This window comes from Suncus etruscus, chromosome 5, assembly GCF_024139225.1.
Source record: "Suncus etruscus isolate mSunEtr1 chromosome 5, mSunEtr1.pri.cur, whole genome shotgun sequence".
NCBI classification, from domain to species: Eukaryota; Metazoa; Chordata; class Mammalia; order Eulipotyphla; family Soricidae; genus Suncus; species Suncus etruscus.
The window spans coordinates 46,450,467-46,738,824 of NC_064852.1; the positions used below are offsets into that span (position 1 = coordinate 46,450,467).

Consider the following 288,358-nt stretch of genomic DNA (forward strand, 5'->3'; position numbering starts at 1 on the left):
GAAGCACTGCCAAGAGGGATCCCTGATCTTGGAATCAGGATTAAGCCTTGAGTACCTCCTAAATATATATTACCTCTTTTATTATCCTATTTTGGTATGAATTTACTTCTAAAACGATTGGGCCTTGGTAAATGCAAGGATGACTTTTCAGGGACAATATGGATTGGGAAAGAAAAAGAAAAAGAAAAAGAAAAACAAAGATCTTTATGAAAATCTCCAAAAAAACCAAACCCATCCAAGGTTCATTTATTATTATTATTATTATTATTATTATTATTATTATTATTATTATTATTATTATTATTTTGACTCTCTGTCCATACTCAGTGGTGCTCAGGGACCACTTCTAGTGTGTTCAGGGCACCAAATGTAGCTTGGCCACAGTGTAAGACAAATGCCATCACCACTATACTTTCTTTCCAGCCCCAACCAAGGCTCATTTCTGAGGAAGTGTGCACGGAGAAATTTCACCTATATAATCTCCACCAGCTCCTTGGGGACCAGGTACAGGTGTGTAATACCCCTCTACTTCCTGTCAGGTTAGTGTTGTCGAGTTGAGTCCCTGTACCAGGACATCACCAGCATCAGGGGCTGGCAGCCAGAGGGGAGGGGAGCAGGACACTGCATAAAGCTGGATCATAAAGCTGCTTCCATTAGGGTTAGCTGGGCACCTGCTGGCTCCTGACTTTATTAGATATTTTGCTGGCCAAACCTTTTTTATGTGAAATTCCTTCCTGGCCAAGGCTCACTGGCTGGGCCTAGGCTAAACTATCACTCTCAATAGAGGCCAAACCTCTATTTTAGTTCCTATATTAAATAGATGGAGACACATTTGAAGGTTGTCCAGGTCTGGAAGAAGTAAGTGAGTGGAATCAGAAAGAACTTTTATGCTTCCAATTCTGCAGGAGTTCCCCTGATGGCCTGGGCGGGCGCGGGGTCACCATCTAGAGTCGGAGACCCTCCATAAAGAAAGTCCTTTAAAAAGGAAGCTCCAAGTCCCCCCCCAAAGAAAGCTTGATCCTCTCCCCAAGAGCTTGACGGGGTGCGGCTCACAGACCCCATTTCCTGGTCTCCCCTAGAACACCAGCCGTCTCTGCTCGCAGGCGGGGCTCACCTGTCCCGTCCCGTTCCCCTCCCGGGCGCCCCAGGTGGCTCCGGGCAGGGGAGGAGCAGCGCCCCGCTCCGCCCCCGCGGCCTCCAGCCAAAGCCGGCCCCTGGCGGGTGAGATCCGAGCGGGGCCGGGAGCCGGAGCCGAGCCGAGCCGAGCCGGAGCCGCGAGAGGCCGGCCAGGCGCGGGCACGGGCGACCCAGGTGAGCCGGACCGGCGCTGCGGGCGCTTGCAGAAGGCTGCTGGGGAGCGCGGGTCCTCCCGGGGGTGCAGAAGGCACGCGCGACTGCCTCGGGAGATTGCAGGGCTGCAGTTCCATAGCGGGCAGTGGGGTCCCAGCCTGGCAGCGACAGCAGCGCACCTCTGGACAGAGTGGACGGGCTGGGGGGCGACTCTGGGCTCCTAAGTGATCGGGCTCAGCGGAGGCAGTTGGGGAGGTGCAGGAGGGATGAGGGGAGAGGCCGGGGCCCCCCCAAGAGAGAGCGGGGATCTAGAGGGAGACCCTGGCGCTGGGAGGAGCCGGAGCAGGCTCCCGCCCCGCTCTCTGCGGCGTCCTGGTGGCCGCGCCCTCCCCGCATGGTGCTGGACTTTTTGGGGATGTGGGTATTGAATAACTGGCGCACCCCCTGGGTGAGTTCTCTCGGGGTATTCGCAAAAGCTGAGTGTGGGGAGTTGTGCTTGCCCTCCTGGGGCCTTGGTTTGTTTAGGGGGATGTTTGGTGGCAGTGGAGCGGGACTGTTGCTTTTATTTTTTCTTTTTTGTTCCGGGGCCTGGCAATCCGTGTATTAAAGTAGAAAAGTGATCAAGTGGTATTTAAATTCTGCTAACTGTGTGACCTTGAGCAAGTTACCTCACTTTGCTGCTCGTCGTGTGATTCAAAGGTAAATGGGTAATGTAAGCATTACAGCAGCTTTAAGTTATGTGGTGATGCTTCAGCACAAGCAGAGTCTTGGAGGAAACATCTCTCTGGGCCACCCACCCTTACTGCATTAATGTAAAACCTGATGAAGACTGGAGGTCTCCACTCATAGCAGAAGGGAAATTGAAGAGTCTCCCATCAGCCAATTTGTGGAAGGAGCCGGCATGGTGGAGAATGGATTGGGGTGGGGGGTCTTCTGACTTGTTCTTCCTTCAGGCAGCCCTTTATTCTCATCCCATGCCAGACCCCATGATTGTGAGATGCCAGGAGGGGCTTTTTTCAGCCTGCACCTATCATTACTGGGTTGTCTTCCGCAGTGCTCTTTGAGCTTTGGCCCCATGAAAATTGCCTTGGGCAAGACACACATGGATTGTATCACATAAATGAAAAGGCTGAGAGGGTTTAGTTCCCGGTATAGCTAGATCTAGGGGCTCATTTAAGGTTGCAGGGCTTGTTCTTATATATATATATATATATATATATATATATATATATATATGCATATATAAATATATATGTATATATGTATGTATATATAAATATATATGTATATATGTATGTCTCATATATATAGATCTTACTATAGAACCGTAAATAACTTGGAACCTCAAGGTTTACTGCTCTTTTAGAGCAACATTAATTAACTAGGGCCAAGGGTGCTACAGGTGAAAATTATGTATATTGGGGGTGGGGGGCATGGCATGAAACTCAGGGGCTAACAAGGAGGGACCATGGTGCAGGAGGAGGCACGGGAAGGAAACAATGTTGTATGTGGTTCATGGGTGGCAAAAGGTTGAGAAACTGCTTTAGAGGGAAGAATTCCTCTTGTCTTTTACACCCTTAGAACAAATCTCATGATACTAGTGGAACTAAGTCATATTAGTGCATAGAAATGGGTTCTACCCATAGGAGTACATAGTTTATCTGAGTGTTGTTTGAGCTTTGGTAGAGTAGTTAGCTACTTTGATAGTCGCAATCCAGTTACATGGGCTAGGAAGGGTGAGTTCCTACTGAGAGGTCTGCCTTCTGGACAACTCCAAATAGCATGTGACCACGGCAGTCTCAGCTTTTGCTTAGCACCACCGACAGGAAGTCAATAGTAAAGTGTAGAGATAATCTGGGTACTGTCTTCTGTCAGTCAGTCATCGAGTCTTTATTCAAGGCATAGGAAGCATCCTGTGTGTTCATCCTTTCATTCACTGTTTAATTGTTCATTTATCCATTCAACATTCAACAAATGCCCAACATATGCCAGCTCTGTTGCCAAGTATGAAAATGACTGCTTTTGAACAGCTCACAGTCTAGTTGAAAGGCAGATGTGCAGATAACGATGGCTGCTGGTACTGTAGATGAAGAGGTTGAAAAGGCATCTGAGAAAACTGTAGTTGAGATGTATGCATAGGAAGATGAGTAGAGCTGTTCTAGAAGTCTGGAGTTGCAGGGGCTTCCTGCATGTTGTTGTGTCAGGGCATCCATTTACTTTCTCTTGTAAGTAACCCTATGGATCTCCCTTAATATATGTGGAAGGGGATGATGGTTCAGAGCAGTTCCAGCTTTTGGAAGATGCTCTTATTTTTCTCTCCTCTGATGAGGTTGACTAGAATCCATCAAATTTTCACATGATACTAGTCAAAGAAAAAAGGGGAGTTTGCATCTTATTGATCCTCGAAGTTGCCCAATTCTCTGTGCTGTTATTGGTCTGATGCCTTCACCAGAATGATCATCCCTAAACACTGTTGCTGGCAAAGGCAAGGAGGAGTGCCTGATTATTCTTACTAAGCTGTCTCTAGGAGCCAGTGGTGTGGAGCTCCCTTCATTAGGTACCCTGATGCCCCATATCTGAATAAATTCAGAGTTCTGCAGCAAGGAAGAAAACCACACTGCCTGATGGATGGGCTGTTAGAGATGCAGCCAGCCGTGTCTCACATTGGTGGTGACAGATGTAGAAAAGGCATGACCTGTCAGGGCAATTGGGAACCATTCAGACAATACAAATATAGGGTGTAGCTTATGGGAGGAAAGGAACCAAGACTAAAGATTAGAGGTGGGAGTGCCTGTGTCAGATACTGTTCTGAGTACCAGGAAAAGAGTATAATCTTAGCCCCCTCCCCCAAAGAATTAACATTCAAACTTGCATTCTCAGTAATAGACACAGCAGCTCACTGTGCAATCAATCCCCAAAGGGTGAATCAGGGTAAATGCACTTAGGGAGGGGCCCTGTGTACAGATGGTCCCTGATTTCAATGATTTGATGGATGACATTGTTTTTCTTTTTGGTGGTCCCAAAGTGAATCACATTTAGTGGAAACTCAGCTTTGATCTCTTTTTGAGATTGAGCAAGATACTCTCTTGTCATACTGGTTAGCTCTTTAGTCTGGAGTAGGTGGAGTTGCCAGCATTTTTGAAAAACACTTAATATTACCAGTTTACACAGATTGATCAGGACATAACCCCGAAGAAGTCTCACAGATAAATCTAGAGTGCTTCCCTCCACCCACACTGCACCAGGCGTCTCCTTTCTTTTTAGCCTTATAACCCCCCTTGACAATACTTGTTTGTGCTATGTACTAGCTTCTTGAACTGTGGTCATGACCCCACCTTGGGGTTGCCTAACTAAAGTGGGGTTAATTAAAAATAGATTTATAGGGGCCAGAGTGATAGTATAGTGGATAATGCTCTTGCCATGTATGCAGCCAACATGGGTTTAGTTTCTCAGAACCCAAGGTCCTTTCAACCTACCAGGAGTATCCTGAGAGCAAAGCCAGGACTAAGCCTTAAACACTGCCATGTGTGGCCCCAAACAAAACAGAAACAAAAAAAATAAGAATAGATTTATGATTTATTATCAATGAATGTTTTCTTTGTATATATTTTATACATACCTGGGATAACAACAATTTTTTTTCTTGACTTTTGGAATGTTATTCTAGTCTAGCCACAGTTTCTTGAGTTGAAATAAGAATTGGGAGTGGAAGCAGTTTTATGAGCTCTGCTTTACATTATGTCTTTGTTTCAGTCTGGTTAGTTCTCTCCAAACTCATAGACTGGCCTGGGTGAAGATGCCAAGTGGTAGTATGTAGTAGATTAGCAGAGTTCTTCTTAGAGGAGATCCAGTGGGTGAATCTACTATAGCAGTAGCTGTGTTTAGTAGGAAAGTGGCCTCTACTTTCTACTGCTTCCAAATCATTTAGCTTTTTAGCCCTGTTATCCATTTTTCTTTTTCTTGGGCCACAGTTGGTGATACTCAGTACTTATTCCAGGCTCTGCACTCAAGAATCACTCCTAGTGGTGCTAAGGCAAAAGCACTACCCTTTATAGTATAAAGTATATAGTTTATACTAATCTCACCAGCCCCCTAGCCTGATTTTTCTTTTATCAAAAAACAATAAGGAATTGTTTATGTTTTGGTGCCAAAGCTGGCTGTGATTGGAACTTACTTTTGACTCTGTACCCTGGGATTACCTCTGGTCATACTCAGGAGACCGCATGAATGGCAGGTCAGTTGCATGTAAAGCAAATGGCCTACCTACCTACTATTGCTCCAAACCCTCCTCAACCTGTTATTTTATTTGTTTGTTTGCTTTTATCTGAAGTATGAGGACAGTGTGGCTCTTGGTTTCCATTTAAAGTGGTGAATTGTGGTGGGTGTTTGTGAGATTGAAGAACCAGGGCTGCCCCTTTTTAAAGGTCTTCCACCCTCAATAACTTGCTAAGCACAGAACTTGGTGAGAGAGTGAGCTGAAGAGAGGAGCCTAAATCAAATTATTCCTCAGGTCTTTGTTGTTCACCACTGGGTGCTAGACATTATTCCTGTGTTGAAGATAAGAGTACATAAAGAAGATAAATGTTTTGATTTTCATGAAGCTTAGAATATACTTGCAAGGAGACATTTATTTATGTTTGTCTAACATATCAGGTGGTAAAAGTATTTTAATGAAAAGTAAATGGCTTAAGGCCACAGCATTAAATTTTTTTTAAAATTTATTCTCTCTCAGATTTTTGGCAGGGAAATAAATGGCCTGAACAGCCATGATACTGGTCAAAAAATAAAACAAAACAGAAAAACCCACCAACACAGACATTTTCATGGAAAAAGAGTGTTAAATAGTGAATAACTTGTTTTTAAGACTTTCTTTCATGCAGATTTCTTGTTATACCTCATATTGTTCCCAAATATGATTTATAATGACATACTAAACATGGTACTAGGTGATGAGAAATAAATGAAGAAACACAAGCAAAGGGATTGTAAGGGCCATTACTTTCATAATTGTATTTCCGAATTGTTTAGTTTGGGTAGCAGGGGAAGGAGGAAGTATGGTGATTAAAAATGTAGTGATTTATGCCCAGGGTTCATTTCTTAAAAGGTGAGGAAATAAATTTTTATGCTTTAGAAAGTCATAACTGTTTGTGGGTAGTGGTAAAAAATGTCTATTTTGACAGGAGAGATAGTCTCTTTACTATGGATTTATTTACCTCCTGAGTTCAAAGAAAGCTGCATTTTACTCTAAAAAAATTTAAGGCACCATCAACTACAAAATTATTCATAGGCATACAATATTTTAGGTTTTAGGTATATGTTATTCTAGCACCAATCTTACCACCAGTATCAACTTTCCTCTACCAGTGTCCTCAGGTTATCTCCCAAACCCAGTCTGCCTCCTTGACAGGCACATTTTTTTAAATTTTTAATAATTTTTTTATTTAGGCACTGTAGTTACAGAAATATTTATAGTTTGGTTTCAGCCATTGAATATACACCATCCTTCACCAGTGCAACTTTCCCACCACCAATGTTCCCCATTTCTCTTCTACTCCATGCCTTGCCTGTCTCTGGGACAGGCATTCTACTTCTCTCTCTCTCTCTCTCTCTCTCTCTCTCTCTCTCTCTCTCTCTCTCTCTCTCTCTCTCTCTCTCTCTCTCTCTCTCTCTCTCTCTCTCTCTCTCTCTCTCTCTCTCTTTCTCTCTCTCTCTCTCTCTCTCTCACATAATCATTGTCATGGCAATTGTTAGTGCAGTTAATACTCTAACTGAGCTCACCACTATTTGTGGTAAGCTTCATATCATGGGCTGGTTTTTCTGGCTCTCATCTCTATAGTGTCTAGATATTATTACCATATTGTCTTTTATTTTTCTCATATCCTACAGACAAGTGAGACTATTCTATGTTTAGCCCTCTCCCTCTGACTCATTTCACTCAGCATAATAGTCTTCATGTTTATCCATGTATATGAAAATTTTATGACTTCATTTTTCCTAACAATTTCATAGTATTCCATTGGTACATATACCACCATTTCTTTAGCCACACATCTGTTCTCAGGTTATTTCCAGATTATGACTATAGTGAATAGTGCTGCAATAAGAATGCAGAGGGTTTTTAGCATTGTGTTTTTGGGCTTGTAGGATATATTCCTAAAAATGGTATTGCTGGATCACATAGCTCAATTTCTAGTTTTTTTGAGGAATACCCATATTGTCTTCCAAAAAGGCTGGACCAGTAGTTATTCCCACAATTGAGTGTTCCTTTCTCCCCACAGCCATGCAAGCACTGTTTTTGTTTTTATTTTTTTGTGTGTGTGATGTGTGCCAGTCTCTGTGGTTTGATATGTCTCATTGTTGTTTTGATTTGCAGCTCCCTGATGATTAATGATGTAGAACATTTTTTCATGTGCCTTTTGGCCATTTGTATTTTTTCTTTAAGGAGGTGTCTATTCATTTCTTCCTTCCATTTTTGGATAGTTAGATGTTTCTTTCTTACTCTACCAGTGCATTATATTAGATATTAACCCTTTTTAGATGGATATTTGGTGAATAATTTCTTTCACTTTTTGGGAAGATTTTGTATTCCAGTTACCATTTCCTTTGAGGTGCAGAAACTTCTTATTTTGACATATTCCCACTTGTTTATCTTTGTTTCCACTTGCTTGGCCAGTGGTGTTTCATCTTTTTTTTTTTAATCCCCCTGATGTTTCATCCTTATAGATGCCTTTAGCTTCAGTGTCATGGAGTGCTCTGCCTCTATTTTTCTCTAATTACTTTATGATTTCAAATCTAACATTAAGGTCTTTAATCATTTTGATTTGACTTCTATGCATGGCATTAATGAGATGTCTGAGTTCACTATTTTGCATGCAGTTGACCATTTTTACCAACACCATGTGTTGAAGAGGTTATCTGTGCTCCACTTCGAATTTATTGCCTCTTTATCAATCATTAATAATTATATGCCTGAGAGTCAGTCTCTGAATATTCAAGTCTATTCCATTGATCTGAGGGTTTGTCATTATTCCAATACCATGCTGTTTTAATTACTATTGCTTTATAGTACAGTTTAAAGTTGTTGAAAGTGATGCCTCCTGTCTTGTTTTTCCAAGCACTGTTTTAGTTATTCATGAGGGTTTATTGTTCCATATGAATTTCAAGAGTTTTTATCTATTTGTTTGAAAAGTATCATGGGTATACTTATAGAGATTCCATTAAATCTGTACAATGCTATGGGAAGCTTTACCATTTTAATGATGTTAATCTTCCTGATCCATGAAGAGGGGGTATGTTTCCATTTCCTTGTGTCCCCTTTTATTTCTTGAAGCAGTGTTTTTTTAGTTTCCTTGTATAGATATTTCACCTTTTTAGTTAAGTTGATTCTAAGGTACTTGATTTTCAGGGGCACAATTGTGAATGTGATTTTTAAAAAAAAATATTCTTTCTTCTATTTTATTATTTGTATATATAAATGCTATGGAGTTTTACATATAAGTTTTGCAGCATGCCATTTTCCTATACAAATATATTATTTCAGAAGCTTTTTTTTGTAGTCTTTAAGATTTTCTAAATATGTCATATGTCCACAGTAAAAGTTTGACTTCTTCCTTTCCTATTTGGATGCCCTTGATATCTTTTTTTTTCTTGCCAAATGCTATGGCAAGTACTTCCAATACTTTATTGAACAGAAGTGGTAAGAGTGGGCAACCTAACCTTGTGCTTCATGGGTAGGGACAACCTGTTTTTAAAACAAAAGTTTTTTCTTTCTATTTTTCCAACTTCTGCTGCACCTATACAAAATGTTACCAATTCCTTTATCTTTTAGTTAAAGGCATCCACACTTTTCTTAGGATGCAAATTACTTTGTTTTGCCTCATATTTCTGCATTTTTCTTTTTCTTTTTCTTTTTTTGGAGGGGGGAACCACACTCGGTGACACTTAGGGGTTACTCCTGGCTATGCACTCAGAAATTGCTCTTGGCTTGGGAGACCATACGGGATGCCTGAGGGATTGAACTGCAGTTTGTCCTAGGCTAGTGCAGGCAAGGCAGACACCTTACCCCTTGTACCACCACTCTGGCCCCATATTTCTGCATTTTTCTTTTTTTTTTAATATTATTTATTTAAACATCTTGGTTACAGACATGATTGTGGTTGGGTTTCAGTCATATCAGATGGCACCCCCCCCCCATCACCAGTGCAACACTACCATCACCAATGACCTAAATATCCCTGCTCCCCTCCCTGTCCCTATCTGTACTCTAGGCAGGCTTTTCCACTTCCCTCATATATTCTCAATTGTTAGGATAGTTCGCAATGTGGTTATTTCTCTAACTAAACTCATCACTCTTTGTGGTGATATTCATGAGGTTGGCTGTAATGTCCAGCCCTCCTCTTTTGTCTCTGAAGTTATTGCAAGAATGTCTTTCATTTTTCTTAAAACCCATAGATGAGTGAGACCATTCTCTATCTTTCTTTCTCTCTGACTTATTTCACTCAGCATAATAGATTCCATGTACATCCATGTACAGGAAAATTTCATGACTTCATCTCTCCTGACGACTGCATAATATTCCATTGTGTATATGTACCACAGTTTCTTTAGCCATTCATCTGTTGAAGGGCATCTTGTTTGTTTCCAGAGTCTTGCTATGGTAAATAGTGCTACAATAAATATAGGTGTAAGGAAGGGGTTTTTGTATTGTATTTTTGTGTTCCTAGGGTATATTCCTAGGAGTGGTATAGCTGGATCAAATGGGAGCTCAATTTCCAATTTTTGGAGGAAGCTCCATATCACTTTCCATAAAGGTTGAAAGACGGCATTCCCACCAGCAGTGGATAAGAGTTCCTGTCTCACCGCATTCCCGCCAACACTGCTTGTTCTCATTCTTTGTGATGTGTGCTAGTCCCTGTGGTGTGAGGTGGTACCTCATAGTTGTTTTGATTTGCATCTCCCTGATGGTTAGTGATGTGGAGCAATTTTCATGTGCCTTTTGGCCATTTGTATTTCTTCTTTATCAAAGTGTCTGTCCATTTCTTCTCCCCATTTTTTGATGGGATTAGATGTTTTTTTCTTGTAGAGTTCTGTCAGTGCATTTTTCTTTTCTTTTTTTTTTTTTTTGGAGGGGGGTTTGGCCACACCCGGAGGTGCTCAGGCTGTCTGCTCAGAAATAGCTCCTGGCAGGCACGGGGGACCATATGGGACACCGGGATTCGAACCAACCACCTTTGGTCCTGGATTGGCTGCTTGCAAGGCAAATGCTGCTGTGCTATCTCTCCGGGCCGTCAGTGCATTTTTCTATAAAGTCAATTAGGGAGAGATGTTGGAATAATGAGGTCCCTCCCTATTCTCCACTCCAGGGTGTGGTATGGTGTTTACTGAGAAAGACCCAGGCCTATCCCTGTTATCCACCCCAGGGTGTGGTCTGGTTCTTCCTAATAAAATCCCGGGTCTCAGGAAAAATGCTCACTTTTATTTCTGGCTTTCCTCCACTGAGCTATTCTGAGAATAGAAGCTGAAGGCTTGCTTATTGGAGTTTCCTGAACCTGTTTTACCTCCTTAACTATGTGTGGATTATTTCATGTGTCAACATTTGCTTTCAGACCGGTACCTCTCCAGTGTTCTGGTCTTGGAGCATGCGGCTTCTATCACGACAGTCTTCCTAGCTCTCATTTCTATTGTCTTAGGTTATTCTTTTGATACTATTTTTTATATCCTTCATTTGAGGGCAATAATTACTTGTCTGTCCTTCCTTTGACTCATATCACTCAGCATAATACTCTCCATGTCTATCTATGTGTACATTTTATGACTTCATTTTTCCTATTGACTGCATAGTATTTCATTATGTATATGTACCATAGTTTTTTCATTCACTCATCTGTTTTGAGGCATTTGGGTTTTTTTTGATTCTAGTTATTTTGAATAGTGCTTCAATGAACATAGGAGTGCAGATACCTTTTATGCACTGAGTATTTTTATTTTGCAACACTTGGCTGGGCCCAGTACTTACTCCTGATTCCGTGCTCAGGGGTCACTCCTGGCTGTTCCGGGGACCATATGTATGGGTATTGAAACTATAATGACTATGTACAAGGCAAATGACTTACCCACGGCAGTAGCTCTCTGGCCCTTTCTTCAGTGTTTTTTATCATTTTTTTTTCTTCCATGAAAGTGTCATTTCAGTTTAAGTGATCCAGTGGGAATGATATTCAGGCAAGTATAATTTACCAGTCTGGTGACTCTGGGGAATTATTTCCCTTAGAATTGGGCCTTCAGTGGAAGTTAGAAGCCTCTAAATTACAATCATTTATTAAATGGAAAGGAGACTTAGCATTTTATTCTGAACTCTTGGGACAATAGGAGCATTGCATTTTTTTTTGTACATAGTAATCAGCTCAACATTGGCTTATATCTTAGAAAATGATATTCTACCAAGCTACCAAGGAAACTAGATTTTAGAATCATTTGCTTTGCTAGCAACCACATGATCAATCTTATCTATCTATCTATCTATCTATCTATCTATCTATCTATCTATCTATCTATCTATCTATCTATCTATCTATCTATCTGTTATCAACACAGGGCTTGATAAACACTTTATTCACTTTGAGGCATAAATAATCTAGACTATAGAGATAACTTGTCATCTTGGTATAAATGTATGACACATTGTGTCTGGTGCTGGCTGAGATGCACATTGTTTTCCAGGCCTTTTTTAAGGTGATGGTCAAAGGAGTCTTAGTCTTAGGGTGAGTAAGTATTCTTCAGGGGCCATAGATGTGCCCATGAGTGTGGACAAGAATGACAGGGAATCATCAGACCTAGGAAGTGAATGGTGTTTTGGGTGGGGTGGTTTGGAAGAAGAATCTTTTCTATGGTTGTTGTTTTGTGGTCACACTGAGGCAGTGCTCAGGGTATACTCTTGGTAATGCTTAGGGGACCAAAGAGATTGTGAGGCCTTAGGTGTTTGAACCCAGGTCAGCCAATGCAAGGCAAAAAACCCTACCCACTCTACTATTGTTCTGGCTCCAGAAGAGTAATTTTGATAGTTTTTCCAACTTCTAGTTAACCCTGTTTTTCTCAAAAAGTAAGATTTCATAGACTATGAGAGTAAATACAGCTAAGATAGAGAAGGAAATTTATCTTAAATTGGGCTATCTATTAAGAACTGACATTGACTAAACTCAACTTTTGTTTTCCTTTGCTCTTAGTTATTAACACAGGGCTTGATAATCACTTTATTCATTTATTTATCATTTATTATTATTTTATTTATTAATTTATTTATCCTTTGTAACTGCACTTTCAGAAGTGGACATTCCAAGATATATAATGTATATGCTGTTGTGGAAACTACTTCTTGTCATAGTGAGCTTTAGCTTGCTGGTGCCATTTTAGGACTGGTGATCTTAATTCAGCCTCTTTCTTGGTTCTACCACATCGTATAGCTAGCTACTTCCACTTCATAGCCCTGGCCTAATTTTTGCTCCCTTCTTTTCTCAGAAGGCGCTTAGTTACTTGTATTGTATATGTGTGTGTGTGTGTGTGTGTGTGTTCTCTCAGCAATTTTCAAAGGTTACTCCTGGTTCTACCCAGGATAGCTAGCTACTTCATAGCCCTGGCCTAATTTTTGCTCCCTTCTTTTCTCAGAAGGCGCTTAGTTACTTGTATTGTGTGTGTGTGTGTGTGTGTGTGTGTTCTCTCAGCAATTTTCAAAGGTTACTCCTGGTTCTACCCAGGAATTATTCCTGGCAATACTCAGGAACATATGGATGCCGGGATTGACATGTATTGTCTATTTGCAAGGCAAACACCTTCCTGCTGTACTGTCACCATCTGACAATACCCCATGGTAGATGCACTAAGAAAGGTACATTCATGGGGCCAGAGAGATAGTACAGAGTGTAGGGCATTTGTCTTGTATTCTGCTGATTTGGATTTGATCCTTAACACCCCTACACCCTGAGTAATTCTGGGCATAATCCTTGAGCACTGCCAAGTGGAGCCTAAAAAGCCAAACACAAAGTCTGATACTTTTACTATTCTTCATGATATGCTTTAGCCCTGAGTCAGCTTCTGATTTTTCTCTTTCATATCAAAACTATGGCATTCTCAAATAAAAGTCAGATAATATATACTTAATTGTCTTACCGAAAAGAGATCAATACCATCTTATTCATTTGGGGTCAATTTTTCTTTGATAGAATTACGGTGGAAATATATCAGGAGAAAATAGGGTCTGTGGTTTTTTGGTCCCTTAGCAAAGTGTGGGAAATACAGTTGTTAAACAGCTATTAGAAGGTTTAGAACAAAGACAAAAAGGGCCAGAGAGACGATGCAGGAGATGAGGCGCTTGCCTTGCACACTGCTGCTTCCAGTTGACTCTGGCACTTCATAAAGTCTTCCAAACACTGCCTGGACTGTCTAGAATCTAGCTGGAAATAACTATGAAGCCAGCTCCTGAGCCCCCTTCCTAAGAGCCTCAAAGTGTGGTCTGCAGGGAAGGAAATGGTGCTCCATTTCTTGGGACCAGTTGGAACTCGAGACCACTGGGTACCAGTGCCAGCTAGTTCTTTATTTTCTGGAAAAACTGATTAGTTAATATTAGAGACCAACATCACTCTTTATATTTTATATATTCTTATTTTTCCTTTTGCTTTGGCAGTAAGAAAACCTAGAACTAAACAAAAGTGCTCAACTATAGTATTAATCTTATTTTAAGTTCTAAGGAAAATATTTTTCCCTTTTAAATTATAGGTCTTCGGGCTGGGCGGTGGCGCTAGAGGTAAGGTGCCTGCCTTGCCTGTGCTAGCCTTGGATGGACCAAGGTTCGATCCCCCGGCGTCCCATATGGTCCCCCAAGCCAGGAGCAACTTCTGAGCGCATAGCCAGGAGTAACCCCTGAGCGTCACCGGGTGTGGCCCAAAAACCAAAAAAAAAAAAAAACAAAAAAAACAAATTATAGGTCTTCATTGTTATAAATTCAGTACCTTATTTCTTTCTTATTACTGTGATGTTATGTTCATGATAGGAAATGAGCATATTAGTTATGGATACCACCAACCAGACATGTGTCCACTACATAGCAGATGACACTATTAACATTATCATCATGATTATTTCTTCTGAGCATATATATATATATATATATATTTATTATATACATGCTTGGTTTTACAAAAAAGAAATGACTTTTTATAACATTCCTAAAACCTTTTAAAATTTAAACTTTATACATGTTTTCCATGGGATTAAATATTTCCATAACACATTTTTAATGGCTGGTACAATATTTGATTATGAGAATGTATCTTAGACTTCCAGCTTGGAATTCAGCTCTGCTATTATAAGCAATTCATCCTACATATTCTTGTTGCTAGCTTTCTGAAGACACCCACGATTATTTCCCAAGATCATTTCTAGAAATGATATACTTTTTAAAGCTTTGATGTTACCCTCCAGAAACTGAAAACTGATTAATTTTATCATTGAAAGATTGGCAAGGCTCTAAGTGCAAGCATCTGTAACACCAGGATGATTATTTTAAACAACTGTTTTAGCAGGCAGGTCACTGCCTTCTCTGGTCATAGCCAGAAAGCACCCCTAGCCTGGCAGTGGAAATAGAAATAACCCTTTGGTTGCTCATCTAGCAGTCCATAAAATAAAATGGAATATTTTATTTTATTTTTTATGAGGCTTCGAATGGGGTACTTATAAGTTCCAGAGTACCTCTCCCCTTATTTCTGGTTGGTTCAGTGTTTTGCAAGCTGCACTGAGTTTACTGCACAGTAGATATCTGGTGCCCTGATGGGGGCTGCATGCTTCTTAGTATCCCAGCAGAGTGGGTGCAGAACTCAGTCTTTACAGAGATCAGGAGCCCCTGTGCTTTTGAGATCAAAAGGATTCAGTAGGATAGCAGTGGTGAAGCTTGTGTTTTCCCAGATACCTTCTCTTTTGTCAGTTTACCTTGAATCTTTCAAAACAGTGGTAATTTGTGTTAATTCTCATTTAAACTTAAATGCCCACACATGGCTAACAGCTATAATACTGGTTGCCTATTTCTCTAATATGGAGGCATGAATGTATACATATATGGTTGATGAGTTTAGTTTATAAACTAAAGGGGGTGGGCTGAAAAGACTGTACTATCTTGCTTGTAAACTTGATAGTATCTAGCTTGCTAATCTGTCTTCTGAGTGCAGAGTCAGGAGAAAATCCCAAGCACAGCCATGTGTGGCACCACAAATCCCCCAAAAGGTGTCTGTGTGGGGAGGGGAGTAGAGCATTCAACTCAGTGTTAGGGTTTTAAATGGATGAAGCCCGAGTTTCACCCCTGGTAAATCAAAAAGTCATAGTGCACATTGTATTTTATAGCCTCCTTTTTCTGAATATATGACAAATAACAATATGTCACAAACAAAATTTTAATAGCTGATTTATTTAATTACAAAATACAACTTGATGAGCTTCAGGCTATACCTGTCAGTATTCGGGGCTTCTCCTGAACTGCTGTATTCAGGGGCACTCCTGGCAGTGCATGGGGGGCAGAACTAACTGTATGTGGTGCTGAGACTGAAGTGCAGTCAGCCTTATGCAAGACAAGCACCTTCATTCCTGACATGTAATCAGAATTTGACAACAAGACATTTGTTTTGCCTTCAAGATAGTGCCATTAATTTTGATACTAGGAACATCATTGTGGATAAAGTTCATAGCTAAATTTGTGACATTTTAAATTATGGGTGAAAAATTATTAGAATTTGGTTTTGGTTTTGGTTTTGGTCCATACTTGGCTGTGCTCAGTGATTACTCTTTTTTTTTTTTTTTTTTTGGTATTTGGTTCACACCCGGCAGCTCTCAGGGGTTACTCCTGGCTCCATGCTCAGAAATCGCTCCTGGCAGGCTCGGGGGATTATATGGGATGCCAGGATTTGTACCACCATCCTTCTGCATGCAAGGCAAATGCCTTTACTCCATGCTATCTCTCCGGACTCAGTGATTACTCTTGATGGTAGTTGGGACTCTATGTGGGAGTATATTGGGATGGAATTAGGGTTGGCATAGTGAAAGACAAGTTTCTTAACTCCTGTACTATCTCTTTGACTTATAGTTCTCAGAATTTGAATCTGAGTTTGATGTCTGTTTGAAAACTCTCTTCACCAAAGGATGTCAAGGCAAAGCTTAGTGGAGAAGTGAGAAACATTTGCTTTACAAGGGAGAATAGGTGAGCTTGATCTCTAGAATCTCCCCACATACCAAGTGTTATTGCAGAGGCACTGCTCTTTAGGATCCGTGAAACCTTATCTAAGTGTGAGATCTGTGGTACATCTCTACCAATTGTATGCAAACACCTTAGCTAAAGTGTTGTCTCCGCATGGCCAATTATTCAATACAATATCATTCAATCACACTGGTTCTAAACAGATGAGTTATCATTTTAGGTAACAGAGATACTAAGAACACTTAGTAAGCACAGGAAAATTATGGGATTTTAAGAGCAGAGACTAGGATATTTCACATAGCCAATCAGCAGGAACTTTTAAATAAAGCCATGATTTTTTCCTATTCTATTTTTTACCAAAGTTGCCCCTACACCTAGGGGATTAGGTTCAATTTTTATTTGTACTCTAACCTAAACTGTTCTTTCTTAGTACAATTTTACTTGCCTGATTATATTCTAAAAGGCCTAAATGGTTTTGTCCAGGGGACTATCCAAACCTTGTGTTATTGTTAGGGGAAAATTTCCTATAGATACAGGCACATACTACAAAATTCACTCTTATAGAGTACATGTGTTAGTGGTTTGTGCATAATCTCTACTTTATGGACATGATCACTCCTCTGTAAACAATTGCACTCATTGGTAGTCATTTTGTATTCTCTCAGTCCATCAGACCCCAGAAGTTGTCAATCTATTTTCAATTTCTATAGATATGACTGTTCTGGAAAGTTCCCATTTAGGGATATTTTCAGTGTATAGTCTTCTGAGTTCAGTTTTAGTTCCTTAGCATATTTTTAAAAGTTCTGCTTCAGTATAATTTCTAGGTTATAGTATCAACTAGTATATCATTTCTTTTCATGATTGAAATGGATTCTGTTGTATAGAGGGATACCACATTCTATTTGACCTTTTCATTTTTGTGGGGACTTAAATCATTTATTGCTTTTGACTTTTAAGGATCATGCTTCTGTGGATATCCATGTGCATTTTTCTTACTAATTAATGATATTGAGCATCTTTCATGTGGTTGTTGTCAATCTTTGTATCATCTTTGCAGAAATGTTTAAACCCTTTGATATTTTGGAAGAGATTTTAATGTAGTATAGGTAGCATGGTTTTAATAATGTTAATGTTTTGCACATAGCTTTGATATATAAATCAGTGTACCTTCATCACTACCTACTATCCTTTTGATCTATGTGTTTATCTTTATGCCAATGTCACAGTCTTAATTATGTCAAGTAGTTGTGAAATTAGGAAGTGTGAAACTTTCAGTCTTGTTCTTTCTTAAGATGAGTTTCTACTCTCCTAAGTTTCTTATATTTTCATGTGAATTTTAAAATTTCCGCAAAAAATCGAAGTTGGATTTTGGTATGGATTACACTGAATTTGAGAATGATTGCTATTTCAGAACCATCTTTCAGGTAAAATAGTACTTTGTTTTCCCAGTTAAAGTTTTCCTTAATTTCTATGGATATTTGAAAAGATTGTGTTTATTCCTTTTTATTAAATTGAGCATTTAAACACTTGTTTGCTTATTTTTAATTTTTGGGCCACACCTACTGGTATTCAGGGCTTAATCCTGACTCTGAACTCTGGTATCATTCCTAGCGGGCTCAGAGGATCCTGGGGATCAAACCTGGGTTGGCTATGATGTGCAAGGCAAGTACTCTACTTGCTATACTGTCACTCTGGTCTATCAACATTTTATTGATCTATTTATTTACCTATTACATTTATATTTTTGATTTGGGGCTACACCTTTCTGTGCTTAAGGCTAATTTCTAGTTTTGCACGTAGGAATCACTTTTGGTGGTGCTTGGAGGAGCATAAGGGGTGTCTGTAATTGAATGTGGACCAGATGCATGCAAGGCCAATTGTATTATTACTTCACCTCAGATTTTATTCTTGATAAAATAGAATTATTTTCATTTTTGTTCTCTATTGCTAGTGCAGAGAAGTACAATTAACTGTTATGTTTTGATATTGGATCTTAAAGCCTTGCTGAATTCACTTATTAGTTCTCATAGATTATTGCTAAATGTATTGAGATTTTATATAAAGTGAAATGGAAATCATTCATTTTCTTTCTAATATGGATATCTTTTCTTTTTATTTCCTGTCAAATTACCTTGGGTAGAGGTAACAGTGCAGAATTGAATAGAATTGGTAGGGACAGACATCTGGTATGTTGATTTTTAATCTGATGTTCCGAATTTAAGAGATTGCCAATATTATTTACAGCAATTATTTTAATGACTGGTTTTATATGTTAAGTATATCAGTGATGGAGTAATAGATTCTGGCTGGATTCTCCAGGGAAGAAACAATAAGATAATAAAAATTGTTTTTATATATATATATAAATGCACAATGGAATATTACTCAGCTATAAGAAAAGACAAAATCATGCAGTTTGCTGCTAGGTGGATACAACTAAGAATAATCTCTCTTAAATGTGGGATATAAAGAAACAAAATAGGAGAATATCACATGGTGAAAGACAATATAACTCAAGAAATGATCTACAGAATTGAGCTTTCCTGGAAGGGGGATTGTGAAGAAGGGATAGATGAGGATACTGAAGCAGTGGTGGGGTGTAGTAGACATTGGTGGAAGGTGTGGTTTTAGAACATTGTATGCAAAAGCCCTTATGAGCAGTATTGAAAATAATGGTGCTTCAGATAAAAATAATATTTAGAAAAAGAAAAAAGTTCTATGTTCTGTGAATTGGGAGGCAATCATATGGTTACAAGAAAGGAAGTATTTTTTTTGGTGGTTTTTGGGACACATCTGGTGATGCTCAGGGGTTACTCCTGGCTATGCACTCAAAAATCACTCTTGGCTAGAGGGACCATATGGGACGCTGGGGATTGAATCAGGTCCATCTTGGATCTGCTGCATGCAAGGCAAATGCCCTACTGCTGAGCTATTGCTCTGGCCCCAAGAAAGGAAGTATTTTAATTGAAGAAAGAAATGGTCTGTAGGAGCCTGAAAGTTAAATTTCTCATTAAATATAATCATGTATTATTTTTTTCTATTAGTGTTTTTATCCTGCTGTTTCATGTTTTGGATTGCCTGTCAAAAGCTTCAGGTACCATATTGGGATCACAAAGTTGAGTTGACACACAGGCCAGATCCTCAAACTGCTTCTGGAAAAGTGTTTGGGGAAAGACAAAGGAAACTGAAGTTTAATGTGTGGACAGTGGTTCCTAGCAAGGGGGAGCAGTCAGAAAGAGATCAGCGAATGATATGGGTTTCACCTTTGCTGCTTTTTGTGCTCTTCATTTGCTAATGGAGCCCTGGTGGAATAAAACATTTCCTATAATTTAAGAAATCTGGCTCACTGCCAGTAGTGCTCAGAACCCATACCACATAGTAATGCTCTGGGGGACAGTGGGGTTTTCTGTGGCTCTAATACAGAAATGGCATATAAAAGCAGTCTTTATTACTTGAGACATCCTCAATCCTAGAATAACAATTTTTAAATTGTTATTTAATCTAGAACTAGAGACAGTTTTTTAGCTCAAGAGAAAAATCTTTTAACCCAACCCCACAGTTTTTGATAGAAGAAACCTTGTTCAACAGTTCCAGTATTTCATTAACATCTATTCTTTCTCCAAAATGTTTTATCTTTACACACACACACACACACACACACACACACACACACACACACACACACACACACACACACACACAACACAACACAACACAACACAACACACACAACACACACACACACCCATTTTGCATAGGGAAACTGTCTATGGGCAGTTTTCTTTCTGGCTCCATTTGTTGTGTCTGGCGAGGGTAATATAACACCAACCTCCATGTACATCTTCAGAGTGCCTGTGTAAGATTTTTTTTGCTTCACCTGGTCTGTGAAGACTACTCAGCATTGTCCTTCCAATAGGTGCTTATGATGTGGAATTGACAAGAATGCTGATGTTATCCAACTTCATAACAAGTTATCCAAAAGGCTTGTGGAGAGCTTTCTGTTGGATTGTACTGTCCTCTTTCTTTCTAAAGGGAATTTGCTATTGGCTGGTATTTATGGGATCCACCAGGATGCATTTTATATATGTCATTTCTGTCTTTTCATTATAAAGTTATTTTTCTAGAAATAAATGAAAAAAGTTTAAGAAAAGCCATTCAGTATATACACACCTTTAAAAAGTGTAGAGGCTTGTTTTTCAGTAAGTCAGTTTATAATTGTATGGTAAGTGTGTTTCCATTTTTAGTTTGCTATTTAAAAAGAAATCCTTTATTCTAACCTTATTACACAGCATGTGTTATTACGATGAAAATAATAGCAGGTTTCTCTTTATTGTTCCACTGGTAAGATGGAATGCAAACCTTGTGATCTTCGGCTACAAAAAGAAATGAATTGTCCCCACAAACCTTTACAGTTTAATTAACTTTTAGACATGAAATTCTTGTTTCCTTTTTTAATTTATAATGCTTTTTTCCCCCTCTTGACTATGTAAGGGGATGAGATAAGGAAGCAGAACAGCTTTCTGGTTCACACTATTTACTGTGTATGATCCTATGATCCGGCAGCCAATTCAATCAAAAAAGAAATCTGAAGATAACTACTCTGCTTATGCCTTGTAAGCAGTTTGTAAAGTCTTCTCTAGTCCCAATGATTCAGTGTTGTCTACTTTCCTTGCAGGCTTCTAAAATGAAATTTAGAAGTGGCACAAACAGCATTTTAAAACCAAATACAAATACTGTGTATGGATGAGCTCAGCAAATAAAGGATCATGGCTTTGCCAACAGTTCTTTAATTAGGTGTTGTAAGATGCAACAGAGAAGGAAAGGCCTGGTGTGGGGAATCCTGAGAAGATCAAGTCATTGAAAGTCACTGATGATTTCACTGTTTTGGGGTTAAGTTGGGATGCAGAGAAAAGGGAATAGATTTGTGATTATAGCTGTACTTTTTCTTTCTTTTCTTTTCTTTCTTTTTCTTTTTTGGTCACACTCGGCAGCACTCAGGGGTTACTCCTGGCTCTATGCTCAGAAATAGCTCCTGGCAGGCTCATGGGACCATATAGGATGCCAGGATTCAAACCACTGACCTTCTGTATGCAAGGCAAACACCTTGCCTCCATGCTATCTTTCCAGCTCTACATGTGCTTTTTCAATTAAAAAACAGCCACTATTTTTTGGACTTGGGTCTTATCTGGCAGTGCTGGGGATTTCTATTCCTGGCTCATTTGTGGGGCTCACTCTCGGTGGTTCTTGGGAGACTCAAACTTGGCTTTATGTATGCAAAATATGTCTTCAGCCCATCTTTCTAGCCTCATTGAGTTACTTTAATTGGAGGGAAGGGTGATTGTCACACCTAGTGGTAACAGGATTCCTGTGGTAGCTGCATGTAAGACAATTGCCTTACATGCTGTACTATCTCTCTGGCCCCTGTCAGCCTCATTTGTGAGATTTTTCTAATTAGAATGGAAGGAGAGAAAAGGGTGTGGAATACAGTTTCTAGAAAATGGGGTAATATTGTGTGGAGGAAGGTCTATCTGAACTTGTTCTTTGTTTTTTGTTTTTTTTTTTTGCCTTTCTCCCATAACCTTGGATGAGTCACCTATGCTTTTTGTACTGATGAATACAAAACTGGACTGAATCTGTGATTTCTAAACCTTACTCCAACCCCCTAAACTCCAGGTAGTTCAGAGGTTGACAATACACTAGCATTTGCAGTTCCTGGTTTTGGCCTCCTAAGAAAGCAACCTTAGTTTACCCTCCTGTGTTGATGCTTCTGCTAACTATTGCTGTTACAAAGGCAGCCCCTGGAAAGGGATTAAAAGCACTTTACGTGGTTTGGTTTTAAAAATCTTCTTGTTCTCACTTTTCAGCTTCCTCTAGCCTTGACAGCTAGTCCAAGTGGATTTGATTAAGCTGAGAGAGTTTCAGGAGCACCCACTCTTCTTGCCATCCTGTCTTCTCAGGTGAACCCTGAACTTGCATCTTCAGCATTAAAAGCACTGTGAGTGGCTATGAAACAGTAGAGGGAAAGAGTGTCTGTGGATAGGATTTCTGCTTCAAATCCTCCATAACAAGCATTTCACTGTTTTTATAGAGTTTCCTCCTCCTCTGAAGACTGGAGCCCAATAGTAGAAAGTGGCTGGGAACCTATGGGGCTACTTTTTTCTGAGTGCTGGGTATTGAACTCATACATGTGAAACATGTGTTCTATCTTGAGCTCTATCCTTGGCCCTGGAAGCCTGGCAATTTCCTGGACATTGTAGCATCCATCTCATGGTCCTCAGATCTGCATGGTATTGTTAAATCTCTGAGCCCAGTTTGCCATCCTGTCTTCTCAGGTGAACCCTGAACTTGCATCTTCAGCATTAAAAGCACTGTGAGTGGCTATGAAACAGTAGAGGGAAAGAGTGTCTGTGGATAGGATTTCTGCTTCAAATCCTCCATAACAAGCATTTCACTGTTTTTATAGAGTTCCCTCCTCCTCTGAAGACTGGAGCCCAATAGTAGAAAGTGGCTGGGAACCTATGGGGCTACTTTTTTCTGAGTGCTGGGTATTGAACTCATACATGTGAAACATGTGTTCTATCTTGAGCTCTATCCTTGGCCCTGGAAGCCTGGCAATTTCCTGGACATTGTAGCATCCATCTCATGGTCCTCAGATCTGCATGGTATTGTTAAATCTCTGAGCCCAGTGGTATTTTGAGATTTGGAAAACCAGGTTTCTCTCTTGCTAGTTTGTGTTAGATAAGCACTTTTTCCTCCCAGGTCAAGCCGTCTCAACTTGTTTTCTGACGTGGAGATAGTTTTCTTCACTCCTGAGAGCCTGTTCTCCTCTGCTGCAGATGTCCTTCCATCTGTCTTGGCCTCTGAGGGCAAGGGAATTTATCGAAAGCAAGCATCACAGAGGTGGCCACAGTGTCCCTGACTTGTTATTTGTTTCAAAATGCTCTCTCAGGTGAATATGGAAGCCAGCAAGTAAAGGTCTGACAGAGGCAACTGACGTGAAAGAGTAGTTTTATTGAAAAAAATATATAGTGTGAGACCTAGGCATTTTGAACAGTTTGATTAATCAAATGAAAATCAAATGAAAATTGCAATTTAAAACTGAAAACATAGGAACTAAAGAGTACAGAAAGTAGGGCACTTGCCTTGCATGTGGCTCTAGTTCAATCCTTGATATGGTCCCCTAAGCACTGTCAGGAGTGATCCCTGTTTACCAATGGGTGTGACTCAACAACTCCACTTTCCCTCCTAAAACAGGGATTAAAAAACTCTGAGAAAATTCTGTTTTCTACCGTTCTTATGTGAAGAAAATAAAGTCCCGTATGATGCTTACTAAAAACTAGGCCCATATGGGACTGAAACTATAATTCAGCAGGTAGGGTCCTTACCTTGCCAGCAGTTGGCCCAGGTTTGATCTCCAGCATACCATATTGTCCCCTAGACCCCCAGATACAGAGCCAGGAGTAACCCTTAGCATCACCAGGTGTGGCCGCTAAGGTGTTTTCTCACAGTGCACTTTTTTTTTTCTGGACTCCCTGTTATTCTAATCTCTGGCAGTGTCCTGTGAGGCTTGCTAGACTCTAGGGCATTCCACTTGGCATGGGGTAAGATGAGGGAGAACCTTCCCTAGTGAATACTGATCTCTTTCTCTTGGCTTTCCCAGATTCCTTGGGGCTGGGGTGTAGGCTAGAGGCAAGAATGGGAGGAGCTGAATACTTTGCTGTGCCAGCATGTAAAATAATCTCTTTCCTTTTCTTGCCTGCTGCTGCAGGGTAGGACAAACAGCCATTCTTCAACAGGGAAAGTAGGGACAGAAAAGATGTCGTATAGATTAGATATCTATTTTATGAAATGTCTGTTCTAAAATGATGACATTTTCTAATTTGTTAGTAATTTATTAGATTTAAAAATAAAAACCATAAAATTATACTTAATAACTAAGTATTGAGGCTGGAAAGAAAAATGCCATCATATGGTCCTTTGAACAATGCTCCTGGGTGCAATCTTGGAGGCCCCAAGCACCACTGTGACGGCTTGGGCACCCCTCAGCACTGCAAGGCCTGAGCAGCACTGTAGCATTGAACTATTGTACCATTACTTAAGAATCTGTAGCATAGGCCTTTAGTGCTCCTGAAGCCCTACTATGAGAAAAAATAAAATATTGAATAATGAAACATTTATTTTTGGTAATAGAAACAGCTGTGAATATAACTATTAGCATTTTGTAAAACATCTGGAAGTGTAGTTAGTATGTGTAAGATGCTCACTGTATGGCAGCCCAGCTCTTCCTGTACCTCTAGTCCACATTATTGCTGGAGGGAGTGACAATGGACCATGAGACGGACAATTCTATCAGCTTGCTCTAGGGGAATCTCCACCCTCCCCCATCTCCATGGAAAAGCAATAGGAAAAGAGAATCCAGAAAAGCTCAGATTCTCAAATCCAGCCAAGTATATATCTTAAAAGTTAACTTTTTTCCCCCTGAAAGTGGTTACTGCTATAAGGCGCAATTCAAAATAGTCACTGCAAGAATAGACATGCTGAAATCCTAATGGTGCAATTCTATTTTGAGTCAAAAATAGGATTGGATAATGACGATTCATAGCTATGCAAATGAAAAGAAAGATCGTCATGTCTATGCTTCAGGGTGTGAATTGATGGCAAAATCCTGTCCACATCACACAGTAGAGAAGATGAGCATTCAAATGAAGACTTTCTGCGATATATGTTCTATTTCTCTCCCATTAAACATCACTTTGCTGAAATACTAAAACACCTCGTCCCTGGGCAGCCTTTTTTGTGTCCAGTATAAGTTGGTGAAGCTCAGCAAAAGTGACTACAAGGAATGAGAACAAGTAGGCCTTTCCCTTTCCAATAGACACAATGAACAGTCTTGGCTTTCCAGAATCTTCTATCTTTTTTTTTTTGTTTGTTTGTTTTTGTTTTGGGGCTATACCTGGTGATGCTCAGGGATTACTCCTGGCTATGCACTAAGAAGTCACTCGAGGCTTGGGGTACCATATGGGATGCTGGGGGATCGAATCAAAGTCCGTCCTAGGTTAGCGCGTGCAAGGCAAATGCCCTACCGCTTGCACCACCGCTTCGGCCCATCCAGGAGCTTATATCTTATAAAATATTTAAGCACCATGATTACAAGCAGGAGCTTATATCTTAATGAGAACAGCAAAGTCAGACTTTAGAAACAAAGAACAACAAGTACAAATTTATATAGTTCATAATTGCATAGTAGGTTTCTAATATAGTTGGAAGAAAAAAAACCAGTGGAATGAAAGAGAGAGTTCGAAATTTTGACCAAATTAAACAATGAATTCTTAAATTCCCTATTTTAAGGCCAAGGATATTATTTCCAGGTGTGTCAAAGTTAGAATAACATTGCCACCCAAGAAGTAGCCCCTTCCCATATAATAAACAGAATTCAAACAGTGGTTGGTGACTCAGCTACCATATACTTATACACCCTGCAATTACATTCTCAAAGCCTTCCACTAAATAGGAAGAATTGATTTAAAACAGGAATCATTGCCTAGCTAACTGATGTTCCACTAAATAGGAAATGAATTGATGATTTGATATAGTCATTATTCCATAAAGTTTTGTCCCGAACTTATATATATATATATATATATATATATATATATATATATATATGCCTACTTGGACTTCAACTTTGAGGGTTGGTATTTTGTAACAAAGAAAAGTGAACTGGAATAACTTTCTAAAGACATACTACTATTCAAATGTGCTAAAGTTCTAAACATCAGGAAAAATTACTTAATAGACTATTTAATAAATGGATTGGACATAGTAACATCAATTTGGGTCTTACGAACATGCCTTACTCCATTGAACATTGAAAATTAAATTATAGGAAAATTAGCAGAAAATGTGTTTATTAGGCCTATAGGAATAATGATTTTAATGGCTTTCAAGCTAGAGAAGCAACCAGTGAAGTGAATATATTTGGAAAGTGAATATATATGGAAGTATTAAAATGAAAACTTTCATACAATTGAGGAGACGACAGGAAAATTTGCATTATGTTTCTGACACATAAATGACTAGTGTGGTATAACATATATTTCAAATGTAGAAGAAAATGGTTGGGATGCTAATTAATATAAATAGAATAGCTACTGTTATTGAACATTTTTCTATATTCACATTTACTTAAAAAACCACATAAAATACTGATTGTCTTGTACAGACTGAGAATGTTTTGAAACAAGCCTTCTCACATGTCCAGACTGTTACTAATGAATCTTCTGAAACCTGTTTTTCAGTGATTGCAAAGTATTTCACTGGTAAAGTAATAGAGCCCAAAACTGAGTTTCCAGGCTAAATGTTAGGGTTATGGAAATCCAATTTAAGATGATTTTCCCATTAGAATCTCTCTTACCTCTAAAAATGGTCTTTTATTAGGAACCATGGTTATAGGAAAGTATATGTTATTGACTGAACCAGTGATTTATAAAGAAACACATTTAATACTGTTTCCTTCAAAAAAAATTTTTTTTTATTGAGACCAATGTGAATTACAAGTCTTTCACAGTTGTCTTTAAGGTACACAGTGACAGTGAATTAGGGCCATTCTCACCACCAGTGTTGATCTTCCTTCCTCATAGTTCCCAGCATGCATCCCGTACCTTCACCCTTAGCCCCCCTGGACTGCTAATGTAACAGGTCCCTTTTGTGTATAGTATAGTTTGAGTCTCTTGATTCTATTGTTGTTGACTTTGATTTGGGTATTTAGGTTTGATCACTTTTTATTTCCACTCAATGCTTCTTAGACTGCTTTGCTCCTGGGTCCCATCCACTTTTTTGATACTGGGTTTTTAATAACAATTTTGTAGGTAGCTTTGTCACTGAAACCTGTTTTAGCAAAAGAGGAAATATCACTTAAGATCCTTTGCTTTTCACAACATGTCATCAGTTATCTTTAAAGGCATAGTAAAAAAAGACATGCTAATTACTATTCCTGGGAGCTTCTTATGACTCTAGTATTATATTAGGGCACTATGTCAAGCATGTCATTCCCTTATCTTGTTTTTATAGTAGAGGAAATAAAGGCACTAGAGAAATGTCTTTGAGGTCACACCACAAGTTAACAGCAGGTAAACATTAGAACCAGCAGTTCCAGAATTCCCACTGTGTGTAATTAGTTAACTGCAGGCAGGAAATGACAGCAGTGGGGATAAATGGCAAATACAGCATTTGGGGACCCGGACAGTTGGGGTACAATTTCTGTGCTCTTCTCAACAATTTATTGTTTTCCCTTCCTAGTTCTCACTGACTAGAACTTGATACTTTTTTCCCCTATTGTGAATTGAAACAGTAGTCATCTTCTGCTTTGAAGGGCTGCTGAGGTAGATGGAGATAATTGGTGATGGTGTGAGTCTTTCTCAGGCACAACAGTCTAACTAACAGTTTATGGGGATTCTGAGTGTGGCTTTGGTTATTAGCTCCAGGGTGACCCTAAGTTGGTTGGAATGTGTGAGGTTGTGAATGAATGGGTTGTAAGACCTCTATTTCAAAGTTTGCTCTTCTTTGCACCTCATATTCTCAAGTACTGGTCAGCTCTCAAGTACTGGTCAGCTCATGGACTATTGTCTGCTTTCATATTTGCTTTTTGAGGGTTTCTTTATGTGTGATAAATCTAGAATTTGTGGACTATATCCTATATTTACATATCTGAAAACATCATTAGTAAGATGAAAAAAAAAACAGTTCTTTTATCTTTTTATTTATTTTTTTTGGCTACACCCGGTGAACCTCAGGGGTTACTCCTGACTATGCTCTCAGAAATCGCTCCTGGCTTGGGAGACCATATGGGACGCCAGGGGATTGAACCACAGTCCGTCTTAGGTCAGTTGCGTGCAAGGCAAACCGCTCTACCGGCCATCGCTCTGGCCCCAATTCCTTTATCTTTTAAAAAAAATTTTTAATAGTTTTTATTGAGGCCAGTGTGAATTCAGTCTTTCACAGTTATGTTTAAGGGACATAGTGCCAGTGAATTGGGAGCAATTCCCGCCACCAGTGTTGACTACCCTCACCCCCTTTTCCTAGCATGCATCCCATATCTCCACCCTTACCTCCTAGATGGCTGGTGTAACAGGTCTCTTTTGTGTATAGTTTGTTGTGGTTTGGGTCTCTTGATTCCATTGTTGTTGATTTTGAGTTGGGTATTTAAGTTTGATCATTTTTTATTTCTAATTTTTAAATTTTTTATTTGGTTTTTAGTACTTGAGAATTTCAGGAGTATAGTTTAATGTTTTTACTTATTGATTGATTGATTTTTGAGTCACATCCGGCAGCACTCAGGAGTTACTCCTCGCGCCTCTCAGGCTTGGGGGACCATATGGGATGCTGGAAATCAAACTGAGGTCCCTCTGGGGTTGGTCACGTGCAAGGCAAATGCCCTACTACTGTGTAATTGCTCCAGCCCCTAGTTTAATGTTTTTATATGTCAATAGGTCACATCTTGTCTACTATCAAAGTTCTAATGTCCCCCCAGTACTAAAAAGGCGTATGGCTCATTTCTCTCCTGCACCCCTCTCTGGTTTTTCATAGCTTTCCCCAAGTCTAGTAAAATTAGTTTTTATCTTTGCATGCTCATTTGCTTTATTTATATTTTCCCACCTGAGAAATTATCCAATTCTTAGTTAACTAAGCATTATGAATCGGTCACTTCAAACTCTATACATCTCATCTCCAAAGACATCATTTCATCTTTTTCAATGACAGAGTAGTATTGTATGGAAAGCTCACTGGAGAAAATTTAGGTGATAAGGGCTTTTCATTGGTTTAAGTCTGCATTTGGCTCATTGCTCAGCAAGAAGGAACCTCTTCGAATTTGGAAAGATAATACATCAGGTAGAGTGCCCAGCCTGGGTTCAACCCGGTAAAATCCCGAGGCATAATTCCTGAATGCAGAACCAGGAGTTACCCCTGACAGTGCTGAGTGTGTCCTCCATACAACAACAACAACAACAACAACAACAACAACAACAACAGCAAAAAATAGGAATTTGAACTCAAATCCCTGCTTAGAAAAAGAAACATTTTCTTCCTCCTGCTGTTGCTACGAGGTTGCATTTTCTGTTTGAAGATGCAAAAAATAGCCCCTTCCAGTATAGGTCTGTAACTGACTGTCCTTTCTCTATATGGTAATTGATGAGAAGTGGTAAAGCTCTTCTATTATAGAGCAGTCTTGAAAAACCAGGACATTAAAATAACAGTTTACCCTCAATTATGGTTATTAAAATTGTTTTTTTAAATAATTTACTTATTTTAGGTTACACTAGGCTTTATATCTTGCTTAGTTCTGAGGGACCTAGAGGTGTCAGGAATCAAACTTGGGTCTCCTATATGCAAAGTATATGCTTCAATACATTGAGCTACTTTCTAAAATAGAAAACAGTATAATACAGGACATGTAAATTCTATCTAGTAAGTGTAAAGCTTTTTGATATTTACATAATATTACAGAGTGGTATTTTATTTTGTTTTCCCCCACTTTGATTTTAGAAACTGTGTTTTCAAATCTCTGAAAAATGATTGTCTAAAAAATCATTAGTTTATATGCTACGTATAGTTTCTGATTCTTTATCTGTACAACTTGAAAAATTTTGCTTGTTTTTTGGGCTACATTCAGTAATGCTCAGTGCTTATTTCTGGCTCTGTGCTCAGGGTTAACTTCAGGTGGGGCCCAGGAGACCATATAGCATGCCAGGGACTGAACCCAGCATGTACAAAGTAAGTGCCCTTTCCTCTGTACTATCTACTATCCCTCACCCCCAGTTTTTAAGTTCTCATTAATACCTCATATAGTGACTTACAATGCCTACATGCTCAAAATGAAAGATTTTTTTTGGTGGGGGGTACATTTAGCTATACTCAGTGATTACCGCTGACTTTACATTCAAAAATCACTCCTGGCAGGCTTGGGATTCAAATGGGAGAGAGGGAATCAAACTCAGGTTAGCCACATGTAAGGCAAGTGCCCTGCCTACTCTACTATCTCTGTGGCCCTTGAAGAATTTATTATCTTTGTGAAACTGAAAAATTTATTTGACTGCTTACCCATGGAGCATATTCTCTATTAGAGTCCTCTTCAATAATAATAATAAATATCTTCCTGGATGGTAGAAAGTCTTTGCTTTTCAAGGACTTATGGCCTCCATTCTCTAAAAATGCCTGATGCATTCTTATAGGAGAACTGGACAAAGAGTTAAATTGCTCATTCTGGAGTGTTCTTTTTGCCTTACCTAAACTGCTAAGAAACATGTGGACTATTGAGGAATAGCATAGTATAGAAACCCATTTTTGTTATGTAAGTTCTGTGCTGATTTTTTTTTTTTTGAGTAAGCTGTGCTCAAAGCTTATTTCAGGATCACTCATGGCAGACTCATGGGACTGTATAAGGTGCCAAAGATTGAACGAAGGCTACCTGTATGAAGCTAAGTACCTGCTGGCTGTGGTGTCACTCTGGCCCAGGTTTTGTGTTGAGCTGAGAAAAATCCATGTTATAAAGAAGCTTTTCTCTGTTTGTGAGTGGGGTGGGGGTATACTCATAGGTGTTTTGTGGCTACTGATGGCAGTGTCCAACCACATAGTACTAGGGCTTGTTCGATTTGCTTTTTAAACATAGTTTTTAAGGAAATTGGCTTGTGATTTTAAATATCTATAGAATGACTTTGAGATTGAGTTAAGGCATGGCTACTGGTTGTGATCATATCTGGTTGTGATTGTTTGGTGCTATTTTTATGTTTATGGACTAGACTTTTTCCTAAGCATAGTCATTCCATTAGTAATGTTATAAACTATTCAGGGGAACACAGTTCAGAAACTGATGAGAAACTAAAGACTATATTCAGAATTTCAAACCTCACCTCTTAGAGGGAACATCAGTGAAAACTCCGTATTTTTAAAGAATTCAATAATTGTTTATAGAAATCCTCCTTTTCCTTAATATGCTATTCTATGTTGTCTGTCATTCAAAACTCAGTTTTAATTCTCCTAACTATAGCTCTCTGCAGTTTCAATTTCTTCGCTCAGTTCTTTATTGGATAGATCACTTTGCCCCACTGACACACTGACAGCTTCTAGTTATCTTTCAACTGATTTCAAATCAAGGAAAGCTATCTAGAAATGACTCAGAAATAGAAATTTGACCTTTCTGGGGATGGGGCAGATGGTTCTGTTCCTCAGCAGAACTTGAAGGAGGAAGGATTGTAACTCTATAGTCATTGTACTATTTATGTTTTATTACATAGACTTTCTGATAAATGTGAGTCCATGCTTTTTGTCTTAGTTTCACCTTACTCTTAAATAATAGTAATTTACACATAATAGTAGTCACTGTGAGATACTTGGGGTTTTTTTGAGCATGAATCTTGGAAAATTGTTTATGTAATGCATGAAACTTGGTCGATTAGGATTGAAATGAAGATAGAACACCTTTAGGAACCACCCCAAACACTGTTCTGTCATAGATCTTGGCGATAATATTTTTCATGTTGCAAAGCTGGTTAGGCAGGAAGGGTGTGTGGTCTGGATATTGCATTAGCCAGCTTGATATTTAAATTTGCCAAAGATTTTGTGGTAGTACATTATTTAGAAGTGGATATAGAGGTAGATGTCGTATTTTAGTTTCCTGTTATTCTGCATGGGACTCTTGAGCTCTCTTCTCCTTTGTAATGGCTAAATTTGTCCTATCGAAATTTGCATTCAAAAATCTACATTTTTCTTTTTTATTGGTAGAAGCTTTGATATTTTTCCCCATGCAAAAATTCTGACTTGCTACATAATTAGTTTTTTTTCTTCTTGTAGTGGAAAGATCTTCTTGATCTTGAAATATGAAGTATATTGAGAGAGAGAGAGAGAGAGAAAGAGAGAGAGAGAAAGAAAAAGAGAGAGAGAAAGAGAGAACTCAAAGGGCTGAACACATGCTTTGTATACAGGAGTTCTGGGCTCAATCTGAGGGTCTCATCATTTTCAAGCACTGCCAGGAGCAACCTCTGAGCACTGCTGGGTGTGTTACCCCTACAAAAGAAAAAGTGTGGGAAAACACAAATATTTGGAAAAATAACTATTAGAGAGTTCTGAATAAATAGAAAATTGATAAGTAGGTTGGTAAAAGGCATATAATATTTTTTTGTAATCAAAGTTCTCTATGAATTTCTTCCTCTTTTGCTCAGCTCTTATTTATTTTTTCTCTGGTAAACATTGAGTTCCATTCACATTGATCTTGATGTTTTTCAATATGCAGTGAACATCTCATGCAGAAACTTGGGATTTATTCCTCTGCATAGAGTGTTGTTTTTCACCACCACTCAGTCTCAAATGTGAACTGTTCACAAAAGCTCTTTTTTCATGCTCATCTGTAATTTCATTCCTTTTTTTGACCCTGTGATGTTCCAAATTCTGCTTTCTAAATGTCACTCTTTCCTTAGACTATATTAATATTTCTACAATATATATTCATTCTTTCTTTTTTCTCTATTTCTCTCTTAATATATATTTGTTACTAGGGCTTATTGTCTCTGTTATTCCAGTGCCTAGATTAGTTCTTGGACCACCACATAAATATGCCATCTGATAAAGTGCTTGATAATTAATGGTTGGATAGAAGGAATGAAAAAAGTAAGGGAGAAAAAATGAGAACTAAACTATACTAACTGACCTTTTCCACATTTGGTCAGCCCAGTGTGGGCTCATGATCTTGGCACAGATCTTGCCAAACTCATGCCTTGGCATAGAACCAAGTGATTCTGATTGAATTTTGAGTTCCTGTTTCTGGTTTTACATTCAATAATGAGAAGAAATAAGCTCTCATTAGTATCTGGTGTAGAAAGGAATGTGCTGTGGAATCAGCAAACACCGTTCTCTCTACACAGTGCTACTATTTCAGACATTTCCAAGAAGTCAACAGGGAGTAACAAATGCAACTCAATTGATTTCTGGGAGGATAAAGACAGAGTAAATTTACTGTGGGATAGGTAAGCGAAATCTTTGGCACTGAGATTCCATTATCTTTTGTCCACGGATAAAAGGTGTATGGCTTATTTAAGATTTAATCCCACACATGGCATTACATGAACCCATAGGTGAGAAGGTGAGAGGGAAGGGATGAGTACATAGTGATAAGATGGTGGGAACGTAAGACTTAGCTTGGCAGGGTCTGCCAGGGATTTTGCTGAGTCCATAGTGGTACTTAATTAACTGTGTAAACATTCTATTCAAGATAAGACTATAACAGTTGCCTCAGAGAAAATTCTTTGAATCAATATTTGTTCGATCTTTTATATAGTATTTGGGCTTTGCTATTCATGAGATGGCAAGGTTCCTCTGATAAATGCCATTTTCAGAGATTTGCTATATTTGCACAGCAGGTCAGTCCTGGAAGCGATAAAGATTTGAAATCATTGTTTAAACAGAGGTTCTAGGGTTTCAAATGAATCTTTAAAATTATAACTCTTTTCTTTTAATGACTTGATAAATATATATAATAAATCTGTGCTTAGGACTCTGGAGATTCCTCATACAAAGGATAAAATCTTTATCCTCAGTTTGTTCATGATCTAGTTATAGAAATAAGACTTTAAATTAGTATGTTAATACTAGATGCACACATATAGTATATGTACACAACATACATATATTAAAACTTGGTGCCTTTGAGTTATTGGATATTTAAAAGTACCTTGCTGTTTCAAGTTGAACCAACTTGTCTAATTTTTCCAGAAACGCAGTTCAATGTGAAGTAGACAGTGCTGTTGGGGGTCTGCAGAAAGAGGATGTCAGGAAGCAGAGAGGTAGATATGAAGGAAAACTTCTAAGAAATGTCTCTCATTGTAGATGTGAAAAACTGGGAAGCAAATAGCAGTGTACCAAGATTAAAAAGAAACTTCTAGTGGGCACTTATTTTGCTTGTAACCTTTCTTTTTTCTCTGTGGAAAGTTATTTTACCCTTTCTGGACACCGAACGCTTGTACTTCTGGTGAGGGGAGCAATACATATGTCAACAAAATATCTAGCTATGGGGGTTATTACAATAATAGCATAGTGGCTAGGGCTTTGCACGTGGCCAACCTGGATTTGCTTCCTTCGTATTCCATATAACACTCCAACCCTGCCAGGAGTGATCTCTGAGTGCAGAGCCAAGAGTAACACTGCCTGGGTTCCTGCCACCCTCTTCACCAGCATTGCTGGAATGTCTGTGTGTAAAACCAAATAGATAGACACTTCTAGCTTCTTCTGGGGTCAGTCACAGAGAATGAGACAAACACAAACAGAAGAGGATTATCCATGTGTTAGGACCTCATGGGCAGTCATCAGTGAACTGTCTGGTTATTTATGCAATACTATATAACCCCTTCTCCCCCACTTTGAGCTATTGTTAAAGTTGAAAGTAGGCACATCAACACTGATGGTTACATTAAGAGCAGAAACTGAGATATTTCACATTAGCCAATCAGCAAGTACCCTTAAAGTTTAAGAGTAAGGTCATGATAGTTTTCTAGTCTATGTTTGCCTATGTTGCTCTCTACATCTAAAGACTCCAAACTCTTTTATTCTATTCTTTATGGGTACATGTTTGTTTCCCTTTTATATTCTAAGACTGCTACTTTTTTTCCCCCAGGGAACTATACCAATCTTGGGGTTTGGTTTTGGTTAGCAAATTATCTCCCACAGTCAGTAGTGGTTCTGGATTGTAGAGGTAGACGTTTAGGTTTCTAAACGTTTAGGGTTCTAAGGGGAGAGTTCTGAAGGCCTCCTTTGTGCAGAGTCTGATGATTTTGGCTATCTCTGCAGTGTCAACTTAAAGGAAAGGGACTGTAATCAGGCACAGTGGACTGTGCTTTAGACACACATGCTGGACCATTTCAAGCATTCCTCAGGACAGGGCTCTGACATGTGGGTTTCTTCTCTCCAGCATGGACTCTCATTCCTTACCTGTTGCCAGGACAGAGGCTACTCTCTGTTAGAAGCACCAAAGTGAGGGTGGCAGAGAGGATTAATGAGTGAGCATGAATGAATGAATGAGAATGAGATCTGTTTGGAGAATGAATACCCAGACCTGGGCCATGTGGACAGAGAAAGGAGTAGAGAAATCAGGAAGCTGGGCAAGGAAGAACACAGCATGGTTTAGTCTGCCTCATTGTGATTAATTCAGAGTATTCAAATAAATATTGAAGGGCTCATGGGCTCAGGGGCTGCAAATGCACTTAACATGCAGCCTAGTCAGCACCTGGTTCTGTATGGAAGAATGTGTGTGTGATGGAGGCCTCTTTGAGGGAGCAGGTGAACTGGATCAATACAAAATCAGATGGGATGACTAAGCTAATGTTTACACTAAACTCAGCCAGGGGGTCAAATCTTTGAATATTAACCATCCTCACTCATCCTTTAGCTCCTTTGGTTTCTATTTTCATTGCAGCTACTTGTCTACAGATTGAAAACATTAATTAGAATACTGGTGTTGTTACTACACCCAGTGGGGCACAGGGGCTGCTCCTAGCATATTGCCTTGGGAGTAGCCCCTGGCTATGCTTAGGAGACCTAGAGATGTTGGGGAATCTACCCAAATCTGCTTTTGAGCTCTCTCCTCTTTTAGAAAATGGTTAGTAGGAAGAATTATTGTGCAGTAGACTTAATTATCAAACATATGTCAAAGAGAGAGATGATATAATATTTTCTGTAATTTTTATCCTATTCCCTGGAGCAGGAACCAGTGTTTGAGTTGCATATAGTACCTGTGTTTGTGGTGCACAGAGAAACATATTTTTGAACCTACTAAAAACTATGATATGCTATTGAGCCCTTCCAATGCTAGAGAGAAATTGCTAGGTTGAAACATGTTATAATAAAAAGGTACAATGGAGTTGCTTCCAGGAAGTGTTAAAATAAGGATTCTGCCTTCTGCAGAATGATGTTTGTTTGTTTTTTTACTTATTTTGGTTTTCAAGCCACACTCACACTGCTTAGGGCTGACTCTTGGTTTTATCCTTAGGAAATATTTTTGGCAGGCTTGGGGGACCATAAAGGATGCCAGGAACTGAATCAGGGCCAGCACATGCAAAGGAAGCACCCCATCTTCTTTACTATTGCTCAGGATCCAGATGCTAATTTAAATTTAGTAATGTCCCTGACCTCTAACTAGCTTTCCTGAGAAACAGAATCATTTACATTAATGTTTATTGAGCTTTCAGAATATCCTGTGAAATGTGTTAAGATTTAAAAAATGCGGGACCGGAGAGATAGCATGGAGGTAAGGTGTTTGCCTTTCATGCAGGAGGTCATTGATTTGAATCCCGGTGTCCCATATGGTCCCCCGTGCTTGCCAGGAGCAATTTCTGAGCCTAGAGCCAGGAAAAACCCCTGAGCATTGCCGGGTGTGACCCAAAAACCACACACACACACACACACACACACACACACACACACACACACACACACACACACACACACAAAGATTTAAAAAATGCATTTGAACCGGAGAGATAGCATGGAGGTTAAGTATTTGCCTTGCATGCAGAAGGTCGGTGGTTCAAATCCCGGCATCCCATATGGTCTCTTGAGCCTGCCAGGAGCAATTTCTGAGAATAGAGCCAGGAGTAACCCCTGAGCACTGCTGGGTGTGACCCAAAAACCAAAAATAAATAAATAAATGAATAAATAAATAAATAAAATAAATGCATTTGATTGGAGGGCCAGAGTACAGTTGGTAAGGCATTTGCCTTGCATGTGACTAGCCTAGTTTCAATCTTTGGCATTCCATATGGTTACCTGAGCCATTCAAGTGAGATTTCTGAGCAGTTCTGGGTATTACTGCAAAAAAAAAAAAACCAAAAAAAAAAAAAAAAAAAGAAAAAACAAAAACGTGCACTTGGTTTTCTTTTCTTTTTTCCTTTTTCTTTTTCTTTCTTTCTTTTTGCTTTTTGTGACACTTTTTGTGACACTCAGAGGTTATTTTTGGTTATGTGCTCAGAAATTGCTCCTGGCTCAGGAGACCAACTGGAATGCTGGGATCAAACCAAGGTCTGTCCTGGATTGGCCCCTGTGCAAGGCAAATGCCCTACCGCTGTGCTATTGCTCCAGCCCTGTTATTGATTTTCCAATAGGTAATTTCCTCACATGTTTTCAAAGGTGACAAATAATATTCAGCAGAACAGTTCCTTCCTATTCCTCTTCCAGTTGTTCTGTTCCTTCCTGGAGGAATCTTTATTTCTAGGTCTTAGCCATTTTGTAAAGTTACAGTGAGCTGAGTATTCAATGTTAATAACATTAAAGAACATGAAAGCATCTTTTTCTTTTTCAGGGCATGTATTTAATAAAACAAAGTGATGTAGCTAGATATTTGTAGCTGTACTTTAGAGAGGTTTTCATTTCTGCTTTTGAACCACACCAGATAGTGTTTAGGAGTCACTTCCCAAAAATGCTTGGGGCACCAAGGGATTACGTCACATGGGATTAGGTCACAGGATGGAACTCAGGGTTTCAGCCAGTGAAGTACTGCAGCCCTTTGAGCTATCTCCTAGGCCCAAAATTTTATTTTAAACCCAGTGATACAAAACTCCTAGAAACCAAAGTAGAAACAACCTACTGGGAGTTTGGTCCTGTAGCCTCAGGAGGCTTATTAGAGAGACTATAGAGTTCAGGTCCTATCCCACATGTTCTGAATCTCAATTAGGAATTCATATAAGTTATATATAATCAACAGATGATTCAGAGGCTCTGGAGAGTATGTAAAACCATGTGGAGTGTGTGTAAATGTGTGCAGGAGCATTATGTACATGGCATTGGCCTCTGGTTGCAGAATAGCTGTGAAGGCCTGTGGGAGGAAGGGAGAGAGGCTCTCACACACAGAACTTTGCTTCTCACCTTGTTCCCAGGGCTCTGTTGCAGTTACTACTAAATGATCTTCATTTTGCAACCATGTGTAAAGTGCTGTGTAAACTTTTTTGTGATTTAGAGTTTTCAGTTCAGCAGTCTTCCTCCAACTCCCATTCCTTTCCTCCCTTGAGTTGTTCTTAGATCTCTGTTGCTGTTGTTGCTTCCTTCTGAGATTCTGCAGGCTCTAAATGAACAAATAGTAAACTTGTATAAATAGAGATATCTAAATTAGAAATAGTCATAATAATATTCTAGAAACACACACATCTACCCCAATATTTGAATTTATGAAAGTTCTCAAATTTTTGATAGAGGAACAAATTTATTTTGTGTAAGTAGAAGAATGTAGAAATTATTGAAAGCTATATGAGGATTGAATCTGTAAACTTGTGTAAATAATTTGACCATGAATTAGGAGACTTGTGGTTAAGAGCAGCATTGCCTGCCAGTGCCATGTTCAGGTTAATTGCAGCCACAAGGGATTAAACTCATGGCCTCAAACTTGCAAGGAAGTGCTTAGAGCTTGAGCCATCTCTCAGGCCCCAAGAACTGTGTCTGAATATTGCAAAGTCAAATGTGAGAAGTTTGCACTGAAATCAATGAGAACTGTGGCAATACATAACTGAACATTTAAAAATAATTTATTCACTTGGTTAATTAGTTTCACCTGGAATAAATCTAACTTCAAAAATTCTTTGCTAGGGGATGTTAAGGGAAACTATGTCTTTTGCACAAAGGTATTTTTATCATGTAATATATAACGAAAAAAAATTAGAAGTAATTGTCTAATAAAAAGAAAATGGATAAGTACATTGTTTGTATCCACTGGGTTTGCTGTTAGCATTTATGATATCGTTTAAATTAGATATAAAAAGACCCAAAGACAGGTCGGAGAGATAGCATAGAGGTAAGGCATTTGCCTTGCATGCAGAAGGATAGTGGTAGAATCCCAGCATCCCATATGGTCCCTCGAGCCTGCCAGGAGTGATTTCTGAGTGTAGAGCCAGAAGTAGCCCCTGAGTGCTGCCGGGTGTGCCCCCCCCCAAAAGGAAAAGACCCAAAGACATAGTATAAGGTTTAAGGCACTTACCTTGCATGTAGCTCACCCTGGTTTGAATCTATGATGTTACCTATGGTTCCTTGAGCACTGCTAGGGGTCACTCATGAATATAGAGAAAGAAATAGTTGCTGAGCACTGGAACAACTGAGTGTGGCCCCAAATCCCCCTGCCTCCCTTATTAAATTTGATAAAGATGTTAAATATTTTGGAAAAAATAGCTAAAGGAATGTTGAAGGTACTTGTGCATATGTGATGAGATTTAAAAATAATCTCTCACAGTCCTTCCTTCTTCCCATTATTACTTCTGTGATGGTGACAGATGCTCAAACACATACTGTGGATATGCACATTACTTTTGCTGGGCTATATGTCAGGGATTGTGGTGTTCACATATGTGGCTGTGATACTCAATGACAGCACAGTTCCCAGCTCAGACACCAGAGCATGCTCTGCTCCTCAGGGACACCAGGGATTTGACCTCATGCCTAAATGCTCTGAGATACTGTGGTATTTCTCCAACTCCCAACATTAGAGTCTTTTTTTTTTTTTTTTTTTGGTATTTGGGCCACACCTGTTGATGTTCAGGGGTTACTCCTGGCTATTCGCTCAGAAATTGCTCTTGGCTAAAGAGACCATTTAGGACTCCAGGGAATCGAACCACAGTCTGTCCTAGGTAGCCTGTGCAAGGAAAACACCCTTCCACGCTGCCAAGGCTCGGCCCCTAGCATTAGATTAGATTTTGTTGTTGTTGTTGTTGTTTTTGGGCTACACCTGGTGATGCTCAGGGATTACTTCTGGCTATATGCTCACATATGGCTTGGGGGCCATATGGGAAACTGGAGGATAGAACCTCGGTCCATCCTAAGGTAGAAGATGCCTTATGCCCTGTGCCACTGCTCTAGCCCCAACATTAGATTTTTTAAAAAATAATTATTTTATTATTTATTTTATCGAAACCATTATGATTTACAATGTCCTTCATAGTTGGGTTTCAGATGTACAATGAATCAGGGCAATCTCACCACCAATGTCTATTCCTTCCAGCATTTTTCCAGAGTGTATCCCAACCACTCACCCTTTCCCCCTTTCCCTCACAGCTTACCAGTATAACAGGCCCATTTAAGTTTAGATTGTTTGGGTCTCTTGATTCCATTGTTGTTGACTTTGGCTTGGATATTTGGTTATGTCCTCTTTTTTTTCTCCACCAGCGCACCAGCGACTACTTAGCTTCTCGTCCCCATCCTTTTGTATTTGTTTTTCTCCTGCTCCACTCAGTTTCTTTTCTTGCTATACTCTGGGGCCAAGGGTATTGGAGACAACTCCCATTTGGACCATTGCATTTCTTCATGCACATATAAGTGATATAATTTTATATCTTTCTTCTTTTGGCTTCCTTTATTTAGCATAATATCGTCCAGTTCCATCCATGATGCTGCAAATTGCGTATTTGTATCATTCCTTACAGCTATATAGTATTCCGTTATATATACCAGTATGTACTACATCTTCATGATCCACTCTTCTATTGTTGAACATTTAGGTTGATTCCAAATCTTAGCTGTTTTACTGAGTGCTGCAATGAATAGTGGTGTTGCATACATCATTTTGGATTTTTAAAAAAGTCATTTTACCAGAGCTGTAGTATATAGTAAATAGATAACTTGCCTTGTACTCAGTTGGTCCTGGTTCAGTCTATAGGTCCTGAAAGCTCACCAGAAGAGATACCTAAGTGCAGAGCCAGTAATAAGCCCTAATCACCCCAAGCTGTGTTTCCAAAACAAAAAAATTAAATAAACAAGAGAAATAAAAATCATCCTGGATGCAGTTTATGGTCTAGAGTGAAGATATTTCCCCTTCAAAAAAATGGAGAAAAATACCTCCACTTTTAAAGATGGACTGGGGATTTAAATTGGACTGAAGACTATTCAATAAAGCCTATTATTATGAACTCTTTAAATCAAGCTCTTTTTTTAAAATAAACATTGGGTGGTTTGGGAGCCAGAGCAATAGTACTTTTCTTACCCATGGCTAAACAAGGTTCATTCCCTAGCTTCTCATATGGTCTCCTGAAAACTCTAGGAGAGACCCTTTAGTACAGAGACAGAAAAAGCCCTGAGCATTGCTGGATGTGTCAAACACTCACTCCCAACCTGGAAAAAAGCCACCCATCCAAATCTGTAGTTTATTATCAAGATTAATAAGTGCTGTTGTTGGGTGGGTGGGAAAAAAACCCCCCAAAAGTGCTAGTATTATTTGGCTATATAGGAAAGAAAAGCAAATAATATCTTACTAGGTAGAGTGAAAAAATTCTTAAACTAGAAGGTGCATAGTTTGTTAGTTCTCCCCACTCTGGCCATGGCTAAACTGTATAATTATATATATATATATATATATATGATATATACTATATTCTACTGCTGCCACTGGGACTGAAGGCTTGCTTGTGATGAATTTGCTGTAAATCTTAAGAATGCTCCTTTGTATATATTTTTCATTTTTGATCTTTCTGCTTTCCATATCTAGCTGTGGTTTTCATCTTTGTGACTAGGATGTACCTTGAAATGCTTTTATTTGGATTCCTTCAGCTGATACTCTTCAGATGGCCAGAATGTGGGTGCATCAGTCTTCAGTTCTGGAACCTCTCAGCAATGATGTCTTTGACTGTTGCTTCTTCATAGGCCTTTTCTATCCTAGTTCTGAGGGACCCAAACATGCTGTCTTTGTTGAATTTATCTCAAAGCTCTATAGTCATCTGCTCATTTAGTTTGAGGATTTTTCCCATCTTCTGTTCGTTTAAGACTCTTTTCCAACTTCTGTCATTGTCTGGAGGTGTATTGTAGCTCATCTTTGAGATCACTGATTCTGTTTTCAGAAACTGTTAACACTGCTGGAGAGGACTTCCAGTGAGGTTTTTACTTCATCTACCAAATTTTTGTTATTTTGTTTGATGTTTTCTCATTTCTACTCTCATATCCTTTTGAGTCTTATTGACTGTTTGTTACATGGTTTCTTTGAATTTTTTGAACATCCTCAACATTTTCTCTCTAAAGTCCTTGGGGCCAGAGTGACTATATAGCGGGTAGGGCATTTGTTTGCCTTGCATGCAGCTGACTTGCTTTGTGCACGGTTCCCCTCTTCACCTCCTTGGGTTTGCTGAAGAAGACATTGCCTTTCTGGAAAGCAGTGATTTGAAATTTGAAGTTGTCAACCAGGATAATAAATTTTCTCTCTTTACCTGGTCCTTTGGGAGTTCAGCCAGTGACCTTAGCAATCCTGGATGGCACAGCATACCTCCTACAAGCCCCACTTATGGGACTGATCTCAGTTACAGTCATGGAGCTCTGGCTAAGTTCTACTTGGAGGGAAAAAAAGCACATTTTCTGAAATTGTCACTAACTTTGTTGTTGGCAGACCAGCAAAGACGACTACTTTTGAAGTCTGTGAAAACCATCTGAGGATTTATTTTATTCATCACCAGATCCTCCTTCCCAGCAAAGATTGGGATCCTGTGTGGTCCAAAGTGTCAGTGACTATTTCTTCATAAGGAGATTTCCTTTTCATAGGATCAAATTGTAGCCATGCTCTTCCAGATAGTAGTAAATTTCAGCCAGGTAAAACTTATGTTTGCCATAATTCTAGTCGTCATATATCCGATTGTTTTATAAAACTCATTGTAACACTGATTGCTTTTAGAGGTTCATTTTACTTTTCTGTGACTATATTTCAGATGAATGCCATAGTACAAGGTTTTCACTGGACTGACATTTTTGAAAGACTTTGCAGATTAATTCAGTATTAAAGTTCAGCAGTGATTCTTGAGCCACTAGCCTCTCTTGAAGTCTTATTGCTTATTAAAATGCCATTTCTATTCATATTCTCTTTCTTTCTTGTCTCATTTTTAGTAACTATATTCTTGCAAGCAGATCAGGCCTTTTGCAGAGTAATTCATCTTTTCCAGTGGAAATTCTAAACTTTGCAGGAGGGTGTGCTGGATTTGGTTTAAATTTGTAGGTAGTCAGCTACCTTTAAGGAACCTTCTTTAGCCCCATATCTTCAGTCAGAACAATCTTAATATCTTCCAGAGGAATTAGCAGCCTGCCCTCCCTCTCTCCTTCCCTCTCCATTTTCCCTCCTTCCCTCCCTCCTTCATTCCCTCCTTCCTTCTCTTCCCTCCCACCTCCGGCCCTCCCTCCCTCCATTCCTTCCTCCCTCCATTCCTTCCTTCCTTCCTTCCTTCCTTCCTTCCTTCCTTCCTTCCTTCCTTCCTTCCTTCCTTCCTTCCTTCCTTCCTTCCTTCCTTCCTTCCTTCCTTCTTCCCTTCCCTCTCTCCCTTTCCTCCCTCCCTCCCTCTTTTCCTTCCTTCCTTTCTCTCTCTCCCTTCCTTCCTTCCTTCCTTCCTTCCTTCCTTCCTTCCTTTCTTCCTTCTTCCCTCCTTCCCTCCTTTCCTCCCTCCCTCCCTTCCTTCCTTCCTCCCTTCCTTCCTTCCTCCCTTCCTTCCTTCCTCCCTCCTTCCTCCCTTCCTTCCTTCCTTCCTTCCTTCCTTCCTTCCTTCCTTCCTTCCTTCCTTCCTTCCTTCCTCCTTTTTTCCTTCCTTCCTCCATCTTTGCCTTCCTTCCTTCCTTCCTCCCTTCCTTCCATCCTTCCTTCCTCCCTCTTTGCCTGCCTTCCTTCCTCCCTTTCTTCCTTCCTTCCTTCCTTCCTTCCTTCCTTCCTTCCTTCCTTCCTTCCTTCCTTCCTTCCTTCCTTCCTTCCTTCCTTCCTTCCTTCCTTCCTTCCTCCCTCCCTTCCTCCCTTCCTCCCTTCCTCCCTTCCTCCCTTCCTTCCTTCCTCCCTTCCTTCCATCCTTCCTTCCTCCCTCCCTTCCTTCCTCCCTTCCTTCCATCCTTCCTTCCTCCCTTCCTTCTTTTCTTTCTCATGTGGCTACTCTCAGGGTTACTTCTGGTTCTGCACTCAAAAATTACTTCTGTCATACTCAGGGGACCCAATGGGATGCTGGGATCAAACTTGGATTGGCCACATGCAAGGCAAATGCCCTACCTGCTATGTTATCTCTCTGGTTCTTTGCCATTTCTTTTATGCTCTACTTCTCCAAATGTTTTGCAAGAGAATTCCTTCCTTCCTTCCTTCCTTCCTTCCTTCCTTCCTTCCTTCCTTCCTTCCTTCCTTCCTTCCTTCCTTCCTTCCTTCCTTCCTTCCTTCCTTCCTTCCTTCCTTCCTTCCTTCCTTCCTTCCTTCCTTCCTTCCTTCCTTCCTTCCTTCCTTCCTTTCTTTCTTTCTTTCTTTCTTTCTTTCGTCTTAAATTTTAGTCTCCACCAGTCATATGCCTTGTGACATAAAGCAGCCTGCTTCATTTCCTTGTAATTGTGTCTGAATCTCTAGGAAAGTCACCTTATTAGGCAGTGCATTCAGATCTGGGCTATGTAGATGCATGACTTTGCTAGTTATAAACACACAAGCAATTCCTACAACACAGAGGCAGGTTCTCATGGTCTCTCTAGAGACCAAAAATGGAATGCTGAGCTGACCCAGGTAACCTTTGAACATGTCAAGGCTTTGCTTCTGATTATTTCCTTGACTAAGTAGCAATGTCACTCCTGCTTCACATGGTACTATATAAACATGCACCCCAGTTTTTCCTTTGTCTAAGGATAACCAAAATGCTGTCTCCCCCACTACACCGTGGCCTCATTTTAACTTAGCTTACTTCATTGTAACTTAGTTGTAGGCAGTAAGCATTTCAATGTAGTGAATTTCAGAAGACACAGTTCAGTTCTTGGCAGTAAGCAGATCTTGGAAATCTCAAGTAGTAGGCTGTTGCTCCTGTTCTCCTGTTCTTTGTTCTTTGCTTATCAAGAATCTAGTATATTAGGGAGAATGCCAACATCAGGTATATAGATTTTCTATCTGACCATTTGGGATCCAGTTTCCAAATTGTAGATAGACGCTAACTGACACAGAGTCCTGATTTAATCATGATGTTTCCCTTTAGACTTTGGGCCTATTTCTGTCCTTGCTTATATCCAGGGGCTACTATGCAAAGGCTGGGCCTGGTGCTGGAAACAGATGTAGACACAGTGCCTCTGTCAGAGCACTGCAGGGCTTCATTTGTTTGCTGGTTTCTTTGAGATCCCAGATAGACAATATAACAGGAGATCAAAGGCCTTTGTAATTACTTCCCCCCAGCAATTCTCGCAAATGCCAGTAGAGTTATTTGTAAAGCTATTGCAGGGACTGTGTCTAATTTTACTTTACATATAGACTTAGATGTTGGCTCCTGATTGCCTTGAGCTTTCTGTTTAAGTGGATAATTTTATATAATACCTTCATTTGTGAGATTGTTTTAAAAGCAAAGGACAGACATCTCTTGGTGTACAAGTATTTTTTGTTTTCTTATTTTGGGGGAAGGAAATGTGTGTGTGGGGGGATTGTGCCATATCTGGTGGTGCTAGACCTTGTGATGATTAGGAATTTACCTAAGTTTGATGCTCAGGAGATCATACAGTGTTGATATTAAATGGGACTTCCTGTTTGCAAAGCATGTACTCTATCTAATTTGCTGAACCATAGCTCTGGCCCTATCTTTCAATTTTTAATATTTTTTAGTTGAAGCACAGCTTACATATGAAATAGTCAGGGGAAATTGCATAGTGCACTGCCACACACTGATAGTACCTGTGTATCCAGCAACTCTATCAGGAACTGGCAGTTGGTTAGTATTCTGTGATAGTTTTCCATGGTGTTGCTCGTGCCTGTTCATTCTGCAGGGAATCATTTCCTACCACTCTTCTAAGTACTTGGCTGAAACCTCCATAATAAACAACAGATTAACAAGATCAGAAGTTTGAGAACATGAACACCTCTTGCGCAAATGGGAGATCAAAACAAGCATAAGTTTGAGATCATGGATATCTTACACAAATGGGAGAGTCCCCGGGAAAATTGAGTAACTCCCTGAGGTGTCTTTGACTTTGGGATTAAATATAATTTTTCACTGGGTAGGGGAGGAGGCATATGGATGTCTCCAGGAAGATTAGGAAGGCATTTTAGGAAGAATGGGATCTTAGAAGATCAGTTTGGTGATTTGATAGTTTGTGACAAAGTTTGAGCGAGGTGCTGAATTTGGAGGGTTTTCTCCTTGACAAAAGTCAATCTGGTTGGTGAGTCTCTGGGAAGGGCTGTGTCTTCCTTGGGAGAACCAGGGGAAATCTGTTTTTTGGCAGCAAGATTGATTCAGAGAAAACCTTACCCTGTATTTGCAGGTTTTTAAAGGCTTGAAGCTCAAGTTAATAGATTGAAGTACAATTTTGGGGGTAGTATAGCCTGAACGCCCACAATTGTATTTGGGAATCACTTATTCTCTTGCCTTTCCATTTCAGTTGTCTGTGGTAGTCCAGTGTAGCCTGAATGATTCTCTTTTTATAGTGGATGTTATACCCCAAACTCAAGGGTGCTGAATGGCTACAGCCCTTGGAGATGTGAAGGCCAGCGTAACCTCCATAATGTTTGAGGCTCATTCCCCCCCCCTCTCCAAATGATATTAGACACTTAATCTTCCTTCTTTTTTAACTGTCAGCAGTGACTCTAAAAGAGGGGAACATCTGTTCAAGTCTTTTGAGTTTTCTGGCATAAATGTACGGAAAGAGCTGTGAGTGATGGTTAGTGGTCTTTTAGTGATGGCCCAGGTGGGAGGAATGATGGGAGCAGGTGATCTATCTTTGCTCCTCTTGCTTTGATCCTGAGTCAGGAGGCAAGCTGTGATTTTTACATGTGGTACATTCTTTCTCCTGATAAATGGTTCTGGATGCCTAGACATGCAAGAATTTAAGGGGCCATTTACAATAATGGTCTTTAGGAGAGAAATAGGGACCCTCCTCCTGTTTCATAGTTTCCCCTTTTCCAGTATAGGTGACTTAATCAGCTCTACTTTGCTTTCTGGTTGGGGACCCATACTCAGTAGTATTGAGATTACTCCTGACTCTGTGTGTGGGTATTTCTTACAGCAGTGCTCTGGGGACAGTATGAAGGCTGAACCATGGTCAACTGTACTGTCTTTAACCACTTTACTCAGCTTTCTGAATAATATTTGTTAATATTATCAATTAATTATTTTTTGCCTGTAGCGAATATTTTCATCAGTACCAAGTGTAATACCCAGTGATCATAAAAGGGAGATGAACTGCATTTGGAAACCTTGTCAAACATTCAGCAGACATAGGAGTAGCTGTGTCTGCAAACTCTATCTCATAGACACATATGACAGAGTAAATACCCAAGGACTAGGGTTGCTGATGCTATTACTTAGAGTCACATGGACAGCTCTACATGTATGGGTAATAATTACCAGGTAGTCAGGTAGCCAAAAAGGCTTGTCCGCTTATACTGGCTGGGTCCAGCCATAATTCATGGCCTCCCTTTCAACCTCATTGCTTAGAGGAAATAAGGAATTCAGGGAGTGGAACACATTTGTCACTGCCTCCCTGGGTCCACCTGAGTGTGCCTGCAGAAAGGAAACCCACCTGAAGCTGACTTTGCTGCTCTCAGCTAGAAGTCAGCTCCCAAACCTGTGCTCCAGGCTGGAGGCTAGATCCTCTGGACGAAGTAGCTGTGAACAAGACTAGCAGAGCATGTGCATGAAGCAGAGTTGACAAAGAAAAAGCTGGTGCCAATCAACTCAGAACAAGGGCCTGGCATACAATATATTTCTGATTGCATATTAGCCCTTGTATCTCCCATTTCAGGAAAGGGAGCGTTTTACTCTTCAGTAGTTCAGAATACAACTACTAGGAACAAGAGCATTCCTCTACATTGTCACAATACAATATTATGCCTATAGAAATGAATGTTTCTGTTCTGCTTGTCTAATGGTCAGGATTTTCTAACTCTGCTAATTCTAAAAAATGATTAGAGCTTTTTCTTTACAATATTAGCATCAAATCCTGATCAAGTTCCTACATTTGGTTGTTCTGTCACTTTTGTTTCTTTTAACTTATAACAACTGGCATATGTTGCAGCCAGTTGTTCCGGTGAATGTGTCGTATTATAGGTGCTTTGATGTTACTTCATTTTCTCTCTTCTGTACTCTAAGAAAATTGGAAGTGAGATTTATTTAGAGGTAGTAGCAGGTTCAAAGAAACCATTATTGCATTCGGACTTCTAACACAAAGATACCATGGAAGCTTATGAACAATGGAAATTCTTCAGTCTGGAAACTGGAAGCCTAAGGTAGCTGAGTGGGGGACTTCCCTGGTTCTTAGGTTTTTCCTTATATCAGGTTGTAGAGAGGTTGATGGATTTTTCTGGGATCTCTGTATAGGCATTAATTATAACAATAGGGTTCTATCCTTTGGACCTAATCTCTCTCTCTCTCTCTCTCTCTCTCTCTCTCTCTCTCTCTCTCTCTCTCTCTCTCTCTCTCTCTCTCACACACACACACACACACACACACACACACGCACAGTGAAATTTCCAAATTTCAGCACTGTGGAACTTCAGAATTCCACAGATGGATTTGGGGTTAGGGGGGACAGTCACTTAGATAGCCAAAGTTCTTGCTCTATGGTGATATTGTTACTTTCCTATCACAGTTTACTGCTGTTTCAGTATGGCAGCCCCAGAGTCATTGACTGTATAGTGTTGCACTGTCTCAATACATTTTTTCCTGGCAATGAATGAAAATTGAGGAGGTGGTTAGAAAATGAACATATTTTGTTTCCTCAAATTCTCGTTATGTTTCTAGCTCTTATTGATTCCTGTTTGAATCAGCCATTATATTGAATTTGCAAAGTGGAAAATTTCGTATTTGTTTATTTCCTCAATAGGTCTGGTCTCCTGTAGAAATGCTTCTCACACTTTTTTCTAAATATCATTGACTTACTGATTTTTATTTATTGAATACATTATAAGCAACCACCACATTGTTATTTTGATACTCTGACTATTCTTCAATGTGGGCTCTTAGCTATATCTTAAATTTTTATGATTTTCTTCTTTTCTGGCACCACAGGAAGTCCTGGCCTCATCCTGTAATTCTCCAACACAGACATAGAATAACTCATTCTTATTTATTTATTTTTTTGGGTCACACCAGGTGGTGCTCAGGGTTTACTTCTGGCTCTTCACTCAGAAATTGCTCCTGGCTGGCTTGGGGGAACTCCTCTTCCCTTGGCTTTCTTTCAATTATTTGTTGTGGAAATTTCAAAAATAGTTGTGAGAGGTTTGGTTCTCAGAGTCATCCATACTATGAATTAGTGTTGGTCACTGTAAAAGAGGTAGCTATCTGCTGAAGGATAAAAGAAACAGGGTTTCTGGGTACTGGCATAGAAGATGTAATGTAATACTGGCACAAAATAAACTCACATTTGGTATAGATTGGACAAATGGCTCAGGTACTGACTGTATAACTGATCACTCATTTGATCTTCACAATAACCCTTTAAGTGTGGTGTCTCTATTGCGCCTATGCCAGTGAGTAATCTGAGTCACTCTGAGATTGTCATTCACCCTATTATAGAATCTAAATTCACCCGAGCTGAGTCAGCAGTCTGGCTCTGCACCCCACAGGCCACCCTGTTGGTGCCTCTTGTATTGTAGAAGAATATGCCTCAGTAAGACCTATTATTGATCTCCTATGTGCTAGGTCCATTCTGTGACAACTTCTTTTTCTTTCTTATTTTTTTTCTTTCCTTTGTGGTGGCCTTGATATAAATTATTTAATCTTAGCCTAGAGGGATCCCACCTCCAAGGTTAGAACAAGCCATACACTTTGATTCCCTACTAAAATTAGGATGGGGGAAGGTAGTTAAATAAAATTCTTTTTTTCCCCCCTTTTCCCCTTTTCCTTTCTTTTTTTCTTCCTTTGTCTTTGGTAAAATGATTTTGTTCATTGAGAAGCATGCTCTTATATGGCTTGTATAAGAGAAGAGCTATTTAATTTCTAAAGTATGGGTAATTGGCTTAAAAACTGGTTATGCTTTAGAATACTGAGAATGCACCAGTAATGTGCATATATGTATGAGAGAGGAGAGAGAGAGAGAGAGAGAGAGAGAGAGAGAGAACGAGAGAGAGCGAGAGCGCGAGAGAGAGTGAGAGAGAGAGAAAGAGAGAGAGAGAGAGAGAGAGAGAGAGAGAGAGAGAGAGAGAGAGAGAGAGAGAGAGAGAGAGAGAGAGAGAATGCATGACATAGAGAAAGCAGGGAGTGAGTTCTCTTTAAGAATCACCTTTCCCGGCTACAGAGATAGTAAGGTGTTCACCTCAAATGTGACTGACCTAAGTTTAACACCGTCACCCTCACCCTGCATCCCTTAATGGTCCCTGGAACACAACCAAGAGTTCTTTTTTGTTTTTTGTTTTTTTGTTATTTGTTTTTTTGGCCACACTTGGCAGCCCTCAGGGGTTTCTTCTGGCTCTGTGCTCATAAATCACTCCTGGCAGGCACAGGGGACCATATGGGATACTGGGAATCCAACCAGTGTCTGTCTTGTGTTGGTCGTGTGCAAGACAAATGCCCTACCACTGTGCTATCGCTCTGGCCAACAACCAGTTCTGAGTGTGGAGCTAGGAGTAATCTCCGAACATTGCTGGGTATGGCCCCAAAACAAAAACAAAGAATCAAAAAAAAAAAAAGAAGCAGCTTTCCTTCAAGCAGATACAACATTTTTCTCTAAGAAACAATTCTTTAAAAGAGAAGGGATTTAATAAAAAAAAAAAAGGAGAAGGGATTTAATATTTAATGTTCAGTATTTCTATAACAAAGAAGATAGTGAGGTATTCTCATAACTAGCTGTAGTCTCAAGTTTATTTCTTACTGGAAGCATATTTTTAAAAACATTTTAATTGAAATCTTGGGATTTACAGTACTGTTAATCATACTTTTTATGAAAACATCATTCCTACACTACACCAGAGTATCGCTTCCCTCCACCAGCATCCCAAGGTTAATCCCCCTTGATCTCCCCATGAAAGTTCAAGTCTATAGACAAAATCTTTAATTCTGATGACTGACCATTTGTTATTCCTTACTATGTTTCTTTTCTATCTTATATTTAGATATCTCTCTCTCCCCCCCCTCTCTCTCCTCTCTCTCTCTTCTCCCTCTGTCTTTCTTTCTCTTTAATAATGGAGAGAGTGACACCTAACATATAAGTGACTGGAGCTAATTTCTTGAAGTTCCATAAAATTGTAAATCAATGATAAACTGTAAAGTAAAATTTATTTTTTCAAAATCTATATTTTTACAGGTCTGTACATTAAAGTTTAATATGGATAATTCTGTTTTAGTACATTTTAAGATTTATACAAAATAGACAAATCCTACAAATGTAAAAAGGTAGTAAACAGGAGAATCTATTTTAAAGCATTATCCTTTTCCGACATTTTCTCATTAATTTGGAAGAATGATCAAAGGTAAGGGAAAGAGGGCCAGAAGGTGGCCTTGTTCCGGGGGTTAATCTGTTAGGACTGGATTGCCCGATAAAGGAGGAAGTTAGGCTATGAATGTTGGTTAAAACAAGCAGCAGCTGTGAAAAAGCTCATTAAAAATAAGCCCATCAGAATCCAGAACCTGCCAGGAGTTTATGCTCAGGGGAAGGATTGGTCCTTTATATGCTTGGGTGCACAGCCACGGTGAAGCACTGCCCATTTTACTCTTCCAAAAGAAAATGTTTCCAGAATGCACTCTCCATCTCATACACATGAATAGTTCTTCAGTGTAACCAGCTTAGCTGTTCTCACAGCCCAAAGGAGGCTACTTCTTGAGAATTGAAAAGGAATCATCTCTTCTCCCCGATGAGAAAGGCAAGGAGAAAGTGAACTAATTTTGGATTTGTGAATATTGATGTGCTTTCTTTGCAGGCCTTCCCTGTCCATCTGCTCCTGCACAAACAGGAGCTTCCAGAGATGTTGGAGGGGGATACTTAATGCTGAATTTCAGGCTTCCCCCGACTCTCTTCCCATTCTATCTTACTCCAGACTCTGTTTTGAACAAGGGTAGCCTTCATTGTTGTAAACCTTCATTGCTGTAAAGTCCTACTACAAGCAGCATAAACAATAGAAATTAATTTTCTTATAACCCTGGAGACCAAAATTCTAGGCTCAAGGAGGAGTGTGTTTCTTCTGAGGTTTTGCTCGTTGGCTTACATTGGTTTACACCTTCTCCCTGTTTCTACTTCATCTTTCCTTTGTTTACTATGTCCCAATAATTTCGTCTTCCAAGCATACCAGCCATACTGGACTCAGACCTACCCTAATGACCTCCTTTTAACTTAATTACTGCTTTGAAGTTCTATTCTTCAAATGCAGTCACATTCTGGATATGGGAATTCAAACTTCATCATATGACTATGTACACATATTTTCTTTCTTTTTGCTCTACATAGAACTTATTTATGAATACTAATCTTAAATTTGCTGAAGTCCCATATCCTATCAGACACACAAAACTAATTCTGCCTAAAAGTAAGATTACTATTTATTCTTTCCATGTGACATATAAGTTCAGGATACTTATCCTCCAAATTTATGTTTGTGAGTGTTCTTTGAAGTTTAGGGATGCATTTGTCTAATTCCATAAAGCAAATCAGCAGTATTCACCTTTTGAGAAGGAAAGTGCTACTCTTTTCCAACAAGTTGTCTCCTAAAGTTGTCTCATCTCAAAAACATGTGACCCAATTATAGAACTTTGGTGTTTATTCATTTTTGTTTGTTTGTTTTTGGGTCACACCCAGCGGCACTCAGGGTTACTTTTGCCTTTGAGCCCAGAAACTGCTCCTGGCAGGTTCAGGGGACCGTATGGGATGCCGGGAATTGTACCAGGGTCCATTCTGAGTTGGCCACCTGCAAAGAAAATGCCCTGCCACTATGCTATAGCTCTGGCCCCTCAATTGTAGAGCTTTGTATTGGGGATAGTATTGATGTTTTAGACTTTTTTTTATTTTAGGAGAGTTTTAATATTTAAAAATAAAATTTAAATCCAGGAATTATTTTAGGTATATTAAATATTATCTATTACCATTGTTATTTCTTTCTAAGTTATTTTTCATTTTCATTAATAATTAAATAATTAAATTATTAATTAATAATTTAATAAAATATATTTTTGACAGGATGTCAAGAGATGCTTAGGTAGTGGCCAGAGCAATAGTATAGCAGGTAGTATGCTTGCTACATTGCACACTTGGCCAACCTTGATCCTATGCACTGAATATGGTCCCTTCAGCTCATATCCAGGAGTAAGCCCTAAACACTGGTGGATGTGCACCCTACCCTAAAAAAAGGAAAAAAAAAAGATGCTTGGGCAAGTGGGATAGAGAAACTTTATGCTACTGGCAGGACTTGCAATTCTGAACTACAATGAGATGGGAACAATCATTTCACTTTCAATAAGTCAGTGTTTATAGATAAAAAAATATTACTGAAGTAATACTAGTTTATAGCACTATATAAACATGTGTACAGTCTTATTAAATTCCAATAATTTTATATTATAGTATGTTCATCACCTAAAGTTAAGCTTTTATCCTTTACCATATATATTATCTTCCCACCTCATACATGACAAATGAACAGATGCAGTAGGAAAGAAAAGCATCATTTCTACCTCTTTCTCTTTTTCTCCCTGGGAACCACTATTTTGTCCTTTGAGTCAAAAAGTGTATTTTGTTTATTTGTTTTTTATCTTCCATAATAAATGCACTCAGATGTTATTTACCTGACTTATTTCAACTAGCATAATATCCTCTAGATCTGTTTTGGCAGAATTTAATCTTTGTAGCAGAGTAGCATTTCATGATGTTCATATACCACATTTTTTTATAGTTTGCTTGTATTTTTGGCTACATCTATCAGTGCTCAGGCCTTGCTCCTGACTCTGTGTTTGGGGATCACTCCCGATAGTGTTTTGGAAACCATATATGGTGTGCCAGGGATTGAATCTGGGACTGGTATATAAAAATCGAATACCTTAACATCTATACTATCTTCTAGCTCAATCATGTATTCAGTCTTTAATTGATGAACAATTACATAGTTTTCCATTTCTTATATTTGTTTTTGAGCCACACCTGACAATGGTCTGGGGTTACTTTTGACTCTGCAGTCAGGAATTACACCTATCAGGGTTTAGGGGACTAAATGAGTATGAATATGCATATATTCATTATATGTATGATAATATGTATGATGGTATTAATAGAAAATGCTTTTAACTTTAGATGTTCAGTGCAATTGATTAAAGTGTTGTATAGTGATTTTTATATTAGATGTTTCATATTAGATGTTAGCTTTATGAAAACCGAGAAGTAAGCCAAAAATTAATAATTTATTAATTATTTATTCCTACTTTTTCTGAAAAATCTGCATATTACTTCCCATATAGATTGAACCAAATAATATTTTATTAATAATGAATGAGGTTCTCACTACAATGCTGCCAACACTGGCAGTTCCTGACATTTTGATATGTGCTATTAACATTTGTATGAGATGATATCTATTGTTTGATTTGCATTTCTCTAATGTAAATATTCATGCAGTTTTTTATATTCTTGTTGGTCATTTATATGTCTTCTTTGGGGAAGTGTCTATTAATATCTATTCTCCACTTTTGCAGTGAATGGGTTTGTTGGATTTGTTTTTGTTGATGTTGAGCTTTGTAAGTGCTGTATAGATTTTAGGTATTAGCTCTTTATTTGATGCATTGTGTGCAGACATTTTCTTTCATTTAGTTGGGTGTCTTTCCAATCTGAGTTTCTTTTGCTGTGTAGAAGCTTTTTAGTTTGTATAGTTCCATTTATAGTTCCATCTTTGTCTTTGTGATCATCTCATTGAAACCCTCTAAGATCCATTTCCTATAGGTTCTGCTGTAGGAAGTATATTATATAGTATATATAGTTATATAGTATACTATATCTATAAGTGTATCATAGTAGCTAATGAATTTTAATTTAATCTGAGTCCATAAATTCACTTTGGATTTACTTTTGTGTATAATGTGAGGTGCAGTTTCGGTTACATTTGCTTATATATAACTATCCAGTTTTCCCAACACCATTTGTAGAAAAGATTTTCTTTGTTCCACTTTATGTACTTAGCTCCTTTGTCATTGATTAAATGCCCCCAAATCTGAGAGTTTAACTAAGGACTCTCAGTTCTGTTCCTTTGGTCTGAAGGTCTATCTTTATCCCAGTACTCTACAGTTTTGATTATTACAGCTTGCTAGTACAATTCAAAGTAAGGAAATGCAATGCTACTCATATTTCTTTCTTCTTAGTATTGCTTTGGGTATGTGGAGTCTGTAGTTTCATATAATATTATTAGCATTTGTTCCAAGTCTTTGAAGAATATCCTTAAAATTTTAGTGAGTATTGCATTAAACCTATATAATACTTTGGGTATAATTTTATTTTGATGATGTTGATTCTTATAATCCATAAACTGGTGATTTAAATCTATTTTCTAGTTTCCTCTTTTATATTTTTGGTAGCGATATAATGTTTTTATTCTTTAAGTTCTCTAGCTCCTTTGTTAGGTTGATTCTTAGGTATTTAATGTTTTGGACACATTTTAAAATAAATTATCTTTTTATTTCTTTTTAGTTTATTGCTTATATACAGAAATGTCTTCCATATTTCTTTGGAGAAACTATTTAACCTCTGAAGAGTTAAGTTCATCTCCACTTAAAATAGTAACAGTACTGGCTGGCTCTTTAGCATAGTGGTAAACCTCTTGTTTTATGTGTATGCTCTTTGATTAAATTCTTGACCTTGCAAATAAACAAGCAAATGATAATAGCATTTAATTTAAGAATAAATATATATGATATATTTAAATCATGTTATTCAAAAATTCTATGATTAAAATTCTATGATCATTGCTTTATTTTTTAATAATGAGATAGGTATTGGCATGGAGTAAAGCAAACTAGGATAGAAAATACTATTATGAGTTTAATTTAAAGATCATTATTATATCTTGATTCAGATTGGAGGGTTAATTGTTGTGTCAGGTTGTGGATAGTAATGCTTGTGTCTAGTTGCATTGAGAAGTGCTGGCATATATTGTATCTGTATAAGTTCCAGCAGGAAGACTGATGGCATGCATGCCAGGTGTTTACAGTACTCTACACTGACTCAGCTCAACTCTTGGAATAATTCTTTCTTCTATTTTCTTTTGGACTTGCAATGAACAAATGATTCTATAAGATAATTGAAACACTCCATTTGATGCTAATTATCTTTCTGGATGATTGCCCACACTATATGCATTTGTGTTTTGGACATAGTAAGCTTCAATGACTATGGTAGAAAATTTAAGGGCATTTTAAAGAAAGGGATAAATAAATGACTGACTCCACTTATCTCCTAGCTCCTATATTTTGTTTGTTGTTTGCTTTTAATTGTTACTGTGAAGTCTAGCTCATCCTTAGCTTATAATTATTTTAAAAATGTATTTCAAAATACAAGTGGTTCAATAAGAATGAAATTAAAAAGTGAATTTAGTTCAGAAGTTAGAATAAACTAATTGTGCAGAAGCTGAAAGAGTGAATGTTTAGAATCGAGTTGCTTCAGCTAGTTGAATTTATTTTTCAGAGTTGCAGTGAGAATCTTGACTCTTTGTCCTCCAATTTTTATTTTCTACCTTTGAAAGTTCACCTAAGAGCAAGGATGAAGGCAGCATATTCTTAGACCCTTAAATTGTTTCTCTTCCCATTGTTTCACTGTTTTGAAGATTTGTGCCATCATAAAATATTAAATTAATGACAATAGGTAATATCCTAAAAACAGTTTTATATTTTAGAGATGATGTTACTCTGAAGGATCTCAGCCATTAGCATAACATAAATTCAATGCAGTTATGTTGATTTTTTTTTGGAGAATATTTCAGATATAATTTCCAAGGGTTAATGGTTCACATGTAATAAGAAAAAATCATGTGCATTTAAAATATATGATTAATGCATTCTTTCTGGGTTGGTTTATTTTATTTTAGACTTTATTTACAATTGGCTAAACCAGAAATTTGGGATATTCATGAATTGTGAGTGAAAATGATCTTTATTAATATCATTAGATATTTAATTTCTTCAGGCAGGGGTATTATTTAAACAAAATCAAAATTCATAAAAGAGTTATATAAATGGAGATGCTGTGGACATAATTTTTGTTACTTGGTTTGATTTAAGTTTTGTTTTGGGACCATACCAGACTAGGCTCAGGGAACATATTGAATGCTGAGAATCAAACCCAGATAGATCACATGAAAGACAAGTATCCTAGATGTTGGACTACCACACTATTCGTTATTTTGAAAAAGGCATCTCAGACTATTTTTGAAAAAAGGACCTCAGACTATCAGGAGGACCCATAGATACTATATATACAATAAAAGTGTCTTTAAAACTTGGCAAACCTAATGGGACCTCACACCCTGAACATTGATATAATGACCTGGCACAGGCCTCAGAAGAATGGGCATCCTCCATTCACCCCTGAACCAGGGAAGCTATCTACAAAACATCCAAGGTTTTTTATAACAACACCTGGAAGCAATCCTCTATCAGGGAAGATCCTACCACTGCTCTGACATCGACCTGCTCAAAAGAGACTTTTCTTAACACTAAGAAGACTTGACAACAACAATGACCTGCTTACAGGACAGGGTTCTCTGCATTGCCCTTTAATTGTGAGGTGAAACGAGAGGATGCTCTGCACCATGCTGACTGCAATGTAGGATCTGCAGATTTCAGGATCTTTAATACAGAAACATGATACCAACAACAGAGACTGTGTGAAAAATAAAAGTGTATTGGCACTACAGACAATGACCTGGATTGGACACACTAGTTTGCCTGGAGCCTAGAGTTAGTCTTATGCCAGGAAACTTCAGGGGTAGGGTCTCCTTGTATTCAGGCCAAGGCTTTTCCTTTCCATGTCCCTCATATTTTGGTGGGCCTATGCAAACAATAATTGTCACTCTAACATCGTTTCTACTGTGCTCCTTTGACTCTAATCCTTAAGAAAAACAACCCACTTAAACTTTTGAGGTTAAGGGGCCGGGCGGTGGCGCTCGAGGTAAGGTGCCTGCCTTACCTGCGCTAGCCTAGGAGACGGACCGCGGTTCGATCCCCCGGCGTCCCATATGGTCCCCCAAGCCAGGAGCGACTTCTTTTTTTTTTTTTTTTTTTTTTTTTTTTTTCTGTTTTAGTGGGTTTTTATTTTTTATTTTTTATCTTTATTTAAACACCGTGATTACAAACATGATTATAGTTGTATGATTACAGTCATGTAAAGAGCACCCCCCCTTCACCGGTGTAACATTCCCACCACCAATTTCCCAGATCTCCCTCCTCCCCACCCCCCTACACCTGTACTCGAGACAGGCTTTCTACTTCCCTCATTCATTCACATTTTATGATAGTTTTCAGTGTAGTCATCTCTGCAACTGCACTCATCACTCTATGTGATGAGCTGCATGTCCTGAGCTGCACCTACCAGCCCTCATCTCTCTTGTCTCTGAGATATTGTTAAAAATGTCCTTCATTTTTCTTAAAGCCCATAGATGAGTGAAACCATTCTGCGTCTTTCTCTCTCCCTCTGACTTACTTCACTCAGCATAATAGATTCCATGTACATCCATGTATTGGAAAATTTCATGACTTCATCTCTCCTGATGGCTGCATAGTATTCCATTGTGTATATGTACCACAGTTTCTTCAGCCACTCATCTGTTGAAGGGCATCTTGGTTGTTTCCAGAGTCTGGCTATTGTAAATAGCGCTGCAATGAATATAGGAGTAAGGAAGGGTTTTTTGTATTGTATTTTTGTGTTTCTTGGGTATATTCCTAGGAGTGGTATAGCTGGATCGTATGGAAGCTCAATTTCCAGTTTGTGAAGGAATCTCCATATCGCTTTCCATAAAGGTTGTACTAGACGGCATTCCCACCAGCAGTGAAAAAGAGTTCCTTTCTCTCCACATCCCCGCCAGCACTGCTTGTTTTCCTTTCTTGTGATGTGTGCCAATCTCAGTGGCGTGAGGTGGTACCTCATAGTAGTTTTGATTTGCATCTCCCTGACGATTAGTGATGTTGAACATCTTTTCATGTGCCTTTTGGCCATTTGCCTTTCTTCTTTTTCAAAGTGTCTGTTCATTTCTTCTCCCCATTTTTTGATGGGGTTAGTTGTTTTTTTCTTGTATAGTTCTGTCAGTACCTTGTAAATTTTGGATATTAGCCCTTTATCTGATGTGTATTGGGTGAATAATTTCTCCCACTCAGTGGGTGGCCTTTGTATTCTGGGCGCTATTTCCTTTGAGATGCAGAAGCTTTTCAGCTTAATATAGTCCCATCTGTTTATCTCTGCTTCCACTTGCTTGGAAAGTGCTGTCTCCTCCTTAAAGATGCCTTTAGTCTCAATGTCCTGGAGTGTTTCACCTACATGTTGTTCTATATACCTTATAGTTTCAGTTCTGATATCAAGGTCTTTAATCCATTTGGATTTTACCTTTGTATATGGTGTTAGCTGGGGGTCTGAGTTCGCTTTTTTGCAAGTGGTTAACCAGTTGTGCCAACACCACTTGTTGAATAGGCTTTCCCTGCTCCATTTAGGATTTTTTGCTCCTTTATCAAAAACAAGGTGGTTATATGTCTGAGGAACCTTCTCTGAGTACTCAAGCCTATTCCACTGATCTGAGGGTCTGTTTTTATTCCAATACCATGCTGTTTTTATAACTGTTGCTTTGTAATACAACTTAAAATTGGGGAAAGTAATGCCTCCCATATTCCTTTTCCCAAGGAGTGCTTTAGCTATTCGAGGTTGTTTGTTGTTCCAGATGAATTTCAGAAGTATTTGATCCACTTCTTTGAAAAATGTCATGGGTATCTTTAGAGGAATCGCGTTAAATCTGTACAATGCTTTTGGAAGTATTGCCATTTTAATGATGTTGATCCTGCCAATCCATGAGCATGGTATGTGTTTCCATTTCCGCGTGTCCTCTCTTATTTCTTGGAGCAGTGTTTTGTAGTTTTCTTTGTATAGATCCTTCACATCTTTAGTCAGGTTGACTCCAAGATATTTGAGTTTGTGTGGAACTAATGTGAATGGGATTGTTCTCTTAATGTCCATTTCTTCCCTATCATTATTCGTGTATAAAAAGGCCATTGATTTTTGTGTGTTAATTTTGTATCCTGCCACTTTGCTATACAAATCTATTATTTCTAGAAGCTTTTTGGTAGAGTCTTTAGGGTTTTCTAAGTAGAGTATCATGTCATCTGCAAACAGTGAGAGCTTGACTTCTTCCTTTCCTATCTGAATTCCCTTGATATCTTTTTCTTGCCTAATCGCTATAGCAAGTACTTCCAGTGCTATGTTGAATAGGAGTGGTGAGAGAGGACAGCCTTGTCTTGTACCAGAATTTAGAGGAAAGGATTTTAGTTTTTCTCCATTGAGGATAATATTTGCCACTGGCTTCTGGTAGATGGCTTTGACTATATTGAGAAAGGTTCCTTTTATTCCTATCTTGCTGAGAGTTTTAATCAAGAATGGGTGTTGAACCTTATCAAATGCTTTTTCTGCATCTATTGATATGACCATGTGATTTTTATTTTTGTTGTTGTTTATGTTGTGTATTATATTAATAGATTTACGGATGTTAAACCATCCTTGCATTCCTGGGATGAAACCTACTTGATCAAAGTGAATGATCTTCTTGATGAGGCACTGGATCCTGTTCGCCAGGATTTTGTTGAGGATCTTTGCATCTGTGTTCATCAGGGATATTGGTCTGTAATTTTCTTTTTTGGCAGCATCTCTATCAGGTTTTGGTATTAAGGTGATGTTGGCTTCATAAAAGCTATTTGGAAGTATTCCTGTTTTTTCGATTTCATAAAAGAGCCTGGCCAGAATTGGTAGTAGTTCCTCTTGAAAGGTTTGAAAGAATTCATTCGTGAATCCATCAGGGCCTGGGCTTTTGTTTTTGGGTAAATTTTTGATTACAGTTTTAATTTCCTCAATAGTGATGGGGGTGTTTAGATATGCTACCTCTTCTTTATTCAACCGTGGAAGGTTATATGAGTTCAGAAATTTATCCATTTCTTCCAGGTTCTCATATTTAGTGGCATAGAGTTTCTCAAAGTATTCTCTGAATACCCTTTGAATCTCTGCAGTATCTGTAGTGATCTCCCCCTTCTCATTTCTAATACGCGTTATCAAGTTTCTCTCTTTCTTTTGCTTTGTGAGTTTTGCCAATGGTCTATCAATCTTGTTTATTTTTTCAAAGAACCAACTTCTGCTTTCGTTGATCTTTCGGATTGTTTTTTGGGTTTCCACTTCGTTGATTTCTGCTCTCAGCTTTGTTATTTCCTTCTGTCTCCCTATTTTTGGGTCCTTTTGTTGAGCACTTTCTAGTTCTATTAGCTGTGTCATTAAGCTACTCAGGTAAGCTCCTTCTTCCTTCCTGATGTGTGCTTGCAAAGCTATAAATTTTCCTCTCAGTACTGCTTTTGCTGTGTCCCATAAGTTCTGATAGTTTGTGTCTTTATTGTCATTTGTTTCCAGGAACCTTTTGATTTCCTCCTTGATTTCATCTCGGACCCACTGGTTATTGAGTATGAGGCTGTTTAACTTCCAGGTGTTAAATTTTTTCTTCTGTGTCCCTTTGCAGTTCACATCTAACTTCAGAGCCTTGTGGTCAGCAAAGGCAGCCTGCAAAATGTCTATCTTTTTTATTTTATGGAGGTATGTTTTATGTGCCAGCACATGATCTATCCTGGAGAATGATCCATGTACATTGGAAAAGAATGTGTATCCAGGTTTCTGAGGATAGAGTGCCCTATATATATCTACTAGGCCTCTTTCATCCATTTCTTTTTGCAGGTCTAGTATATTTTTGTTGGGTTTCCATTTGGTTGACCTATCAAGTGTTGACAAGCCTGTGTTGAGGTCTCCCACAATTATTGTGTTATTATTGATATCCTTCTTCAGATTTGTCAACAATTGTATTAAATACTTTGCTGGACCCTCATTCGGTGCGTATATGTTTAGGAGAGTGATTTCTTCTTGCTGTACAAATCCCTTGATTAGTACATAATATCCATCTTTGTCCCTTACAATTTTTCTGAGTATAAAGTTTGTGTCATCTGATATTAGTATGGCCACCCCCGCTTTTTTAAGGGTGTTGTTTGCTTGAATGATTTTCCTCCAGCCTTTGATTTTGAGTCTATGTTTATTCTGACTATTCAGGTGTGTTTCTTGTAGACAGCAGAAGGTTGGCTTCAGTTTTTTGATCCATTTCGCCACTCTGTGCCTCTTAACTGGTGCATTTAGTCCATTGACATTGAGAGAAATAATTGTCATGGGATTTATTGCCATCTTTGTGTAGAAGTTTGGTGTGTTTTTTGTTCTGTCTTGTTTTTAGAGTAGATCTTTCAGTTTTTCTTTTAAGGCTGGTTTTGAGTCTGCAAAGATTTTGAGCTGTTGTTTATCTGTGAAGCCGTGTATACATCCGTCAAACCTGAAACTTAGTTTTGCTGGGTGCAATATTCTTGGCGAAGCATTTATTTCATTGAGTTTTGCCACTACGTCCCACCACTGCCTTCTGGCCTTGAGTGTTTCTGGTGACAGGTCTGCTGTAAATTTCAAGGATGCTCCGTGGAATGTAATTTCCCTTTTCGATCTTGCTGCTTGCAGTATTCTATCTCTATCGGTGGGTTTCATCATGGTGACTAGGATGTGTCTTGGGGTGTTTCTACTGGGGTCTTTTTTAGCTGGTACTCTTCGGGCATGCAGGATTTGGTCACATGTTTTCTTTAGCTCTGGTAGTTTCTCTGTGATGATGTTCTTAACCATTGATTCTTCCTGAAGATTTTCTTCTTGGGTCTCTGGAACTCCAATGATTCTGAAGTTGTTTCTGTTGAGCTTATCAAAGACTTCTATTTTCATCTTCTCATATTCTTTGAGTAAATTTTCCATTGTCTGATCATTTGATTTGAGGTTTTTTTCTAATCTCTTCTGCTGTGTAAAGTTGTTATGCATCTCATCTTCTAAAGCACTAATTCTATCCTCAGCTGCTGTTAACCTGTTGGAAAACTCATCCATTATGTTCTTCAATTCGTCTATTGAGTTTTTCAGACCTGTTATCTGATCTGATATTTCAGTTTGGAGTTTTCTGATTTCTGTCTTCATATTCTCTTGATTTTTATTAGTGCTCTGATTTATACTTTCTTTGATATCTGATAGCAACCTCCATATTTCGTCTCTAAACTCCATTTCTGAAAGACTGCTTAGGTAGTTGGTCGTTGTTGGGTCATCAGAGTTTCCATCTTCATTCTCTATGGTTGAAGTTGGTCTGCGTAGTCTCCCCATTGTCTCGCTTACGCTGTGGGTTTTTCTACGTGTTGTGGTGGTACTCATTGGCGAGGTGGAGTGCGCGGCCGCGAAGCGCAGCGGAGCGGCCGCGCTCCGGCCCCCAAACACTCACCTCAGCCGAGGCAAGCCGTCAGGGGATGCCTGGGGAGGCCCCCAAGTGTCTGCCAAGCAAAGAAACCAGCACAATCCACAACTCCAACAGAAAACTCACAGCCCCAGCGAGACACGCCTTGAAGAGATTAATGCTGAATCAGGTCAAAGTTCCCAGGTTGATGCAGGCTGGGGGAGGTCCCAAAATGTCTGCCGGGCCTAGGGGTCCAGCAGTCATCCTGATCTGCAACTCCGGCCCCCAAACACTCACCTCAGCCGAGGCAAGCCGTCAGGGGATGCCTGGGGAGGCCCCCAAGTGTCTGCCAAGCAAAGAAACCAGCACAATCCACAACTCCAACAGAAAACTCACAGCCCCAGCGAGACACGCCTTGAAGAGATTAATGCTGAATCAGGTCAAAGTTCCCAGGTTGATGCAGGCTGGGGGAGGTCCCAAAATGTCTGCCGGGCCTAGGGGTCCAGCAGTCATCCTGATCTGCAACTCCGGCCCCCAAACACTCACCTCAGCCGAGGCAAGCCGTCAGGGGATGCCTGGGGAGGCCCCCAAGTGTCTGCCAAGCAAAGAAACCAGCACAATCCACAACTCCAACAGAAAACTCACAGCCCCAGCGAGACACGCCTTGAAGAGATTAATGCTGAATCAGGTCAAAGTTCCCAGGTTGATGCAGGCTGGGGGAGGTCCCAAAATGTCTGCCGGGCCTAGGGGTCCAGCAGTCATCCTGATCTGCAACTCCGGCCCCCAAACACTCACCTCAGCCGAGGCAAGCCGTCAGGGGATGCCTGGGGAGGCCCCCAAGTGTCTGCCAAGCAAAGAAACCAGCACAATCCACAACTCCAACAGAAAACTCACAGCCCCAGCGAGACACGCCTCAGCCGAGGCAAGCCGTCAGGGGATGCCTGGGGAGGCCCCCAAGTGTCTGCCAAGCAAAGAAACCAGCACAATCCACAACTCCAACAGAAAACTCACAGCCCCAGCGAGACACGCCTCAGCCGAGGCAAGCCGTCAGGGGATGCCTGGGGAGGCCCCCAAGTGTCTGCCAAGCAAAGAAACCAGCACAATCCACAACTCCAACAGAAAACTCACAGCCCCAGCGAGACACGCCTTGAAGAGATTAATGCTGAATCAGGTCAAAGTTCCCAGGTTGATGCAGGCTGGGGGAGGTCCCAAAATGTCTGCCGGGCCTAGGGGTCCAGCAGTCATCCTGATCTGCAACTCCGGCCCCCAAACACTCACCTCAGCCGAGGCAAGCCGTCAGGGGATGCCTGGGGAGGCCCCCAAGTGTCTGCCAAGCAAAGAAACCAGCACAATCCACAACTCCAACAGAAAACTCACAGCCCCAGCGAGACACGCCTTGAAGAGATTAATGCTGAATCAGGTCAAAGTTCCCAGGTTGATGCAGGCTGGGGGAGGTCCCAAAATGTCTGCCGGGCCTAGGGGTCCAGCAGTCATCCTGATCTGCAACTCCGGCCCCCAAACACTCACCTCAGCCGAGGCAAGCCGTCAGGGGATGCCTGGGGAGGCCCCCAAGTGTCTGCCAAGCAAAGAAACCAGCACAATCCACAACTCCAACAGAAAACTCACAGCCCCAGCGAGACACGCCTCAGCCGAGGCAAGCCGTCAGGGGATGCCTGGGGAGGCCCCCAAGTGTCTGCCAAGCAAAGAAACCAGCACAATCCACAACTCCAACAGAAAACTCACAGCCCCAGCGAGACACGCCTCAGCCGAGGCAAGCCGTCAGGGGATGCCTGGGGAGGCCCCCAAGTGTCTGCCAAGCAAAGAAACCAGCACAATCCACAACTCCAACAGAAAACTCACAGCCCCAGCGAGACACGCCTCAGCCGAGGCAAGCCGTCAGGGGATGCCTGGGGAGGCCCCCAAGTGTCTGCCAAGCAAAGAAACCAGCACAATCCACAACTCCAACAGAAAACTCACAGCCCCAGCGAGACACGCCTCAGCCGAGGCAAGCCGTCAGGGGATGCCTGGGGAGGCCCCCAAGTGTCTGCCAAGCAAAGAAACCAGCACAATCCACAACTCCAACAGAAAACTCACAGCCCCAGCGAGACACGCCTCAGCCGAGGCAAGCCGTCAGGGGATGCCTGGGGAGGCCCCCAAGTGTCTGCCAAGCAAAGAAACCAGCACAATCCACAACTCCAACAGAAAACTCACAGCCCCAGCGAGACACGCCTCAGCCGAGGCAAGCCGTCAGGGGATGCCTGGGGAGGCCCCCAAGTGTCTGCCAAGCAAAGAAACCAGCACAATCCACAACTCCAACAGAAAACTCACAGCCCCAGCGAGACACGCCTTGAAGAGATTAATGCTGAATCAGGTCAAAGTTCCCAGGTTGATGCAGGCTGGGGGAGGTCCCAAAATGTCTGCCGGGCCTAGGGGTCCAGCAGTCAGCCTGATCTGCAACTCCGGCCCCCAAACACTCACCTCAGCCGAGGCAAGCCGTCAGGGGATGCCTGGGGAGGCCCCCAAGTGTCTGCCAAGCAAAGAAACCAGCACAATCCACCGGAGCGACTTCTGAGCGCATAGCCAGGAGTAACCCCTGAGCGTCACCGGGTGTGGCCCAAAAAGAAAAAAAAAAAAAAAAAACAACTTTTGAGGTTAACTTAAACTAATATGCATGTGCATGGAAATATAAAAATGTACTTTGCCTTCAATGTTTAAGGAGTTACATAAGTTTTATGGCTTTAGATTGCTTTGTGTGCTGCTAAGAAATATTATGTATTACAATCTGGGGACTTGAGGGACAAAGTAATTGTACATGGGTTCTGTTTTATTTTTCTTAATGTTCTTTGGCTGAAAGTTCAAAGTTAAGATATCAGCAATGGGACTACAGAGAATTGTTTATGGGTGATTGTCCTTCCACTCTAACTTTACCTTGTCCTTTTCTTTGCATCTTTGTTCTCATAATTAAAAATAAAAAATTAAAAAACCACTTGGCAAACCAGCTGGATTACCTCCAGAACTGACCTCCACCATCTCAGCAGACCCACCTTTTTTTCTCTGCACCAACAATTCTACTAATCACAATTTCATAGCTCACACTTATGCATTCTGTCATTGGGTAAAGATAGGAAGGAAAGGGCTGGAGAGATAACACGGAGGTAGGGCGTTTGCCTTGCATGCAGAAGGAAAGTGATTCAAATCCCGGCATCCCATATGGTCCCCCAAGCCTGCCAGGAGCTATTTCTGAGCATAGAGCCAGGAGTAACCCATGAGTGCTGCTGGGAGTGACCCAAAAACCAAAACCAAAACAAACAAACAAAAAAAGATAGGAAGGAAAGAAAAAAGGTCAACTTCTAGCCTAATCTTTCAGAGATTTACAGGGAGCTAACTATAAAGATTCACTCTCAACATAGTAGGAACACAACATTACAATTGAGGAGATGCTCAAAAGCCCATCATGCTCAGTGAGCAAAAATAATAACACAGAAGTCTCTACCAACCAGTTCTTTAAACTCTCAGAGAATGACTTTATAGGCATCATGTTCAGAATATTTAAGGAACTCAAGGAAACAATGACAGAGATAGCAAAGCACAAGAAAGTAAGAGACTAGATAGGAAACTACAATTAAAAATAAAAGAAATAAAGAGTAGGGTAGGTGTGTGAAAAATGCAATAGAAGGTCTGAGCAACAGAATAAGAGTAGCAAAGGAAAGAGGTGAGGAGCTTCAAGTTGGGATGCAGGAAACCTCTAGAAGACAACAGAACATGGCAAAACTTTGAAAGGAAATGAACAGCACATCATAGAACTATGGGATGAGGTCAAGAGAAACAATATAAGAATTACAGTTGTTCCCAAAGAACAGAAAGGGAAATTCCATAAAGAATGACTGGTTAAAAAAAATCATAGGTGGGCCCGGAGAGATAGCACAGCGGCGTTTGTCTTGCAAGCAGCTGATTCAGGACCAAAGGTGGTTGGTTCGAATCCTGGTGTCCCATATGGTCTCCAGTGCCTGGCAGGAGCTATTTCTGAGCAGACAGCCAGGAGTAACCCTGAGCACCTCCGGGTGTGGCCCAAAAAAAAACAAAAAACAAAAAAAAAAATCATAGGTAAGAATTTTCTAAAGTTGAGGAATGCAGGCACTAAAATTTAAGAGGATCAAAGAGTTCTTGTGAAAATTGACCTAAATAGAAAAATTCCAAGATACATCATAATCAGAATGACAAGAGCCAGAGACAAATAGAATAATAAGAACATCGAAATTACAAAAGAAATTAAATACAAAGAAGATTCCATAATCTTCATAGCAGATCTGTCAAATGATATTCTATGAGCCAGAAATGAATGTAGAGATATAGTACAGAAATTTAGTGAAATGAACCCTTCACCAATAGTAATCTATCCAGTGAGATTACCACTCAGATTTGAGGAAACGATACAGAGCTTCATTGACAGGCAAAAGCCTAAGGAAATCATAGCCTTAAACCAGTTTTGCAAGAAGTATTGAACCAGCCTCTTAAAAGACAAGACAAATTTCTTTATACTTCTGACTGTAGATGACATTCACTCGTGGCTGTCCTCTGCTCAATTAAGAAAAGTCTGTTTGTTCCTACCTTACTAGGGGATTTTTTTTTATTCTTTAAATAATGAATTAATGTTTAATTTATATTGGATGTTCTGTGTATATTCTGCTGATTTCATTAAATCTAGTTTTTAAATTAGTCTTTTACTTATTAAGCATTGTCTTTAATATAATGTTTTTCTAACATAAAGTCAATATTCACTTTCTTAGATAAAACATATCTCTATTGGGTAGAGGGAGGACAACACTGGTAGTGGGAATGACCCTAATTCTTCTTTATATATATTATTTATATTAATATAAATATTTATATTTATGAATATATTTATAAATATAAATATATAATATAAATATTAATATATAAAATATATTATTTATTGTGTTTGGGTTTCAGTCATGTAAAGAACACCACCCATCAACAATGCAACATTCCCATCACCAATATCCCAAATCTCCCTCCTCCCTACCCAACCCCCACCTGTACTCTAGACAGGCTTTCTATTTCCCTCTTACATTCTCATTGTTAGGATAGTTCACAATGTAGTTATTTCTCTAACTAAACTCATCCCTGTTTGTGGTGAGCTTCATGAGGTGAGCTGTAACTTCCAACCCTCCTCTCTTTTGTGTCTGAAAATTATTATTGAAAGAATGTCTTTCATTTTTCTTAAAACTGAATGGCCCTAATTCACTGTCACTATATACCTTAAATATAACTGTGAAATATTTGCAATTCACATGGGTCACAATAAAACTATTTACAAAAAAAAAACCTCTGTATTTTATAGCCTATTCATATTTTCCTTTAAATTTTTCTTAATTCTCTTCTCACTAAATTGTATATTTGTATGATTTATTATATAGTGTTGGGGATGGAGAGATAGCATGGAGGTAGGGTGTTTGCTTTGCATGCCGAAGGACAGTGGTTCGAATCCCAGCATCCCATATGGTCCCTCGAGTCTGCCAAGAGTGATTTCTGAGTGTAGACCCAAGAGTAACCCCTGTAACTCCCCAAAATTAAAATACATTAGCGTAACACTTCACACATACAATATACATATATATATATACATATGTATATACACACTTTGGTTTTTGGGTCACAACTAGCAGTGCTCAGGGGTTACTCCTGGCTCTGTGCTCAGAAATCACTCCTGGCAGGCTTGGGGACCATATGGGATGCTGGATTCGAACTATCGTCCTTCTGCATGCAAGGCAAATGCCTTACCTCCATGCTATCTCTCCGGCCCCCACTTCACACTATATTACAAAATTTTATATACCTATAAAAATAGAAAAGAGTTTTCCAACTGATTTTGTGGAATTTCAAGTGTTTAGCTTTATTCATCTATATGTGTGTAGGGTTTACCACCTCTACAATAAAATATTTTTTTCAAAAAGATCTTTCTTATGTGATGTATAAAGAACACAGATAGTAAGGGAACAAAAAGAATCCTCAAATCCATTCGAACTGAAGATTTTGTCCATATAACTGAACTTAGATAGTAAGGGGAACATCTATTCAAGATGCGTGGGACACAAGAAAGTGAGTACTCTAATGACGCCTACATATTAGAATTGTGTATGTATGGAAAGTATGACAATATTGTAAATCCTGGTACCTCAATAAAAATAGTAAAATAAAAGTAAGAGTTTGCCTTTATTCTTAATAAGGACCTCCACCAATAACACAGAGCCAGGGGTAATCTTAAAACACCACAGGATATGGCTTCAAAACCTATATAAATAAACAATAAATAAATGAAAGCTAAACAAATGGAATTATACCAAACTAAAAAAATGTAGTACTAAGAAGCCAACATTGGAATAGACATTCACTGAGTGGGAGAAAATATTCACACATCATACATTTCAAACTATTTTATTTTTAAGAATTACTTTATTTAAACACCATGGTTTACAAGGTTGTTCATAATACAGTTTTTTTTTTCAGTTACAAAGTTGTTCATTATTGAGTTTTAGTCATATAGTGTAAAACACCCTTCACCAGTGTGCATTTCCTGCCACCAGTGCTCCCATTTTTTTCTTTCACCCTCCCTTCTAACCTCTTTCTTCTTCTCTTGCTTCTATGGCAGACATTTTTCTTCTCTCTTCCTTTCTTTTCGTTTTTTTTTTCCTTTTAGTTTCTGTGTATCACAAATTTTTACACAGGACTAATAGCCAGGATATTTGAACTCTTGCAACTCAACAACATACAAATAACCCTATCAAAAATGATTAGAGCTGAATAGATATATCCAAAAGAGACATAAAGATGGTCAACAGACACAAAATATACTAATCACAATAGTGGATTATCACTTCACACAAGTAGGAGTAGTTTAAAATATATAAATATAAAATATAAAAATATTCAAAACAAGTTTTGGCAGGGATATGGGAAAAAAAGAATCCAGTTCACTATTGGTGGAAATATAAATGGGGCTTAGTCTCTATGAACAGCTGTTCAGATATTTAAAAAACAAATTAAAAATAGCACTACCATATGATCAGCAAATAATACAAAAACTTTATTAGAAAAGACATGTGTTATACCTCTTATAAGAGATGAAATTTGAAAGCAACCCAAGTGTCCAATGTAAGATAAATAGGCAAAGAAAATGTGATGCATATAATCAATGAAATACTACTGAGTTATAAAAGGTGAAATCTTGCCTTTTGCAATCATGTGGCTGGATCTGGAGAGGATTATATTAAGAGAAATAAATCAAAAGGAGAACATTGCAGGATATCTCAATCATATGTAGTATATGTGATATATAAAGAAAAAGGTTCATGCTTTTATTTATTTATTTATTTATTTATTTATTTATTTATTTATTTATTTGGTTTTTGGGTCACACCCGACAGTGCTCGGGGGTTACTCCTGGCTCTACGCTCAGAAATTGCTCCTGGAAGGCTTGGGGGACCATATGGGATGCCAGGATTTGAACCCCGTCCTTCTGCATGCAGACAAGCATCCTATCTCCATGCTATTTCTCCGGCCCCCAGATTCATGCTTTTTGTACATTGTACATTTGTACACTGGACAAAGTACATTTGCACTTTGTGTATAGCCCTAGCAGATCTTAAGTACTGCTAGGGTGGCTATGGTGGGCTAAGGGCTGGGCAGCACTGTATCCTTGGGTTCTTGCATTAATTGTTAGTCCTGGTTGGTCAAGTAACTTCGTAAATAGTCCCTGGCCCTCCTTCTACAAAAGAAACAAAGCAAGGAAGAAATAGACAATGTTTGGTGAAAACAGTTGAAACATACTGTAAAATTTAGGTTACTGAGAGGGGTATTTTCCAGTAGACAATGATAAAAGAACTTTGTCACTTTGCTGGGAAGTGTGGTGTATTAATATTGTACCCCTAAATATATTTTAAACATTTAACATTTATAAATCAATGTTAGCTCAGTAAAAAATTAATTAAAAATACAAGTAATAGTAGACATTAGAAGATAAGATAGTCTGTTTCATGGATTACAAGAACTAATATTATTAAAATGACCAATATTAACCAAAGCATTACATAATTTTAATGCAAATCCTGTCAAAATCCCATTGATATTCCATTACTGATATTTCATTACTTTGTAAAATGTCCTAAGTTGCACAAGCAATTCTGAGACAAATAATTCTGAGCAATAATAGAGATATCATACTACCATACTGCAAACTATATTATAAAAATCTATCTATTTAAGTTGGTATTATGTAGAACCTAATCAAAACAGTGTTACAGAAGTCGGACTATCTCCTGAGCACAGTCTGGTTGCCCCCAATAACACCAATTTTTTTCCCCAAACAAAAGGCTAAGAACAAATGTTGGGGATGAGGAAAAAAAGAACCCTTACACACTGTTGGTTGGAATATAAATTGGTTCAGCCTCTATGATAAAAAGCTTGGTAAACTCTCAAAATATTAAAGGAGCTGCTGTATGACACAATAATTTCTTTCACTCCAGAGTATCTATCTAAAGAAAATCCAAGGAACTTAATTAAAATAATTACATATACACCTATGTTTATTGATGCACTATGTACATAAACAAGTATCTGGAAACAACCTAAGTGTCCAATGACAGGTGAATAGACGAAGAAAATATAAGCAATGAAATGTTATTCAGCAACTAGGAAAATGAAAATGTTCATTTCAAGATAACATGGATATAATTGGAGGGGGCATTTTCAACATGTCCCACACAAGTATCAGGTAGTCAGCAGGGTGAGAAGCAAGGTCTCACTCAGAGATTCAGATTTCAATGGAAGTCAGAAAGTTAAACCTGTATTCTAAGAAGAGCTTATAGGTTTCAAAGCCCTGATTTATCTGGAAATAAGATTCTTAGGAAGTAGAGTGGAACCACTGAGGATTAGGGAACAGAGAAAGAAGGCTGCCAAGGGGAATAAAGGTGGTAAGAAAGATTCGGAATGCAGAGATGGGAATTTTACTTTTTTTTTTAGGGGGTCAGGGAACAAAGCAGTAAAAAAAGTGTGAGACATGATCATAGAAGCTGACTTCAAAGATGCTAACTGATGTTTGATATAGTTTGTGTTGGTTCAGATACAACAAATTCTTATTACAGAAGTAAGGCCTGGTGGTAGTAAGGCAAGAATGGGCCTGGTTTCAGGATGGCCTCTCAGCATTTCCAAATTATGACTCAGACTAATATTCAAAAATAAATGAGAGCAGGCTGTCTATTATTATAACTATAACTGGTGGTTCTTGATGATTTCCCGCTTTGTGTTCCCACATCATTTTTATAAAGATCTAGAATAGTGTTTTCTTTTGGATTTGACATTTTGAGTTGCACTGGCTCTCAACTCATTCTCTAGGAAAAAGATCTCTGTTCTATCTGAATGCTCTAAAAACACATTTTCTTCACTACCCACAACTTGTTAAATTTGTGATTATTCTCTTTCAAGAATTTTCTTTTTGTTTCTGGTGCATATTGCAAATTTTCTTTTGGTTTTACTACTTCTGCTCTGTACCTGATCACTTTGGTTTCCCCCAACTGATAATGATTGATTTAACTAATTTTCTTACACTTACTCCATTGATTTGGTGATGCACTTGTTGATGCATTATATGTAATTTTTATCAATCAGTTTGAGATTCCTTTATATCAACATTGGCATTCTAATTATAATGGAACAAGAGTTTTTTTTTATTTTTCTCTGTGTATATGATATATTCTAATGGAATATTATTTTGGAATTGTACAGTTGGTATTAAAATGGTAGAATAATAAAGGGTTAACATTAACATATAATGAATGAGAAGATATTCTCTAGCAACTAAGAAAATAATTATCTACTTAATTTTTGGTGCTGATTTAATTATTTTGGTCTCTGTGACTGAATAATACGGAGAATAAAACGCCTTTGTCTTTTGAAATGTTCAAGCAAGGATTTGAAAAGCAGCATGTAATTTTACTAAATAAATGTGAATGAAGTGTTGACATAGGAATAATTGAACTCTAGCTCCTATAAGAGAAAATTAAATAAAGCCTTATAACTTCACCCCTGGAATACAAGAAACAGGATATAATTTTAAGGACATACTTTACATGTAAAGGTCATAATTAGATTCGCTGAACCAAAAATCCAAAGGATTGTCCTGAACCTCAGGAAGGTGGAAATAAGTAGTTAGACAACTACTACCCTGGAGTTAACCACTGGGGATTATTTTGGATATGGTAGTTCTTCGAACAGGAGAGCAATTATCTATTTCCTGTAAACTGAAATTTTTGAGTGTTTTCTTTAACTCTCAGGTGTATTCTTCTTTGTAATAAAGAGTGAATAAAATTAGATTTTACATCCAACTTAAATTATTTAAGATAAAACCAGACTTATAGACCAAAGAAAATAAGCATCAATTGCATTCCCATTCTTTATGTCTGATCCTTGCTAATAGATAACTTTTGTAATGAGAGGCTTCAAACCACTATTGTGGTTTGAATATTGTGGTTGCCTTGTTCCCTTGATATTGCTTCGCTCCATGTCAAAGGGCTTTTGAGGAGGCTGGGATGCATCAAGTAGTCACCCCAGAACAGGGCCAGAGAAATAGTAAAGCATTTCCCTATCTAGTCCTAATTTGATCCCCAGCACCATATATGGTCCCCTGAGCAATACTTAAAGTCACTCCATAAAACAGAGCTAGGAATAGCTACTCAACACCCCTGGGTGTGTGCAAACTCACACCCCCTATACTTTCCAAATAGCTACTGCTTTCTTTAATATTATTAGTAGCTCAAGGCAACTATTCTGACTTCTTATGTGACTTTGAAGGTTCAAGAATTGTGCACTATTATGGCATAGACACTATCTATAGATGAGAAAAAGACATAGACAAAGACAAAAATTGTCAATAACAGGGCACTTTTTTGTTAAAGGATGGTAACTAGTTCTATACTTTCAGACAAATACAGCTAAAAACATTTCATTCTTGAAGTAACAGTAAGTGTTCACTGGGCATTCTTTCCCTCTCTCCCCTACTCCCAAGTGTACATTTGGTTAAGAAGAGGAGGGTTAAGCCTCAATGATTTGTATACATTTGAGTTGAGCAATAAGAATTATTTATTCTGAAATAATTTGATTAATTACTATTCTTCTTAATGTTGAAACCATTGGATTCTGTGAAGTTGGAAAGAATGGCTAGCACTATGCAGGACACGTCCAGACAGAGCAAGAAACTGCAAGGGAAGGAAAGAGCGGGCCAGGGTGCCCATGGAAGTAAGAAAGTGATTAATAAGTAGAGGAAGGTGGAGAGACAGACACATGCAGTCATGTATGCATATGCACATAGACACACAACACCATACAAAATCTGCAAAAAACAAGCACAAGCAGGTGAGAGACACAAAACTATGAAAGATAGGAGTTACAAGGCTGAGGTGTTGTGCTTTTCTCCCCTTTTTACTGCCTGGATTCCTTTGGTGAATTATCTTGGAGCAAATGAAAGCTTATTGTGTGCCAGTTAATGAATGAAAACTCATTTGAGAGACAAATAGCAACTTTGCTCCTAGTTTTAAATATCCTGAGTTATTTTCAGGTTCTGCTTTCAGAACCTGAACTTCGGTCCTGAGCTGCATTAATCACTATTTAATATTTATATGGAAATGAGTTTACACAGTTGCAAGTCCTAATTTCAATCAGTAAGTAATTATGAAAATTAGCTTAAAAGAAGCTGTTAAAAGGTGCTGCTTTTTAGGCAATAATTAAACCTCTAAGCCATTCCCCTGGGTTGTTTTTTTTTTTTTTTTCCTTAGATTTTATTTTTTCTAAACTTACTTGCTACAGATGGGAAAAAATAGCAAGTTGCTGCTGATAGAGGGATTTCTAAGTTAAGGCAGATAAAGGTTTCAGCAAGAGAAAGGAATGGGTAGGAATATTTTAGAACTGAAGATAAAGGGAAAAGAAAGATCAGCTATTTTCTTTTAGCCCAAAGAAATGAATTTATTTATTTATTTTTCTTTTTTGGAAAGGAAAGGGCTTTTTGCCACATCCAGTGATGCTCAGGTGTTACTCCTGGCTATGCCAGGAATTAGTCCTGGTAGTGCTCAGGGGACCAGGCATCGAATACTGGTTCATGCTATCTTTCCATGTGTAAGGCAAATGCTCTCCTTTCTGTATAATAGCTCCTCTGTGCCCCTCTGTGTTAGTTTGTCTTTAGTGTGACCATACCCTTTAAAATTCTTACTGTTTTTCATAAGAAGAGTTTTGAACCAGAGTACAAAATATGGAAGTAAATCTCCATTCTCAGTGGGAGCCAACTAAAACATGCTTGCCAAGCTTAGTTTTTGGCAATGAGTAAAACAGGTGCCCTGAAATAGCAACACATAATTATTTTCATTGTCATCACCCATAAAGGGGCATGGGAGTTGTGCATTATTACAGAAGTTGAGCCGGAAAACGTGGAGGCACACCATTGATGTTATTCGTTCTCTTGCTCCACATCTGCCACTACAAAAGACATTTCTCTTTTTAGAAGAGCCAAGAAAACCACTTTGAAAGGCCTTAATAAATGAAGACTTTAAGGACATGGCATAGATCAACATTTATCAACTGGGGCCAAATGAGCCCTAATGGGTCCCCAGGATATTTCAAGGGGCCACAGATAAAAATTGCATAGTTGAGGAACCATAGTATGAGACTAGGAGACCAACTGGTAGGATAGCATGGAAAGGAGACACAGGAAATGTCACAAGGGGCCATGGCTGGAAAAAGGTTGATATATAGGTTCTTCAATTTCATGAATATCTGTTATATACATATACACAAAAGCACCATATATTAGGAGTCAACACCAGTGGTGCTTGTGAGGGGCAGGGGTCACTTACCGCAATACTTATTTGGCATAACAATTTAATGCTCAAGGGCTACTAGGCCCACAGCCAGTGGTGCTGAGAGGCGGTTGGGTGATAATGAGGTACAGGAGATCAAACCCAAGACTTTACATATACTAGTCATGTGTTCTATCACTTGAGCTTTCTCCCTGGTGCCTACTCGTCAGTTTTATATATGCAAATGTTATTTTCAAGATAACTTGTTAGAAAGGCATTGTGGAAAAAAAATTCCAGAGAAAATAAAGGATAATCAGTTACAGTTGGACTTTAGAGAAACATGAAATAAAGCATTATGTATGCTTTGTATGAAATTAAAATGTAGTTGAACTTCCTGTGTATAGTTGCCTGACCTTCATTGGAGAATGTTTTACATCACTGATCTCCACCGAGAACTCATTCCTGGGTGCAAATATCATTTGTTCATGATTCCTGAAAATTCTTCCAGTATTAGTGCTGAGAAACTGGGAATTATTTTAGAAGGAAGAAGACAGAACATTGGGCCAGACAATAACATGATTGAAATAGGTAATAAAACAAGCCTAAATAGATTGATCTGTTGAGTACAAAAAAAGTCAATGACTGTTGGTCTTTCCTGGAGAAATCCAAGTGTAGATTTGAACTGAAGCATCATGGTTTTTCTTGGCCTATTATTTGGTTATTTAATCAGATTTCCTTCATGATTTGTAAAGTATGATTATATAGTTACCAGATTTATTTAGTAAGAAAGTAGAAGATATATATATATATATCTTATATAAAAATATAGTCACTGTATCAAATATTGCATTTTTCATATTATAAATAACAATTGTGAATAATTGCTTATTGTAACTTAGCCTTTTGTTCACTTTTTGAGGGACTTAGCACAAATAAGTGGGAAATCCTAGATATTAAAGACCCAGTTCTATCTATCCTTTGAATAGATACCAGTGATTGTACATTTTTTAAATGTTTCCAGTGATTATACATTCTTAGTTTTTAAGAATAAATATGTTTTATGAAAATAATATTACCTCACCACACCTACCAAAGTGCCACTCTCCCTATACCATAGTCCACTGGACCTTGACAGCTCCCTCTATGCATTGTTTCTTTGGTTTTTGATTTTGGTTTTTTGGCCACAACCAGTGACGCTCAGGGGTTATTCCTGGCTATGTGCTCAGAAATCGCTCCTGGCTTGGGGAACTATATGAGATGCTGGGAGATTGAACTGCAGTTTATCCTAGGCTAGCACATGCAGTAAGATGCCTTACCACTTGAGCCACTGCTCCAGCCTCTATGCATTGGTTTTATGGGACATTGTTGAGACTTAAATTTTTGAGAATTTCTTAACTTTTTTGTTTTCTCAGGCTCACTTCGATCCAGATTACTGTGATCCCTTTTCTTGTATGAGTTTCAGAGGATGATTGAAGAGATTTTTTTTGAAACAAACGGTTTGGCTCCTTAAATTGCTTCTGTAAGTGATGCTATCTACTATTTGAGAACATTCAAACTTTGGAATATAGATGCACAGATCTACATGTAGATGCTTTTGTATAACTTTTTATTTGTAAATTATAGCTTTAATGGTGGAAGGTTGAAGACAAATGTATGATGACAGGACTTTGATGCCCTGCCACCTCCTTCACTTTAATATGGCTACCACATGACTTTGCTGAATATTGAGCTGTCAGAGCAATGATCAGTGGCCTAGAATGCCCCCTGAATTCCTGACCAGCTGCCAACACAATTGCTTAAGTAAATGTTTTTTGATGTCCAATGACCATTAATGTCCCCATATACAACTGTTCTGCACAGGCACCATGAGGTACACTATCTGCATTTTGGTGATACTTGTGAGAAAGTGCTATTGGTGCAGACCACTACATTCAGGAGGCAGGTTAAAACCTTCAGGAGGACAAAAGTATTTCTCTTATAGATGTTCTAGAGAGGTTACAGGCCTCTGTGCTGCCTGATGGCTTTCTATGGGAAGTCCTATAAGCATTAGCAGAAGTTTTCTGTAGAAGTATGTAGAAGTCTGTAGAAGACTCTGTGCACCCAGAGAGAGGAATGATATCTTCAAATGTTTACACTGACACCCAGTCTCTCACCAAGCACTGCATACACACAGAGCTGGCCTGCACAGCATAACCTCATTTGTGTTTTGCATAAAGGGGTCATATGAGTTGCGAAAGTTCTAATTTTCACTCCTGAGTCTTTGGGAAAACTCTTAAATTATATATGAACTCTGACCTTGACTTTATGCCTGAAGTTTAGGGCAGGAACTCCCATGAAATGATTTCAGGGTACACATAATTTCACATGTGAGGCATTATTTCAGCTTTTTTTCAGTTCTGCTTTTGAGAAGGATGAAAGTATTAATTAAGGGAAGACAGGGTTTTTTTTATTTTGTGCTAGTTATGACTTAGCTTAGCTACCTCAGTCCTGAAACTAGGACTGAATTTAGATGCAGGGGATTTTATGTAGAACTCTAAGAAGCATTTATTTACAGCTTTAATTTAATATTGATGGTATTTATATTTAGAATGATTGTATGTCTTCGACCATAGGTATTGATTTTCTACTTAGCTGTGTAAAATGTAACTATACACATAAGAGAAAGAGGTTAAGGCATTTATTTTTGTCAAAACCAAGTCATTTCTGGTTCAAATTGAAATTAGAAGACCCTATTCCTGGTAAAGACACCTTATATGAGATGAAATTATTGAAGTGTCAGAATCAGTGACCTTGGAAGTAATACAGTCTTCTGAGATAGTACAGTGAGTGGGTAGGGCACTTGTCTTGCATTCAGTCAACTGGATTTATCCCTATCATCCCATATGGTCCATTGAGCACTATCAGGAGTGATCCCTGAGCACAGAGCTAGGAATATCTTTTTTTTTTTTTTTTTGGTTTTTGGACCACACCCGGCAATGCTCAGGAGTTACTCCTGGCTATCTGCTCAGAAATAGCTCCTGGCAGGCACGGGGGACCATAAGGGACACCGGGATTCGAACCAACCACCTTTGGTCCTGGATAGGCTGCTTGCAAGGCAAACACCGCTATGCTATCTCTCTGGGCCCAACTAGGAATATCTTAATACCACTATTACAAAAGAGATTTGTGTATGTGTGTTTTGTGTGCATTTTTTTCCATAAACCAAAGTTGAGAAATTATACCGTTTCTGATTTCCTAATGCGGGAAAGATGAGGTGGTTGTTTTTTTTTTTATCAATTTATCAATTAATAGCCCTCACTTTGTTATATAGAAAGTGACTTAATTGGTCAGAAAGCACTAAAGGGAAATATGTCTATTGACATTTGGTTCTTGATCTCCCTCCAAATATCTCTGTCACCTCTTTCTCTAATTTTGCCACATTCCAGTGGGAGTATGTGTAGACTTGAACACAAACACACACAAACACACTCTCTCACACACACAATCCCACTCCCCTTTCCCCACAAACCCCACACCCTTCCTCCTCTCTAAATCTTCTAGTGATTCAATTTGCTCTCTGCCTGGTAGAATCACCTACTGAAGTCATGAGACAGAGAACTTCAGGGCATTGTTCTCTGACCTCTCTTTTGGTACACCTCAGCAGTTGGTATGAACGTGGCTGAGATTACAGCAGTATAAGCACTGTTTGATATCCAGTAGCAACATTAGCTTATGTTTACATTAAAGGGAAAATGTGATATAACCTCAGAAAACTGCTGCCACAGGCCTTTGAGACGATTAGTTTAGACTATTTCACAGAGCATTAAACTTAACTGACTTAACAATGTCAGTCTGTTCTTAAATGCTTTTCAAGAAAATTTTTGCAGTGAGGCCAAAATTTAGGTTGGTAGAAGGGCAACCCCAAATTAGCAGTCTGATCTAATTGTTTTTAAAAACAGCTTTCTTGATATGATTTACGTACCAAAGCTTCTTATATTTAAGGCATCTTACTATGTTTTGATTAGTTATCTCTGGGGAGCTATCACTATAGTCAGGCTACAAATGCTTTCATCACCCTTAAATGCTTTCTTGTGCCCCTTGGTTATCTCAGCCTTCCATCCCTCTCTGTGCATCCACTTTCTCAGGGGGAAATGATGTCTCTTAAGCTTAGGTTGCATTTTCTAGATTTTACAACAAGTACAGAATACACTTATTTTTGTCTGGTTTCTTTAACTTAGCATAATTGTCTAGATTCTGATGTGCTGTGTGATTGTTAGTTCATTCCATTTCTCTGAGGAATAGTGTTCCATTATATGGTATTGCATACATTTGTTGATTAACATTTATTATGATTAACATTATTATGAAAAATAATGCTTCTATGAACATTTGTGTGCAATTTTTGTTATGGATAAATATTTTCTTTTCTCCTGGGTAAATACCCAATATATGATTATTGAGTTCTATGATAGTTGTATATTTACTAAATAAGCCCACTCACTTCCTTATTGTATTATGTCACCAGTCAAAATGAGAACTTTATTACTTGTATAGAAGAATTTCAGTTCTTCTATATCCTTAAGCAACAATTGGTATCTCAGTCAATTTATTTCATTGTAGTTTTAATTTTTATCTCCTAAAGTTTATAAGGATATTGAACACCCACACTATTGGTGTTTTTGTTTGTTTTTGTTTTGGAGCCATACCCTGCAATACTACTCTTGGCTCTGTATTCAGAAATTCTTCCTGGCTGTGTTTGGGGAACCATTTGGGGTGCTGGGACTCCAATCTGAGTCCGCTGCATGCAAGGCAAGCACCTTCTCAAGTCCCGCTATTTACTCCTTTTACATTTTATTTGATGAAGTATCTGATCACTAAAAAAATTGGTTGTTATTCTTTTTTGAGTATTATCTATTCTGACTATAAATACTTTATCAGATATATGCTTTGCAAGTATCTTCTCAGTATGTAGCTTGTTTTTGTATTATTCCAATGTCTTTCAAACAACTGAAATATTTAAATAGATGAAATCTGGTGTGTCAATTGTTTTTATTTATGAAATTTGCTTTTGGTTTCATATCTAAAGAATATTAATTTAATCCTAAATCAAAAATGCTTTTCTAACATTTTCTCTTGGAGGCTTTAAAATGTGAAGTTTTATGCTTTTATGATTTATATTCAGTCAGTTTTTCTTTGGTGAAAGGTATGAATTAAAGTTTAACTTTTTTGGTAATAAATATTCAATTGTTCTAGCACTATATACTAACAAGCCTGTTCTTCATTGAATGGTCTTTGTACATTTGTTAAAGATGAAGTGTTCAGGGCTAAGGCCATAGTATTGAAAACTAGTATGCATGTCTGCTATGTAAAAATGTCCTGGATTTGAGCTCTGATATTACATTGACCTCCCAGACACTAGGAGGAAACATAAGGTAAGTATGGAAACATACTTACCCATTCCTATCCCCTAACTCTACATATTGATGATTCAAATATATCTGTTTCTAGATTATTTTGTTTCATTGAACTATGTGCCTATCATTTTTTCCTTTGAGGTAAGTTGTGGTGATGGTGGTGGTGGTGGTGGTGGTGTTTGAGTCACATCCACCAGTGCTCAGAGCTTACTCCTGGCTCTGTGCTCAGAACATTCCTGATTGTGCTCAGTGTAGTTCATTGTCTTGGGTCAATCTGGGTCAACTGTGTGCAAGGAAAGTACCTTAATCCCTGTACTAATTCTCTAACTCTACCTGCTATCTATTAATTATTAACCTATTCCCTAAGAAATTAAGTAAGTATTGAGTAATTAAATAATTCTTTGGAGTTAAGTAATTATTTTTGCTTTTCTGGGTCCTTAGAATATTTCATTTGAATATTAGAATTTGCTTGTCACTTTTTACAAAAACCAGCTTCTTGTGTTGAATCTCTAGACTGAACTAAGGAGAAATGCCATTTTAACAATACGTGTCTTCCATTCTATGAATAAGACTTTTGAGCCAGGAGCAGGCTCTTGGTATTGAATCACAAAAGATTATTTGAATGCTCCAGCTGTCTGTGAACAGAGTGAGTTTATTTTTAATGAAAAGGACAGAGCACTTCTCCAAAAGTTGGAAACCAGCAGCTGCAGAGATCCCATGTTGTCCTAGGAATGCTAGATTTTATTTCCTTTCTATTAAAAAAAGAAGAGAAACTTTGGAGCCAAGGGGTAGGTTATTTAGTCTTTCCTGGGAAAGTTTTATCCCTTAACCTGGAATTGGGTTTCCATCTTTTCCTGCCCCTTTATTACCAACTTGAAACTTTTATTACCAACTTGTCATGATGGTTGTTAGGGTAATGTGGGTTAGGGAAGGGTGCCCAACCTTCAGAATGCGTTATTAGTTTTGTAGATAACAATTGATGTTATTGTCTTTGAAGAAGGCTGGAGAGGTTGGGATCCTTCAGCTAGTAGCCTTTTGTGCATTAGCATTTCTGCTAGAGATGGAGATCTAGTCCAGGTAATTGTTGGCTTTTTTCAGAAGGACAAAGCATCTTGGCCTGGATACCATTCTTCTGACCCTGTAACTCTACATTTTACATGTTTTCTTACGATTGTTTGAGTTATATTTTGACTTCAGAGTAAACAGTTCTTTCAAGTTTTTGTCAGGTTTATTAGTGCTTTGGAATTTTTATGATACTGTAAATGAAAGCTTTATTCCCCTTCTCAAATGTCTCTTTCAGACTTGCTGGTAGATGTAAGTATAACTGATTACTCTGTACTATCTAGTATACTGAGGTTACTTTTTATTACACATCAAAGTATCCTCCAATAAAGATAGTTTTACTTTTGTCTGGATTCTTTAATTTCTTCTTGAGTTATGTTGTCAAGATCCTTTCCTACAGTATTCGAAGGAGAAAGCAAGGTCTTTGTTCCTGATCCTAAGTAAAACATTCAGGCTTTATTCAGGCCTGATATTCACTGCAGGCCTTTTTTTCTTTTCCTTTTGTTTTTGGTTTGGGGCTACACCCGGTGGTCCTCAAGGGTTACTCCTGGCTCTGCATTCAGAAAGTTATTTCTGGCAGGCTCGGGAGACCATCTGGGATGCCTAGGATTGAACCTAGTTGGCTGCATGCAAAACAAATGCCCTACCCTCTTTACTATCACTGTGCCCATCATCACAGGACTTTCATAGTCTCTGTTTCCAGATTCTCAATTCCTTTCTGTAATTGCCATGCTGAGGGTTTTAATTACAAATACCTGTTCTATTTTGTCAAATGATATTTTTGTGTATCTCTGGAGATAACTATATAGGATTTCTCTCTAAATTCAATACAGAAAATATTGTATAGACAATAATAATTATAATAATAAGCATAATAATAAGTATAGATTTTTTGGTAAGTTTTTACCAACCTTGCAATCTTAAAATAAACCTATCTTGTCCTGATGTATGATTATTTTACTTATTTCTATACTTGACTTTCTCCCTTCCTTCTTTTCTTCCTTCCCCTTCCTCTCCTTTCTTTCTTCTTTCCTCCTTTCCCTCTCTCCTTCCTTCCCTCTTCCTTCCTTCCTCCTCCCTTCTTCCTCATTCACTTCTTCCCTTCCTCACTCCCTCCCTTCTTCCTTCCTTCTTCACTTCTTACCCTCTCCCTCTCTCCTCCTTCCTCCCCCTTCTTTTACCCTTCCCCCTTCCTTCCCTTCTTTCCTCTTTACTTCCTTTCTCCTTCTTTCCCTCCCTCTTCCTTCCTTTCTCCCTCCCTCCCTCCCATCCTCACTTCCTCACTTCCTCACTTCTTTCTTTCTTCCTTCTTTCTCACTCAGTTCTTTTTCCTTTCTCTCCCTTCGACTCTCCTTCCCTCCCTTTCTACCTCTTTCCCTCCACCCTCCCCATACCTATCAACTCTCGGGCTTGCTTTTACCTCTGCTCTCAGGGATCCCTCTTGGTGGTGCTCAAGGAATCACATGAAGTGCCATGGAAGTGAACCTGGGGCAGCTGTATGCAAGGCAAATGCCCTAGCCACTGAACTGTCTCTATGGCCAATTTTTTCTAAGTGAAACTTTAGCTGAGTCTCCATCTCATGTGTTGTTTTTTTCATTTGCAGTCAATTCATAATAGCTTATCATATCATTTGTAACAATTACTTTGATCTATGACTTATGTAAAAGTGTTGTTTAGTTTCCAAATTCTTAGGGGTTTCCTAGGGAACTTTCTGTTACTGATTTTGAATTTCTTTTTCTTGTAGGGAGAGGGTGTACTTTTATGATTTGAGATATATTTTAATTTCTTTATTTAAGCACCATGGTTACAAAATTCTTCATTGTTGAGTTTCAGTCATACAATGTACTGCATCCTTCATTAATGCACCCTTCCAATCACCATCACCAATATCTCCCATTTCTCTCCCACCCCCACACTGCCATCCCTGCCTTGCTCTATCTAGGGCAGGCTAATTACTTCTTTCTTACTCACTCTCTCCCTTCCCCCCCCCTCTCTTTTTCTCTTGCTTTCCTTTTTGACACTGTGGTTTGCACTATTGGTAATGGAGGGGTGCCTTGCTCTTTTGTTTCTCCACTTATGGAATACTATGCAGCGATTAGAAAAAATGAAGTTATGAAATTTGTCTATATCTGGATGGACATGGAGACTACTACTACGCTGAGTGAACTGAGCCAGTGGGAAAGGAATAGACATAGAATAATCTCACTTATTTGTGGTCTATATGAAAAACAAGAGATAGTATGGTAATAATACTCAGAGATAATAGAGACAAAGGTCAGGAGGTTCAGCCCAGGGTAGAAAGCTCACTACAGAGAGCGGTGAGTGTAACTAGAGTAGAGAAGGATCTATTAGGACAATAATAGATGGAACTTACTGCTCTGGACAAGAACTTGGTGCTGATTAGAGATATTTTTAATTGAGTTAGCCTATCTTATGGTCCTGAATATGTTCTACCTTGCTAAATATTTGAAAAGAATGTGTATTTAAGTTTTGATAAGTGGATTGTTCTAATAGTTAGGTTTAATTACTTGATAAACGTTTGCTGTCTATTCTATCAATTATTAAGAAAAAGGTATCAAAATTTCTATTTATAATGATTAATTTATCTATATATCTTTGAGGTCCAGTAAGTTTTTGTTTTATTTAGTTCAAGTTCGACTAATAGGTTAATATATGTTTAATATTGTTATATCTTCTTCTTTTATTTTTTATTTTTTTGTTTTTGTGTTTTGGGCTCACCCTGTAGCACTCAGGAGTTCCTCCTGGCTCTGCACTCAAAAACCACTCCTGGCAGGCTTGGGGGACCATATGGGATGCTGGGAATCGAACCAGGATTTGTCCCTCTTCGGCCACATGCAAGGCAAATGACCTACTGCTGCGCTATCTCTCTGGCCCTGCTATGTCTTCTTGGTTAATAATCACTTATATTTATGAATAGCTATTTTTATTCTTGGAAATATAATTTTACTCTGAAATGTACACTGCCTTCTGTTAGTACTGCCACTCTAAGTTTACTTATTTATTTTTAAGTAACCTGAGAAAGAAATATGGTTTATCATTACTTTTTTCATTTTGCTTTTGGCCCAGGCTCAGCTGTGCTTAAGTCTTACTTCTGGTTCTCCACTAAGGAATAACTCCTGGAGGTGCTTGGGGTGCAATATGGGGCTCTAGGGATTAAACCCAGGTCAGTCAAGTGCAAGGCAGATGCTCTCTATCTGCTGTACTATTCCTCTGGCTAAACCATCATTCTGACTTCAATCTCTTTAGGTCTTCATATTTAAAATGAGTTTAAAACACTTATAATAAGCAGCATTTAATTGAGTTTGTAATTTTATTTATTTATTGGGTGGGGGTAGACCTGGCTATAATCAGAGCTTCCTCTTGATTCTGTGCTAAGGAATCAATTCTGGTGTGCTTAGGTGACCATATGAGGTGCTGGGTCAAACCTACGTCAGCTGGATGCAAGGTGAATGCCTTAACTCCTATACTATATTTCCAGCCTCATGTCTTTAGTATCTAACAATTAGCCTTTGACTATGAGTTGTGATGTGAGATTTATAGTGAATATGTGCTGATATATTGTGAATATAATGACTATATTCTTATGCATTAGTACATATTCTGAAAATATAGGTACATATACCTTTATAGTTACTATACAAACCTACATATTCATTACATATTTATAGTGAATGTGATTGTTCATATGGTTAAGTTTGAGTACTCATCTTATTTTATTTTTGTTCATTTGTTCTTTGTCCCACTTATTTTTTTTATTTTTTTGATTCTTTGGGATTGATTTTTTTAAATTCAATCTTGGCTGCTATTTTTTTTTTTTTTGATTTTTGGGCCACACCCGGCAGTGCTCAGGGGTTACTCCTGGCTGTCTGCTCAGAAATAGCTCCTGGCAGGCACGGGGGACCATATGGGACACCGGGATTCGAACCAACCACCTTTGGTCCTGGATCGGCTGCTTGCAAGGCAAACGCCGCTGTGCTATCTCTCCGGGCCCTTGGCTGCTATTTTTAACATATGAAATATATTTATTTTATTTTAATGATTACTGTAGAATTTATATTGTACAACTTTAACTTTCCATTTAATTTTGTGCCACACCCAGCAATGCTCAGATGTTACCCCGACTCTGCATTCAGGACTGGCAATGCTTAGGGCAGCATATTCAATGTTGAGGATCATACCTGAGTTGATCACATGTAAAGCAAGCATTCGGCCTGTTATATTAACACATGGGCCCCACCTTTGATTTTTTAAGCCTACTTTAAAGTAATATAATTTCATTTAATTTGTAAGTTGTGAATATTTTGATGAACAAGATAGGAAGGTCTCCAGTAAGGGCTGGTGAGAAGGGAACCAAATGCTTTGGTGACCTGAACAATTAGTTGGAGAAATCTGAAACATCAGAAAAATGCTAATGAAATAGTGGTTTTGTTTACAAGGAGTCTCAGGAATTAAATTTGTTGCTTAAGTTGTGGTATAACTGTGAGGCGTGTAAAGAGGGTGGATTGTAAGATTAGTTTCAGTCTAATTGCTGCTTCTGGCATTACTTAGAGTTTTCTTTGTATGTCAGAAGCATTGCAGTTTGGGTGATAAATGATATGTTTCTCCTATTTAATGGAATGTGAGACTCTTAAAATTTTTAATTTTTTGTTGTTGTTGATGTAAGTTTTCTAAGTGCCTTATATATCTTTAGTATTAGCCCTTTGTCAGCTGTGTGAAGATCAAAATTTTTCCCAGTCTGTGGGATGTCATTTTATTCTAGGCAATATTTCTTTTGCAGTGCAGAATTTGATGTAATCCCAGTGTTTATTTTTTGCTTCTGTTTACTTGGCCAGTAACATTGTCACTAAAGATGTCCCAAGTCAATATTATGAAGAGTACTACTTATATTTTCTTTCATGTCACTTATGGATTCAGGTCTAATATCAAAGTGTTTAATCCATTTGAATTAACTTTTATGTCTAATGTGAGATAGGGATCTGAATTTTTCTTTTACACGTGTCTTACCAGTTTTCTCAGTATCATTTGTTGAAGAAGCTTTTCGGGGACCAGTGAGGTGGCACTAGAGGTAAGGTGTCTGCCTTGCAAGCGCTAGCCAAGGAAGGACCGTGGTTCAATCCCTTGGCATCCCATATGGTCCCCCAAGCCAGGGGCAATTTCTGAGTGCTTAGCCAGGAGTAACCCCTGAGCATCAAATGGGTGTGGCCTCAAAAACAAAAACAAACAAACAAACAAACAAAAAAGAAGAGGCTTTTCTTTCTCTTAATATATCTAGGTTCTTTGTCAAAGTTTAGCTGATTATGTATATCTGAGGGTTTGTTTCTGAGCTCTCAATGCTCCTTTGTTAGTCTGAGAGTGTATTTATTCTGGTACCACTTGACTCAGTAGTTGTGCTTGACATCTATGAGCTCCAAGACAAATTTTTTTTTGTTTTTGTTTTTGTACACAGGCAACTGTGTTCAGGGAGAACTCCTGACTCTGTGTCAGGAATCATTCCTAGATGGCTGGAGTTATCATGTAAAATACCAGGAATCAAACCCAGGTTAGCCAAGTGCAAGACAAGTTTTTACTCACTGTACTATCACTCTTGCCCCTCAAAACAGTATTTAAAAATGCTTAAATATCTGTTTTCATTGTAGCACTAGTCACACCAAGTGCCCAAGAACGAATGTCCAAATAAAGAAATTGTGGCATACTGTTCAGCTATGAGAAAAAGATACAATTATACCATTTACTACTATTTCAATGGAATTGAGGGTATCAAGTTAAGTAAAGTCTGTCAGATGCATAGGGCAGATACCGAATACTCTCCTATGTGTTATATCAAGGAAAGTAAACGCAGAACAAATGGTCAGTAGTGACAGACCAAGAATTGGTTCAAAGAACTGAATTTATGGAGGAGGTGAGATGGAAATGGGAAGAAGTGAACTTAAAATGTTGATGGGAGGTTGCTGGTGGTTGATATGTTGTTGTAACTTTTTATGCCTGAAAATTTCTTATTAGCAATGTAGTAAATAACGATGCTTAAGTCAAAGTTAAAAAAAACACACAAAACTTTCATAGACTTCAGTAATGTCCTTGGATGATTTGCTCGAAGATTTCGGTATTGGGATGGAAAATAGGTTGGTTGACAGATGACATGAAATATGTTAAGATCAGCTTCCAGATTAAAATTCTATGAGAAAGACAAATGAGATAAATAATATTTGAAATTGAAAGATAAACTCTACAGCAACATTTTCTATCCAAGTTACATAGTTGTATCAGAATGGCTCCTAATGTAGACTAGAGGGAAGAGTATTAATTTGCAAATAATAAGGATCTATTGAAATATAAAGTATGTTTGTGTGCATTATTAATTTGGTATTGTGATATTTTCTAGTTTATTTTTAATTCAGGAAAGGCTGGTTATTGATTCCTTTGGGGGGAATAAAGTCCATATTACCCCATACTTTTTCCATTATACACTTGAAAGAAGGGAACCTTCTTCACATTTTTTCAGCTAGATATTTTTTTCTGATTAGAACAAAAAAGTTACTTTAAGTAGATTCTTGAGTAAACAGCTTGGTTAATTTCTTAGGAGATTGTTATGTTTGTTTTATAATATGCTTGTGCTATGTAAAGTTATTGAGAAGATGTACAGTTTTGATTGGAAATGTTTCCCCAATTTCAAGGTGTTTTAATAAACTGACAAACTAATATATAAACAAAATAATGGGTGCTTGACTAATATCCTATTTGACTATATGTCATTTATGTCAACACTAAAATTGCCATTCTTTCTTTACTCCCTACCCCTTAAAAGCTTAATAAAGCAAAGGAGAAGAAAGCTGTCAAGTGAGCAGTGAAGACGAGCTTCAAGGAGGTTTACCTGACAGCATTTGAGGTTCTTGCTTAGTATTTAACTCACATCCTTTCTTCTAAATTAAGGATTATAGCATAGAATTTAAGAATTGGAAGAAGGGTGGAGAAGAATTTACAACTAGTTGCTTTTTCAACTTTTTTTTTCTGTATACACAATCTTTGAAGAAAAGCTTTACCATTATAAGCAATGCTTTTATCTCTGTGAAGTTTTGATTTAGCAATCCAACATTCGGATTCATATTTATTTTGAATAAATTATTTTTAGTTCAGAAGAATTATGTGCTACTGAGTTTAGTAATTCCAACTAATAAAATAATAAAAAAAAATACAGATCTTCCTTGCTGTCCTAAAATTCTATCAAGACTTCACACATCTGAGAGAAGGAAATTGTATTTTAAAACTTAATCCAAAAGTCATAAAGTTGGTCTCTGTTATGAGCTGTCAGCAGCCTGTAAATTAGAGCTTTAGGGAAGGTTGAAACGTCAAGTTCATCTTCAACATGAAGAGGTTTCATATAGTGATATTCTGAGGGCTAGTCATTAGTGAGGAATACAGAAAAAAAATGAGTTTCAGGTGTTCTTTGGAAAATCTAAGCTTCCATTATAAACCTTTTTGGCTTCATTTTAGACATTAGTTAGTCATAGCCAAGAATATAGCTAAGGAGATTGATCCCATCTATTTCAAAAGAACGTTTGCCTAAGTACTTAGAGAAAAATGAAGTATTTTATTCTATGGTGTATATTTTCTTTAATGAGCACAAATATCAGTGATCCTAATAATCTTTTTTCTCAAGTTAACGACAGCATGAACATTTCTCCTGAGTGCCTAGTAGCAAGGAAAGAAAAGTCATTGGCTGGCAACCCTACTTATTACAATGACTTTAAGCATCACTGCTGATTGAATGATGTGCTTTAACTTTTCATTGTCATTAAAATTTCTCAGCTGTCAAAGTAGATGATAATATTTTTTCTAGCGTCTTGAGAGCATTTTATGAATGTTCACATTTTTAGACCAGATTATTTACATGCTGATATGAAACTCTTACTCTAAAAGCTGTGATGATTATGAAAATGTATTTTCCCAGTTAGAGATATCCACAATACTAAAGACAATACAGAGAAGACACTTGCCTATGGTCCACCATGGGTTTTGAGTCATTGAAATGCAGGTTTATACTGTGTCAGATCACAGAGATTGAGAGGCGATTTTAAGACAGCACAACCCAGCCTATCCATCAGTTCTAGGTGCATAAAACTGTTACTCCGTGATTGTCAGAAGTCTCTCAAATATCTTCTAATACTTACCACTAATTTTCTGGATTTCCATTTTCTGACACCAAATAAATTTAATTCTGATCATTTTTATTTTCTCCATCTCCCTCCTCTTGAGTCTCTAATGTCATTTTTGTTCAATGCAGAGAGAATAAACTATGTTGACATCTGTAATGTATGAACAGTTAAAACTTACTGGCATATAATGGTACTTCATAATTATTGTCATCGGAAAGAATAATTATTCTATTATTACTAATGATTCCATGTGGAAAAGTCTAGCAGTCAGCATTCAATTTAAAATTTTAGTAGATCAAAAAAAAAAAAAAGCAGAATTCTGAACATTTCATCAGTATTCCTTACTTGAAACACTTTTTGTTTTTATCCTGGGCTTCCCAGACACCAGAATCTTATAGTGGTCCTCCTGTTCTTGTGATACATAGCTAATAATTTTCTGTTCTTGTCACTAAATTTTTACTTTATGGTTTTTAAATAAACATAAGTCTATTGCACACACACATATGCATTGATCAGGGTTTACTCCTGTGTTCAGGGATCACTCCTGGTAGTGATCAGGTGACCATATGGGGTATCAGGTACCAACCTAGGTTGGTAACCTACAGGCACATGCATATCTATTTGGCCCTAGACACATATATATTGCTTCATAGCAAAACAGTATAAAATTTAATTGTTAAAACACCAATAATCATTCTTTATCTCTATGGCTTCTATGTCAAAGAATTCAGAAGTGACTTCACTGAATTATTCCAGATCAGCATTTCTCTCAAAACTGGTCAGATATTTTTTTAGGAATGTAATCTTCTGAGCCTAACTGGGGCGAGAAAATTTATGTATAATGTGACATACCTAACTGGCAGTTAGTGCTGGCAAGTTGGTGTCTCTCCATTTGGGCCTTTTCTTGAGATGGCCTGGAATCTTCATGACATGGTGTTTGATTTTCCACAGGCAGGTGACCCAAGAGATCAAGCTAGAAACTCAGTGTCTCTTATGATATAGTCTCAGAAGTCATAATCCTCATTCCTCTTAATTCCTTTTGTTGCTTAATTAGACCAGCTCTGGTTCAGTATCTGTTTTGGGAGTTGGGTAGAGTACTACTAATGGTGTAGCTACCTGTACTTGAAATTGATGGTGGCTTTGTGGATACTGTACCTTTGCTAATCAAGCAACATTATTTGAGACATTTTCTTGAGTTCAATACATTTAAAAGTAGCAGTATAAGAATGCCAGCTGTTGAGTACTGAGGCTTATCCAAAGCATTGTTGTCTTTGTACTTAATTCAAGTAGAAAACAAATGAGGTTTTGCAGACTGTTTGCTGGAGCAGGACCTTTAGGACAGAAATCTCAGTGTCTGAGATTGCAATGATAGAGAACTTATGCACTTCTTTGGGACTCTAATTTTTCATTATCTTCTGCTTCCTCCATATCTAAATCAAAATATTTAAAAGCACAATGTTAGATCACATTTAAAGCAGGGTAGACTAGCTTCTATTACTACTAATAACTCATTATGGAGTATTTGCTATGTGCCAGATACTTTTTCATGGGTTATTTGGACTTTCAGCAGTTGTTAAAAGAAGTTGACATTATCTCTATTTTATTTTCATTATTTTTTTCTATAGGAGCCACTACAGGTAGTGTTCAGGGAGCACCAAGGCCACACCCAGTGATGATTGGGGCTCCATGATGCTGTGAGTCATTGATGTTACACATGGTGGTGCTTGGAGGAGCCATATGATATCTAGGATTAGAACTTGTAATTAGAACTTGATACCGTGTATATGGTATCTGTGTGCTCTATCATTTGAGCCATATCCCAGTTTCATTACCCCATTTTCAAATGGATGCTCATAGTAAGTTTTCCACAATCATGTAAGTAATGATTGAGTCATGAGTTGAATCCTAGCCTATCAATCAACAAAGGCACAGTTATTCTACCACCGTATACTATCAATATAGAAGATATACATGTAAAATGTTTGGGCATAATAAAGTTGAAAAACTACAAACAACAGTGTGCTATTTGGAAGAATCTGTCAAGGACAAAAGATGCAGGAAAATTAAATCTCAGCTGCAAAAGCACTTTGAAAATGAAAATTGCTTTATAAATATAAGGTGACAATGTTATTAATACTATTCAGCTCAGAAAAGGAGGAAAATGAATCATGTGTAATTCCTCTATTTCTTCCTCAGTCAGATGATAGCAGAACATGTGCCCATTAATCCTTACTCTGCTAAAACAATAACTGCCTATACAGGTAATATATTAGAATTAATGTGTAATTAAAGAAAATTATCATCTGCTCTACTATGAAATAGGAATAGCAATATTTCAAGTACATACATATAGTCGAGGCCAATAAATATTTTAGATTATGAAACACTACTAACATACATAATTTAGGAAGATATCAAATCATCAGTTTAAAATTAAAGCCTTGAAGAGCTTTATGTCTGTAACAGAATTTTGTTGTAATGTCAATATGGTGTCATATTTGTCTTCAGTATGAAGACATTGCCTTTCTGGCAACCACTATTTAAAGAAAATGATCTTGGAGTATTGAGACAGCATGCTTCTCTTGGATTGTCTCTTTTGTCAGGTTTGTTGGTGGCATTAACACATTAACAATGAGCTGAAATGATGGTCTTGAGGGACAGGAATGATATGTGGTCCTAATTACAGCTCTTTGGCACTCAGCCCATGGATCTCAGCACTAAGAGCCTTGATTTTATTTTAAAAGGAGTCAGAAGAATGTGAAGAAGGTCATGGCCATCAATCTGCTATCACTTAGCTAGATAAGATCTCTTTAAGGAAGGACAAGAAACATATTTTAGAACCTTCAATGAAGGCCCCCAAATCATGATGTTCATCTTGCCACTTTCTAGAAATGAAAGTGTCCAGTCATAAGCACATAAGCACTGCACCGTAACATTTATTGAAAAAAATGCTTTTGTTTCAAATTATCCCAGCTGGAGCCAGTGTATTGAGTCAGTGCACATACTGAGACAGGTATATGAAAGCAGAAAGACACTTTGCAGTCACCTTCAGTTTTATTAACTTCATATTATTGTCAGTAGGTCAGTACTGATCACACCAAGGAAGAGAGAAATGGAGACTGATGTGCGAGGTGCTGTTTATGGATGCTTATGGATTGGAGGGCAAGGTACAATCCTAAGGAGCCTTTAGTCCGATTGCATAGCTCTGTGTTCTCTGGATAATTTACTTTATTTTGAAGAATATTTTAGGAAAGAGATATTTAGAACTAAAATTTAGCTTGCTAACATGAAACTTACTTTGTGAAATGTTACTGTGTACTTCAGCATCTACATATTTAATATGTGCTTTACTTATTAGAAATTTCTTATTTTTTTTTTTTGGCTACACCTGGTGAGGCTTGGGGTTACTCCTGGCTATGTGCTCAGAAATCGCTCCTGGCTTGGGGGACCATATGGGACACCAGGGGATCGAACCATGGTCCATCCTAAGCTAGTGTGTGCAAGGCAGATGCCTTACCGATTGCACTACCGCTCAGGCCCCTAGAAAATTGTTTTTAATACTAGTAGTATTTTGTTGTATTTGTTATACAAATAAATACTAATAATAGTTTGTTGTAGCATCATAGTTCATCAAGTGGAGATGTCAAAAATTAATTATTTTTATTGTTGGCTTAAATATTGTTTCTAAATTTTCTTCAGCTTTAGTGAAGACAAAAACTACTCCATGAATATAGCCCTTTCCTTAAGGTTTCGTTAAAAGTAGTAGTGCAGGGAGGAAAAGAAAAAAAGAAGAATAGTAGTGGATCAGCTACTTCTGTTCTTATAAGATTATCTTCTCTATAGATTTGAAATGTGAATGGCTTCTTATTCCTTCCTTCCTTCCTTCCTTCCTTCCTTCCTTCCTTCCTTCCTTCCTTCCTTCCTTCCTTCCTTCCTTCCTTCCTTCCTTCCTTCCTTCCTTCCTTCCTTCCTTCCTTCCTTCCTTCCTTCCTTCTTTCCTTCCTTTCTCCCTCCCTCCTTCCCTTTTGGAGCATTAGATAACTGAACATCATAATATGACAGAATTTCAATATCAGTACTTGCATTTAGTTTTGTGTTCAATTTAATGTCAAGTAGACCTATTTTAAAATTGGAAGATTCTTAAGAAAAATTAGGGAAGAACTAAAGTGATGATAAAGCACTGTGTACATTTATTTAAAAAAAATTGAGGTGGGGCAAAATGTTTAGGGCATACCCAGCTGTATTCAGAGTTACTCATCTCCTTGTGCTCAGGGATCCTTGTGGGGCTCAGGGAATTATATGTAATGTTAGTGATTGAACATAGATTTGTTGTGTGCAAAGCAGTGACTTCTCCACTGTATTTTTTGGGCCACACCCAGCGTTGCTCAGGGGTTACTCCTGGCTGTCTGCTCAGAAATAGCTCCTGGCAGGCACGGGGGACCATATGGGACACCGGGATTCGAACCAACCACCTTTGGTCCTGGATCGGCTGCTTGCAAGGCAAACGCCGCTGTGCTATCTCTCCGGGCCCTGTACTATCTCTCCAGCCCAGCTCTGTAGGCATTTAAAAATCCAAAGAGAAGTGTTAGATAGACAAAACAGTGGGTAGGGTGCTTGCTTTTCACACACCAACCTAGATTTGATCTCTTGTATCCCATATGGTCGCTTGTTACCTCCAGAAGTAATTTCTGGGTGTAGGTCCAGAAATTTAGGTCCTAATTATTGCTGTGTGTGCCTAAAAACAAACAAACAAATTAATTAAATGGCACAAATAGAGATGAATTCCATGAACATGTATCTCACTTGCTTGTGTCAGTCTTTTTTTTTTTTACTTTTCAAACTGTGTTCTTTCTTGAACGTGTATTTCCTTTTTCTTCCTATTTCTAAATAAGCATTGTTTAATAAAAAATCTATTTTGCACACATACAAGATCTAATTAGAAGCTGATGAAGAAAGTTTTCACAGAAGTTCCATAGGGATGTGGTTTGAAATACAATCATTTGGTAGAGCATGGAGGTAAGGCTCATTGAACTCAAAATGACCCATTACATAGCTCCCATCACCAGGGCCACAGAGCACCATATGTAGGCAGTAGTGTGGATTAAGCAGAATATCATCTAATATGTTACTAATGTTAAGTTGCATGCTATAGGGTTTATAGTTTGGGTTGCTATTGCTTATATGTATGCTGTGGTATAGGTTCAGGCAATATATTTTTATCTTCTTTTATTTTATTATATTATCTTCTATGTGAGACTAAAATAAAAATTAAAGTTTACACTGGGAAATATGAGAGGGCTTTTTTTGCTTTAAAAAGTTCACATGTCCATTGTTGGTGTGGATGCAGGGAGAAAAGAACTCTCATTCACTATTGGTACGAATGCTGTCTAGTCTGGTTTTTATCAAAAATATTATGGATATTCTTTATAAACTGGACATTGAGCTCCCATATGATCCAGCAATACCACTCCTAGAGATATACCCTAGAACTTCAAAAACATAATACAATAATGCCCTCCTCACTCCTACATTTTCAGTAGTGCTATTTATAATAAGCAAAATCTAGAAACAACCCAGATACTCAATAACAGATGAGTGACTAAAGAAACTGTGCTATATCTACACAATGTAATACTATCTACACAATGGAATAAATATTATGCAGGTATTAGAAAAAATGAAGTTATGAAATTTGTCTTTACCTAGATGGATATGGAGACTATTATTACACTGAGTAAAATAAGTCAAAGAGAGAGAGAGATAAACACAGAATAGTCTAAGTCATCTGTTGGAATTAAGAAGAATAAAAGACAGTATAGTAATAATACACAGAGATAATAACATTGAGGCCTGGAAGGACCAACCCGTGATATGAAGCTTACCACAAAGAGTGGTAAGTGCAGTTAGAGAAGCAATTACACTAAAAACTATCATTATAATGATAGATAAAGTAATACAATGCTTGCCTCAAAGACAGGCAGGAGATGGGAAGGAGGGATATGGGGGGACATTGATGGCAGGAAAGTTGTACTGCTGAAGTGGTGTGTGCATTTTATGGCTGAAACCCAACTATGAACATTTGTAACCATGATGCTTAAATAAAGAAATTATTATTAAAGAAAAAATAAAATAAAATAAAAAGTTAAAATAATTTGGAGCCAGAGAAGTAGTGTAACGTTTAAGATACTTACCTTGCATGGAGCCAACCATGGTTCCCTGAGTACTAAATTTCCCTAAGCCTCTGGTCTGAGCACAGAGCCAGGTGTAATTCCTGAATACCACCTGCTATCACCAAGGCCCCTTTCCAAAAGAAAAAAAATGTTCACATAATTCAAGTGGAACAATTATTATGTGGTATTAAGGACTCTTCATGTGCTTATTTAAGGGAAGAAGAAAGGAATTAAAAATCTTTAGCTCTGTAAGAATACTGAATCTTCACCAACTAGAATTCATGAGGTTTGGGGTGATTTAGTAGTTAGTATGTATTTAAGATCACTTACATGGTGCTTGCTGACAGAGTCCCACAGTCTCATTTGCTTCGTGCCTGTTCATGTTTAGAACTCTTTCCCTAAGGAAACCAATGCAATTATTCATATTTCTGCCATAAACAAGTAGCACATACTAACTCTCATAAATATTTATTGATTGAGTTTTGGAATTCCACTAGTCAAAAATATTAAAGTTCTCTTAAGTCTTCACTGCTCTCCTGTCTCCAATAACATATATTATGAATGTGAAAATTCTTGGAGGATAGTGAGATAAATATATATATTCTTTTGGGGGCAGAAAAAAAACTGGCTCATAATTATCAGAAACAATTTTTCCTTGGGGGCACTGTCTTTGCAGAGATGTAGCAGCTAATTTATAGTAATATTTAGAGCAATTACATGCATGTTGGAAAACCAGGTAAGGGTGTGTTTGGTAGTAAATGCAAGCAAGGGTCTGGGTTTCTTTTTTCTAGACAAAGTTATACAACATATTATGTAAGGAGGGATCATATGATACTATGAACAGGTGTGCATACTAGAGTAGCCCCGTGTTCTCAACTAGGCAACACCTTTTGTCCTTAGCAACTCGACATACTAGATCACTTCTAATGCTTTTATTTGAAGTTGTGGAAACCAGGAGCATTATTACCTATTGCTGCCACTGTCTTATTTTTCTAGTAGAGTTCTGATGATAACCCAGTAAGAGCTCATAATTAATTTAGAACTGTTAAATGTGTTATGCACTTTTTCCTTTGCCAGCTGACCTTTGTACTGTTTGCTTGAGGATTATGTGAAAAGGAGCCTGCATTCCATAAGATAGGATTCCAGTTACACTGTGGCTTCCAACCCTCTCCTCCCCTCTTTCTCATATATAAAACCCATGATGAAAAGTCATGAAGACAAGACTACAAGAAGCTTTTTTGGGGTGACTTATATGTGGCTATCTGTAAACTAAGAGAATTCATATTTGGACAGGAGGTGGCAAGGAAGTATTGAAGAAGAAAGGTCTTGGCTATGATTATCATCCCAAGAAGAAAGCTGATGTGGTCTGATGAGGTCAGACTGCATCCAGTGGAACAATTCCAAAAAGAAATTGGGCTTTCCCAACCAAACACTTTTTCTTCCCATCCCAGACCCTGCAAATGGCAAAAAAAAAAATTGGAACTCAAATCCCCCCCCTTACCAGTAGGTGTGGTAACTACAGATCGCTCAGTTCTAAGCCTGTTTGCTAAAGTCAAACAATTCCTTGCTCTAATAAAGCCCTCCACAAACAAAGCCACACCTGGTCTGCAAGTTGGCATAAGTAAATTACTAGATACTAGTGAATTTTTAACTGCCAGAGCTTTGCCTTTCCACCATGTGTAGGCCTTTGCTCAGAGCACCTCCTCCTCTCAAAGGAAGAGATCTTTGCTTTCCCCTTACCCCTTCAACCCTGATCATGGAACCTACCTAGGAATCACCTGTTCAGTGTCAAATCATTGGTTCTGTTCTGCCTCACCCAATCCTCTATCCACTTCTTGATCCCATCCAAGAGGTGGCAGGTGTGGGATTAGGAGGGAAGGTGTAGTTCAAGATGACTAGAGCCATGGAGAGCTATTTCTCTTATATGCACAACAGAGATTAGTATAATAAAGCCTTTTCCAAATGACACAGCTCCTCAGAGAATGTGTCCTTCAATTAGCTTTTCTTTTTTTTTTTCTTTCTTTTTTTTTTTTTTGGCCATATCCAACAGAACTCAGAGATCTTCCTGGCAGGGCTTAATCAACTGTGTGTAAGACAAGTGCCCAACCCCCTGTGTTATATCTCCAGCCCTCTTTTTCTCTTTTTAAAAACTGTGATAAAATAAGCACACAACATGTTCATTTCAGGTATGTCACATGATGATTGGGTATTTAGTTATTCATTTATGTTTTGTTGCTGTTTGAGGACCATTCCCAACAGTGCTCTACACTCATGAATAACAAGGCTTTGGATACCATATATGGTTCCAGGTATCAAATCTTGATGTGATCTTGCTTGCTATGTCTATACCTGCTATTGCTTTAGCATCTAAGATTTACTCTTTTATGGCAGACTAAAGTACACATGGATGAGGTGGTAGTGATGCAGTAATTTTGTATCCACCATACTTTATTCTTAATATTATTGTAGGTATGTTACTTTATATATAAGAATAGTAAAAAAATTTACTCTTAACAAGTTTTAGGTATACATATAGTGTTATGAACTATAGACACCAGGCTCTACATTATTCCCCCAGGATTTAGTGATTTCCTTTTATGGTAAATTTGTGCCTTTTGACTCTTTGTGTTCTTTTTACCCTCTCTACCTCCTGCCTCTGGTAACCAACACTTTATTCTTTGTACTTATGAGGCTTTTATTTGTTAAGATTTTAATATGTGAGATCATATGGTTATATCTTTAACTTATTTTACTTACGTAAAGTTCTCTAGACCCCTCCATGTTACAAATTGCAAGATTTCTGTCCCTTTGTGATGAACAATATTGCTTGATACACAGCTATGTTTGTGTATCAATTGCCAAGTGATGGACTCTTTGCACAGAATTTTGCTATTATAAGAAAATGCTTGTGCCAGGGGCCGGGCGGTGGCGCTGGAGGTAAGGTGCCTGCCTTGCCTGCGCTAGCCTAGGACGGACCGCGGTTCGATTCCCCCGGCGTCCCATGTGGTCCCCCAAGAAGCCAGGAGCAACTTCTGAGCGCATAGCCAGGAGTAACCCCTGAGCGTCACAGGGTGTGGCCCAAAAACCAAAAAAAAAAAAATGCTTGTGCCAGAGCCATAGCACAGCAGGTAAGGTGTTTGCCTTGCATGCGGCCAACCAGGATTGACTTGGCTTTGGTTCCTGGCATCCCATATGTTCTCCCGAGTTTGCCATGAGTAATGGTCTCCTGAGCCTGCCAGAAGTAACACCTGAGTGCTACTGGGTGGCATAAAAATAAAACAAAACAAAATTAAAAATAAAAGAAAATCTACATCGCAGCACTATTTACAATAGACAGACTCTGGAAACAACCAAGATGCCCTTCCACAGATGAATGGCTAAAGAAACTGTGGTACATATACACAATGGAATATTATGCAGCCAGCAGAAGAGATGAAGTTGTGAAAATTTCCTATACATGGATGGACATGGAAACTATTATGCTGAGTGAAATTAAGTCAGAAGGAGAGAGACACACAATATAGTCTCACTTATCTATGGGTTTTAAGAAAAATAAAAGACATTATTGTAATAATGCCCAGAGATAATAGCTAGAAGGACTGGCTCATGATATGAAACTCACCTCAAGGAGGGGTGAGTGGAGTTATAACACTAACAACTACCATGACAATGTTAATGAGTGAGAGAAGTGGAATGCCTGTCTCGAATACAGGCAAGAGGTATGGGGTGCATTGATAGTGGGAATGTTGCACTGGTGAAGGGGGTGTTCATTTTGTGACTGAAACCCAACTATAGTCATGTTTGTAATCACAGTGTTTAAATAAATATTAAAAAAAGAAAATATTTCATAAACATGAACTAGGAGGTATCTTTTTAATTTATTGAAAAGTTTCCCTCTTAAAGAGTACTCTGAGTGGAAAACTTGAATTATATAGTATTTCTGTTTTATATTCTCTTGAATTATATGCAATTCTTTTTTTTTAATTTTTATTTTTAATTATGAGAACAATGATGCAAAGAAAGAGAACAAGGTAAAGTTACAGTGGAAGGACAATCACCCATAAACAGAGTTCTCAGAAGAAATCCCCTTGCGGACGCCTAAATTTTGGACTTACAGTCCAAAAGAACATTAAGAAAAATAAAACAGAACCCATGTACAATTCCTACTGCACTATCTCTCTGGCCTGGAATTGGAATTTTATGTTCTTTTAACAGATGCCCAGGAGTGGACTTGCTGGATTTTATAGTAGATAGTTTTAATATTTTAAGAAAGATGAATGAATATTGTATTCTCTTGTTTTTTGTTTATGGATGTCTAATTACTCCAGTACCATTTGTTATGATGCTCCCTCCCCCCCCTTTTTTTTTTACTGTTGTCAAAAATCCTTTGAACATGTGTGTTTGGGTCTATTTCTGGATTCTCTATTCTGCTCCTTTGATCTCTGTGTTCATCTGTTTCTATAATCAGAATTTGTATTACTGATTTGTTTTAAAAAAGAGGGGCAGTCAGTAAATACTAGGGTAAGGATAATTGGTCTTTTGAGGTGAATGTAGTGTGATAACAATCATTTGCAGAGGTGTGAACCTGTACCCCTAAAGTAGATACCATTGTAAAGCAACATTACCTCAAGTTAAAACTATGCATTTTAAGGTTTATTTGACTTACTCAGGATCTCCATTTTGTAGCAAAAAGTTCTCTCTGAATATCAGTATGAAGCAGAAAAATTAATCTCTTGAAATGATGCTGAGCTTTGTCATTACTTTTGACTGATAAGGCATAATGTATAATAATCATTTATTTATTACTTTTTAAAAATTTGTTTCTGGGTCATAACACTAAGCTTGGGTTGACTGCATGCAAGGCAAGCACTTAACCTACTGTACTGTATTTCTGGTCCTCTCATTTAAAAAAGTATTAATTAACCTGAGGTCATTGATCTTCAAAGTACAGTATTACATACAAAAGACTTTTGTTCTACAAAGGAAAATTGGGTATTTAATTCCTTGGAGAAAAAAATTTCAGCTAACATAATCTATTCAGCTGATTTATTTAAAAATAATATACCCATTATCAAAGTTACTCTTTCCACTTGATTAATACTGTTATCTTTTGCTTCATAAGACTCAAGTTTATGTCTTCTTTTTCCTTTTATACCTGTGTAACCTTATCAAGCATTAAACTTTTCTGGAATTAAATTACATATTTTCCAGATGGTGCAGCGAAGATCTGGGTACACATTTAGGAATGTACCTTCAAAATACATTTGAAAACTCCTGGTAGACCCATCTTAATTAGTAGTACAAGTTATTTGGCTCCAGTTATAGATCAAAATCAGGGACTTCAGGGATATTTCTGAACTGATTCCTTCTCTTGATTCTAATCATTGGTACCGCATATCCCTTCACATTATTGATGAACAGCTGCTGTAATTACATGAGAGAGTCTCACAAGGATGGAAAGTAGAGATACAAGTGGGTTTTATTTGGTGTTAATCAAGGCAGGCTTTAGTGTTTTGTCTCATCTGGATAGAGAAGATTGAAAAGAAATGTGTGAGGTAGTCAGCCTTCCCAATGAATAGTAATAAGAAAGCCTTTGAATGTGACACATTTCCTAAATTTTCTCTTTTCAAAAATAACCTTTCAAAACAAGTCAGAATTTCTTAGGGAAATTACAGAGCCATTTGTGACAACAAAATAGCTGCAGGATGTGTTGTAGAAAGTTATGTTTCTGTGCATTGCTCAAATGCTGAAGGATATGCCAGTAAGAATATATTACCTGTTTTTTTTTCTCTCTCTCTTGAGACCGTGCTCTATCTTTGATCCTGTCTAGTGCTCCTTGTGATTGTATATAGAAAATATGAAGGTAACTATGTAGGCCACCTGCCTTAACTCTTCAATTGAGTGGGAGGGAGAAGTTACCTGGAGATCTCATCTGTCTTCTGTGAAAATGGTAAATAGTTCCCTTGTTCTGTCTCTGTATACCATAGATGAGTGAGATCACCTGACATTTGTACTTTTCCCTCTCACTCATTTTTCTTAATATGCTTCTCTCACGTTCTATTTAAGTTTCAATGAAATGCAAGATTTTATTTTTTCTTATAGCTGCATAGCAGTCCATTGTGTATATATGTAACTGCTATTTGGTGGACTAGAAGTTACATAAGGACACTGGTGGAGGGCACTGGTCATTTTGGTAATGGTGAGGTGCAGTGACTACATCAAAAACATGAATGCTTACCCTCTTGTAAACATTTACTTTCATCAAAACAAAAACAAGGCCCAGAGAGATAGCACAGGGAGGGCATTTGCCTTGCATGCAACTGACTCAAAACAGACCTGGATTTGATCCCTGGCATCCCATCTGGTCCCCAAAACCAGGATTGTTTTCTGACCAAATCTCCAGGAGTAACTCTGAAGCATCACTGGATGTGGTCTCCAAATCAAAAACAAACAAACAAACAAAAACAATGACGAAATTATGCAAAAAATGACGTCACTGTTGAGTGAAATGTTTGATGAGTTAGTAAATAGCAAAGGGATTGGGGACTTTTGTCATCCTTCCAGAAACTCAGGATAAAGGAAATATTTAACTTTAAGTACAAGTCCTCTGCTGATTATCTGCTGAGATTACACAAGGCAAGAATGACCAGAATCTTTATATTAGGAACATTCCTGACAGAGTCATCCCCAGTACACATGCCTTAGACCCTAATAGGAATAAATATGAATGAAAGTATATGAAATTCCTTAAAGCCTGAATGATTTTTTCCCTAAGTTTGAGGATATAGAAAATATAGCAGGCAGGGTGTTTCTTGGCAGTACGCCCTGAAGAATTCATACTGGACTGTCCTCTGCCTATATATTTTCTATTCTGTGCTTTTTTTCATGATCCAGCTTACATTCTCTATCTGAAAATCCCCTTGGGAAGGATGAGGTTAACTTCTTCCTATAGAGGTATAAATTACTAACAGAATTTGCGGATTTTCACCTTCTAGTTTCACTAAAGTTAACCTTTCAGTCATGGGAATGCACTGCAGGGTTGTAAGAGCAAACAATCTAGGTGGGAAATAATTAATTCCTTAAGAAAAAGTGTGGGGTGGGGCTGGAGAGATAGCACAGTAGTAGGGTATTTGCCTTGCACGTGGCTGACCTGGGATGGACCCGGGTTCAATCTCTGGCCATATGGTCTCCCAAGCCTGTCTGGAACTATTTCTGAGTGCAGAGCCAGGAATAACCCCTGAGAGCTGATGAGTATGGCCCAGAACCTCCCCACCCACACCCCCAAAAAAAGAAAAAGTGTGAAGAAGGCCAAATACCTTTTGAAACCACAAGGATTTTTCCTGTAATTTGTAATGTAATCAAGGTGAATTTTATTTATTTAGACACATCCTGCAGTATTCAGTGCTGACTCTTGGCTCTGTGCTCGGAGATTACTTCTTGCAGGATTGAGGAAACATATTCATTGTCAAAGGACAATGATCAAAGCAGCTAACTGCTTTACCTTCTGTGTTATCTCTGACTCATTTATCTGTTTTCATGATGGGTCTTTACATCTTTCAAGCAGGAAAACTATAGAATTCATCTGTGCATCCTTTATTCCTCTTTCAGTGTTTGCATCGAGGCAGGATGGTGGAATGCATGTCTGCTCAGAACCTGAAGTGAATACTGAATGTCCAGTATCTGGGGAGGAAAAGTAAGGCATGCACCTAGCAGGGAGGCTCTATCAGCCTGAGCACAGCTTTGTCTCACTCTTTGTACTAAACACGGTCCCTTTGTTTTCCTATTCATGTGTTGTGACTTTGAGACTTTTTCTTTTATGAAAAAGATATACCATATCTAACACAAATGTAGAATCAATTGATAATCAAAATATTTTAGAATGATAAACTCTAAAATATCACTTTTGAAAAGTAGGTAATATCAAACTACCTGCCTTTTTTTTTTTTCCACCTCAGAGAAATAAAGGAGAATCCAGAGACTTAGAATAGTATATAGAAAATAGCTGGGATACAATCCAAAATTATTCAGCAAAAAATTTAGGACTATATGACCCATTCTCAAAAGAAAAGAAAATCAATATAAACCAGACCTGATTTGATCCATATGATGAATTGAGCAAAATATTATCAAAGAGCTATTATAGCCACATTCAATAATGGAATGAAATGTGCTAATAATAGATAAATATATAAAATCTCAATATAAAATTTAAATTTGATTTAAGTAAATCAAATATATATTTAACACTTAAAACTATAATTTCTGAAATTTAAAATTCTTTAAACTTAGCAGAATGAGGATAATAAGGAAAGAATCAGTAAAATTGAAAGTAGTGTTTCATGTTTTATATTTTAAGCAAATCATTACTTCCAAATGGGTTTTTCCTATTATAAGAGACCCTTATATATTTATTTTGATATTAATGTACCTTTAAGCTATTATTTGTGTGATAACACTTTAATTTTCCTTTAATTCGGAGTCTTAACACCTGGCACAGTACTCTTAATTGTAGGTCTTAACATTTTGTGTCCAATATATTGTGCCTCTCCCATCAGAGCTTTATATCTCTGCCTATAGTCCTTTGGGATTTTCTTTATATATAAATATTTGCTGTTTCTTTTTTTTAATTTTTTTTAATTTAAACACCTTGATTACATACATATTTGTGTTTGGGTTTCAGTCATGTAAAGAACACCACCCATCACCAGTGCAACATTCCCGTCACCAATGTCCCAAGTCTATCTTGTATGAACACATTTTATTTTATTTTTTTCTTTATTTAAACATTGTGATTAGGTTTCAGTCATGTAAAGAACACCCCCCTTCACCAGTGCAACATTCTCACCACCAATGTCCCAAATCTTCCTCCATCCCACCCCACCCCCACCTGTACTCTAGACAGGCTTTCCAGTTCACTCATTCATTCAAATGATTATGGTAGTTCTCAGTTAGTTATTTCTTTTTTTTCTTTTTTTGGTTTTGGAGCCACACCCGGCAATGCTCTGGGGTTACTCCTGGCTGTCTGCTCAGAAATAGCTCCTGGCAGGCACGGGGGACCATATGGGACATCGGGATTCGAACCAACCACCTTTGGTCCTGGATTGGCTGCTTGCAAGGCAAACGCGTCTGTGCTATCTCTCCGGGCCCAGTGTAGTTCTTTCTATAACTGTACTCACCACTCTTTGCGGTGAGCTTCATGAAGTGAGCTGGAAGTTTCAGCCCTCCTCTCATTGTCTCTGAGGATTGTTGCAAAAATGACTTTTATTTTTCTTAAAACCCATAGATGAGTGAGACTATTCTGCATCTCTCTCTCTCTCTCCCTCTGACTTATTTCACTCAGCATGATAGACTCCATGTACATCCCTGTATAGGAAAATTTTCATTACTTCATCTCTCCTGACAGCTGCATAATATTTCATTGTGTATATGTACCACAGTTTCTTTAGCCATTCATCTGTTGAAGGGCATCTTGGTTGTTTCCAGAGCCTGGCTATTGTGAATAGTGCTGCAATAAATATAGGTGTGAGGAAGGGGTTTTTGTATTGTATTCTTGGGTTCCTAGGGTATATCCCTAGGAGTGGAATAGCTGGGTCGAATGGGAGCTCAATTTCCAGTTTTTTTTTAAATTTATTTAAACACCTTAATTACATACATGATTGTGTTTGGGTTTCAGTCATGTAAAGAACACCACCCATCACCAGTGCAACATTCCCATCACCAATGTCCCAAGTCTCCCTTCGCCCCACCCGACCCCCGCCTGTACTCTAGACAGGCTCTCCATTTTCCTCATACATTGTCATTATTAGGACAGTTCAAAATGTAGTTATTTCCCTAACTAAACTCATCACTCTTTGTGGTGAGCTTCCTGAGGTGAGCTGGAACTTCCACCTCTTTTCTCTTTTGTGTCTGAAAATTATTATTACAAGGGTGTCTTTCATTTTTCTTAAAACCCATAGATGAGTGAGACCATTCTGCGTTTTTCTCTCTCTCTCTGACTTATTTCACTCAGCATAATAGATTCCGTGTACATCCATGTATAGGAAAATTTCATGACTTCATCTCTCCTGACAGCTGCATAATATTCCATTGTGTATATGTACCACAGTTTCTTTAGCCATTCGTCTGTTGAAGGGCATCTTGGTTGTTTCCAGAGTCTTGCTATGGTAAATAGTGCTGCAATGAATATAGGTGTAAGGAAGGGGTTTTTGTATTGTATTTTTGTGTTCCTAGGGTATATTCCTAGGAGTGGTATAGCTGGATCATATGGGAGCTCGATTTCCAGTTTTTGGAGGAATCTCCATATCGCTTTCCATAAAGGTTGAACTAGACGGCATTCCCACCAGCAGTGGATAAGAGTTCCTTTCTCCCCACATCCCCGCCAACACTGTTTATTCTCATTCTTTGTGATGTGTGCCATTCTCTGGGGTGTGAGGTGGTATCTCATCGTTGTTTTGATTTGCATCTCCCTGATGATTAGTGATGTGGAACATTTTTTCATGTGTCTTTTGGCCATGTGTATTTCTTCTTTGTCAAAGTGTCTGTTCATTTCTTCTCCCCATTTTTTGATGGGGTTAGATGTTTTTTTCTTGTAAAGTTCTGTCAGTGCCTTGTATATTTTGGAGATTAGCCCCTTATCTGATGGGTATTGGGTGAATAGTTTCTCCCACTCAGTGGGTGGCTCTTGTATCCTGGGCACTATTTCCTTTGAGGTGCAGAAGCTTCTCAGCTTAATGTATTCCCATCTGTTGATCTCTGCTTCCACTTGTTTGGAAAGTGCGGTTTCCTCCTTGAAGATGCCTTTAGTCTAAATATCATGGAGTGTTTTACCTACATGTTGTTCTATATACCTTATAGTATCAGGTCTGATATGAAGGTTTTTAATCCATTTGGATTTTACCTTCGTTCATGATGTTAACTGGGGGTCTATGTTCGCTTTTTTGCAAGTGGCTAACCAGTTCTACCAGCATCACTTGTTGAAGAGGTTTTCCCTGCTCCACTTAGGATTTCTTGCTCCTTTGTCAAGGATTAGGTGATTGTATGTCTGGGGAACATTGTCTGAGAACTCAAGCCTATTTCACTGATCTGAAGGTCTGTCTTTATTCTAATACCATGCTCTTTTGATAACTATTGCTTTGTAGTACAGTTTAAAGTTGGGGAAAGTAATGCCTCCCATTTTCCTTTTTCCTAGGAGTGCTTTGGCTATTCAAGGGTGTTTATTGTTCCAGATGAACTTCATAAGTGTTTGATCCACTTCTTTGAAGAATGTCATGGGTATCTTTAGAGGGATCACATTAAATCTGTACAATGCTTTGGGGAGTATTGCCATTTTAATGATGTTAATCCTGCCAATCCATGAGCAGGGTATGTTTCTATTTCTGTGTGTCTTCTATTATTTCTTGGAGCAGGGCTTTGTAGTTTTCTTTGTATAGGTCCTTCACATCTTTGGTCAAGTTGACTCCAAGATATTTGAGTTTGTGTAGCACTAATGTGAATGGGATTGCCTTCTTGATGCCCATCTCTTCCCTATCATTATTGGTGTATAAAAAGGCCATTGATTTCTGTGTGTTAATTTTGTAGCCTGCCACCTTACTATATGAATCTATTAGCTGGGTATTCATCATCAGCTTTACCTAAGGGTTACAAATCAATTTTCAGTGCTGGGAGTTGTACTCCACTTAGTTGTGGTGACTCTCTAGCTGACACACTTCTTACTAATGTGCACCTTTCAATTTTAATACTTGCTATGAAATCTTTATTTTTTTATTTTGCTCCTACACATCTGGCTATGGTGTAGCCAAAATTGCTTCAAGCACCAGTGATCAGAGATAGTAGAGATACCTAACTGTAATAACTGAGTTTATGGGACTCTAATGCATGTGGCAGCATAGATGATTGAACTTGTGACCTTCTGTTTGCAGGGAAATCATTATAAACCATCTAGTTCTCCCTCCAGATTGCACTCTTAATTTTTGTTCTTTATATCTATCCTATGGGATGGCTTCTATTACTTTATCTTTGAACTCATTTATTTGATTCCCACACTTTTCCCACTCTATTGTTGATTCCTGTCATACTTTTTATTTCAGCAACTATATTCTTTGTCTCTATGGTTTTTCTTTTTTTTTATTTGGCCACAGCGGTGACAGTCAGGGGTTACTCCTGGCTATGCACTCAGAAATTGCTCCTGACTTGGGGGACCATATGGGATGCTGAGGGATCGAACCAAGGTCTATACTAGGCTAACACCGGCAAGGCAAATGCCTTACCACTTCCGCCGCCACTCCAACCCCCTATGATTTCTTTTTTATACATTAATAATCTTAGGACCATGATTTATAATATTGATAATGGCAGGGTTTCAGGCACAAAATATTCCAACACCACATTCTTTACTAGAGTTTGGACTTTTCTCAGACTTTGTCTCATACTTTGTCATTTGGAAATTCTTTCTATTTAATCACTACATATCCATAGAATTTCTGTCATGTAATCTTCAGGTAGCTTGAACAGCTCTGTTGATTGAGAAATTGATACTAAGCTATTGTGTTCATCCATTAATATAAATGAGTTCCTGTTTCCACATTATGTTTGGTGTTCCATGAAGGCCTAAGCAACAGGAATTTATAGAAATCAGTACATGGCCTGCCTGTTATACTCATTTGTATAGACCTGGGAAGTCGACCAGGGGATCAAAATAACCAATACTGAGAAGTCATTAGGTATTGGGACCAATGGAAGAGGAGGCTGGAACTCAGTTCCTGGTGGTGCCAGAGTGCTGCATTGGGCCAGTAGGAAGCAGAGGCTTATTGATTGTAGGCTCCAAGGGAGTGCAAATAGACATGTGCCCCTTTTGCTAACTGGATATACTTTAAGATGTCTTCAGGATGCTTCTTATCTATAGGGTGTGTCTGGCTTATTAGCAGTCAATGTGAGCTGACAGAAGCTGGACCTTTTTGTCTACTAGGAGTAAGGACTTCAGATAATTGCCTTTCTGTCTCAGTTTAGAAAACAATTTCTTAGGGATGGGTGGAGCTCTCATCAGGGATATGTTTTCAGTTTCTGGTATTAGTAAAAACTGAATGAGTTTCAATACACTGTACATAACTGCTCCTATCAGCTAGATTATGAGAGATTATCAAGATGATGCCTGACAGTGATTCCAAGGCCTGATTATAACATTTAGTTTCTTGTCTCCCATCTTGGTGTTACGAGAATAAGGTTATAGGGTTGGGATGTTAGGTATTTGGTGCAGCTTCACATGCTATTTATTGGCAAAAAAGGTGTCTCTCTGTCTCAAGCCTGTCAGAATGTTCTTTTCTTTTCTTCTGTGTGTGTGAACCTGTGTGTGCATGCACATGTGTACACCAGGCAATTCTTGAACTCCCAACTCTGTGCTCTAAAAGCACTCCTGGTAGGACTCAGCAGCTATAGGGTGCTGCAAATCAAATCGGGGTCAGCTGTATGAAAGGCAAATGCTCTACCTGCTCATCTTTTGACCCTTGTTTTGATTTTTTTGGGCTACACTTGTTGATGCTCAGCAATTACTCCTGGCAATGCTTAGGGGACCATAGTGGTGCTGTGGATCTAGCCATGGTTGTCTTGTACCAGGCAAGAGTCTTAATCTCCATCCTATCTCTCTGACCTCTTGATGTAGAAGCTTGTATTCATCCGGGTTTTATATTTGTTCCCCTGTAGATTAATCCATTTTAATGTAGCTATTTTGTAATGATAATACGAAATAAATACAAATGTCCTCTATTTGGCCATCTTAGTCTTGTCCCCTCTGTTTCAAGTTTGATTTGTCTGTGACAATATTTTTCCTTTTGTACAGATGTAGTGTCTTGTGGACCAGAGAGGTCACTCAAGAAGAATTGGAATGTAAGAGGCTTGGACTGAATCTTAGTACTTCATGGTCTCCTGAGCAATATACTGGAATTACCAACTTAAACACTATCTGGTAGTTTCCAAACAAAATAAACAAGCATATAGGAAAAAAATTAGTACCGTGTATTAATTTCTCCTGCCTCCTCAGTTTTTGCTCCAACCTAGGCCCTCACCTTTGTTCCAGGGGCTTGAGTACTATTCATTCTGTGCCTTTTTGATGTGTCCTTGAAAAGCATATGGGATCAGTATCTGAACATTACCTTTTTTCGGATACAGTTCACAATCAGCTTGTGGTGTTTTATTTTTTTGTATTTACTCAGGGAACAGCCAAGAGCTTCATTCCAACATATGTTCTTGGTTTTGGGGAATTTGTGTGTGTGTGTTTTGTTTTGTTTTGAGGGCCATAGATTCAGCAATGTTCAGCAGTTACTCCCAGTTCTGCACTTAGGACTGCTAGAGGGCTCAGGGGACCATGTGTGATGCTGGGGATCAAATCTGGATTGGCTTACTGCTAGGCAATCACTTTACCCACTGTACTATCTCTCTGGCTCCAGGATGTTCTTATTAAGACAGAGTTGTATTTTTCTGTGAATTGTTCACTGGTCCTGATCCCCAAATCACATTTCTTTCATATTAATTTTGCATTCATATTGTTCAAGGACAAAACTCTTTAAATGACCTTTGAAGAAGCAAAATAAGAAGTAGAAGTTCAAAGTGGTTGCTCCAGAACCAAATGGTCCTATCTCAGCAAGAGAGAGGTGGACCTTATTGCCCTAATTTATAGGAGTGCCAGGGAACAAGCTCCTTGTCATTTAGCCATGTTCCTTTTGGTTTCTGCTCTCAGTTTCTCTCTCTAGTCAGCTGCATTTCACCTTAACCTTTTTGACCTGGGAAAAACAGAGAATAACGTATAGAGTCTGAGACTCTTCCATCATGTGTGTGGCAGGAAAAAGCTATTAGTCTTAAGGATCTTTTAAAGACTGGTCTTTGGCTAAAACCTACTATTTTAAAAGACTTTTATCCAAAAAGTCTGCATCACTCATAATGATACCTTTCCATGTTCATTTGTTTAGAAACTTCTCCCTCCTGTTGGCAAGACTCCTAGTCTAGGCTACCTTTTTAATCACATGGATGTTGTGAAAATTATATTCACAAGTGGAGGTAGAGAGGAAAGTTTGATTGAACTATAAATCCTCAGCACACAATTTATTGAAGCTTAGCAAAAATATATTAAACATTTGTGATCTGGAGTTTCATTAATCTCTGGAATTACACTGCTTGCATATCAGTTAAGTGCTGTGTTCCCTATCTTGACCCAAATGAAGGCATTATTTATGAAAGACCTTTTTGATGTCTTCAGTGTTTTCACCTCAAGGTAGCTGTTGATCTGAATTTGTGATCCTGAATTTATCTCATCTCAGATACCTTTATTGTATAGCTTTTTTAAAATTGTAAACATAAATATACTTCAGATTGCTTTCAGTCCTAATCTTGTGGTTCTATTCACCAGAGATAAGTAGCCATTTTTTATTTTATTTTTCTGTAGGTTGTCAGTGGGTGTGAATTACTCCGTTAGTTTTGCTGTCTGGATCATTTGAGAAAGATGACTATAAAAGTAGGAGGAAGATTAAAAGAAGGGGGAGAAAAAAAAGAGAGAAGCAGCACTTGTGGTAATATTGGTTCTTGGTTCCTTTAGGGATGCAAGTCTTAGAATAATTAGTTCATAAGCCAGTTAAGAAGCACCCAATTTAGGTCCCTAAAGAAAGCAGGCAAGGGGAATTGCTACATCTGTTTCCCCCAAATTTCAGAATCAAAGAATGGGGTAGCTGTCAGGGCCTTTGGCAACTGGGTGAGCTGGAAATTCCCGAGTCTTGAGTCAGAATTCAATGTCTTGAAGAGCAGCACAGAAATTTCTCCAGCTTGAGGCAAAGGATATCATATCTTTGGGAAAAGATCATATCTAAAAACTGAATGAAATGCTATTAATGATGAAAATATCATTTTTAAAGATATCTCAGGTAAGAAAAGTCTACAAATGCAGAGAATCTTAGAGTCTAAGATATACAAATAGGATGTGATGAAGCTAAAAGTAAAAGATGTGAAGCTAGAAGTAAAAGATGTGAAGAAGTAAAAGGAAATCACATTTTCTTTTAAATATTTGCATTTTTTACTTTAAAATATTTTTTGTTTATTAATATCTTTATTTAGCACCACGCTTACAAACATGTTTGTAGTTGGGTTTCAGTCATAAAAAATACACCCCCTCTTTACCAGTGCAACCTTCCCACCACCAATGACCCCCATGTCTCTCTTCCCCCACCCTCTGCCTGACAGGCATTCTGTTTCTCTCACTCACTACCATTATCATGATAGTTGTTGGTATGGTTATTTTTTAACTGCACTCATCACTCTTTGTGGTAAGTTTCATATCATAGGCTGGCCCTTTCAAACCTTATTTCTATTGGCTCTGGGTATTATTATCATAATCACATTCTTCCTTCATGAAATATTGATTGACTATATTAATTGATATAGCTTGTGGGAAAAAGTAATGAACAAAAATACAGTCCCTGCTCTGTAGGGCATATAATATAGTGAGGAGTTAAGAAGAAGAAAGGGGTAGGGGAAATGAAGAAACCAGATTCTGAAACTGGACATGGAAGTTGAAAGGAGCAGAATAGGGTGGGTGTGAGGGGGGAACCTTTCCAACATTTCTTCCCTGAGGCAAAACTACTTTCCTTTGTTGATTCTGATTTGGAAGCTGAATATTACTGTTTTTATCATAGGCTTATGAAATAGTTATGACTAAATGAGAACTTGGCACATGATGTGCTTTATTATAACAATTCTGTTAAACCCCAAATTCATCATATTTCTAGTACATGAGATTCAGATTTTTTTTTAGAAAGATACACACATACAAAAAGACACACAAGATTGTAAGCCACCAAACTCTTTATTGCTTTTAAGGTATTTGTGGGCATAGAAAATGATTCCTTTGGGACTAGGAACACCACATAAATGTAGAATTGTTTTACTGCCCCTGCAGTTCAGATCGCCAGAGAGTACTCCTCTGAAATGAAAGCAGGCTTGCTTGGGAATAGATTTGAATTTATGAGAGAAGTTGAAGTTATACCAGCAATTCCAGTCTTTCATGGCATATGAAGTGAAAAGGGAAAAACGTTGGTATGAGGAGGCAAAGAAATGCATTAGCTTTGCATTAGCCAAACCTGAACATGTGCCAGGACTCACATGGAGCAAAAACAGTGCATCTGTATGGTTGATTATTAGCTACCAGCTCCAAGATCAAGATCTTGGGCAGGCCTTCCCAGTGGTAAAACAGATAAGTTTAAGAATATGTTCAATTTAATTGGCAGAATGGCAAATGGTTGAAGAAAGCAGACATTTTGGTGGAGACTGTGGTGATGGAAGGGTATATGTATGAAACCCTAATATCAGCACTATTGTAAACACTGGTGCTTAATATAGAATATACTTTTTTGTCCCCCAATTCACAATACAGACCAGGCAAAGGGCCTGTGTTGAGGTGTAGATGGGGTGCATTTACTATACCTCCTCTTTCTATACAGTCAATGTAAAGAACACAGCCTATGGTAAGAATTGGGAGGCCTTATCTTTTCTTTTTTTATTTTTTAATATATATTAATATATATAAAATATATTATATATATTATATATATAAAAAAATATATATATATAAAATCCTTCATCAGTGCAACCTTCCCATGACCAATATCCCAAGTATCTTTCTTCCCCACCCCACACTGGCCTATCCTCTAGACATATACATAGAATTCTACATAGAATATACTTTTAAAGAGTACATTAAAATGATAAAGAAATACCTTAATAATTATAAATAATTATAAACTTCCCAGTTATTTTGGAATCATGGAATATATTCATAACAAGCATCCATTCTTCAAAGCAGGTTGTTTATAGTTAGTTAGCTGAATTTTCTTAAGATGCCTTCCAATTTGCCATTGTAAACAGTGTTCTAAATGTCATTTAACTTAAAAGGATAATATTTAGTGAGAATACATTTTCATATATATATATATATATAATTTTTTTCAAACTATTTAGAGAAAAGTTTAAAAGTACTATTCTTTTGTTTTGTTTTGTTTTGTTTTTGGGCCATACCCAGTGATGCTCAGGTGTTACTCCTGGCTCAGAAATCGCTCCTGACTTGGGGTACCATATGGGACGCCGGGGGATCAAAACACAGGGTCTCCTAGTCTAGTGTGGGCAAGGCAGATGCCTTACTGCTTGCACCACCATATATATATATATGTTGCTTTTTCATGCTCAGGGGTTACTCCTGGCTATGAGTTCAGAAATCACTCCTGGCTTGGGGGACCATATGGGATGCTGGGGAATCAAAACGCCATCCATCCTAGGCTAGTGCAGGCAAGACAGATGCCCTACCACTTGCACCACTGCTCTGGCCCTTAGAGCCGATATTTTTTAATATAAATTATTTTATTTAAAGACCATGCATACAAGTCTGATATAGTTGATATGATACAATTGTTTTCAGATAAGTGGAAAGTAATTTATTAAAAACAAAAAACAAAGAAATAGTACTGCAACAAAAAATTTGTGAAAATTATTGTCTCTCACAATAATGTCATTAAGTCATTGTCAGAAGGTTTAGTAAGTTCTTGCTGCCAATTGATCATTCTATTACTTTTTTTGTTTCTGGAAATTAGGTGGCTTTCGATTGCCATCTAAATTGATATGTTCCTATTAATATGACAATATTTAAAAAGAGTGGAGTTGTTGCGTGGCCACATATGTGACTGTGTAGTCCAGGAATTCTAACCACTATTGCTGATACTGTGTTTTTTGTGGGGCATGGTTTCAGCTTCCAGGGCTTTAGAACTTTACAGAGACAGGGAGAGGGTGGCTACAATCACTCTAAAAATGTCCTGAAATTTTTCTTAGATTGGTGTCTCTGTAGAACAGGGCCATTGGCCCAGCCATGATTGTGGGTGATGGGTGCAGCTGTCATGGCTTCAGTAGGGTAGGAACTTGGCCTGCCTCTCCTCCTGAAATTTCCACTTTCAGCTGCATGGCTGGAGTTCTCATACTTTTTCATGGCTTGACTGACATCTCTTTTGAGAATGATTTGAGTCTATGGAACTGACCAAATGCAGACATGGTATTTAATAAAAAAAAAAAATGCAGACATGGCAACTGCCTAGAACTGATATTTTAAAATCTTTTTAGGAGACCCCTTACTTATTTCTTTTTTTTTTTTCATATTTTTTTTTATTTTAATTATGACAACAAAGATGTAAAGAAGAGGACAGGGTAAAGTTACAGTGGAAGCCCAATCACCCATAAACAGCATTCTCGGTAGTCCCATCGATGATGTCCCAGCCTTGAACTTTCAGCCAGAGAGCATTTAGAAAAACAAAACTGAACCCATGTACAGTACAATTACTTGTCCCTCAGATCCCCAGTTGTAGTACATACTATTTCTTAGCAGCACACAATATAATCTATAGACATTATACTTATGTAGCTCCTTAAACATTGAGGGCAAAGCACATTTCTCTAGTTCCATGTACATACTACCTAGTTTAAGTTAACCTCAAAAGTTTTAGTGGCTTGTTTTTCTTAAGGGTTGGAGTCAAGGGAACATAGTAAAAAATGGTATTCAAGTGGCATTTGTTTGCATAGGCCCACCAAAACATAAGGGACATGGAAAGACAAATTATGGTCTAAATACAAGGAGACCCTAACCCTGAAGTTTCCTGGCACAGGATTGACTCTAGGCTCCAGGCAAATTAGTTTGTTCAATTCAAGTCATCCTCTGTAGTGGCAATACACCTCCATTCCTCACATAGTCTCTGTTGTTGGTATCATGCTTCTGTATTAAAGATCCTGGAGTCTGCATGTCCCATATTGCAGTCAGGATGGTGCATAGCATCCTCTCGTTTCACCTCCCACTTAAGGGGCACTAGAGAGAACCATGTCCTGTAGAGCAGGTCATTGTTGCTATCAAGTCTTCTCGGTGGAAACGGAAGTCTCTTTATAAGAGGTCGATGTCAGACCCTTGGTAGTGTCTTTCCTGGTAGAGGACTGCTTCCCGCTGTTGTTCTAAAAGACCTTGGATGTTTCGTAGATAGCTTGCCTGGTTCCGGCGTGTATGGAGGATGCCCATTCTTCTGAAGCCTGTGCCAGTTCATTATATCAATGTTCAGGGTGTAAGGTACATTGTACTGAGATTTATTAGATAAGAACTTATCTGTATGTATTTTTTTTCCCATTTTAATGTGTCTATGCAAACAAGGATCAATGCCATGGGGCATTATTGGTGCATCTAAAGGCAATAGGGACAAGACCAGAAATTTCCATGACATAGTTCAATCATAGGCATCAAACTGAGGGACAGTTCCACCAACAATCCTTACTTAACAGCTTACAAAGAAAAGATAAGATGAAAAGTGAATAGAAACATCATGGTAGAAGAATATATACAGAGTTACATCAGTTAAAGAAAATACCCATAAAATATTCGAAAGATATGTGTTCAATTTGTGTCCTTCTAAATAGTTCTGGGATTTGTTAGATATACTGTATGTCTTAGATTAGAGATAAGAACTATGTGTTACTGAAGTTAAAGAAGGGTAAATCGGGGGTACTGAAGGTTGGAAGGAGCAAATGTTCGCGCGGGGGCGCTAGCCCCCGCGCAGTTTGCAAAATGTAGACTGGTATGAGATTACCAGTGACAAACTGATATAGCTGAGCCCCTCTCTGCCACCCACCAGATCCAGCTCCACCCCCTAAGCCCAACCCTAGGCCAGTGTCCCGGTCCGGCCTGGGGGTGGGGAAAAACCCAGAGTGCCCCGTCAGCTCCTCCCAGAAACCCACCTGGAGATCCGGAGGAATGGGGGAGAGGGAGGTCGTGTGACCCAATTGCGGACCCCCCTGACCCTGGACTGGACTTAAAGGCCGCTGGCCCATGAGGGGTCTGCCAGCTGGCCGTCCACGCCGGCTAAAATCTTGCTCCGGGAAGGGAGAGAGACCTCCCAAGCCCGAAGTTCAGGGACTGGAGCCCCCCCCCCCCCCCCCCCCCCCGGCCAGTGTCCCGGTCCGGCCTGGGGGTGGGGAAAACCCCCCCCCTTACTTATTTCTATCTTATTCTGTTCTTCCATCTTATCCTCCCCCCCCCCCCCAGAACTCATGTGTTGGATGAGATATATCTTTTTATGAGTTTTCAGAATAACATATCCATATATATACATTCATATATATACATGTATATCCAGATAATGGCCACTTGTTTAGTATCTGTGCCTTTCTGGAAAGTCAGCTTTCTGAAAGTTAAATTCAGAATTCCCAGCACTTCCCATAGATTTTAAACATATAATTGGGATTCTACTTGTGCATTTTGACGACATAGTAATTTTTTAAATTCTGTATTTAAACACCATGATTACGAGGTTGTTTGTAATAGAGTTGGGGTTCCCCCCTCACTTACAAAATTGTTTATGATTGGGTTTCAGTCATGCAATATATAATACCCTTCATCAGTGCACATTTCCTGCCACCAGTGTCCCTACCTTCCTCCCTGACCTCTCCCCTGTCTATCTCTTGGGCAGACATTTTTCTTTTCTTTCTTTTTCTCTCTATTGTCCTTTTAGACACTCTGGTTTGCAATATTGTTATTGAAGAGACATCATTCTACTGTGGCAAAAGAGAAATGATTTAGAGAAAGAAGAATAGAAGTATATGTCATTCATTTTGAGAATATTGAAAATATAGTATGGTAATAATATCCAGAGGCAAAAGAGATTAGGGCCTGGTGGTTCATTCTATGGTAGAAAGCTTGTCACAATAGCAGAGTAGAAACCACTATGACAATAGTTGGAAATAATCACTCTGGACAAGGTCTGGGTACTGAAAAGAGATAAAGTGATATGCATGGTACCTCTGCATTAATAATAATGCAAACTACAGTGTCTAAAAGAAAAAAGGGAGTGAGAGTGTGTGTGTTTATGTGTGTGTGAGAGAGAGAGAGAGAAAGAGGGAGAGGTAAAATATCTACACCATAGGCAGGCAGGGGGGAGGATGGGAGGGAAACATTGGTGGTGGGAAATGTGAGAAATGTGCATTGGTAAAGGGTGTTGAACATTGTACAAATGAAACTCAATCATGAACAACATTCTAACCATGGCATTTAAATAAAGCAATTAATAAAAAAAAACCCACAAAGATCACATTAAAACAATATTCAAAGACAATAGAGATGAAGGCCAGGATGACCTTAATGAGTACATTTTATTAAGATTTATATCTTATTCTGAAATTCTTAGGGTTTTTTTTTAATTTCCTAGTTCCGAGGAGACTTGAGCAAGAAGAACAATATATTGATTCCAGTGTTCTTGTATGCATATAACATGAGACAGTGTTAGGTCAGAAATAATACTTACCTTGGAGCTTTTCCTACCTGGGTGTATGCAAAATTTCTGTTAGTATTTTATGTAACATAATATAGACAGTGCTTTTCAAGACATCTTACTTTCAGTCTGTAATAACCTCTTCTTGCCCTGACTTAAGGAAAGAATGAATGTGCTTTGGGAAGGCCTTACAGTCATAGGGCTACTTTAGTATCCAGAAAAGCTATGACTTCATGAGCTTCTCAGGCAGAGCCCTTGTGAGGGCTTCACTTTCTCAAAATGACAGTGCATCCACCAATTGGCACTTTTATATCACCATGGTTGCTTTTCCCTATTGCAGCTGCAGGATTTGATTGCAGTAACTGCTGAGACATTCTGTGAAGTACGTGAATGGAAAACTATTGTCAGTAGGATGCAGGGAATTGACACAGGCAGAAGGATATGAGATCTTCTGATTCTGTAAAAATAAAATAAACAAACTTGCTAAAATAAAGCAAAACTTGCTCTTGCTGACTTGCAGTCTTTATGAAAAAAGGATTCTGTTGTGAATGTATATGCAAATTTCAGAATGCATTGAGAATTAGTTAATAGATAGCTGCTTGATTAAAATTATTTATTTATTTATTTTTTGGTTTTTGGGCCACACTCGGTGACGCTCAAGGGTTACTCCTGGCTATGCGCTCAGAAGTCGCTCCTGGCTTGGGGACCATATGGGACACCGGGGGATTGAACCGCGGTCCATCCTAGGCTGGTGCTGGCAAGGCAGACACCTTACCTCTAGCGCCACCATGCCGGCCCCTAAAATTATTTTTTTAAACCAGCCTTTGTGCAAGGGGACTAGTGCTATAAGTACAAAATTATAACTGATGAAGGAAAGAGGAGTGATTTATTTTTGCTTTCTGTATGGGCTGCAGACAATTCAACATCTTTTGATCTAAATATGTTTTATTTAGATGTTTTCAAAGAATGCACTTTCCTTTATGTTGACTGACCAATTAGTAGAGAATGACCTTGTGTGGTTAAAGTGCTCTGAATCTCAAAATGGTCTGAGCCTCAGGGATAGGAAATATTAAGATAGCATGAAGGTAAGGCATTTGCCTTGCATGCAGAAGGTCGGTGGTTTGAATCCTGCCATCCCATATGGTCCCGAGCCTGTTAGGAGCGACTTCTAAGCATCTTGAAAGCTGATTTTCTTTTCCTCAGAAAGCTTGTAGTAGATTCATGAGGCAAAGAATGTTAAGTAAATCATTAAGGTCATGCAGTTAGTATAGAGAGCAAAATCAGGATTGAATCCATTTGTGTGTGTGTGTGTGTGTGTGTGTGTGTGTGTGTGTGTGTGTGTGTGTGTGTGACAAATCTCAGAAGCTGTTACTGTTTTCTTTGAAAGGACTCCAGTAGCTTGTCACTTTCAGATAAAGGGTGAGAGTTTATGTGTAATGATATTATTCAATGAAATAACTTCTTCCCTAGAGACTTCTAATCTTTGCCCCAGATTTATTTAAGGGCAAATCTGGCCTTATGTATATGCACAAAAATGATATCTGTTATAATGCTTATATTTCAAAAATATGTAGTCATTTTAGTGTCTTCCATTAGCAAATGGCTGGTTTTTTATTCTATTTTTTATTATTTTTGTATACATATTTGTTAATGTAATTGAAGTACCTAGAACCAACCTTAGCTTAGGAGATGTTTAGGAAAACATCTTGGGAAATATTTGTTATATTTGGGATGCAAGAGTGCAATAATTATAAATACTTTTTATATATTTTAATCTTCATTTATCCAGCTTTATATTAATGGACATGTGATTTGCTTCCTTTTTTCTTTCACAACCAAAAATACATGCAGCCAAAAATAAATCTATGCATATTTTTGCAATTTTTTAAATTTTATATTCCTTAATAATATCTTTATTTAAGCTCCATGATTACAAACATGTTTGTAGTTTATTTCAGTCATAAAAAAGAGCACCCACCTTTACCAGTGCCACATTCCCACCACCAAAGCCTCCATCTCACCCCTCCCCACCCCTGCCTGTATTCAAAACACATTCTATTTCTATCACTCACTACCATTGTCATGATAGTGTTAGTGTAGTTATTTCTCTAACTGCACTCACCACTCTTTGTGGTAAGCTTCATATCGTGGGCCAGTACTTAGAACCTTCATCTCTATTGCGTCTGGATATTATTACCATTCTGTCTTCTATTTTCTTAAATCTCACAGATGAGTGAGACTATTCTGTGTCTGTCTCTCTCCCTCTGACTTATTTCACTCAGCAGAATACTTTCCATGTCTATACATGTCCAGAAAAATTTCATGACTTCATTTTTCTGATAGCTATATAGCTATATAGTATTCCATTGTGTATATGTACCACAGTTTCTTTAGCCACTCTTCCTGTGTAGGGTGTCTGGGTTATTTCAAGATTCTGGCTATTGTAATTAGTGCTGCATGCAAAAGGCATGAATCAGATCACTGATTCAATCCTCATCTGCATTTACTCTATTGGAGAGGCTTTCCAGTGAGGTTTTCAATTCGACTACCAAGTTTTTCAGTCCTATTATTTCAGTTTGGAGTTATTCATTTCTATTTTTATATCCTCTTGATTCTTGTTTATAAGAAAGCTCAATCTATGCTTTCTTTGAGTTCTATGAGGATCTTTAATATTTCTTCTCTAAACTCCTTATCTGAGAGGCTTAATAGGTGGTTGGCACTCTTCAGGTTATCAGAGCTGCCATCTTCATTCTTTATGCATGGTGCTGGCCTGTTTTGTTTCCCCATTGTCATGCTGGTAGTTGATGTTTCTACCTGTTGTGCTGGGCTTCATTGGTCAGGAGATGTGTCTGGCTGTGGAGTGAAATGGAGAAGTGGGCTCCTTTGGCTCCATCCATTGTGGGCAGGCCAGCTCACCTCTTTTCACATGGCTTCTGCAGTTGCTTCTGGGTGGGGTTGGGCCAAAACAGGCAGTAGCAGTTCTTGGGCAACAGTGCAGTTGTAAAGAGTGGATGGACATCAGGCTCCACCCTTTGTGGGCAGGGTCAGTTCACCTCTATTCATGTGTTTATACAGTAGCTTCTGGGCAGTGTTGGTCCCCAAACTGGCAGCTTCAGGTCTTGAGCAGCAGCCACAAGTCTTGGGCAGCAGCCACGTTGGAAAGTGTGGATGGGGATTAGCTCATAAACTTTTTAAAAACACAACATCTGACTCCTAGATTCCTGTTAGTGAGGATGCTACAGTAGTTTCTAGAAGTTTCCACCAATGCAGCCACAGTCGCCCAGAGCCCTTTCACATCACCTATTTTTGCACTTTAAAAATGTTTCAATTTTACAATAGCAAATTCCTGGAAATAGGACTGCTGAGTCAAAGGAACACATTATTTTTAACTTTCTGGAGAAAATTTGGCATATGTATAAACAACCCTCTCATTGCAGTGACAGCATGTAAGTGATCTTTTGTCACCTTAACCTGGGTCATATCCTGGGTTTTTATTCTTTCAGTGTCCAGAACTTGAGTGATTTTATGCTCAGGAAATTGGAACAATGGAGCATGGTATAGTTTTCTTTGGCTTGGAAGAGTATGTATTATGATATTATAAAATGAAATAAGTTTTTTGTTTTTCTTTTATTATTATTATTGTTTAGTCACTGTGAAATTACAAAGTTGTTCATGAATGAGTTTTAGGCATACAGTGTTTCAACACTGATTCCTTCACCAGCATCCACTTCTCTCCACCAATGCCCCCTTCCACCTCATTTGCCTCACATCCACCAATCTGCTTCTACAGCAGATGCTAATACATTTTTTTCGTGTACTGTTGCTGATAGCATTTTAAATTAACACTTTACCACCTTTCAGTACTGTCTCTTCCTCTGGTAGAACACTACTCTAAAAGACATTGACCTCTTCCCTGGACCTCTTTCCTATTTTTGAGCCCCCTCAAGTGGCTAAATACCAGTTCTCATGTTTTTGTTTCCAAGTCTTTAGGTATTCATTATTATTATATGTTTCTTTATATCTGATACATCAGAGAGAATTCTGTGTCAGATTTCCACTTACTTACTTTACTCAACCTGATGTTCTCAAGATCCTTCCATATACCAGCAAATTTCATAACTCTTTTTTTTTTCTTAATGTCATGTAACATTCAATTAAGTAGATGCTTCATAGTTTCTTTATCCAATAAACTATTCTTGAGCAGTTTGGTTGTTTCCAGATTTGGGCTGTTGTGAGAAGTCTGCAAGGAACATAGAATAACAAATGAATTTTTTCAATTTGGTTTTTAGGCCCCTGGGGTATATTCCAATGAGTAGAATTGCTGTGTCAATCAAATGAAAGCACAATTACTAAATTTATTTTGAATGTCCATACTGTTTTCTAGGAAGGCTAGACCAGTCAACATTCCAACCAGCAGTGAATGAGAATTCCATTCTCCCAGCATCCATGCTAGAACTGGCTGTTTTTGTTCTTTTGATTTGAGCCAGTCTTTGGTGGGAGATGATTGTTGTTTTGATTTGCATCTCCCTGATGATTGGTGATGGAGAGCATTTTTCTTGTGCCTTTTGACCATCATCTGTATTTCTTCTTTGAGGCAGTTACTGTTCACCTCTTTTCTCCATTGTCTGATAAGTTGGATTTCTTCTTGTGAAGTTCTTCCAGTAATATTATATATATGTATATATATATAATGTTAACTCCTTTGATATTAGTGCTGAAATAAATAATTTCTCCTATTTTATAGCCTGTTTTTGTATTATTCCCATCATTTCCTTTGATGCACAGCAGTGTCAATTTAGTATAATCCCATTTGTTTATCTTTGCATCCACTTGCTTAGTACAGTGGTGTTTCATTCTTGAAGATGCCTTTAGCTTTAATGTCACAGACAATTCTGCCCATATTTTCTTCTATGTACCTTATAGATTCATGCCTGATATTAAGGCATAGCACTAGAAGGAAATCTGAGTTGTTCTTACCCATTTTTTTTTTTGCATGTTATTGACCAGTTTTCCTAGCACTATTTGTTGAGGAGGTATTCCTGGCTCCATTTCATATTTTTGCTCCTTTATCAAAGAGTAACTGATTATTTAAATCAAGGTATGTTTTAGATATTCAGCTCTTTTCCATTGATCTGAAGGTATGTCTTTTTCCCAATACCATTTTGCTTTAATTACTACCACTTTTTAGGGCAGTTTGAAATTGAGAAAGTTATTTCTCCTATCTTTTGTTTCCTAAGGAATTCATTGGCTATTCAGCTGGAAGGGGAGTATTTATCGTTTCATATGTATTTCATGAGTATTTGATCAATTTTTTGAAAAATATTATAGGTATTCTTATATAAACCACATTCAATCTGTACAGTGTTTTGGAAAGTATTGCTATTTTGATGATATGAATTCTCCCAATTCATGAGCAGGGGAGCTGTTTTTATTTCTTTGTGTCCTCCTTTATTACTTGGAATTGCATTTTGCAGCTTCCTTTGTATAGGTTATTTATCTATTTAAGCTAATTCTGAAGTGCTTGCTTTTCTGAGGCACAATTGTGAATGAACTTTTTACAAAATATTTCTCTTTTTTATTATTTGCATAGAGGAAAACCATGTACTTTTGCATATTAATTTTGTAGTCTGTCACTGCAAATTTATTGTTTTTAAGAGCTTTTTACATATAGTAATTTGGATTTTCTAAATAAAGTATAATGTCATCCACAAATAGTGAGAGTTTGACTTCCTTTTTCTGTTTGTCTGCCCTTAATATCTTTGTCTTGCTTAATTGCTATGCAAGTACTATATTGAATAGAACTGGGCAATCTTATGTGCCTTAACTTATAGGGAAGGCTTTTAGTTTTAGCTTGGGCTATAATATTTGCTGTGGGCTTGTGGTAAATGACTTTGACTATGTTGATGAAAGTTCCTTCAATTCCCTTTTTTTGTGAGTTTTAAAAAAATGTATCATAAATGAGTACTAGATCTTGTCAAATGCTTTCTCTATATTTATAGATATGATCATATGATTTTCTTTTCTTTTCTTTTTTTGTTTGTTTTTTGGGCCACCTCCATTTGATGCTCAGGGGTTACTCCTGGCTAAGCGCTCAGAAATTGCCCCTGGCTTGGAGGGACCATATGGGACGCCGGGGGACCGAACCACGGTCCTTTCTTGGCTGACGCTTGCAAGGCAGACACTTACCCCTAGCGCCACCTCGCCGGCCCCTGATTTTATTTTCTTTCATTGATATGGTGTATTATATTTATTTACTTGCATATGTCAAACCGCCCTTATAGCTGCAGAATGAATTTTATTTGATCATGTTATATAATCTTTTTGATGAGTTGTTAGATTCTATTTATTAGTATTTTACTTAGGATCTTTGACTTTGTGTTTATCAAGAATATTGAACTGTTATTATCTTTCTTTGTAGTGTTTGTCTAATTTTGATACCAGGGTGATGGTTACTTTGTAGAAACTGAAAGTTTTTCTGTTTTTTTCAGAGGGAGCCTAATAAGAATTGACAATAGTTTTTCTTTAAAAGTATCAAAGAACTCACCAGTAAATCTATCAGGACCTGAGAAATTGTATTTGGGAAGACTTTTGATTACCACTTTAATATCTTCAAAAATGATAGTTTTTTTTTTCAGGTATTCCACATCATTTTAGTTTAAACTTAGGAAGTTATAAGTGTCTAAGAATTTGTCAATTTCTTCTGTGTTCTCTTATTTTGTGGAATGACAATTTTCAGAGTAATCACTGATGATCCTTTGAATTTTTGTGCTATCTGTAGACATATCCCTCCTTATTATTTCTGGTATTGGAGTTCGCTTGCTCTTTCTATGTAAGTATTAGTTGTGGTTCATTGAACTTCATTATTTTTTTCAAAGAACCAACTCTTGCCTCCATTAGATTTTTGGATTAATTATAAGTCTCAAGTTTATTAATTTATTTCATTTATTAGTTTTTCCTGCTACCTGCTTTTTGCTCCTTTGTTTTGTAATTTTTCAATTTTTTTTAGCTGGTAGTCAAGTTTTTAAGGTGAACCCTTTTTTCCTTCCTGATATATGATTGCAGAGCTGAGAATTTTCTTCTTAACACTGCTTTTGTCATGTCCCACAAATTCTGATAGCTCGTGTTCTCATTCCATCTTTCCATTAATCTTTTATTTTTCTCTCTGATTTCCTCTCTGAACCATTGGTTGTTCAGTAGTGAGCTTTTGAATTTCAAGATTGAGAGTTTTTTCTCCATTTCTCTTTGTAATTCATTTTTATTTTCAGTATATCATGGTCTGAGAAGATAGTTGATTTGTGAAGGTTTGTTTTGTTAACCAGCATGTGGTCTATGTTGGAGAATTAGACCATGTGCATTGGAGAAGAATCAGCTTTTTGAGATAAAATATCTACTAAACCTTTCTCGGGGCGGCCAGGTGGCGCTAGAGGTAAGATGTCTGCCTTGCAAGCGCTAGCCAAGGAAGTTCGATCCCCTGGAGACCCATATGGTCCCCCTAAGCCAGGGGCAATTTCTGAGCGCTTAGCCAGGGCTTAGCCAGGAGTAACCCCTGAGCATCAAACGGGTGTGGCCCGAAAAACAAAAAACAAAAAAAATACCTACTAAACCTTTCTTTTTCATTTATTCCTTAAATCCAGTATATTCTTGCTGATTTTTAATTTGGTTGATCTATCAAACATGACAGAGCAATGTTGAAGTCTTCAACTACAACTGTGTTGCTAATGATGCCTTCCTTCAAGTCTATTAGCAGTTGTTTTAAGTATTTTGCTGGTCTCCAAAGCATCTATATATGTTTATAAGTGTAATTTCTTCCTGATATCCATGCCCCTTGATTTATTAAGAAATGACTTTTTCTGTCTCCTGTAATGTTTTTGCACCTGATGTATAATATCACCTGATATTAGTAAGTCCACCTCAGTCTTTTTGAGGGAGTTGTTTGCTTGAAGTATTTTGTCTTCCAACTTTTGGTCTGTGTTAGCTCTGATTATTCAAATATTTTTGTATGCATGTTGGGTATATAATTGCATAAGCTATCCTGCTATTGTGCCTCTTAACAGATGCCCATTGATATAGATAGAGATTGTCAGGGAGTTTTATGCCATGTTTCTGAAGGAATTTGTCATGTTTGGGGAATTTTTCTCTTTTTTTTTTAATTTTTAATTTTATTTTATTTAAACACCTTGATTACATACATGATTGTGTTTGGGGGGGGGAATTTTTCTTATCATAAGTAGCCCAATTAGTTCTTCTTGCAAAGATAGTTTGAATCTGTAAAATTTCTATGAAGTTTCTATTGAGTCTATGAAGAAAAAGAAAACAATTTCTTCACAGATATTGTTTACCTTTAAAGTTGTGTCTTGTTCTTTTAAATCTGGATTAGAGTCTGGCAGGTTAATGTATTCCTTGTGAGGTACTCCTTTATTTTGTTGTTGTTTGTTTCTTTGTTGTTTTTTTGTTTTTGCTTTTCGGTCACACCCAGTGGTACTCAGTGGTTACTCCTCACTCTACGCTCAGAAATTGCTCCTGGCAGACTTGGGGGACCATATGGGATGCTGGAATTTGAACCCCCATCCTTCTGCATGCAAGACAAATGTCCTACCTCCATGCTATCCCTCTGGCCCCGAGGTGCTCCTTTTGTTAATTTTTTGAAATCTATACCCCATCAATATCTTTGGATCCAAAGGATTTTATTTGGTAAATCTGTGACAAATATAAAAAACACTCCTTTTTGTGATTGTTTTCTTGGATCATCCTGCTTTAACTATTATATACTTTTTTATTATGATTAGAATATGTTTTAATGTATTTTTATTTGGTTCTCTTCTAGCTGATACCCTTCCCTTTTGGCCTCCTGGATCTGTGACCAGGCATTCTCCCAGAAGCTTTGGGGACTTCTTAGTAATGGATTCTTTGACTATTGCTTCGTCATTAGGATTGTCTTCCTGACCCCCTAGATTTATCCCAAAGGTCTCTTGTCAGCTATTTATTTATATTGAGACCCTTTTTTCAATATTCTGCTGCTGTTGTCTAGATGTTTCCTGTACTTCAGCTTGGAATTTATTGTTTCTGTATCAAGTAGCAATTACTCTGTTGGTGAGTCTTTCCAGTGAGTTTTTCATTTTACCTACAAAGTTTTTCAGTGCTCTCATTTCTGTTTTTAGTTTTCCCATTTACACTCTTATAATCTTTTGTTTTATAGGCTGTTAATTCCATTTTTCTTTGAGTTCCTTAAACATTCTCAATATTTTCTCTTTAATGTCATTAACAGAGATATTATATAGATGCTTCTTGCTGGTTGAGTCTTCAAGGCTACCATCTTCACTAAGCATTGTTTTCCCATTGTGACTTTTGAAATATGGAGGTGTTTCTTGTGTGTTGTTGGGGGACTTGGTGCCTAGAGTTAGGATGAATTTGTATGCTAATGATGAGATTTGAAGAGATGAAATGATGTGCAGCCACATAGTACATTTCTTCACCTCTAGTAGCCTTCCCCTTCATTGAGGTCCTGAATTTGAGAGTCACAGACAGTGTCCAGACACTATAGTATCTCAGTTACTTAGGACCAGGGCTGGGTAAAGCCAAGCCAGGATGACTAACAGCCATAGTCACTTTTACCTTCTACTTTACAGGGATCTAGTATTTAACTCAAGTTATAGTCTCTCTGCCATCTGCACTCTTGTTCAAATGTGTAGACTTGGTCTCAAGTCCTTGGCAAGTTTGTACCTAGAAAAGAATGTCTAGAATTAATTGCACATCATTAGCATGTGAAATCTGACCACCTGCAGAGAGGAAAGTGTGGATGCTACTTTCCATTCCTTTTCCTTTGTCACAAAAAATTATTTTATTGAAACAATTGTGATATACAGAGTCCTTCATAGTTTAATTTTAGATATACAGTGAGTCAGGGCCATTCCCATGACCAGTGTCAACCTCCCTCCACCAAGGTACCCAGAGTACATCCTATACCACCACCCTTTGCCCCCTGGCCTACCAGTATAAGAGGCCCCTTTAAGTTTAGATGGTTAAAGTTGAGGTTGTCATAGTCACTTTTATGATAATCTTGAGTCTCACTCTTGGTCCTGAACCTTACCAATGGTCAGATTCAGTGATGGTGCTAGAGCCCATTCTGTTGTTTCACTGAGTGTTGATGATTTGTTTACACATGTACTGCTCGGGGTTGAACTCCTAACCTGATGCTCACATCTTTAAGTGACGCTTGCTAAGTTATACACATTGAATAAACATCGTTGTATGCCAGAAATTATATATTCTGTCATGGCTCTAGAGTTCTTAGAGAACAAAACACATATTATTGTCAGTAGGAATCCAAGTCATACTATCACACTGCAAAGTAGACTTTTCCAATCACTGACTGCATTTTTAAGTTAAATATAAATTTAATTGTGAACATAATCTGCCATTGTGTGGTGTCACTCCAGGTCTAGTCAGGCATTCAAATAGACACTTATTACATATCCATGTTGGCTTTTAAGGATGCAGAGAATCTGCTCCTGAGCAATCTAGATTCTTGCTACATCAGCAGGTATGGATGGGAAAAATCCACATGGGCCCACTAGATCTTTTGAGCTACAAATATACAGAAAAGAATGCTGACTTAATGCTGCTCCTTTAAATGTGTATGCCATGCAATGGTTAAGGCACTTGCCTTATCTGTGGCCAACACCTATGTCTTATCAGAACCAGATGTAAATCTTGAGCACACACCCCATCCTCCACCAAAAAGAATAAGGGATCTCAGAAACATGCATTTAGTGCATTATTATTATTATTATTATTATATATAATAATAATAATATTAGTATTGATAGTATTTTGTCTTCCAAAGTAATATTTTGTTTCCTCTTATTTATACACAAAACATGTGGAAACCCCTTATAATCCCCATTTCAGAGGAATGATTACCAGAAATTTCAGAACCCAGTGCGAACTCAGTTATTTTCTTCATGAATTTTTTCTTTCAGCAACATACATGGAATCCTTGGTTCATGGCAAGTGTCATAGAAAGTGCCGGTAATTTTGAGCTCAACGATCCAATTTTATGCATAAGCTTGGTCACTAATTCTGCATTAAGTAGCAGAACTAGAATAAACCAGGTTTGCTAAAGTAACTGCAGTAAAAAAATATATTAACCTCAGATCCTACTGAATTATAGTCCTACTATAGGGAAAAATAAAGATCCATTGTCAACTTGCATGCCTAGGAGTTCAGGTTTGGCCCCGGAGGAAAAGGGAGTCTTCTAGGCCCCTCCAATTCCTTGCTTTGGAAGCCTGAGCCAGAGTGGGAGAACAGTTTTTCCCAAGGAACAGTAAAAGCTCTTGGAAGCTTATTAGCACTAGAAAGGAGGCAGTTCAGTTTCCTCTCAGGTGTAGACAAAGGCTCCTGTTGTCCCAGGATGAAGAGCCTTGGTGACTTGATTAGCACACAGGCTGGGCTGTTCAGATTTTCAGATGGAAACCATAAGATACAATCTGTCGCCTCATTAGGTTGACACTGTTCCTGCCCCCTCTTGTACTAATGTCACTGGAGCACTTAATAATGGTAGGTAAGTGGTGTAAGCATACACTGCAGAGGTAACCCAGGGTCAGTGGCAACAGATGCTTCAAGCAGCAATTGTGTTCTCCTTCTCTGCGCTGTTTAAACTAGAACAAGTGAAGCAGGATAATACTGCAGCTGAAATATTTGAGAAGTCAAATCTGCAGAGCCATAACTTTTACTTTCCAATTTAAACTTGTAGTTTTTTACAGTCCAGGAGGAAATGAAACCTATGGGATGTTTGCCAGGGGCTTGCAGAAGAGACTGCATTTATTAGAAGCAGAGAAGGCAGAGTGGGGCCCTTAACTATTCCAAGGTAAATAAAATGGAGAATCTTTGTGAGTTCTTCCTTTTTAGTGAAAGCAAGAAGAATTTATTTTACATCAACTTGAGGTGAAATCAGGTTAAACTATAAGGAGTTACTGAGTAGGCTGTGGAAAAGCTTCATGGAGATACTGTGGTCTAGCTTCCTTAATGTTGTTTTTCAATAGAATAGGGGTCTACCCTAACTTATCCCCTAACTTTTCCAAGTTCTTCCTGAGCTGTCTGATCAACTTCACACAGATGAATAGGAGAAAAAGTACTAATTCTCTATATAGAGAGTTCTTTATATAGAGAATCAACAGTTCTAAATTCTGGAACAAATGGAATAAACCAAGGGTTTCTGAGCTAAGGAATGAGACAGGGGCATGGACCATTATAGTAAGAAGGTGGAGAAACATGACTAAAGCTCGATGATGTATATTTATTTATTTGTGCCTTTACACATAATTTTTAATAAGCACTTACCATTAAAATAAAGACAAGTAGTTCTTTTAATTCAAGCATCCTACCCTATACGTATAGTCACATTTCTGCCCAGCTAATTTGAATTTTCTATGTTCTGCTTTAAACCTATTGGTTTCTTTTTCTTTATCAAGTTTCCCAAGATAGAAGGTCTCTTTACAAGGATCATGAAAGATCTTGGATACTTGGATCCAAGGGCTTTAGATACTTGAATGTCTCAGACCAAAATATTTTCCTCCTGCTGTTCACTGTGATTCCCTAAATCATCTAGCACCTTTTCACTTACAAAGTTAAGAGGTTCAAGTACAGAACTATCAGTAAGGCTACTAGGAATAACAGAGTTGCCCTCGCTGCTGGGTAGCCTTCCTCCTCATGTTCACAAAGCCTCTATGATTTCCTGAGTCCAGTTCAAAAGTTTTACCTTATTGATCTCTGCAAAGAGATGGTGGCTATCACTCACAGCAGTCTGCCTCTTTTTGTGGCCCCCCTCAAGTCCTCTCCCCTTCTTGAAACTTTCTCAGACTACTGTTCTCAAGGGGTCTTCTCCCCAGAATTAATGCAGGTAACTCTTTATAGCTACCTGGTTGGTCTCATGAATATAACGGTTAAATCTTTCTCATTACTTCCTTACATTGTGATTTCCTTACTACTTTACTCAGTGATGGAGATAACTAGGATTTTTTTTTTCATTTAGGGCCACATCTGGTGGGGCTCAGGGATTACTCCTGGCTATGTGCTCAGAAATTACTCCTGGCAGGCTTTGGAGACCATATGGCATACTGGGGATCGAACCTGGGTTGGCTGCATGCAATGCAAATTTCCTACCTGCTGTGCTAGTTCTCTGACTCCTAAAGGGACCTTTTAAAGAAACTTTTACAAATAGATCCTTATACAAAGAAGAACTGTATACGGAACATTGAAATTATTGTTTCCCACATTGAGAAAACAAAAACAAAATAAAAAGTGATTTAGTCTTGTTATAATCTATGCTGTCTAATTATCAAGTAGGATATGCCTTTCCTTGTGCTTTTTTCTCAATGTGAAAATCAGGCTCTTGACTTTGCAATTTCTTGATCAGAACTCAGGAGAAGGCTAGAAAGAATAAACGCATCCCTAATTTACACAGTCATGTGTTGACTTGATACCCAACACGCTCAACTAGTATTTTTATGAAGCAATCTATTTTTCCATATTTTTTCACCTTTTTATTTTGTTTTATTAACTACTTCAGATCTAGGTATCCTGCAGGATGTTCTATATTATGAAGCTCTCCATCCTTGCCACCAGGATATAAGTCTTCTGCTGCCAATCTGATATTGGCATTCATGGCTGAATGAAAATCTCCAGTGGAAGTTCCCAAAATACAAGTACTAACACACAGGCCTATATATCTAGTATCATCTCTATTGTATTTACTAAGCCACAGAGATCCTATATATATATATATATATATATATATATATATATATATATATATATATATATATATAATGTGTGATAACAGTAGGGTTCTGTGGAAGGGAGACAGGAATGCAAATAGTAAGAAAGATAGAAAGCTTCACATATGAGAGCTCTTGGAATCCATTTCTCCAGCTTTACTGAACTATATTTATTTATTTTTATTTTGTTTTCGAAGGGGTCTCACCAGTTGATGCTTCATCCAGCTGTGTAAGCCTGACGTTTCAATTTCAAAGCTCAGGTCCAGTACCATGCTGTTGCTCCAGCTCAGAGGTGTTGGGGGCTATCATGTCTTCTTAGCACTTCCTGGAGGTGATGTTGGGGCTGGGAGTTGGCACCCAACATGCCAGCACACACTCTAGTCTCTTAGATCTTTCTCTACCATGCTCTGGATTTAGATATTTGTCCTGCCATAGAGATAGGTCTCTCATAGAAAGGTTATTTAAGGAGATTATTTACATCTAAATATGGTCCACAGTCTTCAATTCTCTAGGTAATTAAGGGAGTGGTTAAGTTTCTCTTGAAATCCACAGGAAATTGATTGATCTTCACTCAAAAACAATCCACATAGTAGGCTGGCCTGTCATGGAAGATGAGATGGATGCCTGAGGGAAACGTATCTTTCATTCTTTACTTTCTTCCCTGGAATTGGGATTTCTTTGGTGCTGATTTGAAGCTGATTATACTTTCATTTTCAGAAAGTATATAATATGTTCCTCCCAAGGACTGTGTAAAATCAAACTCTATTTTGTAGGTTAAGACTTAAGGGAAGGGGGCCGGAGAGATAGCATGGAGGTAAGGCGTTTGCCTTTCATGCAGAAGGTCATCGGTTCGAATCCCGGCGTCCCATATGGTCCCCCGTGCCTGCCAGGAGCAATTTCTGAGCATGGAGCCAGGAGTAACCCCTGAGCACTGCCGGGTGTGACCCAAAAACCAAAAAAAAAAAAAAAAAAAAAAAAAGACTTAAGGGAAGAAGACAATGATTCATTTTACTATGGGGTCGGCACCTACTCTTTGAGATAGAGTGGGGAGACCAGGATTGTGGGTGAGGCTATATTCAATGCTTACTAGGCTCCTTCAAGAGCTAAAGTGGAGCCTTCCCTTCACATGGTGCTTTCTGCAAAGATGTTCTAGAAGAGTGACTGCTTCCTGCCTAGGAGAGTGCCTTTCTCAGGTGATACAAAGGGGGCAAAGAGTTGAACTGGGGATGAGTATGGGGTTTTCATCCAGAGTCAGGCAACTTAGTTCTTCATTCTCAAGACTTACCATATTTTCTGGCGTATAAGACGACCCCCTAATTTTACAGTTAAAACATAGGTTTAGGCCTATATTCACTGTATAAGACAGAACGTTCCTGTGCTGCAACTGTATGTACCACAGTGAGCCAATCACAACAAGCAAAGGTTCAGAGGTTATACTGTCATAGACGTCCTCTCTGACTCTGGCCAATCTGAGCAGGCTTTTTACAGTGTAGATTCGATACAGAATAATGTCTAATTTGCAAGCATAAAAAACCTGCTTGGATTGGCTGAGTTAGAGAGGCGGTCCAAGCAGCCTTGTGGTGATTGGTGCAGGATCGAGTTGGAAAATTCGTTTTGTGGCAATATTCAGACAATATTTGTTTAGCGGCATATTGAAACATTTTTCGGGATATACTCGGCGTATAAGACGACCCCCAATTTTTGGTTGACTTTTTTTGTTTGTTTCAAAAGTCGTCTTATACTCTGGAAAATACGGTAGATCGGACTCACTCTACTCATCCATGAGGGCAAATACCTCTCCCATAAGTTTATATTTCTAATTTCTTTCAGTCAGTCCTTCTTTTGGGAAAATCTCTGTGCTGCTGGGGTTTTATTTCTCACATTATTTGAAAAGGCATTTTCTCTGACTACTATGTTTATGTGAACAATAAAATTAGTACAAATTGTTAAAGAATAAAATGTTAGCCTGAGGAATTTAAATGAAATACTGTGTTCTGATGCATTTGGGCAAGACTGTGTCATAGTATAGGTTTTTTCTTATTTTCTTGAGTCTTTCCTTGTTCCAGCCAGAACTTTGATGCCTTGATCATGTCATCATTGATCATTGGTGAAGCATCAGTCAAGCAAAACACACTTACCTAAGGAATTTAGTCACAACATAAAACTCCAGTTGCAGATTTACAGTATGCCATTTTCTTTTCAACTTCTGTGGCAAACATTTATTTACTTTGCAGGTAGTAATAAACCGTGCTGTCATGGTACTTTTAGAATGGGAGGCGAACAAGGAAGATGAGAAAATCATGTTAGATAGCGAGAAATATTGAAAAAGGATACGAGTAAGGAGAAGGAAGGGGACTGGAAGATGGTGAATTTATAGATGAGCTGGTCAACGAAGATCTTGGTGAATAACTATTGGTCAGGAGCCTGAGCAAATTAAGAGATTAAGTCAGGTGACTAATGTAGGTAGTGATGCTCTGGTAGTAGAGATAGGAGGTTACATAAAACAGAATAGAATGTGTGAAGGTGCATTGTATACCTCCAGTGTACCTTCAATGTGTGAATAAAATGTGCTTGGTATATCTTCAAGGAGTAGCGAGGAGAGAGAGAACAGAGAGATATCCAAGAGGTTTGGAAAGAAGCAGTGTTCACTTGCTTGTACTGGTCTTGCTGCAGGCTCTGAGTGAGCATTTTTACATGACCCATCATGTAATGAATCTCTTGAAAACCTCGCTGGACGTGTTTGCTGGTTTAACTGCATGGACATGTTGGTCCTGACAGTTCATCAATAAAGGAATTTTAAGGGAATGTGGAAAAGAATTTGGGATTTATATATTTTCTTAGGTTTATCACCAGAGGCTTTCTATTATTTATATGCTGTATTTTAAATGAATACTAGAATAGCTCGAGACTGTCTGCCAATTTATTAGTTGAGTGAAATACATAAATAAGGTAAAAATGCAGCTATATTATAGAAAAATACTTAGAGAAAAATACATCATCTGTTTCTCATTACTTCTTCCCAGAAGCAATTATTGTTTGCACATTCTTGTTATCTTTCTAGAACATGAATACCTCCTTCATAAAAAAATAAAAGCAATGATTGTGACTATTCATTGTTTCACATCTTGGAGCTGTTCCATGTTAGTAGCATGGACTTATCTCCTCCTTAAGTAAATCTTGAGACATTCCTACATTGTTGGGTGGGTGTTGAGATTTTGTATCTCTTCTATAATTACAAATACTGTGATGAAAATTCTGGTAGTTCTTCTGTTTGCACATTTGTTAAATGAATCCCAAGAACATTTCCAAAGTGTTGTTTGGCAGGAAAAGGGGAAGTGTATATCTTAAATTCCAAGAGTTAATTTACACATCATATCAACTCTCTGAGTTATGAAATATTTTTCATTAATACCCTGTGTTTCCATTTGCAGTGTAAGTGAAAAGTGCTGTTTCATTGCAGTTTAATTTGCATTTATTCAGGAAGTTGTGTAGAAGCAGATAATGTTATATTTATCTCAGTGAGAAATGTTTTCTGTCTGATGGTGATGCTTTGAAATTTGTTGTGACGTCTCATATAAACCTTGTGCACAATATTTTATAAATACTCCCCTATGTTTTTTTTTGAATTATATTTAGAAGGAGGATGGTTTTAAACACGTTTTTAGATTAATCTTGCTGGTCAAATTATAACTCTACTGCCTTAAGTTTGTCTTTTCTCAAACCACTTATTTCAGAAGAGAAATTTCCATCATGCAATGACTTTTATTTATCCTTTCAATTTATCCTATCATTGTCAACTGTTGTTTTGATACTTGTATGCTGTGTTGTATAGAAACATGGTGTTTTGTCTTGGTGTGCTAGAAGTATGGGTCATGGCTTTTTGTCTTTGACTTGCATATTGCTGTGTCTGCTTGTTCTTGTTCCAATTGGTGTTTGGTTACTCTTTCATTTTTTATTTCTTATATATTTTTAATCAACTTGCTTTGTTGTTCTAAAACTGTCATTCGAGAGCAATGCAAATGAATTAAATTTTCAAACCCATTCAGCATTTTGTAGTCTAAAATGAGTTTAAAATATCCCCTAGTTTTGATCTGAGTGACAAAAAGTTAGGAGTGTGAGGGAGTGGGATAGTAAAGCCCATAATTCAACTAGGGAAATAAGTAATACCAAATCCTTAAACTCAACCTTTAGTATGGGCACTGGAGAGATAGTACAGTGGGTAGGGCACTGCCTTGCACACAGCTGATCTGGGTTCGATCCCCAGCATCTCATATGATCCATCAAGATTGCCAGTAGTAATTTTTGAGCACAGAGCCAGGAGTAATCCTGAGAGCCACCAGGTGTGACCTAAAACAAAACAAACAAAACAAAACAAAAAAGAAACAAAATACACAACATTTAGGAGGAACAAATGACAAAGAAAACAAAACTGGATAGTTGGTCTTTATATCTGAACTTAATTAGGGAGTGTAGGGGTGTTAGATTAAAGAGGGTCTTTGGAACTCTGATGGAGAGATAGAGCCACTCTGGTGGTAGGTGAGGTATTAGAATAATGTATCCCTGAAACAACTTTATTAGTTTATAATTAATATATTATATACAGCCCCCTAAATAAATTAATAAGAAAGGTAGCTTATACTTATACAAGGAAGGAAACAGACATTCTGAATGAAGATTTCATTCAATCCAAGACAAAGCAGGAAATAAGAAAAGGATGCTCATATTATTTTGTTTTGGTTTGATTTTGTGACCACATCTGGTGGTACAGGATCCTTACTCCAAATTTTGCTTAGGGTCAGTTAATCCTGACAGTACTCATGGGACCATAAATCCATAAATAGTGCTGGGCATCAAACTGGGTTGGGTGTATTCAGGGCAATTACCCTAACTTCTGTATTATATCTCCAATTCTTTATATAAATTTTGTTCCAAGGTGTTTTTGGGATTTTTTTTTTTTACTGCTTTTACTTGAATTCAGGTTAATTTTTTTTTTTTTTTGGTTATTTGCAAACAAAACCACTTGGATTGTACAAAGAATATCTTTGGGACCTGAGTAATAGTACAGTGGATAGGGAGCTTGCCTTACAGATTCAGTCCTCAGCATCCTTCATGGTCCCTGAGCATGAGATGAGCACCGTCAGGAGTAATTCTGTGTGTGTGTATGTGTGTGTGTGTGTATGTGTGTATGTGTGTGTGTATGAGAGAGAGAGTAAAAGAGACATAGAGTTCTCATTTCTTTTTTTTTCAGTTACAAAGTTGTTCTTGATTGAATTTGTCATACAATCAACAACACTCTTCACCAGTGCACATTTACCACCATCAGTGTCCCCAGTTTTCCTCCTACCTTCCCCTCTGCTCATTCTTCGCCTGCATCTGTGGCAGACATTTTTCTTTTCTCTTTTTTCTCTCTCTCTTTTAAATTTTTTATTTAAATATTTCCAGGATATTTTCAGGCTATAAAAGCAATGGACTTATGATCAAGGCAAAGATATTTAGTGGGGATTGGTTGTTCTAGTGGGTATTTCTGTGCTGAAGATGTGAATGGAAGCCACAAGTCTACAGTATAAGGTTTGGGTACACCATTTTGATTATTTGAAAATTTTATGTTCTGATGTCACAAAATGATTTCCTCTCAAATAATCTTATCCTTACTCCAAAATAATAGCAAATGAAATTAAATTGTGCTTGAAAGAAACATTTCAGATAGTTACTGAATCCAGAGATTTTCATCCCATTCGTGTGTGTGTGTGTGTGTGTGTGTGTGTGTGTGTGTGTGTGTGTGTGTGTCCAGGGGTTACTCCTGGCAGTGCTCACTTGGGGGACCATACGGGATGTTAGGGATTAAGCTGGGGTTGGTTCTGTGCAAGGCAAACACTCTCCCTGCTGAGCTATTGCTTCTGCCCCCAATTGTCCTATTTTGAGCGAGTCAAGACAGAATTACCATGAGATGCAGCATACAACACCCACAGAGTTTAATTGTTTTTAAATTGCAATTATAGCTAATTAAATGCTAAAATGTGAACAGCTGCATAAGAATATTTAACAGGTTTCTTGGAGCTATCCCCACTTTGGATATGACTTTTAAAAGATTACTTATGGAAATGCATAGTAAATGGTTGTTTTATAGCACAAAAGAAAGTGAAAAACCAACCTGCAATGAAGTCTAAGTTTTCTCTCTATGCTGCTTAATATATAGGACAATTTAATGTGTGTTTGTGTGTGGGGGCAACAATGGTACATGGTCTAAGTAGGTGCCTAAGAGTTCTAAGAGGACAATGCAGGATGGTTTGAGACCAGTTTTGAGTTGGGAAGGGGAGCTGGTGGTGAAGCAAATTATGTGGCAGTTTTATCTGCTTTCAGACTTAAAGCATGAGCTGGTATATTCCATTCCATATGTGTCCATTAAACTGCAACTATCCAGTTATCAGTGACAAAGACCTTAGTTATCACTAAGACCCCAGAGGAAATGAAATCAGTTATAACTTCACCTATGGGGTATATATATTTGTGGGTGAGGCTGTGAATTGGTCAACAGTTATAATTTAATGCAGGGAATGGGAGATGGCCACTGGGTCTGTTTTCATAGGACATATGAGCTGAAGATAATTTGTTTCTGTTTTATTTTTATAAAACAAGAAAGAATAGGGGGTGGGTATTAGAGTCTCCTAGAAGAGGACTTTCTAAACTTTTTCTTTTGGGGGGAGAACACATCTGGAGTTGTTCAGGGATTACTCCTGCTTGGGGCACCATATGTGCTGCTGAGGATTGAGCGCAGATCAGCTGTGTACAAGGCAAGTTCTCTGCCCCCTTCCCGTACTATCTCTCTGGCACATTTTCAACTTTTTTCACTTAAAACCCCTTCACCTGAGATATGTATGTCATTAAGGTATATTGGTACATGAAATAGGTATAGAATTCCAATACTTCCTGATAATAAATAATAAAGATGTTTATTTTAAAACAATGAAAAATTTTTATGAGTCCCACATGTAGTTGGGATACCTATAGTATAAGAATTTAGATACCAGAACCAACATTAAAACCTCTTACACTTGATATGTCTTTAATATGCCAGACCTTAATCTTTTGTCTTGGATGATTTTGGTAATTTATTTACCTTTTCCTTGTAAACTGGGCTTTGGTTGCTATTCATGAGACTGCTCACTTTTGTGTGATTTTTTTGTTTTTATAAAACAGTTTTTTCAAAATGTTATCTGTGCCCACTATGCATCTAAAAAACGGTTTAATATCGAAGAATGATAAGAATTGGTAGAAATAAACTGATGTATCACTGATCATCAGGAAAATAACAAATTAAAACAACAAAGAAACATCTCCCACCAGTGAAAATGGCACATAGCACAAAGAACAAGAACAAGTATTGGTGGGATGTGGGGGAAAGTGGAACTTTTTAAAGAATTGTGATCTACAAACCTATTGATAGTTTAGTCTTTTTTTTTTTTTTTTTTTTTTTTTTGGGCCACACCCGGTGACGCTCAGGGGTTACTCCTGGCTATGCGCTCAGAAGTCGCTCCTGGCTTGGGGGACCATATGGGACGCCGGGGGATCGAACCGCGGTCCGTCTCCTAGGCTAGCGCAGGTAAGGCAGGCACCTTACCTCCAGCGCCACCGCCCGGCCCCGATAGTTTAGTCTTAGGTTTTTTTTTTTTTTTTTTTTTTTTTTGGGTCTCACCCGGCAGTGCTCAGGAGTTACTCCTGGCTCCATGCTCAGAAGTCGCTCCTGGCGAGCACGGGGGACCATATGGGACGCCGGGATTCGAACCGATGACCTTTTGCATGAGAGGCAAACGCCTTACCTCCATGCTATCTCTCCGGCCCCAGTTTAGTCTTAGGTTTTACAGTATTCCAACATCAATCCTATCACCAGAGTCAACTTCCCTCCACCAGTTTTCCTATGCTCCCTCCTGTTCCTTCTTCCTCATTGACAGGCACATTTCATTGTTTTATGGTTGCAGTTTTGATTTCATGTTTCAGTGTTTTTCAGTGTTGTAGTCTATGCTGTGAATATATATCTGTAAAGTTCTCCTACATTCCTGGTATACCCAAGACCCTTAGTCCCTGTTCCTCTATTAATCCTCATTCTCATCATTTTCCTTCCTTTCTTGATTTTTATTTATTGTTATTATTTTTTAAAAATATTTAATTAAAGAAACAGGACTTATATAGTTATTGATAATTGAAGTTTTAGGCACATAACATTTCAACATCAATCCCACCACCAGTGTCAGTTCTTATCACCAGTGTGTCCATATTCTATCAATCCAAACCCCTAACTCTGTTCCCCAACCCTCAAACCCTTTCCCCCTACCACCTTGACAAGCACATTAAAGTTTAGTGGTTACAGCTTAGATCTCATGTTATCTATGTTATAGGGTCTATGCTTTTGCATTTCACTCTCCACATCACAAATAAAGCCAAAACTCTGAAGTCTGGTCCACATTACTTCTATTTCTCATCTTCTTCTTTCTTATGTTCATTTATTTACTTTTCTGTCTTCTACATTAAGCTCTGGGATCAAGGCATGAAACTATTTGGAAGTGTTTCTTTTTCTTCAATTTCCTGGAAGAGCCTGAAAAGTATTGGTTGTAGTTCTTCTTGAAAGGTTTGAAAGAATTTGTTAGTGAATTCATCTGGGCCTGAGATTTTGTTTTGGGAAGACTTTTGATTACTATTTTAATTTTCTCAATAGGGATGGATCAATTTAGATATGCTAGATTATCTTGATACTACGGTGGAAGATTATAAGAGTCAAAGAATTTATTCATTTCTTTCAGGTTCTTATGTTTTGTGGCAAAGAGTTTCTCAAAGTAGTCTCTGATTATCCTTTCAATATCTGTAGCAAACTCCCTCTTTTCATTTTAAATTCAGTTTATTAAGTTTCTCTCTCCATTTCTATGTGAGTTTTGCTAGTGGTTTATCAATCTTGTTTAATTTTTCATAGAACCAACTTTTGCTTTCATTGATCTTCTGAATTATGTTTTTGGATTTCCACTTCATTGATTTCTGCTATAAGCTTTGTTATTTCCTTCTGTGTACTTATTTTGGTTAATTTGTGAGTCATTTTCTAATTTTATAAGCTGTATAATTAAGCTATTTATGTAGACCTCTTCTTCCTATCTGATTTGTGCTTGCAAAGTTAGAAATTTTTCTCTTAGTACCACTTTTTCTGTGTCCCACAAATTCTGATAATTTTTGTCTTCATTGCATTCATTTCTAGGAATATTTTGATTTCCTCTCTGACCCACTGGTTGTTCAGTAGTAAGCTGTTTAATTTCCAGGCTTTAAAGTTTTTCTTTTGTGTTCCTTTGTATTTCACTTCTAATTTCAGTGCATTATAATCAAGAAGGTAGTCTGTACAATATCTATTCTCTTGACTTTATGGAGGTATGTTTTATGGGCCAGCATGTGGTCTATCTTGGAGAATGACTCAAGTGCCTTGGAGAATATGTATCTAGATTTCTGGGGTGAAGTGTCCTAAGGGGTGACAGGCCAATGTTGAGGTCTCCACTAACTTTGTGGTTCTATGGATGTCTCCTTTCAGATTGGTCAACAATTGTTTTAAATATTTTGCTTGTTCCTCATTAGCAAATATTTGGCTTGTTCCTCATTGGGAGTGAGATTTCTTCTCTTGACTATTCTGAATAGTCCATTTTTGTCCCTTAAAATTTTTCTAAGTCTGAAATTTGTGTCATTTAATATTAATATGACCACTCCACCTTTCTGTTTTTGTTTTGGGCCATACCCAGTGATTCTCAGAAATCACCCTTGACTATGTGCTCAGAAATTACCCCTGGCTTGGGGGACCATATGAGATGCTGGGGATCAAAAGTCCATCTTAGGCTAGCACATGTAAGGCTATGCCCTGTGCCACCGCTCCAACCCCTACTCCAACTTTTTAAGGGAGTTGTTTGCTTGGATGATTGTCCTCCAGCCTTTTATTTTGAGTTCATGTTTGTTCTGACTACTCAGTTGTGTTTCTTGTAGGCAGCAGAATGTTGGATTTAGCTTTTTGATCCATTTTGCCACTCTGTGTTTCTACACTAGTGCATTTAGTACATTGACTTTCAGATAGATAATTGTCATAGGATTTAGTGTCACCATCGTGTAGAAGTTTGTTGTGTTTGTTGGTCTGTTTTGTCTTAAAGTAAACTTTTCAATGTGTCTTTTAAGGATGGTTTTGAGTTGTAAAGTTTCTTAGCTGTTTTTTTTTTTTATTCATAAAGTTATTCATACATTTTTAAAACCTGAGCATGAGTCTCACTGGGTGCATTATTCTAGGTGAAGCATTCATTTCATTGAGTTTTGTTACTCTATCTGACTACTGCCTCTGGTCTTAAAGATTTTTTAATGACAGATTTGCTGTAAATCTTAAGGATACTCCTTTGTACATACCATGTTTTTCACTCTATAAGATGCACCTGACTATAGGCACGCATAGTTTTTAGATGCTCTTGTCCCCTGCACTCAGGTTTCTGTTCCAGGCTGCATTTGCTCCATAATATGCATTTTTGGTGGAAAAATTGCATCCTATGGTATGAAAAATATGGTAATTTTTCTTTTTGATCTTGCTGTTTTCAGTATACTTTTCCTATCTGTGGGATTTGTCACTGTGACTAAGATGTGTCTTAGGGTCCTTTTCTTTGCATCTCTTTTAGTTGGTACTTTTCGGCATGCAGGATTTGGTTGTATGCACTCTTTAGATCTGGGAGTTTCTCTACAATGATGTTGTTGACTGTTGATTTTTCAAGGGAATTTTCTTCCTGGATATCTGGGACTCCAATGACTCTTATGTGGTTTCTGTTAAGTTTATCAAAAACTTTTATTTTCACCTGTTCCTATTCTTTGAGAAATTTTTCTATATTCTGACCATTTGCTTTAAGGCTCTTTTCCAATCTCTTCTATTGTATGAAGTTGTTTTGCATCTCATCTTTCAGTTTGATTTGGTCCTCAGATGCTCTTACTCTGTTGGGGAGGCTTTTAATTCAGGTTTTCACTTTTCCTACCAAGTTTTTCAGATGGTTATTTCAATTTGGAGTTTTCTCATTTCTACTTTCATACCCTCTTGGTTCTTATTTGTGGTTCACTCAGTTCAATCCATGCTTTCTTTGAGTTATATGGGGGTTCTTTATATTTCTTCTCTAAACTCCTTTTATGAGAGGCTAAATAAGTGGTTGTCATTTTTGGGATCATCAGAACTGCCATCTTCATTATCTATGCATGGTGTTGGCCTGTGTTGTTTCCCCACTTTCACACTTGTGGTATGATGTTTTCTTCGTGTTGAACTGGAGTTTATTGGCTGGAATATATGTACAGCCATGCTCTGCTGGCTTTGTCCTTCATGGGTGGATACAGCTTATCTCTGCTAATGTGCCCTCAGAAGATGTTTTCTGCTGTTGTGTACTCCAGAGCTGTTCTGGGTGGGGTGGTTTATGGTAACTTCACAGAGCAGAGCAGAGCCATAAATTCAAAATGTCTCCCATGTGCCAAGTGCACAACAGAAATAAGGCTCTGTCCTTTGTGGGCAGAGACAGCCTACCTCTGGTCATGTGCTCTTAGGAGATTTTTTTTTCCCTGCTGTCATGCCCTCTGGAGCTGTTCTGGATGGAGTGGTACACAGCAGCTTCACAGAGCAGAGCTAACAGTTCAAAATATCTCCCATGTGACAAAGCACATGCAGGAATCAGCCCCCTCCTGACTTTTTAGGTCACCCTCAACATTGGTGTATAGAGAATAGAGAAGGAAAAAAATTAAGCAACACACTTTTAGATGGGTCTCTAAAACCTAAGTTCTGTCCCACTTTATTGTAGACTCTAATCAATGCAAAATTAAATAGGACTATAAATCCTCTTCTTTAGTCCAGGGGAAGATTACAGTAGGTTCAGATAATATTTTGATACTGAATGAGCATAATCCTTCAAAGAACTATTCCATTGGCTTATAAGTGCTGCTTCTTTAGGGGTGAGAAGATATCACAGAAGGCAGTGATGTCTGAGGGAAGGGTTAGGTGTCAAGTTTATTTGGAGGATATAGGAATAGGATTGTGAGTAGAGGAAGAAAGGCAGTAGGCTGTGAAGAACTATCATGGTCACTTAGCAAACTTGGCCTTTTCCAGTAGGGCTGCACAGAAAAAGCCATATTTTGAGAAGGGTAAGGAGGCAGATTTATCTGTTGAGCTCATGCCCATCTCCTTGTCATTAGGGTCAGACCTTATTTATCCCAGGAGGTATGAGTCAGAATTTAACTCAGCTGCCCTCCTTTGTTCCTTAGAGAAAGCTCAGTAAACTAGGGCCATACTTCACAGGTGGTAATCTAGTCAGTTGTAAAGATCAGGAGTGACCCAATAATAGTGCTGCTGAGTCACAGGGAAATTAAAAGTATGCATGGAGGAATGTGAGATGCCAAGGGTTGTTTTAACTGGGTGGATGAAGCCAGTCTCTGAGAAAATAGGTGAGAGAAGTGAGAGTAGTATGTTCTCAGCAGAGGAGTGACATGAGCAAAAGGAAAGTAAGGAAATAATGCAAGAAGAAGATGGCCTAACTGACGTTATATTGCATCCTTCCTTCCATGCACCCATCTTTTCTTTTTTTTAATTGCTTGAGAGTCTGTAGTTTATAGTACTGTTAATGGTGGTTCACTAACCATCCAGTATATCCACCTCTCTCCCCTAAGAACTCTACAGTTCCTCCCTCGAAAACCACCTTACCCTACTCAGTTGTGTGGATCAATTCTCCCATAATGTTGTCTTTGGCCTTTTCATTTTTTGATACCTTGCTGTGCATCTCTAATGCCATATATGAGAGATGAGAGAATCATTCTGTATCTATTCCTTTCCTTCTGACTAGATTCACTCAGCATGATATTCTATAGTTGCATTTATGTCATGGCAGATTTCATGATTTTGTTCTTTCTTGAAGAAAGATTTTGTTCTTTCTGTACCTATTGTGTATGTATATATAAATACTGTATATATGTATTTTATTTGTATATATAAAGATAATATATATAAAGATGTACCACAGTATCATTTTCCTGCTGCCTTGCAGCAGTGTGATGGTGATACAAAACCAATCATCCATATGAAATAGGTTGAACTGAATGAAGCACATCTGGTCTCTGCTCTTAAGATCGTGGAATCCAGAGTGTGGTTAAAAAATACACCAATTATGTGCCAAGTTCTTCAGAGAAGGGAAAGCGGACTGTTGAGGGCTTTTGTTAAGTGATGGAGCTATATGCTGTGAACAGCAATCTGAGAAGGTTTTCTAGAGTGGCTTGAAAACAGAAATACAAAGAGATGGGTAGGAGCAAGAGGAAGTGAGAGAAGAGCTTCTAGGTGAGTGGACACAGCATTCTGTGACTCCGCCCTTTTCAGGGGAGTATGGTGAATTAGAAAGGAGTTCTGTGTGAAGTACAAAATGTGGGTCAATTAATGAAAAAGAGAGTACAAAGGCCAGGTCATCTAAGAGTTTCATTTTTCTCTGAGGAACAGTGTAAACTTTATAGGAGAATTCAAGGAGAGAAGGGTTTCACTCATGTTAGATGTAAGTTGGAGTCTTTTAGCTTCCAACTCTGGTACCAAACTCTGACTGTTGTAACCATTGCTGGGACAATTCAAGTATAATAACTCTAGGGATATGTGAAGGAGCAGCAACTCCCAGAAAATCTCCAAAGTGACAAGCTATGACTTTAGAAACATTGAGTTAGTAGTCAAGAGAATCCCACATACTTCACTCCTCAAAATGTTTCCAGGAACATTACATAATTGCAGAGATTTTTTTCTCCCTGGGGTATTATCTATAAAGATATATATTTCTAGACTATTACTTCAGTTTTCTTAGCAACAATGTCAGATAGGGTGGGAAAGTTCTAGAGTGGAATGTAACTTATAGGTTTCCCCTTGAGGGCTCCAAATCCAGCTGTGTCAATACTAGATTATATCAGGTGGAGGATTCATCCCAGGTCTGCATGATTTGTTAAGGGTAAGTGACTAAAGTTTTTTTTCTGATCCTAATAATCAACTCTGTTTCCAGGAGCTTTGGGTATAATAATGTGGCCACCACCTGTACATTCAAAACAAAACACAAGACAAAGCAAAGCCTCAAAGTGAAGCAACTTGAAAGTTTTGTCTGTTCACATACAGATTGCCTTTAGATTGTGGTAAATGAGCCTACATATAAACTTAGAAAGTATCTCTGCCTTGTGAAAAGCTTTGAGAAGAATGTAAAATAATTCTCATTTAGCAGGAATTTATTTATGTATTGTGATTACCTAGAGTCAAAGCAAATTATGTGATGCTTTAATGTGACGAAGAAGAGCCCTAGGATTGGGTAAAGTAGACCTGGATGATTGCAAATTTATGCAGAGAAGCCAACATGTGTGCAGTTATGTAATGCGCACTTAAACCGGTGCAGCTTTATTTTTTCCCTCCTAATCAAGTCAGAAATGACTGAGAACTTGTGCTCTGAGCTGTGTGTAGTTTCAGTTCTTCCACTTTTCTTTAGTGTATTTCAACATTTTTATTGTAGCGCAAGAGAAGATCTCCTTTGGGCCTTTTATCCACGTCATTTCAATACACATGACATTCTGTGAATAATATCTCAATAAAAAAAGAAATTACAAAGAATACTAAGAAAATGTATATATGTCTGATTCCAATTCCTCATATTCCCTGGAGCATTTGGCATTTTTTGTTCTGAAGTGGCAGCTGCATATGAAAAGTTGATTTAACATGTCAAATTGTGGCTATTACATTGAAAAGCTTTTAGGTCTTCTCTTGCTTAATAAGTATAAAGGGTGTTGCAATCTTACCAGGGAAAAGAAGTGTAAGACTTTGCAATTGGATTTGGACAAATTGGAAGAATTGAGAAAAGAGTCATAAAAGTGATGAAAGGCTGGAGGGAATAACTCGAAGGAGATTAAAGAAGTGAATCTTGGGTCTTGGCTGAACCAGAAATGTGGGAGGAGTGGAGAGTAAAGCTATTAGAAAATATTATAATGCCAGAAAATCAAGAGGGACTATTGCAAGACTCTTAATATATTTTTGGAGGGGGGGAGTGGGATCTGGGTGAGGGTCATAGGCCCTTTTATAAATGTAGTCATAGATCACTTACTCAAAAGAATGTCCAGGATCACACATCTTTTTTTGTTTTGCAGGTATGAAGATAAAACTATACCTTATATATGGAAAGAAAGTGCTCTCACTGAGCTATTGCCTGGTTCTTATGGTCTCATACTTTTTTTTCTTGAGGCAGGGGTGAGTAGGGAGAAAGGAGTAGGAAGATTGTCCTCAAGCAATGCTCAGAGGGCCACTTTGATGTCTACTTAGCAAGCAGAAAGTTGGCCAGTTCTAAGATTCAGTAATGTCCTGGTGTGGTATATGGGTCCTTGAGAACTATACATAGTAGTGTTTGGGGATGAGGGTGTGCAGCTCAAGAGATTCAATTCTATGCATGTAAGGATTTCTGCATATAAGGCACATAGATCTGACCCCTCAACTCAACTTTCTTCATCATCTGAACTCTCACCCTTGACCCATCTCTTGCTTTGAATCTCAAGTCAAGACATATAGGATTGGGGCTGAAGCAATAACAGTAGGTAGGTCATCTGCCTTGTACGCAGATGACCTGGGTTTAAATCCCAGTATCCCATATGGTCCTCTGAGCCTGGCAGGAGTAAATCCTGAACACCACCAGGTGACCCCCCAAACAAACAAAGACATATAGTATTATTCTATAAGTATGGAATCTTTTGATAATTCAACATAATTTAGAAATACAAAATTTACATGCATTCTTATACATGTTAAAGAATCTTTAATTAATTACTTCTCTGGACCATAATGACCCCTTAATTGTAACAAAATTCTCATTTTTTTTATTATGCCTAAGCTCCCGAATTTCTTCAATGTCTGGCTGTTAGGTTTGACTTCATTTCTCACATGAGAGGCATCCTTCCAATGCCTCCAATGTGATCCTTTTGGATCTCCCAAGCCATCCACAGAAGCTCAAAGGATTACAGAGGCAACCAGTCTGGTAGTTCAACCAGACTGGTGGCCCAAGTATGATATATTTTTCTGTGGTGTCATCTGTACCCTGGTGGTGCTTGGAGGCATCCAGGACCATAACCAGTGATATTGAAAATCTCTAGGGATGCACCCAGTGGTGCTTGAGGCCAATGTTCAAACCCAGGTCTGCTAAACCATCTTCTGGCTCTTGAATTATGATCTTTATCTCTAAGTTCAGTGAAAATGGATTGAACTGTCTATTCAAGTGATGACTGAACTATATCAGATGATGACAGTTAATATATATGCATGTTTATTCTGGAACATTTAGTTTTTATGAAGAAGCATTTTTCTAGTCTCTTTATAGAGTGGGAGAAAGAAGGAGAGCACAGTGTTGGGTTTCAAAGGAGGAACAGGCAGAGTAGGAGGTATTTGTATCGATAGTTGGATGCTTCCTTTACAGGGAATGAAATGTCTGGCTCAGTATGTAGATGGTTGGTAATTGCTAAGTTCTCAGTTCAGTGCTTCATTTCATTGTTTCTTACTGCCTGATGCCTTTAAGTATAGAAGTTGGTCTTGTTCAACTTTTCAAAAAAAGAAAGACAGTCTTCTGTAGGGTTAGATGCCTTAGTTCTGGGCAGAAACTCTAGAATTTAGTTGCTCTGCTTTTAAATAACCTCTCTGCTTTCCATCTGAGAACCATTGCTGACTTCTTGCTCTCTGGGGATCTTCAAATGCTGACACTGTGGGCTAAAGAACAAACTATAGAACAAATTAGTTTACACACTGCTGGCAGGGCAATGGCAAGCTAAAGTAGTTACCATTTGTCCTTCTGTTTTCTCTTTTATAAAATTTCTCCTGCTGTTTTCCTTTTCAGTTCTTTTTAGTTTATTAAATAAAAAATGAATTGTTTTAAACTATTTAATAGCTTTAGGAGTCGTTTTAAATAGATATTTTAGGAGAGAAGGAAGATGCATGGTATCCATTTGTCATTTTTCACAAGATGCTTTATTTCCAGAATCAAATCTATCATTTCTTCATGACGTAGACTCATTCATTCTCAACTTGTCACAGTTTTTCTACAACTTTCTCATATTCTACATACTCAAATCTAATGTTATGATCCCTAAAGGGGTTAACCTTCATCCATTCCTTTGACCTTAGGTTTTGGCGCTAAGGAGTAGCAAACGCTACCTTTTCTGGAATTTTTCAGTGCTCCTATCTCTAAGGGAAGGAAAGTATAAAAATGTATTTTTATGCGGAAGTCTACTAACTTTTAAGAGGAGATAGCTGATGTGATTGGTAAAGTGGATAAAAACTTTGGAGGAATCATCCTTTGATTGGGACTATGAGATACTGACAAGGAAATATAGATTTATAATAAAGGCAATTTGAGTAATTAAAAATTATAGATAGAGTATTTTAAAGTATTTGAAGACTTTTATAAATCTAATTTAAAGATTATTTGTATAGATGCCTATCTCAGCAGACTTAATCCAGTGACATTGGCCTGCTGTGTCAACACTTGTACCCAGTCTGAAAATTTAAGGGTCACCCAGAATTACCATGTGGGGGTAGAGTGTGGGTGGGGTAGAGAGAAACACACAGTGCCAGAGACTAAACTCAGGGTGTTACACATGCCAGGCATATGTTCTATCACTTGGAGCCATATCCTTGACTCTGAGAATCTACTAAAAGCAGTCAATACTTTACTTTGTCATTGATCAAAGAAAATATTACACCAAATGGAGAGGACCAGTGGAAGACAAGACTAAGAAGAAGGGTTTGGGCTTCATTCTTTTATTGATATATATACTTAGCTATAGATATTAGGCCTCAATTAGATGCCACTACAAGTTTTGAGGCAGAGTTTTGGCATGATTGGACTCTGTGTAAGAAGACAACAAATGTGGTAGGGTCCATCAAAGAAGCTGTCAGAGCACATAGGAAGAATGCAAGAGGGTATCTACATGTGGATCTGAGTGGTTAGCAATATATATTATAAGAAGAATATGTATGAGTAATTTTGTAGGTTAGAAATGATTCAACTCTTTTATTCCTGTGTGTAGGAATTAGGATCCAATGGGTAAGGTCCTATGAAGATAATTCAAGAAGTTAAAGTGGACTAGGAAGTGATTCCATAACTATATAGAAGAACTTTAAAAAGAGGCTGACATTTTGTGCTAAAGATGATGTTTTCTAGGGACGAGAGAGAGAGAGAGAGAGAGAGAGAGAGAGAGAGAGAGAGAGAGAGAGAGAGAGAGGAGAGAGAGCAAGCAGGTAAGAGTTCAGAGGGTAAATGCACAAGGATTATGTGTCAGAAACTTTACATATCAGAGGCTTGAGTTGAGTCTCTGGCACCAGATGGTCCTGGAGCACTGGAGAGATCCCTGAGGAGTGTCACTATCACTTGGTGTGGCTCAACAACCAAAAAATACCCAACAACAAGAAAGCCAGATGGTGTGTTATTGTTTGAACTTTTGTAGCATATTGAATAGTAGTCTTCAAAATAGATATTTTTCTTTAAAATTTTTAATTTAATTATTTTAGGCCATGTATTTGCATTAGTTTCACTTATGTACATGAGTTTATGTACTGTTAGTGCACTTAATCACCACCAAATGGCCTAAGACACTCCATCACTGTCCTTTTGTTACTTCTAGTCTATTTCATTCCCCACCCACATTCTTCCTAACCATTTCTTTTTTTTTTATTGTAAGAATTTCTTCAAGAGACAAAATTGATTAACATATTGAGGTAAACTGACATAACATAATATAGTAACATAACATATAATTAATATAATAATACATGTAAGTCAAAGAACATTTCTAAATAAAACACAATTTTTTATCATAATAACTTACATATCTTTCACAGTAGTATTTTAGGTACATATTAACATGGAATCAGGGGAATATCCATCACCCCCAGTGTTGTCCTCCCTTCATCCCTGTTCCCCCTAACCATTCATTTCTAATAAACTTAATTAGATAACATTAGTACCTGTGAATGTGATCATTTGGTTTTCAGATGTAATTAAACTAAAATTCTCAAGAAAAGCTGATCTTGGATTTAGGGTCCTATATTCATTGACAGCTATTGGACACAGGAAGGGCTAGTGAAGAGATTTGAATTGTGTGTTACAGGTCAGGATAGCTAGTAGTCAGCCAATCAGTAATCATCAGATACTTACAGAAAGAGACCTAAAATGGATTCTCCCTCAAAGGCTGCAAAAATCAGCCTGCTTATACATTCAGTTTGAACTTTTGGCTTTTAGAACTCCAGAGAATAAATGTATGTTTTATTTGTTTTGTAGCCACACCCAATGGTGCTCGGGTCTTATTGGTAATGCAGCTGGGGTCAACTTTGTATAAAACACACATCCTATTCACTGTACAATCACTCTGTCTTATTGAAAGACACAAAGTTTGTGGTAATATCCTACCATTGTCCTTGGGAACACATAGATATGCTTTGATTTTAATACATAAAAAATTTACCAGTCTTGTGTAAGAGAGCTGGATAAAGAGAGATTTTTGTTGTTGACAACATGAAACAGGGAGTGGATTTGTTTCTCTATAGAAGATGATTTCAAAAATAGGGAGCAGGGACAGGACATAGTAGTATATTGGATATGATGCCTGACTTGCATATGGCCCACTGGGGTTCAATTCTGGCACCATAGTTTTTGGAGCACCACCTGGAGTGATCCCAGAACACAGATACAGGAAAAAGTCCTGAGCACTGTAGAATGTCTCCCAACATACAAAAACTTTAAAAAGAAGGATCACTATTCAAATTTCTATGTTGTATCCAACACTACATGACACTGAAAGGAACAGGTGAATCAGATTTCCAATAGATTCCTTTTTGTCTTATTTTGGAGCCACACCAGATACTTCTTAGGGTCTATTCCTAAGTTTGAGTGTTATTCTCAGCAGTGTTAGGGTGGCCATATACTGCTGGAAATTGAACCCAGACTACCATCATGCAAAGTATGTTGAGATATCTCATTGAGATATCTTCTACCCAAATGGAATCTTAAAATGCACAGAGCAGAACCATTAGCAACACTGGTTGAACCATTACAAAAGCTCATAGGTAATCCATAAGTATAAGGAATATTGAACTTTGTAAGGAGAGGAACCTTATTTTATTTTTTTTAATGAACTGGATACTTGAATTTTTTTTTAGTATTTATCATTGCATTTCAGGTACTATGACAAAGTCACTTGACAGAGTGTTTATTTTCTTTGATTCCAGTAAGTTTAAATTATCCCTTGACTTAGGCTTGATGTTCTAACTTAATACAGAACCCTGGAATGTGGACTGAGAAATCTTTCTGTCCTCACTTCCTTGCTAGAAGAAAATTGTTCAACCCACAGAAACAGTATGGGGTGGAAGCACAATCACCCTCTGGTAATGGGAACTGAATAAATCCAAGTGCTGTCTTATCCAAATGGTTTGACAAGTGCTCTTTCACCTGCCTAATTGCAGCCGTATGCTCTCCATGAACTGGGACTTGACAGACATAAATCTGAGTGGTCTCCCTGCCTCTAGAATGCATTCTGGACAAGAACTCTCACTACTGCAGCCCACGGAGCATTTATTGGACAATTGCAGGAGAGCTTACACCAAGTTCTATTGCTGATAATATTGGAGGTGATGACACTGTTATTTATTTCTGGATAATTCTAGAAATAGCTAAGCTAAAATTGTGATGATTTGGAAAGGAGGCTAGAATGAGATTGAAAGGTTTGAGAAGTCTATAAGATCTGGTGCAATGCCTATTGATCGGCTGAGTGATTCTTTCTGACCTACTTACTTGTCAATTCAATGCATCCCCTGCAATCTATTACCTAAGATCCAGAACTCTTTGTCCACTTATGCTCTGTGAAAGCCCTTGTTGCAAGTGTGGTAGTTAAACTGGTATTTGTGTAGAGATATTGGTCAACTCTCCTGGATATGTTTTCTCCAGTTAACAAGAAGGTAAATATTTCAGAATCAAACTGTAGGTGAGCAGGAAAATGTTCCTGATTACCTCTTGCTCTGGATTCAATTTTTAAATGTCCCAACTAATTGGCTTTCAAGTCTTCCTTATTTTCAGAAGAGGGAACTGAAATTGGTTAGGGTTGTGGAGCCAGCCATGGGTATTGAGGCAAGAAAAATGAGGCCATGGTTTCTGAGAAGAATATCCCAAAGATACTATTTACAGGGTGAGCTCTAGTTAGCACAGAACATTGTAAAATTAGAGAAAGTTACTCTGTAAAACAGAGGTCAGGGCCATGGGAGAGTCTGTTTTTTGGACTCCTTTTAGGGGTATTTGGAAGGTATTTCTAACGGTCATTTTATTTGCAGTTAAGGGATAAGAATACTGTGAAGTCCTTGAGAGAATTAAGAGATAGTGCCAGTGTGGATAGATAGACCACATATACCCTAGAACAGGGGTGGTGAACAAGTTCGACACAAAGAGCCAAAATTTTAAACTGTGCGAGTCAGAGAGCCACACCTCGCAGTGACTTGCCAAAACAGACAAACACTCACACAAAAGCATATAATTTTAACAATAATATATTAAACACATATTGCATCTTGCCATTTTCAGTGAGGTTTTACCCTGCAGTGATGGTGAGGGTGTGCTGCGTCCTCCACACTAAGAACTAACGGCCAGAGATTGGCACACACCACAACGAATAAGAACAAGCAGTGTTGGTGTGGATGTGGAGAGAAAGGAACTCTTATCCACTGCTGGTGGGAATGCCGTCTAGTTCAATCTTTATGGAAAGCGATATGGAGATTCCTCCAAAAACTGGAAATCGAGCCCCCATATGATTCAGCTATACCACTCCTAGGAATATACCCTAGGAACACAAAAATACAATACAAAAATCCTTTCCTCTTTTTTTCTCTTTTCAATATTTTTATAATATTTTTCTATATTTTTATAATCTTCCACGATTGAATGAAGAGGATGTAGCATATCTAAACACACCCATTACTATTGAGGAAATTAAGAAAGTAATCAAATGTCTGCCCAAAAACAAAAGCCCGGCCCAGATGGATTTACTAATGAATTCTTTCAAACCTTTCAAGAGGAACTACTACCAATCCTGGCAAGACTCTTTCATGAAATTGAAAAAACAGGAAAACTTCCAAATAGCTTTTATGAAGCCAACATTACCTTGATACCTAAACCAGACAGAGATGCTACGAAAAAAGAAAATTACAGACCAATATCGCTGATGAATGCAGATGCAAAGATCTTCAACAAAATCCTGGCAAATAGGATTCAATGCCTCATTAAGAAGATCATCCACTACGATCAAGTAGGTTTCATTCCAGGAATGCAAGGCTGGTTTAACATCCGTAAATCTATCAACATAATACACAACATCAACAGCAAGAAAAATAAAAATCACATGATCATATCAATCGACGCAGAGAAAGCATTTGACAAGGTCCAACACCCATTCTTGATCAAAACTCTCAGCAAGATGGGAATGGAAGGAACCTTTCTCAATATAGTTAAGGCCATCTACCACAAGCCAGAGGCAAATATTGTCCTCAATGGAGAAAAACTGAAAGCCTTTCCTCTAAATTCTGGCACAAGACAAGGCTGTCCTCTCTCACCACTCCTATTCAACATAGCACTGGAAGTACTCGCTATAGCGATTAGGCAAGAAAAGGATATCAAGGGAATCCAGATAGGAAAGGAAGAAGTCAAGCTCTCACTGTTTGCAGATGACATGATACTCTACTTAGAAAACCCCAAAGACTCTACCAAAAAGCTTCTAGAAACAATAGACTCATATAGCAAGGTGGCAGGCTACAAAATTAACACACAAAAATCAATGGCCTTTCTATACACCAATACTAATAAGGAAGAAATGGACATTAAGAAAACAACTCCATTCACTATAGTGTCACACAAACTCAAATATCTTGGAATCAACTTGACTAAAAATGTGAAGGACCTATACAAGGAAAACTATAAAACTCAGCTCCAAGAAATAAGAGAGGACACGCGGAAATGGAAGCACATACCCTGCTCATGGATTGGCAGGATTAACATCATTAAAATGGCAATACTCCCCAAAGCACTGTACAGATTTAATGCGATCCCCCTAAAGATACCCATGACATTCTTCAAAGAAGTGGACCAGGCACTTTTGAAATTTATTTGGAACAATAAACACCCTCGAATAGCTAAAGCAATCATTGGGAAAAAGAATATGGGAGGAATTACTTTCCCCAACTTTAAACTTTACTACAAAGCAATAGTTATCAAAACAGCATGGTATTGGAATAAGGACAGGCCCTCAGATCAGTGGAATAAGCTTGAATACTCAGAGAATGTTCCCCAGACATACAATCACCTAATTTTTGATAAAGGAGCAAAAAATCCTAAATGGAACAAAGAAAGCCTCTTCAACAAGTGGTGTTGGCACAACTGGGTAGCCACTTGCAAAAAATTGAACTTAGACCCCCAGCTAACATCATGTACGAAGGTAAAATCCAAATGGATTAAAGACCTCGATATCAGCCCCCAAACCATAAGATATATAGAACAATACGTAGGTAAAACACTCCAGGACATTGAGGCTAAAGGCATCTTCAAGGAAGAAACTGCACTCTCCAAGCAAGTGAAAGCAGAAATTAACAGATGGGAATATATTAAGCTGAGAAGCTTCTGCACCTCAAAGGAAATAGTGCCCAAGATACAAGAGCCACCCACTGAGTGGGAGAAACTATTCACCCAATACCCATCAGATAAGGGGCTAATCTCCAAAATATACAAGGCACTGACAGAACTTTACAAGAAAAAAACATCTAATCCCATCAAAAAATGGGGAGAAGAAATGAACAGACACTTTGACAAAGAAGAAATACAGATGGCCAAAAGACACATGAAAAAGTGCTCCACATCACTAATCATCAGGGAGATGCAAATCAAAACAACGATGAGATACCACCTCACACCACAGAGAATGGCACACATCACAAAGAATGAGAATAAACAGTGTTGGCGGGGATGTGGGGAGAAAGGAACTCTTATCCACTGCTGGTGGGAATGCTGTCTAGTTCAACCTTTATGGAAAGCGATATGGAGATTCCTCCAAAAACTGGAAATCGAGCTCCCATACGATCCAGCTATACCACTCCTAGGAATATACCCTAGGAACACAAAAATACAATACAAAAACCCCTTCCTTACACCTATATTCATTGCAGCACTATTTACCATAGCAAGACTCTGGAAACAACCAAGATGCCCTTCAACAGACGAATGGCTAAAGAAACTGTGGTACATATACACAATGGAATATTATGCAGCTGTCAGGAGAGATGAAGTCATGAAATTTTCCTATACATGGATGTACATGGAATCTATTATGCTGAGTGAAATAAGTCAGAGAGAGAGAGAAAAACGCAGAATGGTCTCACACATTTATGGGTTTTAAGAAAAATGAAAGACATTCTTGCAATAATAACTTTCAGACACAAAAGAGAAAAGAGCTGGAAGTTCCAGCTCACCTCAGGAAGCTCATCACAAAGAGTGATGAGTTTAGTTGGATAAATAACTACATTTTGAACTGTCTTAATAATGAGAATGTATGAGGGAAATTGAGAACCTGTTTAGAGTACAGGCGGGGGTCGGGTGGGGAGGAGGGAGACTTGGGACTTTGGTGATGGGAATGTTGCACTGGTGATGGGTGGTGTTAAGAAAAAAAAAATCCTTTCCTTACACCTATATTCATTGCAGCCCTATTTACGATAGCAAGACTCTGGAAACAACTAAGATACCCTTCAACAGATGAATGGCTAAAAAAACTGTGGTAATATACACAATGAAATATTATGCAGCTGTCAGGAGAGATGAAGTCATGAAATTTTCCTACACATGGATGTACATGGAATCTATTATGCCAAGTGAAATAAGTCAGAGAGAGAGAGAGAGAGAGAGAGAGAGAGAGAGAGAAATGCAGAATGGTCTCACTCATCTATGGGTTTTAAGAAAAATGAAAGGCATTCTTGCAATAATAATTTTCAGACACAAAAGAGAGAAGGGCTGGAAGTTACAGCTCACCTCATGAAGCTCACCACAAAGAGGGATGAGTTTACTTAGAGAAATAACTACATTTTGAACTATCCTAATAATGAGAATGTATGAGGGAAATAGAAACTCTGTCTAGAGTACAGGCGGGGGTTGGGTGGGGAGGAGGGAGATTTGGGACATTGGTGATGGGAATGTTGCACTGGTGATGGGTGGTGTTCTTTACATGACTGAAACCCAAACACAATCATGTATGTAATCAAGGTGTTTAAATAAAATATATGTAAAAAATACTGATTTAGAAAACATTTCTTTTTCTTCTTAAAACTGGGGAAAAGGCTGGAAATCTGAGATGAAGCTGTGAAAGGGGCTGGTTTCTCATAAGGTTCTCTCTCTTTGCCTTCAGATGGCCACTTTCTTACTGTCTCTATAGTTCTGTGTCCAAATTCTCTCCTGTGAGGACAGCAAGTATATTAGATTAGGGCACACTCTAATAACTACCTTTTAATTTAATTCCCATTCTTGAGATCCTGTCTTTAAATGTAGCTATATTCAGAAGTTTGGGGAGTTAGGATATCAAATCTGCTTTTTGGGAAGGAGTAGACACACTTCATCCCATAACAGAAGTGAATTGGCTCTCTACCAGGTTCATGTTAAAGTTTATAACTACTGATTAAATGTTAGTGCCTTGTCAGAGTTCTTATCTTTGATAATGGAATCAGGCCAAGGGGAATTTGCATGTGCATGCAAGTGTGTGCATGTCTGTATTCACATGAGAAAAAACTTGGAGAGATGGAATGTTTAACAGATAAAATTTTAAGTATTTAAGATTTTAAGTATTTTTGCTCATCTACTTTAAGAATAGTTATTGTTGATGCCGCATTTGGAGTGCTGAATAATTACTTCACCAGGAAACTGAGTGTCATCTCATTTGGGGGTTCTTGATTGGCATTTGAGATCTTCTTTTTGGCATCTGAGTTTTAGCATGTTGGTTGCATTGGCTTCTAAAACTCATGAAATGTTATAATGTTAGAGACAATGGCATCACCCAGACACTAAAAGGAACATTCTTAACAATGTTCATTTTGATTTTAACAAACATAAACAAATAAAACTCCTGCTTGTGAAGTGAGTTTTTAAAAAACATACCAGAACAACTCAATGTTTAACTCTCTATAATTTGCTCAAATAACATTTGTTGTTTAAATGACATGTTCCTAACTAACTGAATATTCAAGTAGAGAATGAACTTCAGCTCAGCCAAGTGTTAACAGTCTGGGTGACAGCAAGTCCTTCCTGCTGAGAAGTTTATGCTGAACAAAGTGGCCCGAATCCCTCTATGGCTCTTGAGTTTGCTTACAAATTCCCTTGCCAGTGTACAAAAATGGTTGTTTCTCATCAACTTCTTGCAGACATCTTTTGATGACTCACACTGGGCCACTTTTGTGAACTCAGGTGTGCCGTGCCAGCAGCCCTCCTTCATGCCATCTGCTCTTTCATACTCTTTGAAGGTGAAAACCAAGAATACTGAGCAGATTTTTGCTTTCTCTTTCAACTATTCTCTTGTCTTGCTGGGAAGTTGTGTTCATAGCATCCATGTTTCCTCAATGAGGGTTGGTTACCTTTTTTTGTGTGCCCTGAGAATGAAAAGCTTATCAAGAAAGTAGTGTTTTTTTCTGGCTGGAGAGATAGCAAAGCAATAGGGCATTTGCTTTGCACAGGGCAGACCCAGGACTGATGGTGGTTCTATTCCCAGCATCCCATATGATTCCCCAAGCTTGCCAGGAGTGGTATAAAATCACCCTATGCACCATATCTCCAAGCCCAGGTGAATGAGTCTGAATCAGGACAGTAAACCCACCTAGATTTACAAGTAAGACAATCTTTGTTTTGGGTGAAACAAAGTTGTAAACAAATACTAAGAAACCAGGGATAATCTTTGTTTTAGTTAAAATAAGGTGTAACCCAACAGAGTGATATCTGAGCACAGAACCATGAGTAACCCCTGAGCACTACCGGGTGTGACCCCCCCCAAAAAAAGTTGTGTCTTTCTAGTAGTCTCTCTCTGTCTCTATCTCTGTCTCTCCCTTTCCTCTCTTCACCTCTCTCCATCACCTCCCCTCTCCCTCTCACCTTCTCTCCTTTTCTCCCTCTGCTGCACTCACGACCTTCCCTGTTTTAGCCTGCTCAGTTTTCATCAAGGTTCTACTGTCAGGTCCAATACTAATGAGTGGGGTTCCCTGGGGCCCAGTTCCCAAACTGGACCTACAGCACAGTGTAATGGAAGATGATGTTCTCATGGACCACATCTCAATCCCTGACCCCCAATAAAATTCCTTTTAGCACACGCAAAAGCTACTGTCTCTCCATAATAGCAGCTTTTTTGGGATAAAGCCGGGTCAGCATCAATAAAGCACATTTTAAGCACCACTCTATGAAGTTTCCAGTATACACTGAGTCTATATTAGTTCATTCTAAGTTTATTTTAGCATTAAGTGTAAAAAATTAATTAATGTGGTTGTTTTCGGGGCCGGCGAGGTGGCGCTAGAGGTAAGGTGTCTGCCTTGCAAGCGCTAGCCAAGGAAGGACCGCGGTTCGATCCCCTGGTGTCCCATATGATCCCCCCAAGCCAAGGGCAATTTCTGAGTGCGTAGCCAGGAGTAACCCCTGAGCATCAAATGGGTGTGGCCTGAAAAACAAAACAAAAAAAAATGTGGTTGTTTTCTAAACTTTTAGGCAAGAAAAATTATTGAACAGGCTTGTTTTCTTTCTCCTGTGATTCTGAGACTAGGATTTGTATAATTACTGTTTTCTTGGAGTAGCTCTTCAGTTTAGAAAACATAGTGCCTTAAAAGACAAGGATTTTACACGATAAATAATTATTGTTGATTTTTTTTTTAAACCCAGAACCAATAAAAAAAAATGTGGCACTTTTGTAGTGGAGTATTTTTCGGTCAGAAAAATAAATGAAATTGCCTACAATGTGAATTGAATTACTTTGAAGATAATCATACTGGATGAAATACAGACACAAATGGGAAACTGTTGTCTAATTCTACTGTTATAAATTACCTGGCATAGGCTAACTCACAGATAGAAAATAGAAGGTGATTACTATGGGGTTGGGTGGGAGAATTGGGTAAGAATTGGATGGGAACAGAGATTCTACTTGGAATGATAAAGTCCTTAAAATGGTTAAGCATGATAATAGTACAACATTGTGACTATGCATACTGTCATTGAATTATACATAAATAGTTATAGTGTCATTTGGTAAATTGTAAATCATATATATTTTATCATAATGAAAAAATAAACATTTATTCCAATGTCACAGCATATATGAGAAATTAACTTTCTATTTTGTATATATCTATAACCTGAGCTGATAAGTTTGTATGACAAGATTTTTTAAGTTTTTTAAGTTTTTTTCTGTGAATTTGCCTAATAAGCCATGGAAAAAACTTATCACCCCAATCTGTTGGCAGTGACCAGAGTTTCAGACAATTCTACCCTAATTCCTACCCTAATATTTTGTTGGAGAAGTCATCATTGGGGGAAATGGATAAAGTCCATTAATTCTTATAGAATTTCTAATTTTTTTTCACTGAATCAGTCTGGTGATCAAATTTCTTTGTTCCTGGCTCACTCCTTAACCTTGCTAAGCCACCTCAGTGCATGTTTCTAGGAACAAACCTCACATTAAGGGATATAGTGAGAAATATTAGAGGTGTTTTCTTACAATGTATACTTAGTGGGATACTTAGAGTATACTTTCTGCAACTCTCCAATATGGATGAGAACGTATACTTTAAGAATTTGTTCATGGAAGGGTTGTCTAGAATCTTGGAAGAAATTTATTGATAACAAGAAAAAAAGTTATCACATCTAAGAATTGTATTCACTCTATTTTATCTTAGGCTTAATGTGACCACCATGTGTCTGTTTTCTGCTTTGGCCACTAGGATGCTCAGAATAAAATTTATTAATTTAATGCTTTACAAAGTGCATTTCTGTAAACATTTGACTCATGTTCTTTTAGACTCCTTTTATATTGTCTTTACAATTTATATATAAGATAACACATCCACTTTTTACCTTAGATGGCATATGACCAATAGAATGTATGAAAAATTACAAATATAAACATATATACATGCATGAATATATACACACATAGATATATAAAGGAGATATAGGAATAAGAGGGGAGTTGAGGGAGAAATTTAAGATCAATTTTAAGCAATTGATTCAAATGATATAGGTCCAAAACCTGCAGTGCAATCTAATAGGTTGAAGACGCAAGGAAAGATTGATGTCATGGTTTTTTTTTAATTATTTTTTTAATTTCGGGAGTTTGAAATCACATCTGGCTGTACTTAAGGACTTCATAGCTCTGTGCTAAATAATTAACCTTAGTGGTGCTCAGGGTACCAAATGTGGCTGAGGTGTTTTTATCCAGGATTGGCAACTTGCAAGACTTTCACCTTAACTTCTATTATTTCTTTGGCCTAGATGTCACCATTTAGCAGCAGAATTGGTCTTCCTAAGAGGATTTCAACCTTTTCTTTAAGGCCTAAACAATTGACTAGGTACCTTCCATTATGGAGGGTATCTACCTAGCTCAAACTGCTAAATATTAAATTACATTTAAAAAATATCCTCACAACTCCATATGATTAGTATTTGACCCAAAACTGACCATCACAGTCCAGTCAAGCTCATAGATAGAAGTGACCATCATGACTAAAAACAAACAGCTAACACAGAATTTACTGAAATCTGGGGAATTTGTCTCTAGCATCTGCTTCTTGTGTGCATGAAGAGAAATACTTCAACTCTCTCCCACCTCTCCTCAGTTTATGCCTCATGTCATGATTTCATCAGCTGGCAGGAATACCTTCCAAAGCAGAGCTGAGAAATGCCATAAAGTCTTCATTGTGTGTGGAAATGGTGAACGTGTGAATGCCTTGACCTGTCAGCACACCCTGATGTATGTCAGAGAAAGACAGGATGCTGCCAGCCCCTTGGGAAACAGCTACTTTTGTGGAGGGATGTGATGTAATGAGATATAAGAATTTACCAATTCTTACCACTCCCAGTTCAATGGGGCCTAAATGTGGGCTGTGATTAAAACACTAGCTCACTTTCTGTAAACTTACTAGCCCCACCTGACTTGATTTCCAGGATTTCATACATCTGATATAATTGGATTGAGAATAGAGCTGGTGTTTTATACTGAAGAGTCTTCAAACAGCTTAAGACTTACTTTTTTTTTTTTTGTAAGAACATCTCAGTTGTTCAGGAATATGATTCATTACCCATACCAATATTCACACTGTTCTTGTCTTTTTGTTCTTATAGGCTTGGCACTTTGGATTGAAGAGCCTTCATCTTTCCAGAAAGCTGCCTGAAAGTACACTCTGTAACTGTCTCTTAAGGTATGAATCTTAGCAATTGCAGCCTACCTTCGGCTTTTCATTCCACCCTTTTTCATTCCAAGTTTTTATTCTGTATCCAGGATCTACATGGACTCTTGAATGTCTGGGGTCTCTGTTTCTGCCTGTTCCTTTGGTGGTGTACCAGGTTCTCTGTTTCTTCCTAATTTTTTTAAATTTGGTATGAGTTTGAAAGCCTGGTGTTGACTAGGGTGGGTGTATTTTGGTAAATCCAAGGAGGAAGTCTTCTGGCACAAAGAGTACATATTCATTGAGTCAGAGTTTGCTGCTTCTCCTTTGATAATCTAGAGGGGCTTTTGCTCCTCTAGACATTTCTAAACATCTACCTCCTTTACTGAGGAAAGTATTTAGTCAGTAAAAAAAGAGACTCTTCAGAATAACTTCCTTGGTTGCTCAGAAATATCTATAGTGGGGGCTGGAGCGAAAGCACAGCGATAGGGCTTGCCTTGCACGTGGCTGACCCAGGACAGACCTGGGTTCGATCAATCCCTGGAGCCCCATATGGTCCCCTGAGCCTGCCAGGAGTGATTTCTGAGTGCATTGCCAGAAGTAACCCCTGAGTATCACTGGGTGTGGCCCAAAAAACCAACCCCCCCCAAGAAAAAGAAAAGAAAAGAAATATCTATAGGGGTTGAAGCCCATGATTAACTCTACCTGGTTATTTCTTAATGATTAGCCAGCACTTGCCATCCTAGGATATTTGGATGTTAAGATTGAAACCACTTCCTATTCCAAACAAGGATGAAACTTTTAGCCCAAAAAAGATGATGTAACAGCATCATGTGGGTACATTAGAAATTTTGTGTTTTCCTGGTGACTTTTTATTTACTGCCCACTTAGTTCTTTGGATTTTAAATGTGTTTAAGACCTTTACTTGCACACTGTCTATATGGATTCAAAAACTGGCACATCATATGGTCCCCGGAACTACACCAGGAGTAACTCCTGAGCACAGAGCCAGGAGTAGGCCCTGAGCATTACCAAATGTGTCCCCCCAAAAAACAAGAGGGAAAAGAAAAATTCTGTTTCACTAGGTTTGATTGATTGGTCTGTCTCTATTTTTCCTAGTAGATAGTGACTGAGAACTGTTTTTATGAGGTCAGAGTGTGGCCTGCCCAGTATTTCTTTTTCCAGTTAGGACATCCAGCTTGGAAGCCTTGGGCCTTGGGAACAAACCTCCTGACTTACTGCTAATGGCCAAGAGAAGGAACCTCCAAGAATGTTGTGAGATGACTAAGCCAGTAAGCTGAAGGGGATACAGTGTTTCTTGTCTGAAGAGCAAATATATACAGTGTAAATGGCAGTTGTAGGTTTCAAGTATAAAGCAAAATTTTTCAGAATCTACCAAGATGCTTTACTCCTTATTCCTTTGAAAGGGTGACATTTTATTACTCTGATCAATTCTGGGAGAATCTGTTTGTGATCATCTCTGTTTCCTTTGGCTGTCCTGGGTAGGGTACAATCTATTCTTCAATTCAAGAGTTTGCTCTTAGCAATCCTGAATAATATGGAAGACCCAAGATGGTGGAGAGCATGGGTTTATCTTCCCCAGAAAGGACCCTGAAGGCCTCATTAACAAGAATATTAAACACAGAGTTAGGATAATCACTGTCTGATAACATCATCATAATCACAATGGAAATAAAAATAATGACCCTAATATTAACTATCATCATGGAAGCTAACATTTATTGGCTCCTGCTTGCTGCCAGGTATTAGACTAAGCATTTTATTGTAATCTCTTTTTTAATCTGGTCAGTATCTCTCTAAAAATGGCTCCATTAATAACCACCTTTTATAACTGAGGAAACTGAGGTTTAACAAGATTAATGATGTTGGTAGAAGTTAAATCATCACAGCTTCCCACTCCCAAAAGGCAGACATGGGGCTTTAACCTACTGAATAGCTGATAAATTTCTGGCCATGTTGTGTTTGACACACATGAGGGCCACTTTAGTTTCACTGGTTCATCTCTCATTAATTTGATATTTTATGACAATATTATAGAAAGAGCAAATTTGAAAACCATTTATATAGAGCTTTATTCTTTTCTAGCATCTTCCTATTGCAAGCAGGTATTTTTTTTTTTTTTTGGTGGCCTTCCAACTGTATCCTTGCTCACCTAGTTTTTTTTGCCCTCTAGCATGGATAGAATATCTACTACCATGAACATTCTATCTCTTCTGCATTGAGGTGCCCAAAATTCAAAAAAATTAAGAAATAAGAATCAAGAATACAAACATCTAGTTTTAATGCTGGAGAAGTAAAGCTCAACAGGGCAACTATTTGCAGGCAGGAAGCTTACATCTGCTTCTCCATCCCCTAATACTGAGTTGGGAGTAGCATCTGAGCACTTGCATATTGGGCCTACAAATCAAAATAAAAAAAATAATTACCCTGTTTTAAAAAAAGCCAACTGTAATCATGAATTCATTGGCATGTTTTACTGGGCCTTTTCTCTTGAGTATAGTTTGTTCACCTAGTTACTATGCATTTAAGTTAGGAATCTTTGCTTAACCTAAGTGTTTTCTTATGCCTTTGCTCTCACAGCTTATTTTCAGGACTAATGAGCACTCGATGAAGTGCCTGTGATTAGGGAGCTCTTAAATCTGTCCCACAAGAGCTGATAGTATCCCTGAGTTGCTCCTGTTTGATAAGTGCTAAGCGTCTCTGTCATTGGACAGCTACATTCTATCTGCTGACAGAATTGTGAGAATAGTGGGATATCTACTTCTCATCCTTTTATAAACAAACACCATGTTAGCTAAGAGGGGTCTCTAAAGTGGCTAGCAGGAATCCTGCTGGCCTGCAGCTCAGAAGGTCCAGATCTAGCTGTCTTTAAATCAATTGCATACCCCTGGGCATAGTACTTTTTCATTTTCATTTGTAGAAACTCAGATTCAGTCACTAATTATAGTACCAAGAAATAAGTGGTTTCCTGAACATATCCTATTTAAAATTTGAACAGTTCTACTTGATTCATCTGGTTTGGTAGAGCTCAGTTAGGATACTGTGAGTTGCTTCAAGCAGGTTGTGTTTTTTCAAAACAATGAGAGCTTTTAGAAGTGTCTTAATCACATTATAATTCTTACTCTTCTCATTTCTGGACATCCACTTTCTCCCCATGTTCACACCCATGAACTAGATGACACAAAATCTGTGTTTAAAGAACATGAGATAGATAAGTAGCCTTTAGTACTTAATCTCTCATTGGGTCAAATCAATGAGTAAGATCGCTTAATCTAGATGTGATGACTTTGTTTCTAATGAACAGAAACTAGTTTCCAAAGTCTCTCGGAATAGATTTTAGATAGATTTTCCTGTAAAGTTGATGATTAATTTTTCTTCATGTTACAGATGAGAGAAACTGGATTATGGAATTTGATATTTGCTACCTCAACTCCCAATGCTGTTGAGTAAGAGAGGTTTTTTTTTTTTTTTTTTTTTTTTTTTACCAGGGTCACAGAAAAAAGTTCAAGCTTGAATATTACTTGGAATTGTTCTGTTTTGGTCAGGAAGAAAAAATATATTGAGTTGGAGTGTCATACAAACCTGGAGGACTGCAGGACCATTTTCTACTGAATCTGGTTGATTTTTACTTAGTGATCCTGGCCTTGGTATCACCAACCATAGTTGGGTACAACACATTAAAAATGTCTACTCACATTGTCCTATAGTAGCCCAAAGCCATGATATAAAGTTCTTCCCAGGAAGTGAATTCTTGACTTTTCTTGACTATATTCTATTACAGACTAAAAGGAACAAAATTTTCCATTCCCATCTCCGTCTTCTTTGCAAAAACTTAATTTGGATTTGGTACACAAAATTTGCATCCTTGTCTTCTAGTTCTTATGACTTTAGCTTTTGTTTGTTTGTTTGTTTGTTTTTGGGTCACACCTGGCATTGCTCAGGGATTACTCCTATATCTAGGCTCAGAAATTGCTCCTGGCAGGCTTGGGGGGACCATATGGGATGCCGGGATTCGAACCACCGTCCTACTGCATATAAGGCAAACACCTTACCTCCATGCTATCTCTCCAGCCCCGACTTTAGCTTTTCTTATTTGTTCACTACAGTGGCCTCATTGGCCCTAGGTAGGAGGGATGAGAGTTTGGTAGCAACATGTGGTATTGGTAAACCCTGTTGGCAAATGTACAAATGGATTGGATGTGTGTTTGTGTTTGAAACACTGTAAATAATAAAGCCTTGTTTGTGTTGGGCTCTGTATCAGATATGTATTGTGTAATAATGAAACACCCCAAATTTACTGGCTTAAAACAACAACCATTTCATTTGCTTGTGGTTCTGTGGGTCAACGGTTTGGGCATGGCTTGGCTTGGGTGGTGTGTTCTTCCACAAGTCTCAAGCAGGGTCAACTGTGTCACTATGCTCAGCAAGGTGATTGATGTTGCGGATTTTTAGCTGGGATGACTCAACTCTCATGTACAATCTCATTCTCTAGTAAGCTCACTTAGGCAGCTTTACATGATAAACTTTCCCACCAGAGGACAGAAATGAATGCTGCTCATTTCTTTGATCTCAGGAGCAGTCTACTTTTAAGAGGAAAGGGTCAAAAATAAACTTCACCATTTAATAAAACAACAACAAAGAACTCATGGTCTTTTATACTTGTCATATCTACCTAGTTGTATTATGAAAGCAAACTGTTTTACTTATTTGGGAAGTTTGGTGTAGTATACTGGGGCTAGTCCTAGCTCTTTGCTCATGAGTAACCTCTGGCAGCACTAGAGTGCTGGGATTTCAACTGGAGCTGGCTACATGTAAGACAAGTGTCTTGCATCCTGTTACAATCTATGGATCTAAATTATGGTAAAATTATTTCATTTTACCTTCAAAAAATCTTGGAGTTAGCATGGTTGTGCTGGTCTGTTTGAGATGTGTAGAGAAAAAGAGACTTCCTTTAGCATGGCAAAAATATTATGAAAAAATTAATCCTGTTGGCAAACATAAAAGTTGCTCTTACTCTGCGCCAAGTACCTTTTTTTTTTCTTATTGTTTCTAAGCCACACCCAGCCTTGCTCAGTGTTTATTCATGATTCAGTGCTATGGGATCATTCCTGGCAGTGCTTAGGAACCATATGAAGGGGATTGAATGAATGCCAGGGATTGAACTGGTATGGGCTGTAAGGTGAGGCAGGGTCTTTGCCCACTGTACTATCTTTTTGGTCCCTCCAAACACAATTTTAGATTTTTCTTCTTATCATAATGCACTTGGTCATAAGAATATCTTATGAGTGGAACCAATTTTTTTTTTTTTCATTTTGGTTTGGGTTGTACTCAACTGGGCTTACTCCGACAAGGCCAGGAAACTATATGGGATGTTGAGAATTAAATCTGGGTCTGCCATATGCAAGACAAATATTTTCTACTCACTGTACTATCTCTTCAGCTCCTAGTTGCACTTGTTTTTAATCCACAGTCATAGGTGAACATTAAGGCAAAGATGGGTTAAGTAACTTCTCTGAGTGTTATAAAGCTAAGCAACAGATGTGGGATTCCACCCAGGGAGAGCTGGCTGCAGAGTATGTGTGATCCCCAAATGCCTCTCATCAATGGAAATTAAATGATTCTTTTTGACTCTTAGGAGGAGCATAGTTTTTCTATGCTTTTTTCCTAGAGGCTGGGGACTTGCTTTATGGAGATGGGCATATACTTTTTTGCATAGACCCACATGACCAAATTGGGCTTAATCTTACTACAGGAAATCCAAATCTTAGATAACAAAGATACTCATTGGCTCCAAGGACAGAGTAATTCTGGGCCTGAGGAAGGGAGGGGTGGGTTCTAGTCAGAATGTCTCTCTTTGGGTGGTACTGAATTTGGAGAATGAATTCTCATTTAAAAATGCCTCTCTTGAAAAATCCTCCTTTTCTTACCTTCAAGTAATCAGAAAGCCTCAGCTATACTGGAAAAAAATGTTTGGTTTATTTAATTCTTTGTTTAAGGCCCACCAGAGGGAAAGAAGCAGCAGCCAGCCTTTCTACAGTATTTGTGGGCTTAATTTTCTTTACTCTCGTAGTATCAGAGTGCAGAAAGTGATGAAATTCATTGGCATTTCTAAGTTGATCTTAATGGTCTAGATGAAGTGACCCATGGTACTTCTCTCTTCATAATGGGCCCAAGGCCCTTCCTTTGATTCATTACTTTTGAATATGTTTAAGGAGTAAGGGTTAAACTTAAATTCCCACATGATCATTTCTTACTTTGCATTCAACACAAATGTGGGAGAGAGGGAGGCTAGAATGCTAAGATTTTGGGCTGTTACTAGTCATGTAGCAGCATCAAACCTGTAGTTTTTCCCTGAGTCTACAGTTCATTATTGCCTCCTGACCTCATCCTCCTGCATAGAGTCAGATTAGTGACTTCGACAGTTTTCCTCACAGCTTCTACAGATATAAACACCTGCATATTTACCATGACAAGCATTCCTGTTAGAATCTGAACTGGAAGATAGGTATTCTGGGTGTCTTAACTCCAACAGAGAAGGCAGGTGAGGCAGGGTGAGGAGGGACTGTGGAAATTCCACAGCTAGCTACTTTGTCTTGCCACCATCTCTTTTCATTTCATACCAGGGAGTCCCTTAGATTTCTTCAATATCAAGAAATCATAGAGATGCTTTCTACTTGATGATGGAGCCTGTTATCTTTATAATTCTTTATTTATAGTCACTCTTAAAGAGTTTATAATTTTGTCCTACGCTAAGTACTATATCCTTTTAGAATTCATGCTTCCCTTTTTTAAAAATCAGTTAGGGCAGTTGACCCCCTAGCATAGACTTTGCAGCCTGGCCTGTTGGTCTCTACAGCAGAGATTCCCTGCTGTCTGCCTTTATGATCTTCTATACCAGAATACATACAGCTGGCAGGCTTCTTTTGTTCCCAAGGCCTTTGGATTTTTTTCCCCTAGCTATAAACCTAATTGCTACTGTTGATGCTCCAGCCAATAGACTTTCAGCTCTCTCTGGTTTGGACAACCAAGAATACCAAAAACCTATGGTTTGTCATAGCTTTTGCTGATAACATCAGCTTGCCTTTGGCTTTGCTATTGTCTATTTAGGGGAATGGATGTGCCAGAAAGAAGGCTATGGGAGTGAATGGCTGTGAGAGATGATTGGACTGTTTGGAACAGTGGGCATCAGAATGATTTACTGTACTTAGAAAGCTAACTCAGGGGCCCGGAGAGATAGCACAGCGGTGTTTGCCTTGCAAGCAGCCGATCCAGGACCAAAGGTGGTTGGTTCGAATCCCGGTGTCCCATATGGTCCCCCGTGCCTGCCAGGAGCTATTTCTGAGCATAGAGCCAGGAGTTACCCCTGAGCACCGCCGGGTGTGACCCAAAAACTAAAAAAAAAAAAAAAAAAAAAAAAAAAAAGAAAGCTAACTCAGTACAAAGTCTTCTCAGGCATGCAGAAGCTCTCTTGGTTCCAGAGCAGGCAGTTTATTCCTTTTCCCCATAGAGGATGCCTCAGACTCTCAGACATGGTGTTTTCTAGTGTTCATTGCAGTTTCAATTCACACTGGAATTGCTGGGTTTCATTGTTCCCCATTCTTGTTGGTTTTTTGGCTGGTGTGATAGAAAGCCAATACTTGAGAGTTTGTGTAAGCCCCTCCTTTTTTCACCTAGGAGAGAAGATTGCCTAACAAAAAATACATAGAAAGAATTTTTATTGTAGAGAAACTTGCTCTAAGAAGGTTATAGGTGAGAAGGACAGAGCTGGAGGAGGACTTTTTAAATGGTATTAAAATGCAGACTCACACCTTGCTTAGCTCAGTCAACTCCAAGTCCACCATTGCAGGCTTATTAGTAACTGTCTTCTAGTTCCCAGAGTTACCCAGAGTCCACCTAAAAGCACATCATTTCAAATTTATCCTTAAGTGACTCTTGAAATATTATCTTAGACTCTAGAAGAGAGGGAAACTCTGAGTCTAAACATGACAAGCCCCTGCATGATTCTCTTATTCTCACTACAATCACTTTCCATATTTAAACTATGAACATTTTTCCACCAACTCATTAACTGTGTTCCCCTCTTTCCATCTTTAAAGGTGGGTACATACTAGGTATAAAAAAGCATTTACTTTGGGCGGACAGTTCTGTTTTGCATATGTAGTGTGGTATAGCTGACAGGCTATAAATGAACTGTGTTAGGATGATAGTGAATCTTCGAACACACACTCTGATCACAGAGGCCTCACTTCCCTTGTGTGTTTAAACTCCAGGCATGCTTTGATCAGGTGTGTGGTCAAGCCTTTTACTTAAGTTTTATCTTGGAACTCAGCAACACATCCAAACAGATTGTTGCCCAAGTCACATGTCAGAAACATATATAATACTCAGCAGTACTCAAATAAGCAAGTCAGTTTATTTCCTTTACCATTTTTATTACCATTTTATTTGCAATTAAATGGTATCTTTAACAAATTTTCCTCCACAGGGTAAATTCAAGTAATGCAGTATGGAAATTAGTTGGTCTAATGGGTGTATGTGGAGGGGGGATTCAGATTAATTAGGGCATTACTTGCATTCATGTAAACATTAATTAAATTGTTCCCTGAGTTGGGACTCTGAAAGGAAGGTTCTCTTTTTTGTGTCTTTAAAATGAATTGCCATGTTAGAAGTTTTTGCTTTTATTTGTCTTCATGTACATTTTCTCTGCTTTGATAATTGTGTTTATCGTGTATGAAGGATCTCTAATATCACCTGAGGCAATGACCAACCATAAAGAACCAGACAGTGTTTCCATAGCATCTTACTCCGTTAAAGTTAGAAATGACCTTTCTGCCATTGCTCACCTACTTCTCTGATCCCTATATCATCAGAGGCAGCCTGGAGAGTGATCTTTCTGATGGCTTTTCTTGAATTCTGAGCTGAAAGACAGACTTTAAACATAGAGCTTTAAGATGCAGGGAGGAAGGTGGCATTGATTTATTTGTTCTGTTCTTGGCCAGCCCAAGAAACCTGTTCTGTCAGGTAATGAACAACTGCTTTTAGCCTAACTAGTCATTTCAAGAGAACATTACTCATCCCATCATAACTGTTCTCCCTGAGTCATCCAGCCTGGCCCATAATGCTTTTAACTGAATAAAAAATCTTCAGACAATGGACTCTGACACCATGCTTCCTGTTTATGAATAACATAAACATACTTGGACATGGATCTGTGTGTATTTTGGAAGGCTATTTCCTGGCTTTAAGTTTTCAACCAGTGTATATTTGAAGAATTGCATTGTCTGCTATGTTCTAAAGTAGTCATGTCACTGATCCATGTGAAATGATGGTATGAGTAGCCAGGCTGTTTGACTTGTGGTACCAATAGCCAGTACCACAAATGGTACTCCAGTGGTGCTCTGGGGTCTCCAGGGCCCCACCTGACCATGTAGTGCTGGGGTCAAATCAGGTCATTCACATGATCCACAGCCCCCTAATTTTGTTCTATTTCTTGTGTAAAGGGGCATGTGGTGCCAGAAATCAAAATCAGGACCTCATATATGCTCAAGCTCAAGCTATCTCCTTTGTCTGTTTTAAAGTCTCTTTAAGACCCTGTGATGATACTAGAGAGCTTTTTAACCCAAGAAAACCTACTTGCATACATAATAATATTAGGTGGATCTGGACCTACCTTCTTTTTACACATACTGTCTGTCCCCTCACATGCTATGGTTTGTGGCACTGTTGTCCATGGTTAGGATAACAAATGAGAGACTGCATCCAATCTAGGTTTGGGATAATTATAGGGATCAATATTGACATGTGTTTTGTACTATTTCATGACAAAACCTTATTTCCAAGCTGTTCATTGTATGCATTACAAATGCTAAAAAGCTTTGTTTGAGTATGAGCTGTCTTTTTAGTCTAGCCATCACATGTAGAAAATAGTAAGAAACTCTTCAAGACAAAAATGTCAAATGCAGGTTTGTGGGTTAGTTGAAAATCTTACCTCTTTTTACAAATTCTGAAGTAATCCTGCCTGGGTTTAAAGAAGATCAACAGTTGCTTTTTTTAAAAATAGCTACTGTGTCACCTTACTCTATTTTCAAGCTCTAGAAACACATCATTAAACATCAGAATTAATCCTTGGCCCTTTAGACTCTAGACTGAACTCCTTGTGGAAGAAATGTCTCCTTCCTCTTGAATCCCTGGACCCAAGGAAAATAAGAACTAAAAAAACATCTGTTTAATAAATATGTAGATAAGAGGGGCCAGAGAGATAGCATGGAGGTAAGGCATTTGCCTTCCATGCAGAAGGACGGTGGTTCAAATTCCGGCATCCCATATGGTCCCCCACATTTGCTAGGAGCGATTTCTGAGCATAGAGCTAGGAGTAAGTCCTGAGCGCTGCTGGGTGTGACCCCAAAACAAAACAATACAAAACAAAAAACAAACAAAAATATGTAGATAAGAAACAATTAGGAGCCCTGAGAAGAGAATAAATTGTCGTCCTATAATTCTAGCAACTTCTGATATTGGGTCAGTGTTGAATGGAAGGCTGTTTGCAGGTATAGGGCAGGCTTTCCTATGTGCCCAGTAGAGTAGAAAAATGATTGTCTGGGGTTCCTGTGTTGAAATAGGAAGACTCAACCAGGACAATGTTAAAGAAACAACCAAGTCATTTATTACTCTCTACAACATTTATAGCCAAGCCTTAGCCAATGTACCTATCCTTGAGGCATTCTGACAGTCATGTTAATGATTTATTTTCTTTTTTTACAGCCCCAAACAAATAAAATATTTTAACACCTTTTTGGTAGACTTGATGTCTTTCTCTTTATTTCATCACTTTCTGGGTTTAAAATGTTCCCTTTACTTTTCAGTTTTTAGAGCTCACGGATAGAAAATTTCTTTTTCTTATTCCATTTGCGAAGACTTTTAAGTCTGGGTTTTGAGGGAGGGTTCTTTTTTTCCCCCACCTATTTTGTTGTTGTGTGTGTCTGTGCATGATCAGGAAGAGAAGGACAAGAAGACTCAAGAAAAGAAACATTAGTGCTAACACTTGGATCCCAAGGAAAGGTTTTTTGTTGTTGTTGCTGCTGTTTGTTTGTTTTGGTTTGTTTTTTGGGCCATACCCAAACAGGGGTTACTCCCAGATATGCACTCAGAAATCGCTTCTGGATTGGAGGACTATATGGGACACCAGGGGATCGAACCACTGTCTGTTTTAGGTAACTGCGTGCAAGGCAAACACCCTACCACTTGTGCCACTGCTCCGACCCCAAAAGGTTTTGACTAAAAAGATATTTAGTCACAATAAAGAACTGCTGTTCTTTATGATTTAGACCAATGAAAACATTGGAGCCACTGGTGTTGAAGGCATGGTTATGTTGCTTATTATATATTATTAGAATTTGCTCTGCAGTTTCTTTCCTAGGAGCTGCAATAAAATCAATGATCTGTGAGGATCCCTCTCCATTCTGGATTGAATATCTTCAACCCAAGCTCCTGCTGTATAGTTTGCAGACTTATTTTTCTACTCTGCTCTTTTTGATCATTTATGCCTCGTTTTCCTCATGTCTCCTAACGCAAAGGTGTCAGTAACTGGACATTCTCTCAAACTAGTCAAAGTGAACAACAGAAGCAAGTTGATCATTTATGTGGGCTTGCGAGAGTGAAACACTTATCAGGCACAATTTTATGTTTTTGAGTTGTAGCAACATATGATAGTGTTCAATGTAGAGAACTAACTGGCTGAGAGGTTTGAGTTGTCTGTCGCCTATCCTTCGGGCCCTTCCATCATATTCAGTGAGGACCATAGAATTGAAAAGAATCATAGTTCTTTCCTTTGAGGCTCTTAATATTCTTTCTTCATGCAGACGTTTGTTTGGCATCTTTTGCTAGGATCATTTCATAGGTTCAAGACTGCTCTCAGTTCTTTGGCAGATCTGAAAATTTGACCCCAAATCAGATTTGATGAAAATTTTGTGAAGTAAAGTCATTGTCTTCAGTTAGTTGAAAATTTATGGGTTTGAATGTAGCTCTCATTCCTTCCCCCAACCAAAGTTTTCACTTCCATGGGCAAATAGATGTAGCCCTAAAAAACATAATAACTAATAATAATGATTTATTTTTAAAATTTCAGAAACATTAAATGTGTGATTTATTTAATATTCAATAATATGTTTATCTTGTTTATATTAAAGATCTATTGTCTCTGCTGTCTGTATTTCTAGTAATCTTTATTTATTGATAGTACTTTCTGCAATCTTGACTTTAAAATTTTTTTAAATAAATTCTTTATTTGAATTATTGTGATATATACAAAGTTGTTCATGATGAGTTTCAGTTATACAATGTGCAATGCTTTTTATCAGTGCACATTTCTTACCACCTATAACTCAACTTCTTCTTGCCCTCTCCCTTGTCCCCTGCCTGCCTCTGTGGCAGACATTTTTCTTCTTTTTCTCTCTTTTTTTGTCTCTCTCTCTCTTTCTTTCATCTCTCTCTCTATCTCTCTCTGTTTCTTGATTGCCTGTCAGTATGACCTCCTAACTTTCAGACCTGTGATTGTAGTTGGTCATGTGACTAATGGACTTTTTTTAAACCATTATAGCCATCTGACACACTCTTCTAAACTGTGTCTGGTTGTTTTTATGGGTTTTGGGGGGATTTGTGGGAGGACATGTCTTTAATGGGACATTCAGACCAATTAGATGAAAAGGTCAATTGACAGAATCTGTCTGGTAGTCAACTTTATCTTGCATCAGTTTCCCTACACCTATGCCATTGATGCTACAGAAGACATTGGGGTTATAACAATGTAGGACCCTAAAAGACTTGCATGTAGTCTTATATGAGGCATTTATGATAAGCATTAAAATATGGAGAGAATCATTGCTCTGAACCAGTAATTATGCATACCCCTAAGTCCAAATGGCATTCAACCATCTTTACTTTTGAAAAATCTCATATGCTTTTATTCATAGTTAAATTATTTGGGAATATTGGAAGTGGATCAACTCAACCATGTTTTTATTTTCTGGAGCATGAAAACAGTGTTTCAGTTGTTGCATGTGGAGAGATGAGGAACAAATGTACTACCATTTTTTTTTTCAGGTTGCAGGTGGAATTGACAGCATTAATTGTTAGAGAAATAAATTCCAAGGACATGAACTGAGTAAATTCAATGAGCACCACATGGAGAGAGTAACTGGGACCTGCATTACAAAGGCAGTTTGCTTCTAGTGCATTTCTGATCATCCCCATTTGGCAGGAAAAGCTTATATTTTTCCATTATTGAATCTCTGCTTCCATCAAATAGGCAGCCAATTGGCTAAGAAGAAAGTAACTTGCAACACTGGCAGGAATTTTGTTTTTAAGTGTCCTGGCACAAAGGCGAGATTTTTTTGTTGTTATAATTGAGTACCTTAACTGTTCTCTTCCATCTGGCCATTTCCTTCTGCCTTTCTGCCTCACCCCCTTCATGTTTCTTTGGGAGTCACTGATGATGCTTTTTGTACTGAAAATGGATGTCAAGAACAAATGCACCTTAATAGTTCCTCTGCTTGTGAATGTTTAGGGAGTTAACATCAGAACGTTTTGTCCTGGGACCTGGAAGGCGCTGGAAAGAAGGCAATTGCTCTGAACAAATTTTATGCCTGCCAATCTCTATTCCTTTTACCTAGAATGAGTTCCTTTAGCAAACAGTACAAGAAGCCTGTTTACAGATTGACCATGGTTCAGTTAAATCTACCACTGCAACTGCAAGACAACTGAAATGAAGTCAACTGTTTATATTACCTCCCTGGCCCTCTAATTCAAATGTGTAAAGACCTGGAAGGGAGTTAACACTCATTGAGCATTTATTATAAAGCAGCCATTATGAAATGTGTTTTTTAGTGCATTTGTGTTATTTTCACTGTTTTTGTCCCTTACTTTTCAACATAGCTTTGACTCTTAAATGTGACTTTCCTTGTTGACAGATGAAGAAACAGACTCTAAAATGCACAGTGACTTGCCTAGATACCTTCCTTCTTTATTGGTCAGGCTGTGTTTAGGATCTGGACCAGGTTCCCCTATGTCCATTTAAATTCAGAGGGTACATCAACCCTTGAGAACCACTTGTATTCAATGATGGACTAGAGATATCAATATTCTACCTGAGAAGAAATCAGGCTTCTGACCTGTCTAGTTTAGGTAGAATACAACATGTAGGCTGTGCTTTGTCATTCATTCCTTTTCACCAGAATCCAGTAAAGTCAGAGATTTAATATATTTTTATCTTTTGAATATGTAAAATATTTGGAATGGGGAGTTTGGGCTGCAGTGCTCAGGGGATATTCCTGGCTCTGTGATCAAATAGTTCCTGCTTGGAGAACCATATACTATGCTGAGGATAGAACCGGACTGACTGTATGCAAAGCACTGTACCCCCTGTAATCTTGGCCAGAAGATGTAAAATGTTATAGACAGTAACATCTATCTATCTTTCTTCCTTTCTCTCTTTCTCTTTCTTTCTTTCTTTCTTTCTTTCTTTCTTTCTTTCTTTCTTTCTTTCTTTCTTCTTTCTTTTTTCTTTCTTTTCTTTCTTTTCTTCTTTTCTTTTTCTTTCTTCTTTCTTTCTTATTTCTTTCTTTTTCTTTCTTTTTTCTTTTCTTTCTTTCTTATCTTTCTTTCTTTCTTTTCTTCTTTCTTTCTTTCTTTTCTTTCTTTTCTTTCTTTTTCTTTCTTTCTCTTTTTCTCTTTCTTTCTTCTTTCTTTTCTTTCTTCTTCTTTCTTTCTTTCTTTCTTTCTTTCTTTCTTTCTTTCTTTCTTTTTTCTTTCTTCTTTTCTTTCTTTCTTTTCTTTTCTTTCTTTCTTTCTTCTTTCTTTCTTTCTCTTCTTTCTTTCTTTCTTTTCTTTCTTCTTTCTTCTTTTTCTTTTCTTTCTTTCTTTCTTTCTTTCTTTCTTTCTTTCTTTCTTTCTTTCCTTTCTTTTCTTTTCTTTTGTTTCTTTCTTTCTTTCTTTTTTTTCTTCTTTTTCTTTCTTTTTCTTTCTTTCTTCCTCTCTCTCTCCCTCCCTCCCTCCCTCCCTCCCTTTCTTTCTTTCTTTCTTTCTTTCTTTCTTTCTTTCTTTCTTTCTTTCTTTCTTTCTTTCTTTCTTTCTTCTTTCTTCTTTCTTTCTTTCTTTCTTTCTTTCTTTCTTTCTTTCTTTCTTTCTTTCTTTCTTTTTCTTCTTTTCTTTTTTCCTTCTCTATTTTTGGGCGGGGGCGGGAGCACAACCAGTGGTGCTTAGGTGTTTGTTATTCCTGGCTCTATGCTCAGAAATCGCTCCTGGCTCGGGGGACCATACAAGATGCTGGGAATCAAACCCAAGTCTGCTCTGTGTCGGCTACGTGCAAGGCAAGATAGCTGCTGTATTATCTCTCTGGCCCTAATAGTATCTTTCATTGCTATGACACTGAGGTTAGTGCACAGTTGATCAGTTTCCTATCAATTACCCTCTTTTACAGACCCAAAGGAAATTTCAACAGGAATTCCTGTGTACCGTGTCCTTTGGTCCCAAACTTCTTAAACTATGCAAGCATACAGGATATTGCATAACTGAGTATGCAGATTGCCAGTTGTAGAAAATTAGAGAACAGTAAAAGGACAAACATGTAACAACCAAAACTTAGTTCAAAATGACCCGTGCAATGAATGAGTTGATTTGGCTGTTCTGACTTGTGCATTATTTCTTAAGTGTATAAAACATTGTGAGTATAAACAGTTTTTAGAGGCCGTGCTTTAGAACATTACAACAGAAGTAAAGAGAGAGCTGTGCTCTGTTTCCAGTGCAGAGTCAGTCAGAGATGAAGAGCACAGCATCTCCAGCAAGGACAGACCTACTGGCAGCTACTCACCTTGCTTTTGAAGTTGTGCTTCTCTTTCAACTTGAGAAATGCTTTTAACGCTTTTTCTCCTGATACCGATACACAGCAGACATGATCTTCTAAGCCTACCCACTGTTTTTTGAGGTCCTGGAACCCTGTCGGGAGTCCATAGTCTTCTATTTGTCAACCAATGGTGTATCCCTGCACTTACCCTAGCTGGTGGGTCTTGTCAATAAATCTGTCAAAAGCACACCGGTGTTCACTAAGCATGTCTTCCGCCTTCCCCAAAGGGATGAAAAGCGGCCTTTTAGAACTCAGTGGGTTGGAAATTACTTCTCTCATTCAGCTTTAAAAAAAAAAAAAGTCCATTTCTCAGTTGTCATTCTTGTCTGGCTACTACAGTGGGCAGGAGATTACTCTGTTTCTTCATTAGCCAATTTGTACATTCCCAGGTTTGGGGGTGGGGAAGAAAATTCCATCCGCACATAGTCACTAATGCTGGCAGGCAGGAGAGACTAGGGCCTGCGGCTAGGTAAGCTTTCCTTTCTAAGTGAGATCTAGTGCTGGTCTTCAGGAAGAATTGTAAGGGAAATATGTGCTGCCACTTACCACTGGCCCAGCAGCAAAGAGCCTCAATTTCTCCTGGTATAATTATGGGTCTGCCAAGGGGATTAGAAAGCTCTGCAATTATGCAGATGACTCTCAGAAGCAATACCTCTCAAACCAAGTCCGCCCATCTCAATAACTCTCAGCAACTAGCTGACAGTGCTGATAACTATTATAAAATTGGAGCTTTTATGTTGGCGAATTGCTTATGAAATCCAGAGAGCTGGGTAACTGAGTTTTAGAAATTTTATATTTGTGACAGGGGTGATTAAAAATGAAAAACAAACTCTATCATTCAGATCAGCACAAATGCTACAGACACAACCATTAGTTTTATGCCTCCCAGATTTCTAATTAGGATATATATTTTTTGAGGGGACAATGTTGGTGTTATCTGGCTAACTCTTGAGTAAGTCCTGGAGTTACTGTATGAAAAATTGGCATCTAAAACGCTAGATATTTATGATATGAGAGTTATTTACTCAACACTTTTAAGAAGGTAATTGGGCTCCTCAGATATTCGTTCTATGTCTAGATCTCAGGTTGTGTCCTCACTGGTTTTGCTCCACAATGTTCCATGTATAGTGTCCTTGGTCCACATTGGTCTATTATTGTTCTGGTCCTCACCGTCTGTGAAACCACTGTTACTTGCTGTCCTCTTTAGTTTGTCTAGTAGTGCCTGATGTTGTTCTTTGTCCTTTGCTTTCTTTTTGGTGTGTTGCCAGTGCTTTACATTTCATCTCTTATTTATAGTGTTTGCTGTGCTTTATCTCTTTGACTTTCCTTGGTTTTCCAGCCATGCACATTTGAGGACTGCTACTCTTCCTATCATCTAACTGGGTACAGTAAAGGAATCAGAGAGGCCACCATCTGTCCAGGCAGGGATCCAAGAGACTCTACTGTTTACTTTTTAAGAGATACTTTCCTATCCCTTCGCTATTTCTGTTCTCTATAGTTGACTACCTCTCATATACTTGAGATTTAAAATGATAAATCATGGGGCCGGTGAGGTGCCGCTAGAGCTAAGGTGTGTACCTTGCAAGTGCTAACCAAGGAAGGACCGCAGTTTGATCCCCCAGCATCCCATATGGTCCCCCCAAGCCAGGGGCAATTTCTGAGCGCTTAGCCAGGAGTAACCCCTGAGCATCAAATGGGTGTGGCCCGAAAAAGAGAGAGAGAACTACACACAAAATGACAAATCATATTTAACTAGACTACTGAGTAACCCTCACTTCTCCCTCTTCCTCCTCCACTGATTAGAATCCAAAAGTCATTTGGATATTCTACTTTTTTTTATACTGGGTATTCTGGTTATTAAGGAATTTATCAAGTTCCAAGAAGACTATTGTTATTTTATAATTTACCATCTCTTTTAGAAACACCTCTTGTCACCAGTGCTGTTGCACACAAAGCCACACCCCACGTAGTGTTCTCCCCTAGAAAAAGCTCCAGGCCTTCCTGCCAAGGAGTGCAAAGCCCACTTTGTTCTCTTGGCTTGTCCAGTGTCTGTCTTTGCCCATTTTTCTATATGTGTGATCATAACCTAGTTAGATATTTTCTGAGGTAAATGAGATAATTCAGAAAATGATAAGAAATCTTTCAAATAAAGTTGAAGTGGGACCAACTCAATCATCTGTGGAAATTTCCTACAAAATTTAGCCACATTTGTTTATTTTTGCTTGACAATGAAAAAAGAGCATGCCAGAATCGGGCATCTCTTCCACTGTGAATGGCTGAGAAGGTGGATTCTAGTTGCTTGTGTTTCACTAAGAAGATTTAATCAGTATTTGCTGTCAGAGAAGAGAAATGCTCTAGCTCTGGCATAGACACTTTGTCTGTCTCAATGAACACAGTTAAGGTGATGGTAGGCACTGTGTGAAAAAGTGAGGGGAACACTTTTTTTATGATCTGAATACAAAAAGACAGATTTACTGGGGCCTCTGCCCAGCTTTTCTCTGAAACTTCCTGATTCAGCAAGCAGTGCTGTCTCAGGAACAACGTTAAATTCTGTTATACAAGTCAGACCCACAGATTTAATGATTCTTTCCTTCTGGGTCATAATTCCTGGGCATCAGTGATAATACCAAACTTTCAGCACTGCTTTATTTTCCCCTAAACCACAAACACCTTTATTTTTTTTTCTTAAGATGGGATTTTGATGATGCTGTTGATCTCCAAAGAGAGGTCCAAGTGAAGGAAAAAAAAAAAACAATAAGTAGGACTAGAAATGAATCAGAGGAGAGTATTAACCAAGTGCTTTCATATTAGAATACCCTTAGTATTGATAGGAGACAACACTAAAACAAGTTCTGAGTATGTCCAGCTCCCAATGCCCTGCCACTGTGTTCCCACTGCTTATGCTGGTCTGCTTGGAGCTTGGAAACTGTTACCCATAAATATACCCACGGTCTGGTTGGAATCCTGGCCCCTGGTTAATGGACAGTTGATGATTTTTCTTTCCTGAGTTTTCAGTTGTCCACATTTTCTCTCCTAGCCTTATTGAGGTGAAGTTGACAAATAAAATGATGTTAAAGTGTTCAGCATAATGTTTTGACGTTGGATATGTGTTTATATTGTGAAAAGATGGTCAGAATGCAATCAATACTTTCATCACCACATACTTGTTTTGGTAAATACATATAAAAGTTACAATTTAAGCAACTTTTAAGTTTACATTACAGTATTACTAACTTGTTATATGCTGTAATTAGATCTCCAAAATTCATAACTGAAAGTTTATTGTATGTCTTTGGTGATTATCTTTTCATTTTGCTCCCCTCCCAATCACAGTCCAACCTCTGACAATCACCATTCTTGTCTCTGGTCCTGTGCTTTAGACATTTATATTTCTATTTATAAGTGAAACCACAGGGTATTTGTCTTCCTGCGTTTGGCTTATTTCACTTCATATAATACTCTCCAAGTTTATCAGTGATTTTTGTTTTTTCGGGGGCCACACTCAGTGGTGCTCACGGGGTACTCCTGGATCTGTATTCATAGGTCATTCCTCGTGATGTTCGGGGGACCATAGGAGGTGCAAGGCAAATTGCCCTACCTGCTGTGCTATCATTCCAGCCCCTCATCTGTGTTTTTTTTAAATGACAAGATTTTCTTCTATTTTTTGACTGAAGTACATTCCACACATATATACTAATAAAATACATACCACATTCATAAATTAGTAGACATAGGTTGTCTTAATGCTATGACTATTGTGAATAATGCATTGCATATATCTCTTGGAGATACAGATTTTATTTCTTTCAATTATACAGCTACAGTATTGCTGGATTATTTGGAAGATCTGTTGTTGCCCTTTTCCCAACATCTTCCCAGCATACAAATCTTGTCTTTTGATGAAAGACAAGTAGGTGAAAGATGATATCTCATGACTTTGATTTGCATTTTTTGATTAGTGTTACTGAGTCCTTTCCATGTACTTGCTAGCCATTTTGATGTTTTTCTTCAGGTACTTTGGCATTTTAAAATTATATGATGATGATAATAATGATGATGGTTCTGTTATTGATTTAAATGATTTCTTTAAGCATTTTAGATATTAACTTGTATCAGGTATTGATTTTCCTATACAGACCCTCATCCCATAGCTTGCCTGTGCTGATGGTTCTTTTTTTAATTCTGCTGATGGTTTTCTTTGATATCCAAGGACTTTTTTAGTTCCAAAATTAAACAGTTAAGAATGGCCCTCCAGTGACCTCTTCTGCTCTGTGACCTTGGATCTGAAACTAGAAGAGTGAATCTTGAGATAGTCTCAGCTATGAAACATTTTTTCCAAATCATATTTTATAAAACAGCTCAATGAAATTCATATTAAAAATATGAGATATTTTATTTATTATGGGTGAAAGTTTCAGAATTCCTCCCTATGTTCTCCTTAGTCCAACTCCCTTCACTGACATGAGGGTGGTTAATGTAGCAGGTCCAGTCAGTCATTGCCTGAAAATGCAGTTAATTTGACCCTCATTCATCTGAATCCTGAAGACCATGCACACATGTTACATATTTTAAGGCAGCTAACTATATATAATATATATACATTATATACAATATTATATATAATACATTATCAAGTTATAACACCTATGATTCTTCTCTTCATATAAGCTGCTCATTATAACCAGAGTATTGCTGATCAGTGATACACATGAAAGTAGGGATGATTTCTGTAAAGCCGACCCACCTCAGAATCTCAAAATTGTGAAATGTTCCTCCTGGATCTTAGAAACTTCCACTCTGTTCCCACCTCTCACCACTCTATACTGTTAACTATACTGTATAACTGTTAACTTCCTAACTGTGGGTCATGACATGGGGTTATATAACTAATTAAGGCGGAGAAGGGTGTCACCAAAAAATGGCATGCTAGCACGTTTCTGAGAACATAAGAACCAAATTTTAATTTAGAATCAACTGAGTAATGAATATGAGGTGTTTCTGATTGTGCTTGCCTGTATTGCATTTCTTAACAAATAGGGACTGCAAGTGGGAAACATTTAAGTCCTCATTACCAATACAAATTAGCCTATTTAAGTCAATACCAACAAATTTTATTGGTTTTGATTATTTTGGTCTTCTTTCAAAAAATAGTCTTGTTAAAAAAAAATAAAAACCCCTAACTCCAAATTTCTGAAAGTTCCTTGACTATATGATTTTCCTCATGAACACTATTTTCTTTTCCTAACACAAATACATTTTGAAGATTGAGGGTTTGGTTGTAGATCACTGCATCAAAGCAAATATTGCAGTACACATGAAGTTTTTATGTTTCCTAATGCATTCAAAATTTATGTTTATGGGCTAGAGAGATAATACATGAGGTTAGGCACTTTCCTTGTATGTGACAAATACTGATTTAATCCTTATAACCACAGAGGGCTCCCTGAGCACTGCCAGGAGAACCTCTGAACAAAGAGCCAGGAATAAGACCTGTGAGACATAGGGTGTGACCCAACCCTTTTAGCTATAATAACTAAATTTTACATTTACTCTAATTGTATAATAACATTTCTTTTAAAAAGGCATATATATTCATTAAATGTCATACCCATGAAGTGCTTACATGCTATTGGAAAAATGTTTATTTATCGACTTGCTTGACACAAATCTGCAACTTGTAAAATATAAAAAATCTAGGCAAGCACCAAGGAAAGTAAAAGGCAGATAAATAGGGTGTGTCTGTGCACATCCTATTTTAGTGCTTTATTTTTCCTCTGCCTCCTGGCCCATGGTCATGTTCTTTGTCCATCTTGTTTTCTTTTCTATGAAGGCTATATGCTTTTGGCCACCTCCCTGTATCTCATACAACTCACCCTGCTAGTCCTTCCACATTTTCTCTTTTCCTTCCCACGGTACTTATCAAGGAGGCAGCATAGTTGACAAAAGAATTAAAGAACAGAGAAAGAGCACTAGGATATTCTGGAACAACATAGAAATTCTGCTTTTATTTTTTTAAAATAAGGTGCCCTTATCTAAGACTTTTGACCTCCTTGGGGCACTGCTTCTTCATCTGTAATGTGGGGTTAATATTGTATCGCCTTTGTCTACCAGACTGTGTGGTTAAATGAATTAGAAGGCATGAATAATAAAATAAACGTTTATTTTAGATACCCTTCATTTTTCAGATTTTTTCTCTAATAAAAAGGTGTACAGTACTATCATTATCACTTATTGTATCCTATAGCAGTTGTTTTAGTTATTAGTCATACTATATCCTATATTTATTCTAGCCATCTTGTGTATAATATCTAATTATAATCTGTTTGGATACCTAGGCTAATTCCATGCTTTGGCTATTTAATAATACTGCTGTGAATATAGGGGTGCAGCTATTCTTTTAAAGTCATGTTTTTATATCCCTGGATAAATATCTTAGAGTATTATTGCTGTTCTATGTGTTATTTCATTTTTCTTTTCTTTTTTTTAATTTTTGTTTTTTGGGCCACACCCAGTGACACTCCGGGGTTACTCCTGGCTATGCACTCAGAAATTGCTTCTGGCTCAGGGGACCATATGGGGTGCCGGGGATTGAACCCAGTTCCGTCCTGGATCAACCGTGTGCAAGGCAAAAGCCCTACTGCTGCGCTATCACTCTGGCCCCATCATTTTTATTTTCTTAAATAATCCCCATAGCATCTTGAATAGAGGCTAACAAATTTGCACTCCCACAAATAGTGCTTCACATCCTAACCAATACTTGTTATTTCTGTCTGCTGTAGACAATTTTCCCTAGTATAAGGTGATAATTCACTGTGGTTTTAGTTTGCCTTTCTCTCATAATAGCAGATACAGAATATTCTTTCTCATATATCTGTGGATCATGAGAAGTGTTTAGGTCTTTTGTCCATATTTTAGATTTGACTTTTTAACTGTATTGGTAAATTGTGGGAGATTATGTGTGTGTATGTGTGAGATCATCTTTTTAGAGGTATAAAGGAAAACAAAACTTCAATTTGCTTATCTTTTGTATGTGTGTGTCTTAGTACTGGTAGTACTGGTGGTGGTGGTGGTGATGGTGACAGTAGTAGTAGTGTTTTCACCAGGTAAAAGCTATTTGACTTGAAGTAATCCCATTGGTATATTTTTGGTTTTGTTTCCATTACCATTGGAGTTTAGGCTCCAAATACTAAACTCAGAGCAACTCAAAAGTCAGGATCCTAGAGCAGATCACCTATGATTTATATTTTGTATTTTATGTTTCTTATATGATATCTAAGTTTTTGTCCATTTTGAGTAGTTTTTAATATGCTATTAACTAATGATATGGTTTTTGTTTTGTTTTGTTTTGTTTGCTTTTCTTTCTGTGCCTGGCTATCTAGTTTCCTGATACCATTTCTTGAAAAATACTTTCCTTTCACTATGGTCTATATGTTTGTTTTGTTTTATCGCTTGTGGTATTAGTTGCTATTTATTGAAACATATTTTGTTCAGTTTTTGTGGGTGGACACACTCAGCTTTGCTGAGGGCTCACTCTTGGCTCTGTGTCCCGTCATCACCCTTGATGAGGCCATTGGGACCATATGCAGTGCTGGGGACAAACCCTGGTTCAGATGTTTGCAAAGCAAGTACTGTCTTTTTAACCCCTGTAATAAAATTTGATGTCAGGGAACATGGTTTTTTAATTTTCTTCTTTTCTCTCATAGTTATTTGGCAATTTGGGGTCTTTGGTTTTTCTCTATATGTTTTAGTTTTAGATTTGCTTGATCTGTATCTTTGAAAATACAATTGGTATTTTGATTCTACTGACAGAGTTAAGTCTGTAGATTATCTTAGGCAACATAGTCATCTTAATGTTAATTCTTCCAGTTCATAAACATTGGATATCTATCTATTTGTATCTTCTATTTTTTTTTAACAATGTCTTATAGTTTTCAGTGTATAGGTTTGGGGGAGGGGTTGGATTTACTCCTAAGTATAATTTTGGATGCAGTTGTAAATGTGCTGGTTTACAATTGCTCTATTTTCCTAATTTATTATGCATGAAAATGCAAATGATTTTTTTCATATATTGTTCTTTCCTAATTGCACTGGTTAGAGCAATACTACTAATACTATGTCAACTAATAGAGGTGATAGATGACAGTGGATATTTTCATTTGTATTTTTTCAGTTCTTGGGAAGACGTTGGGAAGATGTTTTCAGAATTTAGAAACTATATTAGGTCTGGGTTTATCAAATATTCCCTCTATTATGCTGCTACTTTTGTTCTCAATTTATTGAGCAATTTAAATCAGAAGTGGAAGTTAAATATTGTCAAATAGTTCTACAGCACCTATTGAAATGATTGCGATTTTTATATTGGATGTTGATGAAATATATTCATATTAATTGATATGCTCGCATTGGTAAACCCTTGTATCCCTGGATGAATAATTCTCTTGATGTGTTGTCACATTCAGTTTGTTAAGATTTTGTGAAGTCTTTGTGTATCTGTCTTCATTAGGAAATTAATCTGTAGTTTTATGCATATATTTTTTTTCTTGTTTAGGATTAGAATGTTGATCTATAGAATGCGTTGCCCTCTTTGATAGGTGTTACTATCTTTGAGAGTTTTGTGGAATTTATGGGGGTAACTGTCTAGTCATGGATTTTTATTCTTAGGCAGCTTTAAAGTTTCATGATTTTTTAAAATGAGATAACATTACTACATATATTTGGGGTATAATACCATACCTTCTCAAATTATTTGTTACTACAGTCATTACCAAAAGACCAATATTAACCCATCCCTGGTCTATTGAAGCATCTTTCTCTCTCTGCTCCTTTCCCACCCCACCCCATCCCGCATAGCCCACAATCATAGGCTTTGTGGTTTGAGTCCACAAAGTCTTATATTTTTATTCTAGGCCTTCATATAGTAGGTACTTCAGAATTATTATTATATAAAAATAGAGGAACAAATCTATTTATTTTAGAAGTTTATTTATTTAATATGTCAGCTGGAAAAGAGTATATATTTGTATTGAAGATTCCAAAATATAACATTTCTAATCCAATGTTCAACATAGTTGCCCAACACAAAAGAAAGCCAAATATATGAGAAGCATTCATTGCTGCATGCCTATACCACAGCTATAGAACACTGCCAAGTCTTCTTAGAACTGTCCTTCATGGCCCAATGAACTCAGAGTAATTCTGGTGACTTCTTTCTATTTTCTTTCATAATCATCATGGTTGCCAAAATATACAGAGCAAAGGTTCCTAAACTTCTTGGCCTTTTGCCCCTTTTCAGAAAAAAAAATTACTTACCAAATATACTGGAAGTACCTTCTTAAAGACAGCACCCCACAATTGAACCTGAGGCTCCAACTACCCTTACCCTGGTTCTCCTCCCTCCCCATTATGCTACCTTTGAAAAAACTGGCAGTGTTAATTAAAAATCTAATCAAAGGTGGGCGGAGGATTGTCATTGTTTTTCACCTGATAGGTGTCATTAGGAAGGTCAATTCTTTGAGGTTCCTCAAAAGATTTCCTAAATCACTAGATCTTGTAAGAATGTTTTCATTATGGAAGCTCCTAATTTAATGCCAATTTGATGCATTTCAGCTACATATTCTCTCTCTGTCTCTCTGTCTCTCTGTCTCTCTGTCTCTCTCTCTCTCTCTCTCTCTCTCTCTCTCCTTTCTCAATGCATAGCCATTAACTTTCGTGCTTCAATGGTGAGAACTTAGATGATTGTTGCTGTAAATTTATTCTGAGCATGAGACATGGCAGCACTTTCAAAAGCTGTTTCTTTCACACTTCATTTCAGGCTAGAATGTGATGTGCACAGTCCTGGGCAAGTAGTTTTTTTCTTTTTTCTTTTTATATCCAAGTCCCTAAAAAAATGTTACTTTATATCATCCCTCCTTTCTTCAAGTATTTTAATAGGCATTTGAGTCTCTGCTTTGGACTGAGCCCATTACTAAAGATGAAAGATTATCTGTCATCCAAGAGCTTTGAATCTAGTGAGTTGAGCAAGGGAGACAGATAGACCTCCCTTTCTATACACACATTTTCCTTCCCAGGAAAAATCTGACCCTACAGTCTAAATGATTTCACAGGCTTTCAGCCCCTCATGGATTAAGGGCAAAGTGTTTCCAACATGCCTCAGCAGACCAATGGATGAAATCACAGAGGAGAAGATGCCCCAAACTTGAACAGCTTTACATTAACATGAAAAAGTAGTGCACTGATTGTCATCTGCTGACATACTGCCCAAAGACAGGGAGCAAGAGTTCTAGGCTAGCCAGGCCTCCCAGGAGCAGAGCAGGAAAAGAAAATCACTCCCTGATGAGCACAATTAGAGTGATTCCCTGAGCTGGTTCTTAATTTGCTTAATCATGCGTTCTTTGCTGATTTATGAATTTTGGGTTCGGGGCTTTATAAGAAAAGAATGTAAGGTGCAAAAGGAAAGGAAGCAATTAGGGAGTGAGACCTCAAGTTGTCCCTTCCTTCTTAGTGGGTTTGGGGTGCAGGGGAGAAAAGATACATGTCTTGGGTGTCCAGATATGAATAGAAGAAGCTGATTTGAAAAATGGGTGCGTTGAGTCTGATCTGGGTAAGAATACAGTGAGATCAAAAAAGGAAGCAGCTGGGAAGTTCTAGAAACCTTTTTATGTAAACTCAGAATTTGAATTATGCACTAAATGGAGTGTAGTGCATATATTTAAATATTTATGAACAAATGGCTATCATTTCTCAGCAGCTCTGCCATGGTCCCATGCCTTGATACAATTGTTTTTAAACGATAGTTTTCTAGATACTAGAAAGGCATTGTGTAGAAGATTAGACTCACAGAAATCAAAGAAAATTCAGAAGAGACTATTATAAACCAAATATATCTATCAGAGCAAAGAAGTTTTGAAGTCAGTATAGGGTAGAAATAAAGATGAAGAAACTTGGAAACTGGACCTGAATTTAAATGTTGCTATGGTTTAGCAGCTTTGAGGTCTTGGATAAGTTACTTATCATCTCCTTACACTTCAAATTCTTCACCTATATAGTGAGGATGAGTAAGCACACCCACTTTACAGGGCATGTTGTAACAATTAAAGAGTTAATGGTTTTAGGTGCCTGATAACTATAAACCCACAATGTATGTATGAAGAAAACCATTAACGTTTCCTTCGAAAAGCACAACTATTTTTAAAGTTAAATTTATTTATTTTAGACACTGTGGTTTACAGAATTATTCATAATACAGTTATGTCTGGTAGTCAATATTCCAACACTAATCCCACCACCAATTTAACATTCCCTCCAACCCGGTCATAAGATTCCCAGCCTCCCTAAATCCTGCCACTTGGCAGGTACAAGTTACTTACTTAATATTGCTTGGTACAACTAAATGGTAACAAGATTATAGAAAACAAGAAAAATGAAATTAAAAGAAAATTTGTGAAAATTGTCATATCTTATATGGGGTCTTATTGTTTGAAAGTCTTCTAAGCCTAAGTCTTTCTAAGTCTTCTATATAGCCCATTGAGCATTCTGTTCTTGGTTTTTTTGTTGAGATTTTGTGGCTTCTAAGATAATTTCATATCCAATTTGGTGTATTTCTATGGGATAAGCAGCTGGGCAGTCCACAAATTAGCAGATCTGTGTAGTTGAACTGATGAGCTCATATGGCAAAAGTGGTGGATTGTAGGGGCCCTCTGAAGGGCCCCAGTGTGATCACCTGCAAAGCCCATATGTCCATGAGGTTTTTATTCCCCTGCTAGTTGGGCCTCTCTTTGGAGAGTTTGATGAGTTTGTGATGTTGGCACTATGTGTAGACATGTAGAAGGCTCTGTATTCAGGGTGTTCTGGAAGTCCACAGGGACTTCTGGAAGTACAAAGGTGTCTGAGGGAAGTGGGGTTTGGAGGGGTGTGTGTGGGAGCAATCAAGCCTTGCTCCAAGGTTCCTTGAGTTGTCAGTTACAAAACCAGCATACCTGGAGTTTTCTTTTTTAGGTGGCTAGAATACTATGAATATGAGTGGAGAAGTGGTGAAGTTGTACCATTGGCATGGTGGCAGTTATAGGGGCATATCTGGAAAAATCACATCTCTAAGAGCAAAAGCTTTGTTTTAGGGCCTGAAAACTATGGCAGCGAACAAAAAATAATACTTGACACAGAATAGGGCTCCATAAATATTGATTAAGTAATTAAATAATCCCAGTTTTACTTTCTGTAACTTAAATTACATGTCAACTGAGATCCAAAAATATTCAATGCAGTGAGAGAGAATTGGGGGGTGGACACAAACTCATATATTTTATTACAGTATATCTTTACATCTGTTCAATTTCATTACTTTTTGTTGTTAATTTATTATTGTCCCTAGTGTGTAAATTAAACATTATTTTCAATATTTATATATCAGAAATACAGTATTTATAGTTTGGGCCTATTCATAGTTACAGGAACCCAACCACTGTAGTCTTGGAATGGTTCCCTATGGTAAGGAGGACTCCTATAGCTGTACTAGACCATACAGAATGTATAAACTGGATTAGTTTATGAAGTTAATTAGAATGTGTTTTATTTCATTAATATTTTTGTTTTGCCTTTTTTTGAGGCCATATCTGACTGTATTCAGGGCTTACTCTTGGCTTTGTGATCAAGATCACTGCTGGTGGGTCTCAGGAAACCCTTTCAGTACCAGGTTTCAACCAAAGTTTGCCTTAATTCTTGAATTATTTCTCTGGCCCTCAAAAGGAGCATTCTTTTTTTTTTTTCTTTTTTTGGATTTTGGACCACACCCAGCAATGCTTAGTGGTTATTCCTGGCTCTGCACTTAAGTGGGTTTGGGAGACCAACACAATTGCCAGGAATCCAATCTGGCTAGGTCACGTGCAAGGCAAGCACCCTAAATCCTGTGCTATGGCTCCCAGAGGTCCTCAAACTATGGCCCGTGCGCCACATATTGTATTTGTATCTGTTTTATTTCTTCATTGCAAAATAAGATATATGCAGTGTGCATAAGAATTCGTTCATAAGTTTTGTTTTTACTATAGTCAGACCCTCCAATGGTCTGAGGGACAGTGAACTGGCCCCCTGTTTAAAAAGTTTGAGGACCCCTGCTGGACCTTCCAAAATGTGCATTCTTAATGAAGAAAGTATAATGAAAGAAAAAGACAGTGGCTCAATTCAGAGTTTGGCAACAGTGTGTTTTCAAGCATAAAAATGAAAATATTAGGGGCCGGAGAGATAGCATGGAGGTAAGGCGTTTGCCTTTCATGCAGGAGGTCATCAGTTCAAATCCCGGCGCCCCATATGGTCCCCTGTGCCTGCCAGGAGCAATTTCTGAGCCTGGAGCCAGAAATAACCCCTGAGCACTGCCGGGTGTGACCCAAAAACCACAACAACAAAAAAAATGAAAATATTAGGGCTCTCATTTCTATCAAGTACCCAGTTTGATTCATTATCTTCCCTCAAATGAAATGACTTGAGAGGGTGAGCCAGAGGGACAGTATTTTTGTGTGTCCACAGTAGTCTCTTCTGGGCATTACATTCCAAGTTCCTTTACTTTCTGGATTCGGTTAATGTTATAAAGAGACACTGAAGGAGAGAGACAAGCAAACATTTTAATTACAGATTATAAACCTTTTCCTCACACTTACTTGCATTTAATGACAGTTTAATATCCCCAAGTTATGGAAAATAGCTGCTCGAAGATGTCATAGTTGACGGCACCACTGGTTCCCAAGTTGTAAACAGCCTCCACCTGGGGTCTCTTCGAAACTCACCTGTCAAGCTGTGGGCTAGTGGCTTCTGCCCTGGCCTGTGTAAGGGTGTCTCATCTGATCCCTGTTTTAGGGTCTTGCCCAGAGGGTAGGAAAGGAATTCACAGACTCTGCCTAATTCTAGTCTAAAATTATTTCTCAGTCTGGAGGTGATGAACAGACTCTGCCCTCGGAGGAACATGCACACAGTTGCCAAAGTAAAGAATGCAGTGGTGGGACCTCCTAGCTACAGAATTATGTAAATCATTCAGCAACAGTAAAATCAGAGTTATGAAAGGCTGAAACACAGTAATTTCTGTCAGTACCATAGCTAATTAGTCTGAAGAAAATGGTGACAAGAATTCTGTAACTTCTTAGGAGGTAGACTGACTCCTCACAGTTTTATTTATTTATTTTTTATACAGACCCATCTCTCTGAGGTTCCACTTAGGAAGCTCATGTTTATTGAGTTTGTGTGTCTAGCAGACATTATTGTCAGTGGTCGAGACATGTTACCTCACTCATCTGGGGTCATTAATTTTTATTATCTTTATTACAAGAAAAAGGAGGTACAGGAGGTTAAGTAACTTGCCCAACGTAACACTTTATTACACATGTAAAAAAATGGAAAATCTTAGAAATAGCTATGTCTGGTAAAGTCTTCAGTATGTTACTAAGCTAATTCCCACTTCTCCTTATTTTATGCATAAGGATTTGCTGTATGAGAGTATTAGGTGCTCATCTTTGCTGTGAAGCATTCAGGCTAAGACTATGTGGTAGGTTTGCCATGTTTTCTCCTCTTACCTTCTTAAATGTCTGAATAGCTGGGATCTCAGAATCTTAAATGGAATCTTCAGAATTATAGAGCTAAACAGCCTAACTAATGCAAAACTTATGCTGTTATTAATTCATTGACTCACATTCTGTGTAGGACAATGTGGACTAATGAGTGAATAAGTGTTATAACTTATACATCAGACAAAACGACATGTTATATACTTTTACATGGGTTATACACCGTCCATGGCAATTATGCCCCTTTTTTTAAAACTCTCAAAGTGCATAGCATTAACATAATTTAGCAAAATCTACCAAACATGAAATGTGGGATTTGGGGTGGGAATAGGGTGAAAATGGACTTGGGAGATGAAGCAGTGGTGCCAATTTTCTCATAGGAGGTGTTAGATATGCATTGATTTAGCAACATTCTTATAGCCTCTTCCCATCAAAAGGCCACTTATTTTGTGAAGGAAGGCAGTGCTTCATTGATACTTATCTTCTTTACTGCCATCCTTAGTATGCTGTTACTACAGATAGCTGCGGTGTGTCCCCTCACCTCTTTAGAGGACTTCAATGTAATTTTTAACATGTACAATCAGTACCATCATCTTGCTACCTTTCAACGATAAATAAAAGTTCTAGTTGGTTTCATCCATTCTTTGAATTTTTCACATTTATCTTCATTGGAGATAGCAACTGAGATTTAACTCTATAGTAGGTGTTTAATCATAAACTTCATAGAGTTTGAATTTATTTCTTTGGGTTAGTTTAATTCTAATAAGCTTTTTATTCTTGTGGGTAAAAAAATAAATAAAATGAGATATCCCTTGAGAAATTTTCTTCCTAGTTTTACCTTTTTATATTATACTTTTACCCCTTCACACTCCAGTTTTACCATAATTTCTTACTATGTTTATGCATATAATAAACACATGTTAATTTCTATTCTTTTCCTTCTCTAAAACAAAATGTGATAATATAGCTATACACATACATATAAATACTACAATTTTAAATTTCTTTTTATAGTGGTAAATAAAAATTTTATTTAAATGTGTACATTATGTCATATATTATATCTATAGATTTTTATATATGTCCTTATACATAGGTAAAGATTTATTTTTTAGATCGATATTTGGGTTTTTCCAATCATTTGCTTTTATAAACAGTGCTGCTATGACTCTTCAGACAATAAATCACAGGGCCTACATACAGGACTATTTGTAGAACAAATTCTCAGAGGGAATATTTGGGGTAAAGAACAAATGCATTTGAAATTTTAATAATATTTTCAAATTGCTCCTTAGGGACTACATTACCATTAGCAATATAGAAAGTGCCTGATTTCCCATGGTATCCTCAAAAGATAGAAAATATTTTGACCTATCAAACTAACTCTAGAAGTTAGTTTTATTTTGCCATGTTTTGTTTTAAAAAGTGCCTAACTTTTTATGATTTTTTGTGTGCCCCCACAATTAATTTTTTTACTGAGTTAAAATTGGTGCATAGAGCAATGTTTAAATATGTAATATAATATTAACTATAGTACATTACATATATTATAACTGGATGTTTGCACCTCTCCATTTTTCTTGTCATTGGTCACCTTTTTTCTGCCACATCCTGTTCTTTCATTCAGGCAACATTAGTTCTGTTATCAGTGTTTTAGTTTTTAATTTTGTTTTGTCCATCAATTTTATGTGCTTACATTGTCCATGTGAACAAGAAGAATCTAACTTATATTTTTCCTTCTAATTTATTTTACTTTTTACAATCCCCTTGAGTGTTTACCACTTTGGTGTGAAGGATAAACCTTTAGCATTAAAATGAAGTCATGAAATTTTCCTATACATGGATGGACATGGAAACTATTATGCAGAGTGAAATAAGTCAGAGGGAGATAGACACAGAATAGTTTCACTCATCTGTGGGATTTAAGAAAAATCAAAGACATTATTGTAATAATACCCAGAGACAATAGAGGTGAGGGCTGGAAAGACAGGCCCATGATATGAAGCTTACCACAAAGAGTGGAGAGTGCAGTTAGTGAAATAATTACACCAACAAGTAGCATGACAATCATAGTGAGTGAGTGAAGTAGAATGAATGCCTGTCTCAAATACAGGCAGAGGGTGGGGGAGGACGGTGTGGGGCAGTAGGGGGAATATTACACTGGTGAAGAGGGGTTATTTTTATGACTGAAGCCTAACTACAAACATGTTTGTAGTCATGGTGCTTAAATAAAGATACCATTTTTAAAAAATAAAAAACAAAAATAGTTCTGGGGTCCTCTTAGCCCCCCCATCTCTCACACCAGAAAGAAGCTGCAGCCACAGCTCCTGCTGACTCATTCTGTGCAGCAATTTTACTACCACCTCCTGGCACTGTGGACTGTTGCTTGCTACCAGATTTGGCTCCAGAGGGACCCTCAGATCAAGGACACTACCTTATCCCTGACTGCTGCAAACTATTTCTCAGATTCCACAAGACCATAGTGTGTAAGAGATGAAAATGTGCGCTGGATTTTATTCTCCCTTCAGACTATCTACAACCTTAAAGGGAATATTTGCATTTCCTTTGTATGTTTCTGTAGACTCATTTCCTTAATAATTATAATTGTTAGTGTTTATTTCCATATGTAGAGGTAGCTCCCCCACTCTTATTTTTGGATATTCTTAGTAGGAAATTATAGTCCAAACCCAAACATTGGGCCACCCCCTAGGGTGGGGAGGAACCCAAGTAGGAAATAATCCAATAATTCAATCACCAGATCATACCCTGGGGTGAAGTATGAATATTGATTAAGGTGGGATCAGTCATCCAACATCTCCCCCAGTTGACTTTATAGTAAAACAAAATAATTCACATCCCATGGTTCTAAGATTATAGTGTATGCTTCTAAAGATAAAGATAGAGTGGGGCTGGAGAGATAGCATGGAGGTAAGGCATTTGCCTTTCATGCAGAAGGTCATCAGTTCGAATCCAGCTTCCCATATGGTCCCCCTTGCCTGCCAGGAGCAATTTCTGAGCATGAAGCAAGGAGTTTCCCCTGAGCACTGCTGGGTGTGACCCCAAAACCACACACACACAAAAAAGCAAAACAAACAAACAAAAAAAGATAAAGATAAAGTTTGGCAATATTTTGCACAGGCACAGCAAATGTTGGGAAAATAAAAAGAAAAAACTTTTGGCCTAGAAACAGGGTATTCCTAACCATGAAGCATCTTGCTTTAAGATCATCTACAGGCTACAGGCACACTAATTTGTCTAATCCCATAATCTTTCTTCAAGGTTCCAGGAAAGGTTCTCCTCAAACACAGTTTTCACTGTCAGGTTAGTATGTTATCCCATCCAAGGGCAAGTAAGTGTCAAGACAGTACCATTCATTCCTAGATGATCTCCAATTTTCCTAGGCCAAACTGTCTTTATGGTTTCCCTGTAATGTCAGGATTACCTAAACTTGACCAATGTAAATATGCAAAGGTCAAGTAAAATGATGAGCTGGAAGGTGGCTTTGGGCCTCTATTTCTCTGTAGGAGTGTCCTGTTAGAAGATGGTCTATAGTATCCCTCTTCAGGGATGGAAGAGATTCTGATCTCCAAAACTTCTTTAGATATTGAGATGGGTTTTGGACCCCTCTCCTGGTTTCTGGGGAGATAGTTACTGAACAATAGTCACTTGCCTAGTGAAAACCCTTGCCAACCTTGGGCAATGACCAAATGGTTTCCTTGAGCAAAAGCCATTAATATGATTCCCTGGAGTTTGCCTCTGAACAGCATATGTTGTTAGAGGTGTGGCAGTGGGGAGCCCTTAGCACATAACATCTTCTCTCTCCCTATTTGGATGTAAGGTAGCCTGACAATGTTCATTGGTATTGTTAAAGGCTAAGCTTTTATCAAGAGATTTTAAATTTCCGTATTTCTAACCTACCTTTTAATTGCCTGTCAGTTTCCCCACAAATTCTGAATATGGCTCTGTAGCTCCTTGAATAATTTTTGTATAGCTACCTTTGAACTTAGTATCTGAGTCAATCTTTTCCCAAGCCATCAATGCAAGCTCCTTGACAAGATTTAAAATAGAATGAGGTAGTCTTGCCTGCCTATTTACTTCTGTGCACTGTAGTTCCCCATCAGTATTTCATAAGATAATGTGACTCCTTCAACCTTCCTTCCAGAGTGATCTAGATTATTAATTTACTTTTAGAATTTTCTTCAAGACTCTGAGGACTTCAAGGGAAACTTCTCCTGTGCCTGTCTGCCTGTGTTTCTGAATCTCTGAAGGTCTCCTCAGAGGCCTAGGGAACACACCCCTAAAAAACTGAATTTTGAAGCTGCCCAGTGAGTAAATTATGGCTGTGGGGGTCGCCGTCCAATAAGCTGAGCTCTCTGGCCTGCGGAGGCTCTGCCCTGCTGTTCCTTCGTTCACTCTGAGGACTTAAAGGGAAACTTCTCCTGTGCCTGTCTGCCTGTGTTTCTGAATCCTTGAAGGTCTCCTCAGAGGCCTAGGGAGCGCACTCCCAAAAAATTGTCAACTAGAGGCAGCAGAAGAGCATGCCGCTCTGCTTCGCTTCGCAGCTGTGCACTCTTTCTAACCAATGAACCTCACCACAATACGCAGGAAAAACCACACTACAAGCGTGACAATGGGGAAACCTCGCAGACAAACACCATGCACAGAGAATGAAGACGAAAGCTCGGATGACCTAATAAATTCCAACCACCTGATTAACCTCTCGGATAAGGAACTTAAAATAGCAATATAGAAGATGTTTGAAGAACTCAAAGAAAGCACAGATCGATCTGAACAGAACACAAAGACAGAAATCAGAAAACTCCACATTGAAATAACAGTTCTAAAAAACATGGTAGCTCAACTGAAAACCTCAATGGATGGCCTTGCCAGCAGGGTATCAGCAGCTGAGAAGAGAATCGGAGTACTGGAAGATGTAATGCAGAAAAACTCAACACAACAGAAAATTGGAAAAGAACCTTAAGACAAATGAACAGGCAATGGAAAAAGTACTCAAAGAATGCAAACAGATGAAAATAGAAGTCTTTGATAAACTCAACGGAAACAACATAAGATTCATTGGAGTCCCAGAGATCCAGGTAGGAGATCTCCAGGAAGAATCAACTGTCAAAGACATCATCAAAGAGATAATCCCAAAGTTAAAGACTACATGCAATCAAATCCTGCATGCCCCAAGAGTACCAGCTAAAAGAGACCCAAAGAAAAACACCCCAAGACACATCCTCGTTACAACAACAAATCCCACAGATAGAGATAGAATACTGAAAGCAGCAAGATCAAAAAGGGAAATTACATTCAAAGGAGCATCCCTAAGACTTACAGCAGACATGTCACAAGAAACTCTCAAGGCCAGAAGACAGTGGTGGGATATTGTGACAAGACTGAATGAAATGGATGCCTCACCGAGAATACTGCACCCAGCCCGACTCATGTTCAGGTCTAAAGGAAGAATATATAGGTTCATGGATAAACAACACCTCAGAAACTTCACAAGATAAACCAGCCTTAAAGGAAAAACTGACAGGTCTACTCTAAGACAAGAGAGACCAACAAACACAGCAAACTTATCTACAAAGATGACATTAAATCCTATGACAATCATCTCCCTCAATGTCAATGGACTAAATTCACCAATTAAAAGACACAGAGTGGCAAAATGGGACAAAAAGATGAATCCAGCCTTCTGCTGCCTACAAGAAACACATCTGAATAGTCAGAACAAACATAGAATCAAAATCAAAGGCTGGAGGAAAATCATTCAAGCAAACAACACCCTCAAAAAAGCTGGGGTGGCCATATTAATATCTGATGACACCAACTTTATACTCAGAAAAGTGGTAAGGGACAAAGATGGACACTATGTACTAATCAAGGGATATGTGCAACAGGAAGACTATTAAACATATATACACCCAATGAGAGACCAGCAAATTATCTAATACAATTACTGACAAATCTGAAAGAAGAAATCAATAATAACACAATCATTGTGGGAGACCTCAACACGGCTATCAACACTTGATAGATCAACCAGACTGAAACCCAACAAAAACATACTAGCCCTGAAAATAGTAATGGAAGAAAGAGGACTAGTAGATATATATAGGACACTCCACCCCAAAAAACCTGGATACACATTCTTTTCCAATGTACATGGGTCATTCTCCAGGATAGACTACATGCTAACACATAAAACATAACTCCATAAAATCAAGAGGATAGAAATCTTGCAGGCTACCTTTGCTGACCACAAGGCTCTGAAATTAGATGTGAACTACAAAGCCACACAGAAGAAAAACTTTAACAATTGGAAATTAAACACCCTGCTACTGAACAACCAGTGGGTCCAAGATGAAATCAAAAAGGAAATCAGAACTTTTCTGGAAGCAAATGATAATGAAGACACAAACTGCCAGAATCTATGGGACACAGCAAAAGTGGTCCTGAGAGGAAAATTTATAGCTTTGCAAGCACACCATCAGGAAGGAAGAAAGGACATACCTGAATAACTTAATGACACAGCTCAAAAAAATTAGAAAATGACCAACAAAAGGAACCAAAAATAGGGAGACAGAAGGAAATAACAAAGCTGAAAGCAGAAATCAATGAAGTGGAAAACCAAAAAACAATTCAAAAGATCAATGAAAGCAGAAGTTGGTTCTTTGAAAAAATAAACAAGATTGATAAACCATTGGGAAAACTCACAAAGAAAGAGGAGAAAGAAATCTGATAACCCGCATTAGAAATGAAAAGGGGAGATCATGACAGATATTGGAGAGATCCAAAGGGTAATCAGAGACTACTTTGAGAAACTTTATGCTACTAAACATGAGAACCTAGAAAAATGGAAAAATTCTTGGACACTTTTAACCTTCCACATTTAAGTAAGGAGGATGTAGCATATCTAAACACCCCCATCACTACTGAGGAAATTGAAACTGTAATCAAACATCTGCCGAAAAAGGAAAGCCCAGGCCCAGAAGGATTTCCTAATGAACTTTTTCAACTCTTTCAAGGTCCAGATGGATTTCCTAATGAAGTTTTTCAAATCTTTCAAGAGGAGCTACTACCAATCCTAGCCAGGCTCTTCCATGAAATTGAAAAAATGAGAACACTCCCAAACAGCTTTTATGAAGCCAATATCACCTTGATACCAAAACCAGACAGAGATGCTGCCAAAAAAGAAAATTACAGACCAATATCCCTGATGAAAGCTGATGCAAAGATCTTCATCAAAATCCTGGCAAATAGAATCCAATGCATCATCAAGAAGATCACACACTATGACCAAGTAGGTTTCATCCCAGGAATGCAAGGATGGTTTAACATCCATAAATCTTTCAACATCATACACAACATCAATAAGAAGAAAAACAAAAATCACATGATCATATCAATAGATGCAGAGAAAGCATTTGATAAGGTCCAACACCCATTCTTGATCAAAACTCTCAGCAAGATGGGAATGTAAGGAACCTTTCTCAATCTAGTTGAAGCCATCTACCACAAGCCAATGGCAAATATTATCCTTAATGGAGAAAAACTAAAACCTTTCCTCTTAATTCGGATACAAGACAAGGCTGTTCGCTCTCACCACTCCTCTTCAACATAGTACTGGAAGTTCTTGCTATAGCAATCATGCAAGAAAAAGATATCAAGGAAATTCAGATAGGAAAGTAAGAAGTCAAGGTCTCATTGTTTGCAGACGACATGATACTCTACTTAGAAAACCCTAAAGACTCTACCAAAAAGCTTTTAGAAACAATGGACTCATATAGCAAGGTGGCAGTCTACAAAATTAACACACAGAAATCAATGGCCTTTTTATATGTCAATAATAATAGGGAAGAGAAGGAAGTCAAGAAGGCAATCCCATTCACAATAGTGCCACACAAACTCAAATATCTTGGAGTCAACTTGACCAAAGACATGAAGGGCCTATACAAAGAAAACTATAAAGCCCTGCTCCAAGAAATAAGAGAGGACACACGGAAATGGAAACACATACCCTGCTCATGGATTGGCAGGATTAACATCATTAAAATGGCAATATTCCCCAAAGCATTATACAGATTTAATGCGATCCCCTTAAAAATACCCATAACAGGGACCGGAGAGATAGCACAGCGGCGTTTGCCTTGCAAGCAGCCGATCCAGGACCTAAGGTAGTTGGCTTGAATTCCGGCGTCCCATATGGTCCCCTGTGCCTTCCAGGAGCTATTTCTGAGCAGATAGCCAGGAGTAACCCCTGAGCACTGCTGGGTGTGGCCCAAAAACCAAAAAAAAAAAAAATACACATGACATTCTTCAAAGAAGTGGATCAAAGACTTATGAAGTTCATCTGGAACAATAAAAACCCTCGAATAGCCAAAGCACTCCTAGGGAAAAGGAAAATGGGAGGCATTACTTTCCCCAACTTTAAACTGTACTACAAAGTAATAGCTATCAAAACAGCATGGTATTGGAATAAAGACAGACCCTCAGATCCGTGGAATAGGCTTGAGTTCTCAGAGAACATTCCCCAGACATTCAATTACCTAATTTTTGACAAAAAAGGCAAGAAATCCTAAGTGGAGCAGGGAAAACCTCTTCAACAAGTGGTGCTGGCAGAACTGGTTAGCCACTTGCAAAAAAGCGAACATAGACCCCCCAGTTAATATCATGTACGAAGGTAAAATCCAAATGGATTAAAGACCTTCATATCAGACCTGATACCATAAGGTATATAGAAAAACACGTAGATAAAACACTGCATGACATTGAGACTAAAGGCATCTTCAAGGAGGAAACTGCACTTTCCAAACAAGTGGAAGCAGAGATCAACAGATGGGAATACATTAAACTGAGAAGCCTCTGCACCTCAAAAGAAATAGTGCCCAGGATACAAGAGTCACTCACCGAGTGGGAGAAACTATTCACCCAATACCCATCAGATAAGGGGCTAATATCCAAAATATACAGGGCACTGACAGAACTTTACAAGAAAAAATACATCTAACCCCATCAAAAAATGGGAAGAAGAAATGAACAGTCACTTTGATAAAAAAGAAATACAAATGGCCAAAGGCACATGAAAAAATGCTCCTCATCACTAATCATCAGGGAGATGCAAATCGAAACAATGATGAGATACCACCTCACACCACAGAGATTGGCACACATCACAAAGAATGAGAACAATCAGTGCTGGCGGGGATGTGGAGAGAAAGGAACTCTTATCCACTGCTGGTGGGAATGCCACCTAGTCCAATCTCTATGGAAAGCGATATGAGATTCCACCAAAATCTGGGAATTGAGCTTCCATTCGACCCAGCTATTGCACCCCTAGGGATATACCCTAAGAACACAAGAATACAATATAAAAACCCCTTCCTCACACCTATATTTATTGCAGCACTATTCACAATAGCCAGGCTCTGGAAACAACCAAGATGCCCTTCAACAGATGAATGGCTAAAGAAACTGTGGTACATATACACAATGGAATATTATGCAGTTTTCAGGAGAGATGAAGTCATAAAATTTTCCTATATATGGATGTACATAGAACCTATCATGCTGAGTGAAATAAGTCAGAGGGAGAGAGAGACGCAGAATAGTCTCACTCATCTACGGGTTTTAAGAAAAATAAAAGTCATTTTTGCAAAAATCCTCAGAGACAATGAGAGGAGGGCTGGAATTTCCAGCTCACTTCATGAAGCTCATCACAAAGAGTGGTGAGTGCAGCTATAGAAATAACTACACAGAGAACTACCATAATCATGTGAATGAATGAGAGAACTGGAAAGCCTGTCTGGAGTACAGGTGGGGGTGGGGTGGAATGGAGGGATATTTGGGACATTGGTGGTGGGTGGTGGGAATGTTGCACTGGTGAAAGAGAATGTTCTTTACATGACTGAAATGTAATCACAATCATTTATGTAATCAAGATGTTTAAATAAAGAAAAAATAATAAAAAAAAAGAATTTTCTTCAAACCACATCTTCTATTGTAAATATTGAGAAGCATTCAAACAGGTCTCTTTTGGGACCAACACCCACAATGACTCCAGGTACCAAGGTATTCAACACAAAACAGAGAAAGAGGTCCATACTCTGAGCATGCTTTCTTAAATTTATTGAGGTAATTCATATGCAAATCTCATAGTTTGAAATTTGATTATTTTCCTGATGGGGTAATTTATTTCTGATACTGTGTTATTACTAATTTCCCTTATAAGTATCACTTGCGGGGTAATTGGTTCATTCACATTTTCTAAGAGGCTTAGGTGGAGGTTGTGTGGGGTGAGAATCCTACAGATCTGTTTTCTGATTGAGCCATTTCAATATCATTTGATTCACTTTGTAAGCCAATATCCCCAAGAGAAACCGCTAGAGACTCTACTGGCCTAGCTCTACTGGCTCTACTAGCACCAGTAGGGGACAGCAGAATACCAGTCTCAGGGCTTTGGCCTTGACTATGTGTTATGACTGGAAATGCCTTCCTAATATTTAGCTTTACAGGCCTTTCAGAACTATTTAAAAGCTCTTCAGAAACTTTTAAAGCAGGGCTAGAAATTTTAGCTTGGATCTTTTGATGCTCAAGACACATAGAAAATGAAAAACAAACAAAGAAGGAAATCCATCACTAATATAATTAGCATGAGAAGGTCCTTCAACTAAAACCCAAGCAAAAGACATCACCTTGAACCAAAGAGTCATAAGATTAAAAATACAGAATTTTCAAATCTTCCTGAGAAGCAACAACATAATCATCTCACCAGTCATCAGCAGAGTCCCTATTTCATTTCCTGTTATAGGTCCAAGTTCTGGCAACATCTGCAAGTTGAGCCCAGACTCCAAAATGAGGATCTGGTGAGAATGGATTTGGAAGCAAACATTGTTGCAGGAAATAATCCACACAGTGAGTGGGTACAAGAATGGATTCAGGAAATCCTTCACTCAACAAGGAATCCCACTACACAAGTCTTCTACTCCTAAAATGGAAAACAGCTTAGTGAAAGAAGACCAAAGTATGATCACTTGCCTTATTCAGAACCCTGCTTTTATTGACAAGGGCTAGGTCACACCCTAGTGTGAGAGAAAATCCAATAATCCTATCACCAGATCATACCATATTACTGGTGGGACCAGTAATCCAACAATATGGGATGCATGCTGGGAAATCTGGTGAGGGAGGTCAACAATGGTGGTGAGAATGGCCCTAATTCACTGTCACTGTATGCCTAAAATACCACCGTGAAAGACTTGTAATTCACAGTGGTCTCAATAGAAAAATTAAAATAAATAAATAAAAGTGTGAACTTCAATGAAAAAAATTGTTCTGTGGTGTTCCATTTATTAATATATTACATTTTCTTCATTTAATCATCTGCTGATGGAAGGATTTTATTTTTATAATGATTTTTTTTAATTTTCTAAACTTATTTTTCTACTCTCCATAAATTTCTGTATTACATAGTAGGATTTATTTTTAACTTCTTGATAAGGCTCATATTCATTTTTAAAATAATTTCAGTGATTATATCACTTCAAAAGTACAGCAGGGATCTCTTTTCCAAGTCTTTGACAGCATTTACTATTCCTTTTGCCATTTGCAGTGATGATTAGAGTCTTCTCATATATGTCAGAAATATGTAAGCCATCTTTGGACAGGTTTTTGTTCAGATCTTTTCTATTTTTTTGTTGGATAGTTTTATGATATTATATGAGTATATTTATACCTTAGATATTAATTTCTTATTAGATGCATGATTTATAAATATTTCTCCTGTTCAATAAATTTTCACATTTACATTTCCTTTTGCCTTACAAAAGCTTTTAGTTTAATTCAATAACAATTGTTCATCTTTGATTTTATTACCTTTATGGGTAATGAAGTTGTAGTTGAGTTTTTCAAATATATTTCTAATGCTCATGACCTAGAACACAAAATTCTCCTCTATTTTTATGATTGATATGCTACTTCCAGCTCTTTTATTTATTCATCTTGAATTAATTTTTGTACATGGGATTAGGGAGTAATCTAATTCTTTTGCTTTTAAGTTTTCTATACCTATTGTTGGAGACAGTTCCCTTTCTTCTTTGTATGTGTTTAGATCATTTGTCATATATATTAACAAACATATGGTTTTATTTTAGCTCTTTCAAATATTTCCATTGATCTCTTTTTTCCTCCTCAATTCTTTCAGTTTTAATTACTGTCACTTTGTATTATACTTTGAAGGCAGGTAACAATAGCATATCTTTTCCCCCATTTATATAAAATTGCTTTATTCAAGAACTTTTATAATTTTCATATTATTTTAGTATTTTTAAATTGTACAGATTAGACAGAGTCCACTTCATACACACACACATAAAGACAGATATTGGAGATCTATTTATAGGTTACAATTGAAGGACTGACCATTCTGGAATGTGTCAGAGCACTTAAGAAAATGAGGCTGGCATATGGATGGGGAAAGGTTTTTCCAGTTTCTAGGTAATTCATTGATGGTTAAATTCTATATCTTTCAAAACTTTATTGGAGTCTCCCTTCACACCTTGGGGATTATGTTCAGTAATTTGAGAAATCCTTGGCTCAGTCCCTGGAGGTCACTCTTTGCAGTGCAGAAGCCCCCTAGGTTCCTCAATGCAAAACATATATTCTAGCTGTTTGAGCTATGTCCCTGACCCCTATCATTAGACTTTTAAATGAAATTGCATATAATGGATATCTTTTAGATGAATATTTTGATTACATTAAAGCTTCCTACTCATGCATATAGAATGTCTCTTCATTTTTAATGTCTTGTTTGATATCTTTTAACAATACTTTTTAATTTCTTTCTTATGTATCTTTTGCCATTTTTTAATTTTACCTTTTTATTAAAAATTTGTATATGTACATGCATGTATTTTTAATGAAAACACTGTGATTTAAAAAGTTGTTCATAGTTGAGTTTGAAACACATAGTGTTCCAATATCAATCCCAACACTGGTGCAAACTTTCTTGCACTGATATACCTAGGTTCCCTCTTTCCCCCTAGTCTACTTTATTGGCAGGCACCAAGTTTAATTATTGTTGTTTGGGTCTGCTGTTTTCAGAATTGCCAGCTCTGTGTTTTAGACATGCATATGTATACCTCTACATTATCTCTGTGCTAGGAACAACTGCCCCCCCACAATTTTGTCCCCCCCACTTCTACCTTTTCTTAGCTCTCTCTTGATTTCTTTCCTTTACAGTCCTTATCTCTATAATCTAGGTACCCCTCTTTGATACCTTGTATTTCTGAGCCCTGTTATTTTATATATTGCAGATTAATTAGGATTATCTGATGTTCCTTTTTTTATGACTTACTTCGCTTAATGTGATATACACTAATTCTATTTAGGTTACAGAAAATTGCATAATTTCATCATGTTTTACAGCTTTATATTTATATATGTTCTGTATATAAAATATATTATAGTTATATATATTCCATCATGGATATAACCAAACCTTCATTATCCACTCATCTGTCACTGGAGAGTTGGATTAATTTCATATCCTAGCTACTGTGCTAAATGCTGCAATGAATAATGGCATACATACGTTCTTTTGTTTGAATATTTTTGTATTGGGATAGATACCAAGAAGTGAAATGCTAGTGATCAAATGGCAGCTCTATACTTAATTTTCTATTTTCTGAGAAATATCTATACTGGGGCCGGGGGGTGGCGCTGGAGGTAAGGTGCCTGCCTTACCTGCGCTAGCCTAGGAGACGGACCGCGGTTCGATCCCCCGGCGTCCCATATGGTCCCCCAAGCCAGGAGCGACTTCTGAGCGCATAGCCAGGAGTAACCCCTGAGGGTTACCGGGTGTGGCCCAAAAACCAAAAAAAAAAAAAAAAAAAAAGAAATATCTATACTGTTGAACCCGACAACATTCCCATGAGCAGGAGTGAGTTTCTTTTTCTCCATATCCCTGCCAACACAGATTGTTCTAGTTTTAATATTTTTGATGTATGTTATTCTCATTGTTATGAGATGAAATCTCTTTATCATCTTGATTTGAATTTTCCCTATTAATAAGTCATGATGAACATTTTTTCATATGTTTTTTGCCCTTCTATTTGTCTTCTTCAGAGAAGTTCATTTTCTTCCTTTATTTTTTGGTCATTTTTAGGTGATATGAGCTGTAGAATCCACATTCTGAATAATCATTGGTCACCATTTAGTCTCCTTACTTTACAGACTCCCTAAGTTCATTTTCTCTCTCTGGTGCTCTTAGTGAAAAAAAAAAAGACTGGAAAAGGGAAGCCTCCCTCTATTGTCCACTTTGATATCTGGTGCAACACAGCACGATTTGAAAAGTGCATTCAAGGTAAGCTTTATTTTAAGCACAAGGAAAAAGTGACTATTTTAAGCATTATCACAGAAGACTTGCTCTGCCAATAAGGAGTTTTATGGTCTGGAAATTGGTACAGAATGTGGATGAGATCTCAATGTACATTTCAAGCTGAACTTTTTTTTTTCTTCTTCCCTTCAGGTGTTCTTGAAGAAAGGGAAAAGGGAGCATGTAGAGGAGGAAAACAATAGTTGATTAAGGTAAGTATTACCATGCTATCTTTTTTTTCCCCTATATTCCACGAATGAGTAAAATTACTTGATGTCTATCCCTCTTTCTCTGACTCATTGCAAACCATAGTGTCTAAAAGGAAAAAACATGGGGGGAGTGAGAGAAGTAAAATGCCTGCTCTGTAGGTCTCAGGGAGATGGTGGGAGGAAAACGGAGGACATTAGTAGTAGAAACATGCAGAAGGATGGTGTACATTGTAAGACTGAAACCCAATCATGAACAACTTTGTAACTCCAATGTTTAAATAAAAGGAAAAAAAAGAAAGGTGAGTAGCAGTGAATTTGGAGGATGAAGTGAAGGACTTCTCTGGGCAAATAGGGTTACAAAAACTCTGTTCCAGTGGCCAGAGTGATAACATTGCAGGTAGGGCATGGTATGCTGCGGACCCAGGTTGGTTTCCCAGCATCCCATATGGTCGCCTGAACTGCCAGGAATGATTTCTGAACATAGAGTTAAGAGTAACACTTGAGCACTGCTGGGTGTGCTTTTCTTCCCCTACAAAGAACTCTGTTCTAGTCGGAAAAGTAGGCAGAGTTAGCCAGAGGGTTCTGTTGAGGGATGCACTCTTATTTGTTTTTTGTTGTTGTTGTTGTTGTTGTTTTGGTTTTTGGGCCACACCCAGGGGTGCTCAGGGGTTACTCCTGGCTGTCTGCTCAGAAATAGCTCCTGGCAGGCACTGCGGACCATTTGGGCCAACCACTTTAGGTCTTGGATCGGCTTCTTGCGAGGCAAACGGCCCGAGGGATGCACTCTTAATTGAACCTCATTGTCACCTAAAAATTGAGAATTGGGACAGATATTCAAGTTCAATCACATGATTCAAATATGATTATCTAAGCACTGCCAAGAGAGATCCCTGCGCACAGAGCCAAGAGTAAGCACTGAGTATCACGTGGTGTGGTTTCCCAAAAAGAAAATGATTAATTAAAAAAAAAGTGTTGATTGAAAGACTAGCTCTTGGGATTAAAATGATAGGTAAGGCACTCAGGCATTAGAAATTTCTGAAAATGGTGTGCCAGAGAGATGGTACAGCAGTAGGGCATTTGCCTTGCATGCAGCCAATCTAGGATGGTTTGAATCCCGGCATCCCATGTGGTCCCCCGAGCCTGCCAGGAGCAATTTCTGAACACAGAGCACCAGGAGTAACCCCTGAGTGTGACCCAAAATCCAAAAAAAACCATTTTTTTTAAAAAAGAGATTCCAGTTTTCAGTAAACTTGCCACATTTAAATAAGCATACCTCTCTGTTGATACTTTAAGTACAATGATGCAACAAGAGGTTATAGCCTTGAATATACTAAACCTGTGTGGTTTGATGCTATATGCTGCCACGGTATTTGTAGCCTTTTATTGAAGACACACACAAAAACGGAGTCATGTATGTCCTTTCACTTTTTTGGACACACTTGGTGGTACTCAGGACTATTTCTGACTCTGTGCTTAGGAATCATCATCTGGAGAAATTTGGGGAACCCATATGGATTGCTAGGAATTGAATCTGGGTTGGTTGTGTGCCTTTTCTACTCTATCGTTGCTCCAATTATATTCTTCTAGTTATTTAAAGACATGCTTAATGATGAGAGCAGAAAAGACGTAAATTTTAGTTAAACCTGGGGCTGTAATGTTTTCATGAAACAATAAACAATAAAGTATTGTTCAACTTGATGAGCATTTCCCAAAGTGGGCAGCACTGCTCCTGTCCCTCTGGGGGGGGGGTACTGAAAAGATGAAAGGAAGTGGGTGAGTTGCCTCAGGTGCAATTGGAGAAGCTCTTTCTGTTCATTCAATTCAAAGAGGTAGATTTCAAGGGGAGTGCTGAGTACTTTTTATTTTTCAAAGGGAATGGTCTGCCAAATAAGTCTGGAAATTTGGAAGATAAATTTATCCTCAGATTAATTGATCATTTTCTTCTTAAAGCTATGATTCTTGATTTGTTTGTAGTATACATCCATTTGTTGGTACCAGTAACTAGAGACTAACAATTGTTTTTACACTTTCTTAGTAAAGAGGTACTGATTAATCTCTATAGCTGGAGCCATAAGAGCCAGATATACAAGCCATCACATTTGGTCTTGCGTACCCCTTTTCCTGGTGTTTTTACACTAATTCCAAACTTAGCCAAAAGTCTGGCTGGAACCAGATGGTATATTCTTACTCTCATGTTACATGAGAGAATTAATAAGTGGTTGTTAACATAGTGTGGGATAGATCTGGTAACCAATGAAGGATAGTCACAGATCATCCAGCAGCAAGGAACAGCCATTTCTGATCTTAGACCTGTATGAGGAACAAGATGAGAAAATGACTATATTAATGAAAGGTACTAGACAGGAGCTAACAGGAACTTAAGGGTATGATGAGAAACTGATAGGGAGTGACTAAACCAAGGAATAAATACCCATTTCTCACTCTTTGCCTGCCCTTCTCCAAATTGGTCCCACATTGATGGGAAAGGGAACTGGGGATAATTTTTATCTCTGCTTACCAGGGCACAAAGTAGGATAAAGAGGGATAGCAGATGGGTCAGTATATGAAGAAGGTGAAAATTGCATTCTGGTTGTATCCATAGTATTAGGAATACTTTAGAGGATAATGTATATTACTTAGCATAGTGTGTGTTGAAGATTGTATAGATAGAAGGTAGCCCAAGAGTGGACATTCCCTGAGTTATTGAAAAGAGAATTCTCAATTTCCAAAAAATTAACCTGAAATCTAAAAAAATAAATAAAACAAAGTGGAAGTTCTGTTGATAAAAAAAGATGGTAAAAACTTTCATCCTAAATTTACATTTCCAGGTAATGCCAGAGCTGTATGAGGCCTTTGGAGAATTTTACTTCAACTCCAAGAAAGAATTGGAACTTGTTGTAGCTAGCCAAGCACTAGGAAAGGATACTGTTAATAAGCCCCCAATTTTTCTGTTTCATTTTGGTTTTGTGCCACGTCTAGCTGGGCACAATACTAATTTCCAGCTCTAGACTCTAGGAATCTCTCCTGAAGGGGCTCATGGGACCAAATGAAGTGCCAGAGATTGAACCTGGGTCAGCCACATACAAGGCAAGCATCCTACTTGCTGTGCTATTGCTCTAGCTCACAAGTCTTTTGTTGGTTTTGTTTTTTTTTATTTTTTTTTAGCAGAATAAATACTAATTGATGGCTTGGAGTAGTTAAAGAAAGATTTCATAAATGAGGAATATTGGAACTGGGCCTTTAAAGAGAGTGAAAAGTATATGATGATACTGATAAGACTAAGAATCTGATACTTCAAAAAGTAGAATTTATAAGAACTTCTGTTTATTATTTGTGAACATTGAGAATGAATAGATTTATTAGAAATAAGATCAATGAAAATACTAAGAACTATGTATCATTCAATGAATATTTTAGAGCATTTTTCTTAAAATGATTCTTCAGAGGAATTTTTATATTGTCCTCTCATATATATTTAGACAATATAAATTAGGAGCTGAAAATATAGATATGGAATTTTAGGTTATGTTTTACATGATCTTTAATGATATTTACTAAGTATGTATGCATAGAGAAATTATAAATCTATTTTAGCTTTCTAATTGGTTTTGTAATATGACAATAATGAAAGGGATGGAGACATTTATTTTCTTTTAATTTTTTTGGGGGGGCCACACCCAGCGGTGCTCAGGGGTTACTCCTAGCTGTCTGCTCAGAAATAGCTCCTGGCAGGCACGGGGGACCATATGGGACACCGGGATTTGAACCAGCCACCTTTGGTCCAGGATCGGCTGCTTGCAAGGCAAACACCACTGTGCTATCTCTCCGGGCCCTTCTTTCAATTTCTATAACAACTCAATACAAAGTTGATATTATGTCTATTATTTTTTGCTAGGGAAGCAGCACCTCAGATCAGCTAAAGGTATTTAGTACCAAAAAGTAATATAGTAAGGGTCTGGGTTATACTTCAGTCCCCAGTATCTCATATGGTCCCCTGAGCCCTATCAGGAGTAATTACTGAATGCAGATCCAAGAGTATTCCTGAGCAAAATCTGGGTGGTCCACTCAAGCCCCCACTTACAAAAAAGAGAAACCCAAGAAGTAATTAAGAGTAAAGTCAAATTTAAATGTTGGCTAGTGCTATAATGGAAGAATCCATACCCAGGATTGTGTACCTTCAAAGATCATTATTCCATTATAGTTCTGGGCAACAGTTACATTTGACTTTACTCTTGCAGAATTGTGAACCATTCCAAAGTATTTTTTATATTGCAATTAAAATATTTAATGAACTTTAGTTTTCAATTTCTTCTGGAAATTTGAAGTCTGAGATATGTATCTGCATATATATAATCTTTTCTTTCCCTAATTGTCTTGACAATTGATAGAGCAAATGACATTTTGTAGCTTTGTAATATATGCTGGAAGCAGAAACTTTTGTTAGGATTGCTTTTATACGCTTGCCAGTTTCCAGAGAGTTCTTTGAGTAATTGCTCTGGATTTTGTGACTCTGCAAAAGTCAGCATGATATTCTTTTTCCATAACATGCAATTTATTGTTAGTTTGTAAATGCCCTCCTGTTTCAGATTGATACTCAGGAAGATGCTCTTTTCTTATATATTTTTAGACTCAGAATCAAGACTAAAGTTGTATTTGCGCATGTACCAAGATTGCTAGCTACAGTGGCTTGATTTTCTCACACACAACTGAGAGGAAACTTTCCTGGCATCACAAAAAAGCCTTTGGGATGGGGTAATGAGTATATATGGAGCCAGGAGTTGATCCCATGATGGTTTGCTTCAAGGATGGAGAAACCCTGAATCTCTTAGGCCACGGGAATTTCCTTTCTTCCCCAATGCTTACTGTGCCTATGCAAAAAAAAAAAGGAGGGGGAGGGGGAACACCAAACCCTACCACTCCAGCACCCATACTTTTTCTTGTTTTGTTTTGATTTGTTAGGTTTTGACTTTATTTTCCTTCTCTTTGTTCTTCCACTTTTCTCTTTCATTTTCACACCTGTGGTTATTATTTAGAGATTTATTTTTATTTTTATTTGCCGGGTTCATTTTTTTTTCTTCCATTGTTTTTTTTTTCTCCTTTCTTTTTTTGGTAGTTGTCACCAAATTTTTTCTCCTCTTTTTCTTATCCTTTTTATCTCCAATGATGGTGGAATAGATGCTCAATCTACAACAAACTGTAAAGTGGAGACCAGTTGCACTGGCATACTGGTGGGGTAGAGGAGGGAGATGTGGGATGCATGCTGGGAATAGGCGTGGAGGGAGGACAGCACTGGTGGTGGGAATGCCCCTCATTCATTGTCACTATGTACCTACCATAAATGATGCAGTGAAAGATTTGTAATGCACTTTGGTCACAATAAAAATTTAAAAAATAAAAAGCTGCACTAAAAATAAATTAGGATACTAAATTTACAAAAGAAAAAAGACTAAAGTTGTACTAGTTGGAGGATGGGGCTTTTATAAATAATAGTCAGTAACATAAAATCCTAGTACAGAAGAAAGAAAACAAAACAAATGTATAGTAACAACCTTACCTCCTAAAGCTCTTCCACTAAAAGATACAGTCTCTTAAACAGAGTTTGGCTATTGGGACTCAAACTCTTCTCTCAACAAGTGTCAAATAAATACAAAGTGGATTCTTAGTCAGCTGTCAGACACTTTAGCCTAGATTTCTATTAAGAGAGCTTTGATAGGCTATTGAAAGAAATGAGTTCAATGAACGGTGAAGGATATGAATGACAGAAGCAGTAGCTGCCATGTCCAGCATGGCCTACCACTTGTTTTATATCCATGGGGTTCTGCTGGTAAATTGCTCACTGTAGCCCAAACACTTGTGCCCCTGAAGCTCTCCTGCCTGGTTAAAACTTTCAAGTTTAAAAACACCCCGTTCCCATAGAAAAGAAGATATACCAGTTGCCTGACTGACAGCAGAAATATCTCTCTCCATAAAATTACTTCCTTAATAAAATGTCTCTGGCTTAAATAACCAAAAAAAAAAAAAAAAAAAAAAGCATCCAGGTGAAGGAATTATCTGGGGATTAGCAAATGTTAGACATTGACCATATATTATTTGGTGATCCCTCTTTGATAACATGCAGAACTCATTAACTTGAGATTTAGTATTGAGAGTTGCTTTTTTTTATCAAATAATGAGAGTATCCCATCTGTATCTCTCTTTACTCCAAAGAAACAAAGAGCAGAAGGGACCATGAGCAGAGGCATATCATTGATAGAAGGTACTGGCTCCTCTCTTTACCCTGCCATTATGGTTTATACTGGATTTAAGTGACTTGGAATAAGCCTCCTAAAATTTGATTATGGAAGTAAATTGGGTAAAAAATCATTCCACGTGTGGAAAGGATACTCTCTAAGGTAGTTAGAAGGTTGCTTTGCCCACTCCAAAAGGTCCTGGTAAAGTCAGCTCAAATACTGGCATCCCTAGAGTTTTGTTCAGATTGGTATCTCTGCAGACAGCTGTAGATGAGTGGTCAATGTGTGTATTCTCTAACCATTATATAAGGATTAGGAAATAGCATGGGAAACTATGTTGCATTTATTATATTTTATAATATAAATACAATTTTTCATTAATTCTTCTAAAAATTATGGAATATTGGAGTTGGAAAAGAACCTTGGCAAGTACTCCTTCTAGCTTCCCTCTTGAGTACAATTCAGAAAATTTATAAATTCTTATAGAAAATTAATAGAAAATATAACTTAACAGAACTTACGCCATATCTAGTCCCGTAAGTTTAATGAAGAAGTTATAGCCCTTGATTTATTCTCTATTTCTTTTGTCTTCTAATGATGTCTGAAGACTTAGGGAGGAAAGGATGTGTAGGAGGAATAGGCACCCATTCATTCTTGATTGCCATCTAAGTAAAGATGTTTTTATCAACACAATGGTACTCAGTCCATACAGGTAAATTTTAGAAAATTTACCTGCATGGTACCGAGCCTTACTTTTTTTTTTCTTTTTTTAAGCTTTAAACATATTTTAATGGTTTCAAACATGTTGAATGTTATATGAAAAATAAGGTATATATGAATGAACAATAATCATACAATTTTTTGTAACTTGACAGTTCAGTCAAAGGCACTGAAATTCAAAGAGGCCAAACTGAATTCTGTTGCTGAGACCTATTAGTAATGTGAACATGGGAATGTTTCTTAACATCTGTTGCCCTTACTTTCCTCAACTGTATGATAGAATCAGTAATGCTTAGCCTGCAGGTGATTAAAAATTAAGAAGGGAATTCCCTTTCTAATTTCCTCAATATTTACTGTGCCTATGCAAAAACAAAACAAAAATAAAAAATCCTTGCCACACCTACCCTCCTTCCTTTTTTCTTTTCTATTTTTTTTTTTGGTCTCGTTTTGTTTTTGGTCTTTTTGTTGTATTCGTTGCTATGGTGCTTTTTTGTAGTTGCTTGTTTTGGTCTTTTGTTTGATTTTTGTTTTGTTTATTTTGTTGTTGGTTTTTGGTTTTTGTGGATTTTTTGTTATATTCTTCTTCTTTTTAAATTGGTATTTATAACCTCTAGATTATAAATTAATTATAAATTATAAATTAAAATTAAACTCTGGTTTAATTTAACACCTCTTCCTGTGTTTTTTTTTTTCAAACAGAACCACATAAATTTGAATAATCTTGTTCTGCCTCATAAATTGAGGGGGAAAATGGATGGTACCAGAATCAAACAGTCTTATGAATATTGAGTAGAAATAAAAAATGATCAGACTTAAACACCAAACCCAAAGTCAACGACAACAGAATCGATACAAAATCTTCAACAAGCTATACACATAGGGACCAGTTATACTAGCAGTCAGGTGGGGTAAAAGAGGGAAATGCTGGAAACAAGGTTGGAGAGAGGACAACACTGGTGATGGGAATACCCCTGATTCAATGTCACTATGTACCTTAAATATTACTGTGAAAGACTTGTAATTCACATTGGCCACAATAAAAATTATTAAAAAGATTAAGAGCTATAATGATTATCAAGCATATTTTAAGAAATTGGCACAAAGACTACACAAAAATAATATATTTTGATCAAGAAGATATAATAGAAATTAATTGATATAAATCCATGAGAGGCAACCATAAATAGATACAAATTATTAATAGATATAATGAATTAGATAGCAACAAAATAATAGGATATATCAAATATCATTTGAAGCAATGAGCAGATCAGCCAGGCAAAAATTTAACAGATGAATGATTACCTTAAATAAAGTAATTGATGAGACATTCTTTTTTTTATTTTTTATTATAATATAATTTTATTTTGATCATAGTGGCTTACATATTGCTGACAATAATATTTTAGGTACATATTCACATAAAATCAGGAGGGATTCCCATCCATCACCAAATTGTTCTCCCTACCCGTCCGTTTTTGTCTTCCCTCCCATTTCTTCTTCCCTCACCCCCAGGGCGGCTAGAATATGTGGTCCCCTCTGTATCTAACCTATTACTTAGTAGTCTTGCACCTGTTTGGTCTTGAGGCCTCCCTTATTTCCCCCTCTAACTGGAGGCAAGACCAGCTATTTCAAGTTACGTGGTTTTGCCTGAAAAAGAAAAAAGTAATAAATTGGGGTAAGAGTCTAATACCCCGAAAATGGGCGGAATCCTTCTAGTGGCTCTCATCATCGATTTGGGAGGTGAAAAGAAAGAGAAGGTGGAACACTCCACCAGTACCAAAAGAAGTGTTAAATATCCATTGAGGACTCCAGCTATATCGATAAGCACCACAAAAAACAAACAAAAAAACAAAACAACACAAACAAAAAAACAACAAAAACAAGCACACAAACAAAAAAACACACCATGGTCTTGAAATAAGAAACATGGCATAGCACATAATGAAAGAAAAGAGAGGAAGAGAAAAAATAAGTATAACTGGGGACAACAATTTCAATAATCACACCCAAAGAGAGAAATCGACAAAAATAGATAAGTAAGTGAAAATAATAATAATAATAAATGAAGGTAAAAAAAATATATATAAATAACCAAGGTTTTGTGCTTTTTGTATTTTTGTTTTTTCCCTCCTGCCCTGGCACAGTAAATATTGGGGTCATTTGAAAAGAAATTCACTTGGCCTAAAAAATATGGGGTTTCTCCGTCCTTGGAGTATACTGTCATGGGGATCAACTCTAGACTTTGCTCAGGATCATTTACTCTCCCGGTGGCGTTTTTGTGGTTGGTAGACTTCTGCTCTGTCCAGGGTGATACAATCAGAGCTCTGTGTTTAGAGGTCTCAGTATCTGCACAGATCCTGAGATGGGATTTATGATGAAGTCAGTCTTCGTGATTCTAGAGGTTCTGTTACCTCAGTGTCATTTTAATCCATCTTCTGTGGTTGGTGATCTTGGGCTTTGCACTGAGCCTAGGATGGCACCTAGGTTAGCGTCTTTCTTTGTGCTTCCAGAAGCTCCATTCCATTACAATTGTTTCTGTAGGACCCACAAAAGACCCAGGATAGCCAAACACATACTGAAAAACAAAAAGCTGGGAGGCATCTCCTTACCTAACTTGAAACTATACTATAGAGCCATAGTAATCAAAACAGCATGGTACTGGAACAGAGACAGGACCTCAGACCAGTGGGTCAGAACAGAATTCCCAGACATAAACCCCAAGATATACAGCCAACTAATATTTGATAAAAGAGGCAAGAACCTGAAATGGAACAAAGGAAGTGTATTCAACAAATGATGTTGGTACAATTGGAAAACCACATCTACGAAAATGAAGATTGACCCATACCTCACCCCTTATACAAAAGTCAACTCAAAATGGATCAAAGACCTTGAAATCAGACCCGAATCTATAAAGTTTATCGAGAATAAAATAGGCAGAACACTCGAAGACCTATATATCAAAAAGGTCTTTGAGAATGGAGCACCAATGGCAAGAACGTTAGCAGCAAATATAAACAAATGGGACTACATCAAACTAAAAAGCTTCTGCATGGTGAAAGAAACCCTACTTAATGCAAGAAGACAGTTAACAGAATGGGAAAAAATCTTTTCACTCAACATATCAGATAAAGGGCTGATATCTAGAACATACAAAGCACTCAGAAAGCTGAGCCCCCCAAAACCAAATAAAGCCATAAAAAAATGGGAAGATGAAATGAATAGACACTTCTCTGAGGAAGACAGAAGGATGGCCAACAAACACATGAAAACATGCTCACCTTCACTCATCATCAGGGAGATCCAACTCAAGACAACAATGAGATACCACCTTACACCAGTGAGGATGGCTCACATCAAAAATAATGGAAACAACCTTTGTTGGCGGGGATGCGGTATGAAAGGAACTCTCATCCACTGCTGGTGGGAATGCCCCCTAGTCCAACACCTATGGAGAAAAGTCTGGAGAGTGCTCAAAGAACTCAGAATTGAGCTGCCATTTGACCCAGCAATTGCCCTCCTAGGCATATACCCCCTGATGAGACATTCTTAATAATTTTTATATTTTGTTTTGTTTTGGGGCCACACCTGGCACTCAGGAGTTACTCCTGGCTCTGCACTCAGATATCTCTCATGGCAGACTCTAGGGACCATAGGATGCTGGGGATTAAACCTAGGTTGCAGGCCTTACTTTATTAATGGCAAATAGGGATGATAATTCATTTTGTGGTTAAATAAATATAAACCAGAGTTTAATTTGAGAGATTATTAAGTCTAAATCTGGTTGTTTTTAAAGATAAAAATGGCATCTTCAGTGACTCACTTGGCATCTTCATCAGTGACTCACTTTTCTGCTCTAATCACCTGTGAGCTTCCTTCTCTAATAATATGAAGAACCCAGGACTGTCTAATATTTACTGTTGTTCACTTAATGCTTACTTAGCATGGCACCTGATATAAATGCATGGGTATCAAGAAGTTGATAAGCTACTTTCAAGAGTTTGACAGGTTATAATGAGGGTTTGAGTCATGATTATATTTTTCCTTATTGGGTTTTTAATCCAAGAGTAAACCCAATGATACTCTGTGGAGATTTGTATTTTCAGTGAAAATGATAACTAAATATCACTCACATTTTATTGCAGACTAATTGCTTAACTAAATATCTTCAAAATATCAAAAAAAAAATATCTTCAAAATATCATCAGAAGATACTTTGAAGACAAACTATCTTTTAAATTCAAGGAATAGTATTTATTTGTTTTTGTTTTGGGGCTACACTCAGTAATGGTTAGGGTTTAATCCTGGTTTTGTACTCAGGAATCACTTCTGGCAGGCTCAGGGGACCATATGGGAGGCCAGGGATCAAATTTGGGTCTGTCCGAGGTCGGCAGTTTGCAAGGCAAATGCTCTACTGCTGTGCTATCACTCCAGCCTCAAAGAATAATATTTAACATTGAAGGAAACAAAGAACTCTATGTGCCAGAAATAGAGAAACTATCAGGGAAGGTAAAATCAGGCATCTTAAGAGCTGATTTTTTTTAAATGTTTTAATATCTTTATTTAAACACCGTGGTTACAAACATGACAGTAGTTGGATTTCAGTCACAGAAAAAACACCCCCCTTCACCAGTGCAACATTCCCACCAGCAATGTACCCCTTCTCCCTCCACCCACACCCCCTGCCTGTGTTCAAGACAGGCATGCTACTTCTCTCACTCATTAACATTGTCTTGGTAGTTGTTAGTGTTCTAACTGCACTCACTCCTCCTTGAGGTGAGCTTCAGATAGTGATCTGGTCTTTCAGGCTGAATTCTTAATGTCCAGCTAAGGCTAGTGTCTAAAATGTTAGTTCCCCTTCAAAGAAGGGATCAGGAACAACTTAAGCATAAATACCATGAATGCTTCCAAAATGCGACAGGAACCAGAAGATTTCCATTTGTCAATATTGGCATAACAGCCAAAAAAACCAAAAAAACAAAAAACAAACAAACAAACAAAAACACCAGCACAAACTTTTGTGTGAATTGTAAAGGGTTTTGGCAATTTCTCCTTTTGAAAGAAGTTTTTTTTTTTCATCTATTGCATTTTCTCAAATAAAATGTCAACACTTGTTCTGAATTTATATTTTGCCTTTATTCTTTTTACAAGGGAAGTCAAATCTATTAAGGTTTGTCATTAAAGTGTCTAACTGGGGCCGGAGAGATAGCATGGAGGTAAAGCGTTTGCCTTACATGCATAAGGTCATCGGTTCGAACCCCGGCGTCCCATATGGTCCCCCGTGCTAGCCAGGAGCAATTTCTGAGCATGAAGCCAGGAGTAACCCCTGAGCACTGCCGGGTGTGACCCAAAAAAAAAAAATCACAAAAAAGTGTCTAACTGCAGGTTAAGTGATGTCTGCAAAAAGGTGTGAATGTGAGTGTCGATAGGCATGTTGGACTTAGTTGAGTGTCTTCTCTTAAATTATCTATTACATTTTGTTTTTGGTAACTGAAGTTGGCTTGTACTTGCTGACTCATTTTTAAGAGACACGCAAGAAGTGCTAGGATTTGTCATCTGTTTGTGTTTTTTCAAATTACCCTTTGAGTCCATCATTTTTTTATCCTCTTTGGATACACTACTAACTTCTTATTACTCATAAGCTTTGTCTTACTCACTAAGAAAGGCACTCCAAGATCTTAGAACTGATGACATTGGCACTATTTCAAAGTTTTTCTTCAGTACTATGCACTGTATGTGGGACATAAACTGGTACTGAGGAGATTACTCAGATGTTAAAACATATGTGTAGTCTGTGCAGGACTCTGAGCTTGATCTGTAGCTCTATATGAGTCCCCAAACACCCTCAGTATATATACAGCCTGGCACCCCTTTCTTCTCCCTTCTAGCCCTGCCAGTCATGGCTCTTGTGATTTAAAATAAAATTTAGTTTAGATCATTTACCCACCTCAAAAGAGTTTATGATGTCCAGTAGGTGCCACTTCTTTTTTTTTTTTTTTTTTTTTTTTTGGTTTTTGGGCCACACCCGGCGTTGCTCAGGGGTTACTCCTGGCTGTCTGCTCAGAAATAGCTCCTGGCAGGCACGGGGACCATATGGGACAGCGGGATTCAAACCAACCACCTTTGGTCCTGGATCGGCTGCTTGCAAGGCAAACGCCGCTGTGCTATCTCTCTGGGCCCAGGTGCCACTTCTTGAAGTCTCAAGCAGCTTATCTCATTTTTTATGGAAATATGAATCATTACATATAATGATAGGATTATTATCATAGCTCAGCTCTGGTGAAGTATTCCTCTTCTGGACAGTGGTGGGCCAGAGTCTCAAGTGAGATTTCTTAATTTTATGAATCTGGTTTCTTGCTATTTCCTGGTATGCTTGTCCATTCTGTTGTGTCCTACAAATAGACTTTTGCAAAAACCCCTTCTTTCTCTTTGTTAGGACAGACTCTGCATTCTGAAGCAAAATTAATATGCTTTTCTAAGAAAGGACACTGGAAAATAAGACACTGGAAAACTCATACCATAGAGTTTCCACCTAGGTCTGTCATGTTGGAAAGGTGGATGAAGGTAATAAGCTCTGCTTATTATGGAAAAATGCTTTAAGTTACCTTACATTTTTAGTGTGGAACATATGTGTAATGTATAGATTAAACTTATTGTCAAACTGATAAACATCAATTTCACAGGAAGTCATGTCAGAGTGTAGGTGTTCAGGAAAAGCAAACTTCCATTTGTAACATTATGTGAGTCTCAGATTCCTTGCAGACTTTCTACTCAGAGGAAAATATGTATAAATACACAATTTTTGCTAATAACCTTAAAAATCTCAAGTATCCTCTGCCCATGTTAAGAATTTCACTTTTTTCCAGTATCCTTGAGAAAATTTCAGAATAATTTAATAAATATATTTTTGCCTCTTTTTTTTAGTAAAGATATTTGGGCAAAACCCACAATTGCCATTATAATCTGTTCTGTAGCAAAGATCGCAAAACCTCCAAAGATAATTTTTAAGTTTAGAGTCTCTGTGAAATGATTCTAAATGCAAAACAACTTTCAGACAATAATTTTGGAATAATTCCAGAATAATTTAATAAAAATATTTTTTGCCTCTTTATTTTTAGTGAAGATATTTGGGCAAAAATCACAATTGCCATCATAACCTGTTCTGTAGCAAAGATTGCAAAGTCTCCAAAGATCATTTTAAGTTTAGAATCTCTGTGAAATGATTCTAAATGCAAAACAACTTTCAGACACACAGTCATTTGCTTTTTCATTACCCTGATGTGTTTGATTTGTGAAAAGAAAACAGTCCTGTTAACATAAACTTGTATCCTAAAGAATAGAGATAAATAGAGGTGTGCGTTGGAAAGCAGGATGTGGTAATGGATTATGAATCATGAACTAGAAAAATGAGGCATTTTAATTTGGTGCTTTCCTTACTTGACAGATAAAAACTTTTGCAGTTTTGGAGGAGTTCTAATGGAATAAGTCTAGATTGTTTGGGTTAAAATGGAAATAAAAACACATCTAGTGCATATGAAAGTGTTCTTCTGGTTTCCTTTGCACTCGCTTTCAAATTGTGTTATAGAATAGGGTGTGTGGAAATGTTCAGGATACTGGATACTGGGTTCTAGGGCAGCCTAGAGGATCTCTCACCTCTGAGCCTCAGTTTCTTCAATTGTGCTATGGTGATGTTCTAGATGCTGTTTCCCTCCAGATGCTGTTTCCCTCCAGTTGCTGTTTAAAAGAACAAAGAAAACAGGTCTTATCCTTGAGTTTGCTGTCATTTGTTTTCAGTTGTCCATCCTATTTTCATTGATTCATTCAGAGAAGCCTTTGTGGAATCAAATGCAGTATTCTATATTCATTTTGCATTGCCTTTATTCAGGATCTAAAACTAAGTGCAGGAATTTGGCACCAATGACTTCAGAATAAAATTTTCATAGTTTTCAAAATTAGGTCATCTAAAAGAAGATCATTTCTAGACACTGCTAGGTCCAGATCCTTGCCCTGGACCGTAATGCAGTTCTGCTTGGACCTCTCTGACTCTTTGACATTCTCTCCCCACCCACTTTTTTTTTTTTTTTGGTTTTTGGGCCACACTCGGCAGTGCTCAGGGGTTACTCCTGGCTATCTGCTCAGAAATAGCTCCTGGCAGGCACGGGGGACCACATGGGACACCAGGATTTGAACCAACCACCTTAGGTCCTGGGTCAGCTGCTTGCAAGGCAAACACCACTGTGCTGTCTCTCCAGCCCCTTTCCCCGTTTTTGAAAATTCTTGTCTCATGGGTTGCTTTCTGACGTCCCACAAGTCACACTCCCTGCAGCATGGATTTTTTCTCCTTAATTCTTTGCGGAATTATTTTCTTGTTATTTAATTAATTCACTTCTTTACATGTCACCTCCTCATAACCACCTCATGTATATAAAGACTCATTAGCATTATTTGAATTAAAAATGGAATAAAAACACATCTGTATATATGGAAGTAGTATTCTTTTGATTTTCTTTGTGTTTCCTTCATTGAATTTTTATCTGAAATGGTATTTGTTGTGTATGTATCGCCTTCTATTCTTCCTCTTTAGAGAGAAAAGCTTTTTTTATTTTTATTTTCTTATTTTTTATTTTTTAATTCTGATGCTAGGGCCCAGAGAAATAGCACAGTGGTAGGGTGTTTGCCTTGCACAAGGCAGACCCAGGACAGACCTGGGTTCGAATTTCTGGCATCCCATATGATTCCCCGAGCCAGGAGCAATTCTGAATGCAGAACCAGGAGTAACCCCTCAGCACCACTGGGTGTGGCCCAAAAACTAAAAAAATAACCTAAATAAATTCTGATAATAAAAATGCCTGCTGTACACTAGTTCTTACAAGCAACATGTTGAATGAATAGTTTTTGTTGTGAAATGACTCTATATGACTATTATAAAAGGTATGGTTCTATCCAAGTAGTCCCATCTTTTGATGTAAAAATTATGGGACAGGGAGTTTAAGGAACTTACACAAGGCTACTGATATTATGTTTGGAATCAGGCATTCAGTCTGATCCTTTCTACTTCCTACTAGGAAATGTTTAATAAATACAGCTGTAGGCATGTGCCCTATGTTCTGTTGAGTGCTTTGCGTACATACATTCTTCAGTAGTCACTTCTGCAATAAAAGCTTGCTATGTCCTTAGGTCTATTTTTCCAACTTTTTCAGAAACTTAGAATGTTTATGAGACTTTTCTATGGTCCTGTAGTTATGAAGTGATGGAAAAGAGCTTTGTAGATAACTTGAAATAAATCTTGGGCATCATCTTCACATTGCTTTTGGAGCACAGTAATTTTAAGGCAAGAGAAGAAGACTTAATCTCCCTCATGCAGAAGGTATTCTGTAAAGATGGAGGATCCAGTACTTAAGCATCTGATTCATAATAATACAGAATAGTTCAGTATACAGTTTTATTTGGTGAAAAAAAAATGTGTCTGTGAAGAATAAGATAGTTGACTGAATGTTAATTTCTTCAAAAGGATTTTAAGAAAAGGACTTAGAATTCGGATAATTGTTAAATGTTGGTTTTTGTTTCTAAAATGAACCAAGACAGAACTATACATATATATATAATTTGTTTGATATTAAATTCCATTTCTATAGTATGTATTTTTAGCTACGAAACAAATATCTTAAATATAGGAGGGGGAAGTAAATTAAATTCCATTTCTATAGTATGTATTTTTAGCTAAGGAACCAATATCTTAAATATAGGAGGGGGAAGTAAATTACTCCAAAATTCACTTTCCTTGAATTCAAGTAAAATGCATATGTGAAGGATTATGCTATACAAGCATAGATCAAACTATTTTTTTAAACTCGTCACTAAAATAAGATCAGTTGATGCAGCTAGAAAATGAGTTAAGTTCAATAAGCAGTGTTGAATTCCAAGAGACCAGTATTTTCACAAAACTTATGCTACCAGCACTACATGCACATAATCCTTTGTGATCCTACATCAGCCTGTTTGATGCTAACAATTATCTTAGTGTGTGGGCAGGGCAGGTGTTATTAGGCCAATTAACAGATGAAGAAATTGAGGTTAATAGAGTTTAAAGAGCTTGCTCAAGGTCAGCCAGCTAATAACTTGAGCCAGCATACCTGAACAAGGTGTTTGGCCTCCAAGTTTACATACTATTTCTACTGTCCCACCTCTCTCATTTCTCAGAGAAAACCTGCCAGTGGTGATCATATAACACATTTGTATTTTTTAAAAATGGGACTTGGGACTGGAAAATAATACTGTAAGTAAGACACTTGGTATGCATACAGTTGTGAACCTGGTTCAAATCCCTGACACCACCTATGGTCCTCTGGGCACTGCAAAAAGTTAATATTGAGCATCAAGCTAGGAATATCTCCTATCACAGCCAGATGTAGCCTCAAACCCAAATAAGTAATATAGATGGAATCTTTGGGACTTATTTTGGCTCATGCTACATGCATGCATGTGTTTTCTTGGGTTTTATCACTCTATAAATGTCTGAGATCAGTGAGTAGTATTTGTGAACTATAACTAATGTATGGTTTTCAACATTTCAAACAACATTTCATTCTGTGCATTATAGAACCTGACAACTTTTCCTTACATCCAACATGATCAAAAGAAGTGGGATGGCATTTTCCAGTGACTGATTTCTCAAGATTCTCTGTGCTCAGACTTACAAATATTTGGTTTTCAAACTCATTGTTCTTTACTGTCTCTCCCACTCACTGCTCCATTTTTCTTGCTTATTCCAGGTTTTGAGAGTTACAAAATTTATAACACTTGAATCTTTGTACATGAAATAGAACTGTAGGTGGTTCGATCACAGTAATGAAACATGCCTTGGAACCAAGGTTGTTAAAAATCAGGTGATTCAGCACAGAGCAAAAGCTTTCCCTCAGGTGGTCATGGAATGGATGGCAGCTAGGTCAGAACTGATAGTTCCAGAACCTGAACAGCCACTGAGTGTTCTGCTGAAACTTAGCTGGCATAAAGACCTGACCAATAGAAGATGGTAATTGTTGACTTTTACTAGATAGGAAATACAGTTTTCTCACAGGCACTGGTCTTAAAGACCAAGTCGATGGTTTGATCTACTTGAATAATTAGGCTTTCTGAAAAAGAAGGAACATTTACTTACTGGTTATATAAAATGAAAATATAGGCAATCAGCCTCTCTTTTCATTGTAGATACAAGAGCTTTGGATTTCCTACCCTCAAGGCCAGGATGCTAGCCCTATATCATGCTCTAGCTTTAGCTATGGTCCACATCGTCATCATCTCAGAAAACTGGGTATTTGCCAAGAACATCAACTTCTATAATGTGAGGCCTCCTCTTGACCGTAAGTAATGGGTATTATCAGAGCTCTTGATTGTGGGTCCAAGTGAACACTGTAAAGTCTGTTTGACGAATGCTAAATTTCCTTTTCTGGAGTGTTTGATTTATACTGGCGTGAGTGGTGGATGGAGGACACAATACAAATTCTTCCATTATTTTTTGAGTAAGAGTAAATTATGGTGACATAGTTTCTTTTTTGCTTTCACTTCCTGCTGTGATCCCAAAATAGTTCTTATTCAGAATTATCTTTTGAAGGGCCAGGGAGATATTAAGGAAAGTGAGATGCTTGCCTTGTATGTGGTTGCCTGTGGTGTCATAAATGACTCTTTGAGTACAGGTGGGCATATGTACTCAAAGAGAATAAAGGAAATAATCTTTTGAAAACTCTTACAATTTATTATACATTTGCCCCATGGGGGTTTCAGTTTTATAACTTAACTTATTAATTAAATAATTCATTTTTATTGTGGCACTGTGATTTACAATACTGTTAATGATAGAGCTTTATGCATGCATTGTTCTATGACCTTCACCATTGTCTGATTCTCTCTAGTGAAGATTTTGTTTTGTAAAAACGGCTATTTTTGAATACTATCCCTAAGACTGGATTGTCACAGGACAATTAAGTATTTTGTTGTAAATATTTTTATTGGAGAAAATATCAACTGCAGAAAGTTTTTGCCTTAAATGAGAAATATGTTACATGATTGTTAACAATTTTTAAAACAGTTAAAGTATTTGAAATTTGCTGAGTATTTTTATATTTTCATTAATATTTCCACTCTTGCCTTTTTAGATAACAAAGATTATATAAATTTAACCACTTATTTAAAACTCAGAAAATATCAGTATATATCATCTATTAAGTTAAACATTGATTTCTTTTATACTAAAATATGTTTTGTCCTTTTCCTTTTCAAACAAGATTTCTTTTTTTTTTTTTTTTTTTTTTTTTTTTTTTGGTTTTTGGGCCACACCCAGTGACGCTCAGGGGTTACTCCTGGCTATGCGCTCAGAAGTCGCTCCTGGCTTGGGGGACCATATGGGACGCCGGGGGATCGAACCGCGGTCCGTCCTAGGCTAGCGCAGGTAAGGCAGGCACCTTACCTCCAGCGCCACCGCCCGGCCCCTCAAACAAGATTTCTCTGATATACTTTATGAGTGAAAGTTAGCTACTGATTAAAATAGGCATAAATGTGAAAGCCTGTAGATTCTCACCTGAAAGAGCATCCTAACATTAAGAAAATTTTTCAGGGATCGGAGAGATAGCATGGAGGTAAGGCATTTGCCTTTCATGCAGAAGAACAGTGGTTCAGTTCCCGGCATCCCATATGATCCCCTGTGCCTGCCAGGGGCGATTTCTAAGCATAGAGCCAGGAGTAACTCCTGAGTGCTGCCAGGTGTGACCCCCCAAAAAAAAAGAAAAGAAAAATTTTCTGGGGCCAGAGTGGTAGCACAGCAGTAGGGCACACGGCTTGCACATGGCTGACCCAGGATGGACCTGGGTTCAATCCCTGGCATCCTATATGGTCCCTAAGCCAGGATCGACTTCTGAGTGCTACCCAGTGTGGCCCAAAAACCAAACAAAGAAAAAGAAAATTTTTTTAATATCTAATTCTCCTGACTTCACCTCATCTTCTCCTGAGATTTAGTAGTCAGGAATGTGGGGTAAAGAATATTTCTTTTATTCTTGTTCCCTTTAATTCTTTAAAAAATGAACAAACAATAGCTCTTCTGATACTATTAGTACATAACTATATTTGGAAGCCACTGTTTTTACACTACTCTTAAATGAGCCCTGTGTTATTATTTTTCTTCATTTTTATTTTCTTTATTATTTGGGAAATTCAGTAATTATAAACTATATAATATATGTATTTGTCTTGAACTCTCACTTATTTTACTTTTCTAAATTGATATACTAAGAGTTTAATAGTATAACATAGATATACTTTATTCAAAAATTTTGAAATTTTAACGACTAACACCATTTTTGATAAGGACATCATTAAAATAAGAAAAAATGTTTACTTGTTACAGAATATTCCAAGACACTATAAAAGAAAATAAAATGTATTCATAATCTTGATTCACTATTAACTTTTATTTACATTTTAAAATATTTCCTTCTATTCTTTTTTGTAAATATTGAATAACTAACATATTAAGATTCCACAAATTGAATTTTTCAAAAGCTTTATCCCTCTACATCCTAAATACATGTTCATGCCATGGAAAATGTTTTAATGCCTTTTTTCATTAATTTAAAAAGATAATATGACTGATCTGTAGGTTGTTTAACCAATTCCCAGTACTTTACACAAAATTACAAGCAAGCTAATATTAATGCTTTACTGAAAATCTTTTTAAGTGCATTTTTCTCTTTGATGGACTAATGACCTTAAAATAATTCTTGGAATTAGAATTACTAAATCAAAAATACTGTGCCAGTTTATACTTTATTCAACCACCAGCATTGAATATAATGTTTTTAAAATTAATCTGATATAGTATAATAAAATGAATTTTATATTCACCTACTAGATTATTTTACACAATAAAAATTAAAGATTATATTTCCAAAACTTAATTTCATTTCTCTGGTAATTTAGCATTTGGTATTTTGCTTCTGTTTCACCTATCTTTATCCTTTTTATATCTGAAATATCCACTGCTTTCTAATTATTATCCAATTGTGGGATTGTTTGAGGTTTAATTTGATATTTGCTTATTTTATATTCAGAAAAAGAATAAAATTGAAAGTTTTACAAAAGATTATATACTCTTATCTACAAGAGAAACATCAAGTATACTATTGGTTTGACTAATTATCCATTAAAAAATAAAATTTAAGACCATAAAAGAAAACACAAAGACAAAAAAAAACCCCATATTGGTTTCTCTCAGTTGAGACTGCTACATCTCATAAATTTACCTTTCCATATACTTTCGATAGATCATCATTGTCATAAGTAGATTAAGTTTCACATTCCTAATAAGATCTAACGTGATAATTGACATATATCAAGTGAGATTACTAGCTTGAGGTTAAATACAAATGCAAAAGGAGTGCATACATATATGTCGGAGATACTACTAATACCATTCTTCCAACTTCCAATTGTATATCTGTAAGTTATAGTTATTATCATTATATAAAAATATATATTATATATATAAGTTATAGTGATTGTATTATTGTTATTGTAAGTATTATTACTTTTTAGAAGTTAACAATCATAAAACTAATTCACGGGAAGGATAGAATCCAACCTTCGGTTCAGAATTGACTTTTGAGTGATGATAATGTGTCGTTATTGGGGCCAGTACTCTGTCACACTTGCCTATCTGTTCTACCTCCACCTAATCCCAAGTTAAAGTTTGTAATCAAATACTAAAATATTTTCAAGAGGCTTGTAGAATCATTTTTATTAAACTGCAGAAGGACTAGAACAATAGTACAGTGGGTAGGGTGTTTGCCTTGCATGTGACCAACCCTGATTTGATCCCCAGCAGATCATATGATTCTCCCAAGTACCACCAGGGCCAGAAATATTGATGAATATGACCCAAAGCAATAGCAAAAAAAAAACAACTGTAGAAGGTAAACTAAAAGAGAATGAAGAAAATACCTCAATCTAGCAGTCAAGTCTAGTTCTTCAAAGTAAAACAAAAATAAAAGATCATCAATTTTATTTTTACTAATTAAAGTGACTAACTTTTGTACCATAGTTGATATTGGAAAGTTTTTGTGTTTTTAAATCTTACTGTTTGATTTTGCATTTTGTTTTAAAGCTACGCCATTTCCAAATAGCTTCAAGTGTTTCACCTGTGAAAATGCAGGAGATAATTACAACTGTAATCGATGGGCAGAAGATAAATGGTGTCCACAAAGTAAGTGTGCTGAGTTTGAAAGATTTTTTGTGATCTTACCTCACTCAGGTCTTTACTAACTCTGATTAGAGATGTTCCACATAATGGTGTTTGTATTGCAAGAAGCTGTTAATATTGATATTTAAGAATATATGCATATATATATACATATATCTATACACACAGACAACACACTGCCCTAAACAAACTTGGAAGCTAAATGCAATTGCTCTGTTTGTAGTTGAGTGTTTAATGAGAGAGAATTTATTAAATAGTATTTGTTAGGAAGAACTAATAGACCTTAGTATTACTAGGACATTTTAAGAATTTCTGAAATGTGACCAGGGATGTGTGGTTCAGTAATAAGAACATAAACTTTGCATATCTATTGAATAAAATTTAATAAATACTTCACTATATCTCTAGAAAAGTTATACTTGATCCTTAGAAACATTCCTCTACATACATTAAAGAATCTTTTTAGTTTGTTTAGTTAATTTTTATATTCCTCATTCTTTATTATACTAGGTCAGACAATACTGTTGGCAGGATGAGTGGTTGCTTAACTAGGTGCTTACGGAAATCTCCTTTGAGAAATATGTAATTTGAACTAATGCATGAATGACCAGAATAAGTTGGCTATATAGAAATAGAGATATGAAGAGATAGAAATCTGACGAAAGGCTTACATTAAGAGGGAAGGACTGGCTGAGTCACTGAATTTATGACAACCAGCTGATGAGAGACAGAAAAAATCTGATGGCAGTAAGAATAGGGCATTTGGAATATTTTTCAGATGGTTTTTTATTTTATTGTAAATGTGATAGAAAGGCAGAATGGCATTTTAAATTCCATAAGATTAGATGTTTGTTGTGCTCTAAAATTTTGCTCTGGGACGAGAGAAAGCTCACAAGCTGATACGTTACTTTGCATACAGAAGGCCTGGGTTTAACTCTTGCCACCATACAGACTCTTTGGCACTGTGAGGATAAAGTGCTGAGCATAGAATAGAAGTAGCACTCCATTCTATTGAGTGTAGACCCCCAAACAATAAATAAATGAATAAATAAATAAATAAAACATCGCTCTGGTTGCTGTGGTGAATAATCCTTGGTTGAAAAAAATAGCAGGGAACATTATGTAGGGTATTTTATTGTCTCCAAGTAGGAAAATAAAGACATGAGCAAAGGTGATAGGAATAGAGGGTTTGTGAAGATGAATGATTTGATAGAAACTTAGAGCAGATGTGCTTATAGATGATCTGGAATGTAAAACCTCTACTAAAAGTTACAGGACTTAAGGTTAGTCAGATTTTAGGTGTACTATATAAAAAAGGTGCTTTCATGTTTAAAAGGCAAAGAAAAACAAAAAAGCTTTTAGAACTAGAGATAAACATATTAGGTATACTGTTACTTTGAATTGTGTAACAATTTCTACATCACATATTTAAATCAATGAAATGAATTTTCATCTTCCAAAGGTACCTTAAGTAGTGTCTGAGCTGAAGTTTGGGGTGGGAGTAGGAGACCTAAACTCAGGACCTCAAACATAGCAAGTATGTGATCTAGAACTATCTTCCTAGTCCTGTAGTAGGAATTTGTTTTATCTACTACATATAAATATATAACAAATTATATAAAAATAAATAAAAAATATATATGGGTAGATCATCTAAAGAAAAGAATGTGAAAACAGTGTCTGTTAATGATAGAGTCTTAAAAACACAAGATTGCTCTTTAGACTAGAGCATAATAGATTGCAAAATAAATCTCAGTAGATTTAAAAATGATCTTCATTTTTATATATTTAGTGAATTAGTCAGTTATGTTTGATTGTTAAATATTTAGAATAAAGATAAATATATGAAGACTATACAGCACACAATTTAACAATTAGGGATCATGAAGATATCAAATAAGATATCTAAAAATATAAAATGAATGTGATGAGACAAATGTAAATGGAAATTTGACTTTCCAAAACCTATGAGAGGTAGCAAATGCAATTCTAGGGAAGAATCTCCTAGCAATACAGGTGTACTTTAAGAAACATAAAAAAAAGGCAAACACCACCATAATATACCTAAAGGAACTAGAACTAAGAGATCAAATGAAGCCCAAAGTTAAATGGAAATAATACATAGAAGAAAGAAAGAAATTACAGTAAATAAAAAGATGATAGAAGCAAATTAAATCAAAAGTTTCTTTTTTTTTGGGCCCGGAGAGATAGCACAGCGGTGTTTGCCTTGCAAGCGGCTGATCCAGGACCAAAGGTGGTTGGTTCGAATGCCGGTGTCCCATATGGTCCCCTGTGCCTGCCAGGAGCTATTTCTGAGCAGACAGCCAGGAGTAACCCCTGAGCACCGCCGGGTGTGGCCCAAAAACCAAAAAAAAAAGTTTCTTTTTATTGCTTTGAAAAGATAAATAAAATTGATGAACCTTTTAGCCAAGAAAAAGGAGTAGAAGTAAAAATCATATGTTAAAGAATAGTTAATATGACAACTAAAAAAGATCATAAAATTCATATTAAAATTAGAAAAAAATACAAAAAGTGGATACACTAGAAGAAATGGATAAATTCCTAGAAAATACAATCTCTTAAAAATGAATTATAAAAAAATAGACAATATGAAGAGAGAATTGTGAATAGTACTAATATTTTAATTTATCTCAAGCACTTATTCCACATGCATACAAAATAAAATTCAAGAGCATATGGCTTCGTGGAAATTCTGCTAAATATATGTTGGAGATTTGATACCTATGCTTCTCAAACACTTCCAAAAAGAAGTGAGAACACATACAAATTCATTTTTATGAGAGCAGCGTATCCTAATACCAAACTAGATTAGGACAACACAAATAAAAAAATTTTAGTATAGTCCTAATTAACATAAACATGAACATTTTCAACAAAGCATAATTAAGCTAGATTCAACAACAAACTATCATGCACTGTGATCAAGTAAGATTCATTCCTGGTATAGGAACAATTCAATATTCATTGAGCAATCAACATGATACATCACTGTTGATGGTGGAAAACAAAAATAAAATATATGATCATCATCTTATTAGGTGCAGAGAAAGTAACACACAAAATCCACCATTTGTGATTTTGTTTATGATTTAAAACAAAGTGTGTTTAGAGTGAATATGTTTCAGCATAAGAGCCTTATGACAACTACAAAGTTATTACTATACTATAATATGAACAGTGTTGAATGCTTTTCTTTAAAATCAGGAAGAGACAATGATGTCCACTCTCACTACTTTTATTCAGTGTATTTCCTGGATTTCTTAACCAGAACATTTTAGCCAAAAGATACCAGGATCATCTAAACTGAAAAGGAAGAAGTAAACTGTCACAATTATGGGTTACATGGATTTATATATAGAAACCCTCAAGATTCCACTCCAAAATTATATTAATATTATATATTATTTATATAATATATAAAATATTATAACTAATAAATATAGTAATGTTGCAGGAATCAAATCAATATATAAAATTTGGTTGTCTTACTACTGTACAAGAGTGAGCAATCAAAAAGTGAAATTATGAAAATAGTTCCTTTTATAATTTCATCAAAGAGTAAATGCCTAGAAATTAATTTAACCAGAAATAAAAGAACAGTGGCAACTATAATACTAATGAAAGAATTTTTTTTGTTTTGGTTTTTGGGCCACACCCGGCGGTGCTCAGGGGTTACTCCTGGCTGTCTGCTCAGAAATAGCTCCTGGCAGGCACGGGGGACCATATGGGACACCAGGATTCAAACCAACCACCTTTGGTCCTGGATCGGCTGCTTGCAAGGCAAACACCACTGTGCTATCTCTCCGGGCCCAGAAATTTAAGATAACTATATATTGCCATCTTCTGTATGGGAAGAATTTATATTGTTACCACGTCAATATTATCCAAGGTAATCTATAGATTAAATGACACACTTGTCATAATCCCAATGGCATTTTTAACACAAATAGGATAATTCTAAATATTTTTATGGATATCATGAATGGTTCCCTAAGTACCACTAGAAGCAATCTTTTTGCACTAGTGGGTGTGGCCCAAGCACATCCCTCCTTCCAAAGAATGATGACATATTGCAATGTTATTTCACTATAAATAAAGCAATGCCACTAAGGATGAGGAGCATATAAAGTAAAATAACAATGAACTTTAAATTAGTGAAACTGAAGTAACTTAATAAAAATTAAAGCACTTAAAATAAAAAAGACAAAAACAAGTATTAGTGAATATGTGGAGAAACAGGAATTGTTGTACAGTACTGATTGGAATGTAAATTGATAGTACTATGGGTGACTACAATAACCAAGATGTAGAAAGTCTGTGCCTATAAGTGAATGAATGAAGAATGTTGTATAGATACAATGATATACTATTCAGCCATTTTATTAAAAGTGAAATATAGCCATTTAGGATAACATAGATGAATCTTTTTTTGTTTGTTTTGATTTTTGGGCCACACTCGGTGATGCTCAGGGGTTACTCCCGGCTTGGGGGACCATATGGGATACCGTAGGATCAAATCATGGTCCATCCTAGGTCAGCAGCATGCAAGGAAAATGCCCTACTTCTGTGCCACCACTCTGGCCCCAATATAGATAAATCTTGATAGTATCATGCTAACAAAGAAACAGAAAACAGGGCCAGTGTGATAATACAGGCACTTACTGGCCCAATTTTGATCACCAGCATCATACATCATACATGGTATCTTGAACACAGAGCCAAAATGATCCTTGAGCATAGAGCCAAGAGTAAACCCTGGGCACTATGCCCCCGCAATATTCAAACAAAAATAAATCATATTGATTAACTAGAGAAGTGGGGTATTGTTGGGGTGATATGAAATGAGTAAGGGGATTAGATAATATATATTTTATATTGCAATTATAAATTTTTGGTTTTAAAATAAATATTAAGACATGTATAGCATGGGCACCATAAAACAATAATATTGTGATGAAATTTGAAAGTTTCTAATAAAATATGATAGAGTTATTGTGGTGATCATTTTGCAATATTTACATGTTAATTATTATACATCTGAAACTGAAATAATGTCATCTAGTTATGTTTCAACTAAAAAAAGATAGCACAGCACCAGAGAGATAGTACAAGAAAATAAAACATCTTACATCCAGCTGACCCTGATTTCACTCCCTGGCACCATATAGTTCCTGAATATTTTCATGGTTCACTCCTGAGCACAAAACCAGGAATAGTCTCCTGAGCTCTATTGAGTGTGGTCCAACCCAGGAAGAAAGAGGAGGAGCAGGAGGAGGAGGTAGAAGAGGGAAAACAGGAGGAAGAAGAGGAAGAGGAAGAGAAGAAAAAAGAAACCTACTGATATTGCAGTTCTCATGGTATAAATGAATACAAATAACTGACATATACAGAGACATGCTTTTTTATTGTTTTCAGGAGTAATTATGAATTCTTGAAGTTCTTTTACTTCTTCAATGCAGTGTTTGACCTTATATTGTATACTTTTTGAATGTATATGCAGGATTTGTCTCTGATTTTTTTTTAAAAAATTGTTGTTATTTCAATTTTTTGTTTGACTGATGACACTCTTAACTCATTTCAGAGAATGGATGTTATCATTCAACTGTTTGCTCTAAATACCCATGAGACAAAATGTAAGGGTTAAGATTGTCGTCAGGGGCCAGATGGTAGCACAGCAGCAGGGCATTTGCCTTGCATGCACTTGAACCAGGATGGACACAGGTTTGACCCCCAGCATCCTATATGGTCCCCTGAGCCAGGAGCAATTTCTGAGTATAAATCCAGGAGTATAAAAACCCTGAGCACCACTGGTGTGACCCAAAACACAACACAACAAAACAAAAACCTGTAGTCAATGTAGGTTGATGTCCTAATTTTTATGCCTTATTTTCATGGACTAAACTATTCTTGGAACTATACCAACACTGTTCCTTCTAGCTCTGTGAATGACACAATGCTCTAATTTGTAACCCATTAATCATAACCATCTTTAGTGGGAGTATGCATTGATACTTCTAGACTTCAAAACTTTCTGTTTAAATGTGAAAACCAGAGAAGGTTTCTCACTTGTACCACCAAGAAAATGTGAGGTGGGAAGAGTAAGGGGCATCAACTTACCCATGTCCATCCTGAGAAATGGACTTTAAAGAGAACAAGATGGAATAACCCTACACTCTATGTGACAAGACATTCTTGACAAAACCAGTCGGTCAGGACACAGAGATACTCACCATCTGGAATTCTAACTGAGGCTATAATTTCTTACTTTCCAAATTGTCATTATTTAGGGGAATGATAGTCAACCATTTCTGGGGGCAAACAGGTCTGAAGCTATTGTTCTTTGTCATCTCACGTTTCCTTTTCACTGTACACTTTACTTCTGTGGTCTGTCGGTGTCATTAAAAGAGGTTCTCTGTGTAACAGGATAGGGCAAGAGTGACATTTCTTATTTTATTTAGCCTGGCTTTTATTCTGACTTTCTAGGGTTGCTTGAGCATGTGTGACATTTTATATGAACACATGCAGATACAGTTTTCAATTCTTCTTTGTTTAAGGGATAAATTGAAATGCTTCTCCAAAACACTTAGTGGTTCTTTTCCTTTCTGAATGTAAGTTAGTTCTCACAGCACAAGCCACAGCAATAGCACAAGCCACAGCACTGTCTAGTTTAATATTATGTAGAATTAAGAGCAGAATGGCATTCTGGTTAAGAGCACAACCCTAAAGCATTTCCCAAGTTCGATTTTCTCCTCTCATTGCTTTCTGCCTCTGTGACTAAAGGCAAAAAACTGTGCCTTAGTTTATTTATCTGTAAAACGAGGATATTAAATAGAACTGTTGTCAGTCTTGCAAGAGAAAATATGTGAAAAGTACCTGACAAATGGTATATGACAAGTATCCTGTGGTTATAATCTCAGTATTACATGTAAGGTAGGTATTGTCATTACTTTACTAAAAGAAAATGAATTTTTTTGGATAAAACATGACTTGCTCAATTGTGCCAGAGGGCCCATTGTCTCATGGGCCCCAAATTCTTAAATCTGGCCAAATTTTCTCTTTCTATGACATTATTGCTGCATAACCTTCTTGATCAATAGAGAAGTGTTTCCTTGACCCAAGAAACTATAGAGGAGACAAAGAACTGAAGGTGATGGTTCTAGAATATAGAATGAAATCAATTTCTTGAAAGCACCGTTATAATGAACATGAGTAATTAGAACATTAGTAATCCACTGTAGACTTTTATGTGTAAAAATGAGCTGGTTCATGGGGGAAAGTAGAATAGAAAAGAAAATTTAAGAAAGAAAAAAATTTTTTTTTAAATACTCGAAAAAAAATCAAAGGCTTTATGAACAGAGTAGGAACTTGAATTAGGTGAGTAAAGTCTAGGTACATCATTTGAAATGTTTGCTACTTCTCCTTATGGCATATTAGTCTGTAAGAAACACATGGTCGGGGCCAGAGAGATAGCATGGAGGTAGGGTGTTTGCCTTTCATGCAGAAGGACGGTGGTTCAAATCCTGGCATCCCATATGGTCCCCTGAGCCTGCCAGGAGCGATTTCTGAGCACAGAGCAAGGACTAACCCTTGAATGCTGCTGGGTGTGACCCAAAAACCAAGGAAGGAAGGAAGGAAGGAAGGAAGGAAGGAAGGAAGGAAGGAAGGAAGGAAGGAAGGAAGGAAGGAAGGAAGGAAGGAAGGAGGAGGAGGGAGGGAGGGAGGGAGGGAGGGAGGGAGGGAGGGAGGGAGGGAGGGAGGAAGGAAGGGAGGAAGGAAGGAAGGAAGGAAGGAAGGAAGGAGGAAGGAAGGAAAGAAAGAAGGAAAGAAAGAAGAAAAGAAAGAAGGAAAGAAAGAAAGAAAGAAAGAAAGAAAGAAAGAAAGAAAGAAAGAAAGAAAGAAAGAAAGAAAGAAAGAAAGAAAGAAAGAAAGAAGAAAAGAAAGAAAGAAAGAAAGAAAGAAAGAAAGAAAGAAAGAAAGAAAGAAAGAAAGAAAGAAAGAAAGAAAGAAAGAAAGAAAGAAAGAAAGAAAGAAAAAGAAACATATGGTCAGCATTGCAACCAGTGATATTCTGACCTATATTTTTTTTCACATCTTCAACATAAACTTTATTTGAGAATTATTGAATCTATGCTCCAAAACAGAAATGCTGAACTTTTATAGGAAATGACCAGGCCTAGGAGAAGTGGAGAAGGCATATGATTTCTCCTAGTGGAGAAGGTATATGATTTTTTCCCTTCAGTATTGTCTGTGTAATCATTTATATGCTTACATATATGTGTGTGCCTATATATAATACATTTGTGCTTGAAAAGGTAATGTCTTTTAAAATATAATGCCTAGAAACTCTTGCATTCAGTGCCATTTAATTTCTTGCCTAAGGATTACCCTAGTTCATAATCATCCTGAAATGATTGGTGAAAGCCCTTTTTAGCATTGTGCAAATGAATTTTCTGTTCTCCTTTCTGCCTAGATACACAGTACTGTTTGACCGTTCATCACTTTACCAGCCATGGAAGAAGTACATCCATCACCAAAAAGTGTGCCTCCAGGAGTGAATGCCATTTTGTTGGCTGCCACCACAGCCGAGATACTGAACATACAGTAAGGAGTGTGTGTGTGTGTGTGTGTGTGTGTGTGTGTGTTGTGAGTGTAAAATTGTTGTTCTGCTGGTTTTGTGTGTGTGACTTTTTATTTATTTTTTTGTGCTTATTCATCATGGGAGAGTTGATGAGTTGACATGTTTATAATTTGAGGAAAGACCCAATTACAGTGATGCAACAGAGATCAAAGGGTAGTTAGACTTTCTGTTCTTCAACAAAAAATACTGTTACAAAAATATATATAAGGGGCCAGAATGGTGGTGCAAGCAGTAAGGCATCTGCCTTGCCTGCGCTAGCCTAGATGAACTGCAATTCGATCCCCAGCATCCTACATGACCCCCCAAGCCAGACGCAATTTCTGAGCACATAGACAAGAGTAACCCCTGAGAATTACCAGGTGTGGCTCCAAAACTCAAAACCCAAAACAAAAAAAAAAAAAAAAAAAAAAACAAAGCTAAATCCTAGATCTCAGGTAGACCATAGACACTGGACTCTGTGAGGCCAGTTCTGTAGCTTTAGAAGCAAAACATTGTGGGGCCGGGCGGTGGCGCTGGAGGTAAGGTAAGCCTTACCTGCGCTAGCCTAGGAGACGGACCGCGGTTCGATCCCCCGGCGTCCCATATGGTCCCCCAAGCCAGGAGCAACTTCTGAGCGCATAGCCAGGAGTAACCCCTGAGCGTCACCAGGTGTGGCCCAAAAACCAAAAAAAAAAAAAAAAAAAAAAAAAAAAAGGAAGCAAAACATTGTGAGAAATTGGTAAACACTGTGAGAAATTGGCAAACAGTATACAGAGTTTAGTTCACATATTTGATGATGGCCGGAAATTACCAAGACCATTGAACAGAAAAGCTGGAGAGAGAAGTATGGCACTTTCCTCTAAAGAAAATTTGTCTTATCCAACACCTCTGTTTAGATGAGGAATTGAGAGATTGAATGACATCATTTTCAGCTTAATTTCTTTTTCTCATTCTGTCATTCCAACAAGTATTTTACTATCTTATATACTCATATAAGAAATCTGGTCTCATCTGAGAGAAAATATTCTTAAAATTATTTTGATTTTGTGAACCTTTAAAGTTTGATTAATTATCCTTGTATACAGAAAATTGTAACACCAGTGACTTAGCTCTGGCTACACATAAGAATTATATTTATTTTTCAAAAGTGATGGTGATGGTTATTTGGGGGATACCTCAGAATAATTAATGCAGAATTTCAGGGAGGGATGTCGAGTACTAGGGTTATTTTCTTCTGCTTTTGGTTTTGGAGCACACCCAGAAGTGCTCAGGACTTACTCCTGATGCTGTGTTCAGGGCTCTCTCCTGGCAGGGTTCAGGGGTGCCAAGTATCAAACTCATGTTAGCCATGTGCAAGGCAAATACTCTATTTGCTGTACTATAGCTCCAGCCTCCCCAACTCCCATATTAGGATTTCTTTAAAAATAAGTTTCTCAATGTGATGCTTGAGGTGCAAAACCACTGATTTAGATGCTTTATTTCACCTAGTTACTCTAGAAGCCTTTATGAATGGTTGTTTGTGCCAGGTGTAACACTTCAGTGCTACCACAGGAAACTGCTGCCCCCAGAAAGCATCTGTGCTTTGAAAGGAACAAGACTTTTTCATCCCTGAGCAGCCATAATTAGTCAGCCTTTGGTGCTGAAATGATAGGAATCAGGTGCACACCAAGACAATAGAGAGACATTATTATCCCCTAACAAGCAGTACTCAGAAAGAAAATCAATGGCCAATCCCAAAGGCTCCTGGCTTTTCATTTTAGTTTCAGTATTTTTTTCTTACAGACCCTTGTAAGATTTGTTGACTCAATCAAACAGTCTTATTCAGTTTCTCTTTTTTTCCCCTTACTCATGATTGGGTTGACACAGATAAATCACAGAGAAGATAAAAGCCTCTTATGATGGTTCTTACTTTCAGGTCAGTGGTGGGGAAAGATACCCAAGGGTCTCACTGACTTAGAGTTAAGAAAAGCAAACGCATTAAGTCTGTTCTCAGAGCCTCAAGAACCCTTTCTTTTGTTTGTGGTTTGCTTTCTTCTTCTTCCTATCTTTCACTCTCTCACCCCTCTCATTTGTAATAGGAGTGTAGGTCTTGCTGTGAAGGAATGATCTGCAACGTAGAGTTGCCCACCAACCACACTAATGCTGTCTTCGCTGTGATGCACGCGCAGAGAACATCAAGCAGCAGCGCACCCACGCCCTACCTCCTGGCACTTGCCTTGGCTATCGTGTTCCCGTGGCTATAATGCCAATATCCCAGATCAGCTCTTTGAAGCACAAGCTAAGAACTGTGTGAACAATGACTATTTGGGCAAAGACAAGCCTGGCACTTTCTGAAGAATTCACATTGGACCCCAAAGTAGAAACCAAGTGTTGATGTAGCTATGCACTAGGTCATGTGATGGAGGCTAAGGAGTTGAACAAGACTGAAGAGATTGGCTTCCAGTGCAGGAGGCACATTTGTGCAGGAAGAACCAATTTGCTTCCATGACTAGAGGCTGTAGGAGACCTAATGAACCCTGTCATAACAGGACTTGAACTGAAAAGATTCCTTGACCTCGCTGGCTCCTACACGGGTTATTGGGCCAGTTCTTCTTTCTCCGTGATTAGGTCAGAGTGTTCTCATGAAATCTAATCCTTTTATTGATAATATGAAACAGCTTCCTGTTCATAATTAGTGAGAAAGGTTGCTGCAAGAAGAAAATTTCTAGTCAAACTAATATGAACTGCATTTGCTACTTGTGGGGAGAAACAAAGCTTTTAAATTATGTAGTATAAAATGCCTGCTTGTGTGTTTCTTGACTTCAGACCTTGGAGAAAACTCTTTTTCAATGGTATCAAGGTCACTGACGTTATTGGTCCAGGCTCCACAGGCCATTTATTCTGGTGTACAGTATAAAACCCATTGCCAAAATGACTTCGGATTTGTTCTTACTTTTTATATAAAAGATGGTGCTTAAAATGTTGAATGCAAAATTAATGAATTGAGAAGGATGGGGAACCACCAAGATCAGAGAGGGTGATACCTTGTCCTAGAAGTGATACCCTCAGCTCTAGTGGCAGGAAGTTATGAAAACTGGCAAGAGGGTTTCTTGTCATCTTTTATTTAATTTTTATTAAAACACCATGATTTACCAAGTTGTTCTTAATATAGTTGTTTCAGGTAGTAAATATTCAAATATGAGTCCTACTACCAGTGTGACCCCTTCACCAGTGTCTCCAGTCTCCCACTCACCACTGTAACTTTCCAGTATGCAGGCACAAATATACTTCCTGCATACTGCTTTGTTATAACACAAAGATAAATGGAATGATCAAAACTTAGATCAGGGGTCAGAGCGGTGGCTCAGCGGTAGGGCATTTGCCTTGCACATGGCTGGCCTAGGACAAACTGCAGTTTGATCCCCTGGCATCCTATATGGTCCCCCAAGCCAGGAGTGATTTATGAGCACATAGCCAGGAGTAACCCCTGAGCATCACCGGTGTGCCCCCCCCAAAAAAAAACCACTTAGATCAACACAAGTTCAATTTTAAATGATTGTTATATCTCACCATGGTGTTTTTAAAAACATTGTCTAAGGATTTAGTGGATTTGTGGTTGTTACTAGTTTCATTTCTGACACTGTTTAGGCTCACTGAGCTTGGTAGAATATAATGTAGCTTTTCCATCAGATTTCCAGTCATACTCTGGGCTGACACTACTATAAGATATTGAAGGATCCAGGAATTACAGATCTAAAACAAATTTAGTGGCTTGAAGTTTGATAATGTTAAGTATTAGAGCTGGGCTGTTTCTATCATGGGAAGGGGGGGCATTTGTTGTAATTCATGTAGAAAAGGGAATATGTTCCACTTTCTTCTGAGAATGCCACAGCCAGGACCCTACCTGGGAAATATCAGCAGCCATTACTTACCTTTGAAGTTTGATGAAAGACCATGGCTATTTTTCTGCCAAGAAGATGGTAGCAGTGGGCAAATCTACTGGATTTTCCAGTGTGGGATGGATGGTGAGATTGAGCCAATCATAGTGCTGGAGACTAATCTCACACCTCAGCATCTCTTAGACTGGTCTGTGAGAGACACCTCCTGAATACTTGATGTAATGTTTGATTCCTTGGCTCCTTTTACTCTTTGATAATACTGCTCAGATATTCAAACACAAAACTTGTGATTGTAGAATCCTGTTTTTTCTGTCTATAATTTGGGGGTGACTTTAGTTTTTAAATGTTTTTGACTGTTGCAAGGTCAGTCACAATCGTGCTTGAAGAGACATGCTGTGAGGGATAAAACCCAGTGTCTTGTACATCTTCAGCCTCTACTTCAACACTTGAGCCACATCTGTAGTCCTGGGGTGATTTTTCAACACTCTGCCCTAGAAAGTTATTGTGCTGATTTAATCAAATGATGGTGGTGGTTATGTTCTGGAATTGAGCATCCTTTGTTAGAAGACTTGGTTGGGCCTTAGAAATGACTCCTGATATAGCTTAATTATGGATTTACCTAGATGGGGGGGGAATAATCAGCAAACTATGGCCCATGGTATGCAAAAAATATGACTTAAATAAATATATATTTTTATTAATAATTTTTATTTTGACCAAAGTGAATTACAAATCATTCACAGCAGTATTGTAGGTAGGTACATAGTGACATTGAATCAGGGGCATTTTCACCACCAGTGTTGTCCTCTCTCCACACATGTTTCCAGCATGCATCAGTGAAGGCCTTCTGGATTTTATTTGAAAAATAAAAAAAAATATAGTCTTCTCCTGTCCTTTTTTTTTTTTTTGGTTTTTGGGTCACACTCAGGGGTTCCTCCTGGCTCTACACTCAGGAATCACTCCTGGCAGGCTCAGGAGACCATATGGGATGCCAGGATTCGAACCACCGACCTTCTGCATGCAAGGCAAACACCTTACCTTCATGCTATCTTTCCGGCCCCAATTCTCCTGTCCTTATACTCAAAGGGCAGATAGTAAGTTCCAATTCCTTTTCTTACATGGGCACAGACTCCCATTCATTAGGGCTTCTTCTTAGCCTAATTTTCTCTCAAACACCCTTCAGCCACAGACTATAACAACCAGAATTTAAACTTAAAAATAGGGATATGTAAAGGAACAATATAAACATTGGTTTATAGCAGCAGCTAATTTTATAAATAATTTTCCTGGAAATAGACACATGTCTTAATTTCTATAGTGTCTGTGGATCTTTAATACTTCCACAGTAAGGGTGGATAAATAGGGTACTAAGTGGTCCACACAATTTCAAAGATTGACCAGGTTTACCTTGCTAGCTGAATGCTAAACAATTCATATTTGGTAGGTACTAGGGGAGATTTTAAATGCTCAAGTATTTTTCTTTGTTTTGGGGTCTCATCTGACTCTGCTCAGGGATTACTTCTGCCTATATGCTCAGTATTATTCCTGGAATACTCAAAGAACCATATGATTTACCAGAATTGAACCTGAGTTGGTTGCAGGCAAAGCAATCACCCTACCTGCTGTACTATCTCCAGCTCTCTCAAAATCTTATTAATAATGGCATAGCATACTCAGAGTCCAAATAGAAGCAACCAAATAAGAGTGTCCAACTATTGGATAGCAGAAGAGGCCTGAATCTTACCCTTAGCAGGACCCCTATGCCCTTTGCCAATTCTTAACTATGTGGAATCGTAAAAACAGTTGGAGAAGGCACCTTTTTTTCAAGGACTTTGGAGCTAATGATGGTTATTCAGTCTGTACTATGATTTGCCATGCCACTTAAATGGTCTTTTGCATCAGTGAATTTTTGTTCTCTGTTTTGATAGCTTGCTCCTCTAGTTCAATCCAGTCTGTTGGGAGAAGTGATATGCTGATATCAAGTGCCGGACTGCTGTTTTTTCTTCTTTGCCTTGATGTCCTGGGAGCATCTCATCTGAAGGCTCTTTAGCCTCTAATAAAACAGGGAGGAGGCAGGTGCCATTATCTCCCTGTCAGTGACCCAACCTTAAACTCTCACAAGGCACATTAGTTTTGAAACCTGATGTGAATTTATCTCCCCCCCCCCCCACTCACTCAGTACCTTAAAGGATTTGGGCTTTCATAGCTTATTCTTGTTTGAAATTAATTATATATGGCTTCACTTGGAAAATTTTAATAGCATCTTTGGTGTCTTTTTATTCCCCAGGGTTTTTACAACTGTGTAATTGAAGAATTGTCTGGTAAAAAAAAAAATCCATTAGCAAATGTAGTTTTCTCCTAATTTTATTTCACCTGTTTAGATAAATGAATCTCCTTTGTATGTATTTTTATTTCCTGAGGAAACATCTTAATTTTCTCTTCAGCTTACACATTGTGTTTCTGTGGATTTTCTCCTTGCCACCACTCTCTTGAGTTTTTTAAAGTAGGGTTATGTAAAGCAAAAGAAGGATGTTTTCACCTCTGTACCAAGTATGTATAACTTCCCTGTTCTGCACAGGAGGTGGTGATGTGGGACTTGGTGATAACAGTGTCTGCTGTCTGGTTTTATGGGGTAACTGGGGAGAGAACAATTTGGGCTCAAAACCTATTCTTCCATTTTCTCATTTTTTTGCCTTGAGGTGCAGGTGTAGGACAGAGGTGTGACCAGAATTCAGAAAAACTCTTTCTCCTTTGCCCTCCACCTAAAAAGGTTGGATGTAACTATGTTTCATGCTAATGGGGATCCTGACCACTGACTCCTGACAAATGCCAAAAGATAGCCAAATATATTAGCTAATATATTTGCTAAATAATATAACCTTGTAAGCTATACTGACTAAATGAATAGCACTTACTAGGAAGAGATGTATGCTGTGGGATTGGGAAAATCTAATTTACATTTGTGCTATTACTATTTCATGCAACATTTTTGTGACATGAATAGAAATTTAACTCTAACTTTTGAAACTTGGACTTTATTTTTTCTGCTGAGATCCTTGTCAGTGACTCTGGTGGGGGCTTACCGTGAGTTGCTGGATATATGTCTAGGTTGTAAATCAGGCTGGAAGAACAAAGGTCAGTGACTGCTCAAAGGCAAAAGAACTGGAGAAATGGGAAAGCAGAATCTGAGTCAGCCCAGAGGCAACACATACTATTATGTACTCCAAATAGCCTTGCCTCTTTTCATCCCCAAATCCCATGTCTTTGTTTTGATTTCAGGATTTTGGTGCTTTCCAGGCCCCTTCCTTCACTCTTGCCTCAGCCACTATTTCATCAGTGGCTGAAATGGAATGAGAATTGCCTTTGGGTAATAAAATGGGTTTGGCTATGAAAAGTAGAGCTTTTACAGCTTGATCCAAAGAACACTTACCAACAGTTATGTGAAGGAACCTGCATTTTTGTTTGTTTGTTTGTTTGTTATTTTGGGTTTGGGGGCCACACCCGGTGACGCTCAGGGGTTACTCCTGGCTACGTGATCATAAATCACTACTGACTTGGGGGACCTTATGGGATGCCGGGGATCCAACGCGGTCCATTCTAGATTAGTGTGTTCAAGGCAGACACCCTACCGTTGCTCCACTGCTCTGGACCTTTTTGTTTGTTTTGCTGTTTTGATGTCATACCCAGGGGTTATTTCTGGCTCTGTACTTGAGATCATTTCTGGATCGCTCAGGGGACCATGTGGGATATCAGGTATTGAATCCAGGTCAGCTCCATGCAAGGCAACCACTATATTAATCTCTGTGGCTCCTAGGGATCTAACATTTTCAAGGTATATTTCACACAGATAATTGTAGTCTTAGGGCATGGCTTCTGAAACAGTAACACAATCTCAAGGATTAAGTAAGGTGGGCTTTACTGTGTATCACACAACTTCAAATCTCATCCCATGTTCCTCTCAGGAGACCTAGTTACATTGCATTTTTGTAACTAAAGGCATAAGGTTAAGATCTTAAAGGGAGTAGCTTCAAACTCTTTTTTATGTTTTTGTTTTAATGTCGGTTTATCAATTCTGTGTCCTGAGCTCATCTTTTTTTTTTTTTGGTTTTTTTGGGCCACACCCTGTGATGCTCAGGGGTTACTCCTGGCTATGCGCTCAGAAGTTGCTCCTGGCTTCTTGGGGGACCATATGGGATGCCGGGGGATTGAACCACGGTCCGTCCTAGGCTAGCGCAGGCAAGGCAGGCACCTTACCTCCAGCGCCACCGCCCGGCCCCATCCTGAGCTCATCTTAGTTACACTCACAACATTGTGTTCTTAAGTCTGGAGGACTTGACTCAACTCTAAGTCAGTTGAGAACACAATGTTTTTGGGGGGTTGTTTTTTTCTGGGTTGTTTCCTGAAATAGTCAGTAATTTGGTTTTTCTCTATATTTTCAATTGTATTATGAAAATATGTAATTTATCTTAAAATAACAAGTAGGGAATGATCCCTAAATGCAACGAAGGTTAATATCACCCCAGGATGCCACAGTTGGGGGATCCTGAACTCATTCTACTGGAGTTTCCCCATCTCTCCAGGAGTGTTCCCACTTTGAGAAACACTGAATTCAAGAATATACCACTCAATAGCCTATCAACTTTCCCTTGTAGCTCTATATATATAATCAAGCATGTATAAGAGATATGTTCTAAAGACTAAGTACTTAACTCTATTTTATTTTATTTTTTTAGTTTTGGGGTCATATCTGGGTTTATTTCTGTCTTAGCACTGAGGAGTTAACTCTTGTTGCTGCTCAAAGGGCCATATGGGATATAGGAATCAAACCTGGGGCAGGCACATTCAAAGCATGTACTTTACCTGCTGCAATATTTATTCAGTATCTATTTTTTAAAAATTAGGTGTAAAAAATTTGGAGGTATGGAGCCTCTCCCAAAAGTGACCCTCAGCCCACGCACTACTCCAGAAGATATTTGGTCTGCTGGTCCTGTAGATCAATGCTGGGGTGAAGGATGTGATGCCACTCTGGCCTTATGGTGCCATGGATCACCAGGGCTACCCTTCACTATGCTCTTAGAATCATGTGATAATAAGATGGAACTGAAAATGGTCGCTAGCCTTGCCTTCATCCTATGCTCTTTCTCCCCACCTCTTTAACCTCATTTTATCTGAATTGAGACTGGCATTGATTGATGAATTAAGGCACCTTTATGTCAAAGAAATGTCTAGATTCTCAAGATATAAATATGTGTTTATATTTTCAATAAAGGAAAATGAAATATAAACTCAAGTTGAAAAGTAAAGCCAAAGGACCAGGGCAAGAAATCAAAGTACTGGAGCATTTGCATTTAACATAGGAATTCTTCAATACATGGTCCACCAAGCACTACCCAGAACCAATCCTAAACACTGAACTGGGAGTAACCTCCATATGTTTTGGTGCAGCCCAAAGAGTAATTTTTTTAAGAAATAAAGGAGGCACTTGAAAAAATAATAAAGGAGATAAGGTGCTTGCATTGCACTCAGCTGAATCTGCTCAATACCTGACACTACAAGTGGTTTCTCTTCAAGTATGACTAGGAGTGATCCTGTGGGAGAAAAAGGAAAAGGAAGGCAGGGAGAAGATAAGGGGAAGAAGGGAAGAAGAGAAGGAAATGAGGGCTCACAAGACTGATGTGTTGGGGAAACAGTAGTTTGCATGCCATCATCCCACAACTGCACAGACAGTAGACAGATGCATCTGAGTCAGGTTTCTGGTATGAAAAACATCCCTAAAAAAAAAAAAAAAGAAAAGAAAAATATCCCTGATTGTTGCTCCAGACTGAGTGATGAGCTTCACATTGCATAGCAAGAAACTACTAAGGAACCCTCAGGGTAATTACAGGAGGATCCAAAGTTTGTGTTACTCTTGCTTGTGTCATAGTATGGTCTGTGAAACCCCAGCTTTGACAAGAGTTGCTTAAGGACCATCTTGAGCTATTTTGGTTTGCAATACCATTGATCTGTTGACCTTCTTGGCCAAGAGTTACCAGAATGGCACCCTGGCACTCTAACATTGTTTGGGATTTCACCTCTTTCAGCCAAATGAATGGATTAAGTAAACTATAACTAAATCATACATTTTATCTACAAAGTCACTTCTATAGACAGAGCCACAGAGGTTTTGACTGATGCATTGAAACAGTTGAACAAAAGAGAAGGAAAACTATGCTTGGAACAATAGAACAAAATAGAATCTCATAAAATACCTTCTTAGAATATGCCATCTACCTGACAGTGTTCAGACATGGGAAAATGCTACTCATGGAACTTGGGAGAATATGATAGTAAGCATGTCCAAAAAAGTCAGAGGACAAGGCTGAAAGATATTACAGTGTGTTGGGTACTTACCCGGTACAAAATTGCTCAGATTTGATCCTCAGCATGGCATGTGGATTCCTAAGCCCCAACAAGAGGAAGATCCCTGAATGTAGATCTTGGAATAAGCAGTGAACATCACTGAGGGTGTCCAAAAGCACCTAAAAATCGGCATTTTGTTATGACCAAAGACATGGTCTCCTGATCACAGAATGAGGGATAACATCTGAGCACTGCCATATGAGGCCCCAAATCAGCCACTAATTCCCCGCAAAAAAGAGCAAGAAAAAAAAGATAAATTATTTCACATTAATCTTATGAATATTAAAAATAATAATGGATATTATAGCTACATAATATGTAAGCATATATTATGAATATTAAAAATATTTGTATTTGATGACAAAGAATACAAAAGCAACTAAAAAACAATTTAGGCTGTAACAAACTAATAACTTTCTACACAGTAAAGAAAAGCACCGAGAAACCTAGGAAATGGTTAAGTAGATAAAAGTACTGTACTGCAAGCATGAGTTCAAATTCAGTTTCATTAGTACTACCCACATGGACTATGTATGATTTGGGTCTCCTGGTACCTCCCTAGAGCAAGTCATTTCCAGATAACATTAACCAGTTCCTTTTAAAAAGTATGTAAATGGGTGTTTATATGTCCCTATTGGCCAACTGCTGGTCTTAATCAAGATAACAATGATATATCTTTTTATACTAGTAAGAATGGAACATATCAAAAAATACTTGAAACAATTTGAGTTTGTGGTGGTGTGTTGTAAAAGAGCTCTCATCCGCTGCTGGTGGAAATGTTGTCTGGTTTAACCCCTATGGAAAACAGTACGGTTGGTTCTCAGTAAACTCAAAATTGAGCTGCCAGATGACCAGAAATCTCACTGGTCATCCCACTGGAATATAGGGTATAGATCTCCAAGACAGAAAAAAGAACTCATTCAAAAAGACATATGCATACCACTATTTATTTTACCACTCAGTACATTAGCTAAGAATTGGAATCTCCTACATGTCCAACAACAAATGAGTGGGTTGTGAGGATGTGGCACATATATACAATGTAAGGAATTATGGAATCATGCTATTAATTCACTGTAACATGAATGGAAGTGGAAGATACCATGTTAAATTAAGTAAGTCAGAAGAAGAATAAGTACAGGATGATAACACTTATAGGTAGTGTTTAGAATAATTTCATGAGGGAATGCAATGTTTTAAATCGGATTTGCCTAGAACATTCTTGGCCTCAGAAAAAAGTGAGGAAAAGGAAAGAAATAAGAGTGGAGGGGTATAAAGACAGTCATCAAATAATGGAGGACGGGTATCAAGGGTATTCATGTATGTAGATGGTATTAATATCCAAACAATAGAATCAGCAACACTGAAATCATAGACCTAAGCTTTTAAAAACTGAACTTAAAAAAATGCCTATTATGGGGGCCGGCGAGGTGGCACTAGAGGTAAGGTGTCTGCCTTGCAAGCACTAGCCAAGGAAGGACCGCGGTTCGATCCCCCGGCGTCCCATATGGTCCCCCCAAGCCAGGGGCAATTTCTGAGCGCTTAGTCAGGAGTAACCCCTGAGCATCAAATGGGTGTGGCCCAAAAAAGCAAAAAAACAAAACAAAACAAACAAAAATGATGCATATTATGGAAGGCTTGAATTGGAAAGAGCATGATGGGCTCTAGAAATATTGGTGGAGAGAGGTTGACACCGGTGGTGGGATTAGTACTGAAACATTGTATTCTACAATTCTACTATAAATAACTTTGTAAATCACAATGTGTTAAATAAAAATTGCTTTTAAAAAGTACATAAATGGGGCTAAAGAGATAGTACAGAGATCATGAAACTGGTTTTGCATGGAGCTGGTCTCTGATTTGATCCCTAGTACCAGCAGGAGTGCCCTCTAGGGTGTAGCTTTAAAAAAAATAGCTTGGCTTTTTGCCACTCTGTGTTCTTTATTGAACAAACCTTCCTCTCTTTCTCTCCTATCACACTTCTCTAAGTAAATTTCTCTCAATAAAAATTTTTTTCCGTGGGCCAGAGAGATAGCATCATGGAGGTAAGGCATTTGCCGTGCATGCAGAAGGACAGTGGTTTGAATCCCAGCATCTCATATGGTCCCCTGAGCCTGTGAGGAGTGATTTCTGAGTGCAGAGCCAGGAGTAGCCCCTGAGCACTGTTGGGTGTGACTCAAAAACCAAAAAAAAAATTTTATTTTCCGGGGCCAGAGAGATAGCACAGCGGTGTTTGCCTTGCAAGTAGCCTATCCAGAACCTAAGGTAGTTAGTTCGAATCCCGGCATCCCATATGATTCCCCCGTGCCTGCCAGGACCTATTTCTGAGCAGCCAAAAGTAACCCCTGAGCACCACCGGGTGTGGCCCAAAAACAAACAAACAAAATTTATTTTCCTTCACTGAAGAAAAGAAAAAGTTTAAAAACATCAACTCCCTTCAACAACAAATGACTTCCTTTTGTAATAGGGCAATTGTAGAATATAGCTTATTGTAATGAAAAATGAAAAAGTAAATTGCTTGAGATGTATTTCAAAAAGGAACAACTTACTTCTTCAAGGAGAAAAAGAAGGGTCCCAGGACATGTTCTAGAAAAAGGTATTGTTAACAGAGAAGATTCAACTGCATGAGGTTGTTTCCTTTGACATCCCCAAAGGAGAGGACGGGTGACACTGACTTGGACCTTTTCACAAAAGAGGTGAAATTAATTTTTAAAAGATAAGGAAAAACAGTGAGAATATAAATAAGATATTTTGAGACAATTGTTGCAAGCAAAGTGTTACTATAAGAGTTAATTTTTTTAAGTTAAAGATTAAAAAATATTCTAAAGTAAAAATACACAGTAGTTAGGGTTAATTAATTTCTGAAGAAAGGAAAATATTTTAATATATTTAATGTGAATTTGGGATACGTGCTAACTAAGTCAGTGTAGTGTAGGCCTTCACAGTCTTCACTACCCTCTCTACTCTCAGAGTTAATCGCACACCAAGCATTGTAAGTACCCTATAAGGTGCCCAATTTAAAATACATATTTTATTGTTTTTTATCTAGATATGTTTACACAATTATCACATGATTGTCTACGTAGTCATATAACCACACACCCTATAAGTGTGACCTAACAATAGGCTATTCCATGTAATCTAGAGGTGCAAAAGCATAAGGTTGCCAGGGCTGCAGGTTGCAGATCCCCAAGGCTGCCAGGGCTGCAGGGCTGCAGGGTGCAGATCCCCAAGGCTGCCTTGGTCCAGTTCTGCAAAGCTTACAGGAGCCTGTGGGGCTGAGCTGCTGGGTGGGGCCTTGTGCCCACCCACAGGAATGCCAACATGTAGTGACCAAGCACCTGGACAGAGAGAGAGAAGAGAAGAAACAAAAAATATATTTTATTTCCCTTTGTGTCTATGCTGCCCAGGGGTTCCAGAGAGAGGGAGAGAGAGAGTTAGATGGAAATTCACCAGCCATAGGTGGCTGGTTGAGGCCCTGATTCAGAGAAGATATAAAAGTGAATAGTTGCAAAGCAGACAGCACTTCTCCGCTGTTTATCTCAGCCTCCCATCCTCCACTCCATGAGGCAGGCACTGCTCTGGTTACTACTCTGGGCTCTCCATAACTGCCCAAGTTTCTCTATTTATTTATTTGTTTGTTTATTTATTTATTTAGGCTTTGGGGGTCATACCCGGGGGCCACTTGCAAGACAAACACCCTACCGCTGTGCTATAGCTCCTGCCCAAGTTTCTCTTTTTATAAAGGCATAACAAGGGAGTGCTTCGGGGGTGTGTCCAGGCCCAGCTGCCATATTTTGTCCAACTGCCAACCGATCATCTCCACTGTCTCTTCCAATTGGCAACCCTGAGGAGGGTTTTATAGACTCAGCAGCCAATAATGATTAGGTCTTATTTTAAAGGGGCAGAGTCTTATTTAATGGGGTAGACCCCTTTTATGTCTGGCAGGTGCTGGACTAGACACAGTATAATGGCTTGTAAGTCCACTCTGACTCTCACACAATTATAAATTCACTAAGCACGTTGTTTCTCAGAACATTCTCAGATCATTAAGTCACTCATGACAGTATTTACTGGGGAGTACTAGGTAGTCATAGAAAAGAATGAAATCAGGTCATTTAAAATGGAATGGATAGACCTTTAGGATATTATGCTAAGTAAAACAGACCAAAGACAACTACCATAGAATTTAGTCCCTTACTGGAATCTTTAAAAAAATATATATAATATTCAAAAGAGAAACAAAGTTTAGTTTACAAGTAATAGGTTTTTAATCTACAATATGTTGTCAATAAGCTATTATATTGTACAGCAGATTTGAAAAAATTCTAATAGATCGAAAGAATCTTACTAAGGAGATTTCTTTCCTAGGAGTAGAAATGCTGATGAGATTATACACCTGAAACCAATATAATGCTGTAGATCAATTACACATCAATAAAGTATCTCAATTTAAAGAAAGATAGGTGAGAGTGTTTGATCATAGTTGCAACATCTCATCTTATCCTAGGGGCAGGGAACAATTATTTAGTGAAATAAGATTAGTGAAATAATGATATATGACATCTGTATTTTTCGTTTACATGCAAAGTTTCAAGTGAAAGGTGAGTTTAATTAAATGGAAAGATAATCAACAATTCAATAAGATAATTAAGCACTTATTGAAAATAAGAGGGTATGGTGAAAGTGTAGAGTACCTGAGCAAGGAGACAGTCAAATAGTTGGAGGCAAAATTTTCTTGGCTGATGATTATTTTTTGAGAAGCAAAAATGCTAGATCTTATCTACTTTTTGAGCAAGGCAAGGGACAAGGCTAAATCTTCCCCATTTCATTATCAACTGCTGTGGAAATGCAATTACCTGAAGTGGTTTGATGTCTCTTGTCAGACGTGGATAAGCATTTGTGCTAACGATGCAAGGACAGCCCAAGTACGTGGGGCGCAGTACTCTGGGCACACGTGTGGCATCCTAATAAGCACTTAATTCTTTTACTAAGAAGCCTGCGGTGCCTGGAGGGGAGTGTAACATGAGATTTGCACAGACAAGTTAGAAAATCACAGGTGTGGAGGGCTTTTCAGAGCGGGCTTCTTGCAGTATCTGCAATATTCACAGGTACCTTAAATCCAGGAGTCAAAGTTGGCCTAACTGTCTACCCTTGGGAGTTTTAGTCACTCAGTTTAAAGAGTATAACTTGAAAAGCATCCGAGCCCAGCATCTGATTGGGTATAAACAAACAAAAAGAAAAACAGAAGTTTCTTCATCAACATTTGTACCTTCTTAAAATGTTTAAAATTGGGAGCCGGCGAGGTGGCGCTAGAGGTAAGGTGTCTGCCTTGCAAGCCCTAGCCAAGGAAGGACCATGGTTCGATCCCCCGGTGTCCCATATGGTCCCCCCCAAGCCAGGGGCAATTTCTGAGCGCTTAGCCAGGAGTAACCCCTGAGCATCAAACAGGTGTGGCCTGAAAACCAAAAAAAAAAAAAAGTTTTAAATTGTATTTTAGGAAATATAGTTACAATAATGCAATAATATTAATGTTAATAAGGTTATTGATGTATGTTACTACACTTTTATCTCTACCAAAATATCCAAGATCCTCCACTACTTTTCTTATGTCACTAGTGGCCACTTTCTTTCCCTTTCAAGCACTTTCCCCTACTGTTTGATAAATGTGTTTTGAAATCAAAGGCCGAGGATTTGTCTAAGATGACATTGGGGTAGGAGTGGAGGCAAAGTAATGGTGGTTACTCCCAATACAGTACATAAAATGCTGGAACTCAAACCCTTAATTCCCCCCAATGTAAACTCCACTGATTGACTCCCTATTCTTCTGAATGACGATGATTTTCATTTCCTGTGCTTTGATTGGATGGAGGAAAGGTGGATGGGTAGATTTTGTGTGAACAATGGGTGTGAAGGTGAACTACTGTTTATTCTGCACAGTAAGGGTTTGAAATATATGCATTCACTTATATGTGGATTTTCTTATAAACATAACATTAATGTATGAAATCCTTTTATGAAATATAGTGCAAGATGTACTTCTCTTATGATTTTTTTTTTTTGTCTTTGGGCCACACCCAGCAGCGCTCAGGGGTCACTCCTGGCTATCTGCTCAGAAATAGCTCCTGGCAGGCATGGGGACCATTTGGGACACTGGGATTCCAACCAACCACCTTAGGTCCTGGGTCGGCTGCTTGCAAGGCAAACGCCATTGTGCTATCTCTCCGGCCCCATGATTTTCTTATATTCTGTAGTTTAATTTAGCATTAGGTTACAGTATACGATATATACAACATGCAAAAATACATCAATTGACTATCTTTGGTAAAGCTTTTTGCCAAAACAGGCTATTAGTAGTTAAGCTTGAGGAAGTTAAAGTTATTCACGTATTTTTTATTGGTGTGTAAGAAGGGTGGCTTAGTAACCCTAACTCCTGCATTATTTAATGGTTAATTATTTATATGAAATGCCATAGTATAAAATGACTTTTTACTTATACCATATGAAAACCAGTTTTTTTCTATCATAGCCTCTGCCTCTTATTACTGAAGTCCTTTTGGATAAAATTCTATGACTCAGTAATTATAGCCAATTTTTAATGTATTTGTACTTTGTAGAGAACAGTTTGAAACAAACTTCTGGTGGAATCCTTTATAAAATTGAATAAACAAGCAGGAATAGAAAAAGGATTCAAGAACCTTGTAATCTTGTGGCTTATAACTTAGCTCATATAAAACTAGACATGTCTGGGATATATGACACTTAGAGTTATAAACAGAAATCTAAGCACAGGGACTCTTCAACTATCTCTCCCCACCACTTCCCCCTACACCCAAAATTGGTTCCTCTAATAGGGTCAATGACAGATAAATTATGGCTTTGCCCAGCAATAAAAGCTTGATAAAATGAACCAATAAAATTCTTTTCCAGAAACTACTTAACCTTGTAAGCATTGGCTATACCATTTGTGCTTATTATTTACTCTCTTCTGACCTTCCAAATATGGCAGAAGAAACAAGCAATATTTTACAAACTGACAATCAGCAAGTGCAGCAAAATGAATGTAAATTTATATTATCTCTATTTTATTTTTTAATCAATTACATTTTATGTGCCTTTTTTTTATATTTTCTGTGGTTCTGAAGTCACTTAGATGACCCATCTGTACTCCATCAAATTGGCTTCATTATATTGACAAAGGGGTTCTCATTTCGTTTTCATTAGCTAGTTAGTTTTTCTCAAAATTGTAATGCTTTATTTTTGAAAACAATAGGAACTGTGAGTTGCTTTCTATTATGTAATGTGCAGGGCTTCTATTTAATGAATAGTTTGGCTAATTTTCTCCTAGGCAGATAAGCAAATTAATTTATACAAGCTATTAATACCAATTATTAATGCTTTTCATTTTGTTGGTTTCAGCAATCTCTGCCTGACATGTGCTGCAACAAAATGGAAATTGATTTCACCAAATCTGGCAACACTGCAGTACTTTGTAACCTTTGCAAAGATTCTTATTTGAAAGAGGGGGTTTAATTATCCCCTTCCTTTTTTTCTGCCTGCATCTTAAGAGGCTGATGGGTAACAGTTCTATTGCACTTGACAGTTAAAAGTAAATTTATCTCAAGTGTTCCTACACTGCCCTTGATGCTTGTCACATAAGGAGACTTCAATATGTCTATTGAAGAAGCATTCGCTTTGCTTATTTGCGTCTTAGTTTATTTATGGGGTTGGGAGGGTGGCTAAAACAATGAGTCTGTAATTTCTGAGTCATTATAATAAGCAGACCTAGGAAGAACAGAACTTGACTTGGTCATTTCTCTCTGTCCCTAAAACCAAAGGCCAATAGGATCTTTAAAGTAGAGGGACTTGGATCTTCTCCAAATTGGTCATCACCTTTAGCATGACCTTCCAAATAAACTTTTTTAAGTCTTTTCCTTTTTATTTTTTCGCTTACAAACTGGCTCTCAGACTCACTCTATGTCATATAGCTTCTATTTAGGAGCTTAACGTTTCATGATGCTGTCTGTCTGGGTGCTTGATTCTTTCTTACCTCAAGATCCTTTGGCCAGAGCCAGAGATTTAGCTCAATTGACTCACTGTATGTTTGGCATACAGGAAGCCCTGTTTGCTCCCTAAACGTGGTGATATGGATCCCTGAATATGGTGTGATCCAAAACCACAGTGGGTTTCTGTAACAAATACTTTTCAGTCTTTACTTCCAATATATACCTCTAGATGCTCATGCCCATGGGGTTTTAAGACTACACCTACTACTTCAGTGGCAATGTCCCTCCACCAATGTTTCTAAAGCCCCTTAGATTTCCTTCACTTCCTTTCTTGCTGGACTCAGTTCTGGAGGCCGGCTCTTAGATTCTATTGCATTTGATTATTTGCAGTTCCCTTACTGTGTTTCTATTTATTATTTTGTATCTGTCCTTTTTCTTATTTTCTTCAGCATGATATTCTCCAGTGATGTCCTTTTAGTATAGAATTGCATATTTCATCTTTTGTTATAGTTGAGTAATAGTGTTCACAGTTCATTTGTTCTTGGACATGGGTTATTTCCAGATCTTGACTATCATGAATAGTGTGCAACAGTTATAGCAGTACTACTGCCTTTTCAAGTAATGTTTTTTTTTTTAGGTGTTAGATATAAAGAAGTGAACTAGCTGGATTGTATGAAAGCCAATTTTTGAGTTTTTGAAATGTCATCATGCTATTTCCAGTCAACATTCACACCAAGACAGTATATGTATCCCTACATCTCTGGATCGTTTGGTACCTCATTAGTGTGAGATGATATCGCATTGTTGTTATGTTGATTTGTAATCCCTTGATGATAAACCATGAACACTTTTTCATCTATGTAGTGGCCATCTGTATGTCTTCTTTGAGAAGCAGTTTGCTTATGTTTTCTCTTCATTTTTTTAAATTAAGAAATGGTTTGTTTTTTTGTTGTTATATTTTAGTACTTTCTATATATGGATATAAAGCTATTGTTGATTAGTTGTGGGAGAATATTTCCTTTGAGACAGTGAGGTGTTTTTAAAATTCTAGTCATTTATTCTGCAGTACAAAGACTTCTTAATTTTATTCAATTCTATGTGTTTACTTCTGTTTTTGTTTGCTTGGCTAATGGCATTTTAATTTTAACTTACTTTAATTAAAATATTTATTTAAGACAATGATTACAAACATATTTGTAGTTGAGTTTCAGTCATAAAAAAGTACACACCCCTTCACCAGTGCAACTTTTCTTTAAGACAGGTAGTCTATTTCTCTCACTCACTACCATTCTCATGATAGTTGTTGGTGTAGTTATTTCTCTAATTGGGTTAATCAATCTTTGTGGTAAGCTTCATATCATGGGCCAGTCCTTCCAGCCCTCATCTTTATTGTCTCTGTGTATTATTACCATACTATCTTTTATTTTTCTTAAATCCCACAGATGAGTGAGACTATTCTGTTTCTATCTCTGTCCTTCTGACTCATTTCATCTAGCATAATAGTTTCCATGTCCATCCATGTATAGAAAGATATTATGACTTCATTTTCCTGACAGCTGCATAGTATTCCATTGTGTACATATACCACAGTTTCTTTAGCCACTCATCTGTTGTTGGGTATTTAGGTTGTTCCCAGCTTCTGGCTATTGTGAATAGAGCTGCAAAGAACATAGGCATGGAGAGGACATTTTTGTGTTGTGTTTTTGTGTTCCTAGGGTATATCCCCAGGGGTTGTATAGCTGGATCATATGAGAGTTCAATTTCCAGTTTTTTGAGGAATCTCTATATTGTTTTCCATAGAGATTGAACAGGGTTTATTTCAACCAGAAGTGAATGAGAGTTTCTTTATCTCCACATCCCTGCCAACAATGCTTGTTCTTGTTTTGGTGATGTGTGCCAGTCTCTGCGGCATGAGATGGTAACTCATTGTTGTTTTGATTTGCATCTACCTGATGATTAATGATGAGCATTTTTATGTACATTTTGGCCATTTGTACTTCTTCTTTGAGGAAGTTTCTGTTCACTATTTCTCATTTTTTATGGGGTTGTATTTTTTTGTTGTTGTTAAATTCTGTCAGTACCTTGTATATCTTAGATGTTAGCCTCTTATCTAATAGGTTTTGGGCGAATAGTTTCTTCAATTCCATGTACGGCCTTGATTCCTAGTCACTGTTTCCTTCAAAGTGCAGAAACTTCTCAGTTTAATGTAGTCCCATTTGTTTATCTCGCTTGGACAGTGGTGTTTCTTCCTTGAAGATACATTTAGTCTCAATTCCTAGTCACTGTTTCCTTCAAAGTGCAGAAACTTCTCAGTTTAATGTAGTCCCATTTGTTTATCTCGCTTGGACAGTGGTGTTTCTTCCTTGAAGATACATTTAGTCTCAATGTCATGGAGTGTTTTACCTACTTGTTCTTTTATAAACCTTATGGTTTTAGCTCTGAGATCAAGGTTCTTAATTTATTTGAATTTGACTTTTGTGCATGGTGTTAGATGGAGGTCTTAGTCTGCTTTTTTTGCATGTGGCTGACCAGGTATCCCAATACCACTTGTTAAAGAGGCTTTCCTCGTTCCATTTTGTATTTCTTGCCCCTGGGTCAAAGATTAATTGATTGTATGTCTAGGGAACATTCTTTGAATACTCAAGTCTTTATTCTAATACCATGCTGGTTTAATGACTATTACTTTGTAATATGATTTAAAGTTGGGGAAAGTGATGCCTCCCATATTCTTTGTTGTAAGGGTTGCCCTAGATATTTGTGGGTGTATGTTACAAATTAATTTTATGTGTGTTTGATCCACTTCTTGAAGAATTTCATGGGTATTCTTAGAAGAATTGCATTAAATATATGTATAATGCTTTGAGGAGTATGGTCATTTTAATGATGTTAATCCTCCCAATCCATGAACAGGGTATATGTCTCCAATTCATTGTGTCCTCTTTTATTTCCTGATGCAGTATTTTGTAGTTTTCTTTGTATAGGTCCTTCACCTATTTAGTTAAGTTGACTCCAGGTATTTGAGATTCTGTGGCATTATTGTAAATGGGATTTTTTAATGTCCATTTCTTCTCTATCATTCTTTGGGTATGAGAAGGCAATTGATTTTTGCATGTTGATTTTGTAGCCTGCCACTTTACTATATGAATCCATTGTTTCTAGAAGCTTTTTGGTAGAGTCTTTAGGGTTTTCTAACTGTAGCATAATGTCATCTGTAAACAGTGAGAGCTTGACTTATTCTTTTTCTATCTGGATGCCCTGGATATCTTTTTCTTGCCTAATTACTATGGCAAATATTTCCAGTATTATGTTGAATAGTAGTGATGAAAGTGAGTAGATTTGTCTTGTACCTGGTTTTAGAAGAAAGGCTTTTAGTTTATCTCCACTGAGTATAAATTTGCCATGGGCTTGTGATAAATGGCCTTGGCTGTATTGAGATAAGTTCTTTTCATTCCCATCGTGTTGCAAGTTTTTATCATAAATGGGTGTTGGACCATATCAAATGCTTTCTCTACATCAATTGATATGATCCAAGGTTTTTCTTTTTTCTTTTGTTGATATGGTGTATTATTTTGATTGATTTGCATATGTTACACCATCCTTGCATCTCTGGAATGACATTAATTTGGTCATGTAGTATGACCTTCTTGATGAAGATTTGCTAGGATTTTGATGAAGATCTCTGTATCTGTGTTCAACCTTGATCTGTACTTTTCTTTTTTGATAGTATCTCTGTCTGCTTTTGGTATCAGGGTGAAGTTAGCTTCATAAAAATGATTTGATAATGTTTCTGTTTCTTCAATTTCCTGAAGAACCTGGAAAAAATTTGTAGTAGGTCCTCTTGTAAGGTTTGAAATAATTCATCAGTGAATCCATCATGGCCTGGGCTTTTGTTTTTGGGAAGACTTTCATTACCATTTTAATTTCCTCAATAGTAATATGTCTGTTTGGATTTGCTATGTCATCCTGGTTTAGCTGTGGAAGATTATAAGAGTCAAGAATGTATCCATTTCTTCCAACTTGTCATGTTTTGTGGCATAGTTTCTCAAAGTAGTCTCTGATTACTCTTTGAATATCTATTATCTGTAGTGATCTTCCCTTTTTTATTTCTAATCCAGTTTATTAAGTTTTTTTTTCTCTTCCTCTTTTTGGTGAGTTTTACTAGTGGTTTATCACTTTGTATATTTTTTCAAAGAACCAACTTTCACTTTCATTGATCTTTCAGAATTTTTTTTGGACTTCCACTTCATTAGTTTCTGCTCTGAGTTTTGTTATTTCCTTTACCTACCTATTTTGGTTCATTTTGATGACCACATTTGTTTGTTTGTTTGTTTTTGGTCAGCTTTTAGGGGTAGCTCCTGGCTCTGCACTCAGAAATCGCTCCTGGCAGGCTCAGGGGACCAAATGGGATGCCAACAATTGAACCACCATCTGTCCTGGGTGGTTGCATGCAAAGCAAATGCCCTACCACTGTGCTCTCTGCAGTCCCTGTTGATCACTTTCTAATTTTATAAGCTGTGTCATTAAGGTATTTATGTTGGTCCCTTCTTCCTTCTTATTTGTGCTTAAAAAACTATATATTTTCCTCTTAGTACAACTTTTGCTGTGTCCAACAAATTTTGATAATTTGTGTCTTCACTGGCATTTGTTTCCTGGAATTTTTGATTTTCTCTTTGATTTTTTATCTCTGACCTACTGGTTATTCAGTAGTGAGATGTTTAATTTCCAAGTGTTAAGTTTTTCTTTTGTTTCCCTTTGTAATTCACTACTAATTTCATTTCATTGTTATCTGAGAAGGTAGTTCTTACAATTTCTATCCTTTGATTTTATGGATGTATGCTTTCTTGGCCAGCATGTGGTCTGTCTTGGAGAATGACCCATGTGCAATGGAGAACAATGTGTATTTAGTTTTTTGGGGGATGGAGTGCCCTATATATATATTTACTAGGCCACTTTCTTCCATTTCTCCTTTTAGAGCTAGTATATTCTTGTTAGGTTTCATCCTGCTTGACCTATCAATGATTGAGAGGGTGGTGTTGAAGTCTCCCACTATTATCGTGTTGCTATTGATGTCTTCTTTCATATTTGTTAACAATTGTACCAGTAAAAATATTTTTCTGTTCCTTCATTGGATGCATACATGTTTAGGTGTGAGATTTCTCCCTCATGTACATACCCTTTGATATCCTTCTGTGTCTCATAACTTTTCTAAGTCTTAAGTTTGTGTCATCTGATATTAATATGACCACTCCAGCTTTTTCAAGGGAGTTGTTTGCTCAAATGATTGTTCTTCAACCTTTGGTTTTGAGTTTATGTTTGTTCTGACTATTCAGATATGTTTCTTGTAGGCAGCAGAATGTTGGATTCAGCTTTTGATCCATTTTGCCACTTTGTTTTTATTAGTGATGCATTTAGTCTATTAATATTGAGAGAAATAACTGTCATAGATTTATTGTTATGTTTATGTAGAACTTTGATGTGTCTCTTGGTCTCTCTTAAAGTAGACCTTTCAGTTTTTCTTTTGAGATTGGTTTTCAGTCTGTAAAATTTCTGTGTTGTTTGTCCATGAAGAGATGTATACTTCATTCAAAACTGAATGTGAGTTTGGCTGGGTGCAGTATTCTAGGCAAAGCATTCATTTCATTGAGTTTTGTCACTATATCCCACTACTACCTTCTGACCTTGAGGGTTTCTTGTGACAGGTCTGCTGTCAATCTTAAGGATGCTCCTTTGAATGTACTTTCCCTATTTGTTATGCTGTTTCAATATTCTATCCCTATGTGTGGGATTCATCATTGTGACTAGGATGTGTCTTGTGGTGCTTTGTTCTGATCTCTTTTAGCTGGTACTCTTTGGGCATGCAGCATTTGATATATGCAGTCTTTAGCTGTGGGAATTTCTCTGCAATGATGCCCTTGACTGTTGACTCTTTCTGGAAATTTTCTTCTTGGGTCTCTGGTACTCCAGTGATTCTTATGTTGTTTCTGTTGAGTTTATCAAAGACTTCTCTTTCAACTGTTCACATTCTTTGATGAGTTTTCCCATTGTCTGTTCAAATATTTTAAGGCTCTTTCCCAATCTTTTCTGTTGTATGGAGTTGTTATGCATCTCATCCTCAAGCTCATTGATTCTGTCCTCAGCGGCTGTTACTCTGTTCTAGAGGCTTTCCAATAAGGTTTTCATGTCCCCTACTCAGTTTTTCAGTCCTGTTATTTCAGTTTGTAGATTTTTCATTTCTATTTTCATATCCTCTTGGTTCTTATTTGTGGTTTGTTCAGCTCATTCAGTGGTTGCTTTGCATTTTTTGAGCATCCTCCATATTTCTTCTGTAAACTCCTTATCTGAGTTGCTAAATAAGTAAGTAGTCTGCACTTTTAGCATCATCATAGCTGCCATCTTCATTCTCTATGCATAGTGTTGGCCTGTTTTGTTTTCCCATTGTCACACATGTAGTGTGGTTTTTTTCTACGTTTTGGGCTGGGGTTCATTGGCTAAGAGGTTTGTGTGGCTTGCTGTGAGGCAAAGCAGAGTGGCTGGGCTCCTCTGGCTCCACTCTTTGTAGTTGATCCAGCTCAGCTCTGTTGACAATCCATCAGGAGTTGTTCTGAGTGGGATGGTTCATGGCCAAAGCAGAGTCAGTTCAAAATGGCCCCTGTGTTCAAAAGTGTACAGCAGAAATCAGGCTCCATGTTTCGTGGGCAGAGGCAGCTCACCTCTGTTGCTGAGCCATCATATCTCTTCTAGGTGGGGTAGTTCTTGGCCACTGCTGAGCCAGTTTAAAATGGCCCCTCTGTTGTGGAAACATCAGGAGCTCTACAGGTAGGATGGTTCAGGGCTGCAGCAGAGCCCATTCAAAATGGTTCCTGTGTGCAAATGTACACAGAAGGAATCAGGCCTGAATGGCATTTAAAAAATTTTGAAAATTGTTTCCATGTTGGTCTCAACATGTCCAACTTAGAGGTAGCTACTCTTGGCCTAGGGTGATGTAATTCCAACAGGGACAGGGTTCTCTGATGTTAGATACAAGCGGGATAGAACAGTTACCCAAGTGATGATGCATGAATGGGACTAAAGAGTACTACAATGAATAAGTTACTTAAATCCCATGTGGTTGATCTGGGTTTGATTCTTGGCACTCAATGTAGTTTCCTGATTCCTGGCAGTGGTAATTCCTAAGTACAGAGTCAGGAGATAATCCTTGGTACTACCATGTCACTCCTGAAAGAAAAATAAAAGAAAGAGGAAAAGAAACAAATGGTAATGGCTAAATACAATGACTGGGCAAAAACCTGAATAATTTGTGAGGAAAAGTTTCTAGTCCCTTTTCAATGCAATATAGGATCACAATTTTTCTTGGTCTTTTTTTCCTTCCACATCTGAGCTTTCTTTAACAGAAATTTATTCCATCATCATTTAAATTTCAGTTAACAAAACTTTGACTTTCCATCTTTCCATCACATTTCCAGTGACTTACAAAACAACATTTTGTTTTCTAAATGTTCTGGAAAGTGAAGATTATGCTTATCAAAGGATAAAGCCTACAAAGATATAAGAAGGTGATAACAGTTACAATCCACCACATACTTGCTTTTTCTTAGGGATGACTATTGGTTTTCACATTACACATAGTCATGAAGTGTAACACTGCAAGTCCAGGGCTACTCTGATGGGGCAGGGCTTAAAACATGTGAGAATTTATATATATGTTAAAATAATATATAATGTATAGTATTATATATTATTTATATATATGAACAACATTTAATTAAGCATTATAGAGATGAAGTCCCCTTTGAATACATTCAAGCTATAATATATATTTACTGCAGATTTACTGGTCAATTGATTAAATGTCCATCAGTCTCTTTGAATTGCCATACCAAATAGGAGAAATATATTTTTTCATGTTTTCAGACTTATGATGCAAATATCTTAATGTGGTGTTTTCAATTTCCTGATGATCTGGATAGAACTGGTAACAACAGCTTGATAAGGTTTACTTTAAAAATACTAAAGTCAGGAATAAACAAGGAATGAGCAAATTTACTTGGTCAGTATTTCAATTGGTATATATACTAAAATTTGAGATGGCAGGATCACATATCTTTTTAGTATGCTCTGGCAGGATCTAATTTTCCTGAAGGGAAATTTCTGAAAAATGTCTGACATTGCAAGATAACAAGCCTTTTGAAAAACAAGCCACAGGAGTAAAGATGTTCATTACATGATAAAAATAATAAACACAAAAATCTAATCACAGAACATACATTCTTGAACTGGAACAATAGTGCAAAGTAGCTTGCAGGCAGTGACTCTGGTTTGATCATGGGCTCCATATATGATCCCCCAATCCTCAATAGAAGTGATACGGTACCTGAGAATAGAGTCAGGAATAAACCCTGAACTTTGCAGGGTGTGGCCACAAACAAAATTTAAAACTCAAATTCTTGCCTCTCTGTTGCTCTTGGTTTATTTTTCTCCATAGCTTTAGGACAAGATCCTAAGGAAGAGCCCTGGAGTCAAGAAGTCAAGTTATACTGGCAGGCTGTGGGGCAGGAGATAGAAGTGTGGGATGTACTCTGAGAACACTGGTAGCGGGAGGGTGACACTGGTAGTGGGATTGGCCCTGATTCATTATATATTAGAAACCCAACTATCAAGAACTTTGTAAATCACAGCGGTTTCAATTAAATTAAAATTTTAAAAAAGAAGTCAAGATTGTACCAGAAATAATGTAAGCAGCGTAGATCTCTTTATCCTCACTACCATGATATTACAAGGCATGTGGGTCAATGAACATGTACATGTTTTATTGAACTCTCTTCATCCTTGTTCTTCATAGCCCTTTTCCCCTTATAATGAATGAGAGTCCTCCGTGCCCTTTGAATTTGCCAGTGGGGATGAGGGAGGTAGCAGTTCAAGTGGAGGTCTCACATAATATCAGTTTTCTGGATCATTTGATTTATTTAAGCACCTATAATGCCAAGGCCCCTGGGCTTTCATCCAACCACCCACTATATTTCCATAAATGATGTCAGTTCTGGGACTAAACTGAATTAGGCCAATGACTGGCTGAAGGGTTGTCTCTCTTGTTCTCTGAAGGTGAAGGAATAAGAACTATCAATTTGGAAAGAAATTTTCTGAAAAGTACTCCAGAATGAAAATTGCAGTAGCACAATCTTATTCTATATTCAAATGTCAAAGCATTTAGTAATATATATGCAGGTTTTATTTTTGTATGGTTTAAAAAAGGGGGCTCTAGAAATCGGTGTAAAGAATTATATTTTAACACTAACAGACATATTAAAAGGCAAAGTCCAACCAAGTGACATCTAAAAGGCAGTAAAGAATTTACATATTGAGAATCTAGAGAAGTGAGTAGGTCACTTGCCTTCCATTCGGCCATTCTAAACGTTTTATACCCAACACCACATATAATCCCTTGAGTCCCATCAGGAGTGTATAAGAATGCAATTAGGAGTAGGTTCTGAAACAGCTGAGTGTGACCACAAAATAAAAAACAAAAACAAAAACAAAAATGAATTCACAGATTGCTTCCTTACATTTTCAAATTTAAGTAAATATTTTATTTACAAATTTTCTAATATTTGCTCTTGGACCTTAGTAATTCATACCAATACATCATAATGCAAGCAAGCAAGTTAATGCAAGAAAATTAACTTTGGTTATTGTAATGGATCAGTGGCATAATCATTAAGCGACATTAGTTCTCTCCTGTCAAATCATTGGGAGATGAAAAGTATTTGGACAGAATTTGCAAAGAACTATAACCAAAAGGGAGTAATGCCTTTCTAGTTTGCCTGCTACAGAAAGATTATTCTGGGTAACAGGATGTCCACATCACCATGAAGAACAAATAGATACCAGCCAAAAGACATTCTGTATGCATTAACCAAGACATCCACACAATACTCAGCATGTTCACTTAGAGGACTCTGAAAGCTTAATATTGTAAGAGTGATTTCAGTTATTTATTAAAACTCCTGAAATAGGCTATTTCTGTAATAACTGGTTTCCTAAGTTCTTTTCCTTTACTTTTCTCCCCTACTAAGATAAACTCCTTTCTCTTCTCAATAGTGTACAATATTGAAACGAAGGGACATCTTCAATTCTCTGCAACTCAAATAAACCCAGATTTTGAAATTATTCTTTTGTTTTGAGGTTATGCTCAGTGATGCTAATGGGGCTCTTCTTGGCTCAGTACTTGGGGGTCACTCCTGGTAGTACTTGGGATACCATGCAGTGCCCTTGATTGAACTTGGACCTCACACTTGCAAAGCATGGGCTCCAGTTGGTTCAGGAACTTGCATTCTAGCCCACACAGTAAAAGTTTAAACAAAACTTTATCATAACATACATGACCTTAGGCAAGAAACAAAATTCATAAAAGCTGACCCCTGATACTAAAAGTGACTTAAACAAGCCCCTTAACCACAGTGGACCTTGACACATACCTGGCCTGTTTCCCTGGGTCAGCTGCCTCTCTTCAGCATTATCCATTTTCTAACTTGTCTACAACAGGTCCAAACACCAGAGATACACTGGGATTTCTATTCACTGATCACTTGAAGATTCTTTTGCACTGAAATAAAGAAAAGGTTTTTTTTCATCCTTTGTTTTAAAGTTTGTATTTTAGGTTTCAGGTTCCTGCCTCAGAAGCTGTCTCATTTTAGATGACTGAGTTGATTTAATCTTAGGATCCAGGATTCCATCCACAAATGATATTGTTTTGCTTTGTTTTGTTTTGATTTTTGGTTTTTAGGCCAAACCTGGTGATGCTTAATGGTTACTTCTGGCTATGTGCTCAGAAATAGCTCCTGGCTTGGGGGACCATATGAGATGCTGGGGATCAAACCGAGATCCACCTTGGGTCTGCCATGTGCAAGGCAAACACCCTACCACTGCACTATTGTTCCAGCCCCTCATCTACAAATGTTAAGGGACACCTGGGTCTGTGGACCTCAAAAATAATTATATGGAAATAACTTTAGGGCCAGAGAAATAGTCCAGGGGTGAAGTGATATCATTACTTGTGGATGACTCTGGCTTAGATCACCAGCACTCCATACATTCCCATCAGTAACTAGGTGTAATCCCTGAGCATAGTCAGGAATAAGCCCTGAACACACCTGGATGTTCAAAAAACTAAAGTTTAGTTCAAAAACTAAACTACTAACAGTAGCTATATCTGGACTTATTCAGGATATAGTTAAATTGATGGTGCTGTAGGAAAAAATAGGAAGATACCCCCCCAAAAGTTTGGAGTTATTTATTATCTTTCAGTATTGAATTTCACATATTTCTTTACTCTTGTAACAGTAGTCAGGGCTATATATACATGACAGAATAAGATTCAGAGAGTTCACTGGGGCCCTTTGTTTAAAAGCATTCATTTCCTTTATGATGGCTTAATCATCTTTCAATGGTCCAGTCTCCTAATATTATAAAATTAGGGGCTAATCTTTCAGTGTATAAATCCAGGTGGTACACAAATATTCACCAACTTCAATCAAGATTTGACTCTCATTCCTGCTGATCCACAATCTATAGTGTTTCATTATGAAGTTCAAGCTAAGATAGAGAACAATTATTAAATACCTTTGTTTCTACAGTTCCTGCAAGACTTTTTATAATAATTTCTTATTTTTCAGTTTTTGATGGTGACTCCAAAGAAATTCTTCGAGATCTGGGGTTACCCCAGTGATACTCACCAACCAGACTGATGATTTGGTGGCTAAAACCCGATGATGTAGAGCTGTCATGGTTCCATGGTTCAGGAGACCACCCCATCAGTACTTGGGAGCCTCCAAATCTTAATTCAGTGATGACTGGGTAGTCATCTGCTACCAGGTTCAAGTTTGGGTCTTGACTATCAAGCTATCTCCCTAGTCTCTCTAATAAATATTGATCTAATAAACTCTATGACATATTTTGATAACTGGTATGTAAATTCTCACTGGCCTGGAAGCACCAAGTGTCTCTTTTTTCAGAAAAGCTAATCAAACTTAGTTTTGAGAGTCAATCTAACCATGTTCCTTACTCATCTCAATATTTTGACTTCACGCAAGACAGCTGGATATAGGCTGTTATATCTGAGAGCTGGAGATAGTTCTGTTATTTGGTAAGAAATCACAATTCTGTCACAAATCCAGGATTTTAATATGTATAGCTTTGATTTCTTTACTGTGCTATCTTAGCTTTCTTCTTTTGCTCATCTATGTTTATTCATTCAACAAATCCTTCTTGTAGTCTGTTATATGTCAGATAATATGAATATAAATGGGTTTTATTGGTCTTTGTAACAGTTTTTATCTTAAGAGCAATAGGAGAATTATAAAAAAGGAGTACAGGTATCAAAATACAAATTGTTCTAAATCTTGGGGCCAGAGAGATAGCACAGTGGTTGGATGTTTGCCTTGCATGTGGCCAATCCAGGATGGATGGTGATTCAAATTCTGGTATCCCCGTGCCTTCCAGGAGCAATTTCTGAGCTCAGAGCCACAAGTAAGCCCTCAGCACTGCCAGCTGTGACCCCAAACCCAAAAACAAACAGACAAACAAAAAATCAAAGTTGTTTAAAATTAGAGTATATGAAAAATATATTTACTGTTTGTAAATATTTCCATCTTCATGTTCAGAGAGTTCTTTCTGACAGATTGATGATGAACTGATTGTTTTATTGTGTTACTTTGTGTAAGGAAGAATTTTTTACTTTAGAAAAATCTTGCTGGGCTGGAACTATGGTACAGTGATAAGTTACTATTAAAAGTGGCTAAATGCAGTTTGATCCCTCGCATCACATATGGACCCCTGAGCATTGCCAGAGGAGATTTCTGAGTGGAGTGCAGGAGTAAGAGAGTACCACCAACGTGTGGTACCAAAACAAAAAGGGGCCCATAGTGATAGCACTTGCATATGCCTTGCATATGACCACTTTGGATTTGATCCCCAGCATCCCAAATAGTCATTCACTCAATTTGGTCAGGTGTGATTTCTGAGCACAGAGCCAAGGGTAACCCCTGAGTGCTGCTGGGTGTGGCCCCAAAAGCAAAACGAAAAGATCAAGCTGTTGTTCATATATTTCCCTTACAAGCAAGAAGGAAACTAGGTTGTTTCTTAAGGAGCTGGGCTCAACATGTTGAACTCAAGTTCTAACATATATTCTTCTCTTCAATATTACTTCACTTGCTTCAAAATATGAAGAGTACAGAAAGTTTCTCCAGACTATATTTGTAAACCCTGTTTGAGTGTGATAATCCCATTGCAAAAGGGCCTCTAGGTACGTGTTGCTGCTTTTCTTAAACAAACTCAAAAGTGTGATGATTGACAAAAAGAGCTCTAAGACTAATTTCTTCTTTGATTTAAAAATATCTAAATTGCTGCATTTATTGTCATTATTAAATTGCTTTGGTTAGGGAGCATCAAAGTAGTTAAATGACATGAATTAATATTATTTGAATATGACTCCCCCAATACCCTCCCCACATATTTTGGTAGATTAGATATAGTCATTGAAGTAGAGTTTATCTCAGGCTTTTCAAGCTTACGGCAGAAGCCTTCAAATAATTTTTCTTGATTTTCACAAAACTCTTTGCTGCCAGAATGATTTTTAAACATTCAAGTTTGAAATTTAGAAATGAGGTCTCATCCTCTATATTCTTCAGAATTTATTTCATCCCCTTTCATTCTTTTTTACTTCACATCCTTTCAAAGTCTCTTTCTTGGGGCCAGAGTGATAATACAGTGGGTAGGGCATTTGCTTTGCACATGACCAAACTGGGTTTTATCCCCAGCATTTGTTGAGCCCATCAGAAGTGATTTCTGAGTACAGAGCCAGGAGTAACCCCCAAGGCCCATCAGATGTGGCCCCAAAACCAAAACCCAAAAACCAACCAACCAACCAACCAAACAAACAAACAAAAAACAAAGTCTTTCTCTTTCCCTCAAACTGTCATTATTGCTACTCTCTTTCCTTGACTGCTCGGTATGTTTGCTCATTTATCTGCTCCCTTCAAAGTCCTTATTCTATATACAGTTTGCCTTTTGGCTAATAAAATTTCTCACCTTCTAAAGTCTGGTTATACATACAATAGGTGTTGAACATCTTAACATGTTTTAGTATTTAAACTTCTCAAAAACAATCTCCTCTCACAATCTAACCTAAATATTCCTTTGCAAGAAACTGTACCATATTAAAATTCTCAATTTGAAACATCTTATCTGTCTAATCACTCATCATCCTACCATGGAGTTCTCATTGGTGCTTTCTTTCAAAGTGAAAATAGCATTTTAAGATGGCACTTAAAATGGAATTTAGAAGAATGAAGAAATAAATGATTAAGGATATTAAAAATAAAGTGACATGTGGCTGAAGAGACAGTACAATAAAGAGAGTAGAATAGATAGGGCACTTGCCTTGCATGTAATTGATTCAGGTTTGATCCCTTATGGTCCCCCAAACACTGTCAGAAGTGATTCCTGAGTTCAAAGTCAGGAATAACCTCTGAGCATCACTGGATGTGTCCCCAAAACAAAAAATAAAATAAAAAAGAGGGACAGACAAATAGAATTATATCATATAAAGATTTTCTTTTTCACATGAGTGAGTGAGAATTAAGAGGTATGTTACAACATTCCCATGACCAATATCCCAAGTGTCCTTCCTCCCCACCCCACACCGGCCTGTACTCTAGACAGGCTTTCTACTTTCCTCATTCAGTCACATTTTGTTATGATAGTTCTCAGTGTAATTATTTCTGTGACTGCACTAAATGATCCCTGTGGTGAGCTTCATGTCAGGAGCTGGACCCTCTAGTCCTCTATTTTGTCTCTGAAAATCATTACACAAATGTTTTTCATTTTTCTCAAAACCTATAGATGAGTGAGACCATTCTGTGTTTATCTCTCTCTCTCTCTCTGACTTATTTCACTCAGCACAATAAAGTTCATATACATATATTTTCCTTTATTTATTTATTTTTTTAGATTTTTTAATATATATATCTATATATTATATTATATATATTATATTTAATATATATATATATATATAAATCCTTCACCAGTGCAACATTCCCATGACCAATATCCCAAGATATTGGGAATGTTGCGCTGGTGAAGGATTTTATATATATTAAAAAATTTAAAATAAAAAGAGGTATGTTGTGTCAGATGTGAACTAAGAAGTATCTTATATGCAGAAAAGTGTGAAGTCTTAGAAGTAAAACGTGTTGAATACCAGCTTAACTCAAATTAGAAGTCAAAATTAATAACCACTACCCTGAACTCTCCTTGTTTAAATTGAATTGTTAAGATAGTTTGAATTGCTTCTAAAGATAGTTTTTTTTTTAATTTTTATTACTTCATTTAAACACCATGGTTTACATAGTTTCTCATAATACATTATTTTCTGCTATTCTATGTTCCAATACCAATCCCATTAATGTAAAATTACCTCCATCATTGTCCCAAGATTCCCACTCACTCCCAAGCCTGCAAAACAAAGTAATATACCTTATATTGCTTATTTGCAGATAAGTGCTAATAAAATTATTTTAAAAACTACAATAAAAGAAAATTTGTAAAATTATTTTATCTCACAATAAGGTCATCAATTTGTTGTCTGAAGATTTACTAAGCTATTTGTTGCTAGTTAATCTTTCTGGTTTTTTTTTTTAACATCAGGTGTCTTCTATGCACTTTGACATCTAATTTGGTGTGTTCCTAATAGAGTGACACAATTAAATAATGTGGAGGGGTCATGCGGCCTTCTATGTACATACAGGCTGCTAAATATAAGAATTTCAAGCTCATTGGTTGATTTTGAGGCAGCTGTGGGACATGTTTACAGCTATCAGAATTTCCAGCTTCCAAAATTTTGAAAGCCATTTTTAAATACCACTATATCCCAAATCTTTAACTCCACTTCAGATATATCTTCTAAATTCTACTTTAAATTTCAGGTTTTGTACTTGACATACTTTAGGATATTTTAAAACACAAATGGAACAAAAACCCTAATGGAATTATTTATCCCAGCAATCTGGCTCACTAGATTTTTACATCCCAGCCACTGGCTCACCTCTCTATGTTTGACTTCTGGCACTGAACAAGTATGACTTCAGGTACACAACAATAATAACAATAATTAAATATGTCATTTAGAAATAATTTAATTAAACTATATTGATTGACTCCCTTTTGTCCAACCCATTCCTTCTTTACTTTTTTTCTATTTCAGTTATGAGATTATCATCCACCTAGTTTAAACTAGAAGTCATTGTGATTTTATTCTGTTCTTTCTAATTTATTACACGAGTAAACCCTGTATTCTTTAAATATATTTTCAACATATTTATCTGGAGCAACTCCTATCTATTCTACTCACTAGTTACCAAACTTCTGTTCTTGACCCCCAGAGGCAATCATTTAATGCTATCCAGAAACTGCCCATCTTTGTCAATCATTTCACTCACTTCTCCTGGGCATAGGAAAAAACTCCTTACTTCTATGACAGCCTAAATCATGAGATGCCTGGCTTACTGTCCTTTCCTTTTTCTCTCATTGCATCTAGTCAAAACACCCTGCTTTTGTTTCTTGCTCCCAGAGCAGAGACTGATGTGTGATGAATGTCATACAACATATCAAACAATTTAAAGATAAGATCAGTATGCCAATGTCACGCAAAACTCTAAAGGAACTTGGCAAAAGGAAAAGTTCATAATACTGAATCTGTCTTTACTGATATCTATTTAGTTTCTCATGATATTTTTGCATTAATTCTAAAATACAATATTTTATATCTTGACTATCATTGGTTTATACTCATTCTTTAAAATTTGCAAGTGCCTTTCCCTTGTTCCCAATTTAAACGACCATGTTTGTTGTTGTTGCATGATCATTGCTAATTCTGTCTGCATGGAAACCACCTTTAACCAGATTACTGATGGGTGGTTTCTTATATTTTAAGTCAAGCCAAAATGACACTTCCTCAAGGAAACTTATTACCCTGTCTGAATCCACCTTAATCTAGTTCTTTCTACATAAAAGTTTCTCTTAAAAGATTTTCATACGCTATAATTCTTGTTTTACTCATCAGTTCTGTCTTTTCCATTAGCATATACTGCCCCTTAGCATTGTGCTCAGTTCAAAGGAGTAATTCAGTGATACTTTTAAACACATACCTTTAAAGTAAATAAATCAATAGATGAGCCCATGAAAGAAATATTAAACCTTTTTATTTTGGTATTCCCTCTGTCAAGATTTTTCACCTTTACTCTATATAAAAAAAAAGAGATATTCCTGAAACAAACATTTGGAGTTTTCTCTAACAATGAAACAAAACAATATATGGAAACCAAACCAAGATGAAGTCTGGGGTATAAGGGAAGGCAAGTGATGATCTGCTTAGGTCTACCTCAGCTTTATATTTGTTCAGGATTTATAAATAAGTAATTATTTCCATGATTGCACAAAGGCTTATAGTTAAAACCATTCAATCCAATTAACTGCTGAGACTTTTTGGTGCATTCAGTGATTTAAAAAATAATCATAGTGAGAAACTCATTAAAATTTTAATATGTAGAACTTGGCTTCTAGGATTTTTCTTTCTGTTTCTAAGATAATAAATATAGAAATGGTTTATTCATTCAATAAATATTTACTGAATGGGTACTAGATTTCAGCAGTGCTCTTAGGTGCTGGGCTTCTTGCAATGAAAAAAACCAAAGTCTTTCTTTGCTTTCTGGATTTGTCTTGTACAGGATCAGAATAAGCAAGTGAACAATCAGGAGGAGCTGTTCATTGATGGAAAACTAAGGCAACATATGGGGTATGACAAAGGGTAGGGGTGTGTGTAAGGGAATCCCAAGACTTTCTTTTGGAAAGGGGTTAGCAAAGGTACATCTGAAGATATAATATTGAATTCTGCATGCAATATATGAAACCTGCTTTGACTTTTGTTTTTTTTTTGGGGGGGGGGCTTTTTTTTTTGTAATCAGAGGTTGGGAACTCTGGAAGCAGATGCTTTATCAGACTTTGGGGGACACAATTGAGTTACAGTTCAATAGCTGTAAAGAAAAAGAAGGAAGCAAGACTAAGTAAAGGAGTAAAATCTTGTGTCTTCTTTACTTCACTTATATCTTCACCTAAGTCCATCATACAGGTCTTTAATTTTTCTCTCAGAAAAATCAAAGATAAAGTATTTCTTATATATCCAAAGGATAGGATAATCAATATTCTGAATGAATTATTGAATAAATATTTAACAAATATCAATGATGCACTAAGCTCTGTGAGATGAATGAGGTGAGAGGAGGCAAGTATTATGCCTTCACGAAGCACCCACAGTTCGAGTGATAAATGTGTGTATGAGTCATTGTAATTCAGAGCAGAAATCATATTTAAAAGGAATTGGAGTGCATCAGAGGGCATGGGTAAATGATTTACCTGGAAATACATTTTGTGGCTAACTGACCTGGCAGGCTCATTGATATGCAGTTTTTCTCAAAAATCAAGTATTCTACTGGAACACAATTCAAGTTATATTTTGGAAGAAGCAGAAAGTTGATAAACCTTGCCCTCAAAATCTCTCTGACCTAAAAATGTCTTCCAACTTTATCATTCAGAACTCTGGGCTTTGGATGATCAGTTTTGGGAGCATTTGGACTAAAAATGAAAAGTTAAATTAATTACCTTTCAGTTAAGAGAGTAAGCCCCATATTATTTTCTCATGTAAACCTTCAGCATTGCAACTGCATGCAATACATAAACAATTTTCTTACACTTGGAACATTTCTCTGTAAAGAATTAATAGGTAAATTATTTGAAGATGTGTATTACTTACAACTGAATATATCTTCTATCTACTATCAACTAATGTATAAACATTATCAAAAGGGACCAATCCAAAAGGGACTTTTACAATCTTAAAGAAACTTGGAAATTCTAAAGACATGAAGTTGACTAGAAAAATAATATAAGAAGTTGACTAGAAAAATAAATGTACAAAAACTGGTGAGAGAAGACAGGGTTAAAGCCCTTGACTTGCATGTGACTGATCTGAATTTGATCATCAACACTACATTTATGGTACCCTGAGAACTCCTGGGAATGTTCTCTGACACAGTCAGCCTTGAGTATCTTGGGTGTGACCAAAAAAAAAAAAAGGCAAAACAATAAGCCTATAGAATGGAATTGCATTAAATTGTCTTTTAGAAAAATCAAGAAGCTTTAGTTTAGAGGAAGACTATATCAACTATGTAATGATTGTGATTATTCTTTTTATACTCATTATTTTCCTTCATGTGAATAGCATACCTATTAAATATTTCTTATAATATTTAAAAAATTAAAAATAAATATTACTGACAGTTTTATAACCAATAACCACTATTTTTACCTTGCAGTCTTATCAGTCTTATTTCTCTCTCTTGCTTTTTTGTTTGTTTGTTTTGTTTTGTTTTGGGGCCACACTTGGCAGTGCTCAGGGGTTATCTTTGGCCTTTAGCCTGTCCTCAGAAATACTCCTGGCAGGCTCGGGGGACCATATAGGATGGTGAGGATCGAACTGGGGCTTGTCCCAGGTTGGCAGCATTCGTCTCTGTTTAATTTAAAATTAGCATTTTTTTATATCAGTGTGTAATAGAACTAAAGGAGGAGCCTAAATTCTAGAATGGAGGAGTCAAATAGAAGAAGAGAAGTTTTCCTTTGATTAACAGTTTTTCTTTTATGAATACAAGTTTGAAGGGTAGCTTGGCTATACAAGATCTAAAATTAAATTTGTTCATTGTTAACACAGGCACCTAAATCTATGTTTAGTTTTTAATCCTGTGGGAGAGGTTTGATTTATATTCAAAAGAGGACAGTGAAATTGTGTGTTAAAACAATTGTACTTATTTCAGGATCTTAGTTTTTAATAGAAGAGTGTGGATGTAATTTGGTAACAGAAAGCTTTTTATTGGACTTAGCTCCTAATCCTTTCTTCCTCAGCTGTCTTCCAGACTTAGGCACGCCTTTGCTGAGAACTCTGTTGATTAACTACTACCCCAGAAGCTTGAGGCAAATCATTGTTTGATGAAATTTGTACTCAGACTAAAATAATATGCCCATTTGCAAAACAATATATAATTTTACTCTCAACAAGTTAAAAGTACACATGCAGAACATGTCCCTGTGGCTTATTGAGTCCATTTTCAAAGAACAAAGATTTTTCTTTGCAAGGATGTTGGACTGTTTGCCAAACCTCTGATATACTTGGACAGGATCCCAAGAGTACCTTTCACTTCTGTGTCTTTTGGGTGATGACATATTTGATATTCACTTTTTTACAAAGAACTAAAGGATATCTACATGGTTTTCTAAGTAAATATGTGGTGGTGTTGGAGTGTCAGCTGTTACCTTTTCAAAAAAGCTATAAGACACTCATTTTTTAATATGTTGAGTGGAAAAAAAAATTTGACCTGAGAGGTGTAAAACACTTTTCCCCCATTGACAATTTTTTTTTTAATTTGTATTTTTTTGGGGAAGACTTCCTCTGAGGTGCTTTAGAGTCCAGGAATCACTCTTCATAGTATTCTGGCCCACGGTGTAGGCCTGACAGCTACACTCAGTGGTTGTGCAATGGAATGCAATACTGGGAATTGAACTCGGTACCCCTAAATGCCAGGTATATACCTAAATTTTTGACCTATCTCCCCAACTCTTAATTTGTACTTTTTGGCATCAAGGATTGAACCTTGAACCTTGGGCCTCATATAGGCAAGGCATGCTCTTTATCACTGAGTTACATCCCTGGTTCAATAATGATTTATGTACCCAAAATTTCTTTTGTTGTTGTTGTTGTTATTTTGGGGGGCCACATCCGGTGACTCTCAGGGGTTACTCCTGGCTATGCACTCAGAAATCGCTCTTGGTTTGGGAGATTATATGGGACGCTGGGGGATCGATCCACGGTCCGTCCTAGGCTAGCACCGGCAAGGCAGATGCCTTATTGCTTCGCGCCACCGCTCCGTCTCCTCCTAAATTTCTTTATCTGTAAAACACTTTACTGATTAGGGGTCGGAGTGATGGCACAAGTGGTAGAGCATCTGCCTTGCACGTGCTAACATAGGATGGATCATGGGTTGATCCCCCAGCATCCCATGTAGTCCTCCAAGCCAGGAGCACATAGCCAGCAGTAACCTGTGAGAGTCACTGGGTGTGGCCCAAAAAACAAACAAACAAAAAAAGAAAGCAAAAAACAAATACACTTTACTAATTAATATCTCTTTTTGTTACATCTTTTTTTTTTTTTTTGCTGTTACATTAAAAAGTCAGCTTGATGCAACAAGGGGTAGGGGGAGTTCAGTTAGAACAAAGAAGGAACCATTATGACAATGATAATTGGAAATTGACAAGAACTGGGCAATAAAAGGAGCAAAATTATATGCATGATACCCCTTCAGTAACAGCTTGCAAACCACAGAGTCTTAAAGAAAAAATGGGGGTACAGGGAAGAGAGAGAGACAGAGCATCTATGATAGAGGCAGTTTGTGGGGAGGATGTGAGGGAAATTGAGGTACTTGGTGAGAAATGTACACTGGTGAATGGAAAGGTGTTGGAACATTCTATCACTAAAACTTAACCATTAAAAACCTTTTAATTTTGAATCTCATAGTGATTTGATTAAAAATCAGTTTTATATAAGAGGAACTTCTATAAAGCCAGTATGTTGTTAATTACATGAGAAACAGAACTCTTTTTTTTAATGTTTGATTTTTTATTGTTTTAAAATAATGTAATGTGATTCCATTATTCATTAATAATAAAGGAACAGTAAAGATTTATTTAAAAAATAGACTATTTTTAATCTATTGAGTGGAAAGCATATTTATAAAAATACATCTCAAATAACATCTTTTCGCTAATTGTCATTTTTCTAATCTTGATGAAAAAATAGAAATCCTGGCTAATATTAAGAGAAATGATACTATTGAATGGCCTTATTTTGCTATATACCATTTCATTTAAAGCTGTTGTTTTGTTCTCTCTCTCTCTTTTTTTTTTTGTCCTTTTTTTTTTTTTTTGCTTTGTTTTGGATTTTTTTGGGGGAGTCACACCTGGCAGCGCTCAGGGGCTACTTTTGGCTCTATGCTCAGAAATTGCAGGCTGCGGGCGTGGCATATGGGATGTCGGGATTCGATCCACCGTCCTGCATGCAAGCCTTACCCCATGCTATTTCTTTGGCCCCTCTCTCTTTTTAAAATTTTGTTTCTAGGCTATACTTGGCAGTGCTCATGGTTTATTCCTGGTTGTGTGCCCATCAATCATCCCTAATGGGACTTGGAAAACTATATATGTGTTGCTGGAGATCAAATCCTGATCTGCCATGTACAAAGCAATCTCCTCATCTTGTGTAGTATCTGTCTGGCCCCTAAAGTTGTTATTTCTATGAATTTATAATTCTATAATTATAAATCTATAAACTTTTTACTTCATAAATCTATATATCTATGATATAAATTATAAATCTATAAATCTATAATTTATCAAATAACATGCTATATCAATTTTCATTACTAAATAGGGAATCACATATTTTTTTGAATCTCTCATTTCTTGGCATGCTCAATATTAATGACAAGTATAGTGGTTCTTTAAAATACATTAAGAATTAAGGAGGAGCCACCTTTAATTTATCTTACATTAAAGTACTGGATTATAATTATGCTAAACACGAAGCTTTCGTATATACACAGTGGAATATTAATTATCTACAAGGAATAATAAAATCATACAATTTGAAGCCTCATGAATGGAACTGGAGTATCTTAGGAGTTTAGGTAAAATAAGTCAAAAGGACAAAGTCAAACACCAGATGATACCACTAATCTGTGATACATGGATAAACATACCAGTTCATGGAATGACAAATAGCAAACATGGACAACCCTTACTCCAAAATACAGAAATAAGAATGCCAAGAAAAAAGAAAAATAGAGTCTAGTAGCAACACAAAATCAAGGGTCAGGGGTCCTGGACCATACTGTAGTGTATTTGTATATATCTAAGCCACTAGATACAATACTACCATAAGGGCTCAAACTACAACAGATGTATTTAAAATATAGATAGATAGATAGATAGATAGATGATAGATAGATAGATAGATAGATAGATAGATAGATAGATAGATAGATAGATAGATAGATAGATAGATAGATAGATGTCAAGGAGCAAGGTTGGAGGGGAATGGGAAACAATACTTGGGTAAGTAATAGTAGGATGGGTTAGGAGTGGCAGGACTGGAGATGGGAACAGTGTAAGCTTGAAAACCCATCATTTAAATAATGATGTCTAAATAAGTAAAACGATTTTTATTTTAACGATAAAGAAAATTGTGTCTGGTTTCCTTTATTTTTTACTGAATTAACCCTTTCCAATATTTCACCAGTTAAGAAATCTAGCAATTACCTTCTAGTCAAAAATTATGGAAATGATACTAATAGAGATGTGCAGATGGGCCAAGTTCTGAGAGACCACAGCAGTCTCACCAAGCATCTACCTACTCCAAGTCTCCATAAGACCAGGTATCCCAGAAACAGCAGTTTCTCCTCCCAATGTAAGCAGATAACCAGACTTAGGTAAATAAATATGACCTCTTTTTCTAAGACCCAGAAGAGAAATTCGGTCTCCTAATATTATAGACCCAGGTTCAGATTTAGCATTGCATCAGTCACAACTGTTGCTAACCAACTCACCATACTTAAGAGTTAGTTGATATGAAAGATCACATGGTTAAGGAGGGGGACTCTTATCCAAACCATAGACCATTTTTTTTTCTTATATGTAGGGAGAAGGTATGTTTCAGTGTTTCTGACATAAGATGACAATATATGTATTGTCCTGACAAAATTATTAATAATTCCTCTTCCCTTTACTTAAAAAAATGTCAGAGAATGAGTGATAGTTCAGACCCAGGGAGTGCATGCTTTGTATGTGGAAGTCCCAGGTTTAATCTTCAGTAGCACATAGTCCCTTGAACACTACTGGGGCAACCCTGAGCTAAAAGTAGCCTTGAATACTGCTGAGTCACCTCGGATACCCACTCCACATTCCCATTCTCGGTCAAATGGTAAAATATACAATCTTTTTGTATGAGAGAAATGATTGTTCTACCTTCCTGCTTTTCCTAAAATCAGGCAAAGTAAGTTCAGGGTATGATGCTTGAAGCTAAGGAGTTCTTAAGAGGAACAGAGCTGGTTGAATGGTATCTAATCTCCTGAGGTCTAAGTTGATTCCACATGACATATTTTCAAGGTAGGAGATAACCCTGTATTGTAAACAACTATGAGTTCCTATCTCTCGTAGATAAGAGCTCTTTTTTTTTTATATGTAAGATTTCCCCTTTATTTAGTGTGCCTTTGCAGAGGGAAGTGGTGCTCCATTATATTGTCTGTGTATTTGGGTTGGACAGGGTGGTTAACAGAAAAAGGTCGCATACCCAAAAACAATTATAAAAAAAAAAAAAAAGAAATAAAAGTGTATGTGCCCACAAATGTATATGTAGGGCAAACATTTAAAAATAAATAAATAAATTAAAAAAAAAAAAGAAATAAAATGAGTTAGCGAAGTTTTTAAAGGACCAAAGTGGTGCAAAAGACTACTTTACATTTGGGGGAGAACAGGTAAAGAGGTGGTGTATTACAGGTCTTATGCCTATGTTGAAAGTACGGTTTTTCCCGATGTCTTTTGGATTTTTCTTGTGGTGTGTGGGTTCCCAGGCATCTTCCAATCACACCCCCTGACCTTCTTCAGATTGGTAAAAAATTGCGGCAGGGAAGTCTTGGAAGAGTTCTTGTATTGGGGATACTATTGGACCTAAGTCCGGTTTCAGGAAACAGTCCACGTTAGGAGAGATGGTAGGGAGGGTCTCGTAGCATGAGTCCACAGGGAAGTTGGCTGTCTTTTCTTGCAGGAGACGAGGTGTGGGATTGGCTGGGTGTCCCCTCGCCTGGGTGCTGGGTAGTGGTTCGTTGGGTAGGAGGTCGATCTTGATGCCTAAGAGATTAGGGACTGAGGGTGGAGAGTTTTAATATGGTGGGAGATCTGGATGGGATTGAGGGGTGATGGGATAGTTGGATTTCCGGGGGGGGGGGGGAGAAAGGGGAAGGTATATGGGAGGGGTATGAAGGAAGAGAAAAGAGAAAATACCGTAGAAAGAAAGGGAGAAGAGAAAGGGGAAAAAGTAAAGAGAAGAATAGAAGAGAAAAAAAGAAAAAAGTAGCGAGAAGAAAGGAGAGAATAGCAAGGGAATGCTGGTTTGGTTGAATGTGTTCGATGACTAGAGCCTGTAGTTTAGGTCTGTACGTCGCAGGTACTGCTTTGGTGGTCTGACTGGTCCCGTGCTTCAATTCCTAAAAGAAGGTTTAACCTAGAGATAAAGTGTATGTTAAAGAGTTTTCTCGTGGCCATCTCGTAGTGCAATCAAGGTATGGTATCTCGTGTGGTATCCCGAGTTGCCATCTTAGTTTGTCCGCCCTTTGTATCTAAGGGTGCCTGTGGACAGAAAAGCTGAGAGGTTATTTAAAATATAGCAAGGTAAAGGAATTAAAACGTAGTGTTATGGTATGTTGCCATTGCAGTCCGTGATTTCCCGTGGTGTTCTATACTTGTGTTACTGTTTACGATCTCTAAGGGATTATTGTGGGCTTTTGTTGTGGGAGTCTGATTACATACCTGTTCTCTCTATGTTGCTGTTTCTGTTGTTGCTGTTTTCTTTGTGGTATAATGTGCAGTCAAGAGTTTGCGTTGTTCCTTTTTCATGTATTTTGGACACTGCTCCCACGTATATGTTGACTATTACAGTGTTCGGAGTTTCTACCCTGTTAAACCCTGTTGTATGATTGTTAGGTATTAGTTGTGTGTAAAATATATGTTCTAGGTGTTTCAGAATAGTGCTACCATTCTGTGTTTATCTTTTGCCTTCTGACTTACTTCGTTTAACATAACATGATCTAGGTCCATCCACATTGCTGCAAAGTCTGTGATTGTATCATTTCTAACTGCCATGTAATATTCCATTGTGTATATGTACCACATCTTAATGATCCATTCATCCGTTGTTGGACATCTAGGTTGGTTCCAAGATTTGGCTATTATACTGAGTGCTGCGATAAATAGTGGGGTGCATACGTATTTTGGAATGAATGTCCTTCCATCTTGTGGGTATATGCCTAGGAGAGCAATTGCTGGATCAAATGCAGCTCAATTCTGAGTTCTTTGAGCACTCTCCAGACTTTCCTCCATAGGTGTTGGACTAGGGGGCATTCCCACCAGCAGTGGATGAGAGTTCCTTTCATACCGCATCCCCGCCAACAAAGGTTGTTTCCATTATTTTTGATGTGAGCCATCCTCACTGGTGTAAGGTGGTATCTCATTGTTGTCTTGATTTGGATCTCCCTGATGATGAGTGAAGGTGAGCATGTTTTCATGTGTTTGTTGGCCATCCTTCTATCTTCCTCAGAGAAGTGTCTATTTATTTCATCTTCCCATTTTTTTATAGCTTTGTTTGGTTTTGGGGGGCTCAGCTTTCTGAGTGCTTTGTATGTTCTAGATATCAGCCCTTTATCTGATATGTCGAGTGAAAAGATTTTTTCCCATTCTGTTAGCTGTCTTCTTGCGTTAAGTAGGGTTTCTTTTGCCATGCAGAAGCTTTTTAGTTTGATGTAGTCCCATTTGTTTATATTTGCTGCTAACGTTCTTGCCATTGGTGCTCCATTCTCAAAGACCTTTTTGATATATAGGTCTTCGAGTGTTCTGCCTATTTTATTCTCGATAAACTTTATGGATTCGGGTCTGATTTCAAGGTCTTTGATCCATTTTGAGTTGATTTTTGTATAAGGAGTAAGGTATGGGTTGATTTTCACTTTCGTACATGTGGTTTTCCAGTTGTACCAACACCATTTGTTGAATAGGCTCTCCTTGTTCCACTTCAGATTCTTGCCTCTTTTATCAAATATTAGTTGGCTATATACCTGGGGGGTTATGTCTGGAAATTCTGTTCTGACCCACTGGTCTGAGGTCCTGTCTCTGTTCCAGTACCATGCTGTTTTGATTACTATGGCTTTATAGTATAGTTTCAAGTTAGGTAAGGAGATGCCTCCCAGCTTCTTGTTTTTCAGTATTTGTTTGGCTATCCTGGGTCTTTTGTGATTAGATACCATTCAACCAGCCTTGAACCCTGGATCCCAGACATAGAAATGGCACAGTTCTTCACAACAGCTGCAAGAAACAAAATCCATCTGGGACAGCCTTATTACTGCAGGGTCAACAATAAGGGCCAGCTCTAACATGATATCCCGACAATGAGGAAAATGTGAACAACTTGTGAACAACCTTAGAGCAGTTTAGCCTACCTCACCAGCTAACGACAAGACAAAACCAGAAGACGTGGCACCCTTTGGTAGGTCCAAAAGCCAAGATCGCGTTTTACAGATGACTGGATACGAGAACCACGACCAGACTGTATACATCTTGGGACCAATAAAAAAGCCTTAGTCTAGGGTTTGAAATAAGACCTGCAAAATAAGCATGATCCCCAGTTCCAAAGGTCCGGCAGAGACAATTGTAACGGAAAGGGGCTTCTGGAAGCACAAAGAAAGACGCTATCCTAGATGCCATCCTAGGTTCAGGGCAAAGACCAAGATCACCAACCACAGAAGACGGATTAAAATGGCACTGAGGTAACAGAACCTCTAGATTCACAAAGACTGACTTCACCATAAGTCCCACCTCAGGATCTGTATAGATACTGAGACCTCTAAACACAGAGCTCAGATTGTATCACCCTGGACAGAGCAGAAGTCTTCCACACATCAAAAAAAAAAAAAAAAAAAAACACCCACCACCGGAAGAGTAATGATCCTGAGCAAAGACTAGAGCTGATCCCATGACAGTATACTCCAAGGACGGAGAAACCCCATATCGCATAGGACAAGTGAATTCCTTTTCGAATGACCCCAATATTTACTGTGCCAGGGCAGGAGGGAAAAAAACAAAAATACAAAAAAACACAAAACCTTGGACATATATATATATATATATATATATATATATATATATATATATATATATATATTACCTTCATTTATTATTGTTATTATTATTTTTATTTACCTAGCTATTTTGGTCGATTTCTCTGTTTGGATGTGATTATTGAAATTGTTGTCCCCAATTATCCTTATTTTTTTTTCTCTTCCTTTCTTTTCTTTCGATATGTGCTACGCCATGTTTCTTATTTCAAGACCACTGCATGTTTTTTGTTTGTTTTTGTTTTTTGTTTGTTTTGTTTTGTGTTGTTTATCTGTCTTTTGTGGTGCTTATCGATATAGCTAGAGTCCTCACTGGATATTTGACACTTCTTTTGGTACTGGTGGAGTGTTTCACCTTCTTTCTCTCATTCATTTCCCAAATCGATGATGAGAACCTCTAGAAGGATTCTGCCCATTTTCGGGGTATTAGACTTTTACCCCCAGTTTATTTATTTTCTCTTTTTCAGGCAAAACCACGCAACTTGAACTAGCTAGCCCTGCCCCCACTTAGAGGGGGAAATAAGGGAGGCATCAAGACCAAACTGATGCAAGACTACTAAGTAGTAGGTTAGATACAGAGGGAACCACATATTCTAGACGCCCTGGGGGTGAGGGAAGAGGAAATGGGAGGTAGGACAAAAACGGAGGTGTAGGGAGGACAATTTAGGGATGGGAATCCCCCTGATTTTATGTAAATATATACCTAAAATATTATTGTCAACAATATGTAAGCCACTATGATCAAAATAAAAATCATATTAAAAAAAAAAAAAAAGAGGAACAGAGCTCTAGAGAATCAGATCCCCAGCCCCAGAACCAAGTGATAATGAAACTGTGGTGTCTTTAGATTTGATAGTCATGGGAAGTGTGGGGGGAGGGTTTATTTCTCACTCAATATATGCAGGAAAAATATTCTTTTACTTCAAGAAAATGATATGAGAAGGAAAATGTCTCCCTATGTGAGCATTCTGATGAAACCTTTGAAGAGCAGAGATGAGGCCTTTTCTTTAAAAACATGTTTTGTTTTGTTTTTTTTTGGTTTGAGGGTCACACATACTGATGCTTAGGGCCTACCTACTCCTGGTTTTACACTCAGGGATCATTCCTGACAGGGCTTGGCAAATCATTTGTGGTACTAGGGATTGAACCCAGTAGGCTACGTTCAAGGCATGTGCCCTACCCATTGTATTATTTCTCCAGCCCCGATGTTTGTTCATGGAAAGAATTTTTGATAGTTTTCAGTAAGATGTCCAGGTTATTCTTAGTGTTATTTTTTTTCCTCTTTTCTTCAGGATTGTGGTAATTATTTTGCTTGAGAGAAAAGACAAAAATTAGAACAATGGCCAATTGCTCAGTGAGGAGGGGTGAAATTGGAAAGTAGATCTTTTACTCATTCTTGATATCAATGGAAATTGGTGACAGTTCATCTAGGGATAAAGGTTCTAAATTCTTATAATTGAGACATCATTTCTGCCCCAGTTGTTGTCCGTTAGCTCTGGTGATTCAACAATTTGACATTTATAGCATAAAAATGCTTATGTTTAAAATTTACATTTCCTTGTAATGATATGACATTTCTTATGTAAGTTCAAGACTACTTAGCTGACAAACTTCAAAAACTGCTTTGATTCTTTAAAAAAATATGTATAAAAAGAAAACATTTTATTTACTTACTTGAAACACTAGGAAAACGATGACTAAAACACAAAAATTCCATATGGCGTTGATTTTGAAAAATGACTCATTAACTTATGTTCATGCAATGCAAACTAAAATCTTATTTAAAGATTGTTTTAGTGTAACATCAAATACCAAATTATTCTGCTCTCTGCTAGCATATATAGAGGTAAATGTCTATTTAAAATTTATAAAACACAGCTACTGACTTTCAAAGGAGCAATGTACAGAGAAGAATATGCTTATACAATCTCTAGTACTATGTCCTACACAGTTTAAATT

The 288,358-nt window shown here is 37.7% G+C and overlaps 1 protein-coding gene, 1 long non-coding RNA gene, 1 other non-coding gene and 1 pseudogene across 3 annotated transcripts; 3 read left to right on the forward strand and 1 right to left on the reverse strand.

Moving 5' to 3' along the window:
• The first annotated feature begins 1,201 nt into the window (after window positions 1-1,201).
• LOC126008791 (uncharacterized) lies at window positions 1,202-78,230 on the forward strand. Its single transcript, XR_007495850.1, has 3 exons — window positions 1,202-1,311; window positions 22,384-22,514; window positions 78,181-78,230. It is a non-coding gene; the product is annotated as an uncharacterized LOC126008791 (long non-coding RNA).
• A 42-nt stretch (window positions 78,231-78,272) lies between these two features.
• LYPD6B (LY6/PLAUR domain containing 6B) lies at window positions 78,273-243,035 on the forward strand. Its single transcript, XM_049773049.1, has 7 exons — window positions 78,273-78,287; window positions 164,099-164,175; window positions 209,135-209,193; window positions 227,352-227,503; window positions 231,295-231,393; window positions 239,882-240,012; window positions 242,107-243,035. The coding sequence occupies exons 4-7, from the start codon at window positions 227,389-227,391 to the stop codon at window positions 242,269-242,271; spliced, it is 510 nt and encodes a 169-aa protein (XP_049629006.1). The 5' UTR covers window positions 78,273-78,287; window positions 164,099-164,175; window positions 209,135-209,193; window positions 227,352-227,388; the 3' UTR covers window positions 242,272-243,035.
• LOC126010072 (small nucleolar RNA SNORA51) lies at window positions 114,947-115,079 on the reverse strand. The gene has a single exon (XR_007496210.1). It is a non-coding gene; the product is annotated as a small nucleolar RNA SNORA51 (small nucleolar RNA).
• On the forward strand, window positions 130,939-131,063 carry LOC126009946 (uncharacterized; annotated as a pseudogene).
• Window positions 243,036-288,358: the final 45,323 nt, after the last annotated feature.

Excerpts from the sequence above, each read along its gene's own strand:
- LYPD6B (XM_049773049.1), top strand. The coding sequence starts at position 227,389 with ATGCTAGCCCTATATCATGCTCTAGCTTTAGCTATGGTCCACATCGTC. Across the intron at positions 231,394-239,881 it reads AGATAAATGGTGTCCACAAA|ATACACAGTACTGTTTGACC; the intron begins GTAAGTGTGCTG and ends CTTTCTGCCTAG. Across the intron at positions 240,013-242,106 it reads GCCGAGATACTGAACATACA|GAGTGTAGGTCTTGCTGTGA; the intron begins GTAAGGAGTGTG and ends CATTTGTAATAG.